This window comes from Oncorhynchus mykiss, chromosome 3 (assembly GCF_013265735.2).
Source record: "Oncorhynchus mykiss isolate Arlee chromosome 3, USDA_OmykA_1.1, whole genome shotgun sequence".
NCBI lineage: Eukaryota > Metazoa > Chordata > Actinopteri > Salmoniformes > Salmonidae > Oncorhynchus > Oncorhynchus mykiss.
The window spans coordinates 85,093,472-85,311,031 of NC_048567.1; the positions used below are offsets into that span (position 1 = coordinate 85,093,472).

At 43.4% G+C, this 217,560-nt stretch overlaps 1 protein-coding gene across 1 annotated transcript; it reads left to right on the plus strand.

The window, feature by feature from the left end:
- Positions 1-3,792: 3,792 nt before the first annotated feature.
- LOC110518240 (neurexophilin-2-like) lies at positions 3,793-133,926 on the plus strand. The gene is made up of 3 exons (XM_036975377.1): positions 3,793-4,263; positions 4,546-4,686; positions 132,551-133,926. The coding sequence occupies exons 2-3, from the start codon at positions 4,642-4,644 to the stop codon at positions 133,328-133,330; spliced, it is 825 nt and encodes a 274-aa protein (XP_036831272.1). The 5' UTR covers positions 3,793-4,263; positions 4,546-4,641; the 3' UTR covers positions 133,331-133,926.
- The last annotated feature ends 83,634 nt before the right edge of the window (positions 133,927-217,560 follow it).

Below are 217,560 nucleotides of genomic sequence, written 5' to 3' on the forward strand. Positions count from 1 at the left end.
AAGGAAACATAAACCCTCACGTCCTTGGCAAAGGTAGGCCACCAGTACTTCCCAACCAAACAGCGCACCGTCCGACCGATCCCAGGATGGCCAGAGGAGGGTGACGTGTGAGCCCAATAGATCAACTGGTCACGGACAGCAGATGGAATGTACAGACGCCCAGCGGGACACTGGAGGAGAGCAGGCTCTGCACGTAACGCCTGCTCAATGTCCACATCCAGCTCCCACACTACCAGCGCCACCAGGCAGGAGGCCGGGAGTATGGGAGTGGGATCCCATGGGCCGCTCCTCTGTGTCATACAGTCGGGCAGTGCGTCTGCCTTCACGGTTTGGGAACCTGGTCTGTAGGAAAGGGAGAAAACAAAACGGGTGAAAAACATGGCCCCCCTTGCCTGGCGAGGGTTCAGTCTCCTCCCTGCCCGGATGTACTCCAGATTGCGGTGGTCAGTCCAGATGAGAAAAGGGTGTTTAGCCCCCTCAAGCCAATGTCTCTACGCCTTCAGAGCCTTGACGACAGCCAACAGCTCCCGGTCTCCCAAGTCATAGTTTCGCTCCGCCGGGCTGAGCTTATTCGAGAAGAAGGCACAGGGGCGGAGCTTCGGTGGCGTGCCCGAGTGCTGAGTGAGAACAGCTCCTATCCCAGCCTCGGATGCGTCCACCTCCACTATGAACACCAAAGTGGGATCCGGATGGGCCAGCACGGCAGCCGAGGTAATCAGAACCCTCAGGTGACCCAAAGCCCTATCTGCCTCAGCCGACCACTGTAAACGTACCGGCCTCCCCTTCAGCAGTGAGGTAATGGGAGCCACTACCTGACCAAAACCCCGGATAAACCTCCGGTAGTAATTGGCAAACCCTAGGAACCGCTGCATTTCCTTTACCGTGGTGGGAGTCGGCCAATTACGCACAGCTGAAATGCGGTCACTCTCCATCTCCACCCCCGAGATGAAATGCGGTACCCTAGGAAGGAGACGGACTGCTGGCAGAACAGGCATTTCTCAGCCTTGTTGTACAGGTCATGCTCCAACAGTTGACCAAGCACCCTACGCACCAGGGACACATGCTCGGCGTGTGTAGCGGAGTATATCAGAATGTCATCAATATACACCACTACACCCTGCCCGTGTAGGTCTCTGAAAATCTCGTCTACAAAAGATTGGAAGACTGATGGAGCATTCATCAACCCATACGGCATGACAAGGTACTCATAATGCCCTGAGGCGGTACTGAACACTGTCATCCACTCGTCTCCCTCCCGGATACGCACCAGGTTGTAAGCACTCCTGAGATCAAGTTTGGTGAAGAAACGCGCCCCGTGTATTGACTCAATCGCCGTGGCGATAAGAGGTAGCGGGTAACTGTACCTCACCGTGATCTGATTTAGGCCTCGGTAGTCAATACACGGGCGTAGACCTCCCTCCTTCTTCTCCACAAAAAAATAAACTAGAGGAGGCGGGTGAAGTGGAGGACCGAATGTACCCCTGACACAGGGATTCGGAGACATATGTTTCCATAGCCGCCGTCTCCGCCTGTGAGAGGGGATACACGTGACTCCTGGGAAGTGCAGCATCTACCGGGATATTCATCGCACAATCACCCCGTCGATGGGGTGGTAATTGAGTCGCCTTCTTTTTGGAGAAGGAGAGAGACAAATCTGCATATTCAGGGGGAATGCACACGGTGGAGACCTGGTCTAGACTTTCCACCGTGGTAGCACCAACGGAAACACTTAAACACCCCCCCGAGCACTCTCGCGACCACCCCGTGAGAGCCCTCCGTTGCCAAGAAACGTTGGGGTCATGACAAGCTAACCAGGGTAGGCCTAGCACCACGGGAAACGCAGGAGATTGAATGAGGAAGAGACTGATTCTCTCCTTGTGACCCCCTGCGTCACCATGCCCAGAAGGCGTTTACGGGGAAAGGCACAGCCACAGGAACAATGGGGATTCCTAAACTAAGGGCGAACAATCTGTCTATAAAATTCCCAGCTGCGCCCTAATCGACGAGCTCCTTATGCTGGGAATGCGGGGAAAACTCAGGAAAAGTAACATACAAAAACATGTGAGCAACAGAGGGCTCTGGGTGAGAAGGGTGCCGGCTCACCTGGGATGACGCCAGAGTGCCCTGGCTGCTGCCTCGATCCCCAGAGGAACCAACCCGGCACCGACCGGCAGTGTGACCTCTGCGGCCACAGATGGTGCACGAGCTCCTCCAGTCTCCCTACGCACAGCACCTCCCAGCTCCATGGGCACTGGAGCGGCGGTGCTGGGGGATGGAACCGACGGACACCATCCAGACATATTCAACAACCCAGGTCCCAGACACCATCCAGACATATTCAATAACCCAGGTCCCAGACACCATCCAGACATATTCAACAACCCCGGTCCCAGACACCATCCAGACATATTCAACAACCCCGGTCCCAGACAACATCCAGACATATTCAACAACCCAGGTCCCAGACACCATCCAGACATATTCAACAACCCTGGTCCCAGACACCATCCAAACATATTCAACAATCCAGGTCCCAGACACCATCCAGACATATTCAACAACCCAGGTCCCAGACACCATCCAAACATATTCAACAACCCCGGTCCCAGACAACATCCAGACATATTCAACAACCCAGGTCCCAGACACCATCCAGACATATTCAACAACCCCGGTCTCAGACACCATCCAGACATATTCACAGGAAATCTGTAGTTTTCTATCACTTTCCTTCTTTTTCCAGTCATGATGGTAATTAAATTCCTCCTCTCCTCTCCCTTCATCTCTCATCCCCAACACCAGACAGTATGAGAGCTTTCTACGCCCTCTAGTGGTGGGATGGTATATAATAAGATATGAGAAAGTGTTTTATTCAACCTCATGGTGGTGCTGAAGACACACTCATATCTAGTTTGATGATGCAGTTTATTCAGAGCTATATCTCAATGGTTTAATGATCAGAGTGTACATGAATGAAGGCCTAAATAAAGCAGTCATTATGTCTGACAATATGTAAAACATACACTGCCTGACCACGGTCCAAGTCCAACAACTCTGCTGTGTAAAAATTGCATGGACCTACAATGCAATGGTCTAAGGCAGGGAGTGAGTGGGCTGGCAGGCTAACTGTAACAATGTTGAAACCATACATTTAATGATGACATTTAATTCAAATCAATATGAAAACTATTTCAGAATAAACCCCGAGAAGTGGTCTATGTGAGAATATGATCCTAACTACTTAATAGCAGTTACAGCTCATGAAAACTGACATATTTCAAATCTTTCTGTTAACATATGACCTTCTTAACAGTAACAACATATGACCTTCTTAACAGTAACAACATATGACCTTCTTAACAGTAACACGACTTTGTGAAAACACAACCCAAGAGCCAGACATGCAGCAACTGAAAGTCAGTGAGAAGAAAACAAGCATGTCATGGGTTAATAAATTGACATGCTGTTCCTCCTAGGTAGACCCTTTAACCCTAACCCAGCTCCTAACCCTAACCCTAACCCAGCCCCCCCCCCCCCCCCCCCCCCCCCCCTTCCTCCTAGGTAGATCCTCTAACCCTAACCCAGCTCCTCACCCCCCCCCCCCCGCCCTGTTCCTCCTAGGTAGATCCTCTAACCCTAACCCAGCCCCCCCCCCCCCCCCCCCCCCGCCCTGTTCCTCCTGGGTCGACACTCTAACCCCAACCCAGCTCCTCACCAGCACCCTGCTCCCCTAGGTAGACTTTAAAGGAAAGTCTCTCTATGTGCCCAGACAGAGGAGCGGAATCTCTGAACGTGGGGCGGTTAATGCGCATTGAGACAAACTCTCAACTACTTACTGAGAGGATACTCCGCACCGCACACTACAGTAGTAGACTCTGCTCTACATCCTTCGCTGACACAACATAGTGCATGCTCTGTTGCAAAACATAATTTAACCAAGACAATGTGTGTAATCGCTTTATGAAATTGCTCTTCGGGAAAAAGTAACTAAGAAAAGAAAAAATGAGCAGACAGATGGGAAATAGGCTTTAAGGCTGGACTCACCGGAAGATTAAGTATTGTCTCAATCAAGACACCGAATGCAGTCACTGGAAATTAATTTGAACACAATTCTCTGGTAGAACTGGCAGGTTTTTCCCCAATAAAAAATAGGTTTCTGCTTCGGAACAGTGAAACCAGTTGCTACGTCGTCAGCGGTCTGGAACCTGGGCGGACTGCTCTCCTGAATTGCATGGATTCATGGTCTATCCCGAAATAACGAAGGTATTGCGTTTGGGGGAAAAAGTTCAGGTGGATTTGAATGTGGTTAGTAATGCATGTAGTTTATTCATCCATAGTTTTGTGAGGTTATGTAGCCTACTCTAAACGCATTTTAAGGAACGAAATAACGACTTTAGTGAAAGGTTTGGGCTTGACTGCTGTTCTTCCTATGACGGACAGTAACAGGGTGATGCATTTGATACGTGTCGTGTGTACATAAATATTAATATTAGTAGGCTACAGTATCTCTAAAATATGTTTATGGTGTTTTTATTCTGTCCACAGCCGATCACCGCAATGACATCTGCACGTGCGTCCTCTTGTCCCAAAACGTTCCAAAGTGGATTTAATCTTCATTCCTCCTAAATAAATTTATCAAACATGAGAACACCAAGATCACTCCTGGTCATTTTCCTCCTACATCAGGTGAGTGATTTCAAGTTTAGTAAACTACTTTCTCTCTGCAGGTGTTAGGAATAGCCTACAGTGGAAAATGCACAAAGACATTATTTTGTTAATTCAGTGTATTCATATCCAAGATATGACATGGTAAAATGTCATTACAAGGTCATTTAGGCTCAGTAAGGATCTGGTTGCGCTTTAATATATACTTTGTAAATCATGGCAAATATATACATAGATTGTCAGATAATAATAGTTTAGTTTAATATTACTGTATTAATAGCAAGTTAAATGTGGTAATATTGTCCTTTGATATTTGCAAGCCACCTACAAAAAAGTCTGTATTCAATGTATACATTTTACTTTACAGAAATTAGTTTAAATAAATACAATACAGAAAGAGTTGAAGATTGGTCTCCATTGTCACTGTGTGGATAGTAATGATAACAGTAATGATAATTATAGCTTTACAGTATACACCTATTTAATACAACAAATTATAATAACCATGTCATTATTTATAAATCGCTGAAATTATATAATACAAACTTTATATTCTCCATCTATTAAAGTTCTCTATTAGAACCTCTATATTCTCCATCTATTAGAGCTCTCTATTAGAACCTCTATATTCTCCATCTATTAGAGTTTTCTATTAGAATCTCTATATTCTCCATCTATTAGAGTTCTCTATTAGAACCTCTATATTCTCCATCTATTAGAGTTCTCTATTAGAACCTCTATATTCTCCATCTATTAGAGTTCTCTATTAGAACCTCTATATTCTCCATCTAGTAGAGTTCTGTTAGAACCTCTATATTCTCCATCTAGTAGAGTTCTCTGTTAGAACCTCTATATTCTCCATCTAGTAGAGTTCTCTGTTAGAACCTCTATATTCTCCATCTATTAGAGTTCTCTGTTAGAACCTCTATATTCTCCATCTATTAGAGCTCTCTATTAGAACCTCTATATTCTCCATCTATTAGAGTTTTCTATTAGAATCTCTATATTCTCCATCTATTAGAGTTCTCTATTAGAACCTCTATATTCTCCATCTATTAGAGTTCTCTATTAGAACCTCTATATTCTCCATCAGGTAGAGTTCTCTATTAGAACCTCTATATTTTTCATCTTGTAGAGTTCTCTATTAGAACCTCTATATTCTCCATCTAGTAGAGTTCTCTATTAGAACCTCTATATTCTCCATCTATTTTAGTTCTCTGTTAGAACCTCTATATTCTCCATCTATTAGAGTACTCTGTTAGAACCTCTATATTCTCCATCTAGTAGAGTTCTCTGTTAGAACCTCTACATTCTCCATCTAGTAGAGTTCTCTGTTAGAACCTCTACATTCTCCATCTAGTAATAACCATGTCATTATTTATAAATCGCTGAAATTATATAATACAAACTTTATATTCCCCATCTAGTAGAGTTCTCTGTTAGAACCTCTATATTCTCCATCGAAGTAGAGTTCTCTATTAGAACATCTATATTCTCCATCAGGTATAGTTCTCTATTAGAACCTCTATATTCTCCATCTATTAGAGTTCTCTGTTAGAACCTCTATATTCTCCATCTAGTAGAGTTCTCTGTTAGAACCTCTACATTCTCCATCTAGTAGAGTTCTCTGTTAGAACCTCTACATTCTCCATCTAGTAGAGTTCTCTGTTAGAACCTCTATATTCTCCATCTAGTAGAGTTCTGTTAGAACCTCTATATTCTCCATCTAGTAGAGTTCTCTGTTAGAACCTCTATATTCTCCATCTATTAGAGTTCTCTGTTAGAACCTCTATATTCTCCATCTATTAGAGTTCTCTATTAGAACCTCTATATTCTCCATCTATTAGAGTTCTCTATTAGAACCTCTATATTCTCCATCTATTAGAGTTCTCTATTAGATCCTCTATATTCTCCATCTAGTAGAGTTCTGTTAGAACCTCTATATTCTCCATCTAGTAGAGTTCTCTGTTAGAACCTCTATATTCTCCATCTAGTAGAGTTCTCTGTTAGAACCTCTATATTCTCCATCTATTAGAGTACTCTGTTAGAACCTCTATATTCTCCATCTAGTAGAGTTCTCTGTTAGAACCTCTACATTCTCCATCTAGTAGAGTTCTCTGTTAGAACCTCTACATTCTCCATCTAGTAGAGTTCTCTGTTAGAACCTCTATATTCTCCATCTAGTAGAGTTCTCTGTTAGAACCTCTATATTCTCCATCTATTACAGGTCTCTGTTAGAACCTCTATATTCTCCATCTTTTAGAGTTCTCTATTAGAACCTCTATATTCTCCATCTATTAGAGTTCTCTATTAGAACCTCTATATTCTCCATCTATTAGAGTTCTCTATTAGAACCTCTATATTCTCCATCTAGTAGAGTTCTGTTAGAACCTCTATATTCTCCATCTAGTAGAGTTCTCTGTTAGAACCTCTATATTCTCCATCTAGTAGAGTTCTCTGTTAGAACCTCTATATTCTCCATCTATTAGAGTTCTCTATTAGAACCTCTATATTCCCCATCTATTAGAGTTCTCTGTTAGAACCTCTATATTCTCCATCTATTAGAGTTCTCTATTAGAACCTCTATATTCCCCATCTAGTAGAGTTTTCTATTGCTACTCATCGCAAAGCGTCCCATCCATACGGTGTGATTTACAGAGGAAATATCACAATATCCTGGTGCTTGTTAGCACATGATATTCAGAGTTCATTAGTTATTAATGTTAATTTTACAGTACAATGTGATAATAGTAAGAATCTACAGAACACCCAGGGCTAATTAGTGAAGGTGCTGGAAGCAAAACGCAAAACTGGAGAAATAGGAAAAAGTCACCACACACTTCCAGTCAGATGAATGTATTTAATTGTAGCTGAGCTTTTGGTCAGGCGACCTTCGCCAGAGCATCTCTCCACTTACAGTAATAGTACAACATGAGAAATCATATCACTGTGATACATGTACTCTCATTTACTCATACTGTATGCCATAGAATTCACAGTCCAATCCTAGTTTGTTTTCAGGCCTTTTTATGTCCGACTGAAATTAGAGTGATTCCTACATATTTCTAAATTTGCTGTGTTTCTTTAGAGGTATGAAGTGGTTCTGTTTTTATCGCTGAATTAATGACAGCAAAAAAGTGTAAACCAGTAACATAATGAGTGATTTCCTTTAGCCCACATTGTGTCAAGTCCTATTACATGTCTCAGAACAGCTTCAGTGTTGATGGGCCATGTCTCAGAACAGCTTCAGTGTGAATGGGTCATGTCTCAGAACAGCTTCAGTGTGAATGGGTCATGTCTCAGAACAGCTTCAGTGTGAATGGGTCATGTCTCAGAACAGCTTCAGTGTGAATGGGTCATGTCTCAGAACAGCTTCAGTGTGAATGGGTCATGTCTCAGAACAGCTTCAGTGTGAATGGGTCATGTCTCAGAACAGCTTCAGTGTGAATGGGTCATGTCTCAGAACAGCTTCAGTGTTAATGGGTCATGTCTCAGAACAGCTTCAGTGTTAATGGGTCATGTCTCAGAACAACTTCAGTGTTAATGGGTCATGTCTCAGAACAGCTTCAGTGTGAATGGGTCATGTCTCAGAACAGCTTCAGTGTTAATGGGTCATGTCTCAGAACAGCTTCAGTGTTAATGGGTCATGTCTCAGAACAGCTTCAGTGTGAATGGGTCATGTCTCAGAACAGCTTCAGTGTGAATGGGTCACGTCTCAGAACAGCTTCAGTGTGAATGGGTCATGTCTCAGAACAGCTTCAGTGTTAATGGGTCATGTCTCAGAACAGCTTCAGTGTTAATGGGTCATGTCTCAGAACAGCTTCAGTGTGAATGGGTCATGTCTCAGAACAGCTTCAGTGTGAATGGGTCATGTCTCAGAACAGCTTCAGTGTGAATGGGTCATGTCTCAGAACAGCTTCAGTGTGAATGGGTCATGTCTCAGAACAACTTCAGTGTTAATGGGTCTAGATGCTTCAACATTCTATGGTTAAAATTTACATTCCATATTACCAGCTGCATGGATTAGTTATTTACAGGTTGATTCTGGGGCCGAGTTAGGATGCAGTGTGGCTATTAACCCTCTTCTAAAGACATGTATGGATGACACAAATAGTCATTCATACAATTATTTTAATGTAATGTATTTGAACAAGATTTAACCCTCGGATGTAATCCTTAAAGATCGGCCTGTTCAGATGAAAGTCAAGTGTTTGTGTTATTTTATAATACTGAGAGACACGCATCACAACAACTGACTGACACACAACAGAGCCTGCTCAAATAATAATAATCTTTGACCACAAGGGCTTTCTGAACCTTACAGTTCATCTTCTCTTCTGGAATATATGATTTGAAAATAAATCTGTGTAAATCCAGGGAATTTATTCCTGTATTTACCAGAGATTGTTCATCTTAATCTGGGTAAAGCCCTCTGTGACCCGATGCTGTTTTCCCTGCAGGACCCTTTAATCTCTCCAAAGATAGATCAGAAGATTTAAGGAAATAAAACTCCACATTATTCACTGTTAGTATTTAAATGTTGCTTTACAGTAGCAGTACAGATGTCGGATTTGAATTTGACCTGTTTCATTGCAGGAGGAAAATAATCCTGCAGCCCAAGGTTTCAAATATCTGAATAAATATTTAGAATCTGTGTTCGTATACAATGCAGTACCGTACCTACGTTATGTACAGTGCATTCTGAAAGTATTCAGACTCCTTGACTTTTTCCACATTTTGTTACGTTACAGCCTTATTCTAAAATGTATGAAATAGTTTTTTCCCCTCTTCAATCTACACACAATACCCCATAATGACAAAGAAAAAATGTTTTATTTTGTATTTTTTTCAGGCCCTTTACTCAGTACTTTGTTGAAGAACATTTGGCAGCGATTACAGCCTTGAGTGTTCTTGGGTATGTCGCTACAAGCTTGGCACACCTGTATTTGGGGGGGCTCCTGAGTGGCGCAGCGGTCTAAGGCACTGCATCTCAGTGTTAGAGGCTTTACTACTGGGTACTGTCACGTTCTGACCTTTATTTCCTTTGTTTCCTTTGATAGGACTGTTTTGGGTTTTCACGTTTCTTGTTTTTGTTAGTTTGTTCATGTGAAGTGCTTTATTAAACATGAATCAAAATAACCACGCTGCACTTTGGTCCGCCTCTCCTTCAAGTCAAGAAAACCGTTACAGCCAGATCAGAGGCAGTAGGGATGATGAGGGATGTTCTCTTGATAAGTGCATTAATTAGACAATTTTCCTGTCCTGCTAAGCATTCAAAATGTAACGACTACTTATGTAGGGAGTAAAAAATACATTATTTTCTTTAGGAATGTAGTGGAGTAAAAGTAAAAGTTGTAAAAAAGAATAATAGTAAAATACAGATACCCCAAAAACCGACTTTTATTTAGGTAATTTACACCACTGACTGTGGAACCTTATATAGACAGGTGTGTGCCTTTTCCAAATCATGTCCAATCAATTTACCACAGGAGTTGTAGAAACATCTCAAGGATGATCAATGGAAACAGGAGCTCAATTTCGAGTCTCATAACAAAGCGTCGGCATACTATATATTTTTTTTTATACATTTGCTAACGTTTCTAATAACCAGTTTTGGCTTTGTCATTATGGGATATGGTGTGTAGATTGATGAGGGAAATAGTAATTTAATATATTTTAGAATAAGGCTGTAACATAAAAAAATGTGGAAAAAGTCAAGGGGTCTGAATTTCCGAATGCACTGTATATAATGATGAAAAATATATATATATGCAACATGCAACAACTTTAATGAGTTACAGTTAATATAAGGAAGTCAGTCAAATTAAATAAATAAATTACGCCATAATCGATGGATTTCACATGACTGGGCAGTTATCCAGCCATGGATGGCCTTGGAAGGCATAGCCCCCCCCCCATTTGGCAGTCAGCCCACCCTTTGAGGAGCCAGGCCCAGCCAATCAGAATGAGTTTTTCCCCACAAAAAGGGCTTTATAACAGACAGAAATACTCCTCAGTAATGTAGTGTAGTGCAGTAGTAATGTTGTAAAATAGTAAAATAGCGTAGTGGTAGCAGTAGTAATGTTATGATATAGTAATATAGCGTATTGTTAGCAGTAGTAATGTTGTAAAGTAGTAATGTAGTATAGCGGTAGGAGTAGAAGTTGTAATGTTGTAAAGTAGTAATGTAGCGTAGTCATAGCAGTAGTAATGATATGATAAAGTAATGTAGCATATTTTTAGCAGTAATGTTGTAAAGTAGTAATGTAGTATAGTGGTAGGAGTAGCAGAAGTAATGTTGTGAAGTAGTAATGTAGTGTAACAGTGGTAATGTTATAAAATAGTAATGTAGCATAGTGGTGGCAGTATTAATGTTGTAAAATAGCAATGTAGTGTATTGTTAGCAGTTGCAGTAGTATTGGGCTCCCGAGTGGTGCAGGGGTCTAAGGCACTGCATCTCAGTGCTTGAGGCGTCACTACAGACACCCTGGTTCGAATCCAGGCTGTATCACAACTGATCGTGATTGGGAGTCCCTGTGCGGCGCACAGCGTCCAGTGTAGGTAGTCATTGTAAATAAGAATTTGTATTTAATTGACTTGCCTACTTAAATAAAGGTTAAATAAAATACAATAGTAATGTTATAAAATAGTAATGTAAAGTAGTTTAGTGGAAGCAGTAGCATCGTTGTAGCAGTAATAATGTTGTAAAATAGTAATGTATCATAGCGGTGGTAGCACTAGTAATGTTATAGAATAGTAATGTAGTGTATTGGTAGCAGTAGTAATGTTCTAAAGTAGTAATGTGGCATAGTGGTAACAGTTGCAGTAGTATTGTTGTAAATTAGTAATGTAATTAGTAAAAAATTAGTAAAACCATGGTAGTGTTGTTGTATAAGTAGTAATGTTGTAAGTATATATAGGATAGTGGTAGTAGTAGCAGCAGTAATGTCATAAAGTAGTAATGTTTACAGTTGCAGTAGTAATGTTGTAAATTAGTAATGTAGCGTAGTGGTAGCAGTAGTACTGTTTTAAAGTAGTAATGTAAAGTAGCAATAGCAGTTGCAGTATTAATGTTGTAAAGTAGTAATGTAGAATAGCAGTTGCAGTATTAATGTTGTAAAGTAGTAATGTAGAATAGCAGTAGCAGTATTAATGTTGTAAAGTAGTAATGTAGAATAGCAGTAGCAGTATTAATGTAGCGTAGTGGTAGCAGTAGTAACGTTTTAAAGTTATAGTGGAGTGGTAGCCGTAGCAGTAGTAATGTTCTAAAGTGGTAATGCAGCGTATTGGTAGCAGTTGCAGTAGTAATGTACAATTGTTATGTAGCATAGTGACAGCGGTAGTAGTGTTATAACAGTACTAGTAGCAGTATCAGGTCCAATAGTAATGTTGTAAAGTAGTAATGTAAAGTAGCAGTATCAGGTCCAGTAGTAATGTTGTAAAATAGTAATGTTGCATAGTGGTAGCAGTATTAATGCTGTAAAGTATTAATGTAGCATATTGCTAGTATTACTAATGTTTTAAAGTAGTAATGTAGCGTAGTGGTAGCAGTATTCATGTTGTAAAATTGTAATGTAGCATAGTGGTAGCAGTACCACTAGTAACGTTGTAAAATAGTAATGTAGCGTAGTGGAAGCAGTAGTAGTAGTAAAGTAGTAAAGTAGTAATGTAGTGTTGTTGTAGCAGCATTAATGTTGTAATGTAGCATATTGGTAGCAGTTGCATTAGTAATGTTGTAAAATAGCAATGTGTAATGGTAACAGTAGCAGTAGTAATGTTGTAAAGTAGTAATATATCGTGCTGGTAGCAGTTGCAGTAGTAATGTGGTAAAGAAGCAATGTTGTGCAGTGGTAGCAGTAGCAATGCTGTAAGGTAGTATTGTAGCGTAATGGTACTGTAGCCAGTAGTAATGTTGTAAAATTGTAATGTAGAATAGTGGTAGCAGTAGCACTAGTAATGTTGTAAAATAGTAATGTAGCGGAAGCAGTAGCAGTAGTATAGTAGTAAAGTAGTAATGTAGTGTTGTTGTAGCAGTAGTAATGTTGTAAAGTATTAATGTAGCATAGCAGTAGCAGTATTAATGTAGCATAGTGGTAGCAGTAGTAATATTTTAAAGTAATAATGTAGCATAGTGGTAGCAGTAGTAATATTTTAAAGTAATAATGTAGCATAGTGGTAGCAGTAGTAATATTTTAAAGTAATAATGTAGCATAGTGGTAGTAGTAGTAATGTTATGAAATAGAAATGTAGCGTAGTTGTAGCAGTAGCAACAGTAATGTTGTAAAGTAGTAATGTAGCATAGTGGTAGCAGTATTAATGTTGTGAGGTAGTAGTAGCTGTAATAATGTTGTAAATTAGTAATGTAGCGTTGTGTTAGCAGTTTCAGTATTAATGTTGTAAAGTATTAATGTAGCGTAGTGGTAGCAGAGGACTGTAGCAGAGGACTGATTTACAAAGCTATCAAATTAATTATCCACAGGTTAAACTTGTGTAGGGCTGTAAAGATTTTCAAATTGCATTAAAGTTGCTTTCGAAGCCCTGTGCAGCGCTATGTGTGGCTATGGCCCTATTCTCACTTCCCATCCTCCCCGTAGCCCCAACTAGCCTCCCTGTGGGCCTCCTGTCCCCTTGCTCCCTCCCTGCGCACCCTCAATGTCTATGGACATATTGTCTGTGCCACACACACACACACACACACACACACACACACACACACACACACACACACACACATACACACACACACACACACACACACAGTGTAGCCACAGCATCTGTGCAGTCCCCTAGGGAGAGATAGGGGGGGTCAGAGTCTTCACAGGAACCATTCTCTCTGTGACATCTGCTGCAGTCCCCTAGGGAGAGATAGGGGGGTCAGTCTTCACAGGAACCATTCTCTCTATGACATCTGCTGCAGTCAGTGCCTGATCATCTGACAGCACAACAATGTATCTGAGGACAGAACCACTTGAGCTCTGCTCTCTAATGTTCTACTGTATTAGTAGATCATGTATCACTGTCCTAGTAATATAGTGTACATGATGTATCATGGAATGTTGGGACAAAAAAGGTTTACTGTTCAGGATTACTAATGAGAAGATGACTACATTCACGATGTCTTAATGGAGTATCTCACTACAAAGCTCGGTGTTGCTTTATGTCACAACCCAAACATCCACAAAGCAGCTGGATGCACGTAACTGAGCTATGGTACAGTCTCTACCATAAACTATTACGAGTCATTCTGTTGTGCGCAGATTCATGGGACGGACTCCCTGCTGGAGATGTAGTATTCAATAAAGAGATATAGTATTCTATAAAGAAATGTAGTATTCTATAAAGAGATGTAGTATTCTATAAAGAGATGTAGTATTCTATAAAGAGATGTAGTATTCTATAAAGAAATGTAGTATTCTATAACGAGATGTAGTATTCTATAAAGAGATGTAGTATTCTATAAAGAGATGTAGTATTCTATAAAGAGATGTAGTATTCTATAAAGAAATGTAGTATTCTATAAAGAGATGTAGTATTCTATAAAGAAATGTAGTATTCTATAAAGAGATGTAGTATTCTATAAAGAAATGTAGTATTCAATAAAGAAATGTAGTATTCTATAAAGAGATGTAGTATTCTATAAAGAGATGTAGTATTCAATAAAGAAATGTAGTATTCTATAAAGAGATGTAGTATTCTATAAGAGATGTAGTATTCTATAAAGAGATGTAGTATTCTATAAAGAGATGTAGTATTCTATAAAGAAATGTAGTATTCTATAAAGAGATGTAGTATTCTATAAAGAAATGTAGTATTCTATAAAGAGATGTAGTATTCTATAAAGAAATGTAGTATTCAATAAAGAAATGTAGTATTCTATAAAGAGATGTAGTATTCTATAAAGAGATGTAGTATTCTATAAAGAAATGTAGTATTCTATAAAGAGATGTAGTATTCTATAAAGAATTGTAGTATTCTATAAATAAATGTAGTATTCAGTAAAGAGATATAGTAGTCTATAAAGAGATGCTGTGTTCTGTAAAGAGATGTAGTATTCTATAAGAGATATAGTATTCTATAAAGAGATGTAGTATTCTATAAAGAGATGTAGAATTATATAAAGAGATGTAGTATTCTATAAAGAGATGTAGTATTCTATAAAGAGATGTAGTAGTCTATAAAGAGATGTAGTATTCTATAAAGAGATGTAGTATTCTATAAAGAGATGTAGTATTCTATAAAGAGATGTAGTATTCTATAAAGAGATGTAGTATTCTATAAAGAGATATAGTATTCTATAAAGAGATGTAGTATTCTATAAAGAGATGTAGTATTCTATAAAGAGATTTAGTATTCTATAAGAGATATAGTATTCTATAAAGAAATGTAGTATTCTATAAAGAGATGTAGTATTCTATAAGAGATATAGTATTCTATAAAGAGATGTCGTGGTCTTTAAAGAGATGTAGTATTCCATAAAGAGATGCTGTGTTCTGTAAAGAGATGTAGTATTCTATAAGAGATATAGTATTCTATAAAGAGATGTAGTATTCTATAAAGAGATGTAGTATTCTATAAAGAGATGTAGAATTATATAAAGAGATGTAGTATTCTATAAAGAGATGTAGAATTATATAAAGAGATGTAGTATTCTATAAAGAGATGTAGTATTCTATAAAGAGATGTAGAATTATATAAAGAGATGTAGTATTCTATAAGAGATATAGTATTCTATAAAGAGATGTAGTATTCTATAAAGAGATGTAGAATTATATAAAGAGATGTAGTATTCTATAAAGAGATGTAGAATCATATAAAGAGATGTAGTATTCTATAAAGAGATGTAGAATTATATAAAGAGATGTAGTATTCTATAAGAGATATAGTATTCTATAAAGAGATGTAGTATTATATAAAGAGATGTAGAATTATATAAAGAGATGTCGTGTTCTTTAAAGAGATGTAGTATTCCATAAAGAGATGCTGTGGTCTGTAAAAATATGTAGTATTCTGTAAGAATTCTGTAGTATTCTGTATTCTATAAAGAGATGAGGGTATTCTATGAAGAGATGTAGTGTGCTATAAAGATATGTAATCTGCCATAAAGAGATGTAGTATTCTATAGATAGATGCTGTGTTCTGTAAAGAGATGTAGTATTCTATAAGAGATATAGTGTTCTATAAAGAATTGTAGTATTCTATAAATAAATGTAGTATTCAGTAAAGAGATATAGTAGTCTATAAAGAGATGCTGTGTTCCGTTCTGTAAAGAGATGTAGTATTCTATAAGAGATGTAGTATTCTATAAAGAGATTTAGTATTCTATAAAGAGATGTAGTATTCTATAAAGAAATGTAGTATTCTATAAAGAGATGTAGTATTCTATAAGAGATATAGTATTCTATAAAGAGATGTCGTGTTCTTTAAAGAGATGTAGTATTCCATAAAGAGATGCTGTGGTCTGTAAAGAGATGTAGTATTCTATAAGAGATATAGTATTCTATAAAGAGATGTAGTTTTCTATAAAGAGATGTAGAATTATATAAAGAATTGTAGTATTCAGTAAAGAGATATAGTAGTCTATAAAGAGATGCTGTGTTCTGTAAAGAGATGTAGTATTCTATAAGAGATATAGTATTCTATAAAGAGATGTAGTATTCTATAAAGAGATGTAGTATTCTATAAAGAATTGTAGTATTCAGTAAAGAGATATAGTAGTCTATAAAGAGATGCTGTGTTCTGTAAAGAGATGTAGTATTCTATAAGAGATATAGTATTCTATAAAGAGATGCTGTGTTCTGTAAAGAGATGTAGTATTCTATAAAGAGATGTAGAATTATATAAAGAGATGTAGTATTCTATAAAGAGATGTAGAATTATATAAAGATATGTAGTATTCTATAAGAGATATAGTATTCTATACAGAGATGTAGCATTCTATAAAGAGATGTAGAATTATATAAAGAGATGTCGTGTTCTTTAAAGAGATGTAGTATTCTATAAGAGATGCTGTGGTCTGTAAAAATATGTAGTATTCTGTAAGAATTCTGTAGTATTCTGTATTCTATAAAGAGATGAGGGTATTCTATGAAGAGATGTAGTGTGCTATAAAGATATGTAATCTGCCATAAAGAGATGTAGTATTCTATAGATAGATGCTGTGTTCTGTAAAGAGATGTAGTATTCTATAAGAGATATAGTGTTCTATAAAGAATTGTAGTATTCTATAAATAAATGTAGTATTCAGTAAAGAGATATAGTAGTCTATAAAGAGATGCTGTGTTCCGTTCTGTAAAGAGATGTAGTATTCTATAAGAGATGTAGTATTCTATAAAGAGATTTAGTATTCTATAAAGAGATGTAGTATTCTATAAAGAAATGTAGTATTCTATAAAGAGATGTAGTATTCTATAAGAGATATAGTATTCTATAAAGAGATGTCGTGTTCTTTAAAGAGATGTAGTATTCCATAAAGAGATGCTGTGTTCTGTAAAGAGATGTAGTTTTCTATAAAGAGATGTAGAATTATATAAAGAATTGTAGTATTCAGTAAAGAGATATAGTAGTCTATAAAGAGATGCTGTGTTCTGTAAAGAGATGTAGTATTCTATAAGAGATATAGTATTCTATAAAGAGATGTAGTATTCTATAAAGAGATGTAGTATTCTATAAAGAATTGTAGTATTCAGTAAAGAGATATAGTAGTCTATAAAGAGATGCTGTGTTCTGTAAAGAGATGTAGTATTCTATAAGAGATATAGTATTCTATAAAGAGATGCTGTGTTCTGTAAAGAGATGTAGTATTCTATAAAGAGATGTAGAATTATATAAAGAGATGTAGAATTATATAAAGAGATATAGTATTCTATAAGAGATATAGTATTCTATAAAGAGATGTAGTATTCTATAAGAGATATAGTATTCTATAAAGAGATGTAGAATTATATAAAGAGATGTAGAATTATATAAAGAGATGTAGTATTCCATAAAGAGATGTAGTATTCTATAAAGAGATGTAGTATTCTATAAAGAGATGTAGTATTCTATAAGAGATGTAGTATTCTATAAAGAGATGTAGTATTCTATAAGAGATGTAGAATTATATAAAGAGATGTAGTATTCCATAAAGAGATGTAGTATTCTATAAAGAGATGTAGTATTCTATAAAGAGATGTAGTATTCTATAAGAGATATAGTATTCTATAAAGAGATGTAGTATTATATAAAGAGATGTAGAATTATATAAAGAGATGTCGTGTTCTTTAAAGAGATGTAGTATTCCATAAAGAGATGCTGTGGTCTGTAAAAATATGTAGTATTCTATAAAGAGATGTAGTATTATATAAAGAGATGTAGAATTATATAAAGAGATGTAGTATTCTATAAGAGATATAGTATTCTATAAAGAGATGTAGTATTCTATAAAGAGATGTAGAATTATATAAAGAGATGTCGTGTTCTTTAAAGAGATGTAGTATTCCATAAAGAGATGTAGTATTCTATAAAGAGATGTAGTATTCTATAAGAGATATAGTATTCTATAAAGAGATGTAGTATTCTATAAGAGATATAGTATTCTATAAAGAGATGTAGTATTATATAAAGAGATGTAGAATTATATAAAGAGATGTCGTGTTCTTTAAAGAGATGTAGTATTCCATAAAGAGATGCTGTGGTCTGTAAAAATATGTAGTATTCTGTAAGAATTCTGTAGTATTCTGTATTCTATAAAGAGATGAGGGTATTCTATGAAGAGATGTAGTGTGCTATAAAGATATGTAATCTGCCATAAAGATATGTAGTATTCTATAGATAGATGCTGTGTTCTGTAAAGAGATGTAGTATTCTATAAGAGATATAGTGTTCTATAAAGAGATGTAGTATTCTATAAATAATTGTAGTGTTCTATAAAGAAATGTAGTATTCTATAAAGAAGTGTAGTATTCTATAAAGAGATCCTGTGTTCTGTAAAGAGATGTAGTATTCTATAAAGAAATGTAGTATTCTACAAAGAAAAGTAGTGTGCTATAAAGAGATGTAGTATTCTATAAAGAGATGTAGTATTCTATAAAGAGATGTAGTATTCTATAAAGAGATGTAGTATTCTATAAAGAAATGTAGTATTCTATAAAGGGATGTAGTATTCTATAAAGAGATGTAGTATTCTATAAAGAGATGTAGTATTCTATAAAGAGATGTAGTATTCTATAAAGAAATGTAGTATTCTATAAAGGGATGTGGTGTTCTATAAAGAGATGTAGTATTCTATAGAGAGATATAGTATTCTATAAGAGATGTAGTATTCTATAAGATATTTAGTATTCTATAAAGATATTTAGTATTCTATAAAGAGATTTAGTATTCTATAAAGAGATGTTGTGTGCTATAAAGAGATGTAGTCTGCTATAAAGAGATATGGTATTCTATAAATAGATGCTGTGTTCTGTAAAGAGATGTAGTATTCTATAAAGAGATGTAGTATTCTATAAGAAATGTAGTATTCTATAAGAAATGTAGTATTCTATAAGAAATGTAGTATTCTATAAAGAGATGTAGTATTCTATAAAGAGATGTAGTATTCTATAAAGAGATGTAGTATTCTATAAGAGATGTAGTATTCTATAAGAGATGTAGTATTCTATAAAGAGATGTAGTATTCTATAAAGAAATGTAGTATTCTATAAAGAGATGTAGTATTCTATAAAGAGATAATGGCGAATGGAAAGAGACATCATTGGCCCGGAATTTATGAGTCCACTGCTGTCTGTGCTCACAAGTCCATTCACTAATGTGTCATGCCTCTGTCATGCCTCTGACATGCCTCTGACATGCCTCTGTCATGCCTCTGACATGCCTCTGTCATGCCTCTGTCATGCCTCTGACATGCCTCTGTCATGCCTCTGACATGCCTCTGACATGCCTCTGTCATGCCTCTGACATGCCTCTGACATGCCTCTGTCATGCCTCTGTCATGCCTCTGACATGCCTCTTTCATGCCTCTGACATGCCTCTGACATGCACACGCCCTTTCAACCTCAGAACAGCCTCAATCCTTTGGGGCATTGACTCCACAAGGTGTAGAAAGCGTTCCACAGGGATGCTGGCCCATGTTGACTCCAATGCTTCCCACAGTTGTCAAGTTGGCTGGATGTCCATTGCGTGGTGGACCATTCTTGATACACACAGGAAACTGTTGACTGTGAAAAACACAGCAGCTTTGCAGTTCTTGACACAAACCGGTGCACCTGGCACCTACTACCATACCCCGTTAAAAAGGCACTTAACTCTTTTGTCTTGCCCATTCACTCTCTGAATGGTACACATACACAATCCATGTCTCAATTGTCTCAAGGCTTAAAAATACTTCTTTAAAACCTGTCTCATCCCCTTAATCTATATTGATTGAAGTGGATTTAACAAGTGACATTAATAAGGGATCATAGCTTTCATCTGGATTCACCAGTCTATGTCATGGAAAGAGCAGGTGTTTCTTAATGTTTTGTAGTGTATGTAAAGATATTTTGCATTCCGTCATAAAGTATACTGCGAATGGTTTACTTAAAATGGACCTGAATATTTTTGTTGCTTAAATGTTGCAATAAAATGGAAGCCAGTGGTAGACAGAGACAGTGGAAGTGAAAGTTGAAGGGGTTCGTCAAGGACACCAGTTTGAGTCCCGTCTTCATAATAAACCATACATTGTGTCTAAACTAAAGTCTCTCCCGGGCATGCTCAGCTCTCCTCTTCAGCCCTCTTCCCTTCCCTGGGCACAATTAGCTCTGCTTTCATTCTTTATTTATTGTATATTTAAAGGCAACTAACAGTGGCAGTGTAATAACTGTACTCTTGAGGATTAGGAGCTGCAGCTTTAATCTCATGCTTCTAATAATGCTGCATGGACTGATTGATTAGTTTTTCAGGAAGCTTATGTCAGAAAAACTAATCCGTCTTTGGATTGTGCCAGCCTTGTACGGTTTTCCGCTCCGCCACTTTATCATTGCAGTGAATTCCAGAGCTGCTGGGCTGTGATAAGGCTGGTTTCTTTCTCAGTCCCTTCCCCACGGACAATCAAAACACTGTTTATATTCTTGTGAAGTGGCTGTAGCATCGACGGCAGCCCCGGCTTCACATCACCCTCTCCCAGGACTGGCCTTCTGAGGCACGGCAACTTTTCCTCTCCAAAGCGTCCGACAAACCAAATGGGAGAGAAATATATTGGAGGAAATGGCAGTTGGTCAAGCCAGCAACCCAGGAATGCCTCTGTAAGTGATTAAATTAGGATTTGAGCGAGTTTGTAAAGACGAGAGTCTTATAAGGTGTTTATGTGTATCAGAGCTCATATTGGGGTCACAGTGTTGCAGCAAAAAGGCCTGACTAAACCCCTCATAAACAGTCACAGTGTTGTAGCTAGAGGGCCTGACTAAACCCCTCATAAACAGTCACAGTGTTGTAGCTAGAGGGCCTGACTAAACCCCTCATAAACAGTCACAGTGTTGTAGCTAGAGGGCCTGACTAAACCCCTCATAAACAGTCACAGTGTTGTAGCTAGAGGGCCTGACCAAACCCCGCATAAACAGTCACAGTGATGTAGCTAGAGGGCCTGACTAAACCCCTCATAAACAGTCACAGTGTTGTAGCTAGAGGGCCTGACTAAACCCCTCATAAACAGTCACAGTGTTGTAGCTAGAGGGCCTGACCAAACCCCTCATAAACAGTCACAGTGTTGTAGCTAGAGGGCCTGACCAAACCCCTCATAAACAGTCACAGTGTTGTAGCTAGAGGGCCTGACTAAACCCCTCATAAACAGTCACAGTGTTGTAGCTAGAGGGCCTGACTAAACCCCTCATAAACAGTTACAGTGTTGTAGCTAGAGGGCCTGACTAAACCCCTCATAAACAGTCACAGTGTTGTAGCTAGAGGGCCTGACTAAACCCCTCATAAACAGTCACAGTGTTGTAGCTAGAGGGCCTGACTAAACCTCTCATAAACAGTCACAGTGTTGTAGCTAGAGGGCCTGACTAAACCCCTCATAAACAGTCACAGTGTTGTAGCTAGAGGGCCTGACCAAACCCCTCATAAACAGTAGCAGTGTTGTAGCTAGAGGGCCTGACTAAACCTCTCATAAACAGTCACAGTGTTGTAGCTAGATGGCCTGACCAAACCCCTCATAAACAGTCACAGTGTTGTAGCTAGAGGGCCTGACTAAACCCCTCATAAACAGTCACAGTGTTGTAGCTAGAGGGCCTGACTAAACCTCTCATAAACAGTCACAGTGTTGTAGCTAGAGGGCCTGAATTTAACCTCTCATAAACAGTCACAGTGTTGTAGCTAGAGGGCCTGACCAAACCCCTCATAAACAGTCACAGTGTTGTTGCTAGAGGGCCTGACTAAACCCCTCATAAACAGTCACAGTGTTGTAGCTAGAGGGCCTGACTAAACCCCTCATAAACAGTCACAGTGTTGTAGCTAGAGGGCCTGACTAAACCTCTCATAAACAGTCACAGTGTTGTAGCTAGAGGGCCTGAATTTAACCTCTCATAAACAGTCACAGTGTTGTAGCTAGAGGGCCTGACCAAACCCCTCATAAACAGTCACAGTGTTGTTGCTAGAGGGCCTGACTAAACCCCTCATAAACAGTCACAGTGTTGTAGCTAGAGGGCCTGACTAAACCCCTCATAAACAGTCACAGTGTTGTAGCTAGAGGGCCTGACTAAACCTCTCATAAACAGTCACAGTGTTGTAGCTAGAGGGCCTGAATTTAACCTCTCATAAACAGTCACAGTGTTGTAGCTAGAGGGCCTGACCAAACCCCTCATAAACAGTCACAGTGTTGTTGCTAGAGGGCCTGACTAAACCCCTCATAAACAGTCACAGTGTTGTAGCTAGAGGGCCTGACTAAACCCCTCATAAACAGTCACAGTGTTGTAGCTAGAGGGCCTGACTAAACCTCTCATAAACAGTCACAGTGTTGTAGCTAGAGGGCCTGAATTTAACCTCTCATAAACAGTCACAGTGTTGTAGCTAGAGGGCCTGACCAAACCCCTCATAAACAGTCACAGTGTTGTTGCTAGAGGGCCTGACTAAACCCCTCATAAACAGTCACAGTGTTGTAGCTAGAGGGCCTGACTAAACCCCTCATAAACAGTCACAGTGTTGTAGCTAGAGGGCCTGACTAAACCCCTCATAAACAGTCACAGTGTTGTGGCTAGAGGGCCTGACCAAAACCCTCATAAACAGTCACAGTGTTGTAGCTAGAGGGCCTGAATAAACCCCTCATAAACAGTCACAGTGTTGTAGCTAGAGGGCCTGACTAAACCCCTCATAAACAGTCACAGTGTTGTAGCTAGAGGGCCTGACTAAACCCCTCATAAACAGTCACAGTGTTGTAGCTAGAGGGCCTGACTAAACCTCTCATAAACAGTCACAGTGTTGTAGCTAGAGGGCCTGACTAAACGCCTCATAAACAGTCACAGTGTTGTAGCTAGAGGGCCTGACTAAACCCCTCATAAACAGTCACAGTGTTGTAGCTAGAGGGCCTGACTAAACCCCTCATCAACAGTCACAGTGTTGAGGCTAGAGGGCCTGACTAAACCCCTCATAAACAGTCACAGTGTTGTAGCTAGAGGGCCTGACTAAACCCCTCATAAACAGTCACAGTGTTGTAGCTAGAGGGCGTGACTAAACCTCTCATAAACAGTCACAGTGTTGTAGCTAGAGGGCCTGACCAAACCCCTCATAAACAGTCCCAGTGTTGTAGCTAGAGGGCCTGACTAAACCCCTCATAAACAGTCACAGTGTTGTAGCTGGAGGTCCTGACTAAACCCCTCATAAACAGTCACAGTGTTGGAGCCAGAGAGCCTGACTAAACCTCTTATAAATAGTCACAGTGTTGTACCCAGAGGGGCTGACGAAATCCCTCATAAACAGTCACAGTTTTGTAGCCAGAGGGGCTGACTAATTCCCTCATAAACAGTCAGTGTTGTATATATTGGGGAAGGAAAAGGAGGTATTACTGGTGTAATATATTAGTGATGTAACAGTAGGTATTAGTGGTATAATATATTAGTGATGTTACAGTAGGTATTAGTGGTGTAATATATTGATGATGTAACAGTAGGTATTAGTGGTGTAATATATGAGTGGTGTAACAGTAGGTATTAGTGGTGTAACAGTAGGTATTAGTGGTGTAACAGTAGGTATTAGTGGTGTAATATATTAGTGATGTAACAGTAGGTATTAGTGGTGTAATATATTAGTGATGTAACAGTAGGTATTAGTGGTGTAACAGTAGGTATTAGTGGTGTAATATGTTAGTGATGTAACAGTAGGTATTAGTGGTGTAATATATTAGTGATGTAACAGTAGGTATTAGTGGTGTAATATATTAGTGATGTAACAGTAGGTATTAGTGGTGTAATATATTAGTTATGTAACAATAGGTATTAGTGGTGTAATATATTAGTGGTGTAACACTAGGTATTAGTGGTGTAATATAGTAGTGATGTAACAGTAGGTATTAGTGATGTAACAGTAGGTATTAGTGGTGTAACAGTAGGTATTAGTGGTGTAATATATGAGTGGTGTAACAGTAGGTATTAGTGGTGTAACAGTAGGTATTAGTGGTGTAACAGTAGGTATTAGTGGTGTAATATATTAGTGATGTAACAGTAGGTATTAGTGGTGTAATATATTAGTTACGTAACAATAGGTATTAGTGGTGTAACAGTAGGTATTAGTGGTGTAACAGTAGGTATTAGTGGTGTAATATATTAGTGATGTAACAGTAGGTATTAGTGGTGTAATATATTAGTTACGTAACAATAGGTATTAGTGGTGTAATATATTATTGGTGTAACAGTAGGTATTAGTGGTGTAACAGTAGGTATTAGTGGTGTAATATATTAGTGGTGTAACAGTAGGTATTAGTGGTGTAACAGTAGGTATTAGTGGTGTAACAGCAGGTATTAGTGGTGTAACAGTAGGTTTTAGTGGTGTAACACTAGGTATTAGTGTGGTAATATATAAGTGATGTAACAGTAGGTATTACGGTGTAATATATTAGTGGTGTAACACTAGGTATTAGTGGTGTAATATATTAGTGATATAACAGTAGCTATTGGTGGTGTAACAGTAGGTATTGGTGGTGTAACAGTAGGCATTAGTGGTGTAACAGTAGGTATTAGTTGTGTAATATATTAGTGGTATAACAGTAGGTATTAGTGGTGTAACAGTAGGTATTAGTGGTGTAATATATTAGTGGTGTAACAGTAGGTATTAGTGATTTAATATATTAGTGATGTAACAGTAGGCATTAGTGGTGTAATATATTAGTGGTTTAACAGTAGGTATTAGTGTGGTAATATATTAGTGATGTAACAGTAGGTATTACGGCGTAATATATTAGTGGTGTAACACTAGGTATTAGTGGTGTAATATATTAGTGATATAACAGTAGGTATTAGTGGTGTAACAGTAGGTATTAGTGGTTTAACAGTAGGTATTAGTGGTGTAATATATTAGTGGTGTAACAGTAGGTATTAGTGGTGTAACACTAGGTATTAGTGGTGTAATATATTAGTGATATAACAGTAGGTATTAGTGGTGTAATATATTAGTGTTGTAACAGTAGGTATTAGTGGTGTAACAGTAGGTATTAGTGGTGTAATATATTAGCTGTGTAACAGTAGGTATTAGTGGTGTAACAGTAGGCATTAGTGGTGTAACAGTAGGTATTAGTGGTATAACAGTAGGCATTAGTGGTTTAACAGTTGGTATTAGTGGTGTAATATTTTGGTGGTGTAACAGTAGGTATTAGTGGTGTAATATGTTAGTGATGTAACAGTAGGTATTAGTGGTGTAATATATTAGTGTTGTAACAGTAGGTATTAGTGGTGTAATATATTAGTGTTGTAACAGTAGGTATTAGTGGTGTAACAGTAGGTATTAGTGGTGTAATATATTAGTGATGTTACAGTAGGTATTAGTGGTGTAATATATTAGTGGTGTAACAGTAGGTATTAGTGTTGTAATATATTATTGATATAACAGTAGGTATTAGTGGTGTAATATATTAGTGGTGTAACAGTAGGTATTAGTGTTGTAATATATTAGTGGTTTAACAGTAGGTATTAGTGGTGTAAGAGTAGGTATTACTGGTGTAACAATAGGTGTTAGTGGTGTAATGTATTAGTGATATAACAGTTGGTACTAGTGGTGTAATATATTAGTGGTGTAACAGTAGGTATTAGTGGTGTAATATATTAGTGATGTAACAGTAGGTATTAGTGGTGTAATATATTAGTGATGTAACAGTAGGTATTAGTGGTGTAACAGTAGGTATTAGTGGTGTAATATATTAGTGATGTAACAGTAGGTATTAGTGGTGTAATATATTAGTGATGTAACAGTAGGTATTAGTGATGTAACAGTAGGTATTAGTGGTGTAATATAGTAGTGATGTAACAGTAGGTATTAGTGGTGTAATATATTAGTGGTGTAACAGTAGGTATTAGTGGTGTAATATATTAGTGGTGTAACAGTAGGTATTAATGATGTAATTTATTAGTGATATAACAGTAGGTATTAGTGGTTTAACAGTAGGTATTAGTGGTGTAAATATATTAGTGTTGTAACAGTAGGTATTATTGGTGTAACAGTAGGTATTAGTGGTGTAACAGTAGGTATTAGTGGTGTAATATATTAGTGGTGTAACAGTAGGTATTAGTGGTGTAACGGTATGTATTAGTTGTGTAAGAGTAGGTATTAGTGGTGTAATATATTAGTGGTATAACAGTAGGTATTAGTGGTGTAATATATTAGTTGTGTAACAGTGGGTAATAGTGGTGTAACAATAGGTATTAGTGGTGTAACAGTAGGTTTTAGTGGTGTAATATATTAGTGATGTAACAGTAGGTATTAGTGGTGTAATATATTAGTGGTATAACAGTAGGTATTAGTGGTGTAACAGTAGGTATTAGTGGTGTAACAGTAGGTATTACTGGTGTAAAAATAGGTGTTAGTGGTGTAACGTAAGGTATTAGTTGTGTAACAGTAGGTATTAGTGGTGTAACAGTAGGTATTAGTGGTGTAATATATTAGTGTTGTAACAGTAGGTATTAGTGGTGTAACAGTAGGTATTAGTGGTATAACAGTAGGCATTAGTGGTTTAACAGTAGGTATTAGTGGTGTAATATTTTGGTGGTGTAACAGTAGGTATTAGTGGTGTAACAGTAGGTATTAGTGGTGTAATATTTTGGTGGTGTAACAGTAGGTATTAGTGGTGTAATATTTTGGTGGTGTAACAGTAGGTATTAGTGGTGTAATATTTTGGTGGTGTAACAGTAGGTATTAGTGGTGTAACAGTAGGTATTAGTGGTGTAATATATTAGTGGTGTAACAGTAGGTATTAGTGGTGTAATATATTAGTGATATAACAGTAGGTATTAGTGGTGTAACAGTAGGTATTAGTGGTGTAACAGTAGGTGTTAGTGGTGTAACAGTAGGTATTAGTGGTGTAACAGTAGGTATTAGTGGTGTAACAGTAGGTATTAGTGGTGTAGTATATTAGTGATGTAACAGTAGGTATTAGTGGTGTAATATATTAGTGATGTAACAGTAGGTATTAGTGGTGTAACAGTAGGTATTAGTGGTGTAACAGTATGTATTAGTGGGGTAACAGTAGGTATTAGTGGTAAAAAAAAGTAGGTATTAGTGGTGTAACAGTAGGTATTAGTGGTGTAATGTATTAGTGATATAACAGTTCGTATTAGTGGTGAAATATATTAGTGTTGTAACAGTAGGTATTAGTGGTGTAACAATAGGTATTAGTGGTGTAATATATTAGTGGTGTAACAGTAGGTATTAGTGGTTTAATATATTAGTGATGTAACAGTAGCCATTAGTGGTGTACTATTTTAGTGGTTTAACAGTAGGTATTAGTGTGGTAATATATTAGTGATGTAACAGTAGGTAATAGTGGTGTAATAAATTAGTGATGTAACAGTAGTTATTACGGTGTAATATATTAGTGGTGTAACACTAGTTATTAGAGGTGTAATATATTAGTGATTAAACAGTAGGTATTAGTGGTGTAACAGTAGGTATTAGTGGTATAACAGTAGGCATTAGTGGTTTAACAGTAGGTATTAGTGGTGTAATATATTAGTGGTGTAACAGTAGGTATTAGTGGTTTAATATATTAGTGATGTAACAGTAGGCATTAGTGGTGTAATATATTAGTGGTTTAACAGTAGGTATTAGTGTGGTAATATATTAGTGATGTAACAGTAGGTATTACGGCGTAATATATTAGTGGTGTAACACTAGGTATTAGTGGTGTAATATATTAGTGATATAACAGTAGGTATTAGTGGTGTAACAGTAGGTATTAGTGGTATAACAGTAGGCATTCGTGGTTTAACAGTAGGTATTAGTGGTGTAATATTTTGGTGGTGTAACAGTAGGTATTAGTGGTGTAATATGCTAGTGATACAACAGTTGGTATTAGTGGTGTAATATATTAGTGATATAACAGTAGGTATTAGTGGTGTAACAGTAGGTATTAGTGGTGTAACAGTAGGTATTAGTGGTATAACAGTAGGCATTAGTGGTTTAACAGTAGGTATTAGTGGTGTAATATTTTGGTGGTGTAACAGTAGGTATTAGTGGTGTAATGTATTAGTGGTTTAACAGTAGGTATTAGTGGTGTAACAGTAGGTATTACTGGTGTAACAATAGGTATTAGTGGTGGTAAGAGTAGTTATTAGTGGTGTAATATATTAGTGGTATAACAGTAGGTATTAGTGGTGTAATATATTAGTGGTGTAACAGTAGGTATTAGTTTTGTAATATATTAGTGATGTAACAGTAGGTATTAGTGGTGAAAAAAAGTAGGTATTAGTGGGGTAACAGTAGGTATTAGTGGTGTAACAGTAGGTATTAGTGGTTAGAGCGTTGGACAAGTAACCGGAAGGTTGCAAGTTCAAAACCCCCGAGCTGACATGGTACAACTCTGTCGTTCTGCCCCTGAACAGGCAGTTAACCCACTGTTCCTAGGCCGTCATTGAAAATAAGAATTTGTTCTTAACTGACTTGTCTAGTTAAATAAAGGTAAAATAAATAAAATAAAAATTAGTGGTGTAATGTATTAGTGATATAACAGTAGGTATTAGTGGTGTAATATGTTAGTGATGTAACAGTAGGTATTAGTGGTGTAATATATTAGTGATGTAACAGTAGGTATTAGTGGTGTAATATATTAGTGATGTAACAGTAGGTATTAGTGGTGTAATATATTAGTGATGTAACAGTTGGTATTAGTGGTGTAATATGTTAGTGATGTAACAGTAGGTATTAGTGGTGTAATATATTAGTGATGTAACAGTAGGTATTAGTGGTGTAATATATTAGTGATGTAACAGTAGGTATTAGTGGTGTAACAGTAGGTATTAGTGGTGTAATATATTAGTGATACAACAGTTGGTATTAGTGTTGTAACAGTAGGTATTAGTGGTGTAACAATAGGTATTAGTGGTGTAATATATTAGTGGTGTAACAGTAGGTATTAGTGGTTTAATATATTAGTGATGTAACAGTAGCCATTAGTGGTGTAATATTTTAGTGGTTTAACAGTAGGTATTAGTGTGGTAATATATTAGTGATGTAACAGTAGGTATTAGTGGTGTAATATATTAGTGATGTAACAGTAGGTATTACGGTGTAATATATTAGTGGTGTAACACTAGTTATTAGAGGTGTAATATATTAGTGATTAAACAGTAGGTATTAGTGGTGTAACAGTAGGTATTAGTGGTATAACAGTAGGCATTAGTGGTTTAACAGTAGGTATTAGTGGTGTAATATATTAGTGGTGTAACAGTAGGTATTAGTGGTTTAATATATTAGTGATGTAACAGTAGGCATTAGTGGTGTAATATATTAGTGGTTTAACAGTAGGTATTAGTGTGGTAATATATTAGTGATGTAACAGTAGGTATTACGGCGTAATATATTAGTGGTGTAACACTAGGTATTAGTGGTGTAATATATTAGTGATATAACAGTAGGTATTAGTGGTGTAACAGTAGGTATTAGTGGTATAACAGTAGGCATTCGTGGTTTAACAGTAGGTATTAGTGGTGTAATATTTTGGTGGTGTAACAGTAGGTATTAGTGGTGTAATATGCTAGTGATACAACAGTTGGTATTAGTGGTGTAATATATTAGTGATATAACAGTAGGTATTAGTGGTGTAACAGTAGGTATTAGTGGTGTAACAGTAGGTATTAGTGGTATAACAGTAGGCATTAGTGGTTTAACAGTAGGTATTAGTGGTGTAATATTTTGGTGGTGTAACAGTAGGTATTAGTGGTGTAATGTATTAGTGGTTTAACAGTAGGTATTAGTGGTGTAACAGTAGGTATTACTGGTGTAACAATAGGTATTAGTGGTGGTAAGAGTAGTTATTAGTGGTGTAATATATTAGTGGTATAACAGTAGGTATTAGTGGTGTAATATATTAGTGGTGTAACAGTAGGTATTAGTTTTGTAATATATTAGTGATGTAACAGTAGGTATTAGTGGTGAAAAAAAGTAGGTATTAGTGGGGTAACAGTAGGTATTAGGTATTAGTGGTGTAACAGTAGGTAGGGTAGCCTAGTGGTTAGAGCGTTGGACTAGTAACCGGAAGGTTGTGAGTTCAAACCCCCGAGCTGACAAGGTACAACTCTGTCGTTCTGCCCCTGAACAGGCAGTTAACCTACTGTTCCTAGGCCGTCATTGAAAATAAGAATTTGTTCTTAACTGACTTGCCTAGTTAAATAAAGGTAAAATAAATAAAATAAAAATTAGTGGTGTAATATATTAGTGATGTAACAGTAGGTATTACGGCGTAATATATTAGTGGTGTAACACTAGGTATTAGTGGTGTAATATATTAGTGATATAACAGTAGGTATTAGTGGTGTAACAGTAGGTATTAGTGGTATAACAGTAGGCATTCGTGGTTTAACAGTAGGTATTAGTGGTGTAATATTTTGGTGGTGTAACAGTAGGTATTAGTGGTGTAATATGCTAGTGACACAACAGTTGGTATTAGTGGTGTAATATATTAGTGATATAACAGTAGGTATTAGTGGTGTAACAGTAGGTATTAGTGGTGTAACAGTAGGTATTAGTGGTGTAATATATTAGTGTTGTAACAGTAGGTATTAGTGGTGTAACAGTAGGTATTAGTGGTGTAATATATTAGTGTTTTAACAGTAGGTATTAGTGGTGTAAAGTAGGTATTAGTGGTGTAACAGTAGGTATTACTGGTGTAACAATAGGTATTAGTGGTGAAATATGTTAGTGATGTAACAGTAGGTATTAGTGTTGTAATATATTAGTGATTTAACAGTAGGTTTTAGTGGTAAAAAAAGTAGGTATTAGTGGTGTAACAGTAGGTATTAGTGGTATAACAGTAGGCATTAGTGGTTTAACAGTAGGTATTAGTGGTGTAATATATTAGTGTTGTAACAGTAGGTATTAGTGGTGTAACAGTAGGTATTAGTGGTTAGAGCGTTGGACAAGTAACCGGAAGGTTGCAAGTTCAAAACCCCCGAGCTGACATGGTACAACTCTGTCGTTCTGCCCCTGAACAGGCAGTTAACCCACTGTTCCTAGGCCGTCATTGAAAATAAGAATTTGTTCTTAACTGACTTGTCTAGTTAAATAAAGGTAAAATAAATAAAATAAAAATTAGTGGTGTAATGTATTAGTGATATAACAGTAGGTATTAGTGGTGTAATATGTTAGTGATGTAACAGTAGGTATTAGTGGTGTAATATATTAGTGATGTAACAGTAGGTATTAGTGGTGTAATATATTAGTGATGTAACAGTAGGTATTAGTGGTGTAATATGTTAGTGATGTAACAGTAGGTATTAGTGGTGTAATATATTAGTGATGTAACAGTAGGTATTAGTGGTGTAATATATTAGTGATGTAACAGTAGGTATTAGTGGTGTAACAGTAGGTATTAGTGGTGTAATATATTAGTGATACAACAGTTGTTATTAGTGGTGTAATATATTAGTGATATAACAGTAGGTATTAGTGGTGTAACAGTAGGTATTAGTGGTGTAACAGTAGGTGTTAGTGGTGTAACAGTAGGTATTAGTGGTGTAACAGTAGGTATTAGTGGTGTAATATATTAGTGATGTAACAGTAGGTATTAGTGGTGTAATATATTAGTGATGTAACAGTAGGTATTAGTGGTGTAATATATTAGTGATGTAACAGTTGGTATTAGTGGTGTAATATGTTAGTGATGTAACAGTAGGTATTAGTGGTGTAATATATTAGTGATGTAACAGTAGGTATTAGTGGTGTAATATATTAGTGATGTAACAGTAGGTATTAGTGGTGTAATATATTAGTGGTGTAACAGTAGGTATTAGTGGTGTAATATATTAGTGATACAACAGTTGTTATTAGTGGTGTAATATATTAGTGATATAACAGTAGGTATTAGTGGTGTAACAGTAGGTATTAGTGGTGTAACAGTAGGTGTTAGTGGTGTAACAGTAGGTATTAGTGGTGTAACAGTAGGTATTAGTGGTGTAATATATTAGTGATGTAACAGTAGGTATTAGTGGTGTAATATATTAGTGATGTAACAGTAGGTATTAGTGGTGTAACAGTAGGTATTAGTGGTGTAACAGTAGGTATTAGTGGGGTAACAGTAGGTATTAGTGGTGTAACAATAGGTATTAGTGGTGAAATATGTTAGTGATGTAACAGTAGGTATTAGTGTTGTAATATATTAGTGATGTAACAGTAGGTATTAGTGGTGTAATATATTAGTGATGTAACAGTAGGTATTAGTGGTGTAATATATTAGTGATGTAACAGTAGGTTTTAGTGGTAAAAAAAGTAGGTATTAGTGGTGTAACAGTAGGTATTAGTGGTATAACAGTAGGCATTAGTGGTTTAACAGTAGGTATTAGTGGTGTAATATATTAGTGTTGTAACAGTAGGTATTAGTGGTGTAACAGTAGGTATTAGTGATGTAATATATTAGTGGTTTAACAGTAGGTATTAGTGGTGTAACAATAGGTATTAGTGGTGTAACGGTAGGTATTAGTGGTGTAAGAGTAGTTATTAGTGGTGTAATATATTAGTGGTATAACAGTAGGTATTAGTGGTGTAATATATTAGTGGTGTAACAGTAGGTATTAGTGGTGTAATATATTAGTGATGTAACAGTAGGTATTAGTGGTGAAAAAAAGTAGGTATTAGTGGGGTAACAGTAGGTATTAGTGGTGTAACAGTAGGTATTAGTGGTTAGAGCGTTGGACAAGTAACCGGAAGGTTGCAAGTTCAAAACCCCCGAGCTGACATGGTACAACTCTGTCGTTCTGCCCCTGAACAGGCAGTTAACCCACTGTTCCTAGGCCGTCATTGAAAATAAGAATTTGTTCTTAACTGACTTGTCTAGTTAAATAAAGGTAAAATAAATAAAATAAAAATTAGTGGTGTAATGTATTAGTGATATAACAGTAGGTATTAGTGGTGTAATATGTTAGTGATGTAACAGTAGGTATTAGTGGTGTAATATATTAGTGATGTAACAGTAGGTATTAGTGGTGTAATATATTAGTGATGTAACAGTAGGTATTAGTGGTGTAATATATTAGTGATGTAACAGTTGGTATTAGTGGTGTAATATGTTAGTGATGTAACAGTAGGTATTAGTGGTGTAATATATTAGTGATGTAACAGTAGGTATTAGTGGTGTAATATATTAGTGATGTAACAGTAGGTATTAGTGGTGTAACAGTAGGTATTAGTGGTGTAATATATTAGTGATACAACAGTTGGTATTAGTGGTGTAATATATTAGTGATATAACAGTAGGTATTAGTGGTGTAATATATTAGTGGTGTAACAGTAGGTATTAGTGGTGTAATATATTAGTGATACAACAGTTGTTATTAGTGGTGTAATATATTAGTGATATAACAGTAGGTATTAGTGGTGTAACAGTAGGTATTAGTGGTGTAACAGTAGGTGTTAGTGGTGTAACAGTAGGTATTAGTGGTGTAACAGTAGGTATTAGTGGTGTAATATATTAGTGATGTAACAGTAGGTATTAGTGGTGTAATATATTAGTGATGTAACAGTAGGTATTAGTGGTGTAACAGTAGGTATTAGTGGTGTAACAGTAGGTATTAGTGGGGTAACAGTAGGTATTAGTGGTGTAACAATAGGTATTAGTGGTGAAATATGTTAGTGATGTAACAGTAGGTATTAGTGTTGTAATATATTAGTGATGTAACAGTAGGTATTAGTGGTGTAATATATTAGTGATGTAACAGTAGGTATTAGTGGTGTAATATATTAGTGATGTAACAGTAGGTTTTAGTGGTAAAAAAAGTAGGTATTAGTGGTGTAACAGTAGGTATTAGTGGTATAACAGTAGGCATTAGTGGTTTAACAGTAGGTATTAGTGGTGTAATATATTAGTGTTGTAACAGTAGGTATTAGTGGTGTAACAGTAGGTATTAGTGATGTAATATATTAGTGGTTTAACAGTAGGTATTAGTGGTGTAACAATAGGTATTAGTGGTGTAACGGTAGGTATTAGTGGTGTAAGAGTAGTTATTAGTGGTGTAATATATTAGTGGTATAACAGTAGGTATTAGTGGTGTAATATATTAGTGGTGTAACAGTAGGTATTAGTGGTGTAATATATTAGTGATGTAACAGTAGGTATTAGTGGTGAAAAAAAGTAGGTATTAGTGGGGTAACAGTAGGTATTAGTGGTGTAACAGTAGGTATTAGTGGTTAGAGCGTTGGACAAGTAACCGGAAGGTTGCAAGTTCAAAACCCCCGAGCTGACATGGTACAACTCTGTCGTTCTGCCCCTGAACAGGCAGTTAACCCACTGTTCCTAGGCCGTCATTGAAAATAAGAATTTGTTCTTAACTGACTTGTCTAGTTAAATAAAGGTAAAATAAATAAAATAAAAATTAGTGGTGTAATGTATTAGTGATATAACAGTAGGTATTAGTGGTGTAATATGTTAGTGATGTAACAGTAGGTATTAGTGGTGTAATATATTAGTGATGTAACAGTAGGTATTAGTGGTGTAATATATTAGTGATGTAACAGTAGGTATTAGTGGTGTAATATATTAGTGATGTAACAGTTGGTATTAGTGGTGTAATATGTTAGTGATGTAACAGTAGGTATTAGTGGTGTAATATATTAGTGATGTAACAGTAGGTATTAGTGGTGTAATATATTAGTGATGTAACAGTAGGTATTAGTGGTGTAACAGTAGGTATTAGTGGTGTAATATATTAGTGATACAACAGTTGGTATTAGTGGTGTAATATATTAGTGATATAACAGTAGGTATTAGTGGTGTAACAGTAGGTATTAGTGGTGTAACAGTAGGTGTTAGTGGTGTAACAGTAGGTATTAGTGGTGTAACAGTAGGTATTAGTGGTGTAACAGTAGGTATTAGTGGTGTAATATATTAGTGAAGTAACAGTAGGTATTAGTGGTGTAACAGTAGGTATTAGTGGTGTAACAGTAGGTATTAGTGGGGTAACAGTAGGTATTAGTGGTAATAAAAAGTAGGTATTAGTGGTGTAACAGTAGGTATTAGTGGTGTAATGTATTAGTGATATAACAGTTGGTATTAGTGGTGAAATATATTAGTGTTGTAACAGTAGGTATTAGTGGTGTAACAGTAGGTATTAGTGGTGTAACAGTAGGTATTAGTGGTGTAACAGTAGGTATTAGTGGTGTAATATATTAGTCTTATAACAGTAGGTTTTAGTGGTGTAACAGTAGGTATTACTGGTGTAATGGTAGGTATTAGTTGTGTAAGAATAGGTATTAGTGATGTAATATATTAGTGGTATAAAAGTAGGTATTTGTGGTGTAATATATTAGTGATGTAACAGTAGGTTTTAGTGGTGTAACAATAGGTATTAGTGGTGTAATATATTAGTGGTGTAACAGTGGGTATTAGTGGTTTAATATATTAGTGATGTAACAGTAGCCATTAGTGGTGTAATATTTTAGTGGTTTAACAGTAGGTATTAGTGTGGTAATATATTAGTGATGTAACAGTAGGTATTAGTGGTGTAATATATTAGTGATGTAACAGTAGGTATTACGGTGTAATATATTAGTGGTGTAACACTAGTTATTAGAGGTGTAATATATTAGTGATTAAACAGTAGGTATTAGTGGTGTAACAGTAGGTATTAGTGGTATAACAGTAGGCATTAGTGGTTTAACAGTAGGTATTAGTGGTGTAATATATTAGTGGTGTAACAGTAGGTATTAGTGGTTTAATATATTAGTGATGTAACAGTAGGTATTAGTGTGGTAATATATTAGTGATGTAACAGTAGGTATTACGGCGTAATATATTAGTGGTGTAACACTAGGTATTAGTGGTGTAATATATTAGTGATATAACAGTAGGTATTAGTGGTGTAACAGTAGGTATTAGTGGTATAACAGTAGGCATTCGTGGTTTAACAGTAGGTATTAGTGGTGTAATATTTTGGTGGTGTAACAGTAGGTATTAGTGGTGTAATATGCTAGTGATACAACAGTTGGTATTAGTGGTGTAATATTTTGGTGGTGTAACAGTAGGTATTAGTGGTGTAATATATTAGTGTTGTAACAGTAGGTATTAGTGGTTTAACAGTAGGTATTAGTGGTGTAACAGTAGGTATTACTGGTGTAACAATAGGTAATAGTGGTGTAACGGTAGGTATTAGTGGTGGTAAGAGTAGTTATTAGTGGTGTAATATATTAGTGGTATAACAGTAGGTATTAGTGGTGTAATATATTAGTGGTGTAACAGTAGGTATTAGTGGTGTAATATATTAGTGATGTAACAGTAGGTATTAGTGGTGAAAAAAAGTAGGTATTAGTGGGGTAACAGTAGGTATTAGTGGTGTAACAGTAGGTATTAGTGGTTAGAGCGAAGTAACCGGAAGGTTGCAAGTTCAAAACCCCCGAGCTGACAAGGTACACTCTGTCGTTCTGCCCCTGAACAGGCAGTTAACCCACTGTTCCTAGGCCGTCATTGAAAATAAGAATTTGTTCTTAACTGACTTGCCTAGTTAAATAAAGGTCAAATAAATAAAATAAAAATTAGTGGTGTAATATATTAGTGATATAACAGTAGGTATTAGTGTGGTAATATATTAGTGATGTAACAGTAGGTATTACGGCGTAATATATTAGTGGTGTAACACTAGGTATTAGTGGTGTAATATATTAGTGATATAACAGTAGGTATTAGTGGTGTAACAGTAGGTATTAGTGGTATAACAGTAGGCATTCGTGGTTTAACAGTAGGTATTAGTGGTGTAATATTTTGGTGGTGTAACAGTAGGTATTAGTGGTGTAATATGCTAGTGATACAACAGTTGGTATTAGTTGTGTAATATATTAGTGATATAACAGTAGGTATTAGTGGTGTAACAGTAGGTATTAGTGGTGTAACAGTAGGTATTAGTGGTGTAATATATTAGTGTTGTAACAGTAGGTATTAGTGGTGTAACAGTAGGTATTAGTGGTGTAATATATTAGTGTTTTAACAGTAGGTATTAGTGGTGTAAAGTAGGTATTAGTGGTGTAACAGTAGGTATTACTGGTGTAACAATAGGTATTAGTGGTGAAATATGTTAGTGATGTAACAGTAGGTATTAGTGTTGTAATATATTAGTGATGTAACAGTAGGTATTAGTGGTGTAATATATTAGTGATGTAACAGTAGGTATTAGTGGTGTAATATATTAGTGATGTAACAGTAGGTATTAGTGGTGTAACAGTAGGTAATAGTGGTGTAATATATTAGTGTTGTAACAGTAGGTATTAGTGGTGTAAGAGTAGTTATTAGTGGTGTAATATATTAGTGGTATAACGGTAGGCATTAGTGGTGTAATATATTAGTGGTGTAACAGTAGGTATTAGTGGTGTAATATATTAGTGATGTAACAGTAGGTATTAGTGGTGAAACAGTAGGTATTAGTGATGTAATATATTAGTGGTTTAACAGTAGGTATTAGTGGTGTAACAATAGGTATTAGTGGTGTAACGGTATGTATTAGTGGTGTAAGAGTAGTTATTAGTGGTCTAATATATTAGTGGTATAACAGTAGGTATTAGTGGTGTAATATATTAGTGGTGTAACAGTAGGTATTAGTGGTGTAATATATTAGTGATGTAACAGTAGGTATTAGTGGTGAAAAAAAGTAGGTATTAGTGGGGTAACAGTAGGTATTAGTGGTGTAACAGTAGGTATTAGTGGTTAGAGCGAAGTAACCCGAAGGTTGCAAGTTCAAAACCCCCGAGCTGACAAGGTACAAATCTGTCTTTCTGCCCCTGAACAGGCAGTTAACCCACTGTTCCTAGGCCGTCATTGAAAATAAGAATTTGTTCTTAACTGACTTGTCTAGTTAAATAAAGGTAAAATAAATAAAATAAAAATGAGTGGTGTAATGTATTAGTGATATAACAGTAGGTATTAGTGGTGTAATATGTTAGTGATATAACAGTAGGTATTAGTGGTGTAATATGTTAGTGATGTAACAGTAGGTATTAGTGGTGTAATATATTAGTGGTGTAACAGTTGGTATTAGTGGTGTAATATATTAGTGATGTAACAGTAGGTATTAGTGGTGTAATATATTAGTGATGTAACAGTAGGTATTAGTGGTGTAACAGTAGGTATTAGTGGTGTAATATATTAGTGATGTAACAGTAGGTATTAGTGGTAAAAAAAAGTAGGTATTACTGGTGTAATATATTAGTGGTGTAACAGTAGGTATTAGTGGTGTAACAGTAGGTATTAGTGGTGTAACAGTAGGTATTAGTGGTGTAATATTTTGGTGGTGTAACAGTAGGTATTAGTTGTGTAATATATTAGTGTTGTAACTGTAGGTATTAGTGGTGTAATATATTAGTGATGTAACAGTTGGTATTAGTGGTGTAATATGTTAGTGATGTAACAGTAGGAATTAGTGGTGTAATATATTAGTGATGTAACAGTAGGTATTAGTGGTGTAATATATTAGTGATGTAACAGTAGGTATTAGTGGTGGAACAGTAGGTATTAGTGGTGTAATATATTAGTGATGTAACAGTAGGTATTAGTGGTAAAAATAAGTAGGTATTAGTGGTGTAATATATTAGTGATGTAACAGTAGGTATTAGTGGTGTAATATTTTGGTGGTGTAACAGTAGGTATTAGTGGTGTAATATATTAGTGTTGTAACAGTAGGTGTTAGTGATGTAACAGTAGGTATTAGTGGTGTAATATATTAGTGATGTAACAGTAGGTATTAGTGGTAAAAAAAAGTAGGTATTAGTGGTGTAACAGTAGGTATTAGTGGGGTAACAGTAGGTATTAGTGGTGTAATATATTAGTGATGTAACAGTTGGTTTTAGTGGTGTAATATGTTAGTGATGTAACAGTAGGTATTAGTGATGTAACAGTAGGTATTAGTGGTGTAATGTATTAGTGATATAACAGTTGGTATTAGTGGTGAAATGTATTAGTTGTGTAACAGTGGGTAATAGTGGTGTAACAATAGGTATTAGTGGTGTAACAGTAGTTATTAGTGGTATAATATATTAGTCATGTAAGAGTAGGTATTAGTGGTGTAATATATTAGTAGTTTAACAGTAGGTATTAGTGGTGTAATATATTAGTGTTGTAACAGTAGGTATTAGTGGTGTAACAGTAGGTATTAGTGGTGTAATATATTAGTGGTTTATCAGTAGGTATTAGTGGTGTAAAGTAGATATTAGTGGTGTAACAATAGGTATTAGTGGTGTAATATGTTAGTGATGTAACAGTAGGTATTATTGGTGTAACAGTAGGTATTAGTGGTATAACAGTAGGTATTAGTGGTGTAACAGTAGGTATTAGTGGTGTAACAGTAGGTATTACTTGTGTAATGGTAGGTATTAGTTGTGTAAGAATAGGTATTAGTGGTGTAATATATTAGTGGTATAACAGTAGGTATTAGTGGTGTAATATATTAGTGATGTAACAGTAGGTTTTAGTGGTGTAACAATAGGTATTAGTGGTGTAATATATTAGTGGTGTAACAGTAGGTTTTAGTGGTTTAATATATTAGTGGTTTAACAGTAGGTATAAGTGTGGTAATATATTAGTGATGTAACAATAGGTATTACGGTGTAATATATTAGTTGTGTAACAGTAGTTATTAGTGGTATAATATATTAGTCATGTAAGAGTAGGTATTAGTGGTGTAATATATTAGTAGTTTAACAGTAGGTATTATTGGTGTAACAGTAGGTATTAGTGGTGTAACAGTAGGTATTAGTGATTTAATATATTAGTGCTGTAACAGTAGGTATTAGTGGTGTAACAGTAGGTATTAGTGGTGTAATATATTAGTGGTTTAACTGTAGGTATTAGTGGTACAACAGTAGGTATTAGTTGTGTAACAGTAGGTATTATTGGTTTAATATATTAGTTGTGTAACAGTAGGTATTAGTGGTGTAATATATTAGTGTTTTAACAGTAGGTATTAGTGGTGTAAAGTAGGTATTAGTGGTGTAACAGTAGGTATTACTGGTGTAACAATAGGTATTAGTGGTGAAATATGTTAGTGATGTAACAGTAGGTATTAGTGTTGTAATATATTAGTGATGTAACAGTAGGTATTAGTGGTGTAATATATTAGTGATGTAACAGTAGGTATTAGTGGTGTAATATATTAGTGATGTAACAGTAGGTATTAGTGGTGAAAAAAAGTAGGTATTAGTGGGGTAACAGTAGGTATTAGTGGTGTAACAGTAGGTATTAGTGGTTAGAGCGAAGTAACCGGAAGGTTGCAAGTTCAAAACCCCCGAGCTGACAAGGTACACTCTGTCGTTCTGCCCCTGAACAGGCAGTTAACCCACTGTTCCTAGGCCGTCATTGAAAATAAGAATTTGTTCTTAACTGACTTGCCTAGTTAAATAAAGGTCAAATAAATAAAATAAAAATTAGTGGTGTAATATATTAGTGATATAACAGTAGGTATTAGTGTGGTAATATATTAGTGATGTAACAGTAGGTATTACGGCGTAATATATTAGTGGTGTAACACTAGGTATTAGTGGTGTAATATATTAGTGATATAACAGTAGGTATTAGTGGTGTAACAGTAGGTATTAGTGGTATAACAGTAGGCATTCGTGGTTTAACAGTAGGTATTAGTGGTGTAATATTTTGGTGGTGTAACAGTAGGTATTAGTGGTGTAATATGCTAGTGATACAACAGTTGGTATTAGTTGTGTAATATATTAGTGATATAACAGTAGGTATTAGTGGTGTAACAGTAGGTATTAGTGGTGTAACAGTAGGTATTAGTGGTGTAATATATTAGTGTTGTAACAGTAGGTATTAGTGGTGTAACAGTAGGTATTAGTGGTGTAATATATTAGTGTTTTAACAGTAGGTATTAGTGGTGTAAAGTAGGTATTAGTGGTGTAACAGTAGGTATTACTGGTGTAACAATAGGTATTAGTGGTGAAATATGTTAGTGATGTAACAGTAGGTATTAGTGTTGTAATATATTAGTGATGTAACAGTAGGTATTAGTGGTGTAATATATTAGTGATGTAACAGTAGGTATTAGTGGTGTAATATATTAGTGATGTAACAGTAGGTATTAGTGGTGTAACAGTAGGTAATAGTGGTGTAATATATTAGTGTTGTAACAGTAGGTATTAGTGGTGTAAGAGTAGTTATTAGTGGTGTAATATATTAGTGGTATAACGGTAGGCATTAGTGGTGTAATATATTAGTGGTGTAACAGTAGGTATTAGTGGTGTAATATATTAGTGATGTAACAGTAGGTATTAGTGGTGAAACAGTAGGTATTAGTGATGTAATATATTAGTGGTTTAACAGTAGGTATTAGTGGTGTAACAATAGGTATTAGTGGTGTAACGGTATGTATTAGTGGTGTAAGAGTAGTTATTAGTGGTCTAATATATTAGTGGTATAACAGTAGGTATTAGTGGTGTAATATATTAGTGGTGTAACAGTAGGTATTAGTGGTGTAATATATTAGTGATGTAACAGTAGGTATTAGTGGTGAAAAAAAGTAGGTATTAGTGGGGTAACAGTAGGTATTAGTGGTGTAACAGTAGGTATTAGTGGTTAGAGCGAAGTAACCCGAAGGTTGCAAGTTCAAAACCCCCGAGCTGACAAGGTACAAATCTGTCTTTCTGCCCCTGAACAGGCAGTTAACCCACTGTTCCTAGGCCGTCATTGAAAATAAGAATTTGTTCTTAACTGACTTGTCTAGTTAAATAAAGGTAAAATAAATAAAATAAAAATGAGTGGTGTAATGTATTAGTGATATAACAGTAGGTATTAGTGGTGTAATATGTTAGTGATATAACAGTAGGTATTAGTGGTGTAATATGTTAGTGATGTAACAGTAGGTATTAGTGGTGTAATATATTAGTGGTGTAACAGTTGGTATTAGTGGTGTAATATGTTAGTGATGTAACAGTAGGTATTAGTGGTGTAATATATTAGTGATGTAACAGTAGGTATTAGTGGTGTAATATATTAGTGATGTAACAGTAGGTATTAGTGGTGTAACAGTAGGTATTAGTGGTGTAATATATTAGTGATGTAACAGTAGGTATTAGTGGTAAAAAAAAGTAGGTATTACTGGTGTAATATATTAGTGGTGTAACAGTAGGTATTAGTGGTGTAACAGTAGGTATTAGTGGTGTAACAGTAGGTATTAGTGGTGTAATATTTTGGTGGTGTAACAGTAGGTATTAGTTGTGTAATATATTAGTGTTGTAACTGTAGGTATTAGTGGTGTAATATATTAGTGATGTAACAGTTGGTATTAGTGGTGTAATATGTTAGTGATGTAACAGTAGGAATTAGTGGTGTAATATATTAGTGATGTAACAGTAGGTATTAGTGGTGTAATATATTAGTGATGTAACAGTAGGTATTAGTGGTGTAACAGTAGGTATTAGTGGTGTAATATATTAGTGATGTAACAGTAGGTATTAGTGGTAAAAATAAGTAGGTATTAGTGGTGTAATATATTAGTGATGTAACAGTAGGTATTAGTGGTGTAATATTTTGGTGGTGTAACAGTAGGTATTAGTGGTGTAATATATTAGTGTTGTAACAGTAGGTGTTAGTGATGTAACAGTAGGTATTAGTGGTGTAATATATTAGTGATGTAACAGTAGGTATTAGTGGTAAAAAAAAGTAGGTATTAGTGGTGTAACAGTAGGTATTAGTGGGGTAACAGTAGGTATTAGTGGTGTAATATATTAGTGATGTAACAGTTGGTTTTAGTGGTGTAATATGTTAGTGATGTAACAGTAGGTATTAGTGATGTAACAGTAGGTATTAGTGGTGTAATGTATTAGTGATATAACAGTTGGTATTAGTGGTGAAATTTATTAGTTGTGTAACAGTGGGTAATAGTGGTGTAACAATAGGTATTAGTGGTGTAACAGTAGTTATTAGTGGTATAATATATTAGTAATGTAAGAGTAGGTATTAGTGGTGTAATATATTAGTAGTTTAACAGTAGGTATTAGTGGTGTAACAGTAGGTATTAGTGGTGTAATATATTAGTGGTTTATCAGTAGGTATTAGTGGTGTAATATATTAGTGATGTAACAGTAGGTATTAGTGGTGTAATATATTAGTGGTGTAACAGTAGGTATTAGTGGTGTAATATATTAGTGGTGTAACAGTAGGTATTAGTGGTGTAACAGTAGGTATTAGTGGTGTAATATATTAGTGGTTTATCAGTAGGTATTAGTGGTGTAAAGTAGATATTAGTGGTGTAACAATAGGTATTAGTGGTGTAATATGTTAGTGATGTAACAGTAGGTATTATTGGTGTAACAGTAGGTATTAGTGGTATAACAGTAGGTATTAGTGGTGTAACAGTAGGTATTAGTGGTGTAACAGTAGGTATTACTTGTGTAATGGTAGGTATTAGTTGTGTAAGAATAGGTATTAGTGGTGTAATATATTAGTGGTATAACAGTAGGTATTAGTGGTGTAATATATTAGTGATGTAACAGTAGGTTTTAGTGGTGTAACAATAGGTATTAGTGGTGTAATATATTAGTGGTGTAACAGTAGGTTTTAGTGGTTTAATATATTAGTGGTTTAACAGTAGGTATAAGTGTGGTAATATATTAGTGATGTAACAATAGGTATTACGGTGTAATATATTAGTTGTGTAACAGTAGTTATTAGTGGTATAATATATTAGTCATGTAACAGTAGGTATTAGTGGTGTAACAGTAGGTTTTAGTGGTGTAACAATAGGTATTAGTGGTGTAATATATTAGTGGTGTAACAGTAGGTATTAGTGGTGTAATATATTAGTGATATAACAGTAGGTATTAGTGGTGTAATATATTAGTGGTTTAACTGTAGGTATTAGTGGTACAACAGTAGGTATTAGTTGTGTAACAGTAGGTATTATTGGTTTAATATATTAGTTGTGTAACAGTAGGTATTAGTGGTGTAATATATTAGTGTTTTAACAGTAGGTATTAGTGGTGTAAAGTAGGTATTAGTGGTGTAACAGTAGGTATTACTGGTGTAACAATAGGTATTAGTGGTGAAATATGTTAGTGATGTAACAGTAGGTATTAGTGTTGTAATATATTAGTGATGTAACAGTAGGTATTAGTGGTGTAATATATTAGTGATGTAACAGTAGGTATTAGTGGTGTAATATATTAGTGATGTAACAGTAGGTTTTAGTGGTAAAAAAAGTAGGTATTAGTGGTGTAACAGTAGGTATTAGTGGTATAACAGTAGGCATTAGTGGTTTAACAGTAGGTATTAGTGGTGTAATATATTAGTGTTGTAACAGTAGGTATTAGTGGTGTAACAGTAGGTATTAGTGATGTAATATATTAGTGGTTTAACAGTAGGTATTAGTGGTGTAAAGTAGGTATTAGTGGTGTAACAGTAGGTATTACTGGTGTAACAATAGGTATTAGTGGTGTAACGGTAGGTATTAGTGGTGTAAGAGTAGTTATTAGTGGTGTAATATATTAGTGGTATAACAGTAGGTATTAGTGGTGAAATATATTAGTGGTGTAACAGTAGGTATTAGTGGTGTAATATATTAGTGGTGAAAAAAAGTAGGTATTAGTGTGGTAACAGTAGGTATTAGTGGTGTAACAGTAGGTATTAGTGGTTAGAGCGTTGGACTAGTAACCGGAAGGTTGCAAGTTCAAAACCCCCGAGCTGACAAGGTACAAATCTGTCCTTCTGCCCCTGAACAGGCAGTTAACCCACTGTTCCTAGGCCGTCATTGAAAATAAGAATTTGTTCTTAACTGACTTGCCTAGTTAAATAAAGGTAAAATAAATAAAATAAAAATTAGTGGTGTAATGTATTAGTGATATAACAGTAGGTATTAGTGGTGTAATATGTTAGTGATGTAACAGTAGGTATTAGTGGTGTAATATATTAGTGATGTAACAGTAGGTATTAGTGGTGTAATATATTAGTGATGTAACAGTAGGTATTAGTGGTGTAATATATTAGTGATGTAACAGTTGGTATTAGTGGTGTAATATATTAGTGATGTAACAGTAGGTATTAGTGGTGTAATATATTAGTGATGTAACAGTAGGTATTAGTGGTGTAACAGTAGGTATTAGTGGTGTAATATATTAGTGATGTAACAGTAGGTATTAGTGGTGTAATATGTTAGTCATGTAACAATAGGTGTTAGTGGTGTAATATATTTGTGATGTAACAGTAGGTATTAGTGGTAAAAAAAAGTAGGTATTAGTGGTGTAATATATTAGTGATGTAACAGTTGGTTTTAGTGGTGTAATATGTTAGTGATGTAACAGTAGGTATTAGTGATGTAACAGTTGGTATTAGTGGTGTAATGTATTAGTGATATAACAGTTGGTATTAGTGGTGAAATATATTAGTTGTGTAACAGTGGGTAATAGTGGTGTAACAATAGGTATTAGTGGTGTAACAGTAGGTATTAGTGGTGTAACAGTAGGTTTTAGTTGTGTAATATATTAGTGATGTAAGAGTAGGTATTAGTGGTGTAATATATTAGTGGTTTAACAGTAGGTATTAGTGGTACAACAGTAGGTATTAGTTGCGTAACAGTAGGTATTAGTGGTTTAATATGTTAGTGAAGTAACAGTAGGTATTAGTGGTTTAATATATTAGTGGTGTAACAGTAGGTATTAGTGGTATAACAGTAGGTATTAGTGGTGTAACAGTAGGTATTAGTGGTGTAACAGTAGGTATTATTGGTGTAATATATTAGTGTTGTAACAGTAGGCATTAGTGGTGTAACAGTAGGTATTAGTGGTGTAATATATTATTGTTGTAACAGTAGGTATTAGTGGTGTAACAGTAGGTATTAGTGATATAACAGTAGGTATTAGTGGTATAACAGTAGGTATTAGTGATGTAACAGTAGGTATTAGTGGTGTAATATATTAGTGATATAACAGTTGGTATTAGTGGTGAAATATATTAGTTGTGTAACAGTGGGTAATAGTGGTGTAACAATAGGTATTAGTGGTGTAACAGTAGGTATTAGTGGTGTAACAGTAGGTTTTAGTTGTGTAATATATTAGTGATGTAAGAGTAGGTATTAGTGGTGTAATATATTAGTGGTTTAACAGTAGGTATTAGTGGTACAACAGTAGGTATTAGTTGCGTAACAGTAGGTATTAGTGGTTTAATATGTTAGTGAAGTAACAGTAGGTATTAGTGGTTTAATATATTAGTGGTGTAACAGTAGGTATTAGTGGTATAACAGTAGGTATTAGTGGTGTAACAGTAGGTATTAGTGGTGTAACAGTAGGTATTATTGGTGTAATATATTAGTGTTGTAACAGTAGGCATTAGTGGTGTAACAGTAGGTATTAGTGGTGTAATATATTATTGTTGTAACAGTAGGTATTAGTGGTGTAACAGTAGGTATTAGTGATATAACAGTAGGTATTAGTGGTCTAATATATTAGTGGTGTAACAATAGGTATTAGTGGTGTAATATGTTAGTGATGTAAAAGTAGGTATTAGTGGTGTAACAGTAGGTATTAGTGGTTTAACAGTAGGTATTAGTGTGGTAATATATTAGTGATGTAACAGTAGGTATTAGTGTTGTAATATATTAGTGATGTAACAGTAGTTATTAGTGGTGTAATATATTAGTGATGTAACAGTAGGTTTTAGTGGTGTAACAATAGGTATTAGTGGTGTAATATATTAGTGGTGTAACAGTAGGTATTAGTTGTTTAATATATTAGTGATGTAACAGTAGGCATTAGTGGTGTAATATATTAGTGATGTAACAGTAGGTATTAGTGTTAAAAAAAGTAGGTATTAGTGGGGTAACAGTAGGTATTAGTGGTGTAACAGTAGGTATTAGTGGTGTAATGTATTAGTGATATAACAGTTGTTATTAGTGGTGAAATATATTAGTGTTGTAACAGTAGGTATTAGTGGTGTAACAGTAGGCATTAGTGGTGTAACAGTAGGTATTAGTGGTGTAATGTATTAGTGGTATAACAGAAGGTATTAGTGGTGTAACAGTAGGTATTAGTGGTGTAACAGTAGGTATTACTGGTGTAATGGTAGGTATTAGTTGTGTAAGAATAGGTATTAGTGGTGTAATATATTAGTGGTATAACAGTAGGTATTAGTGGTGTAATATATTAGTGATGTAACAGTAGGTTTTAGTGGTGTAACAATAGGTATTAGTGGTGTAATATATTAGTGGTGTAACAGTAGGTATTAGTGGTTTAATATATTAGTGATGTAACAGTAGGCATTAGTGGTGTAATATATTAGTGGTCTAACAGTAGGTATTAGTGTGGTAATATATTAGTGATGTAACAATAGGTATTACGGTGTAATATATTAGTGGTGTAACACTAGTTATTAGAGGTGTAATATATTAGTGATATAACAGTAGGTATTAGTGGTGTAACAGTAGGTATTAGTGGTATAACAGTAGGCAATAGTGGTTTAACAGTAGGTATTAGTGGTGTAATATTTTTGTGGTGTAACAGTAGGTATTAGTGGTGTAATATATTAGTGATGTAACAGTAGGTATTAGTGGTGTAACAGTAGGTATTAGTGGTGTAATATGTTAGTGATGTAACAGTAGGTATTAGTGCTGTAATATATTAGTGATGTAACTGTAGGTATTAGTGATATAACAGTAGGTATTAGTGGTGTAACAGTAAGTATTAGTGATATAACAGTAGGTATTAGTGGGGTAACAGTAGGTATTAGTGGTGTAATATATTAGTGATGTAACAGTAGGTATTAGTGGTGTAATATGTTAGTGAAGTAACAGTAGGTATTAGTGGTGAAATATATTAGTGTTGTAACAGTAGGTATTAGTGGTTTAACAGTAGGTATTAGTGGCGTAACAGTAGGTATTAGTGGTGTTATATTAGTGGTATAACAGTAGGTATTAGTGGTGTAACAGTAGGTATTACTAGTGTAACAGTAGGTATTAGTGGTATAACATTAGGTATTAGTGGTGTAATATGTTAGTGATGTAACAGTAGGTATTAGTGGTGTAATATATTAGTGGTATAACAGTAGGTATTAGTGGTGTAATATATGAATGATGTAACAGTGAGTATTAGTGGTGTAATATATTAGTGAAGTAACAGTGAGTATTAGTGGTGTAATATATTAGTGGTATAACAGTAGGTACTAGTGGTGTAATATATGAATGATGTAACAGTGAGTATTAGTGGTGTAATATATTAGTGGTATAACAGTAGGTATTAGTGGTGTAATATATGAATGATGTAACAGTGAGTATTAGTGGTGTAACGGTAGGTAATAGTGGTGTAAGAGTAGTTATTAGTGGTCTAATATATTAGTGGTATAACAGTAGGTATTAGTGGTGTAATATGTTAGTGATGTAACAGTAGGTATTAGTGGTATAATATGTTAGTGATGTAACAGTAGGTATTAGTGGTGTAATATGTTAGTGATGTAACAGTAGGTATTAGTCTTGTAATATATTAGTGATGTAACAGTAGGTATTAGTGGTGTAATATATTAGTGATGTAACAGTGAGTATTAGTGGTGTAATATATTAGTGGTATAACAGTAGGTATTATTGGTGTAATATATGAATGATGTAACAGTGAGTATTAGTGGTGTAATATATTAGTGATGTAACAGTGAGTATTAGTGGTGTAATATATTACTGATGTAACAGTAGGTATTAGTGGTACAAAAGTAGATATTAGTGGTGTAACATTTGCTATTAGTGGTTTAATATATTATTGAAGTAACAGTAGGCATTCGTGGTGTAATATATTAGTTGTGTAACAGTGGGTATTAGTGGTGTAACAATAGGTATTACAGGTGTAACAGTATGTATTAGTGATGCAACAGTAGGTATTAGCGGTATAACATTAGGTATTAGTGGTGTAATATATTAGTGGTATAACAGTAGGTATTAGTGGTGTAATATATTAGTGGTTTAACAGTAGGTATGAGTGTTATAACAGTAGGTATTAGTGGTTTAACAGTAGGTATTATTGGTGTAATATATTAGTGGTGTAACAGTAGGTATTAGTGGTGTAATATATTAGTGGTGTAACAGTAGGTATTAGTGGTGTAATATGTTACTGATGTAACAGTAGGTATTAGTGGTGAAATATATTAGTGTTGTAACAGTAGGTATTAGTGGTGTAACAGTAGGTATTAGTGGCGTAACAGTAGGTATTAGTGGTGTTATATTAGTGGTATAACAGTAGGTATTAGTGGTGTAACAGTAGGTATTACTAGTGTAACAGTAGGTATTAGTGGTGTAACGGTAGGTAATAGTGGTGTAAGAGTAGTTATTAGTGGTCTAATATATTAGTGGTATAACATTAGGTATTAGTGGTGTAATATGTTAGTGATGTAACAGTAGGTATTAGTGGTGTAATATATTAGTGGTATAACAGTAGGTATTAGTGGTGTAATATATGAATGATGTAACAGTGAGTATTAGTGGTGTACTATATTAGTGATGTAACAGTGAGTATTAGTGGTGTAATATATTAGTGGTATAACAGTAGGTATTAGTGGTGTAATATATGAATGATGTAACAGTGAGTATTAGCGGTGTAACGGTAGGTATTAGTGGTGTAAGAGTAGTTATTAGTGGTCTAATATATTAGTGGTATAACAGTAGGTATTAGTGGTGTAATATATGAATGATGTAACAGTGAGTATTAGTGGTGTAATATATGAATGATGTAACAGTGAGTATTAGTGGTGTAATATATTACTGATGTAACAGTAGGTATTAGTGGTACAAAAGTAGGTATTAGTGGTGTAACATTTGCTATTAGTGGTTTAATATATTATTGAAGTAACAGTAGGCATTCGTTGTGTAATATATTAGTTGTGTAACAGTGGGTATTAGTGGTGTAACAATAGGTATTACAGGTGTAACAGTATGTATTAGTGATGCAACAGTAGGTATTAGTGGTATAACATTAGGTATTAGTGGTGTAATATATTAGTGGTATAACAGTAGGTATTAGTGGTGTAATATATTAGTGGTTTAACAGTAGGTATGAGTGTTATAACAGTATGTATTAGTGGTTTAACAGTACGTATTAGTGGTGTAATATATTAGTGGTGTAACAGTAGGTATTAGTGGTGTAATATATTAGTGGTGTAACAGTAGGTATTAGTGGTGTAATATTTTAGTGATATAGCAGTAGGTATTAGTGGTGTAATATATTAGTGTTGTAACAGTAGGTATTAGTGGTGTAACAGTAGGTATTAGTGGCGTAACAGTAGGTATTAGTGGTGTTATATTAGTGGTATAACAGTAGGTATTAGTGGTGTAAAGTAGGTATTAGTGGTGTAACAGTAGGTATTACTGGTGTAACAGTAGGTATTAGTGGTGTAACGGTAGGTAATAGTGGTGTAAGAGTAGTTATTAGTGGTCTAATATATTATTGGTATAACAGTAGGTATTAGTGGTGTAAAATGTTAGTGATGTAACAGTAGGTATTAGTGGTGTAATATATTAGTGATGTAACAGTGAGTATTAGTGGTGTAATATATTAGTGGTATAACAGTAGGTATTAGTGGTGTAATATATGAATGATGTAACAGTGAGTATTAGTGGTGTAATATATTAGTGATGTAACAGTGACTATTAGTGGTGTAATATATTACTGATTTAACAGTAGGTATTAATGGTACAAAAGTAGGTATTAGTGGTGTAACATTTGCTATTAGTGGTTTAATATATTATTGAAGTAACAGTAGGCATTCGTGGTGTAATATATTTGTTGTGTAACAGTGGGTATTAGTGGTGTAACAATAGGTATTACAGGTGTAACAGTATGTATTAGTGATGCAACAGTAGGTATTAGTTGTGTAACAGTAGGTATTAGTGGTGTAATATATTAGTGGTATAACAGTAGGTATTAGTGGTGTAATATATTAGTGGTGTAACAGTAGGTATTAGTGGTGTAACCATCGGTATTAGTGGTTTAACAGTAGTTATTAGTGATATAACCTTAGGTATTAGCAGTGTAATATATTAGTGATGTAACAGTTGGTGTTAGTGGTACAGCAGTAGGTGTTAGTGGTTTAACATGAGCTATTAGTGGTTTAATATATTAGTGAAGTAACAGTAGGTATTAGTGGTGTAATATATTAGTGGTGTAACAGTAGGTATTAGTGGTGTAACCATCGGTATTAGTGGTTTAACAGTAGTTATTAGTGATATAACCTTAGGTATTAGCAGTGTAATATATTAGTGATGTAACAGTTGGTGTTAGTGGTACAGCAGTAGGTGTTAGTGGTTTAACATGAGCTATTAGTGGTTTAATATATTAGTGAAGTAACAGTAGGTATTATTGGTGTAATATATTAGTGGTGTAACAGTAGGTATTATTGGTGTAACAGTAGGTATTAGTGGTGTAATATATTAGTGGTGTAACAGTAGGTATTAGTGGTGTAATATATTAGTGATGTAACAGTAGGTATTATTGGTGTAATATATTAGTTGTGTAACAGTAGGTATTAGTGGTGTAATATATTAGTGGTGTAATATATTAGTGGTGTAACAGTAGGTATTAGTGGTGTAATATATTAGTGATGTAACAGTAGGTATTATTGGTGTAATATATTAGTTGTGTAACAGTAGGTATTAGTGGTGTAACAGTAGGTATTAGTGGTGTAATATATTAGTGGTGTAACAGTAGGTATTAGTGGTGTAATATATTAGTGGTTTAACAGTAGGTTTTAGTGGTGTAATATATTAGTGGTGTAACAGTAGGTATTAGTGGTGTAACAGTAGGTATTAGTGGTGTAATATATTAGTGGTGTAACAGTAGGTATTAGTGGTGTAATATATTAGTGGTTTAACAGTAGGTTTTAGTGGTGTAACAATAGGTATTACAGGTGTAACAGTATGTATTAGTGATGTAACAGTAGGTATTAGTGGTGTAACAGTAGGTATTAGTGGTGTAATATATTAGTGTTATAACAGTAGGTATTAGTGGTGTAATATATTAGTGGTGTAACAGTAGTATTAGTGGTGTAATATATTAGTGGTGTAACAGTAGGTATTAGTGGTGTAATATTTTAGTGATATAGCAGTAGGTATTAGTCGTGTAATATACTAGTGTTGTAACAGCAGGTATTAGTGGTGTAACAGTAGATATTAGTGGTGTAATATATTAGTGGTATAACAGTAGGTATTAGTGGTGTAACAGTAGTTATTGGTGGTGTAACAGTAGGTATTAGTGGTGTAACAGCAGTTATGAGTGGTGTAAGAGTAGGTATTAGTGGTGTAATATATTAGTGATGTAACAGTAGGTATTAGTGGTGTAATATATTAGTGATTAAACAGTAGGTATTAGTGGTGTAACAATCGGTATTAGTGGTTTAACAGTAGGTATTAGTGATATAACCGTAGGTATTAGCAGTGTAATATATTAGTGATGTAACAGTTGGTGTTAGTGGTACAACAGTAGGTATTAGTGGTTTAACATTAGCTATTAGTGGTTTAATATATTAGTGAAGTAACAGTAGGTATTAGTGGTGTAACATATTAGTGGTTTAACAGTGGGTATTAGTGGTGTAACAATAGGTATTACAGGTGTAACAGTATGTATTAGTGATGCAACATTAGGTATTAGTGGTGTAACAGTAGGTATTAGTGGTGTAATATATTAGTGGTATAACAGCAGGTATTAGTGGTGTAATATATTAGTGGTTTAACAGTGGGTATTAGTGGTGTAACAATAGGTATTAGTGGTTTAATATATCAGTGATGTAACATTAGGTATTAGCGGTGTAATTGTAGGTATTAGTTGTGTAATATATTAGTTCTGTAACAATAGGTATTATTGGTGTAACAGTAGGTATTAGTGGTGTAACAGTAGGTATTAGTGGTGTAATATATTAGTTATGTAACAGTCGGTATTAGTGATGTAACAGTAGGTATTAGTGGTGTAACAGTAGGTATTAGCGGTGTAATATATTAGTGATGTAACAATAGGTATTATTGGTGTAACAGTAGGTATTAGTGGTGTAACAGTAGGTATTAGTGGTGTAATATATTAGTGATGTAACAGTAGGTATTAGTGATGTAACAGTAGGTATTAGCGGTGTAATATATTAGTGATGTAACAGTAGGTATTATTGGTGTAATATTTTAGTGATGTAACAGTAGGTATTAGTGGTGTAATAATAGGTATTAGTGAAACAACAATAGGTATTAGTGGTGTAGCAGTAGGTATTAGTGGTACAACAGTAGGTATTAGTGATGTAACAGTAGGTATTAGTGGTGTATTATATTAGTGGTGTAACAGTAGGTATTAGTGGTGTAAAATATTAGCGATGTAACAGTAGGTTTTAGTGATGTAACAGTAGGTATTAGTGGTGTTATACATTATTGGTGTAACAGTAGGTATTAGTGGTGTAATATATTAGTGGTGTAACAGTAGGTATTAGTGGTGTAATATTTTAGTGATGTAACAGTAGGTATTAGTGGTGTAACAGTAGGTATTAGTGGTGTAACAATAGTTATTAGTGGTGTAACAGTAGCTATAAGTGGTGTAACAGTATGTATTAGTGGTGTAATATGTTAGTGGTGTAACAGTAGGTATTATTGGTATAACTGTAGGTATTAGTGGTGTAATATATTAGTGATGTAACAGTAGGTATTACTGGTGTAATATATTAGTGATGTATCATTAGGTATTAGTGGTTTAATATATTAGTGGTGTAACAGTAGGTATTAGTGGTATAATATATTAGTGATGTAACAGTAGGTATTAGTGATTTAATATATTAGTGCTGTAACAGTAGGTATTAGTGGTGTTACAGTAGGTATTAGTGGTGTAATATATTAGTGGTGTAACAGTAGGTATTAGTGGGGTTGTGTTTTTAGATTTTGATGCTTCATGGTTGGATGGCATCGTCATTAATTTTCGAACAGATACTGAAGCTTTACTGGGCTGTATTGTTGCTCTTGTTACTAATTCACCTTCCATCCCTGTATGTGTCGAACTGCTTTGCTTTATCTTGGCCAGGTCGCAATTGTAAATGAGAACTTGTTCTCAACTTGCCTACCTGGTTAAATAAAGGTGAAAAAATTAATAAATAAATAAACTACAGCTGTGAGGAACACAGTCTTCCTTCCCTCATGTAGGCAGAAGCTGTGGGGAACACAGTCTTCCTTCCCTGATATAGGCTACAGCTGTGGGGAACACAGTCTTCCTTCCCTTATATAGGTTACAGCTGCAGGAACACAGTCTTCCTTCCCTGATATAGGTAACAGCTGTGGGGAACACAGTCTTCCTTCCCTGATATAGGTTACAGCTGTGGGGAACACAGTCTTCCTTCCCTCATGTAGGATACAGCTGTGGGGAACACAGTCTTCCTTCCCTTATATAGGTTACAGCTGTGGGAACACAGTCTTCCTTCCCTGATATAGGCTACAGCTGCGGGAACACAGTCTTCCTTCCCTGATATAGGTTACAGCTGCGGGAACACAGTCTTCCTTCCCTGATATAGGTTACAGCTGTGGGGAACACAGTCTTCCTTCCCTGATATAGGTTACAGCTGTGGGCAACACAGTCTTCCTTCCCTGATATAGGCTACAGCTGTGGAGAACACAGTCTTCCTTCCCTGATATAGGTTATAGCAGTGGGGAATACAGTCTTCCTTCCCTGATATAGGCTACAGCTGTGAGGAACACAGTCTTCCTTCCCTGATATAGGTTACAGCTGCGGGAACACAGTCTTCCTTCCCTGATATAGGTTACAGCTGCAGGAACACAGTCTTCCTTCCCTGATATAGGTTACAGCTGTGGGGAACACAGTCTTCCTTCCCTGATATAGGTTACAGCTGTGGGGAACACAGTCTTCCTTCCCTCATGTAGGCTACAGCTGTGGGGAACACAGTCTTCCTTCCCTGATATAGGTTACAGCTGTGGGAACACAGTCTTCCTTCCCTGATATAGGCTACAGCTGCGGGAACACAGTCTTCCTTCCCTGATATAGGTTACAGCTGCGGGAACACAGTCTTCCTTCCCTGATATAGGTTACAGCTACGGGAACACAGTCTTAGGGGGGATTTTCGACTCGAACTAAGCGTGGGTAAATGGAACTTCATTCTCTTTTTTTGCACTTTTTTTCTTCACGTATTCTGACCTCTAATTTAAGCATGAGAATAGCATGCCATTCATTTGGGGTAAAGATCAAAGAAATTAAGGTGTGTCTGCAGATACACCGTATTCTGACCTTGACTTAATTCCTTCATTATTCCACAACCTTTACGCTTGATGAAATTATCAATAAGGTGGAGCAACCTGTCGTTTCCAAGTGGAGCAACAACTACTTTATTTTTCCTGACCATTCTCCATACACTGTAATTTACAACTTGATAAGAGCTATTGATTAGAGCTGGGTAAATTAGTAAGCCGCTTGAATCAGGGAATTGTAAATATAAATGACAATTGTTTTAGATCTATTTGACCTTATAATCGCTGGAGACAAATGTGAAAAACAGTCACATGGCAGCAAACTGAAGCATATCAACATATCAACTTTCCCACAGTAAAGTTTAGGAAATGCTGGCCTTACAACTTGCAAGGATGACATTCGGAGACCCAAGCTATAGGCTTCTGTAGCCATGCGCAAATGACAGTATAGTGCCAAACCTACGGAGTTGACTTATGATTTCTAGAATGGAGGGTTTTCAGTGAACTGCAAGGGAACCACACCTGTAAAGCCCATTATGCACCTGCAGAAGGTAAATCTGAATACCAACCACTGAGAAGTGCGTACATTTTCTAAGGCTGAATCGTGCCATTACTGCACATCATCATCCAATGCAAATTGTCACATTCTCAAGAAACTACAACATTTCTAATTTATTTGTCCTGCTGCTCCTCTCAAATAACACAAAGCTTATTGATCACGCAGTCCAATACATGTGATACGGTTTTGATATTTCTCTAGAGATTGTTACCAATGTGAGGGGTGTCAACCACAGTGAGATTCGGTGAAACACGTTGATAGCCTTTTCAATCACACCTCTGATCTATTGATGTGTGCTAGCCACGTATATGTGCTAGGTATTCACAGTGCTATGTGCTAGCTGTGTGCTAGCTGTGTGTTAGCAGGGTACTAGTGATGTGCTAGCTGTGTGTTAGAAGGGTACTAGCAGTGTGCTAGTTGTGTGTTAGCTGTGTGCTTGCGGTGTGCTAGCAGTGTGCTAGCTGTGTGTTAGCAGGGTACTTGGGGTGTGTGTGCTAGTGTAACAGTACTCTGCTTGCGTTGTGTACAGTCAGTCATCGACACGGAACTCCAACGTGTAGCACCAGTCATGGAGATTTATTCATCCAACTCTGCACTCACGCACGCTGGTTTGGTGCTTGTTCACTGGGACAAGTTACCAAAATAATACAATTACAATATACAATATAATATCTTTAACAATGTACCTGATAGGAACAGCACAAAATTGCACGTCATGGAAGGCACGGCTCACCATCCAACTCTGCACTCACGCACTGTACAAAATATATGAACCCCCCCCACCAGACACAGTAAGTTGCTAGCTAGTACTGGCGGGAATTCTTTACAACAAAATGCACAACAAATATTCTCCAAAAAACGCTGCATCTTATGTGTGATGTTCGAATAACATTTACAAACAAAAAATTGATATAAATTGTACATTTACATCATCACTTGGGAGTATAAAAATCAAATTTATTTGTCACTTACACATGGTTAGCAGATGTTAATGCGAGTGTAGCGAAATGCTTGTGCTTCTAGTTCCGACAATGCAGTAATAACCAACGAGTAATCTAGCTAACAATTCCAAAACTACTACCTTATACACACAAGTGTAAAGGGATAAAGAATATATACATAAAGATATATGAATGAGTGATGGTACATAGGCAAGATACAGTAGATGGTATCGAGTACAGTATATACATATGAGATGAGTATGTAAACAAAGTGGCATAGTTTAAAGTGGCTAGTGATACATGTATTACATAAAGATGCAGTAGATGATCTAGAGTACACTATATACGTATACATATGAGATAAATAAAGTAGGGTATGTAAACATTATATTAAGTAGCATTGTTTAAAGTGGCTAGTGATATATTTTACATCAATTCCCATCAATTCCTATTATTAAAGTGGCTGGAGTTGAGTCAGTGTGTTGGCAGCAGCCACTCAATGTTAGTGGTGGCTGTTTAACAGTCTGATGGCCTTGAGATAGAAGCTGTTTTTCAGTCTCTCGGTCCCAGCTTTGATGAACCTGTACTGACCTCGCCTTCTGGATGATAGCGGGGTGAACAGGCAGTGGCTCGGGTGGTTGTTGTCCTTGATGATCTTTATGGCCTTCCTGCGACATCGGGTGGTGTAGGTGTCCTGGAGGGCAGGTAGTTTGCCCCCGGTGATGCGTTGTGCAGACATCACTACCATCTGGAGAGCCTTACGGTTGTGGGCGGAGCAGTTGCTGTACCAGGCGGTGACACAGCCCGACAGGATGCTCTCGATTGTGCATCTGTAGAAGTTTGTGAGTGCTTTTGGTGACAAGCCAAATTTCTTCAGCCTCCTGAGGTTGAAGAGGCGCTACTGCGCCTTCTTCACGATGCTGTCTGTGTGGGTGGACCAATTCAGTTTGTCTGTGATGTGTACGCAGAGGAACTTAAAACTTACTACCCTCTCCACTACTGTTCCATCGATGTGGATAGGGGGGTGTTCCCTCTGCTGTTTCCTGAAGTCCACAATCATCTCCTTAGTTTTGTTGACGTTGAGTGTGAGGTTATTTTCCTGACACCACACTCCGAGGGCCCTCACCTCCTCCCTGTAGGCCGTCTCGTCGTTGTTGGTAATCAAGTCTACCACTGTTGTGTCGTCCGCAAACTTGATGATTGAGTTGGAGGCGTGCGTGGCCACGCAGTCGTGGGTGAACAGGGAGTACAGGAGAGGGCTCAGAACACACCCTTGTGGGGTCCCAGTGTTGAGGATCAGCGGGGTGGAGATGTTGTTACCTACCCTCACCACCTGGGGGCGGCCCGTCAGGAAGTCCAGTACCCAGTTGCACAGGGCGGGGTCGAGACCCAGGGTCTCGAGCTTGATGACGAGTTTGGAGGGTACTATGGTGTTAAATTCTGAGCTGTAGTCGATGAACAGCATTCTCACATAGGTATTCCTCTTGTACAGATGGGTTAGGGCAGTGTGCAGTGTGGTTGAGATTGCATCGTCTGTGGACCTATTTGGGCGGTAAGCAAATTGGAGTGGGTCTAGGGTGTCAGGTAGGGTGGAGGTGATATGGTCCTTGACTAGTCTCTCAAAGCACTTCATGATGACGGAAGTGAGTGCTACGGGGCGGTAGTCGTTTAGCTCAGTTACCTTAGCTTTCTTGGGAACAGGAACAATGGTGGCCCTCTTGAAGCATGTGGGAACAGCAGACTGGGATAGGGATTGATTGAATATGTCCGTAAACACACCAGCCAGCTGGTCTGCGCATGCTCTGAGGGCGCGGCTGGGGATGCCGTCTGGGCCTGCAGCCTTGCGAGGGTTGACACGTTTAAATGTTTTCCTCACGTTGGCTGCAGTGAAGGAGAGTCTGCATGTTTTGGTTGCGGGCCGTGTCAGTGGCACTGTATTGTCCTCAAAGCGGGCAAAAAAGTGATTTAGTCTGCCTGGGAGCAAGGCATCCTGGTCCGTGACTGGGCTGGTTTTCTTTTTGTAATCCGTGATTGACTGTAGACCCTGCCACATACCTCTTGTGTCTGAGCCGTTGAATTGCGATTCTACTTTGTCTCTATACTGACGCTTAGCTTGTTTATATTGCCTTGCGGAGGGAATAGCTACACTGTTTGATTTCGGTCATGTTTCCAGTCACCTTGCCCTGATTAAAAGCAGTGGTTTGCGCTTTCAGTTTCACGCGAATGCTGCCATCAATCCACGGTTTCTGGTTTGGGAATGTTTTAATCGTTGCTATGGGAACGACATCTTCAATGCACGTTCTAATGAACTCGCTCACCGAATCAGCGTATTCGTCAATGTTGTTGTTTGACGCAATACGAAACATATCCCAGTCCACGTGATGGAAGCAGTCTTGGAGCGTGGAATCAGATCGGTCAGACCAGCGTTGAACAGACCTCAGCGTGGGAGCTTCTTGTTTTAGCTTCTGTCTGTAGGCAGGGAGCAACAAAATGGAGTCGTGGTCAGCTTTTCCGAAAGGAGGGCGGGGGAGGGCCTTATATGCATCGCGGAAGTTAGAATAGCAATGATCCAAGGTTTTACCAGCCCTGGTTGCGCAATCGATATGCTGATACAATTTAGGGAGTCTTGTTTTCAGATTAGCCTTGTTAAAATCCCCAGCTACAATGAATGCAGCCTCAGGATGTGTGGATTCCAGTTTGCAAAGAGTCAAATAAAGTTAGTTCAGAGCCATCGATGTGTCTGCTTGGGGGGGAATATATATGGCTGTGATTATAATCGAAGAGAATTCCCTTGGTAGATAATGCGGTCGACATTTGATTGTGAGGAATTCTAAATCAGGTGAACAGAAGGACTTGAGTTCCTGTATGTTGTTATGACCACACCACGTCTCGTTAACCATAAAGCATACGCCCCCGCCCCTCTTCTTACCAGAAAGATGTTTGTTTCTGTTGGCGCGATGCGTGGAGAAACCAGCTGGCTGCACCGACTCCGATAGCGTCTCTCGAGTGAGCCATGTTTCCGTGAAGCAAAGAACGTTACAGTCCCTGATGTCCCTCTGGAATGCTACCCTTGCTCGGATTTCATCAACCTTGTTGTCAAGAGACTGGACATTGGCGAGTAATATGCTAGGGAGTGGCGCGCGATGTGCCCGTCTCGGGAGCGTGACCAGAAGACCGCTTCATTTGCCTCTTTTACGACGTCGTTGTTTTGGGTCGCAGGCTGGGATCCATTCCGTTGTCCTGGGTGGAAGGCAGAACACAGGATCCGCTCCGGGAAAGTCATATTTTTGGTCATACTGATGGTGAGTTGACGCTGCTCTTATATTCAGTAGTTCTTCTCAACTGTATGTAATGAAACCTAAGATGATCTGGGGTGCCAATGTAAAAAATAACACGTAAAAAAAACAAAAAACTGCATAGTTTCCTAGGAACGCGAAGCGAGGCGGCCATCTCTGTCGGCGCCGGAAGTCCACCGCTGGTTTGGTGCTTGTTCACTGGGACGATTCTAGCTGGAACATCCCCCATCGTAAGCAAGCTACGCAAACCAGCCAATAAGATGCCATGTTGAGTAGGTGAAGGCAAGACAAAACTCAAACCAAAAACCCATTAGCTTAACAATAAAGTGGCAAGGGGAATCACCAATATAACCCTGTTACACTAGCTGTGTGCTAGCTGTGTGTTAGCAGGGTACTAGCGATGTGTATGCTAGCTGTGTGCTAGCTAAGTGCCACCAGGCTCTTCACAGTGCGCTCATATGGCTCATACCTTCACCAGACTGTGGTAATAATTACCACCTGATGTTAGGGAAGGGCAGCCTATCACAATTCATGTCAGAGCTTTGTAAAATGATTAACATCACTATTGCATTCTTCTACGAGACAGCTTTATAATAACAGGATAGCAGCTTTACAATAAGAATGAAACATCTATTGATGATAAATTGCTATATTGTCTGTTTTCATTTTTCTCTTCTCTGTGGTCTCTTTGAGGGTTCTCTTTCAGCTTGTCATTCCCAGCCTAACAAAGCGCTTTCAGCTCCTCTCTGTCCCTGCATATTTCTTCTGAAGTACCAACCTGTCCCCATACAGCAGAGAGAAATGGAAGCTGTGCCTCTCTTCTGTCTCGGTCTTCAAAGGAACAGTCTCTCCTGTCTGAGTCAAGGTGCTATCAGCTCAAAGAGCAGGAACATAAATTATGTCAGACTGGGTTTATCCAGGATTAGGGAATCAAGGAAACCTAATTTCACCCACATTTCAATAATGGCAAAATGTTTACGCTGGGTTTTTGAAAAGAACAAAATAACTTGAAATTGCAGTGACAAATACTCCTCTAAAAAACAAAAGTAAATGCAATTTTAGATTTGCAAAAGAAGAGAAAATAACATGTGGGGGCTGTCTGATTGTGGGGGCTGTCTGATTGTGGGGGCTGTCTGATTGTGGGGGCTGTCTGATTGTGGGGGCTGTCTGATTGTGGGGGCTATCTTGTTAGACTTCTGTGCAGCTTTTGACATTATCGATCATAGTCTGCTGCTGGAAAAAAGTATGTGTTTTGACTTTATTGTGGACAAAGAGTTACTTGTCTAACTCAATGGAAGCCTCTCAAACATAATCCAGGTAGAATCAGGAATTCCACAGGGTAGCTGTTTAGGCCCCTTGCTTTTTTCAATCTTTACTAACGACATGCCACTGACTTTTATTCAATTGTCTATGTTTGCGGATCAACACTATACACGTCAGCTACTACGGCGACTGAAATTAATGCAACACTTAACAAAGAGTTGCAGTCAGTTTCAGAGTGGGTGGCAAGGAATAAGTTAGCCCTAAATATTTCTGAAACTAAAAGCATTGTAATTGGGACAAATCATTCACTAAACAATGTGGAAATTGTAAATTGAGCAAGTTGAGATGACTAAAGTGCCTGGAGTAACCCTGGATTGTAAACTGTCATGGTCAAAACATATTGATAGAACAGGAGCTAAGATGGGATGAAGTCTGTCTATTATACAGCGCTGCTCTGCCTTCACTATCAACAAGGCAGGTCCAACAGGCCTTAGTTTTGTTGCACATTGACTACTGTTCAGTTGTGTGGTCAGGTGCCACAAAGAGGGACTTAGGAAAATTGCAATTTGCTCAGAACAGGGCAGCACGGTGGGCCCTTGGATGTACACAGAGAGCTAACATTAATAATAAGCGTTGTCGATCTCTCCTGGCTCAAAGTAGAGGAGAGATTGACTTCATCACTACTTGTATTTATGAGAGGTATTGACATGTTGAATGCACCAAGCTGTCTGTTTGAACTACTGGCACACAGCTCGGACACCCATGCATACCCCACAAGACATGTCACAAGAGGTCTCTTCACAGTCCCCAAGTCCAGAACAGACAATGGGAGGCACCCAGTAATACATAGAGCCAAGACTACATGGAACTCTATTCCACATCAAGTAACTGATGCAAGCAGTAAAATTAGATTTAAAAAATATATAAAAATACACCGCATGGAACAGCGGGGACTGTGAAGCAACACAAAACACATGCATACACACACACGATAACATACGCACTATACACACACATACACATGTATTTAGTACTGTAGATATGTGACCCAATTCAGGAAACTAGGCATTTGTCTCAAGTCACAACTTCACAGGAGAGCCGTTTGAACGTAAAACATTTTTTACAAATAAAAATGTTTTTTTTTGTGTCAGAAATGCCTTCTTGAACATATGAACTTTCATGTGCCTTAATAACAAACTTGCAATCTTGTTGTTTAATAACCTCTTGGAACTCTAGGGGCAGTATTTTCATTTTTGGAAAAAACGTCACTCCGTGTTTTGGAGCAGTGGCTTCTTCCTTGCTGAGCGGCCTTTCAGGTTATGTCGATATAGGACTCGTTTTACCGTGGATATAGATACTTTTGTTCCTGTTTCTTCCAGCCTCTTCACAGGGTCCTTTGCTGTTGTTCTGGAATTGATTTGCACTTTTCGCACCAAAGTACGTTCATCTCTAGGAGACAGAACACATCTCCTTCCTAAGCGGTACGATGGCTGTGTGGTCCCATGCTTTTTATACTTGCATACTATTGTTTGTACAGATGAACGTGGTACCTTCAGGCGTTTGGAAATTGCTCCCAAGGATGAACAGGACTTGTGGTGGTCTACAATTTTCTTTCTGAGGTCTTGGCTGATTTCATTTGATTTTCCCATGATGTCAAGCAATGAGGCACTGAGTTTGAAGGTAGACCTTGAAATACATCCACAGGTACACCTCCAATTGACTCAAATGATGTCAAATAGCCTATCAGAAGCTTCTAAAGCCATGACATAATTTTCTGGAATTTTCCAAGCTGTTTAAAGGCACAGTCAATTTAGTGTATTTAAACTTCTGACCCACTGGAATTGTGATACAGTGAATTATAAGTGAAATAATCTGTTTGTAAACAATTGTTGGACAAAATTACTTGTGTCATGCACAAACTAGATGTCCTAACTGACTTGCCAAAACTATAGTTTGTTAACAAGACATTTGTGGAGTGGTTGAAAAACAGTTTTAATGACTCCAACCTAAGTGTATGTAAACTTCCGACTTCAACTGTATACAGAGCCAGTCAAACATGTGGACACACCTACTCATTCCAGGGTTTTTCTTTATTTTTTCTATGTTCTACATTGTAGAATAATAGTGAAGACATCACAACTAGTAAATAACACATATGGAATCATGTATTAACCAAAAAGGTGTTAAACAAATAGCCACCCAAATAGCCACCCAAAGTAGCCACACTTTCCCTTGATGACAGCTTAGCACACTCTTGGCATTCTCTCAACCAGCTTCATGAGGTAGTCACCTGGAATGCATTTCAATTAACAGGTGTGCCTTGTTAAACATTGACTTGTGGAATTCTTTCCTTCTTAATGAGTTTGAGCCAATAATTTGTGTTGTGACAAGGTAGGGGTGGTATACAGAAGATAGCCCTATTTGGTAAAATACCAAGTCCATATTATGGCAACAACGGCTCAAACAATAGAAACAACAGTCCATAATTATTTTAATACATGAAGGTCAGTCAATCCGGAAAATTTAAATAACCTTTCAAAAGTTTCTTCAAGTGCAGTCACAAAAACCATCAAGCACTGTGATGAAACTGGCTCTCATGAGGACCGCCACAGGAAAGGAAGAGAGTTACCAGAGTTACCTCTCCTGCAGAGGATAAGGTCATTCGAGGTAACTAACTGCACCTCAAATTGCAGCCTAAATAAATTCTTCACGGAGTTCAAGTAACAGACTCTGTATGGTAGATACAATACATCACCAACAGTATGTGGACACCCCTTCAAATGTGTGGATTTGGCTATTTCAGCCTCACCCATTGCTGACAGGTGTATAAAATCAAGCACACAGCCATGCAATCTCCATAGACAAACATTGATAGTAGAATGGCCTTACTGAAGAGCACAGTGACTTTCAACGTGGCACCGTCATAGCATGCCAGCTTTCCAACAAGTCAGTTCGTAAAATCTCTGCCCTGCTCGAGCTGCCCCGTGTCAACTGTAAGTGCTGTTATTGTGAAGTGGAAACGTCTAGGAGCAACAACTGCTCAGCCACGAAGTGGTAGGCCACACAAGCTCACGGAACAGGACCGCCGAGTGCTGAAGCGCATAGTGCGTAAAAATCGTCTGTTCTCACTACCGAGTTCCAAACTTGCTTTGGAAGCAACGTCAGCATAAAAACTGTTCGTCGAGAGCGTAACTTCTTATGGTATAGGGGACGCTTGCGTCCCACTTGGCCAAAAGCCAGGGAAAATGCAGCGCGGCAAATTAAAATAAAATGATTTAAAAATCAAACTTTCATTAAATCACACATGTAAGATACTAAATTAAAGCCAGATTGTCAGATTTTAAAAAGGCTTTTCGGCAAAAGCATAAGAAGCTATTATCTGATGATAGCACAACAGTAAACAAAGAGGGTAGCATATTTCAATCCTGCAGGCGCTACACAAAACGCAGAAATAAAATATAAAACATGCCTTACCTTTGACGAGCTTCTTTTGTTGGCACTCCAATATGTCCCATAAACATCACAATTGGTGCTTTTGTTCGATTAATTCCGTCCATATATATCCAAAATGACCATTTATTTGGCACGTTTGATCCAGAAAAAAACAGCTTCCAAATTGCGCAATGTCACTAGAAAATATTTAAAAAGTTGCCTGTAAACATTTCAAACTACTTTTGAATTACAACTTTGTTTTAAAACGTTAATAATCGATCAAATTGAAGACGGGTCTATCTGTGTTCAATACAGAAAGACAACAAACCAAGCTACTTTTCAAGTCTTGTGCAATTCTCAACAGTGTTACGCAGTTCTTAGATGGCCATACTTCTTCATTGCACAAAAAAATAACCTCAACCAAATTCCAAAGACTGGTGACATCCAGTGGAAGCGGTAGGAACTGAAAACAAGTTCCTAAGAACAGAGACCTAAAAAAAAGGAGGATGGGGGACAGTGGGGGTGAGGAGTATGGGGGAGAGTAGGGGTTGAGAGTAGGGGTTGAGGATGATTGGGAGAGTAGGGGGTGAGGAGTGAGGAGGATGGGGAGAGTGGGTGTGAGGAGGATGAGGAGAGTGGGTGTGAGGAGGATAGGGGTGAGTGGCGGTGAGGAGGATGTGGAGAGTGGGGGTGAGGAGGATGGGGGAGAGTGGGGGTTGAGGATGATTGGGAGAGTAGGGGGTGAGGAGTGAGGAGGATGGGGAGAGTGTGGGTGAGGATGATGGGGGAGAGTGGGGGTGAGGAGGGTGGGGAGAGTGGTGGTGAGGAGCATGGGGGAGAGTGGGGGTTGAGGATGATTGGGAGAGTAGGGGGTGAAGAGTGAGGAGGATGGGGAGAGTGGGGGTGAGGAGGATGGGGATGAGTGTGGGTGAGGAGGAAGGGGAGAGCAGGGGGTGAGGAGAATAGGGAGAGTGGGGGTGAGGAGTATGGGGGAGATTGGGTGTGAGGAGGATGGGGGGAGTGGGGGTGAGGAGGATGAGGAGACTGGGGTGAGGAGGATGAGGAGAGTGGGGTGAGAAGGATGGGGGAGAGTGGGGGTGAGAAGGATGGGGGAGAGTGGGGGTGAGGAGGATGGGGAGAGTGGGGGTGAGGAGGATGGGGAGAGTGGGTGTGAGGAGGATGGGGTGAGTGGGGGTGAGGATTATGGGGGAGATTGGGGGTGAGGAGGATGGGGGAGAGTGGGGTGAGGAGGATGGGGGGGAGTGGGGTGAGGAGGATGGGGTGAGTGGGGGTGAGGAGGATGGGGAGAGTGGAGGTGAGGAGGATGGGGAGAGTGGGGGTGAGGAGGATGAGGAGAGTGGGGTGAGAAGGATGGGGGAGAGTGGGGGTGAGAAGGATGGGGGAGAGTGGGGTGTGAGGAGGATGGGGGAGAGTGAGGTGAGGAGGATGGGGTGAGTGGGGGTGAGGAGGATGGGGAGAGTGGAGGTGAGGAGGATGGGGAGAGTGGGGGTGAGGAGGATGAGGAGAGTGGGGTGAGAAGGATGGGGGAGAGTGGGGGTGAGGACGATGGGGAGAGTGGGGTGTGAGGAGGATGGGGGAGAGTGGGGGTGAGGAGGATGGGGGAGAGTAGGGGTTGAGAGTAGGGGTGAGGATGATTGGGAGAGTAGTGGGTGAGGATGATGGGGGAGAGTAGGGGTTGAGAGTAGGGGTTGAGGAGGATGGGGAGAGTGGGTGTGAGGAGGATGGGGAGAGTGGGTGTGAGGAGGATAGGGGTGAGTGGCGGTGAGGAGGATGTGGAGAGTGGGGGTGAGGAGGATGGGGGAGAGTGGGGGTGAGGAGGATGGGTGAGGAGGATGGGGGAGAGTGGGGGTGAGGAGGATGGGGGGGAGTGGGGTGAGGAGGATGGGGTGAGTGGGGGTGAGGAGGATGGGGAGAGTGGAGGTGAGGAGGATGGGGAGAGTGGGGGTGAGGAGGATGAGGAGAGTGGGGTGAGAAGGATGGGGAGAGTGGGGGTGAGAAGGATGGGGGAGAGTGGGGTGTGAGGAGGATGGGGGAGAGTGGGGTGAGGAGGATGGGGTGAGTGGGGGTGAGGAGGATGGGGAGAGTGGAGGTGAGGAGGATGGGGAGAGTGGGGGTGAGGAGGATGAGGAGAGTGGGGTGAGAAGGATGGGGGAGAGTGGGGGTGAGAAGGATGGGGGAGAGTGGGGTGTGAGGAGGATGGGGGAGAGTGGGGGTGAGGAGGATGGGGGAGAGTAGGGGTTGAGAGTAGGGGTTGAGGATGATTGGGAGAGTAGGGGGTGAGGAGTGAGGAGGATGGGGAGAGTGGGTGTGAAGAGGATGAGGAGAGTGGGTGTGAGGAGGATAGGGGTGAGTGGCGGTGAGGAGGATATGGAGAGTGGGGGTGAGGAGGATGGGGGAGAGTGGGGGTGAGGAGGATGGGTGAGGAGGGTGGGGGAGAGTGGGGGTGAGGAGGATGGGGAGAGTGGGGGTGAGGAGGATGGGGGAGAGTGGGGGTGAGGAGTATGGGGGAGAGTTGGGGTTGAGGATGATTGGGAGAGTAGGGGGTGAGGAGTGAGGAGGATGGTGAGAGTGTGGGTGAGGAGGATGGGGGAGAGTGGGGGTGAGGAAGGTGGGGAGAGTGGTGGTGAGGAGTATGGGGGAGAGTGGGGGTTGAGGATGATTGGGAGAGTAGGGGGTGTGGAGTGAGGAGGATGGGGAGAGTGGGGGTGAATGGGGGTGAGGAGGATGTGGAGAGTGGGGGTGAGGAGGATGGGGGTGAGGAGGATGGGGGAGAGTGGGGGTTGAGGATGATTGGGAGAGTAGGGGGTGAGGAGTGAGGAGGATGGGGGAGAGTGGGGGTGAGGAGGATGGGGATGAGTGTGGGTGAGGAGGAAGGGGAGAGCAGGGGGTGAGGAGAATGGGGAGAGTGGGGGTGAGGAGTATGGGGGAGATTGGGTGTGAGGAGGATGGGGGAGAGTGGGGTGAGGAGGATGGGGGGGAGTGGGGTTGAGGAGGATGGGGAGAGTGGAGGTGAGGAGGATGGGGAGAGTGGGGGTGAGGAGGATGAGGAGAGTGGGGTGAGGAGGATGAGGAGAGTGGGGTAAGAAGGATGGGGGAGAGTGGGGGTGAGGAGGATGGGGGAGAGTGGGGGTGAGGAGGATGGGGAGAGTGGGGGTGAGGAGGATGGGGTGAGTGGGGGGTGAGGAGGATGGGGAAAGTGGGGGTGAGGAGGATGGGGAGAGTGGGGTGAGGAGGATGGGAGAGCAGGGGGTGAGGAGAATGGGGAGAGTGGGGGTGAGGATTATGGGGGAGATTGCGGGTGAGAAGGATGGGGGAGAGTGGGGTGAGGAGGATGGGGGGGAGTGGGGTGAGGAGGATGGGGAGAGTGGGGGTGAGAAGGATGGGGGAGAGTGGGGGTGAGGAGGATGGGGTGAGTGGGGGTGAGGAGGATGAGGAGAGTGGGGTGAGAAGGATGGGGGAGAGTGGGGGTGAGGACGATGGGGAGAGTGGGGTGTGAGGAGGATGGGGGAGAGTGGGGGTGAGGAGGATGGGGGAGAGTAGGGGTTGAGAGTAGGGGTGAGGATGATTGGGAGAGTAGTGGGTGAGGATGATGGGGGAGAGTAGGGGTTGAGAGTAGGGGTTGAGGAGGATGGGGAGAGTGGGTGTGAGGAGGATGGGGAGAGTGGGTGTGAGGAGGATAGGGGTGAGTGGCGGTGAGGAGGATGTGGAGAGTGGGGGTGAGGAGGATGGGGGAGAGTGGGGGTGTGGAGAGTGGGGGTGAGGAGGATGGGGGAGAGTGGGGGTGAGGAGGATGGGTGAGGAGGATGGGGGAGAGTGGGGTTGAGGAGGATGGGGAGAGTGGGGGTGAGGAGGATGGGGGAGAGTGGGGGTGAGGAGGATGGGGAGAGTGGGGGTGAGGAGGATGGGGTGAGTGGGGGGTGAGGAGGATGGGGAAAGTGGGGGTGAGGAGGATGGGGAGAGTGGGGTGAGGAGGATGGGAGAGCAGGGGGTGAGGAGAATGGGGAGAGTGGGTGTGAGGATTATGGGGGAGATTGCGGGTGAGAAGGATGGGGGAGAGTGGGGTGAGGAGGATGGGGGGGAGTGGGGTGAGGAGGATGGGGAGAGTGGGGGTGAGAAGGATGGGGGAGAGTGGGGGTGAGGAGGATGGGGTGAGTGGGGGTGAGGAGGATGGGGAGAGTGGGGTGTGAGGAGGATGGGGGAGAGTGGGGGTGAGGAGGATGGGGGAGAGTAGGGGTTGAGAGTAGGGGTTGAGGAGGATGGGGAGAGTGGGTGTGAGGAGGATGGGGAGAGTGGGTGTGAGGAGGATAGGGGTGAGTGGCGGTGAGGAGGATGTGGAGAGTGGGGGTGAGGAGGATGGGGGAGAGTGGGGGTGAGGAGGATGGGTGAGGAGGATGGGGGAGAGTGGGGTTGAGGAGGATGGGGAGAGTGGGGGTGAGGAGGATGGGGGAGAGTGGGGGTGAGGAGGATGGGGAGAGTGGGGGTGAGGAGGATGGGGTGAGTGGGGGGTGAGGAGGATGGGGAAAGTGGGGGTGAGGAGGATGGGGAGAGTGGGGTGAGGAGGATGGGAGAGCAGGGGGTGAGGAGAATGGGGAGAGTGGGTGTGAGGATTATGGGGGAGATTGCGGGTGAGAAGGATGGGGGAGAGTGGGGTGAGGAGGATGGGGGGGAGTGGGGTGAGGAGGATGGGGAGAGTGGGGGTGAGAAGGATGGGGGAGAGTGGGGGTGAGGAGGATGGGGTGAGTGGGGGTGAGGAGGATGAGGAGAGTGGGATGAGAAGGATGGGGGAGAGTGGGGGTGAGGACGATGGGGAGAGTGGGGTGTGAGGAGGATGGGGGAGAGTGGGGGTGAGGAGGATGGGGGAGAGTAGGGGTTGAGAGTAGGGGTGAGGATGATTGGGAGAGTAGTGGGTGAGGATGATGGGGGAGAGTAGGGGTTGAGAGTAGGGGTTGAGGAGGATGGGGAGAGTGGGTGTGAGGAGGATGGGGAGAGTGGGTGTGAGGAGGATAGGGGTGAGTGGCGGTGAGGAGGATGTGGAGAGTGGGGGTGAGGAGGATGGGGGAGAGTGGGGGTGAGGAGGATGGGTGAGGAGGATGGGGGAGAGTGGGGTTGAGGAGGATGGGGAGAGTGGGGGTGAGGAGGATGGGGAGAGTGGGGGTGATGGTAGCGCTCACCTTGTCTTCTCCGGACATGCTTTTTTTCCGGATGCCCCAAACAATCAGAAAGGGGATTCATCAGAGAAAATGACTTTACCCCAGTCCTCAGCAGTCCAATCCCTGTACCCTTTGCAGAATATGTCTGTCCCTGATGTTTTTCCTGGAAAGAAGTGGCTTCTTTGCTGCCCTTCTTGACACCAGGCCATCCTCCAAAAGTCTTCGCCTCACTGTGCGTGCAGATGCACTCACACCTGCCTGCTGCCATTCCTGAGTAAGCTCTGTACTGGTGGTGCCCCGCAGCTGAATCAACTTTGGAAGACGGTCCTGGCGCTTGCTGGACTTTCTTGGGCGCCCTGAAGCCTTCTTCACAACAATTGAACCGCTCTCCTTGAAGTTCTTGATGATCTGATAAATGGTTGATTTAGGTGCAATCTTACTGGCAGCAATATCCTTGCCTGTGAAGCCCTTTTTGTGCAAAGCAATAATGACTGCACGTGTTTCCTTGCAGGTAACCATGGATGACAGAGGAAGAACAATGATTTTGACTTCCGGCGCCGACAGAGATGGCCGCCTCGCTTCGCGTTCCTAGGAAACTATGCAGTTTTTTGTTTTTTTACGTGTTATTTCTTACATTAGTACCCCAGGTCATCTTAGGTTTCATTACATACAGTCGAGAAGAACTACTGAATATAAGATCAGCATCAACACACCATCAGTACTACCAAGAATATGTTTTTCGCGACGCGGATCCTGTGTTCTGCCTTACAAACAGGACAACTGAGTGGATTCCATGCAGCGACCCCAAAAAAAAACAACTCCGAAAAAGAGGGAAACGAGGCGGTCTTCTGGTCAGACTCCGGAGACGGGCACACCGTGCACCACTCCCTAGCATTCTTCTTGCCAATGTCCAGTCTCTTGACAACAAGGTTGATGAAATCCGAGCAAGGGTAGCATTCCAGAGGGACATCAGAGACTGTAACGTTCTTTGCTTCACGGAAACGTGGCTCACTGGAGAGACTCTATCCGAAGCGGTGCAGCCAACGGGTTTCTCCACACATCGCGCAGACAGAAACAAACATCTTTCTGGTAAGAAGAGGGGCGGGGGCGTATGCCTTATGACTAACGTGACATGGTGTGATGAAAGAAACATACAGGAACTCAAATCCTTCTGTTCACCTGATTTAGAATTCCTCACAATCAAATGTAGACCGCATTATCTACCAAGAGAATTCTCTTCGATTATAATCACAGCTGTATACATCCCCCCCCAAGCAGACACATCGATGGCTCTGAACGAACTTTATTTAACTCTTTGCAAACTGGAAACCATTCATCCGGAGGCTGCATTCATTGTAGCTGGGGATTTTAACAAGGCTAATCTGAAAACAAGACTCCCTAAATTTTATCAGCATATCGATTGCGCAACCAGGGGTGGAAAGACCTTGGATCATTGTTACTCTAACTTCCGCGACGCATATAAGGCCCTGCCCCGCCCCCCCTTTCGGAAAAGCTGACCACGACTCCATTTTGTTGATCCCTGCCTACAGACAGAAACTAAAACAAGAGGCTCCCACGCTGAGGTCTGTCCAACGCTGGTCCGACCAAGCTGACTCCACACTCCAAGACTGCTTCCACCACGTGGACTGGGACATGTTTCGTATTGCGTCAGACAACAACATTGACGAATACGCTGATTCGGTGTGTGAGTTCATTAGAACGTGCGTTGAAGATGTCGTTCCCATAGCAACGATTAAAACATTCCCTAACTAGAAACCGTGGATTGATGGCAGCATTCGCGTGAACCTGAAAGCGCGAACCACTGCTTTTAATCAGGGCAAGGTGTCTGGTAACATGACCGAATACAAACAGTGCAGCTATTCCCTCCGCAAGGCTATCAAACAAGCTAAGCGTCAGTACAGAGACAAAGTAGAATCTCAATTCAACGGCTCAGACACAAGAGGCATGTGGCAGGGTCTACAGTCAATCACGGACTACAGGAAGAAATCCAGCCCAGTCACGGACCAGGATGTCCTGCTCCCAGGCAGACTAAATCACTTTTTTGCCCGCTTTGAGGACAATACAGTGCCACTGACACGGCCTGCAACGAAAACATGCGGTCTCTCCTTCACTGCAGCCGAGGTGAGTAAGACATTTAAACGTGTTAACCCTCGCAAGGCTGCAGGCCCAGACGGCATCCCCAGCCGCGCCCTCAGAGCATGCGCAGACCAGCTGGCCGGTGTGTTTACGGACATATTCAATCAATCCCTATACCAGTCTGCTGTTCCCACATGCTTCAAGAGGGCCACCATTGTTCCTGTTCCCAAGAAAGCTAAGGTAACTGAGCTAAACGACTACCGCCCCGTAGCACTCACTTCCGTCATCATGATGTGCTTTGAGAGACTAGTCAAGGACCATATCACCTCCACCCTACCTGCCACCCTAGACCCACTCCAATTTGCTTACCGCCCAAATAGGTCCACAGACGATGCAATCTCAACCACACTGCACACCGCCCTAACCCATCTGGACAAGAGGAATACCTATGTGAGAATGCTGTTCATTGACTACAGCTCGGCATTCAACACCATAGTACCCTCCAAGCTCGTCATCAAGCTCGAGACCCTGGGTCTCGACCCCGCCCTGTGCAACTGGGTACTGGACTTCCTGACGGGCCGCCCCCAGGTGGTGAGGGTAGGCAACAACATCTCCTCCCCGCTGATCCTCAACACTGGGGCCCCACAAGGGTGCGTTCTGAGCCCACTCCTGTACTCCCTGTTCACCCACGACTGCGTGGCCACGCACGCCTCCAACTCAATCATCAAGTTTGCGGACGACACAACAGTGGTAGGCTTGATTACCAACAACGACGAGACGGCCTACAGGGAGGAGGTGAGGGCCCTCGGAGTGTGGTGTCAGGAAAATAACCTCACACTCAACGTCAACAAAACTAAGGAGATGATTGTGGACTTCAGGAAACAGCAGAGGGAACACCCCCCTATCCACATCGATGGAACAGTAGTGGAGAGGGTAGCAAGTTTTAAGTTCCTCGGCATACACATCACAGACAAATTGAATTGGTCCACTCACACAGACAGCATTGTGAAGAAGGCGCAGCAGCGCCTCTTCAACCTCAGAAGGCTGAAGAAATTCGGCTTGTCACCAAAAGCACTCACAAACTTCTACAGATGCACAATCGAGAGCATCCTGGCGGGCTGTATCACCGCCTGGTACGGCAACTGCTCCGCCCTCAACCGTAAGGCTCTCCAGAGGGTGGTGAGGTCTGCACAACGAATCACCGGGGGCAAACTACCTGCCCTCCAGGACACCTACACCACCCGATGTCACAGGAAGGCCATAAAGATCATCAAGGACATCAACCACCCGAGCCACTGCCTGTTCACCCCGCTATCATCCAGAAGGCGAGGTCAGTACAGGTGCATCAAAGCTGGGACCGAGAGACTGAAAAACAGCTTCTATCTCAAGGCCATCAGACTGTTAAACAGCCACCACTAACATTGAGTGGCTGCTGCCAACACACTGACACTGACTCAACTCCAGCCACTTTAATAATGGGAATTGATGGGAAATGATGTAAATATATCACTAGCCACTTTAAACAATGCTACCTTATATAATGTTACTTACCCTACATTATTCATCTCATATGCATACGTATATACTGTACTCTATATCATCGACTGTATCCTAATGTAATACATGTATCACTAGCCACTTTAAACTATGCCACTTTGTTTACATACTCATCTCATTTGTACATACTGTACTCGATACCATCTACTGTATCTTGCCTATGCTGCGCTGTACCATCACTCATTCATATATCCTTATGTACATATTATTTATCCCCTTACACTGTGTACAAGACAGTAGTTTTGGAATTGTTAGTTAGATTACTTGTTGGTTATTACTGCATTGTCGGAACTAGAAGCACAAGCATTTCGCTACACTCGCATTAACATCTGCTAACCATGTGTATGTGACAAATAAAATTTGATTTGATTTTGATTTGATTCCAAGCACCACCCTCCTTTTGAAGCTTCCAATCTGTTATTCGAACTCAATCAGCATGACAGAGTGATCTCCAGCCTTGTCCTCACCAACACTCACTTGTGTTAACGAGAGAAACACTGACATGATGTTAGCTGGTCCTTTTGTGGCAGGGCTGAAATGCAGTGGAAATGTTTTGGGGGGATTCAGTTCATTTGCATGGCAAAGAGGGACTTTGCAATTCATCTGATCACTCTTCATAACATTCTGGAGTATATGCAAATTTGCCATCATACAAACTGAGGCAGCAGACTGTGAATTTATATTTGTGTCATTCTCAAAACTTTTGGCCACGACTGTAGTTAGCCTGTCATGTTGGGTCCTTCAAAACAGGAGTCAGCAGACCCTGTGGATCCAGTCCAGTATGAACACTGTTCATTGACTATGCAAGTCTGGTCTATACTGTTCACTGACTGTGGAACTGAGGACATAGTTACTGCCGGTGTGACGGCACCATTTCCTATGTCCAGCGTTTCCCTATAGAGACAGGAATTAAGTTAATGAAGATTCAGGCACAGAGACTTAGCAGGGAAATGGATTGCAGCAAAGAAGTCAGGTCAATTTCCATCCTGTAGATAAATCCATGCAGCACAGAAGTCAGGTCAATTTCCATCCTGTAGATAAGTCCATGAGAAACAGCTCAGTGCTTCACTGGAGCCAGAACCCCCGGCCAGCCTGCTTCTCTCTGCTGCTCTGATACTCAGGTTAATTAGTCGTTATATTGTAGAGAGAAAATAGGTCTGGAGCTACTGAACAAATCATCTACAGAAACACAACTATCTGGAAACAGTGTTACACTGTGGCAATACAGCAACAGCTTTTATGTTAGCTAGAGTGTGTAAGGACATAAACCCTGTCACAGCCTGGTCTGAAAAAATAAGCAATAAGCAGGTGCCATGCTGTCTCTAGAACACTATTAGTCAGTGAAAAGAGAGAGGAAGGCCCAAAAAATAAAAAAATAACAACAAAAAAATCGACAGAAGCGAGGGATGGAGGTAGAGAAAATAGAGGAGAGGGAGTTGAAGAAAAGCGAACAAAATGGAATGAAATAGATTCCATCCTGACAGGACAGCGGGCAGCCTGCGGCAGAGAACCATCACTGTGGCACCGCTCTGCTTCTCTCACATGATCTAGCGGCCAGATGATGTCACAGCTTCTTAATAACTTTCTAGAGGCTACTTCTGGTCACTGTGGTAATTACAATTATGTCAGCCTGTAAAAGATATGTCTCCCCACGGGACACAGCAGATAATGCTCATTACAGGGCAACGTCTCGTCTGGTTCATCCTGCTGCTACTGGGAGGACTGTCTGGGCTCTGGCAACACTAACACCCCTCATGTCTCTATGGCAACAATAACACCCCTCATATCTCTGGCAACATTAACACCCGTCCTATCACTCTAACAACATTAACACCCCTCCTATCTCTCTGGCAACATTAACACCTATCATATCACTCTGGCAACATTAACACCCCTCATATCACTCTAACAACATTAACACCCATCATATCACTCTAACAACATTAACACCCATCATATCACTCTAACAACATTAACACCCATCATATCACTCTGGCAACATTAACACCCCTCATATCACTCTGGCAACATTAACACCCCTCATATCACTCTAACAACATTAACACCCATCATATCACTCTGGCAACATTAACACCCCTCATATCACTCTGGCAACATTACCACCCATCATATCACTCTGGCAACATTAACACCCCTCATATCACTCTGGCAACATTAACACCTATCATATCACTCTAACAACATTAACACCCCTCATATCATTCTGGCAACATTAACACCCCTTATATCACTCTGGCAACATTAACACCCCTCATATCTCTGGCAACATTAACACCCCTCATACCACTCTAACAACATTAACACCCCTCATATCACTCTGGCAACACTAACACCCCTCATATCACTCTGGCAACATTAACACCCATCATATCACTCTAACAACATTAACACCCATCATATCACTCTGGCAACATTAACACTCCTCATATCACTCTGGCAACATTAACACCACTCCTATCACTCTGGCAACATTAACACCCCTCCTATCCCTCTGTCAATATTAACAAATACTGACATATACCTTGCTATTAAACATGTGATATTAGGATCCCATATATTTAGCAGTGTGTGATATAGGTGGTGTGATATACAGCGCATTTGGAAATGATTCAGACCGCTTCCCTTTTTCCACATTTTGTTACGTTCCAGCCTTATTCTAAAATGGATTAAATATAATTTTTCCCTCAGCAATCTACACAAAATAGTTTGTGGTTTTTAGAAATGTTTGCAAATGTATTAAAAATAAAAACAATAATGCCTTATTTACATAAGTATTCAGACCCTTTACTCAGTACTTTGTTGAAGCGATTACAGCCTCGAGCTTGACGTTACAAGCTTGGTACATCTGTATTTTGGGAGTTTCCCCCATTCTCTGCAGATCATCTCAAGCTCTGTCAGGTTGGATGGGGAGCGTTGCTGCACAGCTATTTTCAGGTCTCTCCAGAGATGTTTGATCGGCTTTAAGTCCGGGCTCTTGCTGGGCCACTCAAGGACATTCAGAGACTTGTCCCGAAGCCACTCCTGCGTTGTCTTGGCTGTGTGCTTAGGATCGTTGTCCTGTTGGAAGGTGAACCTTCGCCCTAGTCTGAGGTACTGAGCTCTCTGGAGCAGGTTTTCATCAAGAATCTCTCTGTACTTTGCTCCGTTCATCTTTCCCTCTATCCTGACAAAAAAAACATCCCGCCACCTATATCACACCATCTTATCACACAACCTACACTACTGTTCAAAAGTTTGGTGTCATCTAGCTGTTCTGTGAAGGGAGTAGTACACAAGAGTGTGCAAAGCTGTCATCAAGGCAAAAGGTGGCGATTTGAAGAATCTCAAATATAAAACACGTTTTGGTTACTATATGATTACATATGTGTTATTTCATAGTTTTGATGTCTTCACTATTATTCCACAATGTAGAAAATATTAAAAATGAAGAAAAATGTTAATGCCATATGTTAATGTTGGCTATTTTTAGCACTTTTCTGGGATGATTGCTTGTTTTCATTGCTTTACTGGGAAGCTTAGCAGAAGTAAATATTCTCATGTTATTTATGTTAGTGCATGGTGAGCTGCACACAGTGTACTTCCGAATAGGACACACCGCCTCAGTGCTAAGAGCATAAATCTGATTCATATGCACGATTGCTGCATACAGTAGCTGTAGGATCAGCAGAAGCATTCAAGGCAGTTAGAGGGACATAAATTAAATAAAATGTTATTAATCACATGCACCAAATACAACAGGTATTACAACAACCTTGTAGTGAAATCATTACTTACGAGCCCCTAATCAACAATGCAGTTTAAAAAATACAAATAAAAATAAGAAATAAAAGGAACAAGTAATTAAAAAGCAGCAGTAAAATAACAATAGCGAGACTACTGTATATACAGGGGGTACCGGTACAGAGTCAATGTGCGGGGGCACCAGTTAGTCGAGGTAATTGAGGTAATATGTACATGTAGGTAGTTATTAAAGTGACTATGCAAAAATACTATTTTTATTTCATCTTTATTTAATCGGGTAGGCCAGTTGAGAACAAGTTCTCATTTACAACTGCGATCGACTATGCATATATAATTACAGAGAGTAGCAGTGGTGTAAATTTTTAGGGCCTTCCTCTGACACCACCTGGTACAGAGGTCCTGAATGGCATAAAGCTTGGCCTGTGTCGTACGCACTACCCTCTGTAGTGTCTTGAGGTCAGAGGCCAAGCAGTTGCCATACCAGGCAGTGATGCAACCAGTCAGAATGCTCTCAATGGTGCAGCTGTAGAACCTTTTGAGGATCTGAGGACCCTTGCCAAATCTTTTCAGTCTCTTAAGGGGGAATAGGTTTTGTCAGGCACTCTTCACAACTGTCTTGGTGTGCTTGGACCATGTTAGTTTGTTGGTGATGTGGACACCAAGGAACTTGAAGCTCTCAACCTGCTCCACTGCATCGATGAGAATGGGGCAGTTGCAGAGGGAGGTGTTTAGTCCCAGGGTCCTTAGCTTATTGATGAGCTTTGAGGGCACTATGGTGTTGAACACTGAGCTGTAGTCAATGAAAAGCATCAATGAAAAGCATTTCCAGCGTTTCCTTGCATTAAAGTCTCTGGCCACTAGGAGCGCCGCCTTTGGATGAGTGTTTTTCTGTTTGCTTATGGCGGTATACAGCTCATTGAGTGCGGTCTTAGTGTCAGCATCGGTCTGTGGTGGTATGTAGACAGCTCCGAAAAAATACAGATGAAAACTCTCTAGGTCGATAGTGTGGTCTACAGCTTATCATGAGATACTCTACCTCAGGCGAGCAAAACTTTGAGACTTCCTTAGATATCGTGCACCAGCTGTTGTTTACAAATATACATAGTCCATCACCCCTTGTCTTATGCTGTTCTATCCTGCCAATACAGCGTATAACCAGCCAGCTGTATGTTGATAATGTCGTTCAGTCACGACTCCATGAAGCATAAGATTTTACAGTTTTAATGTCCAGTTGGTAGTTTAATCTTCCTCGTAGGTTTTATGATTGCACGTTAGCTAGTAGAAGGGAGGGCAGTAGGGGTTTATTCGACCGCCTACACATTCTCAAAAGGCAGTCCGACCTCTGCCCTGTTTTTCTTCTTCTCTTCACGCAAATGAGGGAGATTTGGACCTGTTCCCGGGAAAGCAGTATGTCCTTTACGTCGGGCTCAACGGACTCGTTAATGGAAAAAAAGCTTCTGCCAGTTCGTGGTGAGTGGTTGCTGTTATGTTGTCCAGAAGTGCAACTGGGTCCTGGACTTTCTGACGGGCCGCCCCCCCAGATGGCGTGGTACAGGTTGTGTGGTATAGGTTGTGTGATAAGATTGTGTGGTACAGGTTGTGTGGTATAGGTTGTGTGGTATAGGTTGTGTGGTAAGATGGCGTGGTTTAGGTTGTGTGATAAGATGGCGTGGTACAGGTTGTGTGATAAGATGGCGTGGTATAGGTTGTGTGATAAGATGGTGTGGTATAGGTTGTGTGGTATAGGTTGTGTGGTATAGGTTGTGTGATAAGATGGCGTGGTACAGGTTGTGTGGTATAGGTTGTGTGGTATAGGTTGTGTGATAAGATGGTGTGGTAAAGGTTGTGTGATAAGATGGTGTGGTACAGGTTGTGTGGTATAGGTTGTGTGATGAGATGGCGTGGTACAGGTTGTGTGGTATAGGTTGTGTGATAAGATGGCGTGGTACAGGTTGTGTGATATAGCTTGTGTGATAAGATGGCGTGATACAGGTTGTGTGGTATAGGTTGTGTGATAAGATGGCGTGGTACAGGTTGTGTGGTATAGGTTGTGTGATAAGATGACGTGGTACAGGTTGTGTGGTATAGATTGTGTGATAAGATGGTGTGGTATAGATGTTGTGATAAGATGGTGTGGTACAGGTTGTGTGGTATAGGTTGTGTGATAAGGTTGCGTGGTACAGGTTGTGTGGTATAGTTGTGTGATAAGATTGCGTGGTACAGGTTGTGTGGTATAGGTTGTGTGATAAGATGGCGTGGTACAGGTTGTGTGGTATAGGTTGTGTGATAAGATGTTGTGGTATAGGATGTGTAATAAGATGGCGTGGTACAGGTTGTGTCGTGTAGGTTGTGTGATAAGATGGCGTAGTACAGGTTGTGTGATATAGGTTGTGTGATAAGATGGCGTGGTACAGGTTGTGTGTTATAGGTTGTGTGATAAGATGGCGTGATACAGGTTGTGTGGTATAGGTTGTGTGATAAGATGGTGTGGTACAGGTTGTGTGATATAGGTTGTGTGATAAGATGGCATGGTACAGGTTGTGTGATATAGGTTGTGTGATAAGATGGCGTGGTACAGGTTGTGTTGTATAGGTTGTGTGATAAGATGGCGTGGTATAGGTTGTGTGATAAGATGGTGTGGTACAGGTTGTGTGGTATAGGTTGTGTGTTAAGATGGCGTGGTACAGGTTGTGTGGTATAGGTTGTGTGATAAGATGGCGTGGTATAAGTTGTGTGATATAGGTTGTGTGATAAGATGGCGTGGTACAGGTTGTGTGGTATAGGTTGTGTGATAAGATGGCGTGGTACAGGTTGTGTCGTGTAGGTTGTGTGATAAGATGAGGTGATATAGGTTGTATGATAAGATGGTGTGGTACAGGTTGTGTGGTATAGGTTGTGTGTTAAGATGGCGTGGTACAGGTTGTGTGGTATAGGTTGTGTGATAAGATGGCGTGGTATAAGTTGTGTGATATAGGTTGTGTGATAAGATGGCGTGGTACAGGTTGTGTGGTATAGGTTGTGTGATAAGATGGCGTGGTACAGGTTGTGTGATAGAGGTTGTGTGATAAGATGGCGTGGTACAGGTTGTGTGGTATAGGTTGTATGGTATATGTTGTGTGATAAGATGGCGTGGTGCAGGTTGTGTGGTATAGGTTGTGTGGTTTAGGTTGTGTGATAAGATGGCGTGGTATAGGTTGTGTGGTATAGGTTGTGTGATAAGATGGCGTGGTACAGGTTGTGTGGTATAGGTTGTGTGGTATAGGTTGTGTGATAAGATGGTGTGTTAAAGGTTGTGTGGTATAGGTTGTGTGATAAGATGGCGTGGTACAGGTTGTGTGATATAGCTTGTGTGATAAGATGGAGTGATACAGGTTGTGTGGTATAGGTTGTGTGATAAGATGGCGTGGTACAGGTTGTGTGGTATAGGTTGTGTGATAAGATGACGTGGTACAGGTTGTGTGGTATAGATTGTGTGATAAGATGGTGTGGTATAGATGTTGTGATAAGATGGTGTGGTACAGGTTGTGTGGTATAGGTTGTGTGATAAGGTTGCGTGGTACAGGTTGTGTGGTATAGTTGTGTGATAAGATTGCTTGTTACAGGTTGTGTGGTATAGGTTGTGTGATAAGATGGCGTGGTACAGGTTGTGTGGTATAGGTTGTGTGATAAGATGTTGTGGTATAGGATGTGTAATAAGATGGCATGGTACAGGTTGTGTCGTGTAGGTTGTGTGATAAGATGGCGTAGTACAGGTTGTGTGATATAGGTTGTGTGATAAGATGGCGTGGTACAGGTTGTGTGTTATAGGTTGTGTGATAAGATGGCGTGGTACAGGTTGTGTGGTATAGGTTGTGTGATAAGATGGTGTGGTACAGGTTGTGTGATATAGGTTGTGTGATAAGATGGCGTGGTACAGGTTGTGTTGTATAGGTTGTGTGATAAGATGGCGTGGTACAGGTTGTGTGGTATAGGTTGTGTGATAAGATGGCGTGGTATAGGTTGTGTGATAAGATGAGGTGATATAGGTTGTGTGATAAGATGGTGTGGTACAGGTTGTGTGGTATAGGTTGTGTGTTAAGATGGCGTGGTACAGGTTGTGTGATATAGGTTGTGTGATAAGATGGTGTGGTATAGGTTGTGTGGTTTAGGTTGTGTGATAAGATGGCCTGGTATAGGTTGTGTGGTATAGGTTGTGTGATAAGATGGCGTGGTACAGGTTGTGTGGTATAGGTTGTGTGATAAGATGGTGTGGTATAGGTTGTGTGATAAGATGGCGTGGTACAGGTTGTGTGGTATAGGTTGTGTGACAAGATTGCGTGGTACAGGTTGTGTGGTATAGGATGTGTGATAAGATGGCATGGTACAGGTTGTGTGATATAGGTTGTGTGATAAGATGGCGTGGTACAGGTTGTGTGGTATAGGTTGTGTGATAAGATGGTGTGGTATAGGTTGTGTGATAAGATGGCGTGGTACAGGTTGTGTCGTGTAGGTTGTTTGATAAGATGGCATGATATATGTTGTGTGATAAGATGGTGTGGTACAGGTTGTGTGGTATAGGTTGTGTGTTAAGATGGCGTGTTACAGGTTGTGTGGTATAGGTTGTGTGATAAGATGGTGTGGTGCAGGTTGTGTGGTATAGGTTGTGTGATAAGATGGCGTGGTATAAGTTGTGTGGTATAGGTTGTGTGATAAGATGGCATGGTACAGGTTGTGTGGTATAGGTTGTGTGACAAGATGGCGTGGTACAGGTTGTGTGGTTTAGGATGTGTGATAAGATGGCATGGTACAGGTTGTGTGATATAGGTTGTGTGATAAGATGGCGTGGTACAGGTTGTGTGGTATAGGTTGTGTGATAAGATGGCGTGGTACAGGTTGTGTGGTATAGGTTGTGTGATAAGATGGCGTGGTACAGGTTGTGTGGTATAGGTTGTGTGGTATAGGTTGTGTGATAAGATGGCGTGGTGCAGGTTGTGTGGTATAGGTTGTGTGGTTTAGGTTGTGTGATAAGATGGCGTGGTATAGGTTGTGTGGTATAGGTTGTGTGATAAGATGGTGTGGTACAGGTTGTGTGGTATAGGTTGTGTGATAAGATGGTGTGGTATAGGTTATGTGATAAGATGGCGTGGTACAGGTTGTGTCGTGTAGGTTGTGTGATAAGATGGTGTGGTATAGGCTGTGTGATAAGATGGCGTGGTGCAGGTTGTGTGGTATAGGTTGTGTGATAAGATGGCATGGTACAGGTTGTGTGATATAGGTTGTGTGATAAGATTGTGTGGTATAGGTTGTGTGATATAGGTTCTGTGATAAGATGGCGTGGTACAGGTTGTGTGGTATAGGTTGTGTGATAAGATGGCATGGTATAGGTTGTGTGGTATAGGTTGTGTGATAAGATGGCGTGGTACAGGTTGTGTGGTATAGGTTGTGTGATAAGATGGTTTGGTATAGGTTGTGTGATAAGATGGCATGGTACAGGTTGTGTGATATAGGTTGTGTGATAAGATGGCGTGGTATAAGTTGTGTGATAAGATGGCGTGGTACAGGTTGTGTGGTATAGGTTGTGTGATAAGATGGCGTGGTACAGGTTGTGTGGTATAGGTTGTGTGATAAGATGGCGTGGTACAGGTTGTGTGGTATAGGTTGTGTGATAAGATGGCGTGGTACAGGTTGTGTGGTATAGGTTGTGTGATAAGATGGCTTGGTACACGTTGTGTGGTATAGGTTGTGTGGTATAGGTTTTGTGATAAGATGGCGTGGTGCAGGTTGTGTGGTATAGGTTGTATGGTTTAGGTTGTGTGATAAGATGGTGTGGTATAGGTTGTGTGATAAGATGGCGTGGTACAGGTTGTGTGGTATAGGTTTTGTGATAAGATGGTGTGGTATAGGTTGTGTGATAAGATGGCGTGGTACAGGTTGTGTCGTGTAGGTTGTTTGATAAGATGTCGTGATATATGTTGTGTGATAAGATGGTGTGGTACAGGTTGTGTGGTATAGGTTGTGTGTTAAGATGGCGTGTTACAGGTTGTGTGGTATAGGTTGTGTGATAAGATGGCGTGGTGCAGGTTGTGTGTTATAGGTTGTGTGATAAGATGGCGTGGTATAAGTTGTGTGGTATAGGTTGTGTGATAAGATGGCGTTGGACAGGTTGTGTGGTATAGGTTGTGTGACAAGATTGCGTGGTACAGGTTGTATGGTATAGGATGTGTGATAAGATGGCATGGTACAGGTTGTGTGGTATAGGTTGTGTGATAAGATGGCGTGGTACAGGTTGTGTGGTATAGGTTGTGTGATAAGATGGCGTGGTATAGGTTGTGTGGTATAGGTTGTGTGGTATAGGTTGTGTGATAAGATGGCGTGTTGCAGGTTGTGTGGTATAGGTTGCGTGGTTTAGGTTGTGTGATAAGATGGCGTGGTATAGGTTGTGTGGTATAGGTTGTGTGATAAGATGGTGTGGTACAGGTTGTGTGATAAGATGGCGTGATATAGGTTGTGTGATAAGCTGGCGAAGTACAGGTTGTGTGGTATAGGCTGTGTGAAAAGATGGCGTGGTGCAGGTTGTGTGGTATAGGTTGTGTGTGTGTGATAAGATGGCGTGGTATAGGTAGTGTGGTATAGGTTTTGTGATAAGATGGCGTGGTACAGGTTGTGTGGTATAGGTTGTGTGATAAGATGGCGTGGTACAGGTTGTGTGGTATAGGTTGTGTGGTATAGGTTGTGTGATAAGATGGCGTGGTGCAGGTTGTGTGGTATAGGTTGTGTGGTTTAGGTTGTGTGATAAGATGGCGTGGTATAGGTTGTGTGGTATAGGTTGTGTGATAAGATGGTGTGGTACAGGTTGTGTGGTATAGGTTGTGTGATAAGATGGTGTGGTATAGGTTGTGTGATAAGATGGCGTGGTACAGGTTGTGTCGTGTAGGTTGTGTGATAAGATGGCGTGATATAGGTTGTGTGATAAGCTGGCGTGGTACAGGTTGTGTCGTGTAGGTTGTGTGATAAGATGGCGTGATATAGGTTGTGTGATAAGCTGGCGTGGTACAGGTTGTGTGGTATAGGCTTTTTGATAAGATGGCGTGGTGCAGGTTGTGTGGTATAGGTTGTGTGATAAGATGGCATGGTACAGGTTGTGTGATATAGGTTGTGTGATAAGATGGCGTGGTATAGGTTGTGTGATATAGGTTGTGTGATAAGATGGCGTGGTACAGGTTGTGTGGTATAGGTTGTGTGATAAGATGGCATGGTATAGGTTGTGTGGTATAGGTTGTGTGATAAGATGGCATGGTACAGGTTGTGTGGTATAGGTTGTGTGATAAGATGGTTTGGTATAGGTTGTGTGATAAGATGGCGTGGTACAGGTTGTGTGATATAGGTTGTGTGATAAGATGGCGTGGTATAGATTGTGTGATAAGATGGCGTGGTACAGGTTGTGTGGTATAGGTTGTGTGATAAGATGGCGTGGTACAGGTTGTGTGGTATAGGTTGTGTGATAAGATGGCGTGGTACAGGTTGTGTGGTATAGGTTGTGTGATAAGATGGCGTGGTACAGGTTGTGTGGTATAGGTTGTGTGATAAGATGGCTTGGTACAGGTTGTGTGGTATAGGTTGTGTGGTATAGGTTTTGTGATAAGATGGCGTGGTGCAGGTTGTGTGGTATAGGTTGTATGGTTTAGGTTGTGTGATAAGATGGCGTGGTATAGGTTGTGTGGTATAGGTTGTGTGATAAGATGGCGTGGTACAGGTTGTGTGGTATAGGTTTTGTGATAAGATGGTGTGGTATAGGTTGTGTGATAAGATGGCGTGGTACAGGTTGTGTCGTGTAGGTTGTTTGATAAGATGTCGTGATATATGTTGTGTGATAAGATGGCGTTGGACAGGTTGTGTGGTATAGGTTGTGTGACAAGATTGCGTGGTACAGGTTGTGTGGTATAGGATGTGTGATAAGATGGCATGGTACAGGTTGTGTGGTATAGGTTGTGTGATAAGATGGCGTGGTACAGGTTGTGTGGTATAGGTTGTGTGATAAGATGGCGTGGTATAGGTTGTGTGGTATAGGTTGTGTGATAAGATGGCGTGTTGCAGGTTGTGTGGTATAGGTTGTGTGGTTTAGGTTGTGTGATAAGATGGCGTGGTATAGGTTGTGTGGTACAGGTTGTGTGATAAGATGGTGTGGTACAGGTTGTGTGATAAGATGGCGTGATATAGGTTGTGTGATAAGCTGGCGAAGTACAGGTTGTGTGGTATAGGCTGTGTGAAAAGAAGGCGTGGTGCAGGTTGTGTGGTATAGGTTGTGTGTGTGTGATAAGATGGCGTGGTATAGGTAGTGTGGTATAGGTTTTGTGATAAGATGGCGTGGTACAGGTTGTGTGGTATAGGTTGTGTGATAAGATGGCGTGGTACAGGTTGTGTGGTATAGGTTGTGTGGTATAGGTTGTGTGATAAGATGGCGTGGTGCAGGTTGTGTGGTATAGGTTGTGTGGTTTAGGTTGTGTGATAAGATGGCGTGGTATAGGTTGTGTGGTATAGGTTGTGTGATAAGATGATGTGGTACAGGTTGTGTGGTATAGGTTGTGTGATAAGATGGTGTGGTATAGGTTGTGTGATAAGATGGCGTGGTACAGGTTGTGTCGTGTAGGTTGTGTGATAAGATGGCGTGATATAGGTTGTGTGATAAGCTGGCGTGGTACAGGTTGTGTCGTGTAGGTTGTGTGATAAGATGGCGTGATATAGGTTGTGTGATAAGCTGGCATGGTACAGGTTGTGTGGTATAGGTTGTGTGATAAGATGGCATGGTGCAGGTTGTGTGATATAGGTTGTGTGATAAGATGGCGTGGTATAGGTTGTGTGATATAGGTTGTGTGATAAGATGGCGTGGTACAGGTTGTGTGGTATAGGTTGTGTGATAAGATGGCATGGTATAGGTTGTGTGTTATAGGTTGTGTGATAAGATGGCGTGGTACAGGTTGTGTGGTATAGGTTGTGTGATAAGATGGTTTGGTATAGGTTGTGTGATAAGATGGCGTGGTACAGGTTGTGTGATATAGGTTGTGTGATAAGATGGCGTGGTATAGGTTGTGTGATAAGATGGCGTGGTACAGGTTGTGTGGTATAGGTTGTGTGAGAAGATGGCGTGGTACAGGTTGTGTGGTATAGGTTGTGTGATAAGATGGCGTGGTACAGGTTGTGTGGTATAGGTTGTGTGATAAGATGGCGTGGTACAGGTTATGTGGTATAGGTTGTGTGATAAGATGGCTTGGTACAGGTTGTGTGGTATAGGTTGTGTGGTATAGGTTTTGTGATAAGATGGCGTGGTGCAGGTTGTGTGGTATAGGTTGTATGGTTTAGGTTGTGTGATAAGATGGCGTGGTATAGGTTGTGTGGTATAGGTTGTGTGATAAGATGGCGTGGTACAGGTTGTGTGGTATAGGTTTTGTGATAAGATGGTGTGGTATAGGTTGTGTGATAAGATGGCGTGGTACAGGTTGTGTCGTGTAGGTTGTTTGATAAGATGTCGTGATATATGTTGTGTGATAAGATGGTGTGGTACAGGTTGTGTGGTATAGGTTGTGTGTTAAGATGGCGTGTTACAGGTTGTGTGGTATAGGTTGTGTGATAAGATGGCGTGGTGCAGGTTGTGTGTTATAGGTTGTGTGATAAGATGGCGTGGTATACGTTGTGTGGTATAGGTTGTGTGATAAGATGGCGTGGTACAGGTTGTGTGGTATAGGTTGTGTGACAAGATTGCGTGGTACAGGTTGTGTGGTATAGGATGTGTGATTAGATGGCATGGTACAGGTTGTGTGATATAGGTTGTGTGATAAGATGGCGTGGTACAGGTTGTGTGGTATAGGTTGTGTGATAAGATGGCGTGGTACAGGTTGTGTGGTATAGGTTGTGTGATAAGATGGCGTGGTACAGGTTGTGTGGTATAGGTTGTGTGGTATAGGTTGTGTGATAAGATGGCGTGTTGCAGGTTGTGTGGTATAGGTTGTGTGGTTTAGGTTGTGTGATAAGATGGCGTGGTATAGGTTCTGTGGTATAGGTTGTGTGATAAGATGGTGTGGTACAGGTTGTGTGATAAGATGGCGTGATATAGCTTGTGTGATAAGCTGGCGAAGTACAGGTTGTGTGGTATAGGCTGTGTGAAAAGATGGCGTGGTGCAGGTTGTGTGGTATAGGTTGTGTGTGTGTGATAAGATGGCGTGGTATAGGTAGTGTGGTATAGGTTGTGTGATAAGATGGCATGGTACAGGTTGTGTGGTATAGGTTGTGTCTCAAGATGGCGTGGTACAGGTTGTGTGATAAGATGGTGTGGTACAGGTTGTGTGATAAGATGGCGTGATATAGGTTGTGTGATAAGCTGGCGAAGTACAGGTTGTGTGGTATAGGCTGTGTGAAAAGAAGGCGTGGTGCAGGTTGTGTGGTATAGGTTGTGTGTGTGTGATAAGATGGCGTGGTATAGGTAGTGTGGTATAGGTTTTGTGATAAGATGGCGTGGTACAGGTTGTGTGGTATAGGTTGTGTGATAAGATGGCGTGGTACAGGTTGTGTGGTATAGGTTGTGTGGTATAGGTTGTGTGATAAGATGGCGTGGTGCAGGTTGTGTGGTATAGGTTGTGTGGTTTAGGTTGTGTGATAAGATGGCGTGGTATAGGTTGTGTGGTATAGGTTGTGTGATAAGATGATGTGGTACAGGTTGTGTGGTATAGGTTGTGTGATAAGATGGTGTGGTATAGGTTGTGTGATAAGATGGCGTGGTACAGGTTGTGTCGTGTAGGTTGTGTGATAAGATGGCGTGATATAGGTTGTGTGATAAGCTGGCGTGGTACAGGTTGTGTCGTGTAGGTTGTGTGATAAGATGGCGTGATATAGGTTGTGTGATAAGCTGGCATGGTACAGGTTGTGTGGTATAGGTTGTGTGATAAGATGGCATGGTGCAGGTTGTGTGATATAGGTTGTGTGATAAGATGGCGTGGTATAGGTTGTGTGATATAGGTTGTGTGATAAGATGGCGTGGTACAGGTTGTGTGGTATAGGTTGTGTGATAAGATGGCATGGTATAGGTTGTGTGTTATAGGTTGTGTGATAAGATGGCGTGGTACAGGTTGTGTGGTATAGGTTGTGTGATAAGATGGTTTGGTATAGGTTGTGTGATAAGATGGCGTGGTACAGGTTGTGTGATATAGGTTGTGTGATAAGATGGCGTGGTATAGGTTGTGTGATAAGATGGCGTGGTACAGGTTGTGTGGTATAGGTTGTGTGAGAAGATGGCGTGGTACAGGTTGTGTGGTATAGGTTGTGTGATAAGATGGCGTGGTACAGGTTGTGTGGTATAGGTTGTGTGATAAGATGGCGTGGTACAGGTTATGTGGTATAGGTTGTGTGATAAGATGGCTTGGTACAGGTTGTGTGGTATAGGTTGTGTGGTATAGGTTTTGTGATAAGATGGCGTGGTGCAGGTTGTGTGGTATAGGTTGTATGGTTTAGGTTGTGTGATAAGATGGCGTGGTATAGGTTGTGTGGTATAGGTTGTGTGATAAGATGGCGTGGTACAGGTTGTGTGGTATAGGTTTTGTGATAAGATGGTGTGGTATAGGTTGTGTGATAAGATGGCGTGGTACAGGTTGTGTCGTGTAGGTTGTTTGATAAGATGTCGTGATATATGTTGTGTGATAAGATGGTGTGGTACAGGTTGTGTGGTATAGGTTGTGTGTTAAGATGGCGTGTTACAGGTTGTGTGGTATAGGTTGTGTGATAAGATGGCGTGGTGCAGGTTGTGTGTTATAGGTTGTGTGATAAGATGGCGTGGTATACGTTGTGTGGTATAGGTTGTGTGATAAGATGGCGTGGTACAGGTTGTGTGGTATAGGTTGTGTGACAAGATTGCGTGGTACAGGTTGTGTGGTATAGGATGTGTGATTAGATGGCATGGTACAGGTTGTGTGATATAGGTTGTGTGATAAGATGGCGTGGTACAGGTTGTGTGGTATAGGTTGTGTGATAAGATGGCGTGGTACAGGTTGTGTGGTATAGGTTGTGTGATAAGATGGCGTGGTACAGGTTGTGTGGTATAGGTTGTGTGGTATAGGTTGTGTGATAAGATGGCGTGTTGCAGGTTGTGTGGTATAGGTTGTGTGGTTTAGGTTGTGTGATAAGATGGCGTGGTATAGGTTCTGTGGTATAGGTTGTGTGATAAGATGGTGTGGTACAGGTTGTGTGATAAGATGGCGTGATATAGCTTGTGTGATAAGCTGGCGAAGTACAGGTTGTGTGGTATAGGCTGTGTGAAAAGATGGCGTGGTGCAGGTTGTGTGGTATAGGTTGTGTGTGTGTGATAAGATGGCGTGGTATAGGTAGTGTGGTATAGGTTGTGTGATAAGATGGCATGGTACAGGTTGTGTGGTATAGGTTGTGTCTCAAGATGGCGTGGTACAGGTTGTGTGGTATAGGTTGTGTGATAAGATGGCATGGTACAGGTTGTGTGATATAGGTTGTGTGATAAGATGGCGTGGTATAGGTTGTGTGATAAGATGGCGTGGTATAGGCTGTGTGATATAGGTTGTTTGATAAAATGGCGTGGTACAGGTTGTGTGGTATAGGTTTTGTGATAAGATGGTGTGGTATAGGTTGTGTGGTATATGTTGTCGGTATAGGTTGTGTGATAAGATGGCGTGGTACAGGTCTTGTGGTATAGGTTTACAGGTCTTGTGGTATAGGTTGTGTGATAAGATGGCGTGGTCCAGGTTGTGTGGTGTAGATTGTGTGATAAGATGGCGTGGTACAGGTTGTGTGTTATAGGTTGTGTGGTATAGGTTGTGTGATAAGATGGCGTGGTGCAGGTTGTGTGGTATATGTTGTGTGGTATAGGTTGTGTGATAAGATGGTGTGGTACAGGTTGTGTGGTATAGGTTGTGTGATAAGAAGGCGTGGTACAGGTTGTGTGGTATAGGTTGTGTGGTATAGGTTGTATGATAAGATGGCGTGGTATAGGTTGTGTGATAAGATGACCTGGTATAGTTTGTGTGGTATAGGTTGTGTGGTATAGACTGTGTGATAAGATGGCGTGGTACAGGTTGTGTGGTGTAGGTTGTGTGATAAGATGGCGTGGTACAGGTTGTGTGGTATAGGTTGTGTGGTATAGGTTGTGTGATAAGATGGCGTGGTGCAGGTTGTGTGGTATATGTTGTGTGGTAGGTTGTGTGATAAGATGGCGTGGTACAGGTTGTGTGGTATAGGTTGTGTGGTATAGGTTGTGTGATAAGATGGCGTGGTGCAGGTTGTGTGGTATATGTTGTGTGGTATAGGTTGTGTGATAAGATGGTGTGGTATAGGTTGTTTTTTTATTTTTTTTATTTCACCTTTATTTAACCAGGTAGGCTCGTTGAGAACAAGTTCTCATTTGCAACTGCGACCTGGCCAAGATAAGGCATAGCAGTGTGAACAGACAACACAGAGTTACACATGGAGTAAACAATTAACAAGTCAATAACACAGTAGAAAAAAGGGGAGTCTATATACATTGTGTGCAAAAGGCATGAGAAGGTAGTCGAATAATTACAATTATGCAGATTAACACTGGAGTGATAAATGATCAGATGGTTATGTACAGGTAGAGAGAGATATTGGTGTGCAAAAGAGCAGAAAAATAAATAAATAAAAACAGTATGGGGATGAGGTAGGTGAAAATGGGTGGGCTATTTACCAATAGACTATGTACAGCTGCAGCGATCGGTTAGCTGCTCAGATAGCAGATGGTTGAAGTTGGTGAGGGAGATAAAAGTCTCCAACTTCAGCGATTTTTGCACTTCGTTCCAGTCACAGGCAGCAGAGAACTGGAACGAAAGGCGGCCAAATGAGGTGTTGGCTTTAGGGAAGATCAGTGAGATACACCTGCTGGAGCGCTTGCTACGGATGGGTGTTGCCATCGTAACCAGTGAACTGAGATAAGGCGGAGCTTTACCTAGCATGGACTTGTAGATGACCTGGAGCCAGTGGGTCTGGCGACGAATATGTAGCGAGGGCCAGCCGACTAGAGCATACAAGTCGCAGTGGTGGGTGGTATAAGGTGCTTTAGTGACAAAACGGATGGCACTGTGATAAACTGCATCCAGTTTGCTGAGTAGAGTATTGGAAGTTATTTTGTAGATGACATCGCCGAAGTCGAGGATCGGTAGGATAGTCAGTTTTACTAGGGTAAGTTTGGCGGCGTGAGTGAAGGAGGCTTTGTTGCGGAATAGAAAGCCAACTCTTGATTTGATTTTCGATTGGACATGTTTGATATGGGTCTGGAAGGAGAGTTTAGAGTCTAGCCAGACACCTAGGTACTTATAGATGTCCACATATTCAAGGTCGGAACCATCCAGGGTGGTGATACTGGTCAGGCGTGCGGGTGCAGGCAGCGAACGGTTGAAAAGCATGCATTTGGTTTTACTAGCGTTTAAGAGCAGTTGGAGGCCACGGAAGGAGTGCTGTATGGCATTGAAGCTCGTTTGGAGGTTAGATAGCACAGTGTCCAAGGACGGGCCGAAAGTATATAGAATGGTGTCGTCTGCGTAGAGGTGGATCAGGGAATCGCCCGCAGCATGAGAAACATCATTGATATATACAGAGAAAAGAGTCGGCCCGAGAATTGAACCCTGTGGCACCCCCATAGAGACTGCCAGAGGACCGGACAGCATGCCCTCCGATTTGACACACTGAACTCTGTCTGCAAAGTAATTGGTGAACCAGGCAAGGCAGTCATCCGAGAAACCGAGGCTACTGAGTCTGCCGATAAGAATACGGTGATTGACAGAGTCGAAAGCCTTGGCAAGGTCTATGAAGACGGCTGCACAGTACTGTCTTTTATCGATGGCGGTTATGATATCGTTTAGTACCTTGAGCGTGGCTGAGGTACACCCGTGACCGGCTCGGAAACCAGATTGCACAGCGGAGAAGGTACGGTGGGATTCGAGATGGTCAGTGACCTGTTTGTTGACTTGGCTTTCGAAGGCCTTAGATAGGCAGGGCAGGATGGATATAGGTCTGTAGCAGTTTGGGTCCAGGGTGTCGCCCCCTTTGAAGAGGGGGATGACTGCGGCAGCTTTCCAATCCTTGGGGATCTCAGACGATATGAAAGAGAGGTTGAACAGGCTGGTAATAGGGGTTGCGACAATGGCGGCGGATAGTTTCAGGAATAGAGGGTCCAGATTGTCAAGCCCAGCTGATTTGTACGGGTCCAGGTTTTGCAGCTCTTTCAGAACATCTGCTATCTGGATTTGGGTAAAGGAGAACCTGGAGAGGCTTGGGCGAGTAGCTGCGGGGAGAGGGGGGGGGGGCTGTTGGCTGAGGTTGGAGTAGCCAGGCGGAAGGCATGGCCAGCCGTTGAGAAATGCTTGTTGAAGTTTTCGATAATCATGGATTTATCGGTGGTGACCGTGTTACCTAGCCTCAGTGCAGTGGGCAGCTGGGAGGAGGTGCTCTTGTTCTCCATGGACTTCACAGTGTCCCAGAACTTTTTGGAGTTGGAGCTACAGGATGCAAACTTCTGCCTGAAGAAGTTGGCTTTAGCTTTCCTGACTGACTGTGTGTATTGGTTCCTGACTTCCCTGAACAGTTGCATATCGCGGGGACTATTCAATGTTATTGCAGTCCGCCACAGGATGTTTTTGTGCTGGTCGAGGGCAGTCAGGTCTGGAGTGAACCAGGGGCTGTATCTGTTCTTAGTTCTGCATTTTTTGAACGGAGCATGCTTATCTAAAATGGTGAGGAAGTTACTTTTAAAGAAAGACCAGGCATCCTCAACTGACGGGATGAGGTCAATGTCCTTCCAGGATACCCGGGCCAGGTCGATTAGAAAGGCCTGCTCACAGAAGTGTTTTAGGGAGCGTTTGACAGTGATGAGGGGTGGTCGTTTGACTGCGGCTCCGTAGCGGATACAGGCAATGAGGCAGTGATCGCTGAGATCCTGGTTGAAGACAGCGGAGGTGTATTTGGAGGGCCAGTTGGTCAGGATGACGTCTATGAGGGTGCCCTTGTTTACAGAGTTAGGGTTGTACCTGGTGGGTTCCTTGATGATTTGAGTGAGATTGAGGGCATCTAGCTTAGATTGTAGGACTGCCGGGGTGTTAAGCATATCCCAGTTTAGGTCACCTAACAGAACAAACTCTGAAGCTAGATGGGGGGCGATCAATTCACAAATGGTGTCCAGGGCACAGCTGGGAGCTGAGGGGGGTCGGTAGCAGGCGGCAACAGTGAGAGACTTATTTCTGGAGAGAGTAATTTTCAAAATTAGTAGTTCGAACTGTTTGGGTATGGACCTGGAAAGTATGACATTACTTTGCAGGCTATCTCTGCAGTAGACTACAACTCCTCCCCCTTTGGCAGTTCTATCTTGACGGAAGATGTTATAGTTGGGTATGGAAATCTCAGAATTTTTGGTGGCCTTCCTGAGCCAGGATTCAGACACGGCAAGGACATCAGGGTTAGCAGAGTGTGCTAGAGCAGTGAGTAAGACAAACTTAGGGAGGAGGCTTCTGATGTTGACATGCATGAAACCAAGGCTTTTTCGATCACAGAAGTCAACAAATGAGGGTGCCTGGGGACATGCAGGGCCTGGGTTTACATCCACATCACCCGCGGAACAGAGAAGGAGTAGTATGAGGGTGCGGCTGAAGGCTATCAAAACTGGTCGCCTAGGGCGTTGGGGACAGAGAATAAGAGGAGCAGGTTTCTGGGCATGGTAGAATATATTCAGGGCATAATGCGCAAACAGGGGTATGGTGGGGTGCGGGTACAGCGGAGGTAAGCCCAGGCACTGGGTGATGATGAGAGAGGTTGTATCTCTGGACATGCTGGTTGTAATGGGTGAGGTCACCACATGTGTGGGGGGTGGGACAAAGGAGGTATCAGGGGTATAAAGAGTGGAGCTAGGGGCTCCATTGTAAACTAAAACAATGATAACTAACCGGCACAACAGTATACAAGGCATATTGACATTTGAGAGAGACATACAGCGAGGCATACAGTAATCACAGGTGTTGAATTGGGAGAGCTAGCTAAAACAGTAGGTGAGACAACAACAGCTAATCAGCTAGCACAACAACAGCAGGTAGAATGGCGATTGACTAGGCAGAGGGGGGCTCGGATTAACTACACACAGAGCCTGAGTGCGGCTGGGGCCGACAGATAAAACATAAACAAGCAGAATGGATTACCGTGATTAATGGACAGTCCAGCATGCATCAGCTATGTAGCCAAGTGATCAGTGTCCAAGGGGCAGCGGTGGATGGGACAGGGAAGCTGGACTGGCGAGTGTTATCCAGGTTAGAAAACTAACAATGACTAAATAGCTTGTAGCCAGTTAGCTGGTTAGCTTCTGGAGGTTCTTGAGTGTGTTCTAAAAATTAAAAATAATAGCGGTTCCGTATCACATTGGGTGAGGCAGGTTACCGGAAGGTATAAACAAATTAAAAATCGAAAAGGGATAGAAAGTAAATATGGGTTCAGTGAGTGTTTGGGACGCGGCGATTCAGACGGTTAGCAGGCCTGTGCTAACAAGCTAACAGTTAGTAGGTGCTAAACACGGTAGCAGTTAGCGGACCGGGCTAAACAAGCTAGCAGTTAGCAGGCCGAATTTGCAAGCAAGGAGATAGCAAGGGCTAGAGAGTTAGGCCTTTGGGGGACGTCGCGATGGGGTGAATCTGTTTATTCCTCTTCATGCGGTGACATCGATGGACCGGTCGTGGGTCCGGATATTGTAGTCCAGGAGCATAGGTTGTGTGATAAGAAGGCGTGGTACAGGTTGTGTGGTATAGGTTGTGTGGTATAGGTTGTGTGATAAGATGGCGTGGTCCAGGTTGTGTGGTGTAGGTTGTGTGATAAGCTGGTGTGGTACAGGTTGTGTGGTATAGTTTGTGTGGTATAGGTTGTGTGAAAAGATTGCGTGGTGCAGGTTGTGTGGTATATGTTGTGTGGTATAGGTTGTGCGATAAAATGGCGTGGTATAGGTTGTGTGGTATAGGTTGTGTGATAAGAATGCATGGTACAAGTTGTGTAGTATAGGTTGTGTGGTATAGGTTGTGTGATAAGATGGCGTGGTATAGGTTGTGTGATAAGATGGTGTGGTACAGGTTGTGTGAAAAGATGACGTGGTATAGTTTGTGTGGTATAGGTTGTGTGGTATAGATTGGGTGATAAGATGGCGTGGTACAGGTGGGGTAGTATAGGTTGTGTGGTATAGGTTGTGTGATAAGATGGTGTGGTACTGGTTGTGTGGTATAGGTTGTGTGATAAGATGGTGTGGTACTGGTTGTGTGGTATAGGTTGTGTGATAAGATGGCGTGGTACAGGTTGTGTGGTATAGATTGTGTGATAAGATGGCGTGGTACAGGTTGTGTGATATAGGTTGTGTGATAAAATGGCGTGGTACAGGTTGTGTGGTATAGGTTGTGTGGTATAGGTTGTGTGATAAGATGGCGTGGTACAGGTCGTGTGGTATAGGTTGTGTGATAAGATGGCGTGGTCCAGGTTGTGTGGTGTAGGTTCTGTGATAAGATGGCGTGGAACAGGTTGTGTGGTACAGGTTGTGTGGTATAGGTTGTGTGGTATAGGTTGTGTGATAAGATGGCGTGGTACAGGTTGTGTGGTATATGTTGTGTGGTATAGGTTGTGTGATAAGATGGTGTGGTATAGGTTGTGTGGTATAGGTTGTGTGATAAGAAGGCGTGGTACAGGTCGTGTGGTATAGGTTGTGTGGTATAGGTTGTATGATAAGATGGCGTGGTACAGGTTGTGTGGTATAGGTTGTGTGATAAGATGGTGTGATACGTGTTGTGTGGCATAGGTTGTGTGATAAGATGGCGTGGTATAGGTTGTGTGATAAGATGGTTTGGTACAGGTTGTGTGTTAAGATGGTGTGGTATAGGTTGTGTGGTATAGGTTGTGTGATAAGATGGCGTGGTACAGGTTGTGTGGTATAGGTTGTGTGATAAGATGGCGTGGTATAGGTTGTGTGATAAGATGGTGTGGTACAGGTTGTGTGGTATAGGTTGTGTGATAAGATGACGTTGTGCAGGTTTTGTGGTATAGTTTTTGTGATAAGATTGCGTGGTACAGGTTGTGTGGTATAGTTGTGTGATAAGATGGCGTGGTACAGGTTGTGTGATATAGGTTCTGTGATAAGATGGCGTTATACAGGTTGTGTGGTATAGGTTGTGTGATAAGATTGTATGGTACATGCTGTGTGGTATAGGTTGTGTGGTATAGGTTGTGTGGTAAGATGACGTTGTGCAGGTTTTGTGGTATAGTTTTTGTGATAAGATTGCGTGGTACAGGTTGTGTGGTATAGTTGTGTGATAAGATGGCGTGGTACAGGTTGTGTGATATAGGTTCTGTGATAAGATGGCGTTATACAGGTTGTGTGGTATAGGTTGTGTGATAAGATTGTATGGTACATGCTGTGTGGTATAGGTTGTGTGGTATAGGTTGTGTGGTAAGATGACGTTGTGCAGGTTTTGTGGTATAGTTTTTGTGATAAGATTGCGTGGTACAGGTTGTGTGGTATAGTTGTGTGATAAGATGGCGTGGTACAGGTTGTGTGATATAGGTTCTGTGATAAGATGGCGTTATACAGGTTGTGTGGTATAGGTTGTGTGATAAGATTGTATGGTACATGTTGTGTGGTATAGGTTGTGTGGTATAGGTTGTGTGGTAAGATGGCGTGGTATAGGTTGTGTGATAAGATGGCTTGGTACAGGTTGTGTGATAAGATGGCGTGGTCCAGGTTGTGTGGTGTAGGTTGTGTGATAAGATGGCGTGGTACAGGTTGTGTGGTATAGGTTGTGTGGTATAGGTTGTGTGATAAGATGGCGTGGTCCAGGTTGTGTGGTGTAGGTTGTGTGATAAGATGGCGTGGTGCAGGTTGTGTGGTATATGCTGTGTGGTATAGGTTGTGTGATAAGATGGATTGGTATAGGTTGTGGGGTATAGGTTGTGTGGTATAGGTTGTATGATAAGATGGCGTGGTACCGGTTGTGTGGTATAGTTGTGTGATAAGAAGGCGTGGTACAGGTTGTGTGATATAGGTTCTGTGATAAGATGGCGTTATACAGGTTGTGTGGTATAGGTTGTGTGATAAGATTGTGTGGTACATGATGTGTGGTATAGGTTGTGTGGTATAGGTTGTGTGGTAAGATGGCGTGGTATAGGTTGTGTGATAAGATGGCGTGGTACAGGTTGTGTGATAAGATGGCGTGGTACAGGGTGTATGGTATAGGTTGTGTGATAAGATGGCGTGGTGCAGGTTGGGTGGTATATGTTGTGTGGTATAGGTTGTGTGATAAGATGGCGTGGTATAGGTTGTGTGGTATAGGTTGTGTGATAAGAAGGCGTGGTATAGGTTGTGTGATAAGATGGTGTGGTACAGGTTGTGTGGTATAGGTTGTGTGATAAGATGGCGTGGTACAGGTTGTGTGGTATAGGTTGTGTGATAAGATGGCGTGGTACAGGTTGTGTGGTATAGGTTGTGTGGTATAGGTTGTGTGATAAGATGGCGTGGTACAGGTCGTGTGGTATAGGTTGTGTGATAAGATGGCGTGGTCCAGGTTGTGTGGTGTAGATTGTGTGATAAGATGGCGTGGTACAGGTTGTGTGTTATAGGTTGTGTGGTATAGGTTGTGTGATAAGATGGCGTGGTGCAGGTTGTGTGGTATATGTTGTGTGGTATAGGTTGTGTGATAAGATGGTGTGGTACAGGTTGTGTGGTATAGGTTGTGTGATAAGAAGGCGTGGTACAGGTTGTATGGTATAGGTTGTGTGATAAGATGGTGTGGTACAGGTTGTCTGGTATAGGTTGTGTGATAAGATGGCGTGGTATAGGTTGTGTGATAAGATGACGTGGTATAGTGTGTGTGGTATAGGTTGTGTGGTATAGACTGTGTGATAAGATGGCGTGGTACAGGTTGTGTGGTATAGGTTGTGTGATAAGATGGCGTGGTCCAGGTTGTGTGGTATAGGTTGTGTGGTATAGGTTGTATGATAAGATGGCGTGGTACAGGTTGTATGGTATAGGTTGTGTGATAAGATGGCGTGGTATAGATTGTGTGATAAGATGGCGTGGTATAGGTTGTGTGATAAGATGACGTGGTATAGTTTGTGTGGTATAGGTTGTGTGGTATAGACTGTGTGATAAGATGGCGTGGTACAGGTTGTGTGGTATAGGTTGTGTGATAAGATGGCGTGGTATAGATTGTGTGATAAGATGGCGTGGTATAGGTTGTGTGATAAGATGACGTGGTATAGTTTGTGTGGTATAGGTTGTGTGGTATAGACTGTGTGATAAGATGGCGTGGTACAGGTTGTGGTATAGGTTGTGTGATAAGATGGCGTGGTCCAGGTTGTGTGGTGTAGGTTGTATGATAAGATGGCGTGGTACAGGTTGTATGGTATAGGTTGTGTGATAAGATGGTGTGGTACAGGTTGTCTGGTATAGGTTGTGTGATAAGATGGCGTGGTATAGATTGTGTGATAAGATGGCGTGGTATAGGTTGTGTGATAAGATGACGTGGTATAGTTTGTGTGGTATAGGTTGTGTGGTATAGACTGTGTGATAACATGGCGTGGTACAGGTTGTGTGGTATAGGTTGTGTGATAAGATGGCGTGGTCCAGGTTGTGTGGTGTAGGTTGTGTGATAAGATGGCGTGGTACAGGTTGTGTGGTATAGGTTGTGTGGTATAAGTTGTGTGATAAGATGGCGTGGTACAGGTTGTGTGGTATAGTTTGTGTGATTAATGTTGTGTGGTATAGGCTGTGTGGTATAGGTTTTGTGGTAAGATGGCGTGGTATAGGTTGTGTGATAAGATGGCTTGGTACAGGTTGTGTGATAAGATGGCGTGGTGCAGGTTGTGTGGTGTAGGTTGTGTGATAAGATGGCGTGGTACAGGTTGTGTGGTATAGGTTGTGTGGTATAGGTTGTGTGATAAGATGGCGTGGTCCAGGTTGTGTGGTGTAGGTTGTGTGATAAGATGGCATGGTGCAGGTTGTGTGGTATATGTTGTGTGGTATAGGTTGTGTGATAAGATGCCGTGGTCCAGGTTGTGTGGTGTAGGTTCTGTGATAAGATGGTGTGGAACAGGTTGTGTGGTACAGGTTGTGTGGTATAGGTTGTGTGGTATAGGCTGTGTGATAAGATGGCGTGGTGCAGGTTGTGTGGTATATGTTGTGTGGTATAGGTTGTGTGATAAGATGGTGTGGTATAGGTTGTGTGGTATAGGTTGTGTGATAAGAAGGCGTGGTACAGGTCGAGTGGTATAGGTTGTGTGGTATAGGTTGTATGATAAGATGGCGTGGTACAGGTTGTGTGGTATAGGTTGTGTGATAAGATGGTGTGATACGTGTTGTGTGGCATATGTTGTGTGATAAGATGGCGTGGTATAGGTTGTGTGATAAGATGGTTTGGTACAGGTTGTGTGTTAAGATGGTGTGGTACAGCTTGTGTGGTATAGGTTGTGTAATAAGATTGTGTGGTACATGTTGTGTGGTATAGATTATGTTGTATAGGTTGTGTGGTATAGGTTGTGTGATAAGATGGCATGGTATAGGTTGTGTGATTAGATGGTGTGGTATAGGTTGTGTGGTATAGGTTGTGTGATAAGATGGCGTGGTACAGGTTGTGTGGTATAGGTTGTGTGATAAGATGGCGTGGTATAGGTTGTGTGATAAGATGGTGTGGTACCGGTTGTGTGGTATAGGTTGTGTGATAAGATGACGTTGTGCAGGTTTTGTGGTATAGTTTTTGTAATAAGATTGCGTTGTACAGTTTGTGTGGTATAGTTGTGTGATAAGATGGCGTGGTACAGTTTGTGTGATATAGGTTCTGTGATAAGATGGCGTTATACAGGTTGTGTGGTATAGGTTGTGTGATAAGATTGTATGGTACATGTTGTGTGGTATAGGTTGTGTGGTATAGGTTGTGTGGTAAGATGGCGTGGTATAGGTTGTGTGATAAGATGGCTTGGTACAGGTTGTGTGATAAGATGGCGTGGTCCAGGTTGTGTGGTGCAGGTTGTGTGATAAGATGGCGTGGTACAGGTTGTGTGGTATAGGTTGTGTGGTATAGGTTGTGTGATAAGATGGCGTGGTCCAGGTTGTGTGGTGTAGGTTGTGTGATAAGATGGCGTGGTGCAGGTTGTGTGGTATATGTTGTGTGGTATAGGTTGTATGATAAGATGGCGTGGTACAGGTTGTGTGGTATAGTTGTGTGATAAGATGGCGTGGTACAGGTTGTGTGATAAGATGGCTTGGTATAGGTTGTGTGGTATAGGTTGTGTGATAAGAAGGCGTGGTACAGGTTGTGTGGTATAGGTTGTGTGGTATAGGTTGTATGATAAGATGGCGTGGTACAGGTTGTGTGGTATAGTTGTGTGATAAGATGGCGTGGTACAGGTTGTGTGATATAGGTTCTGTGATAAGATGGCGTTATACAGGTTGTGTGGTATAGGTTGTGTGATAAGATTGTTTGGTACATGATGTGTGGTATAGATTGTGTGGTATAGGTGTTGTGGTAAGATGGCGTGGTATAGGTTGTGTGATAAGATGGCGTGGTACAGGTTGTGTGATAAGATGGCGTGGTCCAGGTTGTATGGTATAGGTTGTGTGATAAGATGGCGTGGTGCAGGTTGTGTGGTATATGTTGTGTGGTATAGGTTGTGTGATAAGATGGCGTGGTATAGGTTGTGTGGTATAGGTTGTGTGATAAGAAGGCGTGGTATAGGTTGTGTGATAAGATGGTGTGGTACAGGTTGTGTGGTATAGGTTGTGTGATAAGATGGCGTGGTACAGGTTGTGTGATAAGTTGGCGTGGTAGAGGTTGTGTAATATAGGTTGTGTGATAAGATTGTGTGGTACAGGTTGTGTGTATATGTTGTGTGGTATAGGTTGTTTGGTAAGATGGCATTGTATAGGTTGTGTGGTATAGGTTGTGGGGTATAGGTTGTGTGATAAGATGGCGTGGTACAGGTTGTGTGATATAGGTTGTGTGGTATAGGTTGTGTGATAAGATGGCCTGGTGCAGGTTGTGTGGTATAGGTGGTGTGGTACAGGTTGTGTGATAAGATGGCGTGGTATAGGTGGTGTGGTATAGGTTGTGTGATAAGATGGCGTGGTACAGGTTGTGTGGTATAGGTTGTGTGATAAGATTTGCGTGGTTTAGGTTGTGTGATAAGCTGGCGTGGTACAGGTTGTGTCGTGTAGGTTGTGTGATATGATGGTGTGGTATATATTGTGTGGTATAGGTTGTGTGATATAGGTTGTGGGATAAGATGGCGTGGTACAGGTTGTGTGATAAGATGGCGTGGTACAGGTTGTGTTGTGTAGGTTGTGTGATAAGATGGTGTGGTATAGATTGTGTGGTATAGGTTGTGTGAAATAGGTTGTGTGATAAGATGGCGTGGTACAGGTTGTTCGATAAGTTGGCGTGGTAGAGGTTGTGTGATATAGGTTGTTTGATAAGATTGTGTGGTACAGGTTGTTCGATAAGTTGGCGTGGTACAGGTTGTGTGATATAGGTTGTGTGGTATAGGTTGTGTGATAAGATGGTGTGGTACAGGTTGTGTGATATAGGTTGTGTGGTATAGGTTGTGTGATAAGATGGCGTGGTGCAGGTTGTGTGGTATAGGTGGTGTGGTATAGGTTGTGTGATAAGATGGCGTGGTATAAGTGGTGTGGTATAGGTTGTGTGATAAGATGGGGTGGTGTAGGTTGTTTGATAAGATGGCATGGTACAGGTTGTGTCGTGTAGGTTGTGTGATAAAATGTTGTGGTATAGATTGTGTGGTATAGGTTGTGTGATAAGATGGGGTGGTGTAGGTTGTTTGATAAGATGGCGTGGTACAGGTTGTGTGGTATAGGTTGTGTGATAAGATTGGCGTGGTGTAGGTTGTTTGATAAGATGGCGTGGTACAGGTTGTGTCGTGTAGGTTGTGTGATAAGATGTTGTGGTATAGATTGTGTGGTATAGGTTGTGTGATATAGGTTGTGGGATAAGATGGCGTGGTACAGGTTGTGTGTTATAGGTTGAGTGATAAGATGGGGTGGTACAGGTTGTGTGGTATAGGTTGTGTGATAAGATTGGCGTGGTGTAGGTTGTGTGGTATAGGTTGTGTGATAAGAAGGCGTGGTATAGGTTGTGTGATAAGATGGCGTGGTACAGGTCATGTGGTATAGGTTGTGTGATAAGATGGCATGGTCCAGGTTGTGTGGTGTAGATTGTGTGATAAGATGGCGTGGTGCAGGTTGTGTGGTATATGTTGTGTGGTATAGGTTGTGTGATAAGATGCCGTGGTCCAGGTTGTGTGGTGTAGGTTCTGTGATAAGATGGCGTGGAACAGGTTGTGTAGTACAGGTTGTGTGGTATAGGTTGTGTGGTATAGGCTGTGTGATAAGATGGCGTGGTGCAGGTTGTGTGGTATATGTTGTATGGTATAGGTTGTATGATAAGATGGCGTGGTACAGGTTGTGTGGTATAGGTTGTGTGATAAGATGGTGTGATACGTGTTGTGTGGCATAGGTTGTGTGATAAGATGGCGTGGTATAGGTTGTGTGATAAGATGGTTTGGTACAGGTTGTGTGTTAAGATGGTGTGGTACAGGTTGTGTGGTATAGGTTGTGTAATAAGATTGTGTGGTACATGTTGTGTGGTATAGATTATGTTGTATAGGTTGTGTGGTATAGGTTGTGTGATAAGATGGCATGGTATAGGTTGTGTGATTAGATGGTGTGGTATAGGTTGTGTGGTATAGGTTGTGTGATAAGATGGCATGGTATAGGTTGTGTGATTAGATGGTGTGGTATAGGTTGTGTGGTATAGGTTGTGTGATAAGATGGCGTGGTACAGGTTGTGTGGTATAGGTTGTGTGATAAGATGGCGTGGTATAGGTTGTGTGATAAGATGGTGTGGTACAGGTTGTGTGGTATAGGTTGTGTGATAAGATGGCGTGGTATAGGTTGTGTGATTAGATGGTGTGGTATAGGTTGTGTGGTATAGGTTGTGTGATAAGATGGCGTGGTACAGGTTGTGTGGTATAGGTTGTGTGATAAGATGGCGTGGTATAGGTTGTGTGATAAGATTGCGTTGTACAGGTTGTGTGGTATTGTTGTGTGATAAGATGGCGTGGTACAGTTTGTGTGATATAGGTTCTGTGATAAGATGGCGTTATACAGGTTGTGTGGTATAGGTTGTGTGATAAGATTGTATGGTACATGTTGTGTGGTATAGGTTGTGTGGTATAGGTTGTGTGGTAAGATGGCGTGGTATAGGTTGTGTGATAAGATGGCTTGGTACAGGTTGTGTGATAAGATGGCGTGGTCCAGGTTGTGTGGTGCAGGTTGTGTGATAAGATGGCGTGGTACAGGTTGTGTGGTATAGGTTGTGTGGTATAGGTTGTGTGATAAGATGGCGTGGTCCAGGTCGTGTGGTGTAGGTTGTGTGATAAGATGGCGTGGTGCAGGTTGTGTGGTATATGTTGTGTGGTATAGGTTGTGTGATAAGATGGCTTGGTATAGGTTGTGTGGTATAGGTTGTGTGATAAGAAGGCGTGGTACAGGTTGTGTGGTATAGGTTGTGTGGTATAGGTTGTATGATAAGATGGCGTGGTACAGGTTGTGTGGTATAGTTGTGTGATAAGATGGCGTGGTACAGGTTGTGTGATATAGGTTCTGTGATAAGATGGCGTTATACAGGTTGTGTGGTATAGGTTGTGTGATAAGATTGTTTGGTACATGATGTGTGGTATAGGTTGTGTGGTATAGGTTGTGTGGTAAGATGGCGTGGTATAGGTTGTGTGATAAGATGGCGTGGTACAGGTTGTGTGATAAGATGGCGTGGACCAGGTTGTATGGTATAGGTTGTGTGATAAGATGGCGTGGTGCAGGTTGTGTGGTATATGTTGTGTGGTATAGGTTGTGTGATAAGATGGCGTGGTATAGGTTGTTTGATAAGATGGTGTGGTACAGGTTGTGTGGTATAGGTTGTGTGATAAGATGGCGTGGTACAGGTTGTGTGATAAGTTGGCGTGGTAGAGGTTGTGTAATATAGGTTGTGTGATAAGATTGTGTGGTACAGGTTGTGTGGTATAGGTTGTGGGGTATAGGTTGTGTGATAAGATGGCGTGGTACAGGTTGTGTGATATAGGTTGTGTGGTATAGGTTGTGTGATAAGATGGCGTGGTGCAGGTTGTGTGGTATAGGTGGTGTGGTACAGGTTGTGTGATAAGATGGCGTGGTATAGGTGGTGTGGTATAGGTTGTGTGATAAGATGGCGTGGTACAGGTTGTGTGGTATAGGTTGTGTGATAAGATTTGCGTGGTGTAGGTTGTGTGATAAGATGGCGTGGTACAGGTTGTGTCGTGTAGGTTGTGTGATATGATGGTGTGGTATAGATTGTGTGGTATAGGTTGTGTGATATAGGTTGTGGGATAAGATGGCGTGGTACAGGTTGTGTGATAAGATGGCGTGGTACAGGTTGTGTTGTGTAGGTTGTGTGATAAGATGGTGTGGTATAGATTGTGTGGTATAGGTTGTGTGAAATAGGTTGTGTGATAAGATGGCGTGGTACAGGTTGTTCGATAAGTTGGCGTGGTAGAGGTTGTGTGATATAGGTTGTGTGATAAGATTGTGTGGTACAGGTTGTTCGATAAGTTGGCGTGGTACAGGTTGTGTGATATAGGTTGTGTGGTATAGGTTGTGTGATAAGATGGCGTGGTGCAGGTTGTGTGATATAGGTTGTGTGGTATAGGTTGTGTGATAAGATGGCGTGGTGCAGGTTGTGTGGTATAGGTGGTGTGGTATAGGTTGTGTGATAAGATGGCGTGGTATAAGTGGTGTGGTATAGGTTGTGTGATAAGAGGGCGTGGTACAGGTTGTGTGGTATAGGTTGTGTGATAAGATTGGCGTGGTGTAGGTTGTGTGATAAGATGGCGTGGTACAGGTTGTGTCGTGTAGGTTGTGTGATAAGATGTTGTGGTATAGATTGTGTGGTATAGGTTGTGTGATATAGGTTGTGGGATAAGATGGCGTGGTACAGGTTGTGTGTTATAGGTTGAGTGATAAGATGGGGTGGTACAGGTTGTGTGGTATAGGTTGTGTGATAAGATTGGCGTGGTGTAGGTTGTGTGGTATAGGTTGTGTGATAAGAAGGCGTGGTATAGGTTGTGTGATAAGATGGTGTGGTACAGGTTGTGTGGTATAGGTTGTGTGATAAGATGGGGTGGTACAGGTTGTGTGGTATAGGTTGTGTGGTATAGGTTGTGTGATAAGATGGCGTGGTCCAGGTTGTGTGGTGTAGATTGTGTGATAAGATGGCGTGGTACAGGTTGTGTGTTATAGGTTGTGTGGTATAGGTTGTGTGATAAGATGGCGTGGTGCAGGTTGTGTGGTATATGTTGTGTGGTATAGGTTGTGTGATAAGATGGTGTGGTACAGGTTGTGTGGTATAGGTTGTGTGATAAGAAGGCGTGGTACAGGTTGTATGGTATAGGTTGTGTGATAAGATGGTGTGGTACAGGTTGTCTGGCATAGGTTGTGTGATAAGATGGCATGGTATAGGTTGTGTGATAAGATGGCGTGGTATAGGTTGTGTGATAAGATGACGTGGTATAGTTTGTGTGGTATAGGTTGTGTGGTATAGACTGTGTGATAAGATGGCGTGGTACAGGTTGTGTGGTATAGGTTGTGTGATAAGATGGCGTGTTCCAGGTTGTGTGGTATAGGTTGTGTGATATAGGTTGTGTGATAAGATGGCGTGGTACAGGTTGTATGGTATAGGTTATGTGATAAGATGGTGTGGTACAGGTTGTCTGGCATAGGTTGTGTGATAAGATGGCGTGGTATAGGTTGTGTGAAAAGATGGCGTGGTATAGGTTGTGTGATAAGATGGCGTGGTACAGGTTGTGTGGTATAGGTTGTGTGATAAGATGGCATGGTCCAGGTTGTGTGGTGTAGGTTGTGTGATAAGATGGCGTGGTACAGGTTGTGTGGTATAGGTTTTGTGGTATAGGTTGTGTGATAAGATGGCGTTGTGCAGGTTGTGTGTTATAGGTTGTGTGGTATAGGTTGTGTGATAAGATGGCGTGGTGCAGTTTGTGTGGTATATGTTGTGTGGTATAGGTTGTGTGATAAGATGGTGTGGTACAGGTCGTGTGGTATAGGTTGTATGATAAGAAGGCGTGGTACAGGTTGTATGGTATAGGTTGTGTGATAAGATGGTGTGGTACAGGTTGTGTGGCATAGGTTGTGTGATAAGATGGCGTGGTATAGGTTGTGTGATAAGATGGCTTGGTATAGGTTGTGTGATAAGATGACGTGGTATAGTTTGTGTGGTATAGGTTGTGTGGTATAGACTGTGTGATAAGATGGCGTGGTACAGGTTGTGTGGTATAGGTTGTGTGATAAGATGGCGTGGTCCAGGTTGTGTGGTATAGGTTGTGTGGTATAGGTTGTGTGATAAGATGGCGTGGTACAGGTTGTATGGTATAGGTTGTGTGATAAGATGTTGTGGTACAGGTTGTCTGGCATAGGTTGTGTGATAAGATGGTGTGGTATAGGTTGTGTGATAAGATGGCGTGGTATAGTTTGTGTGATAAGATGGCGTGATACAGGTTGTGTGGTATAGGTTGTGTGATAAGATGGCGTGGTCCAGGTTGTGTGGTGTAGGTTGTGTGATAAGATGGCGTGGTAAAGGTTGTGTGGTATAGGTTGTGTGGTATAGGTTGTGTGATAAGATGGCGTGGTGCAGGTTGTGTGGTATATGTTGTGTGGTATAGGTTGTGTGATAAGATGGCGTGGTATAGGTTGTGTGGTATAGGTTGTGTGATAAGAAGGCGTGGTACAGGTTGTGTGGTATAGGTTGTGTGGAATAGGTTGTGTGATAAGATGGCGTGGTCCAGGTTGTGTGGTGTAGGTTGTGTGATAAGATGGTGTGGTACAGGTTGTGTGGTATAGGTTGTGTGGTATAGGTTGTGTGATAAGATTGCGTGGTGCAGGTTGTGTGGTATATGTTGTGTGGTATAGGTTGTGCGATAAGATGGCGTGGTATAGGTTGTGTGGTATAGGTTGTGTGATAAGAAGGCGTGGTACAGGTTGTGTAGTATAGGTTGTGTGGTATAGGTTGTGTGATAAGATGGCGTGGTATAGGTTGTGTGGTATAGGTTGTGTGATAAGATGGCGTGGTACAGGTCGTGTGGTATAGGTTGTGTGATAAGATGCCGTGGTCCAGGTTGTGTGGTGTGGATTCTGTGATTAAATGGCGTGGTACAGGTTGTGTGGTATAGGTTGTGTGGTATAGGTTGTGTGATAAGATGGCGTGGTGCAGGTTGTGCGGTATATGTTGTGTGGTATAGGTTGTGTGATAAGAAGGCGTGGTACAGGCTGTGTGGTAAAGGTTGTGTGGTATAGGTTGTATGATAAGATGGCGTGGTACAGGTTGTGTGGTATAGGTTGTGTGATAAGATGGCGTGGTATAGGTTGTGTGATAAGATGGTTTGGTACAGGTTGTGTGTTAAGATGGTGTGGTACAGGTTGTGTGGTATAGGTTGTGTAATAAGATTGTGTGGTACATGTTGTGTGGTATAGATTGTGTGATAAGATGGTGTGGTATAGATTTTGTAATAAGATGGTGTGGTACAGGTTGTGTGATAAGATGGTGTGGTATAGGTTGTGTGATAAGATGGTGTGGTACAGGTTGTGTGGTATAGGTTGTGTGATAAGATTGCGTGGTACGGATTGTGTGGTATAGGTTGTGTGATAAGATTGTGTGGTATAGTTTGTGTGGTATAGGTTGTGTGGTAAGATGGCGTGGTGCAGGTTGTGTGGTATATGTTGTGTGGTATAGGTTGTGTGATATGATGGCGTGGTGCAGGTTGTGTGGTATAGGTTGTGTGGTATAGGTTGTGTGATAAGAAGGCGTGGTACAGGTTGTGTGGTATAGGTTGTATGATAAGATGGCGTGGTACAGGTTGTGTGGTATAGGTTGTGTGATAAGATGGTGTGGTACAGGTTGTGTGGCATAGGTTGTGTGGTAAAAGGTTGTGTGATAAGATGGCGTGGTGCAGGTTGTGTGGTATATGTTGTGTGGTATAGGTTGTGTGATAAGATGTTGTGGTACAGGTTGTGTGGTAGAGGTTGTGTGATAAGAAGGCGTGGTACAGGTTGTGTGGTATAGGTTGTGTTGTATAGGTTGTATGATAAGATGGCGTGGTACAGGTTGTATGGTATAGGTTGTGTGATAAGATGGTGTGGTACAGGTTGTCTGGCATAGGTTGTGTGATAAGATGGCTTGGTATAGGTTGTGTGGTATAGGTTGTGTGATAAGAAGGCGTGGTACAGGTTGTGTGGTATAGGTTGTGTGGTATAGGTTGTATGATAAGATGGCGTGGTACAGGTTGTGTGGTATAGTTGTGTGATAAGATGGCGTGGTACAGGTTGTGTGATATAGGTTCTGTGATAAGATGGCGTTATACAGGTTGTGTGGTATAGGTTGTGTGATAAGATTGTTTGGTACATGATGTGTGGTATAGGTTGTGTGGTATAGGTTGTGTGGTAAGATGGCGTGGTATAGGTTGTGTGATAAGATGGCGTGGTACAGGTTGTGTGATAAGATGGCGTGGTCCAGGTTGTATGGTATAGGTTGTGTGATAAGATGGCGTGGTACAGGTTGTGTGGTATATGTTGTGTGGTATAGGTTGTGTGATAAGATGGCGTGGTATAGGTTGTTTGATAAGATGGTGTGGTACAGGTTGTGTGGTATAGGTTGTGTGATAAGATGGCGTGGTACAGGTTGTGTGATAAGTTGGCGTGGTAGAGGTTGTGTAATATAGGTTGTGTGATAAGATTGTGTGGTACAGGTTGTGTGGTATAGGTTGTGGGGTATAGGTTGTGTGATAAGATGGCGTGGTACAGGTTGTGTGATATAGGTTGTGTGGTATAGGTTGTGTGATAAGATGGCGTGGTGCAGGTTGTGTGGTATAGGTGGTGTGGTACAGGTTGTGTGATAAGATGGCGTGGTATAGGTGGTGTGGTATAGGTTGTGTGATAAGATGGCGTGGTACAGGTTGTGTGGTATAGGTTGTGTGATAAGATTTGCGTGGTGTAGGTTGTGTGATAAGATGGCGTGGTACAGGTTGTGTCGTGTAGGTTGTGTGATATGATGGTGTGGTATAGATTGTGTGGTATAGGTTGTGTGATATAGGTTGTGGGATAAGATGGCGTGGTACAGGTTGTGTGATAAGATGGCGTGGTACAGGTTGTGTTGTGTAGGTTGTGTGATAAGATGGTGTGGTATAGATTGTGTGGTATAGGTTGTGTGAAATAGGTTGTGTGATAAGATGGCGTGGTACAGGTTGTTCGATAAGTTGGCGTGGTAGAGGTTGTGTGATATAGATTGTGTGATAAGATTGTGTGGTACAGGTTGTTCGATAAGTTGGCGTGGTACAGGTTGTGTGATATAGGTTGTGTGGTATAGGTTGTGTGATAAGATGGCGTGGTGCAGGTTGTGTGATATAGGTTGTGTGGTATAGGTTGTGTGATAAGATGGCGTGGTGCAGGTTGTGTGGTATAGGTGGTGTGGTATAGGTTGTGTGATAAGATGGCGTGGTATAAGTGGTGTGGTATAGGTTGTGTGATAAGATGGCGTGGTACAGGTTGTGTGGTATAGGTTGTGTGATAAGATTGGCGTGGTGTAGGTTGTGTGATAAGATGGCGTGGTACAGGTTGTGTCGTGTAGGTTGTGTGATAAGATGTTGTGGTATAGATTGTGTGGTATAGGTTGTGTGATATAGGTTGTGGGATAAGATGGCGTGGTACAGGTTGTGTGTTATAGGTTGAGTGATAAGATGGGGTGGTACAGGTTGTGTGGTATAGGTTGTGTGATAAGATTGGCGTGGTGTAGGTTGTGTGGTATAGGTTGTGTGATAAGAAGGCGTGGTATAGGTTGTGTGATAAGATGGTGTGGTACAGGTTGTGTGGTATAGGTTGTGTGATAAGATGGGGTGGTACAGGTTGTGTGGTATAGGTTGTGTGATAAGATGGCGTGGTACAGGTTGTGTGGTATAGGTTGTGTGGTATAGGTTGTGTGATAAGATGGCGTGGTACAGGTCATGTGGTATAGGTTTTGTGATAAGATGGCATGGTCCAGGTTGTGTGGTGTAGATTGTGTGATAAGATGGCGTGGTACAGGTTGTGTGTTATAGGTTGTGTGGTATAGGTTGTGTGATAAGATGGCGTGGTGCAGGTTGTGTGGTATATGTTGTGTGGTATAGGTTGTGTGATAAGATGGTGTGGTACAGGTTGTGTGGTATAGGTTGTGTGATAAGAAGGCGTGGTACAGGTTGTATGGTATAGGTTGTGTGATAAGATGGTGTGGTACAGGTTGTCTGGCATAGGTTGTGTGATAAGATGGCGTGGTATAGGTTGTGTGATAAGATGGCGTGGTATAGGTTGTGTGATAAGATGACGTGGTATAGTTTGTGTGGTATAGGTTGTGTGGTATAGACTGTGTGATAAGATGGCGTGGTACAGGTTGTGTGGTATAGGTTGTGTGATAAGATGGCGTGTTCCAGGTTGTGTGGTATAGGTTGTGTGATATAGGTTGTGTGATAAGATGGCGTGGTACAGGTTGTATGGTATAGGTTATGTGATAAGATGGTGTGGTACAGGTTGTCTGGCATAGGTTGTGTGATAAGATGGCGTGGTATAGGTTGTGTGATAAGATGGCGTGGTATAGGTTGTGTGATAAGATGGCGTGGTACAGGTTGTGTGGTATAGGTTGTGTGATAAGATGGCGTGGTCCAGGTTGTGTGGTGTAGGTTGTGTGATAAGATGGCGTGGTACAGGTTGTGTGGTATAGGTTTTGTGGTATAGGTTGTGTGATAAGATGGCGTTGTGCAGGTTGTGTGTTATAGGTTGTGTGGTATAGGTTGTGTGATAAGATGGCGTGGTGCAGGTTGTGTGGTATATGTTGTGTGGTATAGGTTGTGTGATAAGATGGTGTGGTACAGGTTGTGTGGTATAGGTTGTGTGATAAGAAGGCGTGGTACAGGTTGTATGGTATAGGTTGTGTGATAAGATGGTGTGGTACAGGTTGTCTGGCATAGGTTGTGTGATAAGATGGCGTGGTATAGGTTGTGTGATAAGATGGCTTGGTATAGGTTGTGTGATAAGATGACGTGGTATAGTTTGTGTGGTATAGGTTGTGTGGTATAGACTGTGTGATAAGATGGCGTGGTACAGGTTGTGTGGTATAGGTTGTGTGATAAGATGGCGTGGTCCAGGTTATGTGGTATAGGTTGTGTGGTATAGGTTGTGTGATAAGATGGCGTGGTCCAGGTTGTGTGGTGTAGGTTGTGTGATAAGATGGCGTGGTAAAGGTTGTGTGGTATAGGTTGTGTGGTATAGGTTGTGTGATAAGATAGCGTGGTGCAGGTTGTGTGGTATATGTTGTGTGGTATAGGTTGTGTGATAAGATGGCGTGGTATAGGTTGTGTGGTATAGGTTGTGTGATAAGAAGGCGTGGTACAGGTTGTGTGGTATAGGTTGTGTGATAAGATGGCGTGGTATAGGTTGTGTGATAAGATGGTTTGGTACAGGTTGTGTGTTAAGATGGTGTGGTACAGGTTGTGTGGTATAGGTTGTGTAATAAGATTGTGTGGTACATGTTGTGTGGTATAGATTGTGTGATAAGATGGTGTGGTATAGATTTTGTAATAAGATGGTGTGGTACAGGTTGTGTGATAAGATGGCGTGGTATAGGTTGTGTGATAAGATGGTGTGGTACAGGTTGTGTGGTATAGGTTGTGTGATAAGATTGTGTGGTATAGTTTGTGTGGTATAGGTTGTGTGGTAAGATGGCGTGGTGCAGGTTGTGTGGTATATGTTGTGTGGTATAGGTTGTGTGATATGATGGCGTGGTGCAGGTTGTGTGGTATAGGTTGTGTGGTATAGGTTGTGTGATAAGAAGGCGTGGTACAGGTTGTGTGGTATAGGTTGTATGATAAGATGGCGTGGTACAGGTTGTGTGGTATAGGTTGTGTGATAAGATGGTGTGGTACAGGTTGTGTGGCATAGGTTGTGTGGTAAAAGGTTGTGTGATAAGATGGCGTGGTGCAGGTTGTGTGGTATATGTTGTGTGGTATAGGTTGTGTGATGAGATGTGGTACAGGTTGTGTGGTAGAGGTTGTGTGATAAGAAGGCGTGGTACAGGTTGTGTGGTATAGGTTGTGTGGTATAGGTTGTATGATAAGATGGCGTGGTACAGGTTGTATGGTATAGGTTGTGTGATAAGATGGTGTGGTACAGGTTGTCTGGCATAGGTTGTGTGATAAGATGGCGTGGTATAGATTGTGTGATAAGATGGCGTGGTATAGGTTGTGTGATAAGATGACGTGGTATAGTTTGTGTGGTATAGGTTGTGTGGTATAGACTGTGTGATAAGATGGCGTGGTACAGGTTGTGTAGTATAGGTTGTATGATAAGATGGCGTGGTCCAGGTTGTGTTGTGTAGGTTGTGTGATAAGATGGCGTGGTACAGGTTGTGTGGTATAGGTTGTGTGGTATAGGTTGTGTGATAAGATGGCGTGGTACAGGTTGTGTGGTATATGTTGTGTGGTATAGGTTGTGTGATAAGATGGCGTGGTGTAGGTTGTGTGGTATAGGTTGTGTGATAAGATGGCGTGGTACAGGTTGTGTGGTATAGGTTGTGTGATAAGATGGCGTGGTCCAGGTTGTGTGGTGTAGGTTGTGTGATAAGATGGCGTGGTACAGGTTGTGTGGTATAGGTTGTGTGGTATAGGTTGTGTGATAAGATGGCGTGGTGCAGGTTGTGTGGTATATGTTGTGTGGTATAGGTTGTGTGATAAGAAGGCGTGGTACAGGTTGTGTGGTATAGGTTGTGTGGTATAGGTTGTGTGATAAGATGGCGTGGTCCAGGTTGTGTGGTGTAGGTTGTGTGATGAGATGGCGTGGTACAAGTCGTGTGGTATAGGTTGTGTGATAAGATGTCGTGGTCCAGGTTGTGCTGTGTAGATTCTGTGATTAAATGGCGTGGTACAGGTTGTGTGGTATAGGTTGTGTGATAAGATGGCGTGGTGCAGGTTGTGTGGTATATGTTGTGTGGTATAGTTTGTGTGATAAGATGGTGTGGTATAGGTTGTGTGGTATAGGTTGTGTGATAAGAAGGCGTGGTACAGGCTGTGTGGTAAAGGTTGTGTGGTATAGGTTGTATGATAAGATGGCGTGGTACAGGTTGTGTGGTATAGGTTGTGTGATAAGATGGTGTGGTACATGTTGTGTGGCATAGGTTGTGTGATAAGATGGTTTGGTACAAGTTGTGTGTTAAGATGGTGTGGTACAGGTTGTGTGGTATAGGTTTTGTAATAAGATTGTGTGGTACATGTTGTGTGGTATAGATTGTGTGATAAGATGGTGTGGTATAGATTTTGTAATAAGATGGTGTGGTACAGGTTGTGTGATAAGATGGCATGTTATAGGTTGTGTGATAAGATGGTGGGGTACAGGTTGTGTGGTATAGGTTGTGTGATAAGATTGCGTGGTACGGGTTTTGTGGTATAGGTTGTGTGATAAGATTGTGTGGTATAGTTTGTGTGGTATAGGTTGTGTGATTGGAAGGCGTGGTACAGGTTGTGTGGTATAGGTTGTGTGATTGGAAGGCGTGGTACAGGTTGTGTGGTATAGGTTGTGTGATAATATGGTGTGGTACAGGTTGTGTGGCATAGGTTGTGTGGTAAAAGGTTGTGTGATAAGATGGCGTGGTACAGGTTGTGTGGTATATGTTGTGTGGTATAGGTTGTGTGATAAGATTGCATGGTATAGGTTGTGTGGTATAGGTTGTGTGATTGGAAGGCGTGGTACAGGTTGTGTGGTATAGGTTGTGTGATAATATGGTGTGGTACAGGTTGTGTGGCATAGGTTGTGTGGTAAAAGGTTGTGTGATAAGATGGCGTGGTACAGGTTGTGTGGTATAGGTTGTGTGATAATATGGTGTGGTACAGGTTGTGTGGCATAGGTTGTGTGGTAAAAGGTTGTGTGATAAGATGGCGTGGTACAGGTTGTGTGGTATAGGTTGTGTGATAATATGGTGTGGTACAGGTTGTGTGGCATAGGTTGTGTGGTAAAAGGTTGTGTGATAAGATGGCGTGGTGCAGGTTGTGTGGTATATGTTGTGTGGTATAGGTTGTGTGATAAGATGTTGTGGTACAGGTTGTGTGGTATAGGTTGTGTGATAAGAAGGCGTGGTACAGGTTGTGTGGTATAGGTTGTGTGGTATAGGTTGTATGATAAGATGGCGTGGTACAGGTTGTATGGTATAGGTTGTGTGATAAGATGGTGTGGTACAGGTTGTCTGGCATAGGTTGTGTGATAAGATGGCGTGGTATAGATTTTGTGATAAGATGGCGTGGTATAGGTTGTGTGATAAGATGACGTGGTATAGTTTATGTGGTATAGGTTGTGTGGTATAGACTGTGTGATAAGATGGCGTGGTACAGGTTGTGTGGTATAGGTTGTGTGATAAGATGGCGTTGTCCAGGTTGTGTGGTACAGGTTGTGTGATAAGATGGCGTGGTACAGGTTGTGTGGTATAGGTTGTGTGGTATAGGTTGTGTGATAAGATGGCGTGGTGCAGGTTGTGTGGTATATGTTGTGTGGTATAGGTTGTGTGATAAGATGGCGTGGTATAGGTTGTGTGGTATAGGTTGTGTGATAAGAAGGCGTGGTACAGGTTGTGTGGTATAGGTTGTGTGGTATAGGTTGTGTGATAAGATGGCGTGGTCCAGGTTGTGTGGTGTAGGTTGTGTGATAAGATGGTGTGGTACAGGTTGTGTGGTATAGGTTGTGTGATAAGATGGCGTGGTGCAGGTTGTGTGGTATATGTTGTGTGGTATAGGTTGTGCGATAAGATGGCGTGGTACAGGTTGTGTGGTATAGGTTGTGTGGTATAGGTTGTGTGATAAGATGGTGTGGTACAGGTTGTGTGGTATAGGTTGTGTGATAAGATGGCGTGGTATAGGTTGTGTGATACGATGGTGTGGTACAGGTTGTGTGGTCTAGGTTGTGTGATAAGATGGCATGGTACTGGTTGTGTGATAAGTTGGCGTGGTAGAGGTTGTGTGACATAGGTTGTGTGATAAGATTGTGTGGTACAGGTTGTGTGTATATGTTGTGTGGTTTAGGTTGTGTGGTAAGATGGCATTGTATACGTTGTGTGATAAGAGGACGTGGTGCAGGTTGTGTGGTATATGTTGTGTGGTGTAGGTTGTGTGATAAGATGGCATGGTATAGGTTGTGTGGTATAGGTTGTGTGATAAGAAGGCGTGGTACAGGTTGTGTGGTATGGGTTGTATGATAAGATGGCGTGGTACAGGTTGTGTGGTATAGGTTGTGTGATAAGATGGTGTGGCACAGGTTGTGTGGCATAGGTTGTGTGGTAAAAGGTTGTGTGATAAGATGGCGTGGTGCAGGTTGTGTGGTATATGTTGTGTGGTATAGGTTGTGTGATAAGATGTTGTGGTACAGGTTGTGTGGTATAGGTTGTGTGATAAGAAGGCGTGGTACAGGTTGTGTGGTATAGGTTGTATGATAAGATGGCGTGGTACAGGTTGTATGGTATAGGTTGTGTGATAAGATGGTGTGGTACAGGTTGTCTGGCATAGGTTGTGTGATAAGATGGCGTGGTATAGGTTGTGTGATAAGATGACGTGGTATAGTTTGTGTGGTATAGGTTGTGTGGTATAGACTGTGTGATAAGATGGCGTGGTACAGGTTGTGTGGTATAGGTTGTGTGATAAGATGGCGTGGTCCAGGTTGTGTGGTGTAGGTTGTGTGATAAGATGGCGTGGTACAGGTTGTGTGGTATAGGTTGTGTGGTATAGGTTGTGTGATTAGATGGCGTGGTGCAGGTTGTGTGGTATATGTTGTGTGGTATAGGTTGTGTGATAAGATGGCGTGGTATAGGTTGTGTGGTATAGGTTGTGTGATAAGAAGGCGTTGTACAGGTTTTGTTGTATAGGTTGTGTGGTAGAGGTTGTGTGATAAGATGGCGTGGTACAGGTTGTGTGGTATAGGTTGTGTGATAAGATGGCGTGGTCCAGGTTGTGTGGTGTAGGTTGTGTGATAAGATGGCGTGGTACAGGTTGTGTGGTATAGGTTGTGTGGTATAGGTTGTGTGATAAGATGGCGTGGTGCAGGTTGTGTGGTGTATGTTGTGTGGTATAGGTTGTGTGATAAGATGGCGTGGTATAGGTTGTGTGGTATAGGTTGTGTGATAAGAAGGTGTGGTACAGGTTGTGTGTTATAGGTTGTGTGGTATAGGTTGTGTGATAAGATGGCGTGGTCCAGGTTGTGTGGTGTAGGTTGTGTGATAAGATGGCGTGGTACAGGTCGTGTGGTATAGGTTGTGTGATAAGATGTCGTGGTCCAGGTTGTGTGGTGTAGATTCTGTGATTAAATGGCGTGGTACAGGTTGTGTGGTATAGGTTGTGTGATAAGATGGCGTGGTGCAGGTTGTGTGGTATATGTTGTGTGGTATAGGTTGTGTGATAAGATGGTGTGGTATAGGTTGTGTGGTATAGGTTGTGTGATAAGAAGGCGCGGTACAGGCTGTGTGGTAAACGTGTGGTATAGGTTGTATGATAAGATGGCGTGGTACAGGTTGTGTGGTATAGGTTGTGTGATAAGATGGTGTGGTACATGTTGTGTGGCATAGGTTGTGTGATAAGATGGCGTGGGGTAGGTTGTGTGATAAGATGGTTTGGTACAGGTTGTGTGTTAAGATGGTGTGGTACAGGTTGTGTGGTATAGGTTTTGTAATAAGATTGTGTGGTACATGTTGTGTGGTATAGATTGTGTGATAAGATGGTGTGGTATAGATTTTGTAATAAGATGGTGTGGTACAGGTTGTGTGATAAGATGGCGTGGTACAGGTTGTGTGGTATAGGTTGTGTGATAAGATTGATTGGTACGGTTTGTGTGGTATAGGTTGTGTGATAATATTGTGTGGTATAGTTTGTGTGGTATAGGTTGTGTGGGAAGATGGCGTGGTGCAGGTTGTGGGGTATATGTTGTGTGGTATAGGTTGTGTGATAAGATGGCGTGGTATAGGTTGTGTGGTATAGGTTGTGTGATAAGAAGGCGTTGTACAGGTTTTGTTGTATAGGTTGTGTGGTAGAGGTTGTGTGATAAGATGGCGTGGTACAGGTTGTGTGGTATAGGTTGTGTGATAAGATGGCATGGTCCAGGTTGTGTGGTGTAGGTTGTGTGATAAGATGGCGTGGTACAGGTTGTGTGGTATAGGTTGTGTGGTATAGGTTGTGTGATAAGATGGCGTGGTGCAGGTTGTGTGGTGTATGTTGTGTGGTATAGGTTGTGTGATAAGATGGCGTGGTATAGGTTGTGTGGTATAGGTTGTGTGATAAGAAGGTGTGGTATAGGTTGTGTGTTATAGGTTGTGTGGTATAGGTTGTGTGATAAGATGGCGTGGTCCAGGTTGTGTGGTGTAGGTTGTGTGATAAGATGGCGTGGTACAGGTCGTGTGGTATAGGTTGTGTGATAAGATGTCGTGGTCCAGGTTGTGTGGTGTAGATTCTGTGATTAAATGGCGTGGTACAGGTTGTGTGGTATAGGTTGTGTGATAAGATGGCGTGGTGCAGGTTGTGTGGTATATGTTGTGTGGTATAGGTTGTGTGATAAGATGGTGTGGTATAGGTTGTGTGGTATAGGTTGTGTGATAAGAAGGCGTGGTACAGGCTGTGTGGTAAACGTTGTGTGGTATAGGTTGTATGATAAGATGGCGTGGTACAGGTTGTGTGGTATAGGTTGTGTGATAAGATGGTGTGGTACATGTTGTGTGGCATAGGTTGTGTGATAAGATGGCGTGGGGTAGGTTGTGTGATAAGATGGTTTGGTACAGGTTGTGTGTTAAGATGGTGTGGTACAGGTTGTGTGGTATAGGTTTTGTAATAAGATTGTGTGGTACATGTTGTGTGGTATAGATTGTGTGATAAGATGGTGTGGTATAGATTTTGTAATAAGATGGTGTGGTACAGGTTGTGTGATAAGATGGCGTGGTACAGGTTGTGTGGTATAGGTTGTGTGATAAGATTGATTGGTACGGTTTGTGTGGTATAGGTTGTGTGATAAGATTGTGTGGTATAGTTTGTGTGGTATAGGTTGTGTGGGAAGATGGCGTGGTGCAGGTTGTGGGGTATATGTTGTGTGGTATAGGTTGTGTGATAAGATGGCATGGTATAGGTTGTGTGGTATAGGTTGTGTGATTGGAAGGCGTGGTACAGGTTGTGTTGTATAGGTTGTATGATAAGATGGCGTGGTACAGGTTGTGTGGTATAGGTTGTGTGATAAGATGGTGTGGTACAGGTTGTGTGGCATAGGTTGTGTGGTAAAAGGTTGTGTGATAAGATGGCGTGGTGCAGGTTGTGTGGTATATGTTGTGTGGTATAGGTTGTGTGATAAGAATTTGTGGTACAGGTTGTGTGGTATAGGTTGTGTGATAAGAAGGCGTGGTACAGGTTGTGTGGTATAGGTTGTATGATAAGATGGCGTGGTACAGGTTGTATGGTATAGGTTGTGTGATAAGATGGTGTGGTACAGGTTGTCTGGCATAGGTTGTGTGATAAGATGGCGTGGTATAGGTTGTGTGATAAGACGACGTGGTATAGTTTGTGTGGTATAGGTTGTGTGGTATAGACTGTGTGATAAGATGGCGTGGTACAGGTTGTGTGGTATAGGTTGTGTGATAAGATGGCGTGGTCCAGGTTATGTGGTGTAGGTTGTGTGATAAGATGGCGTGGTACAGGTTGTGTGGTATAGGTTGTGTGGTATAGGTTGTGTGATTAGATGGCGTGGTGCAGGTTGTGTGGTATATGTTGTGTGGTATAGGTTGTGTGATAAGATGGCGTGGTATAGGTTGTGTGGTATAGGTTGTGTGATAAGAAGGCGTTGTACAGGTTTTGTTGTATAGGTTGTGTGGTAGAGGTTGTGTGATAAGATGGCGTGGTACAGGTTGTGTGGTATAGGTTGTGTGATAAGATGGCGTGGTCCAGGTTGTGTGGTGTAGGTTGTGTGATAAGATGGCGTGGTACAGGTTGTGTGGAATAGGTTGTGTGATAAGATGGCGTGGTGCAGGTTGTGTGGTGTATGTTGTGTGGTATAGGTTGTGTGATAAGATGGTGTGGTACAGGTTGTGTGGTATAGGTTTTGTAATAAGATTGTGTGGTACATGTTGTGTGGTATAGATTGTGTGATAAGATGGTGTGGTATAGATTTTGTAATAAGATGGTGTGGTACAGGTTGTGTGATAAGATGGCGTGGTACAGGTTGTGTGGTATAGGTTGTGTGATAAGATTGATTGGTACGGTTTGTGTGGTATAGGTTGTGTGATAAGATTGTGTGGTATAGTTTGTGTGGTATAGGTTGTGTGGGAAGATGGCGTGGTGCAGGTTGTGGGGTATATGTTGTGTGGTATAGGTTGTGTGATAAGATGGCGTGGTATAGGTTGTGTGGTATAGGTTGTGTGATAAGAAGGCGTTGTACAGGTTTTGTTGTATAGGTTGTGTGGTAGAGGTTGTGTGATAAGATGGCGTGGTACAGGTTGTGTGGTATAGGTTGTGTGATAAGATGGCATGGTCCAGGTTGTGTGGTGTAGGTTGTGTGATAAGATGGCGTGGTACAGGTTGTGTGGTATAGGTTGTGTGGTATAGGTTGTGTGATAAGATGGCGTGGTGCAGGTTGTGTGGTGTATGTTGTGTGGTATAGGTTGTGTGATAAGATGGCGTGGTATAGGTTGTGTGGTATAGGTTGTGTGATAAGAAGGTGTGGTACAGGTTGTGTGTTATAGGTTGTGTGGTATAGGTTGTGTGATAAGATGGCGTGGTCCAGGTTGTGTGGTGTAGGTTGTGTGATAAGATGGCGTGGTACAGGTCGTGTGGTATAGGTTGTGTGATAAGATGTCGTGGTCCAGGTTGTGTGGTGTAGATTCTGTGATTAAATGGCGTGGTACAGGTTGTGTGGTATAGGTTGTGTGATAAGATGGCGTGGTGCAGGTTGTGTGGTATATGTTGTGTGGTATAGGTTGTGTGATAAGATGGTGTGGTATAGGTTGTGTGGTATAGGTTGTGTGATAAGAAGGCGTGGTACAGGCTGTGTGGTAAACGTTGTGTGGTATAGGTTGTATGATAAGATGGCGTGGTACAGGTTGTGTGGTATAGGTTGTGTGATAAGATGGTGTGGTACATGTTGTGTGGCATAGGTTGTGTGATAAGATGGCGTGGGGTAGGTTGTGTGATAAGATGGTTTGGTACAGGTTGTGTGTTAAGATGGTGTGGTACAGGTTGTGTGGGATAGGTTTTGTAATAAGATTGTGTGGTACATGTTGTGTGGTATAGATTGTGTGATAAGATGGTGTGGTATAGATTTTGTAATAAGATGGTGTGGTACAGGTTGTGTGATAAGATGGCGTGGTACAGGTTGTGTGGTATAGGTTGTGTGATAAGATTGATTGGTACGGTTTGTGTGGTATAGGTTGTGTGATAAGATTGTGTGGTATAGTTTGTGTGGTATAGGTTGTGTGGGAAGATGGCGTGGTGCAGGTTGTGGGGTATATGTTGTGTGGTATAGGTTGTGTGATAAGATGGCATGGTATAGGTTGTGTGGTATAGGTTGTGTGATTGGAAGGCGTGGTACAGGTTGTGTTGTATAGGTTGTATGATAAGATGGCGTGGTACAGGTTGTGTGGTATAGGTTGTGTGATAAGATGGTGTGGTACAGGTTGTGTGGCATAGGTTGTGTGGTAAAAGGTTGTGTGATAAGATGGCGTGGTGCAGGTTGTGTGGTATATGTTGTGTGGTATAGGTTGTGTGATAAGAATTTGTGGTACAGGTTGTGTGGTATAGGTTGTGTGATAAGAAGGCGTGGTACAGGTTGTGTGGTATAGGTTGTATGATAAGATGGCGTGGTACAGGTTGTATGGTATAGGTTGTGTGATAAGATGGTGTGGTACAGGTTGTCTGGCATAGGTTGTGTGATAAGATGGCGTGGTATAGGTTGTGTGATAAGACGACGTGGTATAGTTTGTGTGGTATAGGTTGTGTGGTATAGACTGTGTGATAAGATGGCGTGGTACAGGTTGTGTGGTATAGGTTGTGTGATAAGATGGCGTGGTCCAGGTTATGTGGTGTAGGTTGTGTGATAAGATGGCGTGGTACAGGTTGTGTGGTATAGGTTGTGTGGTATAGGTTGTGTGATTAGATGGCGTGGTGCAGGTTGTGTGGTATATGTTGTGTGGTATAGGTTGTGTGATAAGATGGCGTGGTATAGGTTGTGTGGTATAGGTTGTGTGATAAGAAGGCGTTGTACAGGTTTTGTTGTATAGGTTGTGTGGTAGAGGTTGTGTGATAAGATGGCGTGGTACAGGTTGTGTGGTATAGGTTGTGTGATAAGATGGCGTGGTCCAGGTTGTGTGGTGTAGGTTGTGTGATAAGATGGCGTGGTACAGGTTGTGTGGAATAGGTTGTGTGATAAGATGGCGTGGTGCAGGTTGTGTGGTGTATGTTGTGTGGTATAGGTTGTGTGATAAGATGGCGTGGTATAGGTTGTGTGGTATAGGTTGTGTGATAAGATGGCGTGGTCCAGGTTGTGTGGTGTAGGTTGTGTGATAAGATGGCGTGGTACAGGTCGTGTGGTATAGGTTGTGTGATAAGATGTCGTGGTCCAGGTTGTGTGGTATATGTTGTGTGGTATAGGTTGTGTGATAAGATGGTGTGGTATAGGTTGTGTGGTATAGGTTGTGTGATAAGAAGGCGTGGTACAGGCTGTGTGGTAAACGTTGTGTGGTATAGGTTGTATGATAAGATGGCGTGGTACAGGTTGTGTGGTATAGGTTGTGTGATAAGATGGTGTGGTACATGTTGTGTGTTAAGATGGTGTGGTACAGGTTGTGTGGTATAGGTTTTGTAATAAGATTGTGTGGTACATGTTGTGTGGTATAGATTGTGTGATAAGATGGTGTGGTATAGATTTTGTAATAAGATGGTGTGGTACAGGTTGTGTGATAAGATGGCGTGGTACAGGTTGTGTGGTATAGGTTGTGTGATAAGATTGATTGGTACGGTTTGTGTGGTATAGGTTGTGTGATAAGATTGTGTGGTATAGTTTGTGTGGTATAGGTTGTGTGGGAAGATGGCGTGGTGCAGGTTGTGGGGTATATGTTGTGTGGTATAGGTTGTGTGATAAGATGGCATGGTATAGGTTGTGTGGTATAGGTTGTGTGATTGGAAGGCGTGGTACAGGTTGTGTTGTATAGGTTGTATGATAAGATGGCGTGGTACAGGTTGTGTGGTATAGGTTGTGTGATAAGATGGTGTGGTACAGGTTGTGTGGCATAGGTTGTGTGGTAAAAGGTTGTGTGATAAGATGGCGTGGTGCAGGTTGTGTGGTATATGTTGTGTGGTATAGGTTGTGTGATAAGAATTTGTGGTACAGGTTGTGTGGTATAGGTTGTGTGATAAGAAGGTGTGGTACAGGTTGTGTGGTATAGGTTGTGTGGTATAGGTTGTATGATAAGATGGCGTGGTACAGGTTGTATGGTATGGGTTGTGTGATAAGATGGTGTGGTACAGGTTGTCTGGCATAGGTTGTGTGATAAGATGGCGTGGTATAGATTGTGTGATAAGATGGCGTGGTATAGTTTGTGTGATAAGATGACGTGGTATAGTTTGTGTGGTATAGGTTGTGTGGTATAGGTTGTGTGATAAGATGGCGTTGTACAGGTTGTGTGGTATAGGTTGTGTGATAAGATGGCGTGGTCCAGGTTGTGTGGTGTAGGTTGTGATAAGATGGCGTGGTACAGGTTGTGTGGTATAGGTTGTGTGGTATAGGTTGTGTGATAAGATGGCGTGGTGCAGGTTGTGTGGTATATGTTGTGTGGTATAGGTTGTGTGATAAGATGGCGTGGTATAGGTTGTGTGGTATAGGTTGTGTGATAAGAAGGCGTGGTACAGGTTGTGTGGTATAGGTTGTGTGGTATAGGTTGTGTGATAAGATGGCGTGGTCCAGGTTGTGTGGTGTAGGTTGTGTGATAAGATGGTGTGGTACAGGTTGTGTGGTATAGGTTGTGTGGTATAGGTTGTGTGATAAGATGGCGTGGTGCAGGTTGTGTGGTATATGTTGTGTGGTATAGGTTGTGCGATAAGATGGCGTGGTACAGGTTGTGTGGTATAGGTTGTGTGGTATAGGTTGTGTGATAAGATGGTGTGGTACAGGTTGTGTGGTATAGGCTGTGTGATAAGATGGCGTGGTATAGGTTGTGTGATACAATGGTGTGGTACAGGTTGTGTGGTATAGGTTGTGTGATAAGATGTCGTGGTACTGGTTGTGTGATAAGTTGGCGTGGTAGAGGTTGTGTGATATAGGTTGTGTGATAAGATTGTGTGGTACAGGTTGTGTGTATATGTTGTGTGGTATAGGTTGTGTGGTAAGATGGCATTGTATACGTTGTGTGATAACATGGTGTGGTACAGGTTGTGTGGTATAGGTTGTGGGGTATAGGTTGTGTGATAAGATGGCGTGGTACAGGTTGTGTGATATAGGTTGTGTGGTATAGGTTGTGTGATAAGATGGCGTGGTGCAGGTTGTGTGGTATAGGTGGTGTGGTATAGGTTGTGTGATAAGATGGCGTGGTATAGGTGGTGTGGTATAGGTTGTGTGATAAGATGGCGTGGTACAGGTTGTGTGGTATAGGTTGTGTGATAAGATTGGCGTGGTGTAGGTTGTGTGATAAGAAGGCGTGGTACAGGTTGTGTCGTGTAGGTTGTGTGATAAGATGGTGTGGTATAGATTGTGTGGTATAGGTTGTGTGATATAGGTTGTGGGATAAGATGGCGTGGTACAGGTTGTGTGGTATAGGTTGAGTGATAAGATGGCGTGGTACAGGTTGTGTGGTATAGGTTGAGTGATAAGATGGTGTGGTATAGATTTTGTAATAAGATGGTGTGGTACAGGTTGTGTGATAAGATGGCGTGGTATAGGTTGTGTGATAAGATGGTGTGGTACAGGTTGTGTGGTATAGGTTGTGTGATAAGATTGCGTGGTACGGGTTGTGTGGTACAGGTTGTGTGATAAGATGGCGTTGTACAGGTTGCGTGATATAGGTTGTGTGATAAGATGGCGTGGTACAGGTTGTGTGGTATAGGTTGTGTGATAAGATTGTGTGGTATAGTTTGTGTGGTATAGGTTGTGTGGTAAGATGGCGTGGTGCAGGTTATGTGGTATATGTTGTGTGGTATAGGTTGTGTGATAAGATGGCATGGTATAGGTTGTGTGGTATAGGTTGTGTGATAAGAAGGCTTGGTACAGGTTGTGTGGTATAGGTTGTATGATAAGATGGCGTGGTACAGGTTGTGCGGTATAGGTTGTGTGATAAGATGGTGTGGTACAGGTTGTGTGGCAGAGGTTGTGTGATAAGATGTCGTGGTATAGGTTGTGTGATGTAGGATGTGTGATAAGATGGTGTGGTATAGATTGTGTGGTATAGGTTGTGTGATATAGGTTGTGGGATAAGATGGCGTGGTACAGGTTGTGTGGTATAGGTTGAGTGATAAGATGGGGTGGTACAGGTTGTGTGGTATAGATTGTGTGATAAGATGGTGTGGTATAGATTTTGTAATAAGATGGTGTGGTACAGGTTGTGTGATAAGATGGCGTGGTATAGGTTGTGTGATAAGATGGTGTGGTACAGGTTGTGTGGTATTGGTTGTGTGATAAGATTGCGTGGTACGGGTTGTGTGGTATAGTTGTGTGATAAGATGGCGTTGTACAGGTTGTGTGATATAGGTTGTGTGATAAGATGGCGTGGTACAGGTTGTGTGGTATAGGTTGTGTGATAAGATTGTGTGGTATAGTTTGTGTGGTATAGGTTGTGTGGTAAGATGGCGTGGTGCAGGTTGTGTGGTATATGTTGTGTGGTATAGGTTGTGTGATAAGATGGCATGGTATAGGTTGTGTGATAAGAAGGCTTGGTACAGGTTGTGCGGTATAGGTTGTGTGATAAGATGGTGTGGTACAGGTTGCGTGGCAGAGTTTGTGTGATAAGATGTCGTGGTATAGGTTGTGTGATAAGATGGTTTGGTACAGGTTGTGTGGTATAGGTTGTGTGATAAGATGGTGTGGTACAGGTTGTGTGGTATAGGTTGTGTGATAAGATGGCGTGGTACAGGTTGTGTGGTATAGGTTGTGTGATAAGATGGTGTGGTACAGGTTGTGTGGCATATGTTGTGTGATAAGATGTCGTGGTATAGGTTGTGTGATAAGATGGTTTGGTACAGGTTGTGTGATATAGGTTGTGTGATAAGATGGCTTGGTACAGGTTGTGTGATAAGATGGCGTGGTACAGGTTGTGTGATAAGATGGCGTGGTACAGGTTGTGTGGCATATGTTGTGTGATAAGATGTCGTGGTATAGGTTGTGTGATAAGATGGTTTGGTACAGGTTGTGTGATATAGGTTGTGTGATAAGATGGCTTGGTACAGGTTGTGTGATAAGATGGCGTGGTACAGGTTGTGTGATAAGATGGCGTGGTACAGGTTGTGTGATATAGGTTGTGTGATAAGATGGCGTGGTACAGGTTGTGTGATAAGATGGCGTGGTACAGGTTGTGTGATATAGGTTGTGTGATAAGAGGGCATGTTACAGGTTGTGTGATAAGATGGCGTGGTACAGGTTGTGTGATAAGATGGCGTGGTACAGGTTGTGTGATAAGATGGCGTGGTACAGGTTGTGTGGTATATGTTGTGTGGTATAGGTTGTGTGATAAGATGGCATGGTATAGGTTGTGTGATAAGAAGGCTTGGTACAGGTTGTGCGGTATAGGTTGTGTGATAAGATGGTGTGGTACAGGTTGTCTGGCATAGGTTGTGTGATAAGATGGCGTGGTATAGGTTGTGTGATAAGATGACGTGGTATAGTTTGTGTGGTATAGGTTGTGTGGTATAGACTGTGTGATAAGATGGCGTGGTACAGGTTGTGTGGTATAGGTTGTGTGGTAAGATGGCGTGGTCCAGGTTGTGTGGTGTAGGTTGTGTGATAAGATGGCGTGGTACAGGTTGTGTGGTATAGGTTGTGTGGTATAGGTTGTGTGATTAGATGGCGTGGTGCAGGTTGTGTGGTATATGTTGTGTGGTATAGGTTGTGTGATAAGATGGCGTGGTATAGGTTGTGTGGTATAGGTTGTGTGATAAGAAGGCGTTGTACAGGTTTTGTTGTATAGGTTGTGTGGTAGAGGTTGTGTGATAAGATGGCGTGGTACAGGTTGTGTGGTATAGGTTGTGTGATAAGATGGCGTGGTCCAGGTTGTGTGGTGTAGGTTGTGTGATAAGATGGCGTGGTACAGGTTGTGTGGTATAGGTTGTGTGGTATAGGTTGTGTGATAAGATGGCGTGGTGCAGGTTGTGTGGTGTATGTTGTGTGGTATAGGTTGTGTGATAAGATGGCGTGGTATAGGTTGTGTGGTATAGGTTGTGTGATAAGAAGGTGTGGTACAGGTTGTGTGTTATAGGTTGTGTGGTATAGGTTGTGTGATAAGATGGCGTGGTCCAGGTTGTGTGGTGTAGGTTGTGTGATAAGATGGCGTGGTACAGGTCGTGTGGTATAGGTTGTGTGATAAGATGTCGTGGTCCAGGTTGTGTGGTATATGTTGTGTGGTATAGGTTGTGTGATAAGATGGTGTGGTATAGGTTGTGTGGTATAGGTTGTGTGATAAGAAGGCGTGGTACAGGCTGTGTGGTAAACGTTGTGTGGTATAGGTTGTATGATAAGATGGCGTGGTACAGGTTGTGTGGTATAGGTTGTGTGATAAGATGGTGTGGTACATGTTGTGTGTTAAGATGGTGTGGTACAGGTTGTGTGGTATAGATTGTGTGATAAGATGGTGTGGTATAGATTTTGTAATAAGATGGTGTGGTACAGGTTGTGTGATAAGATGGCGTGGTACAGGTTGTGTGGTATAGGTTGTGTGGGAAGATGGCGTGGTGCAGGTTGTGGGGTATATGTTGTGTGGTATAGGTTGTGTGATAAGATGGCATGGTATAGGTTGTGTGGTATAGGTTGTGTGATTGGAAGGCGTGGTACAGGTTGTGTTGTATAGGTTGTATGATAAGATGGCGTGGTACAGGTTGTGTGGTATAGGTTGTGTGATAAGATGGTGTGGTACAGGTTGTGTGGCATAGGTTGTGTGGTAAAAGGTTGTGTGATAAGATGGCGTGGTGCAGGTTGTGTGGTATAGGTTGTGTGATAAGATGGCGTGGTCCAGGTTGTGTGGTGTAGGTTGTGTGATAAGATGGTGTGGTACAGGTTGTGTGGTATAGGTTGTGTGGTATAGGTTGTGTGATAAGATGGCGTGGTGCAGGTTGTGTGGTATATGTTGTGTGGTATAGGTTGTGCGATAAGATGGCGTGGTACAGGTTGTGTGGTATAGGTTGTGTGGTATAGGTTGTGTGATAAGATGGTGTGGTACAGGTTGTGTGGTATAGGTTGTGTGATAAGATGGCGTGGTATAGGTTGTGTGATAAGATGGCGTGGTCCAGGTTGTGTGGTGTAGGTTGTGTGATAAGATGGTGTGGTACAGGTTGTGTGGTATAGGTTGTGTGGTATAGGTTGTGTGATAAGATGGCGTGGTGCAGGTTGTGTGGTATATGTTGTGTGGTATAGGTTGTGCGATAAGATGGCGTGGTACAGGTTGTGTGGTATAGGTTGTGTGGTATAGGTTGTGTGATAAGATGGTGTGGTACAGGTTGTGTGGTATAGGTTGTGTGATAAGATGGCGTGGTATAGGTTGTGTGATACAATGGTGTGGTACAGGTTGTGTGGTATAGGTTGTGTGATAAGATGTCGTGGTACTGGTTGTGTGATAAGTTGGCGTGGTAGAGGTTGTGTGATATAGGTTGTGTGATAAGATTGTGTGGTACAGGTTGTGTGTATATGTTGTGTGGTATAGGTTGTGTGGTAAGATGGCATTGTATACGTTGTGTGATAAGATGGTGTGGTACAGGTTGTGTGGTATAGGTTGTGGGGTATAGGTTGTGTGATAAGATGGCGTGGTACAGGTTGTGTGATATAGGTTGTGTGGTATAGGTTGTGTGATAAGATGGCGTGGTGCAGGTTGTGTGGTATAGGTGGTGTGGTATAGGTTGTGTGATAAGATGGCGTGGTATAGGTGGTGTGGTATAGGTTGTGTGATAAGATAGCGTTGTACAGGTTGTGTGGTATAGGTTGTGTGATAAGATTGGCGTGGTGTAGGTTGTGTGATAAGATGGCGTGGTACAGGTTGTGTCGTGTAGGTTGTGTGATAAGATGGTGTGGTATAGATTGTGTGGTATAGGTTGTGTGATATAGGTTGTGGGATAAGATGGCGTGGTACAGGTTGTGTGGTATAGGTTGAGTGATAAGATGGCGTGGTACAGGTTGTGTGGTATAGGTTTAGTGATAAGATGGTGTGGTATAGATTTTGTAATAAGATGGTGTGGTACAGGTTGTGTGATAAGATGGCGTGGTATAGGTTGTGTGATAAGATGGTGTGGTACAGGTTGTGTGGTATAGGTTGTGTGATAAGATTGCGTGGTACGGGTTGTGTGGTATAGTTGTGTGATAAGATGGCGTTGTACAGGTTGTGTGGTATAGGTTGTGTGATAAGATTGCGTGGTACGGGTTGTGTGGTATAGTTGTGTGATAAGATGGCGTTGTACAGGTTGTGTGATATAGGTTGTGTGGTAAGATGGCGTGGTGCAGGTTATGTGGTATATGTTGTGTGGTATAGGTTGTGTGATAAGATGGCATGGTATAGGTTGTGTGGTATAGGTTGTGTGATAAGAAGGCTTGGTACAGGTTGTGTGGTATAGGTTGTATGATAAGATGGCGTGGTACAGGTTGTGCGGTATAGGTTGTGTGATAAGATGGTGTGGTACAGGTTGTGTGGCAGAGGTTGTGTGATAAGATGTCGTGGTATAGGTTGTGTGATGTAGGTTGTGTGATAAGATGGTGTGGTATAGATTGTGTGGTATAGGTTGTGTGATATAGGTTGTGGGATAAGATGGCGTGGTACAGGTTGTGTGGTATAGGTTGAGTGATAAGATGGGGTGGTACAGGTTGTGTGGTATAGATTGTGTGATAAGATGGTGTGGTATAGATTTTGTAATAAGATGGTGTGGTACAGGTTGTGTGATAAGATGGCGTGGTATAGGTTGTGTGATAAGATGGTGTGGTACAGGTTGTGTGGTATTGGTTGTGTGATAAGATTGCGTGGTACGGGTTGTGTGGTATAGTTGTGTGATAAGATGGCGTTGTACAGGTTGTGTGATATAGGTTGTGTGATAAGATGGCGTGGTACAGGTTGTGTGGTATAGGTTGTGTGATAAGATTGTGTGGTATAGTTTGTGTGGTATAGGTTGTGTGGTAAGATGGCGTGGTGCAGGTTGTGTGGTATATGTTGTGTGGTATAGGTTGTGTGATAAGATGGCATGGTATAGGTTGTGTGATAAGAAGGCTTGGTACAGGTTGTGCGGTATAGGTTGTGTGATAAGATGGTGTGGTACAGGTTGCGTGGCAGAGTTTGTGTGATAAGATGTCGTGGTATAGGTTGTGTGATAAGATGGTTTGGTACAGGTTGTGTGGTATAGGTTGTGTGATAAGATGGTGTGGTACAGGTTGTGTGGTATAGGTTGTGTGATAAGATGGCGTGGTACAGGTTGTGTGGTATAGGTTGTGTGATAAGATGGTGTGGTACAGGTTGTGTGGCATATGTTGTGTGATAAGATGTCGTGGTATAGGTTGTGTGATAAGATGGTTTGGTACAGGTTGTGTGATATAGGTTGTGTGATAAGATGGCTTGGTACAGGTTGTGTGATAAGATGGCGTGGTACAGGTTGTGTGATAAGATGGCGTGGTACAGGTTGTGTGATATAGGTTGTGTGATAAGATGGCGTGGTACAGGTTGTGTGATAAGATGGCGTGGTACAGGTTGTGTGATATAGGTTGTGTGATAAGAGGGCATGTTACAGGTTGTGTGATAAGATGGCGTGGTACAGGTTGTGTGATAAGATGGCGTGGTACAGGTTGTGTGATAAGATGGCGTGGTACAGGTTGTGTGGTATAGGTTCTGTGACATTAGGTACTTATAGGAACATATAAAGAGAACAGTGAGAAGAAAGTCAGTCACATTTCCATGGTCTCTTCCACAGGCACATCCCAACCCTGGCAGTTCATCTCCGAGCTTTGAACACTTGGAATGAGGTCTTGTATTTTCATGGTCTCTTCCACAGGCACATCCCAACCCTGGCAGTTAATCTCTGAGCTTTGAACACTTGGAATGAGGTCTTGTGTTTTCAACTTCATAAATCGGGGCTTATTACGATAATAGTGTCTGTTTTAAGCCACGTCGCCCTGGAATGCCTGGAGCATAGCGGCTTCCTCCGCTTAACCAATCAGCATAGCAGCTCCGATTAACCAATCTTAATTAGGAAGCTTTTGTGTTTCTCCTTCATCAGACCTTGCCTGGCAGGTTTTTTTTCTTTCTCAGTCTTGAAGTCTAAATGATTGCCTTTTCTTTCCACGTGACTGTTCAGGGCTTTACAGCTTCACCAACACATTATACAGCAGCATGTTGTGTCTCATACAGCGCCAAGAGAAGGGAGAGAGAGAGAAGGGGGAGAAAGAGAGGAAAGGGAGAGAGAGAAGGGGGAGAAAGAGAGGGAGAGAGAATGGAGAGGGAGAAAGAGAGAGAGAGAGAGAGAGAGAGGAGGGAGAGAGCGAGAGAGGGGGGAGAGAAAGAGAGGAGTATGGAGAGAGAGAATGGAGAGGGAGAAAGAGGCAGAGAGAGGGGAGAGGGAGAGAGAGGAGAGGTAGAGAGGAGGGAGAGAGAGGGAGAAGGAGGGATAGAAAGAAGGGGGAGAAAGAGAGGGAGAGAAAGATTGGGGAGGGAGAGAGAGGGAGAGAAAGAAGGGAGAGAGAGAGGAGAGGGAGTTCACATTTCTCTCTGTATTTGCTATCCTCCTTGTTGTCACAGCAATTTCCCCAGTTGTTCATCAGCCTTAGATGTTTCTCTCATTTCCATGATGCTAATCTTGTCCAATCTTCACCTGAGCATCTCACTGAACATGAGGAATACATGAGGAATACATTTAGTTTCCTCTCAAGTCAGAGTACAGTATGTTCAATAAAAAGAGACAAAACAATAAACATTCTTCTGCTGCTGTATATTATATTAAATTCTGTACAATATCATTGTACACATTTATTTTCTGAAAGATAACCAGACAACGTTCTAACACTGTGTAATGGTCGTAGACAACGTGTCTAGTTTGTTTGCTGTGAACACATATACTTAAATTAAGCTTACAGCTGAAGTTATAATGAGGTGGAAATACAGTAGAGCTCGTGTTAGATGTGAAACAGCCTTTTTTAAAGCTTCACATCTGGTGCAACCAGCCAGTGAGTCCAGGCCTCCGGTCCCTGCTAGCTAATTACTACTAACACCTAACAGCTTATTACCATGTATTATGATTGAACTGTATCTAGACTGGACCAGGAAACACTCCTGAAGCAGAGGCTGTGAGGTAGAGAGGATCACTGCTGAGTAGAGTGTTATGTCTAGATTAGGACAAATAATTACAGCTGAACACTTCAAATCCATTCATGTTTAGGAGGACATATTATAGTGGATATTGTGGTGATATAGTAGGTCATAAAGTGGAATAGTAGTGGAACAATAGACAAAAATCCGCATAATTATAACCTTTCGGTTTATGCAGATAGCGTCACTATTTTTTAAAAAGTGAATAAATTACAGAATATGGCTTTAATGTGTTTTATATTATTTTATGCATCCAGCTGTTTGAATATTACAGTTGTGGTATATAGTACATTGTGTAGTTCATGTCCTTTAACTTCCTGTATCTCTCTGTGTTTCCTCTGTAGGTGTGGTGCAGGAAGGTCCAGCTGCAGTTCCCAGAGACAGAGCTGATAGAGTGGGAGGAGGGGGATCATGAGGAGAAGTTTTCCCCCAGTGGAGCCGGTGCCAGTCCCAGAGTCCTCAACCCCCTGAGGCTGTTCGCTAGGGGGGTTCCTGGAGCTGTCGGGCCACCCAGCCTTAAACACAACCCCATCAGGGACGTGACATACCTAGAGAACATGGAGGACTTCTGGGAATGGTTATCCAACCAGACAGATGTTCAGGCCAGCCAGGTCAGAGCCAAGCGACGACCCATCGTCAAGACAGGCAAGTTCAAGAAGATGTTTGGCTGGGGAGACTTCCACTCCAACATTAAGACCGTCAAGCTTAACCTGCTGATCACCGGGAAGATCGTGGACCACGGTAACGGAACGTTCAGTGTCTACTTCCGCCATAACTCCACCGGCCTGGGGAACGTGTCGGTGAGTCTGGTGCCGCCGTCTAAAGTGGTGGAGTTCGAGATGGCTCAGCAGTCCACACTGGAGACAAAAGACTCTAAAGCTTTCAACTGTCGTATCGAGTATGAGAAGACGGACCGCAACAAGAAGACGGCTCTGTGCAGCTTCGATTCCTCCAAGGTGTGTTACCAGGAACAGACACAGAGCCACGTCTCCTGGCTCTGCTCCAAGCCATTTAAAGTAATCTGCATCTACATCGCCTTCTACAGCGTGGACTACAAACTGGTGCAGAAGGTCTGCCCGGACTACAACTACCATAGTGACACTCCCTACTCCTCCACTGGCTGAAGGTCTGCCGGACTACAACTACCATAATGACACTCCCTACTGCTCCACTGGCTGAAGGTCTGCCCGGACTACAAGTACCATAATGACACTCCCTACACCTCCACTGGCTGAAGGTCTGCCGGACTACAACTACCATAATGACACTCCCTACTGCTCCACTGGCTGAAGGTCTGCCCGGACTACAAGTACCATAATGACACTCCCTACACCTCCACTGGCTGAAGGTCTGCCGGACTACAACTACCGTAATGACACTCCCTACCCCTCCACTGGCTGAAGGTCTGCCGGACTACAACTACCATAATGACACTCCCTACTGCTCCACTGGCTGAAGGTCTGCCCGGACTACAACTACCATAACGACACTCCCTACTCCTCCACTGGCTGAAGGTCAGCCGGACTACAACTACCATAATGACACTCCTTACTGCTCCACTGGCTGAAGGTCTGCCGGACTACAACTACCATAATGACACTCCCTACACCTCCACTGGCTGAAGGTCTGCCGGACTACAACTACCATAATGACACTCCCTACTGCTCCACTGGCTGATCCAGTCTGTAAGCTGGATCTCCCTTAGAGTTAGTATGATCACAATATCACCAACCCTGGTCACAATATCACCAACCCTGGTTACAATATCACCAACCCTGGTCACAATATCACCAACCCTGGTTACAATATCACCAACCCTGGTTACAATATCACCAACCCTTGTTACAATATCACCAGCCGAGGTCACAATATTACCAACCCTAGTTACAATATCACCAACCCTGGTTACAATATCACCAACCCTGGTCACAATATCACCAACCCTGGTTACAATATCACCAACCCTGGTCACAATATCACCAACCCTGGTTACAATATCACCAACCCTGGTTACAATATCACCAACCCTTGTTACAATATCACCAGCCGAGGTCACAATATTACCAACCCTAGTTACAATATCACCAACCCTGGTTACAATATCACCAACCCTGGTCACAATATTACCAACCCCGGTTACAATATCACCAACCCTGGTTACAATATTACCAGCCCTGGTTACAATATCACCAGCCCCGGTCACAATATTACCAACCCTGGTTACAATATCACCAGCCCCGGTTACAATATCACCAACCCTGGTTACAATATTACCAGCCCTGGTCACAATATTACCAATATCACCAACCCTGGTTACAATATTACCAACCCTAGTTACAATTTCACCAACCCTGGTTACAAAATCACCAACCCTGGTCACAATATTACCAACCCTGGTTACAATATCACCAGCCCCGGTTACAATATCACCAACACTGGTTACAATATTACCAGCCCTGGTCACAATATTACCAATATCACCAACCCTGGTTACAATATCACCAACCCTGGTCACAATATTACCAACCCTGGTTACAATATCACCAGCCCCAGTTACAATATCACCAGCCCTGGTCACAATATTGCCAATATCACCAACCCTGGTTACAATATCACCAGCCCTGGTCACAATATTACCAGCCCTGGTCACAATATTTTGGTCACAATAGGTACCAACCCTGGTTACAATATCACCAGCCCTGGTCACAATATTACTAACCCTGGTTACAATATTACCAGCCCTGGTCACAATATTACCAACCGTGGTTACAATATTACCAACCCTGGTTACAATATCACCAGCCCTGGTCACAATATTACTAACCCTGGTCACAATATTACCAGCCCTGGTTACAATATTACCAGCCCTGGTTACAATATCACCAGCCCTGGTTACAATATTACCAACCCTGGTTACAATATTACCAGCCCTGGTTACAATATCACCAGCCCTGGTCACAATATTACTAACCCTGGTCACAATATTACCAACCGTGGTCACAATATCACCAACCCTGGTTACAATATCACCAGCCGTGGTTACAATATCACCAGCCCTGGTTACAATATTACCAGCCCTGGTCACAATATTACTAACCCTGGTCACAATATTACCAACCCTGGTTACAATAGCACCAACCCTTGTTCAACCCTGGTTCTGTTAGAATAACCACAACATGATCAACATGGTATCCCCAAGCTGAATCCCCAAGCTGACAAGGTAAAAATCAGCTGTTCTGCCCCTGAGCAAGGCAGTTAACCCACTGTTCTCCTGAACAAGGCAGTTAACCAACTGTTCCCCTGAACAAGGTAGTTAACCCACTGTTCCCCTGAGCAAGGCAGTTGACCCACTGTTCCCCTAAACAAGGTAGTTAACCCACTGTTCCCCTGAGACAGGCAGTTGACCCACTGTTCCCCTAAACAAGGCAGTTAACGCACTGTTCGCCTGAGCAAGGCAGTTAACCCACTGTTCCCCTGAACAAGGCAGTTAACCCACTGTTCCCTTGAGCAAGGCAGTAAATCCACTGTTCCCCTGAGCAAGGCAGTTAACTCACTGTTCCCCTGAGCAAGGTAGTTAACCCACTGTTCCCTTGAACGAGGCAGTTAACCCACTGTTCCCCAGGGGCAAGGCAGTTAACCCACTGTTCCCCTGAACAAGACAGTTAACTCACTGTTCCCCTGAGACAGGCAGTTGACCCACTGTTCCCCTAAACAAGGCAGTTAACGCACTGTTCGCCTGAGCAAGGCAGTTAACCCACTGTTCCCCTGAACAAGGCAGTTAACCCACTATTCCCTTGAGCAAGGCAGTAAATCCACTGTTCCCCTGAGCAAGGTAGTTAACCCACTGTTCCCCAGGGGCAGGGCAGTTAACCCACTGTTCCCCTGAGCAAGGCAGTTAACCCACTGTTCCCCTGAGCAAGGCAGTGTAACCCACTGTTCCCCTGAGCAAGGCAGTTAAGCCACTGTTCCCCTGAGCAAGGCAGTTAAGCCACTGTTCCCCTGAGCAAGGCAGTTAAGCCACTGTTCCCCTGAGCAAGGCAGTGTAACCCACTGTTCCCCTGAGCAAGGCAGTTAAGCCACTGTTCCCCTGAGCAAGGCAGATAACCCACTGTTCCCCGGGCGCCGTTGACGTGGATGTTGATTGTAAGGCAGCCCACCGCACCACTCAGAGGGGTTAAATGTGGAAGACACATTTCAGTTGAATGAATTCAGTTGAACAACTGACCAGGTATCCCCTTCCTTTTTTTCAACACGTTTTCTGTTACCGTTCTGTTATGATGACCAACCCTGGTTCTGTTATGATGACCAACCCTGGTTCTGTTATGATGACCAACCCTGGTTCTGTTATGATGATAAACACTGGTTAAACCGTTCTGTTATGATGACCAACCCTGGTTGACCGTTCTGTTATGATGACCAACCCTGGTTCTGTTATGATGACCAACCCTGGTTCTGTTATGATGATCAACACTGGTTATACTGTTCTGTTATGATGACCAACCCTGGTTAAACCGTTCCGTTATGATGACCACCCCTGGTTAAATCGTTCTGTTATGTTGACCAACCCTGGTTCTGTTATGATGATCAACACTGGTTATACTGTTCTGTTATGATGACCAACCCTGGTTAAACCGTTCCGTTATGATGACCACCCCTGGTTAAACCGTTCTGTTATGATGACCAACCCTGATTGACCGTTCTGTTATGAGGACCATACCTGGGTGACCATTCTGTTATGATGACCAACCCTGTTTGACCATTCTGTTATGATGACCAACCCAGGTTGACCGTTCTGTTATGATGACCAACCCTGATTGACCGTTCTGTTATGATGACCATACCTGGGTGACCATTCTGTTATGATGACCGACCCTGGTTTAACCGTTCTGTTATGATGACCAACCCTGGTTAAACCGTTCTGTTATGATGACCAACCCTGGTTCTGTTATGATGACCAACCCTGGTTAAACCGTTCTGTTATGATGACCAACCCTGGTTAAACCGTTCTGTTATGATGACCACCCCTGGTTAAACCGTTCTGTTATGATGACCAACCCTGGTTCTGTTATGATGATCAACACTGGTTATACCGTTCTGTTATGATGACCAACCCTGGTTAAACCGTTCTGCTATGATGACCAACCCTGGTTAAACCGTTCTGTTATGATGACCAACCCTGGTTAAACCGTTCTGTTATGATGACCACCCCTGGTTAAACGGTTCTGTTATGATGACCAACCCTGGTTCTGTTATGATGACCACCCCTGGTTAAACCGTTCTGTTATGATGACCAACCCTGGTTGACCATTCTGTTATGATGACCAACCCTGGTTTACCATTCTGTTATGATGACCAACCCTGGTTCTGTTATGATGATCAACACTGGTTATACCGTTCTGTTATGATGACCAACCCTGGTTAAACCGTTCTGCTATGATGACCAACCCTGGTTAAACCGTTCTGTTATGATGACCAACCCTGGTTAAACCGTTCTGTTATGATGACCACCCCTGGTTAAACGGTTCTGTTATGATGACCAACCCTGGTTCTGTTATGATGACCACCCCTGGTTAAACCGTTCTGTTATGATGACCAACCCTGGTTGACCATTCTGTTATGATGACCAACCCTGGTTTACCATTCTGTTATGATGACCAACCCTGGTTGACCGTTCTGTTATGATGACCAACCCTGGTTGACGTTCTGTTATGATGACCAACCCTGGTTGACGTTCTGTTATGATGACCAACCCAGGTTCTGTTATGAGGACCAACCCTGGTTAAACCGTTCTGTTATGATGACCGACCCTGGTTAAACCGTTCTGTTATGATGACCACCCCTGGTTAAACCGTTCTGTTATGATGACCAACCCTGGTTAAACCGTTCTGTTATGATGACCAACCCTGGTTAAACCGTTCTGTTATGATGACCGACCCTGGTTCTGTTATGATGACCAACCCAGGTTCAGTTATGATGACCAACCCAGGTTCTGTTATGATGACCAACCCAGTTTCTGTTATGATGACCAACCCAGGTTATGTTATGATGACCAAACCTGGTTCTGTTATAATGACCAAACCTGGTTCAGTTATGATGACCAACCCTGGTTCTGTTATGACCAACCCAGGTTCTGTTATGATGACCAACCCTGGTTCTGTTATGATGACCAACCCTGGTTCTGTTATGATGACCAACCCTGGTTCTGTTATGATGACCAACCCTGGTTCTGTTATGATGACCAACCCTGGTTCTGTTATGATGACCAACCCAGGTTCTGTTATGACCAACCCAGGTTCTGTTATGATGACCAACCCTGGTTCTGTTATGATGACCAACCCTGGTTCTGTTATGACCAACCCAGGTTCTGTTATGATGACCAACCCTGGTTCTGTTATGATGACCAACCCTGGTTCTGTTATGATGACCAACCCAGGTTCTGTTATAATGACCAAACCTGGTTCAGTTATGATGACCAACCCTGGTTCTGTTATGACCAACCCAGGTTCTGTTATGATGACCAACCCTGGTTCTGTTATGATGACCAACCCTGGTTCTGTTATGATGACCAACCCTGGTTCTGTTATGACCAACCCAGGTTCTGTTATGATGACCAACCCTGGTTCTGTTATGATGACCAACCCTGGTTCTGTTATGATGACCAACCCAGGTTCTGTTATGATGACCAAACCTGGTTGACCACATGACGACCCCTCTGTTCCTCCTCCTCATCACCTCCATGTGTTCTCAGTAAATCCCAGCCAATTAGAACAGTCCAGATGTGTGGTATTAGGGTAGACCATAGGCTCTCACTACCACATGACACCCTGCAGACCTATACAACAATGCTAACATCAAATCACTTCCTAGCCTTGTTAAATATCTAAATATTCTATAATCTCGAAGGCATTTAAAAAAGTGAATTTTGATTCTCTTAGGAGAATTTCAAGTCCAAACAAACATTTGCTAGTTTTTTGTTCCTATTTCTTACTTTAATACAACATGCTGACTGTTTGGGTAAATTATACCATTGTAACAATACTGGACAGGTGGCTGATAACAACAGAAGGTACAGGACAGATACAGTGAGCTCCAAAAGTGTTGGGACAATGATGTTGTTTTGGCTCTGTGCTCCAGGACTTTGGATTTGAAATGATACAATGACTATGATGTTACAGTGCAGACTATCAGCTTTAATTTGAGTTTATTGTCATCCATATTGGTTGAATCTTTTAGACATTACAGCACTTTTTGTACATAGTCCCACCCCCCATTTTAGGTGACCAAAAGTATTGGGACAAATTCACTTCATGTATAAAAGTAGTAAAATGTATTTGGTACATCAAGCTTGTGACTACACATTTGCTGTTTGCTTAGGTTGTGTTTCATATTATGTTGTGGCCAATAGAAATGAACGGTAAATAATGAAGTTTTAAAGTCAATTTTATTTTAAATAAGAATAGAATATGTTTCTAAACACTTTGTTTATGTTTTTGTATCTATTTTTAGAACAAATTCTTATTTACAATGACGGCCTACTAAAGGGAAAAAGGCTAGTGACGGCTGGGATTAAACATAAATAAAATACAGGATAAAACACACATCACGACTAGAGAGACAACACAACACTTCATAAAGAGAAACCCAAGACAATCACATAGCAAGGCAGCAACACGTCAACAAAGCATGGTAGCAGCACAGCATGACAACAGCATGGTAGCAACACAACATGGCTGCAGCACAACATGGTAGCAGCACAAAACATGGTACAAACATTATTTGACACATACAACAGCACAAAGGGCAAGAAGGTAGAGACAACAATACATCGCGTGAAGCAGCCACAACTGTCAGTAAGAGTGTCCATGATTGAGTCTTTGAGTGAAGAAATTGAGATAAAACTGTCCAGTTTGAGTATTTGTCGCAGCTCGTTCCAGTCGCTAGCTGCAGCGAACTGAAAAGAGGAGCGACCCAGGGATGTGTGTGCTTTGGGAACCTTTAACAGAATGTGACTGGCAGAACGGGTGTTGAATGTGGAGGATGAGGGCTGCAGTAGATATCTCACATACGGGGGGAGTGAGGCCTAAGAGGGTTTTATAAATAAGCATCAACCAGTGGGTCTTGTGACAGGTATACAGAGATGACCAGTTAACTTGACAAACACTTGACAATGATGAGTGAGAAAGTTAGAGGCATAAATAGAATACCCACAAAAAATGCTAATCTCCTGTTATTGTAATGGTGAGAGGTTAGCATGTCTTGGTGGTATGATATTTGTACTTCTGTAACTTTCTTACTCCTCATTAATCACGATTCTATCAGGATTATTCGTAATCATGGTATCATCCACATTAATGTAGGTGTTTAGAAATATATTATATTCTTCTTTACAATTAAAGTGACTCCAAAATAACACAATACATTATTTACCATTAATTTCTACAGTCTGCACTTTAACCTCATAGTCATTGTATTATTTTAAATCCAAAGTGCTGGAGTACAGAGACAAAACAACGAAACGTGTCACTGTCCCAATACTTTTGGAGCTTATTGTAGATAATCCATTTAGCCAGCATCCCGGAGTCGCCTCTTCACTGTTGATGTTGAGACTGGTGTTTTGCGGGCACCATTTAATGAAGCTGCCAGTTGAGGACTTGTGAGGTGTCTGTTTCTAAAACTAGACACTCTAATGTACTTGTCTTCTTGCTCAGTTGTGCACCGGGGCCTCCCACTCCTCTTTCTATTCTGGTTAGAGCCAGTTTGCGCTGGTCTGTGAAGGGAGTAGCACACAGCGTTGTACAAGATCTTCAGTTTCTTGGCAATTTCTCACATGGAATAGCCTTCATTTCTCAGAACAAGAGTAGACTGATGAGTTTCAGAAGAAAGTTCTTTGTTTCAAGCCATTTTGAGCCTATAATCGAACCCACAAATGCGGACGCTCCAGATACTCAACTAGTCTAAAGAAGGCCAGTTTTATTGCTTCTTTAATCAGAACAACAGTTTTCAGCTGTGCTAACATAATTGCAAAAGGGTTTTATAATGATCAATTAGCCTTTTAAAATTATAAACTTGGATTAGTTAACACAACGTGGCATTGGAACACAGGAGTGACGGTTGCTGATAATGGGCCTCTGTACACCTAGGCAGATTTTCCATTAAAAAACTGCCGTTTCCATCTACAATAGTCATTTACAACATTAACAATGTGTACACTGTATTTCTGATCAATTTGATGTTATTTTAATGGACAAAAAATGTGCTTTTCTTTTAAAAACAAGGACATTTCTAAGTGACCCCAAACTTTTGAACGGTAGTGTATATAACAACAGGAGTTATAGGAGAGGTGTCTGATAACAATAGAAGATACAGGACAGATATATAACAACAGGAGTGTTTAGTGAAGCTGGCAGGCTGTTAACATCACTTTGTCACGGTCCGGACACCTCCTGGCTCTTCCTGACACTTAGCCTGACTCTTCATGGCTTCCATTAACATTAATTAGAGAGGGGAATTATAATTTACTCTATGTGACAGAGAAAACTAAAATGCTCAAAGTTAAAATTATCCTCTTCTGGAATGATAACATGCCTGTGATCATGGAGCAGAGATAAACTGGAGATATTGTGAGATATTACAGGAGTTGTGTGGGGTCGTCCTAATGTTAAACTGCTGCTCTTAAGTATACACATGCACTTGACAGGTAATTCTCCAAACTCAGAACGCACTGAAAATAATCAACAATCTCTTAACCCATCTGACAAAAACAAATGCACCAACTCTCCTCAATATTTGGCTGACAATTCAGGCCTCTCCAAAGTGTTTTGGTTTTTAAATGGATGTTTAGATCATTTAGAATGTTTAGAATGGTTAGAATGTTTAGAATGGTTAGAATGTTTAGGGGTCGTTCCACCAATTGGGTTCCTTTTGAAAAGTGTAAAAAAATACATTTTGTTTCACCTAATTTTAACATTCTGTCATTCATTAACATTCTGTTAATAAAAAAAACAAGTTTTCCATCTCAAGAGGTTAAAGAAAAAAAATACTAAGCTAACATATGGAATTGTTTTAGGATGTTCATACAATGCATCATTTAGCTATTTCATTTTGAATTTTAGGACCCCTTTAGGTATCAAAATGAAATATTTACTACTATAGCCCATAGAAATGTACTGAATTACGCATTCATAAATGGAAAAAAAGTCTGAAGGAATAAGGTTTTGAAGTGTCTGTCCTATGTCTAGGAGATATAAGAAAGCTCAGGACATATTTAACCCCTTAGTTTTGTGCCAACAAATGTATCTCCATACTTCCATTGGCTACCTTCAGGGTCTACCCTTTCCATAGAGGAGTCACAAAAGTTTTGTAGGCCAAACCGTTCAGACGCTTCAGGGTGGCTCATGGTTTGAGCTACACAGCTGTAGCTCAGCCACCTTCCACCGCAGATGGAAGAGGTCGACATAGGCGGATGACAACAACCTGATGTCTCTAGTTTAAACTGACGGATTTTGATGGGTTCTATTATTTTTATTTATCTGTTATTTTACCAGGTAAGTTGACTGAGAACACATTCTCATTTGCAGCAATGACCTGGGGAATAGTTACAGGGGAGAGGAGGGGGATGAATGAGCCAATTGTAAACTGGGGATTATTAGGTGACCGTGATGGTTTGAGGGCCAGATTGGGAATTTAGCCAGGAAACCAGGGTTAACACCCCTACTCTTACAATCAGTGCCATGGGATCATAAATTACCTCAGAGAGTCAGGACACCCGTTTAACTTCCCATCCGAAAGACAGCACCCTACACAGGGCAGTGTCCTCAATCACTACCCTGGGGAATTGTGATATTCTTTAAGGCCTGAAGAAAGAGTGCCTCCTTCTGGCCCTCCAACACCACTTCCAGCAGAATCTGGTCTCCCATCTAGGACCAACCCTGCTTATCTTCAGAAGCAAGCCAGCGGTGGTATGCTGCTGGCTGTGTTATTACGTTACTTAGATTGACGCACGGATGTGTCAACAGACTCTTAAGGAATAAAACGAGAGTTCAGTCCAAGTAACAGGGTTGACCTTAAAATTACTTTCTTTTTAAACATTGAAATGAATCACTAATCACCTTAAATAAATAGTAAATCAGCATAAATGACTGTCAAAGCAACATAACATAACTAGGGCTTTACAATGATGCTGAACATTTAGAAACATTTTGGGGATAGTGGGTTCAAATCTTCCGAGTAGTCACAAAAGGCGTACAGAGGGACATGTCAAAATGCAACATTTTGGCACTTTAGCAAGTCTTTATTCATATATAAAAAAGCAGATTTATTGAATTTCCATGTGGTCTCCCACTGGTTGAATCAACTCACTTTCAACATAATTTCAGTGAAATTACGTTCAACCAATGCGGAATAGACATTGAATTGATGTCTGTGCGTTTTATTAAAGGGCACTTCATTTAATATAACAGGCTTTTAAAATTCAATATTTGCACACGATTTCTACTTAAAATAATCAAATGGCACTCATTTAATGGAACGACCCTTAGACTGGCTAGAATGGTTAGAATAGGTTATCAATAAAGCGTCACAATACGGTGCAGAGCGGTTCGGTATCATCACCTCTCGAAGAGCATAGAACTACAAATGTCAGATAATTCCACATTCTGCTGTATCAGTTATACAGCAGTAACTGCATGCTGTTCATGGTCATTTCAGATACGTGAGGGTAGCCTGACAATATCTCTCAACATTGGCCACCATTGATTGGATATGTGAGTGTTATAAAATAAAAGTGAACTATACCTGACAAGAATGAGTGGTTAAGGTTAATTTCTTCTCTTCCTGTCAAGCAGCAGAAGGGAACATTTTACCAATGTACTGTTAGCTAATAATATTTACAAGCTACCGGTATAAACTTGTTACAGGCTAAACAGAGGTAAATAGACCTAATGTACTTCTTTCTCAGACCAACGTAGGCCTACCTAGCAAAGTTAGCTAACATTATCCACTTTTCAACATTGTTTTTTAAGTGTTTAGTCACGATTGCTGCTGATGGATCACGTCAAATTGGCTAGCCAGCTAATAACAGATCGGGTCAAAATGGCTGGTTAACAAGCTAACTTTCTGGGGATAAACTTGAACTTGATTTGCTTGCCATCTATAGTGGTGATGACAGAAGTCCGACTGACAACTTTACCAGGACAAGGACTTGCTGATGTCAAGGTCTTTCCAAAAGCCTAATCTCTGATGAAGCCAACTAAATTAAACGTCTTTGCTTAGTCAGCTACATGCCAAATGGATAGGCTACCTGAAATCTGGTATCTGAAACTATCAACTGATTACTGATGATGAACTTACTGTATAACTCTTATAGAGCTAAATGTGGAATAATCAGACGGGTAGTTCTGACTATGCGTTGGGGCGGCAGTTAGCCTAGTGGTTAGAGCGTTGGGGCGGCAGGTAGCCTAGTGGTTAGAGTGTAGAGGCGGCAGGTAGCCTAGTGGTTAGAGGGTAGAGGCGGCAGGTAGCCTAGTGGTTAGAGGGTAGAGGCGGCAGGTAGCTTAGTGGTTAGAGCGTAGGGGGGGGCAGGTAGCCTAGTGGTTAGAGTGTAGAGGCGGCAGGTAGCCTAGTGGTTAGATCGTTGGGGTGGCAGATAGCCGAGTGGTTAGAGCGTTGCGGAGGCAGGTAACATAGTGGTTAGATCGTTGGGGTGGCAGGTAGCCTAGTGGTAAGAGCATTGGGTAGGCAGGTAGCCTAGTGGTCAGAGCGTTGTGGAGGCAGGTAACCTAGTGGTTAGATCGTTGGGGTGGCAGATAGCCGAGTGGTTAGAGCGTTGGGGAGGCAGGTAACCTAGTGGTCAGTGTTAGGGAGGCAGGTAGCCTAGTGGTTAGAGCGTTGGGGAGAAAGGTAGCCTAATGGTTAGAGCGTTGGGGAAGCAGTTAACCTAGTAGTTAGAGCGGCAGGTAGCCTACTGGTTAGAGCGGCAGGTAATCTAGTGGTTAGAGTGATGGGGCGGCAGGTAGCCTAGTGGTTAGAACGTTGGGGAGGCAGGTAGCCTAGTGGTTAGAGTGTTGGAGAGTCAGGTAGCCTAGTGGTTAGAGCAATGTTGAGGCAGGTAGCCTAGTGGTTAGAGCGTTGGGGAGGCAGGTAGCCTAGTGGTTAGAGTGTTGGGGAGGCAGTTAGCCTAGTGGTTAGAGCGTTGCAGAGGCAGGTAGCCTAGTGGTTAGAGCGTTGGGGCGGCAGGCAGCCTAGTGGTTAGAGCGTTGGGGAGGCAGGTAGCCTAGTGGTTAGAGCGTTGGGGTGGCAGGTAACCTAGTGGTTAGAGCGTTGGGGAGGCAGGTAACCTAGTGGTTAGATCGTTAGGGTGGCAGGTAGCCTAGTGGTCAGAGCATTGGGGAGAAAGGTAGCCTAATGGTTAGAGCGTTGGGGAGGCAGTTAACCTAGTAGTTAGAGCGGCAGGTAGCCTAGTGGTTAGAGCGGCAGGTAATCTAGTGGTTAGAGTGATGGGGCGGCAGGTAGCCTAGTGGTTAGAACGTTGGGGAGGCAGGTAGCCTAGTGGTTAGAGTGTTGGAGAGTCAGGTAGCCTAGTGGTTAGAGCAATGTTGAGGCAGGTAGCCTAGTGGTTAGAGCGTTGGGGAGGCAGGTAGCCTAGTGGTTAGAGTGTTGGGGAGGCAGTTAGCCTAGTGGTTAGAGCGTTGCAGAGGCAGGTAGCCTAGTGGTTAGAGCGTTGGGGCGGCAGGCAGCCAAGTGGTTAGAGCGTTGGGGAGGCAGGTAGCCTAGTGGTTAGAGCATTGGGGTGGCAGGTAACCTAGTGGTTAGAGCGTTGGGGAGGCAGGTAACCTAGTGGTTAGATCGTTGGGGTGGCAGGTAGCTTAGTGGGCAGAGTGTTGGGGAGGCAGGTAGCCTAGTGGTCAGAGCATTGGGGAGAAAGGTAGCCTAATGGTTAGAGCGTTGGGGAGGCAGTTAACCTAGTAGTTAGAGCGGCAGGTAGCCTAGTGGTTAGAGCGGCAGGTAATCTAGTGGTTAGAGCAATGTGGAGGCAGGTAGCCTAGTGGTTAGAGCGTTGGGGAGGCAGGTAGCCTAGTGGTTAGAGTGTTGGGGAGGCAGGTAGCCTAGTGGTTAGAGCGTTGCGGAGGCAGGTAGCCTAGTGGTTAGAGCGTAGGGGCGGCAGGTAGCCTAGTGGTTAGAGCGTAGGGGCGGCAGGTAGCCTAGTGGTAAGAGCATTGGGTATGCAGGTAGCCTAGTGGTTAGAGCGTTGTGGAGGCAGGTAACCTAGTGGTTAGATCGTTGGGGTTGCAGATAGCCAAGTGGTTAGAGCGTTGGGGAGGCAGGTAACCTAGTGGTTAGATCGTTGGGGTGGCAGATAGCCGAGTGGTTAGAGCGTTGGGGAGGCAGGTAACCTAGTGGTTAGAGCGTAGGGGCGGCAGGTAGCCTAGTGGTAAGAGCATTGGGTATGCAGGTAGCCTAGTGGTTAGAGCGTTGTGGAGGCAGGTAACCTAGTGGTTAGATCGTTGGGGTTGCAGATAGCCAAGTGGTTAGAGCGTTGGGGAGGCAGGTAACCTAGTGGTTAGATCGTTGGGGTGGCAGATAGCCGAGTGGTTAGAGCGTTGGGGAGGCAGGTAACCTAGTGGTTAGATCGTTGGGGTGGCAGGTAGCCTAGTGGTCAGAGTGTTGGGGAGGCAGGTAGCCTAGTGGTTAGAGCGTTGGGGAGAAAGGTAGCCTAATGGTTAGAGCGTTGGGGAGGCAGTTAACCTAGTAGTTAGAGCGGCAGGTAGCCTAGTGGTTAGAGCGGCAGGTAATCTAGTGGTTAGAGTGTTGGGGCGGCAGGTAGCCTAGTGGTTAGAGCGTTGCAGAGGCAGGTAGCCTAGTGGTTAGAGCGTTGGGGCGGCAGGCAGCCTAGTGGTTAGAGCGTTGGGGAGGCAGGTAGCCTAGTGGTTAGAGCATTGGGGTGGCAGGTGACCTAGTGGTTAGAGCGTTGGGGAGGCAGGTAACCTAGTGGTTAGATCGTTGGGGTGGCAGGTAGCCTAGTGGTCAGAGTGTTGGGGAGGCAGGTAGCCTAGTGGTTAGAGCGTTGGGGAGAAAGGTAGCCTAATGGTTAGAGCGTTGGGGAGGCAGTTAACCTAGTAGTTAGAGGAGCAGGTAGCCTAGTGGTTAGAGCGGCAGGTAATCTAGTGGTTAGAGTGATGGGGCAGCAGCTAGCCTAGTGGTTAGAACTTTGGGGAGGCAGGTAGCCTAGTGGTTAGAGCGTTGGGGCGGCAGGCAGCCTAGTGGTTAGAGCGTTGGGGAGGCAGGTAGCCTAGTGGTTAGAGCATTGGGGTGGCAGGTGACCTAGTGGTTAGAGCGTTGGGGAGGCAGGTAACCTAGAGCGTTGGGGAGGCAGGTAACCTAGAGCGTTGGGGCGGCAGGTAACCTAGTGGTTAGAGCGGCAGGTAGCCTAGTGGTTAGAGCATTGGGGAGGCAGGTAACCTAGTGGTTAGAGCATTGGGGTGGCAGGTGACCTAGTGGTTAGAGCGTTATGGAGGCAGGTAACCTAGAGCGTTGGGGAGGCAGGTAACCTAGTGGTTAGATCATTGGGGCGGCAGATAGCCTAGTGGTTAGAGTGTTGGGGAGGCAGGTAGCCTAGTGGTTAGAGCGTTGGGGAGGCAGGTAGCATAATGGTTAGAGCGTTGGGTTGGCAGGTAACCTAGTGGTTAGAGCGTTGGGGAGGCAGGTAACCTAGTGGTTAGATCGTTGGGGTGGCAGATAGCCTAGTGGTTACAGTGTTGGGGTGGTAGGTAGCCTAGTGGTTAGAGCGTTGGGGAGGCAGGTAGCCTAATGGTTAGAGCGTTGGGGTGGCAGGTAATCTAGTGGTTTGAGCGTTGGGAAGGCAGGTAACCTAGTGGTTAGATCGTTGGGGTGGCAGATAGCCTAGTGGTTACAGTGTTGGGGTGGTAGGTAGCCTAGTGGTTAGAGCGTTGGGGAGGCAGGTAACCTAGTGGTTAGAGCGTTGTGGAGGCAGGTAACCTAGAGTGTTGGTGCGGCAGGTAACCTAGTGGTTAGAGCGGCAGGTATTCTAGTGGTTAGAGCGTTGGGGCGGCAGGTAGCCTAGTGGTAAGAGCATTGGGTAGGCAGGTAGCCTAGTGGTTAGAGCGGCAGGTAGCCTAGTGGTTAGAGCGGCAGGTAACCTAGGAGTTAGAGCGGCAGGTAACCTCGTGGTTAGAGCGATGGGGCGGCAGGTAGTGTAGTGGTAAGAGCATTGGGGAGGCAGGTAACCTAGTGGTAAGAGCATTGGTGAGGCAGGTAGACTAGTGGTTAGAGCGGCAGGTAGCCTAGTGGTTAGAGCGGCAGGTAACCTAGGGGTTAGAGCGGCAGGTAACCTCGTGGTTAGAGCGATGGGGCGGCAGGTAGTGTAGTGGTAAGAGCATTGGGGAGGCAGGTAACCTAGTGGTAAGAGCATTGGTGAGGCAGGTAGACTAGTGGTTAGAGCGGCAGGTAGCCTAGTGGTTAGAGCGGCAGTTAACCTAGTGGTTAGAGCGGCAGGTAGCCTACTGGTCAGAGCGGCAGGTAACCTAGTGGTCAGAGCGGCAGGTAGCCTAGTGGTTAGAGCGGCAGGTAGCCTAGTGGTTAGAGCGGCAGGTAGCCTAGTGGTTAGAGCGGCAGGTAACCTAGTGGTTAGAGCGGCAGGTAGCCTAGTGGTTAGAGCGGCAGGTAGCCTAGTGGTTAGAGCGGCAGGTAACCTAGTGGTTAGAGCGGCAGGTAGCCTAGGGGTTAGAGCGGCAGGTAGCCTAGTGGTCAGAGCGGCAGGTAGCCTAGTGGTTAGAGCGGCAGGTAACCTAATGGTTAGAGCGGCAGGTAACCTAATGGTTAGAGCGGCAGGTAACCTCGTGGTTAGAGCGGCAGGTAGCCTAGTGGTTAGAGCGGCAGGTAACCTCGTGGTTAGAGCGATGGGGCGGCAGGTAGCCTAGTGGTTAGAACGTTGGGGAGGCAGGTAGCCTAATGGTTAGAGTGTTTGGGAGGTAGGTAGCCTAGTGGTTAGAGTGTAAGGGAGGCAGGTAGCCTAGTGGTTAGAGCGTTGATGCGGCAGGTAGCCTAGTGGTTAGAGCGTTGGGGAGGCAGGTAGCCTAGTGGTTAGAGCGTTGGGGAGGCAGGTAGCCTTGTGGTTAAAGTGTAGGGGAGGCAGGTAGCCTAGTGGTTAGAGCGTTGGGGAGGCAGATAGCCTAGTGGTTAGAGTGTAGGGGCGGCAGGTAGCCTAGTGGTTAGATCGTTGGGGAGGCAGGTAGCCTAGTGGTTAGAGTGTTGGGGAGGCAGGTAGCCTAGTGGTTAGAGCGTTGGGGAGGCAGGTAGCCTTGTGGTTCGAGTGTAGGGGAGACAGATAGCCTAGTGGTTAGAGTGTTGGGGAGGCAGGTAGCCTAGTGGTTAGAGTGTAGGGGAGGCAGGTAGCCTAGTGGTTAGATCGTTGGGGAGGAAGTGGTAGCCTAGTGGTTAGAGCGTTGGGGAGGCAGGTAGCCTTGTGGTTAGAGTGTAGGGGAGGCAGGTAGTCTAGTGGTTAGAGTGTAGGGGCGGCAGGTAGCCTAGTAGTTAGATCGTTGGGGAGGCAGGTAGCCTAGTGGTTAGAGTGTTGGGGAGGCAGGTAGCCTAGTGGTTAGAGTGTTGGGGAGGCAGGTAGCCTAGTGGTTAGAGTGTTGGGGAGGCAGGTAGCCTAGTGGTTAGAGCGTTGGGGAGAAAGGTAGCCTAATGGTTAGAGCGTTGGGGAGGCAGTTAACCTAGTAGTTAGAGTGGCAGGTAGCCTAGTGGTTAGAGCGGCAGGTAATCTAGTGGTTAGAGTGATGGGGCAGCAGGTAGCCTAGTGGTTAGAACGTTGGGGAGGCAGGTAGCCTAGTGGTTAGAGCGTTGGGGCGGCAGGCAGCCTAGTGGTTAGAGCGTTGGGGAGGCAGGTAGCCTAGTGGTTAGAGCATTGGGGTGGCAGGTGACCTAGTGGTTAGAGCGTTGGGGAGGCAGGTAACCTAGCGCGTTGGGGAGGCAGGTAACCTAGAGCGTTGGGGCGGCAGGTAACCTAGTGGTTAGAGCGGCAGGTAGCCTAGTGGTTAGAGCATTGGGGAGGCAGGTAACCTAGTGGTTAGAGCATTGGTGTGGCAGGTGACCTAGTGGTTAGAGTGTTGGGGAGGCAGGTAACCTAGAGCGTTGGGGAGGCAGGTAACCTAGTGGTTAGATCATTGGGGCGGCAGATAGCCTAGTGGTTAGAGTGTTGGGGAGGCAGGTAGCCTAGTGGTTAGAGCGTTGGGGAGGCAGGTAGCATAATGGTTAGAGCGTTGGGGTGGCAGGTAACCTAGTGGTTAGAGCATTGGGGAGGCAGGTAACCTAGTGGTTAGATCGTTGGGGTGGCAGATAGCCTAGTGGTTAGAGTGTTGGGGTGGTAGGTAGCCTAGTGGTTAGAGCGTTGTGGAGGCAGGTAACCTAGAGCGTTGGGGAGGCAGGTAACCTAGTGGTTAGATCATTGGGGCGGCAGATAGCCTAGTGGTTAGAGTGTTGGGGAGGCAGGTAGCCTAGTGGTTAGAGCGTTGGGGAGGCAGGTAGCATAATGGTTAGAGCGTTGGGGTGGCAGGTAACCTAGTGGTTAGAGCATTGGGGAGGCAGGTAACCTAGTGGTTAGATCGTTGGGGTGGCAGATAGCCTAGTGGTTAGAGTGTTGGGGTGGTAGGTAGCCTAGTGGTTAGAGCGTTGGGGAGGCAGGTAGCCTAATGGTTAGAGCGTTGGGGTGGCAGGTAGCCTAGTGGTTAGAGCGTTAGGGTGGCAGGTAATCTAGTGGTTCGAGCATTGGGAAGGCAGGTAACCTAGTGGTTAGATCATTGGTGTGGCAGATAGCCTAGTGGTTTCAGTGTTGGGGTGGTAGGTAGCCTAGTGGTTAGAGCGTTGGGGAGGCAGGTAACCTAGTGGTTAGAGCGTTGTGGAGGCAGGTAACCTAGAGTGTTGGTGCGGCAGGTAACCTAGGGGTTAGAGCGGCAGGTATTCTAGTGGTTAGAGCGTTGGGGCGGCAGGTAGCCTAGTGGTAAGAGCATTGGGTAGGCAGGTAACCTAGTGGTAAGAGCATTGGTGAGGCAGGTAGACTAGTGGTTAGAGCGGCAGGTAGCCTAGTGGTTAGAGCGGCAGGTAACCTAGTGGTTAGAGCGGCAGTTAACCTAGTGGTTAGAGCGGCAGGTAGCCTACTGGTCAGAGCGGCAGGTAGCCTACTGGTCAGAGCGGCAGGTAACCTAGTGGTTAGAGCGGCAGGTAGCCTAGTGGTTAGAGCGGCAGGTAACCTAGGGGTTAGAGCGGCAGGTAACCTCGTGGTTAGAGCGATGGGGCGGCAGGTAGTGTAGTGGTAAGAGCATTGGGGAGGCAGGTAACCTAGTGGTAAGAGCATTGGTGAGGCAGGTAGACTAGTGGTTAGAGCGGCAGGTAGCCTAGTGGTTAGAGCGGCAGGTAACCTAGTGGTTAGAGCGGCAGTTAACCTAGTGGTTAGAGCGGCAGGTAGCCTACTGGTCAGAGCGGCAGGTAGCCTACTGGTCAGAGCGGCAGGTAACCTAGTGGTCAGAGCGGCAGGTAGCCTAGTGGTTAGAGCGGCAGGTAGCCTAGTGGTCAGAGCGACTGGTAGCCTAGTGGTTAGAGCGACAGGTAGCCTAGTGGTTAGAGCGACAGGTAGCCTAGTGGTTAGAGCGGCAGGTAGCCTAGTGGTTAGAGCGGCAGGTAACCTAGTGGTTAGAGCGGCAGGTAGCCTAGTGGTTAGAGCGGCAGGTAGCCTAGTGGTCAGAGCGGCAGGTAGCCTAGTGGTTAGAGCGGCAGGTAACCTAATGGTTAGAGCGACAGGTAACCTAATGGTTAGAGCGGCAGGTAACCTCGTGGTTAGAGTGGCAGGTAGCCTAGTGGTTAGAGCGGCAGGTAACCTCGTGGTTAGAGCAATGGGGCGGCAGGTAGCCTAGTGGTTAGAACGTTGGGGAGGCAGGTAGCCTAATGGTTAGAGTGTTTGGGAGGTAGGTAGCCTAGTGGTTAGAGTGTAAGGGAGGCAGGTAGCCTAGTGGTTAGAGCGTTGATGCGGCAGGTAGCCTAGTGGTTAGAGCGTTGGGGAGGCAGGTAGCCTAGTGGTTAGAGCGTTGATGCGGCAGGTAGCCTAGTGGTTAGAGCGTTGGGGAGGCAGGTAGCCTAGTGGTTAGAGCATTGGGGAGGCAGGTAGCCTTGTGGTTAGAGTGTAGGGGAGGCAGGTAGCCTAGTGGTTAGAGCGTTGGGGAGGCAGATAGCCTAGTGGTTAGAGTGTAGGGGCGGCAGGTAGCCTAGGTGTTAGAGCGTTGGGGAGGCAGGTAGCCTTGTGGTTCGAGTGTAGGGGAGACAGATAGCCTAGTGGTTAGAGTGTTGGGGAGGCAGATAGCCTAGTGGTTAGAGTGTAGGGGCGGCAGGTAGCCTAGTGGTTAGATCGTTGGGGAGGAAGTGGTAGCCTAGTGGTTAGAGCGTTGGGGAGGCAGGTAGCCTTGTGGTTAGAGTGTAGGGGAGGCAGGTAGTCTAGTGGTTAGAGTGTAGGGGCGGCAGGTAGCCTAGTGGTTAGAGCGGCAGGTAGCCTAGTGGTTAGAGCGGCAGGTAACCTAGTGGTTAGAGCGGCAGGTAGCCTAGTGGTTAGAGCGGCAGGTAGCCTAGTGGTCAGAGCGGCAGGTAGCCTAGTGGTTAGAGCGGCAGGTAACCTAATGGTTAGAGCGGCAGGTAACCTAATGGTTAGAGCGGCAGGTAACCTCGTGGTTAGAGTGGCAGGTAGCCTAGTGGTTAGAGCGGCAGGTAACCTCGTGGTTAGAGCAATGGGGCGGCAGGTAGCCTAGTGGTTAGAACGTTGGGGAGGCAGGTAGCCTAATGGTTAGAGTGTTTGGGAGGTAGGTAGCCTAGTGGTTCGAGTGTAGGGGAGACAGATAGCCTAGTGGTTAGAGTGTTGGGGAGGCAGATAGCCTAGTGGTTAGAGTGTAGGGGCGGCAGGTAGCCTAGTGGTTAGATCGTTGGGGAGGAAGTGGTAGCCTAGTGGTTAGAGCGTTGGGGAGGCAGGTAGCCTTGTGGTTAGAGTGTAGGGGAGGCAGGTAGTCTAGTGGTTAGAGTGTAGGGGCGGCAGGTAGCCTAGTAGTTAGATTGTTGGGGAGGCAGGTAGCCTAGTGGTTAGAGTGTTGGGGAGGCAGGTAGCCTAGTGGTTAGAGTGTTGGGGAGGCAGGTAGCCTAGTGGTTTAGAGCGTTGGGCCAGTAACCAAAAGGTTGCATGTTGAATCCCCGAGCTGACAAGGTAAAAATCTGTCGTTCTGCTCCTGAACAAGGCAGTTAACCCACTGTTCCTAGGCCGTCACTGTAAATAGAAGGCGTTCTTAACTGACTTGCCTAGTTAAATAAAATTCTTAATTTTTTTTTTTAACAATCCCTTGAAAACTGCACACAGTTGTCAATCGTTTTAGCAGAGCTGTGGGTCTTCTTGCTCACCAGCAGCCAAATGGTTTGCTCTGCACCGTATTAGGTCGTTATCAATGAAACGTCACATGGGGACAAACATTTGGGACAGATCATTAGGATTCTCAGGTTCCAAATATTTGAAATGTCTCGTGTCATGTTAGCTCATACATATCCAGAGGCTGCTACAGCCTCTCACCTCATGTAATGCATGTCAATCACTGGAGTCAAAGACATGTTGATTGAGTTGGAAAGAAAGAGTTATGTTTCTGATGTCTTAAAACTGTAAATTAAACTCTAATAATATACAAATGACAAGAACTGTATTATAATGAGCGAACTGAATCTAATTTAATCTATGTTAATGTTTTAGTTCTAATCCATGTGAATTGTTCAATATGTGTATGTTTCAGCAAAGATAAAACTATACGAGTTTACATATGGCTTAAAAAAATCTCAATTGCTTTCTATTTTCCATAAATGTATTAATATAGATATTAATTGTTCCTTAGTTTTGGTGTTTGCCAGTAACATCTATTAAATGTAGCAACATTGATATTTATTGCAGAGATGCAGAGATTTGCTTAATCTTGTTTGTAGTTATTGTTCTGTAAAATATGTTATGTGCATTGTGTAACTTAAATGTTAATTTAAAACTTTAATAGGAATGTATTTTATTAAAATTAAATGTAAAAATTGTCTGTAAAATCTATTTTGGTTTTTATGACATTAATTAAACATGAATTGAACTTGGGACAGAGTGCGATGGAATTGGTTCGGCTTACTATAAACTATGAAAATGTGTATTAATGGTATAAACGTTTTTAAAGTCTACATTTCTATGATTTATTTGATTTGCTATAGATATGTGTCCAGAAGAGAGGTGATAGTCTCCATATATTATATCTCCCCTGCAGGAACACTCTACACTACCATGTTCTGCCCATCAGGACCCCTCTCTACACTACCATGATCTATTCTGTCCATCAGGAACCCTCTCTACACTACCATGTTCTGTCCATCAGGAACCCTCTCTACACTAACATGTTCTGTCCATCAGGAACCCACTCTACACTACCATCTTCTGTTCTGTCCATCAGGAACCCTCTCTATACTACCATGTTCTGTTCTGCCCATCAGGAGACCTCTCTACACTACCATGTTCTGTTCTGCCCTTCAGGAACCCTCTCTACACTACCATGTTCTGTTCTAACCATCAGGAAACCTCTCTACACTACCATGTTCTGTTCTGCCCTTCAGGAACCCTCTCTACACTACAGTGTTCTGTTCTGTCCATCAGGAACCCTCTCTACACTACAATGATCTGTTCTGTCCACCAGGAACCCTCTATACACTACCATGTTCTGCCCATCAGGAACACTCTCTACACTACCATATTCTGTTCTGTCCATCAGGAACCCTCTCTACACTACCATATTCTGTTCTGTCCATCAGGAACCCTCTCTACACTACCATGTTCTGTTCTGTTCTGTCCATCAGGAACCCTCTCTAAACTACCATGTTCTGTTTTGCCCATCAGGAACCCCATCTACACTACCATGTTCTGTTCTGCCCATCAGGAACCCTCTCTACACTACCATGTTCTGCTCTGTTCTGTAATCAGGAACCCTCTCTACACTACCATGTTCTGTTCTGTCAATCAGGAACCCTCTCTACACTACCATGTTCTGTCCATCAGGAACCCTCTCTACACTACCATGTTATGCACATCAGGAACCTTCTCTACACTACTATATTCTGTTTTGTCCATCAGGAACCCTCTCTACACTACCATGCTCTGTTCTGCCCATCAGGAACTCTCTACACTACGATGTTATGTTCTGTTCTGTCCATCAGGAACCCTCTCTAAACGACCATGTTCTGTTCTGTCCATCAGGAACCCTCTCTACAGTACCATGTTCTGTTCTGTCCATCAAGAAACCTCTCTACACTACCATGTTCTGTTCTACCCATCAGAAACCCTCTCTACACTACCGTGATCTGTTCTGTCCATCAGGAACCCTCTCTACGCTACCATGTTCTGCCCATCAGGAACACTCTACACTACCATGTTCTGTTCTGTCCATCAGGAACTCTCTACACTACCATGTTCTGTTCTGTCCATCAGGAACCCTCTCTATACTACCATGTTCTGTTCTGCCCATCAGGAACCCTCTCTACACTACAATGATCTGTTCTGTCCACCAGGAACCCTCTATACACTACCATGATCTGTTCTGCCCTTCAGGAACCCTCTCTACACTACAGTGTTCTGTTCTGTCCATCAGGAACCCTCTCTACACTACAATGATCTGTTCTGTCCACCAGGAACCCTCTATACACTACCATGTTCTGCCCATCAGGAACACTCTCTACACTACCATATTCTGTTCTGTCCATCAGGAACCCTCTCTACACTACCATATTCTGTTCTGTCCATCAGGAACCCTCTCTACACTACCATGTTCTGTTCTGTTCTGTCCATCAGGAACCCTCTCTAAACTACCATGTTCTGTTTTGCCCATCAGGAACCCCATCTACACTACCATGTTCTGTTCTGCCCATCAGGAACCCTCTCTACACTACCATGTTCTGCTCTGTTCTGTAATCAGGAACCCTCTCTACACTACCATGTTCTGTTCTGTCAATCAGGAACCCTCTCTACACTACCATGTTCTGTCCATCAGGAACCCTCTCTACACTACCATGTTATGCACATCAGGAACCTTCTCTACACTACTATATTCTGTTTTGTCCATCAGGAACCCTCTCTACACTACCATGCTCTGTTCTGCCCATCAGGAACTCTCTACACTACGATGTTATGTTCTGTTCTGTCCATCAGGAACCCTCTCTAAACGACCATGTTCTGTTCTGTCCATCAGGAACCCTCTCTACAGTACCATGTTCTGTTCTGTCCATCAAGAAACCTCTCTACCCTACCATGTTCTGTTCTACCCATCAGAAACCCTCTCTACACTACCGTGATCTGTTCTGTCCATCAGGAACCCTCTCTACGCTACCATGTTCTGCCCATCAGGAACACTCTACACTACCATGTTCTGTTCTGTCCATCAGGAACTCTCTACACTACCATGTTCTGTTCTGTCAATCTGGAACCTTCTCTAAACTAACATGTTCTGTTCTGTCCATCAGGAACCCTCTCTACACTACCATGTTCTGTTCTGTCCATCAGGAACCCTCTCTACACTACCATGTGCTGTACTATCCATCAGGAACCCTCTCTACACTAACTGTCTACACTTCCATGTTCTGTTCTGTTCTGTAAATCTGGAACCCTCTCTAAACTAACATGTTCGGTTCTGTTCATCAGGAACCCTCTCTACATTACCATGTTCAGTTCTGCCCATCAGGAACCCTCTCTAAAACTACCATGTTCTGTTCTGTCAATCTGGAACCTTCTCTAAACTAACATGTTCTGTTCTGTCCATCAGGAACCCTCTCTACACTACCATGTTCTCTGTCCATCAGGAACCCTCTCTACACTACCATGTGCTGTACTATCCATCAGGAACCCTCTCTACACTACCATGTTCTGTCCATCAGGAACCCTCTCTACACTACCATGTTCTGTTCTGTTCTGTCCATCGGGAACTGATCTGAAACCCTCTCTACACTACCATGTTCTGTTCTGCCCACGAGGAACCCTCTCTACACTACCATGTTATGTTCTGTCCATCAGCAACCCTCTCTACACTACCATGTTCTTTTCTTTCCATCAGGAACCCCCTCTACACTACCATGTTCTGTCCATCAGGAACGCTCATTACACTACCATGTTATGTCCATCAGGAAGCCTCTCTACACTACCATGTTCTGCCCATCAGAAACCCTCTCTACACTACCATCTTCTGTTCTGTCCATCAGAAACCCTCTCTACACTACCATGCTCTGGCCATCAGGAACCCTCTCTACACTACCATATTATGTTCTGTCCATCACAAACCCTCTCCCTACAGTACCATGTTCTGACCATCAGGAACCCTCTCTACACTACCATCTTCTGTTCTGTCCATCAGAAACCGTCTCTACACTACCATGTTCTGTTCTGCCCATGAGGAACCCTATCTAAACTACCATGTTTTGTACTGTCCATCAGCAACCCTCTCTACACTACCATGTTCTGTTCTGTCCATCAGGAACCCTCTCTACGCTACCATGTTCTGTTCTGTCCATCAGGAACCCTCTATACACTACCATGTTCTGTTCTGCCCTTCAGGAACCCTCTCTACACTACCATGTTCTGTCCATCAGTAACCCTCTCTACACTACCATGTTCTGTTCTGCCCATTAGGAACCCTCTCTACACTGCCATGTTCTGTTCTGCCCATCAGGAACCCTCTCTACACTACCATGTTCTGTCCATCAGGAACCCTCTCTACACTACCATGTTCTGCCCATCAGGAACCCTCTCTACACTACCATCTTCTGTTCTGTCCATCAGGAACCCTCTCTACACTACCATGTTCTATTCTGCCCATCAGGAACTCTCTCTACACTACCATGTTCTGTTTTGCCCATCAGGAACCCTCTCTACACTACCATCTTCTGTTCTGTCCATCAGCAACCCTCTCTACACCTCCATTTTCTGTTCTGTCCATCACAAACCCTCTCCCTACAGTACCATGTTCTGACCATCAGGAACCCTCTCTACACTACCATTTTCTGTTCTGTCCATCAGAAACCGTCTCTACACTACCATGTTATGTTCTGCCCATGAGGAACCCTATCTAAACTACCATGTTTTGTTCTGTCCATCAGCAACCCTCTCTACACTACCATGTTCTGTTCTGTCCATCAGGAACCCTCTATACACTACCATGTTCTGTTCTGCCCATCAGGAACCCTCTCTACACTACCATGTTCTGTTCTGTCCATCAGGAACCCTCTATACACTACCATGTTCTGTTCTGCCCTTCAGGAACCCTCTCTACACTACCATGTTCTGTCCATCAGTAACCCTCTCTACACTACCATGTTCTGTTCTGCCCATTAGGAACCCTCTCTACACTGCCATGTTCTGTTCTGCCCATCAGGAACCCTCTCTACACTACCATGTTCTGTCCATCAGGAACCCTCTCTACACTACCATGTTCTGCCCATCAGGAACCCTCTCTACACTACCATCTTCTGTTCTGTCCATCAGGAACCCTCTCTACACTACCATGTTCTATTCTGCCCATCAGGAACTCTCTCTACACTACCATGTTCTGTTCTGCCCATCAGGAACCCTCTCTACACTACAATGATCTGTTCTGTCCACCAGGAACCCTCTATACACTACCATGATCTGTTCTGCCCTTCAGGAACCCTCTCTACACTACAGTGTTCTGTTCTGTCCATCAGGAACCCTCTCTACACTACAATGATCTGTTCTGTCCACCAGGAACCCTCTATACACTACCATGTTCTGCCCATCAGGAACACTCTCTACACTACCATATTCTGTTCTGTCCATCAGGAACCCTCTCTACACTACCATATTCTGTTCTGTCCATCAGGAACCCTCTCTACACTACCATGTTCTGTTCTGTTCTGTCCATCAGGAACCCTCTCTAAACTACCATGTTCTGTTTTGCCCATCAGGAACCCCATCTACACTACCATGTTCTGTTCTGCCCATCAGGAACCCTCTCTACACTACCATGTTCTGTCCATCAGTAACCCTCTCTACACTACCATGTTCTGTTCTGCCCATTAGGAACCCTCTCTACACTGCCATGTTCTGTTCTGCCCATCAGGAACCCTCTCTACACTACCATGTTCTGTCCATCAGGAACCCTCTCTACACTACCATGTTCTGCCCATAAGGAACCCTCTCTACACTACCATCTTCTGTTCTGTCCATCAGGAACCCTCTCTACACTACCATGTTCTATTCTGCCCATCAGGAACTCTCTCTACACTACCATGTTCTGTTTTGCCCATCAGGAACCCTCTCTACACTACCATCTTCTGTTCTGTCCATCAGCAACCCTCTCTACACCTCCATTTTCTGTTCTGTCCATCACAAACCCTCTCCCTACAGTACCATGTTCTGACCATCAGGAACCCTCTCTACACTACCATTTTCTGTTCTGTCCATCAGAAACCGTCTCTACACTACCATGTTATGTTCTGCCCATGAGGAACCCTATCTAAACTACCATGTTTTGTTCTGTCCATCAGCAACCCTCTCTACACTACCATGTTCTGTTCTGTCCATCAGGAACCCTCTATACACTACCATGTTCTGTTCTGCCCATCAGGAACCCTCTCTACACTACCATGTTCTGTTCTGTCCATCAGGAACCCTCTCTACACTACCATGTGCTGTACTATCCATCAGGAACCCTCTCTACACTACCATGTTCTGTCCATCAGGAACCCTCTCTACACTACCATGTTCTGTTCTGTTCTGTCCATCGGGAACTGATCTGAAACCCTCTCTACACTACCATGTTCTGTTCTGCCCACGGGGAACCCTCTCTACACTACCATGTTATGTTCTGTCCATCAGCAACCCTCTCTACACTACCATGTTCTTTTCTTTCCATCAGGAACCCCCTCTACACTACCATGTTCTGTCCATCAGGAACGCTCTCTACACTACCATGTTCTGTTCTGTCCATCAGAAACCCTCTCTACACAACCATGCTCTGGCCATCAGGAACCCTCTCTACACTACCATATTATGTTCTGTCCATCACAAACCCTCTCCCTACAGTACCATGTTCTGACCATCAGGAACCCTCTCTACACTACCATCTTCTGTTCTGTCCATCAGAAACCGTCTCTACACTACCATGTTCTGTTCTGCCCATGAGGAACCCTATCTAAACTACCATGTTTTGTTCTGTCCATCAGCAACCCTCTCTACACTACCATGTTCTGTTCTGTCCATCAGGAACCCTCTCTACGCTACCATGTTCTGTTCTGTCCATCAGGAACCCGCTATACACTACCATGTTCTGTTCTGCCCTTCAGGAACCCTCTCTACACTACCATGTTCTGTCCATCAGTAACCCTCTCTACACTACCATGTTCTGTTCTGCCCATTAGGAACCCTCTCTACACTGCCATGTTCTGTTCTGCCCATCAGGAACCCTCTCTACACTACCATGTTCTGTCCATCAGGAACCCTCTCTACACTACCATGTTCTGCCCATCAGGAACCCTCTCTACACTACCATCTTCTGTTCTGCCCTTCAGGAACCCTCTCTACACTACCATGTTCTGTCCATCAGTAACCCTCTCTACACTACCATGTTCTGTTCTGCCCATTAGGAACCCTCTCTACACTGCCATGTTCTGTTCTGCCCATCAGGAACCCTCTCTACACTACCATGTTCTGTCCATCAGGAACCCTCTCTACACTACCATGTTCTGCCCATCAGGAACCCTCTCTACACTACCATCTTCTGTTCTGCCCTTCAGGAACCCTCTCTACACTACCATGTTCTGTCCATCAGTAACCCTCTCTACACTACCATGTTCTGTTCTGCCCATTAGGAACCCTCTCTACACTGCCATGTTCTGTTCTGCCCATCAGGAACCCTCTCTACACTACCATGTTCTGTCCATCAGGAACCCTCTCTACACTACCATGTTCTGCCCATCAGGAACCCTCTCTACACTACCATCTTCTGTTCTGTCCATCAGGAACCCTCTCTACACTACCATGTTCTATTCTGCCCATCAGGAACTCTCTCTACACTACCATGTTCTGTTTTGCCCATCAGGAACCCTCTCTACACTACCATCTTCTGTTCTGTCCATCAGCAACCCTCTCTACACCTCCATGTTCTGTTCTGTCCATCACAAACCCTCTCCCTACAGTACCATGTTCTGACCATCAGGAACCCTCTCTACACTACCATTTTCTGTTCTGTCCATCAGAAACCGTCTCTACACTACCATGTTATGTTCTGCCCATGAGGAACCCTATCTAAACTACCATGTTTTGTTCTGTCCATCAGCAACCCTCTCTACACTACCATGTTCTGTTCTGTCCATCAGGAACCCTCTATACACTACCATGTTCTGTTCTGCCCATCAGGAACCCTCTCTACACTACCATGTTCTGTTCTGTCCATCAGGAACCCTCTCTACACTACCATGTGCTGTAATATCCATCAGGAACCCTCTCTACACTACCATGTTCTGTCCATCAGGAACCCTCTCTACACTACCATGTTCTGTTCTGTTCTGTCCATCGGGAACTGATCTGAAACCCTCTCTACACTACCATGTTCTGTTCTGCCCACGGGGAACCCTCTCTACACTACCATGTTATGTTCTGTCCATCAGCAACCCTCTCTACACTACCATGTTCTTTTCTTTCCATCAGGAACCCCCTCTACACTACCATGTTCTGTCCATCAGGAACGCTCTCTACACTACCATGTTCTGTCCATCAGGAAGCCTCTCTAGACTACCATGTTCTGCCCATCAGAAACCCTCTCTACACTACCATCTTCTGTTCTGTCCATCAGAAACCCTCTCTACACAACCATGCTCTGGCCATCAGGAACCCTCTCTACACTACCATATTATGTTCTGTCCATCACAAACCCTCTCCCTACAGTACCATGTTCTGACCATCAGGAACCCTCTCTACACTACCATCTTCTGTTCTGTCCATCAGAAACCGTCTCTACACTACCATGTTCTGTTCTGCCCATGAGGAACCCTATCTAAACTACCATGTTTTGTTCTGTCCATCAGCAACCCTCTCTACACTACCATGTTCTGTTCTGTCCATCAGGAACCCTCTCTACGCTACCATGTTCTGTTCTGTCCATCAGGAACCCGCTATACACTACCATGTTCTGTTCTGCCCTTCAGGAACCCTCTCTACACTACCATGTTCTGTCCATCAGTAACCCTCTCTACACTACCATGTTCTGTTCTGCCCATTAGGAACCCTCTCTACACTGCCATGTTCTGTTCTGCCCATCAGGAACCCTCTCTACACTACCATGTTCTGTCCATCAGGAACCCTCTCTACACTACCATGTTCTGCCCATCAGGAACCCTCTCTACACTACCATCTTCTGTTCTGCCCTTCAGGAACCCTCTCTACACTACCATGTTCTGTCCATCAGTAACCCTCTCTACACTACCATGTTCTGTTCTGCCCATTAGGAACCCTCTCTACACTGCCATGTTCTGTTCTGCCCATCAGGAACCCTCTCTACACTACCATGTTCTGTCCATCAGGAACCCTCTCTACACTACCATGTTCTGCCCATCAGGAACCCTCTCTACACTACCATCTTCTGTTCTGCCCTTCAGGAACCCTCTCTACACTACCATGTTCTGTCCATCAGTAACCCTCTCTACACTACCATGTTCTGTTCTGCCCATTAGGAACCCTCTCTACACTGCCATGTTCTGTTCTGCCCATCAGGAACCCTCTCTACACTACCATGTTCTGTCCATCAGGAACCCTCTCTACACTACCATGTTCTGCCCATCAGGAACCCTCTCTACACTACCATCTTCTGTTCTGTCCATCAGGAACCCTCTCTACACTACCATGTTCTATTCTGCCCATCAGGAACTCTCTCTACACTACCATGTTCTGTTTTGCCCATCAGGAACCCTCTCTACACTACCATCTTCTGTTCTGTCCATCAGCAACCCTCTCTACACCTCCATGTTCTGTTCTGTCCATCACAAACCCTCTCCCTACAGTACCATGTTCTGACCATCAGGAACCCTCTCTACACTACCATTTTCTGTTCTGTCCATCAGAAACCGTCTCTACACTACCATGTTATGTTCTGCCCATGAGGAACCCTATCTAAACTACCATGTTTTGTTCTGTCCATCAGCAACCCTCTCTACACTACCATGTTCTGTTCTGTCCATCAGGAACCCTCTATACACTACCATGTTCTGTTCTTCCCATCAGGAACCCTCTCTACACTACCATGTTCTGTCCATCAGTAACCCTCTCTACACTACCATGTTCTGTTCTGACCATCAGTAACCCTCTCTACACTACCATGTTCTGTTCTGTCCATCAGTAACCATCTATACACTAACATGTTCTGTTCTGTCCACCAGGAACCCTCTCTACACTACCATGTTCTGTTCTGTCCATCAGGAACCCTCTATACACTACCATGTTCTGTTCTGCCCATCAGGAACCCTCTCTACACTACCATCTTCTGTTCTGTCCATCAGAAACCCTCTCTACACTACCATGTTCTGTTCTGCCCATGAGGAACCCTCTCTACACTGCCATGTTCTGTTCTGTCCATCAGGAACCCTCTCTACACTACCATGTTCTGTCCATCAGGAACCCTCTCTACACTACCATGTTCTGCCCATCAGGAACCCTCTCTACACTACCATCTTCTGTTCTGTCCATCAGGAACCCTCTCTACACTACCATGTTCTATTCTGCCAATCAGGAACCCTCTCTACACTACAATGTTCTGTTTTGCTCATCAGGAACCCTCTCTACACTACCATGTTCTGTTCTGTCCATCAGGAACCCTCTCTACACTACCATGTTATTTTCTGTCCATCAGGAACCCTCTCTACACTACCATGTTCTGTTCTGTCCATCAGGAACCCTCTCTACACTACCATGTTCTGTTCTGTTCTGTCAATCAGGAGCCCTCTCTAAACTACCATGTTCTGCCCATCAGGAACACTCTAAACTAACATGTTCTGTTCTGTCCATTAGGAATTGTCTACACTACCATGTTCTGTTTTGTTCTGTCCATCAGCAACCCTCTCTACGCTACCATGTTCTGCCCATCAGGAAACCTCTAAACTACCATGTTCTGTTCTGTTCATCAGAAACCCTCTCTACACTACCATGTTCTGGCCATCAGGAACCCTCTCTACACTACCATGTTTTGTTCTGTCCATCAGCAACCCTCTCTACACTACCATGTTCTGTTCTGTCCACCAGGAACCCTCTCTACACTACCATGTTCTGTTCTGTCCATCAGGAACCCTCTATACACTACCATGTTCTGTTCTGCCCATCAGGAACCCTCTCTACACTACCATGTTCTGTCCATCAGTAACCCTCTCTACACTACCATGTTCTGTTCTGTCCATCAGTAACCCTCTCTACACTACCATGTTCTGTTCTGTCCATCAGTAACCATCTATACACTAACATGTTCTGTTCTGTCCAGCAGGAACTCTCTCTACACTACCATGTTCTGCCCATCAGGAACCCTCTCTACACTACCATCTTCTGTTCTGTCCATCAGAAACCCTCTCTACACTACCATGTTCTGTTCTGCCCATGAGGAACCCTCTCTACACTGCCATGTTCTGTTCTGTCCATCAGGAACCCTCTCTACACTACCATGTTCTGTCCATCAGGAACCCTCTCTACACTACCATGTTCTGACCATCAGGAACCCTCTCTACACTACCATCTTCTGTTCTGTCGATCAGGAACCCTCTCTACACTACCATGTTCTATTCTGCCCATCAGGAATCCTCTCTACACTACAATGTTCTGTTTTGCTCATCAGGAACCCTCTCTACACTACCATGTTCTGTTCTGTCCATCAGGAACCCTCTCTACACTACCATGTTATTTTCTCTCCATCAGGAACCCTCTCTACACTACCATGTTCTGTTCTGTTCTGTCAATCAGGAGCCCTCTCTAAACTACCATGTTCTGCCCATCAGGAACACTCTAAACTACCATGTTCTGTTCTGTCCATTAGGAATTGTCTACACTACCATGTTCTGTTTTGTTCTGTCCATCAGCAACCCTCTCTACGCTACCATGTTCTGCCCATCAGGAAACCTCTAAACTACCATGTTCTGTTCTGTTCATCAGAAACCCTCTCTACACTACCATGTTCTGGCCATCAGGAACCCTCTCTACACTACCATGTTCTGTTCTGTCCATCATAAACTCTCTACACTACCATGTTATGTTCTGTTCATCAGGAACTCTCTACACTACCTTGTTCTGTTTATCAGGAATCCTCTCTAAACTACCATGTTCTGTTCTGTCCATCAGTAAACCCTCTCTACACTACCATGTTCTGTTCTGCCCCTCAGGAACCCTCTCTACACTACCATGTTCTGTTCTGTCAATCAGGAACCCCCTCTACACTACCATGTTCTGTCCATTAGGAACCCTATCTACACTACCATGTTATGTACATCAGGAACCCTCTCTACACTACCATGTTCTGTTCTGTCCAACAGGAACCCTCTCTACACTACCATGTTCTGTTCTGTTCTGTCAATCGACAATCCTCTCTACACTACCATGTTCTGCCCATCAGGAACCCTCTCTACACTACCATCTTCTGTTCTGTCCATCAGCAACCCTCTCTACACTACCATGTTCTGGCCATCAGGAACCCTCTCTACACTACCATGTTCTGTTCTGTCCATCAGAAACTCTCTACACTACCATGTTCTGTTCTGTTCATCAGGAACTCTCTACACTACCTTGTTCTGTTTATCAGGAAACCTATCTAAACTACCATGTTCTGTTCTGTCCATCAGTAACCCTCTCTACACTACCATGTTCTGTTCTGCCCATCAGGAACCCTCTCTACACTACCATGTTCTGTTCTGTCAATCAGGAACCCCCTCTACACTACCATGTTCTGTCCATCAGGAACCCTCTCTACACTACCATGTTATGTCCATCAGGATCCCTCTCTACACTACCATGTTCTGTTCTGTCCAACAGGAACCCTCTCTACACTACCATGTTCTGTTCTGTTCTGTCAATCAGGAGCCCTCTCTACACTACCATGTTCTGTTCTCTCCATCAGCAATTCTCTCTACACTACCATGTTCTGCCCATCAGGAACCCTCTCTACACTACCATCTTCTGTTCTGTCCATCAGAAACCCTCTCTACACTACCATGTTCTGTTCTGACCATGAGGAACCCTCTCTACACTACCATGTTTTGTTCTGTCCATCAGCAACCCTCTCTACACTACCATGTTCTGTTCTGCCCATTAGGAACCCTCTCTACACTGCCATGTTCTGTTCTGCCCATCAGGAACCCTCTCTACACTACCATGTTCTGTCCATCAGGAACCCTCTCTACACTACCATGTTCTGCCCATCAGGAACCCTCTCTACACTACCATCTTCTGTTCTGTCCATCAGGAACCCTCTCTACACTACCATGTTCTATTCTGCCCATCAGGAACTCTCTCTACACTACCATGTTCTGTTTTGCCCATCAGGAACCCTCTCTACACTACCATCTTCTGTTCTGTCCATCAGCAACCCTCTCTACACCTCCATGTTCTGTTCTGTCCATCACAAACCCTCTCCCTACAGTACCATGTTCTGACCATCAGGAACCCTCTCTACACTACCATTTTCTGTTCTGTCCATCAGAAACCGTCTCTACACTACCATGTTATGTTCTGCCCATGAGGAACCCTATCTAAACTACCATGTTTTGTTCTGTCCATCAGCAACCCTCTCTACACTACCATGTTCTGTTCTGTCCATCAGGAACCCTCTATACACTACCATGTTCTGTTCTTCCCATCAGGAACCCTCTCTACACTACCATGTTCTGTCCATCAGTAACCCTCTCTACACTACCATGTTCTGTTCTGACCATCAGTAACCCTCTCTACACTACCATGTTCTGTTCTGTCCATCAGTAACCATCTATACACTAACATGTTCTGTTCTGTCCACCAGGAACCCTCTCTACACTACCATGTTCTGTTCTGTCCATCAGGAACCCTCTATACACTACCATGTTCTGTTCTGCCCATCAGGAACCCTCTCTACACTACCATCTTCTGTTCTGTCCATCAGAAACCCTCTCTACACTACCATGTTCTGTTCTGCCCATGAGGAACCCTCTCTACACTGCCATGTTCTGTTCTGTCCATCAGGAACCCTCTCTACACTACCATGTTCTGTCCATCAGGAACCCTCTCTACACTACCATGTTCTGCCCATCAGGAACCCTCTCTACACTACCATCTTCTGTTCTGTCCATCAGGAACCCTCTCTACACTACCATGTTCTATTCTGCCAATCAGGAACCCTCTCTACACTACAATGTTCTGTTTTGCTCATCAGGAACCCTCTCTACACTACCATGTTCTGTTCTGTCCATCAGGAACCCTCTCTACACTACCATGTTATTTTCTGTCCATCAGGAACCCTCTCTACACTACCATGTTCTGTTCTGTCCATCAGGAACCCTCTCTACACTACCATGTTCTGTTCTGTTCTGTCAATCAGGAGCCCTCTCTAAACTACCATGTTCTGCCCATCAGGAACACTCTAAACTAACATGTTCTGTTCTGTCCATTAGGAATTGTCTACACTACCATGTTCTGTTTTGTTCTGTCCATCAGCAACCCTCTCTACGCTACCATGTTCTGCCCATCAGGAAACCTCTAAACTACCATGTTCTGTTCTGTTCATCAGAAACCCTCTCTACACTACCATGTTCTGGCCATCAGGAACCCTCTCTACACTACCATGTTTTGTTCTGTCCATCAGCAACCCTCTCTACACTACCATGTTCTGTTCTGTCCACCAGGAACCCTCTCTACACTACCATGTTCTGTTCTGTCCATCAGGAACCCTCTATACACTACCATGTTCTGTTCTGCCCATCAGGAACCCTCTCTACACTACCATGTTCTGTCCATCAGTAACCCTCTCTACACTACCATGTTCTGTTCTGTCCATCAGTAACCCTCTCTACACTACCATGTTCTGTTCTGTCCATCAGTAACCATCTATACACTAACATGTTCTGTTCTGTCCAGCAGGAACTCTCTCTACACTACCATGTTCTGCCCATCAGGAACCCTCTCTACACTACCATCTTCTGTTCTGTCCATCAGAAACCCTCTCTACACTACCATGTTCTGTTCTGCCCATGAGGAACCCTCTCTACACTGCCATGTTCTGTTCTGTCCATCAGGAACCCTCTCTACACTACCATGTTCTGTCCATCAGGAACCCTCTCTACACTACCATGTTCTGACCATCAGGAACCCTCTCTACACTACCATCTTCTGTTCTGTCGATCAGGAACCCTCTCTACACTACCATGTTCTATTCTGCCCATCAGGAATCCTCTCTACACTACAATGTTCTGTTTTGCTCATCAGGAACCCTCTCTACACTACCATGTTCTGTTCTGTCCATCAGGAACCCTCTCTACACTACCATGTTATTTTCTCTCCATCAGGAACCCTCTCTACACTACCATGTTCTGTTCTGTTCTGTCAATCAGGAGCCCTCTCTAAACTACCATGTTCTGCCCATCAGGAACACTCTAAACTACCATGTTCTGTTCTGTCCATTAGGAATTGTCTACACTACCATGTTCTGTTTTGTTCTGTCCATCAGCAACCCTCTCTACGCTACCATGTTCTGCCCATCAGGAAACCTCTAAACTACCATGTTCTGTTCTGTTCATCAGAAACCCTCTCTACACTACCATGTTCTGGCCATCAGGAACCCTCTCTACACTACCATGTTCTGTTCTGTCCATCATAAACTCTCTACACTACCATGTTATGTTCTGTTCATCAGGAACTCTCTACACTACCTTGTTCTGTTTATCAGGAATCCTCTCTAAACTACCATGTTCTGTTCTGTCCATCAGTAAACCCTCTCTACACTACCATGTTCTGTTCTGCCCCTCAGGAACCCTCTCTACACTACCATGTTCTGTTCTGTCAATCAGGAACCCCCTCTACACTACCATGTTCTGTCCATTAGGAACCCTATCTACACTACCATGTTATGTACATCAGGAACCCTCTCTACACTACCATGTTCTGTTCTGTCCAACAGGAACCCTCTCTACACTACCATGTTCTGTTCTGTTCTGTCAATCGACAATCCTCTCTACACTACCATGTTCTGCCCATCAGGAACCCTCTCTACACTACCATCTTCTGTTCTGTCCATCAGCAACCCTCTCTACACTACCATGTTCTGGCCATCAGGAACCCTCTCTACACTACCATGTTCTGTTCTGTCCATCAGAAACTCTCTACACTACCATGTTCTGTTCTGTTCATCAGGAACTCTCTACACTACCTTGTTCTGTTTATCAGGAAACCTATCTAAACTACCATGTTCTGTTCTGTCCATCAGTAACCCTCTCTACACTACCATGTTCTGTTCTGCCCATCAGGAACCCTCTCTACACTACCATGTTCTGTTCTGTCAATCAGGAACCCCCTCTACACTACCATGTTCTGTCCATCAGGAACCCTCTCTACACTACCATGTTATGTCCATCAGGATCCCTCTCTACACTACCATGTTCTGTTCTGTCCAACAGGAACCCTCTCTACACTACCATGTTCTGTTCTGTTCTGTCAATCAGGAGCCCTCTCTACACTACCATGTTCTGTTCTCTCCATCAGCAATTCTCTCTACACTACCATGTTCTGCCCATCAGGAACCCTCTCTACACTACCATCTTCTGTTCTGTCCATCAGAAACCCTCTCTACACTACCATGTTCTGTTCTGACCATGAGGAACCCTCTCTACACTACCATGTTTTGTTCTGTCCATCAGCAACCCTCTCTACACTACCATGTTCTGGCCATCAGGAACCCTCTCTACACTACCATGTTCTGTTCTGTTCATCAGGAACTCTCTACACTACCTTGCTCTGTTTATCAGGAATCCTATCTAAACTACCATGTTCTGTTCTGTCCATCAGTAACCCTCTCTACACTACCATGTTCTGTTCTGCCCATCAGGAACCCTCTCTACACTACCATGTTCTGTTCTGTCAATCAGGAACCCCATCTACACTACCATGTTCTGTTCTGCCCATCAGGAACCCTCTCTACACTACCATGTTCTGTCCATCAGGAACCCTCTCTACACTACCATGTTCTGCCCATCAGGAACCCTCTCTACACTACCATCTTCTGTTCTGTCCATCAGGAACCCTCTCTACACTACCATGTTCTATTCTGCCCATCAGGAACTCTCTCTACACTACCATGTTCTGTTTTGCCCATCAGGAACCCTCTCTACACTACCATCTTCTGTTCTGTCCATCAGCAACCCTCTCTACACCTCCATGTTCTGTTCTGTCCATCACAAACCCTCTCCCTACAGTACCATGTTCTGACCATCAGGAACCCTCTCTACACTACCATTTTCTGTTCTGTCCATCAGAAACCGTCTCTACACTACCATGTTATGTTCTGCCCATGAGGAACCCTATCTAAACTACCATGTTTTGTTCTGTCCATCAGCAACCCTCTCTACACTACCATGTTCTGTTCTGTCCATCAGGAACCCTCTCTACACTACCATGTTCTGTTCTGTCCATCAGGAACCCTCTATACACTACCATGTTCTGTTCTGCCCATCAGGAACCCTCTCTACACTACCATGTTCTGTCCATCAGTAACCCTCTCTACACTACCATGTTCTGTTCTGTCCATCAGTAACCATCTATACACTAACATGTTCTGTTCTGTCCAGCAGGAACTCTCTCTACACTACCATGTTCTGCCCATCAGGAACCCTCTCTACACTACCATCTTCTGTTCTGTCCATCAGAAACCCTCTCTACACTACCATGTTCTGTTCTGCCCATGATGAACCCTCTCTACACTGCCATGTTCTGTTCTGTCCATCAGGAACCCTCTCTACACTACCATGTTCTGTCCATCAGGAACCCTCTCTACACTACCATGTTCTGCCCATCAGGAACCCTCTCTACACTACCATCTTCTGTTCTGTCCATCAGGAACCCTCTCTACACTACCATGTTCTATTCTGCCCATCAGGAACTCTCTCTACACTACCATGTTCTGTTTTGCCCATCAGGAACCCTCTCTACACTACCATCTTCTGTTCTGTCCATCAGCAACCCTCTCTACACCTCCATGTTCTGTTCTGTCCATCACAAACCCTCTCCCTACAGTACCATGTTCTGACCATCAGGAACCCTCTCTACACTACCATTTTCTGTTCTGTCCATCAGAAACCGTCTCTACACTACCATGTTATATTCTGCCCATGAGGAACCCTATCTAAACTACCATGTTTTGTTCTGTCCATCAGCAACCCTCTCTACACTACCATGTTCTGTTCTGTCCATCAGGAACCCTCTCTACACTACCATGTTCTGTTCTGTCCATCAGGAACCCTCTATACACTACCATGTTCTGTTCTGCCCATCAGGAACCCTCTCTACACTACCATGTTCTGTCCATCAGTAACCCTCTCTACACTACCATGTTCTTTTCTGTCCATCAGTAACCATCTATACACTAACATGTTCTGTTCTGTCCAGCAGGAACTCTCTCTACACTACCATGTTCTGCCCATCAGGAACCCTCTCTACACTACCATCTTCTTTTCTGTCCATCAGAAACCCTCTCTACACTACCATGTTCTGTTCTGCCCATGATGAACCCTCTCTACACTGCCATGTTCTGTTCTGTCCATCAGGAACCCTCTCTACACTACCATGTTCTGTCCATCAGGAACCCTCTCTACACTACCATGTTCTGTTCTGTCGATCAGGAACCCTCTATACACTACCATGTTCTGTTCTGCCCATCAGGAACCCTCTCTACACTACCATGTTCTGTCCATCAGTAACCCTCTCTACACTACCATGTTCTGTTCTGTCCATCAGTAACCATCTATACACTAACATGTTCTGTTCTGTCCAGCAGGAACTCTCTCTACACTACCATGTTCTGCCCATCAGGAACCCTCTCTACACTACCATCTTCTTTTCTGTCCATCAGAAACCCTCTCTACACTACCATGTTCTGTTCTGCCCATGATGAACCCTCTCTACACTGCCATGTTCTGTTCTGTCCATCAGGAACCCTCTCTACACTACCATGTTCTGTCCATCAGGAACCCTCTCTACACTACCATGTTCTGCCCATCAGGAACCCTCTCTACACTACCATCTTCTGTTCTGTCCATCAGGAACCCTCTCTACACTACCATGTTCTATTCTGCCCATCAGGAACCCTCTCTACACTACAATGTTCTGTTTTGCTCATCAGGAACCCTCTCTACACTACCATGTTCTGTTCTGTCCATCAGGAACCCTCTCTACACTACCATGTTATTTTCTGTCCATCAGGAACCCTCTCTACACTACCATGTTCTGCCCATCAGGAACCCTCTCTACACTACCATCTTCTGTTCTGTCCATCAGAAACCCTCTCTACACTACCATGTTCTGTTCTGCCCATGAGGAACCCTCTCTACACTGCCATGTTCTGTTCTGTCCATCAGGAACCCTCTCTACACTACCATGTTCTGTCCATCAGGAACCCTCTCTACACTACCATGTTCTGCCCATCAGGAACCCTCTCTACACTACCATCTTCTGTTCTGTCCATCAGGAACCCTCTCTACACTACCATGTTCTATTCTGCCCATCAGGAACCCTCTCTACACTACAATGTTCTGTTTTGCTCATCAGGAACCCTCTCTACACTACCATGTTCTGTTCTGTCCATCAGGAACCCTCTCTACACTACCATGTTATTTTCTGTCCATCAGGAACCCTCTCTACACTACCATGTTCTGTTCTGTTCTGTCAATCAGGAGCCCTCTCTAAACTACCATGTTCTGCCCATCAGGAACACTCTAAACTACCATGTTCTGTTCTGTCCATTAGGAATTGTCTACACTACCATGTTCTGTTTTGTTCTGTCCATCAGCAACCCTCTCTACGCTACCATGTTCTGCCCATCAGGAAACCTCTAAACTACCATGTTCTGTTCTGTTCATCAGAAACCCTCTCTACACTACCATGTTCTGGCCATCAGGAACCCTCTCTACACTACCATGTTCTGTTCTGTCCATCATAAACTCTCTACACTACCATGTTATGTTCTGTTCATCAGGAACTCTCTACACTACCTTGTTCTGTTTATCAGGAATCCTCTCTAAACTACCATGTTCTGTTCTTTCCATCAGTAAACCCTCTCTACACTACCATGTTCTGTTCTGCCCCTCAGGAACCCTCTCTACACTACCATGTTCTGTTCTGTCAATCAGGAACCCCCTCTACACTACCATGTTCTGTCCATTAGGAACCCTCTCTACACTACCATGTTATGTCCATCAGGAACCCTCTCTACACTACCATGTTCTGTTTTGTCCAACAGGAACCCTCTACACTACCATGTTCTGTTCTGTTCTGTCAATCGACAATCCTCTCTACACTACCATGTTCTGCCCATCAGGAACCCTCTCTACACTACCATCTTCTGTTCTGTCCATCAGCAACCCTCTCTACACTACCATGTTCTGGCCATCAGGAACCCTCTCTACACTACCATGTTCTGTTCTGTCCATCAGAAACTCTCTACACTACCATGTTCTGTTCTGTTCATCAGGAACTCTCTACACTACCTTGTTCTGTTTATCAGGAAACCTATCTAAACTACCATGTTCTGTTCTGTCCATCAGTAACCCTCACTACACTACCATGTTCTGTTCTGCCCATCAGGAAGCCTCTCTACACTACCATGTTCTGTTCTGTCAATCAGGAACCCCTCTACACTACCATGTTCTGTCCATCAGGAACCCTCTCTACACTACCATGTTATGTCCATCAGGATCCCTCTCTACACTACCATGTTCTGTTCTGTCCAACAGGAACCCTCTCTACACTACCATGTTCTGTTCTGTTCTGTAAATCAGGAGCCCTCTCTACACTACCATGTTCTGTTCTCTCCATCAGCAATTCTCTCTACACTACCATGTTCTGCCCATCAGGAACCCTCTCTACACTACCATCTTCTGTTCTGTCCATCAGAAACCCTCTCTACACTACCATGTTCTGTTCTGACCATGAGGAACCCTCTCTACACTACCATGTTTTGTTCTGTCCATCAGCAACCCTCTCTACACTACCATGTTCTGGCCATCAGGAACCCTCTCTACACTACCATGTTCTGTTCTGTCCATCATAAACTCTCTACACTACCATGTTCTGTTCTGTTCATCAGGAACTCTCTACACTACCTTGCTCTGTTTATCAGGAATCCTATCTAAACTACCATGTTCTGTTCTGTCCATCAGTAACCCTCTCTACACTACCATGTTCTGTTCTGCCCATCAGGAACCCTCTCTACACTACCATGTTCTATTCTGTCAATCAGGAACCCCCTCTACACTACCATGTTCTGTTCTGCCCATCAGGAACCCTCTCTACACTACCATGTTCTGTCCATCAGGAACCCTCTCTACACTACCATGTTCTGCCCATCAGGAACCCTCTCTACACTACCATGTTCTGTTCTGTCCATCAGCAACCCTCTCTACACTACCATGTTCTGGCCATCAGGAACCCTCTCTACACTACCATGTTCTGTTCTGTCCATCAGAAACTCTCTACACTACCATGTTCTGTTCTGTTCATCAGGAACTCTCTACACTACCTTGTTCTGTTTATCAGGAAACCTATCTAAACTACCATGTTCTGTTCTGTCCATCAGTAACCCTCTCTACACTACCATGTTCTGTTCTGCCCATCAGGAACCCTCTCTACACTACCATGTTCTGTTCTGTCAATCAGGAACCCCCTCTACACTACCATGTTCTGTCCATCAGGAACCCTCTCTACACTACCATGTTATGTCCATCAGGATCCCTCTCTACACTACCATGTTCTGTTCTGTCCAACAGGAACCCTCTCTACACTACCATGTTCTGTTCTGTTCTGTCAATCAGGAGCCCTCTCTACACTACCATGTTCTGTTCTCTCCATCAGCAATTCTCTCTACACTACCATGTTCTGCCCATCAGGAACCCTCTCTACACTACCATCTTCTGTTCTGTCCATCAGAAACCCTCTCTACACTACCATGTTCTGTTCTGACCATGAGGAACCCTCTCTACACTACCATGTTTTGTTCTGTCCATCAGCAACCCTCTCTACACTACCATGTTCTGGCCATCAGGAACCCTCTCTACACTACCATGTTCTGTTCTGTCCATCATAAACTCTCTACACTACCATGTTCTGTTCTGTTCATCAGGAACTCTCTACACTACCTTGCTCTGTTTATCAGGAATCCTATCTAAACTACCATGTTCTGTTCTGTCCATCAGTAACCCTCTCTACACTACCATGTTCTGTTCTGCCCATCAGGAACCCTCTCTACATTACCATGTTCTGTTCTGTCAATCAGGAACCCCCTCTACACTACCATGTTCTGTTCTGCCCATCAGGAACCCTCTCTACACTACCATGTTCTGTCCATCAGGAACCCTCTCTACACTACCATGTTCTGCCCATCAGGAACCCTCTCTACACTACCATCTTCTGTTCTGTCCATCAGGAACCCTCTCTACAGTACCATGTTCTATTCTGCCCATCAGGAACTCTCTCTACACTACCATGTTCTGTTTTGCCCATCAGGAACCCTCTCTACACTACCATCTTCTGTTCTGTCCATCAGCAACCCCCTCTACACCTCCATGTTCTGTTCTGTCCATCACAAACCCTCTCCCTACAGTACCATGTTCTGACCATCAGGAACCCTCTCTACACTACCATTTTCTGTTCTGTCCATCAGAAACCGTCTCTACACTACCATGTTATGTTCTGCCCATGAGGAACCCTATCTAAACTACCATGTTTTGTTCTGTCCATCAGCAACCCTCTCTACACTACCATGTTCTGTTCTGTCCATCAGGAACCCTCTCTACACTACCATGTTCTGTTCTGTCCATCAGGAACCCTCTATACACTACCATGTTCTGTTCTGCCCATCAGGAACCCTCTCTACACTACCATGTTCTGTCCATCAGTAACCCTCTCTACACTACCATGTTCTGTTCTGTCCATCAGTAACCATCTATACACTAACATGTTCTGTTCTGTCCAGCAGGAACTCTCTCTACACTACCATGTTCTGGCCATCAGGAACCCTCTCTACACTACCATGTTCTGTTCTGTCCATCATAAACTCTCTACACTACCATGTTATGTTCTGTTCATCAGGAACTCTCTACACTACCTTGTTCTGTTTATCAGGAATCCTCTCTAAACTACCATGTTCTGTTCTGTCCATCAGTAAACCCTCTCTACACTACCATGTTCTGTTCTGCCCCTCAGGAACCCTCTCTACACTACCATGTTCTGTTCTGTCAATCAGGAACCCCCTCTACACTACCATGTTCTGTCCATTAGGAACCCTCTCTACACTACCATGTTCTGTCCATCAGGAACCCTCTCTACACTACCATGTTCTGTTTTGTCCAACAGGAACCCTCTCTACACTACCATGTTCTGTTCTGTTCTGTCAATCGACAATCCTCTCTACACTACCATGTTCTGCCCATCAGGAACCCTCTCTACACTACCATCTTCTGTTCTGTCCATCAGCAACCCTCTCTACACTACCATGTTCTGGCCATCAGGAACCCTCTCTACACTACCATGTTCTGTTCTGTCCATCAGAAACTCTCTACACTACCATGTTCTGTTCTGTTCATCAGGAACTCTCTACACTACCTTGTTCTGTTTATCAGGAAACCTATCTAAACTACCATGTTCTGTTCTGTCCATCAGTAACCCTCACTACACTACCATGTTCTGTTCTGCCCATCAGGAACCCTCTCTACACTACCATGTTCTGTTCTGTCAATCAGGAACCCCTCTACACTACCATGTTCTGTCCATCAGGAACCCTCTCTACACTACCATGTTATGTCCATCAGGATCCCTCTCTACACTACCATGTTCTGTTCTGTCCAACAGGAACCCTCTCTACACTACCATGTTCTGTTCTGTTCTGTCAATCAGGAGCCCTCTCTACACTACCATGTTCTGTTCTCTCCATCAGCAATTCTCTCTTCACTACCATGTTCTACCCATCAGGAACCCTCTCTACACTACCATCTTCTGTTCTGTCCATCAGAAACCCTCTCTACACTACCATGTTCTGTTCTGACCATGAGGAACCCTCTCTACACTACCATGTTTTGTTCTGTCCATCAGCAACCCTCTCTACACTACCATGTTCTGGCCATCAGGAACCCTCTCTACACTACCATGTTCTGTTCTGTCCATCATAAACTCTCTACACTACCATGTTCTGTTCTGTTCATCAGGAACTCTCTACACTACCTTGCTCTGTTTATCAGGAATCCTATCTAAACTACCATGTTCCGTTCTGTCCATCAGTAACCCTCTCTACACTACCATGTTCTGTTCTGCCCATCAGGAACCCTCTCTACACTACCATGTTCTGTTCTGTCAATCAGGAACCCCCTCTACACTACCATGTTCTGTTCTGCCCATCAGGAACCCTCTCTACACTACCATGTTCTGTCCATCAGGAACCCTCTCTACACTACCATGTTCTGCCCATCAGGAACCCTCTCTACACTACCATGTTCTGTTCTGTCCATCAGCAACCCTCTCTACACTACCATGTTCTGGCCATCAGGAACCCTCTCTACACTACCATGTTCTGTTCTGTCCATCAGAAACTCTCTACACTACCATGTTCTGTTCTGTTCATCAGGAACTCTCTACACTACCTTGTTCTGTTTATCAGGAAACCTATCTAAACTACCATGTTCTGTTCTGTCCATCAGTAACCCTCTCTACACTACCATGTTCTGTTCTGCCCATCAGGAACCCTCTCTACACTACCATGTTCTGTTCTGTCAATCAGGAACCCCCTCTACACTACCATGTTCTGTCCATCAGGAACCCTCTCTACACTACCATGTTATGTCCATCAGGATCCCTCTCTACACTACCATGTTCTGTTCTGTCCAACAGGAACCCTCTCTACACTACCATGTTCTGTTCTGTTCTGTCAATCAGGAGCCCTCTCTACACTACCATGTTCTATTCTGCCCATCAGGAACTCTCTCTACACTACCATGTTCTGTTTTGCCCATCAGGAACCCTCTCTACACTACCATCTTCTGTTCTGTCCATCAGCAACCCTCTCTACACCTCCATGTTCTGTTCTGTCCATCACAAACCCTCTCCCTACAGTACCATGTTCTGACCATCAGGAACCCTCTCTACACTACCATTTTCTGTTCTGTCCATCAGAAGCCGTCTCTACACTACCATGTTATGTTCTGCCCATGAGGAACCCTATCTAAACTACCATGTTTTGTTCTGTCCATCAGCAACCCTCTCTACACTACCATGTTCTGTTCTGTCCATCAGGAACCCTCTCTACACTACCATGTTCTGTTCTGTCCATCAGGAACCCTCTATACACTACCATGTTCTGTTCTGCCCATCAGGAACCCTCTCTACACTACCATGTTCTGTCCATCAGTAACCCTCTCTACACTACCATGTTCTGTTCTGTCCATCAGTAACCATCTATACACTAACATGTTCTGTTCTGTCCAGCAGGAACTCTCTCTACACTACCATGTTCTGGCCATCAGGAACCCTCTCTACACTACCATCTTCTGTTCTGTCCATCAGAAACCCTCTCTACACTACCATGTTCTGTTCTGCCCATGATGAACCCTCTCTACACTGCCATGTTCTGTTCTGTCCATCAGGAACCCTCTCTACACTACCATGTTCTGTCCATCAGGAACCCTCTCTACACTACCATGTTCTGCCCATCAGGAACCCTCTCTACACTACCATCTTCTGTTCTGTCCATCAGGAACCCTCTCTACACTACCATGTTCTATTCTGCCCATCAGGAACCCTCTCTACACTACAATGTTCTGTTTTGCTCATCAGGAACCCTCTCTACACTACCATGTTCTGTTCTGTCAATCAGGAACCCCCTCTACACTACCATGTTCTGTCCATCAGGAACCCTCTCTACACTACCATGTTATGTCCATCAGGATCCCTCTCTACACTACCATGTTCTGTTCTGTCCAACAGGAACCCTCTCTACACTACCATGTTCTGTTCTGTTCTGTCAATCAGGAGCCCTCTCTACACTACCATGTTCTGTTCTCTCCATCAGCAATTCTCTCTACACTACCATGTTCTGCCCATCAGGAACCCTCTCTACACTACCATCTGTTCTGTCCATCAGAAACCCTCTCTACACTACCATGTTCTGTTCTGACCATGAGGAACCCTCTCTACACTACCATGTTTTGTTCTGTCCATCAGCAACCCTCTCTACACTACCATGTTCTGGCCATCAGGAACCCTCTCTACACTACCATGTTCTGTTCTGTCCATCATAAACTCTCTACACTACCATGTTCTGTTCTGTTCATCAGGAACTCTCTACACTACCTTGCTCTGTTTATCAGGAATCCTATCTAAACTACCATGTTCTGTTCTGTCCATCAGTAACCCTCTCTACACTACCATGTTCTGTTCTGCCCATCAGGAACCCTCTCTACACTACCATGTTCTGTTCTGTCAATCAGGAACCCCCTCTACACTACCATGTCCTGTTCTGCCCATCAGGAACCCTCTCTACACTACCATGTTCTGTCCATCAGGAACCCTCTCTACACTACCATGTTCTGCCCATCAGGAACCCTCTCTACACTACCATCTTCTGTTCTGTCCATCAGGAACCCTCTCTACACTACCATGTTCTATTCTGCCCATCAGGAACTCTCTCTACACTACCATGTTCTGTTTTGCCCATCAGGAACCCTCTCTACACTACCATCTTCTGTTCTGTCCATCAGCAACCCTCTCTACACCTCCATGTTCTGTTCTGTCCATCACAAACCCTCTCCCTACAGTACCATGTTCTGACCATCAGGAACCCTCTCTACACTACCATTTTCTGTTCTGTCCATCAGAAACCGTCTCTACACTACCATGTTATGTTCTGCCCATGAGGAACCCTATCTAAACTACCATGTTTTGTTCTGTCCATCAGCAACCCTCTCTACACTACCATGTTCTGTTCTGTCCATCAGGAACCCTCTCTACACTACCATGTTCTGTTCTGTCCATCAGGAACCCTCTATACACTACCATGTTCTGTTCTGCCCATCAGGAACCCTCTCTACACTACCATGTTCTGTCCATCAGTAACCCTCTCTACACTACCATGTTCTGTTCTGTCCATCAGTAACCATCTATACACTAACATGTTCTGTTCTGTCCAGCAGGAACTCTCTCTACACTACCATGTTCTGGCCATCAGGAACCCTCTCTACACTACCATGTTCTGTTCTGTCCATCATAAACTCTCTACACTACCATGTTATGTTCTGTTCATCAGGAACTCTCTACACTACCTTGTTCTGTTTATCAGGAATCCTCTCTAAACTACCATGTTCTGTTCTGTCCATCAGTAAACCCTCTCTACACTACCATGTTCTGTTCTGCCCCTCAGGAACCCTCTCTACACTACCATGTTCTGTTCTGTCAATCAGGAACCCCCTCTACACTACCATGTTCTGTCCATTAGGAACCCTCTCTACACTACCATGTTATGTCCATCAGGAACCCTCTCTACACTACCATGTTCTGTTTTGTCCAACAGGAACCCTCTCTACACTACCATGTTCTGTTCTGTTCTGTCAATCGACAATCCTCTCTACACTACCATGTTCTGCCCATCAGGAACCCTCTCTACACTACCATCTTCTGTTCTGTCCATCAGCAACCCTCTCTACACTACCATGTTCTGGCCATCAGGAACCCTCTCTACACTACCATGTTCTGTTCTGTTCATCAGGAACTCTCTACACTACCTTGTTCTGTTTATCAGGAAACCTATCTAAACTACCATGTTCTGTTCTGTCCATCAGTAACCCTCACTACACTACCATGTTCTGTTCTGCCCATCAGGAACCCTCTCTACACTACCATGTTCTGTTCTGTCAATCAGGAACCCCTCTACACTACCATGTTCTGTCCATCAGGAACCCTCTCTACACTACCATGTTATGTCCATCAGGATCCCTCTCTACACTACCATGTTCTGTTCTGTCCAACAGGAACCCTCTCTACACTACCATGTTCTGTTCTGTTCTGTCAATCAGGAGCCCTCTCTACACTACCATGTTCTGTTCTCTCCATCAGCAATTCTCTCTACACTACCATGTTCTGCCCATCAGGAACCCTCTCTACACTACCATCTTCTGTTCTGTCCATCAGAAACCCTCTCTACACTACCATGTTCTGTTCTGACCATGAGGAACCCTCTCTACACTACCATGTTTTGTTCTGTCCATCAGCAACCCTCTCTACACTACCATGTTCTGGCCATCAGGAACCCTCTCTACACTACCATGTTCTGTTCTGTCCATCATAAACTCTCTACACTACCATGTTCTGTTCTGTTCATCAGGAACTCTCTACACTACCTTGCTCTGTTTATCAGGAATCCTATCTAAACTACCATGTTCTGTTCTGTCCATCAGTAACCCTCTCTACACTACCATGTTCTGTTCTGCCCATCAGGAACCCTCTCTACACTACCATGTTCTGTTCAGTCAATCAGGAACCCCCTCTACACTACCATGTTCTGTTCTGCCCATCAGGAACCCTCTCTACACTACCATGTTCTGTCCATCAGCAACCCTCTCTACACTACCATGTTCTGGCCATCAGGAACCCTCTCTACACTACCATGTTCTGTTCTGTCCATCAGAAACTCTCTACACTACCATGTTCTGTTCTGTTCATCAGGAACTCTCTACACTACCTTGTTCTGTTTATCAGGAAACCTATCTAAACTACCATGTTCTGTTCTGTCCATCAGTAACCCTCTCTACACTACCATGTTCTGTTCTGCCCATCAGGAACCCTCTCTACACTACCATGTTCTTTTCTGTCAATCAGGAACCCCCTCTACACTACCATGTTCTGTCCATCAGGAACCCTCTCTACACTACCATGTTATGTCCATCAGGATCCCTCTCTACACTACCATGTTCTGTTCTGTCCAACAGGAACCCTCTCTACACTACCATGTTCTGTTCTGTTCTGTCAATCAGGAGCCCTCTCTACACTACCATGTTCTGTTCTCTCCATCAGCAATTCTCTCTACACTACCATGTTCTGCCCATCAGGAACCCTCTCTACACTACCATCTTCTGTTCTGTCCATCAGAAACCCTCTCTACACTACCATGTTCTGTTCTGTCCATCAGCAACCCTCTCTACACTACCATGTTCTGGCCATCAGGAACCCTCTCTACACTACCATGTTCTGTTCTGTCCATCAGAAACTCTCTACACTACCATGTCCTGTTCTGTTCATCAGGAACTCTCTACACTACCTTGTTCTGTTTATCAGGAAACCTATCTAAACTACCATGTTCTGTTCTGTCCATCAGTAACCCTCTCTACACTACCATGTTCTGTTCTGCCCATCAGGAACCCTCTCTACACTACCATGTTCTGTTCTGTCAATCAGGAACCCCCTCTACACTACCATGTTCTGTCCATCAGGAACCCTCTCTACACTACCATGTTATGTCCATCAGGATCCCTCTCTACACTACCATGTTCTGTTCTGTCCAACAGGAACCCTCTCTACACTACCATGTTCTGTTCTGTTCTGTCAATCAGGAGCCCTCTCTACACTACCATGTTCTGTTCTCTCCATCAGCAATTCTCTCTACACTACCATGTTCTGCCCATCAGGAACCCTCTCTACACTTCCATGTTCTGTTCTGACCATGAGGAACCCTCTCTACACTACCATGTTTTGTTCTGTCCATCAGCAACCCTCTCTACACTACCATGTTCTGGCCATCAGGAACCCTCTCTACACTACCATGTTCTGTTCTGTCCATCATAAACTCTCTACACTACCATGTTCTGTTCTGTTCATCAGGAACTCTCTACACTACCTTGCTCTGTTTATCAGGAATCCTATCTAAACTACCATGTTCTGTTCTGTCCATCAGGAACCCTCTCTACACTACCATGTTCTGTTCTGTCCATCAGGAACCCTCTATACACTACCATGTTCTGTTCTGCCCATCAGGAACCCTCTCTACACTACCATGTTCTGTCCATCAGTAACCCTCTCTACACTACCATGTTCTGTTCTGTCCATCAGTAACCATCTACACACTAACATGTTCTGTTCTGTCCAGCAGGAACTCTCTCTACACTACCATGTTCTGGCCATCAGGAACTCTCTCTACACTACCATGTTCTGTTCTGTCCATCATAAACTCTCTACACTACCATGTTATGTTCTGTTCATCAGGAACTCTCTACACTACCTTGTTCTGTTTATCAGGAATCCTCTCTAAACTACCATGTTCTGTTCTGTCCATCAGTAAACCCTCTCTACACTACCATGTTCTGTTCTGCCCCTCAGGAACCCTCTCTACACTACCATGTTCTGTTCTGTCAATCAGGAACCCCCTCTACACTACCATGTTCTGTCCATTAGGAACCCTCTCTACACTACCATGTTATGTCCATCAGGAACCCTCTCTACACTACCATGTTCTGTTTTGTCCAACAGGAACCCTCTCTACACTACCATGTTCTGTTCTGTTCTGTCAATCGACAATCCTCTCTACACTACCATGTTCTGCCCATCAGGAACCCTCTCTACACTACCATCTTCTGTTCTGTCCATCAGCAACCCTCTCTACACTACCATGTTCTGGCCATCAGGAACCCTCTCTACACTACCATGTTCTGTTCTGTCCATCAGAAACTCTCTACACTACCATGTTCTGTTCTGTTCATCAGGAACTCTCTACACTACCTTGTTCTGTTTATCAGGAAACCTATCTAAACTACCATGTTCTGTTCTGTCCATCAGTAACCCTCACTACACTACCATGTTCTGTTCTGCCCATCAGGAACCCTCTCTACACTACCATGTTCTGTTCTGTCAATCAGGAACCCCTCTACACTACCATGTTCTGTCCATCAGGAACCCTCTCTACACTACCATGTTATGTCCATCAGGATCCCTCTCTACACTACCATGTTCTGTTCTGTCCAACAGGAACCCTCTCTACACTACCATGTTCTGTTCTGTTCTGTCAATCAGGAGCCCTCTCTACACTACCATGTTCTGTTCTCTCCATCAGCAATTCTCTCTACACTACCATGTTCTGCCCATCAGCAACCCTCTCTACACTACCATCTTCTGTTCTGTCCATCAGAAACCCTCTCTACACTACCATGTTCTGTTCTGACCATGAGGAACCCTCTCTACACTACCATGTTTTGTTCTGTCCATCAGCAACCCTATCTACACTACCATGTTCTGGCCATCAGGAACCCTCTCTACACTACCATGTTCTGTTCTGTCCATCATAAACTCTCTACACTACCATGTTCTGTTCTGTTCATCAGGAACTCTCTACACTACCTTGCTCTGTTTATCAGGAATCCTATCTAAACTACCATGTTCTGTTCTGTCCATCAGTAACCCTCTCTACACTACCATGTTCTGTTCTGCCCATCAGGAACCCTCTCTACACTACCATGTTCTGTTCTGTCAATCAGGAACCCCCTCTACACTACCATGTTCTGTTCTGCCCATCAGGAACCCTCTCTACACTACCATGTTCTGTCCATCAGGAACCCTCTCTACACTACCATGTTCTGCCCATCAGGAACCCTCTCTACACTACCATGTTCTGTTCTGTCCATCAGCAACCCTCTCTACACTACCATGTTCTGGCCATCAGGAACCCTCTCTACACTACCATGTTCTGTTCTGTCCATCAGAAACTCTCTACACTACCATGTTCTGTTCTGTTCATCAGGAACTCTCTACACTACCTTGTTCTGTTTATCAGGAAACCTATCTAAACTACCATGTTCTGTTCTGTCCATCAGTAACCCTCTCTACACTACCATGTTCTGTTCTGCCCATCAGGAACCCTCTCTACACTACCATGTTCTGTTCTGTCAATCAGGAACCCCCTCTACACTACCATGTTCTGTCCATCAGGAACCCTCTCTACACTACCATGTTATGTCCATCAGGATCCCTCTCTACACTACCATGTTCTGTTCTGTCCAACAGGAACCCTCTCTACACTACCATGTTCTGTTCTGTTCTGTCAATCAGGAGCCCTCTCTACACTACCATGTTCTGTTCTCTCCATCAGCAATTCTCTCTACACTACCATGTTCTGCCCATCAGGAACCCTCTCTACACTACCATCTTCTGTTCTGTCCATCAGAAACCCTCTCTACACTACCATGTTCTGTTCTGTCCATCAGCAACCCTCTCTACACTACCATGTTCTGGCCATCAGGAACCCTCTCTACACTACCATGTTCTGTTCTGTCCATCAGAAACTCTCTACACTACCATGTTCTGTTCTGTTCATCAGGAACTCTCTACACTACCTTGTTCTGTTTATCAGGAAACCTATCTAAACTACCATGTTCTGTTCTGTCCATCAGTAACCCTCTCTACACTACCATGTTCTGTTCTGCCCATCAGGAACCCTCTCTACACTACCATGTTCTGTTCTGTCAATCAGGAACCCCCTCTACACTACCATGTTCTGTCCATCAGGAACCCTCTCTACACTACCATGTTATGTCCATCAGGATCCCTCTCTACACTACCATGTTCTGTTCTGTCCAACAGGAACCCTCTCTACACTACCATGTTCTGTTCTGTTCTGTCAATCAGGAGCCCTCTCTACACTACCATGTTCTGTTCTGTCAATCAGGAACCCCCTCTACACTACCATGTTCTGTTCTGCCCATCAGGAACCCTCTCTACACTACCATGTTCTGTCCATCAGGAACCCTCTCTACACTACCATGTTCTGCCCATCAGGAACCCTCTCTACACTACCATCTTCTGTTCTGTCCATCAGGAACCCTCTCTACACTACCATGTTCTATTCTGCCCATCAGGAACTCTCTCTACACTACCATGTTCTGTTTTGCCCATCAGGAACCCTCTCTACACTACCATCTTCTGTTCTGTCCATCAGCAACCCTCTCTACACCTCCATGTTCTGTTCTGTCCATCACAAACCCTCTCCCTACAGTACCATGTTCTGACCATCAGGAACCCTCTCTACACTACCATTTTCTGTTCTGTCCATCAGAAACCGTCTCTACACTACCATGTTATGTTCTGCCCATGAGGAACCCTATCTAAACTACCATGTTTTGTTCTGTCCATCAGCAACCCTCTCTACACTACCATGTTCTGTTCTGTCCATCAGGAACCCTCTCTACACTACCATGTTCTGTTCTGTCCATCAGGAACCCTCTATACACTACCATGTTCTGTTCTGCCCATCAGGAACCCTCTCTACACTACCATGTTCTGTCCATCAGTAACCCTCTCTACACTACCATGTTCTGTTCTGTCCATCAGTAACCATCTATACACTAACATGTTCTGTTCTGTCCAGCAGGAACTCTCTCTACACTACCATGTTCTGCCCATCAGGAACCCTCTCTACACTACCATCTTCTGTTCTGTCCATCAGAAACCCTCTCTACACTACCATGTTCTGTTCTGCCCATGATGAACCCTCTCTACACTGCCATGTTCTGTTCTGTCCATCAGGAACCCTCTCTACACTACCATGTTCTGTCCATCAGGAACCCTCTCTACACTACCATGTTCTGCCCATCAGGAACCCTCTCTACACTACCATCTTCTGTTCTGTCCATCAGGAACCCTCTCTACACTACCATGTTCTATTCTGCCCATCAGGAACCCTCTCTACACTACAATGTTCTGTTTTGCTCATCAGGAACCATCTCTACACTACCATGTTCTGTTCTGTCCATCAGGAACCCTCTCTACACTACCATGTTATTTTCTGTCCATCAGGAACCCTCTCTACACTACCATGTTCTGTTCTGTTCTGTCAATCAGGAGCCCTCTCTAAACTACCATGTTCTGCCCATCAGGAGCACTCTAAACTACCATGTTCTGTTCTGTCCATTAGGAATTGTCTACACTACCATGTTCTGTTTTGTTCTGTCCATCAGCAACCCTCTCTACGCTACCATGTTCTGCCCATCAGGAAACCTCTAAACTACCATGTTCTGTTCTGTTCATCAGAAACCCTCTCTACACTACCATGTTCTGGCCATCAGGAACCCTCTCTACACTACCATGTTTTGTTCTGTCCATCAGCAACCCTCTCTACACTACCATGTTCTGTTCTGTCCATCAGGAACCCTCTCTACACTACCATGTTCTGTTCTGCCCATCAGGAACCCTCTCTACACTACCATGTTCTGTCCATCAGGAACCCTCTCTACACTACCATGTTCTGTTCTGACCATCAGTAACCCTCTCTACACTACCATGTTCTGTTCTGTCCATCAGTAACCATCTATACACTAACATGTTCTGTTCTGTCCAGCAGGAACTCTCTCTACACTACCATGTTCTGCCCATCAGGAACCCTCTCTACACTACCATCTTCTGTTCTGTCCATCAGAAACCCTCTCTACACTACCATGTTCTGTTCTGCCCATGAGGAACCCTCTCTACACTGCCATGTTCTGTTCTGTCCATCAGGAACCCTCTCTACACTACCATGTTCTGTCCATCAGGAACCCTCTCTACACTACCATGTTCTGCCCATCAGGAACCCTCTCTACACTACCATCTTCTGTTCTGTCCATCAGGAACCCTCTCTACACTACCATGTTCTATTCTGCCCATCAGGAACCCTCTCTACACTACAATGTTCTGTTTTGCTCATCAGGAACCCTCTCTACACTACCATGTTCTGTTCTGTCCATCAGGAACCCTCTCTACACTACCATGTTATTTTCTGTCCATCAGGAACCCTCTCTACACTACCATGTTCTGTTCTGTTCTGTCAATCAGGAGCCCTCTCTAAACTACCATGTTCTGCCCATCAGGAACACTCTAAACTACCATGTTCTGTTCTGTCCATTAGGAATTGTCTACACTACCATGTTCTGTTTTGTTCTGTCCATCAGCAACCCTCTATACGCTACCATGTTCTGCCCATCAGGAAACCTCTAAACTACCATGTTCTGTTCTGTTCATCAGAAACCCTCTCTACACTACCATGTTCTGGCCATCAGGAACCCTCTCTACACTACCATGTTTTGTTCTGTCCATCAGTAAACCCTCTCTACACTACCATGTTCTGTTCTGCCCATCAGGAACCCTCTCTACACTACCATGTTCTGTTCTGTCAATCAGGAACCCCCTCTACACTACCATGTTCTGTCCATCAGGAAACCTCTCTACACTACCATGTTATGTCCATCAGGAACCCTCTCTACACTACCATGTTCTGTTCTGTCCAACAGGAACCCTCTCTACACTACCATGTTCTGTTCTGTTCTGTCAATCAGGAGCCCTCTCTACACTACCATGTTCTGTCCATCAGGAACTCTCTCTACACTACCATGATCTGTTCTGTCCACCAGGAACCCTCTCTACACTACCATGTTCTGTTCTGTTCTCTCCATCAACAATCCTCTCTACACTACCATGTTCTGCCCATCAGGAACCCTCTCTACACTACCATCTTCTGTTCTGTCCATCAGCAACCCTCTCTACACTACCATGTTCTGTCCATCAGGAACCCTCTCTACACTACCATGTTCTGTCCATCAGGAACCCTCTCTACACTACCATGTTCTGTCCATCAGGAACCCACTCTACACTACCATCTTCTGTTCTGTCCATCAGGAACCCTCTCTATACTACCATGTTCTGTTCTGCCCATCAGGAGACCTCTCTACACTACCATGTTCTGTTCTGCCCTTCAGGAACCCTCTCTACACTACCATGTTCTGTTCTAACCATCAGGAAACCTCTCTACACTACCATGTTCTGTTCTGCCCTTTAGGAACCCTCTCTACACTACAGTGTTCTGTTCTGTCCATCAGGAACCCTCTCTACACTACCATGATCTGTTCTGTCCACCAGGAACCCTCTATACACTACCATGTTCTGCCCATCAGGAACACTCTCTACACTACCATATTCTGTTCTGTCCATCAGGAACCCTCTCTACACTACCATATTCTGTTCTGTCCATCAGGAACCCTCTCTACACTACCATGTTCTGTTCTGTTCTGTCCATCAGGAACCCTCTCTAAACTACCATGTTCTGTTTTGCCCATCAGGAACCCCATCTACACTACCATGTTCTGTTCTGCCCATCAGGAACCCTCTCTACACTACCATGTTCTGCTCTGTTCTGTAATCAGGAACCCTCTCTACACTACCATGTTCTGTTCTGTCAATCAGGAACCCTCTCTACACTACCATGTTCTGTCCATCAGGAACCCTCTCTACACTACCATGTTATGCACATCAGGAACCTTCTCTACACTACTATATTCTGTTTTGTCCATCAGGAACCCTCTCTACACTACCATGCTCTGTTCTGCCCATCAGGAACCCTCTACACTACGATGTTATGTTCTGTTCTGTCCATCAGGAACCCTCTCTAAACGACCATGTTCTGTTCTGTCCATCAGGAACCCTCTCTACAGTACCAAGTTCTGTTCTGTCCATCAGGAACTCTCTACACTACCATGTTCTGTTCTGTCAATCTGGAACCTTCTCTAAACTAACATGTTCTGTTCTGTCCATCAGGAACCCTCTCTACACTACCATGTTCTGTTCTGTCCATCAGGAACCCTCTCTACACTACCATGTGCTGTACTATCCATCAGGAACCCTCTCTACACTAACTGTCTACACTTCCATGTTCTGTTCTGTTCTGTAAATCTGGAACCCTCTCTAAACTAACATGTTCGGTTCTGTTCATCAGGAACCCTCTCTACATTACCATGTTCAGTTCTGCCCATCAGGAACCCTCTCTAAAACTACGATGTTCTGTTCTGTCAATCTGGAACCTTCTCTAAACTAACATGTTCTGTTCTGTCCATCAGGAACCCTCTCTACACTACCATGTTCTGTTCTGTCCATCAGGAACCCTCTCTACACTACCATGTGCTGTACTATCCATCAGGAACCCTCTCTACACTACCATGTTCTGTCCATCAGGAACCCTCTCTACACTACCATGTTCTGTTCTGTTCTGTCCATCGGGAACTGATCTGAAACCCTCTCTACACTACCATGTTCTGTTCTGCCCACGAGGAACCCTCTCTACACTACCATGTTATGTTCTGTCCATCAGCAACCCTCTCTACACTACCATGTTCTTTTCTTTCCATCAGGAACCCCCTCTACACTACCATGTTCTGTCCATCAGGAACGCTCTCTACACTACCATGTTATGTCCATCAGGAAGCCTCTCTACACTACCATGTTCTGCCCATCAGAAACCCTCTCTACACTACCATCTTCTGTTCTGTCCATCAGAAACCCTCTCTACACTACCATGTTCTGTTCTGCCCATGAGGAACCCTCTCTACACTAACATGTTTTGTTCTGTCCATCAGCAACCCTCTCTACACTACCATGCTCTGGCCATCAGGAACCCTCTCTACACTACCATATTATGTTCTGTCCATCACAAACCCTCTCCCTACAGTACCATGTTCCGACCATCAGGAACCCTCTCTACACTACCATCTTCTGTTCTGTCCATCAGAAACCGTCTCTACACTACCATGTTCTGTTCTGCCCATGAGGAACCCTATCTAAACTACCATGTTTTGTTCTGTCCATCAGCAACCGTCTCTACACTACCATGTTCTGTTCTGTCCATCAGGAACCCTCTCTACGCTACCATGTTCTGTTCTGTCCATCAGGAACCCTCTATACACTACCATGTTCTGTTCTGCCCTTCAGGAACCCTCTCTACACTACCATGTTCTGTCCATCAGTAACCCTCTCTACACTACCATGTTCTGTTCTGCCCATTAGGAACCCTCTCTACACTGCCATGTTCTGTTCTGCCCATCAGGAACCCTCTCTACACTACCATGTTCTGTCCATCAGGAACCCTCTCTACACTACCATGTTCTGCCCATCAGGAACCCTCTCTACATTACCATCTTCTGTTCTGTCCATCAGGAACCCTCTCTACACTACCATGTTCTGTTTTGCCCATCAGGAACCCTCTCTACACTACCATCTTCTGTTCTGTCCATCAGCAACCCTCTCTACACCTCCATGTTCTGTTCTGTCCATCACAAACCCTCTCCCTACAGTACCATGTTCTGACCATCAGGAACCCTCTCTACACTACCATTTTCTGTTCTGTCCATCAGAAACCGTCTCTACACTACCATGTTATGTTCTGCCCATGAGGAACCCTATCTAAACTACCATGTTTTGTTCTGTCCATCAGCAACCCTCTCTACACTACCATGTTCTGTTCTGTCCATCAGGAACCCTCTATACACTACCATGTTCTGTTCTGCCCATCAGGAACCCTCTCTACACTACCATGTTCTGTCCATCAGGAACCCTCTCTACACTACCATGTTCTGCCCATCAGGAACCCTCTCTACACTACCATCTTCTGTTCTGTCCATCAGGAACCCTCTCTACACTACCATGTTCTATTCTGCCCATCAGGAACCCTCTCTACACTACAATGTTCTGTTTTGCTGATCAGGAACCCTCTCTACACTACCATGTTCTGTTCTGTCCATCAGGAACCCTCTCTACACTACCATGTTATTTTCTGTCCATCAGGAACCCTCTCTACACTACCATGTTCTGTTCTGTTCTGTCAATCAGGAGCCCTCTCTAAACTACCATGTTCTGCCCATCAGGAACACTCTAAACTACTATGTTCTGTTCTGTCCATTAGGAATTGTCTACACTACCATGTTCTGTTTTGTTCTGTCCATCAGCAACCCTCTCTACGCTACCATGTTCTGCCCATCAGGAAACCTCTAAACTACCATGTTCTGTTCTGTTCATCAGAAACCCTCTCTACACTACCATGTTCTGGCCATCAGGAACCCTCTCTACACTACCATGTTTTGTTCTGTCCATCAGCAACCCTCTCTACACTACCATGTTCTGTTCTGTTCTCTCCATCAGCAATCCTCTCTACACTACCATGTTCTGTTCTGTCCATCAGGAACCCTCTCTACACTACCATGTTCTATTCTGTCCATCAGGAACCCTCTCTACACTGCCATGTTATGTTCTGTCAATCAGGAACCCCCTCTACACTACCATGTTCTGTCCATCAGGAACCCTCTCTACACTACCATGTTATGTCCATCCGGAACCTCTCTACACTACCATGTTCTGTTCTGTCCAACAGGAACCCTCTCTACACTACCATGTTCTGTTCTGTTCTGTCAATCAGGAGCCCTCTCTACACTACCATGTTCTGTCCATCAGGAACTTTCTCTACACTACCATGATCTGTTCTGTCCACCAGGAACCCTCTCTACACTACCATGTTCTGTTCTCTCCATCAGCAATCCTCTCTACACTACCATGTTCTGCCCATCAGGAACCCTCTCTACACTACCATCTTCTGTTCTGTCCATCAGAAACCCTCTCTACACTACCATGTTCTGTTCTGCCCATGAGGAACCCTCTCTACACTACCATGTTTTGTTCTGTCCATCAACAACCCTCTCTACACTACCATGTTCTGGCCATCAGGAACCCTCTCTACACTATCATGTTCTGTTCTGTCCATCAGAAACTCTCTACACTTCCATGTTCTGTTCTGTTCATCAGGAACTCTCTACACTACCATGTTCTGTTTATCAGGAATCCTCTCTAAACTACCATGTTCTGTTCTGTCCATCAGTAACCCCCTCTACACTACCATGTTCTGTTCTGTCCATCAGGAACCCTCTCTACACTACCACGTTCTGTTCTGCCCATCTGGAACCCCCTCTACACTACCATGTTATGTCCATCAGGAAGCCTCTCTACACTACCATGTTCTGTTCTGTCCAACAGGAACCCTCTCTACACTACCATGTTCTGTTCTGTCCATCAGGAACCCTCTCTACACTGCCATGTTATGTTCTGTCCATCAGGAACCCTCTCTACACTACCATGTTCTGTCCATCAGGAACCCTCTCTACACTACCATGTTATTTTCTGTCCATCAGGAACACTCTCTACACTACCATGTTCTGTTCTGTTCTGTCAATCAGGAACCCTCTCTACACTACCATGTTCTGTCCATCAGGAACTCTCTCTACACTACCATGTTCTGCCCATCAGGAACCCTCTCTACACTACCATCTTCTGTTCTGTCCATTAGAAACCCTCTCTACACTACCATGTTCTGTTCTGCCCACGAGGAACCCTCTCTACACTATCATATTTTTTTCTGTCCATGAGGAACCCTCTCTACACTACCATGTTCTGTTCTGTTCTGTCCATCAGCAACCCTCTCTACACTACCATGTTCTGTTCTGCCTATCAGGAACCCTCTCTACACTACCATGTTCTGTTCAGCCCATGAGGAACCCTCTCTACACCACCATGTTCTGTTCTGTTCATCAGGAACTCTCTACACTACCATGTTCTGTCCATCAGGAACCCTCTCTACACTACCATGTTATGTCCATCAGGAAGCCTCTCTGCACTACCATGTTATGTCCATCAGGAAGCCTCTCTACACTAACATGTTCTGCCCATCAGGAACCCTCTCTACACTACCATCTTCTGTTCTGTCCATCAGAAACCCTCTCTACACTACCACGTTCTGTTCTGCCCATGAGGAACCCTCTCTACACTACCATGTTATGTTCTGTCCATCAGCAACCCTCTCTACACTACCATGTTCTGTTCTGTCCATCAGGAACCCTCTCTACACTACCATGTTATGTCCATCAGGAAGCCTCTCTGCACTACCATGTTATGTCCATCAGGAAGCCTCTCTACACTAACATGTTCTGCCCATCAGGAACCCTCTCTACACTACCATCTTCTGTTCTGTCCATCAGGAACCCTCTCTACACTACCATGTTCTATTCTGCCCATCAGGAACCCTCTCTACACTACAATGTTCTGTTTTGCTCATCAGGAACCCTCTCTACACTACCATGTTCTGTTCTGTCCATCAGGAACCCTCTCTACACTACCATGTTATTTTCTGTCCATCAGGAACCCTCTCTACACTACCATGTTCTGTTCTGTTCTGTCAATCAGGAGCCCTCTCTAAACTACCATGTTCTGCCCATCAGGAACACTCTAAACTACCATGTTCTGTTCTGTCCATTAGGAATTGTCTACACTACCATGTTCTGTTTTGTTCTGTCCATCAGCAACCCTCTCTACGCTACCATGTTCTGCCCATCAGGAAACCTCTAAACTACCATGTTCTGTTCTGTTCATCAGAAACCCTCTCTACACTACCATGTTCTGGCCATCAGGAACCCTCTCTACACTACCATGTTTTGTTCTGTCCATCAGCAACCCTCTCTACACTACCATGTTCTGTTCTGTTCTCTCCATCAGCAATCCTCTCTACACTACCATGTTCTGTTCTGTCCATCAGGAACCCTCTCTACACTACCATGTTCTATTCTGTCCATCAGGAACCCTCTCTACACTGCCATGTTATGTTCTGTCAATCAGGAACCCCCTCTACACTACCATGTTCTGTCCATCAGGAACCCTCTCTACACTACCATGTTATGTCCATCCGGAACCTCTCTACACTACCATGTTCTGTTCTGTCCAACAGGAACCCTCTCTACACTACCATGTTCTGTTCTGTTCTGTCAATCAGGAGCCCTCTCTACACTACCATGTTCTGTCCATCAGGAACTTTCTCTACACTACCATGATCTGTTCTGTCCACCAGGAACCCTCTCTACACTACCATGTTCTGTTCTCTCCATCAGCAATCCTCTCTACACTACCATGTTCTGCCCATCAGGAACCCTCTCTACACTACCATCTTCTGTTCTGTCCATCAGAAACCCTCTCTACACTACCATGTTCTGTTCTGCCCATGAGGAACCCTCTCTACACTACCATGTTTTGTTCTGTCCATCAGCAACCCTCTCTACACTACCATGTTCTGGCCATCAGGAACCCTCTCTACACTATCATGTTCTGTTCTGTCCATCAGAAACTCTCTACACTTCCATGTTCTGTTCTGTTCATCAGGAACTCTCTACACTACCATGTTCTGTTTATCAGGAATCCTCTCTAAACTACCATGTTCTGTTCTGTCCATCAGTAACCCCCTCTACACTACCATGTTCTGTTCTGTCCATCAGGAACCCTCTCTACACTACCACGTTCTGTTCTGCCCATCTGGAACCCCCTCTACACTACCATGTTATGTCCATCAGGAAGCCTCTCTACACTACCATGTTCTGTTCTGTCCAACAGGAACCCTCTCTACACTACCATGTTCTGTTCTGTCCATCAGGAACCCTCTCTACACTGCCATGTTATGTTCTGTCCATCAGGAACCCTCTCTACACTACCATGTTCTGTCCATCAGGAACCCTCTCTACACTACCATGTTATTTTCTGTCCATCAGGAACACTCTCTACACTACCATGTTCTGTTCTGTTCTGTCAATCAGGAACCCTCTCTACACTACCATGTTCTGTCCATCAGGAACTCTCTCTACACTACCATGTTCTGCCCATCAGGAACCCTCTCTACACTACCATCTTCTGTTCTGTCCATTAGAAACCCTCTCTACACTACCATGTTCTGTTCTGCCCACGAGGAACCCTCTCTACACTATCATATTTTGTTCTGTCCATGAGGAACCCTCTCTACACTACCATGTTCTGTTCTGTTCTGTCCATCAGCAACCCTCTCTACACTACCATGTTCTGTTCTGCCTATCAGGAACCCTCTCTACACTACCATGTTCTGTTCAGCCCATGAGGAACCCTCTCTACACCACCATGTTCTGTTCTGTTCATCAGGAACTCTCTACACTACCATGTTCTGTCCATCAGGAACCCTCTCTACACTACCATGTTATGTCCATCAGGAAGCCTCTCTGCACTACCATGTTATGTCCATCAGGAAGCCTCTCTACACTAACATGTTCTGCCCATCAGGAACCCTCTCTACACTACCATCTTCTGTTCTGTCCATCAGAAACCCTCTCTACACTACCACGTTCTGTTCTGCCCATGAGGAACCCTCTCTACACTACCATGTTATGTTCTGTCCATCAGCAACCCTCTCTACACTACCATGTTCTGTTCTGTCCATCAGGAACCCTCTCTACACTACCATGTTATGTCCATCAGGAAGCCTCTCTGCACTACCATGTTATGTCCATCAGGAAGCCTCTCTACACTAACATGTTCTGCCCATCAGGAACCCTCTCTACACTACCATCTTCTGTTCTGTCCATCAGGAACCCTCTCTACACTACCATGTTCTATTCTGCCCATCAGGAACCCTCTCTACACTACAATGTTCTGTTTTGCTCATCAGGAACCCTCTCTACACTACCATGTTCTGTTCTGTCCATCAGGAACCCTCTCTACACTACCATGTTATTTTCTGTCCATCAGGAACCCTCTCTACACTACCATGTTCTGTTCTGTTCTGTCAATCAGGAGCCCTCTCTAAACTACCATGTTCTGCCCATCAGGAACACTCTAAACTGCCATGTTCTGTTCTGTCCATTAGGAATTGTCTACACTACCATGTTCTGTTTTGTTCTGTCCATCAGCAACCCTCTCTACGCTACCATGTTCTGCCCATCAGGAAACCTCTAAACTACCATGTTCTGTTCTGTTCATCAGAAACCCTCTCTACACTACCATGTTCTGGCCATCAGGAACCCTCTCTACACTACCATGTTTTGTTCTGTCCATCAGCAACCCTCTCTACACTACCATGTTCTGTTCTGTTCTCTCCATCAGCAATCCTCTCTACACTACCATGTTCTGTTCTGTCCATCAGGAACCCTCTCTACACTACCATGTTCTATTCTGTCCATCAGGAACCCTCTCTACACTGCCATGTTATGTTCTGTCAATCAGGAACCCCCTCTACACTACCATGTTCTGTCCATCAGGAACCCTCTCTACACTACCATGTTATGTCCATCCGGAACCTCTCTACACTACCATGTTCTGTTCTGTCCAACAGGAACCCTCTCTACACTACCATGTTCTGTTCTGTTCTGTCAATCAGGAGCCCTCTCTACACTACCATGTTCTGTCCATCAGGAACTTTCTCTACACTACCATGATCTGTTCTGTCCACCAGGAACCCTCTCTACACTACCATGTTCTGTTCTCTCCATCAGCAATCCTCTCTACACTACCATGTTCTGCCCATCAGGAACCCTCTCTACACTACCATCTTCTGTTCTGTCCATCAGAAACCCTCTCTACACTACCATGTTCTGTTCTGCCCATGAGGAACCCTCTCTACACTACCATGTTTTGTTCTGTCCATCAGCAACCCTCTCTACACTACCATGTTCTGGCCATCAGGAACCCTCTCTACACTATCATGTTCTGTTCTGTCCATCAGAAACTCTCTACACTTCCATGTTCTGTTCTGTTCATCAGGAACTCTCTACACTACCATGTTCTGTTTATCAGGAATCCTCTCTAAACTACCATGTTCTGTTCTGTCCATCAGTAACCCCCTCTACACTACCATGTTCTGTTCTGTCCATCAGGAACCCTCTCTACACTACCACGTTCTGTTCTGCCCATCTGGAACCCCCTCTACACTACCATGTTATGTCCATCAGGAAGCCTCTCTACACTACCATGTTCTGTTCTGTCCAACAGGAACCCTCTCTACACTACCATGTTCTGTTCTGTCCATCAGGAACCCTCTCTACACTGCCATGTTATGTTCTGTCCATCAGGAACCCTCTCTACACTACCATGTTCTGTCCATCAGGAACCCTCTCTACACTACCATGTTATTTTCTGTCCATCAGGAACACTCTCTACACTACCATGTTCTGTTCTGTTCTGTCAATCAGGAACCCTCTCTACACTACCATGTTCTGTCCATCAGGAACTCTCTCTACACTACCATGTTCTGCCCATCAGGAACCCTCTCTACACTACCATCTTCTGTTCTGTCCATTAGAAACCCTCTCTACACTACCATGTTCTGTTCTGCCCACGAGGAACCCTCTCTACACTATCATATTTTGTTCTGTCCATGAGGAACCCTCTCTACATTACCATGTTCTGTTCTGTTCTGTCCATCAGCAACCCTCTCTACACTACCATGTTCTGTTCTGCCTATCAGGAACCCTCTCTACACTACCATGTTCTGTTCAGCCCATGAGGAACCCTCTCTACACCACCATGTTCTGTTCTGTTCATCAGGAACTCTCTACACTACCATGTTCTGTCCATCAGGAACCCTCTCTACACTACCATGTTATGTCCATCAGGAAGCCTCTCTGCACTACCATGTTATGTCCATCAGGAAGCCTCTCTACACTAACATGTTCTGCCCATCAGGAACCCTCTCTACACTACCATCTTCTGTTCTGTCCATCAGAAACCCTCTCTACACTACCACGTTCTGTTCTGCCCATGAGGAACCCTCTCTACACTACCATGTTATGTTCTGTCCATCAGCAACCCTCTCTACACTACCATGTTCTGTTCTGTCCATCAGGAACCCTCTCTACACTACCATGTTATGTCCATCAGGAAGCCTCTCTGCACTACCATGTTATGTCCATCAGGAAGCCTCTCTACACTAACATGTTCTGCCCATCAGGAACCCTCTCTACACTACCATCTTCTGTTCTGTCCATCAGAAACCCTCTCTACACTACCATGTTTTGTTCTGTCCATCAGGAACCCTCTCTACACTACCATGTTCTGTTCTGTCCATCAGGAACCCTCTCCCTACAGTCCATGTTCTGACCATCAGGAACCCTCTCTACACTACCATATTCTGTTCTGTCCATCAGAAACCGTCTCTACACTACCATGTTCTGTTCTGTCCATCAGGAACCCTCTCTATACTACCATGGTCTGTTCTGTCCATCAGTAACCCTCTCTACACTACCATGTTCTGTTCTGTTCTGTCAATCAGGATCCCTCTCTACACTACCATGTTCTGTCCATCAGGAACTCTCTCTACACTACCATGATCTGTTCTGTCCACCAGGAACCCTCTCTACACTACCATGTTCTGTTCTGTTCTGCCCATGAGGAACCCTCTCTACACTACCATGTTCTGCCCATCAGGAACCCTCTCTACACTACCATCTTCTGTTCTGTCCATCAGAAACCCTCTCTACACTACCATGTTCTATTCTGTCCATCAGGAACCCTCTCTACACTGCCATGTTATGTTCTGTTCATCAGGAACTCTCTACACTACCATGTTATGTCCATCAGGAACCCTCTCTACACTACCATGTTATGTCCATCAGGAAGCCTCTCTACACTACCATGTTATGTCCATCAGGAAGCCTCTCTACACTAACATGTTCTGCCCATCAGGAACCCTCTCTACACTGCCATGTTATATTCTGTCAATCAGGAACCCCCTCTACACTAACATGTTCTGTCCATCAGGAACCCTCTCTACACTACCATGTTATGTCCATCCGGATCCCTCTCTACACTACCATGTTCTGTTCTGTCCAACAGAAACCCTCTCTACACTGCCATGTTCTGTTCTGTCAATCAGGAACCCCCTCTACACTACCATGTTCTGTCCATCAGGAACCCTCTCTACACTACCATGTTATGTCCATCCGGATCCCTCTCTACACTACCATGTTCTGTTCTGTCCAACAGGAACCCTCTCTACACTACCATGTTCTGTCCATCAGGAACTTTCTCTAAACTACCATGATCTGTTCTGTCCACCAGGAACCCTCTCTACACTACCATGTTCTGTTCTCTCCATCAGCAATCCTCTCTACACTACCATGTTCTGCCCATCAGGAACCCTCTCTACACTACCATCTTCTGTTCTGTCCATCAGAAACTCTCTACACTTCCATGTTCTGTTCTGTTCATCAGGAACTCTCTACACTACCATGTTCTGTTTATCAGGAATCCTCTCTAAACTACCATGTTCTGTTCTGTCCATCAGTAACCCCCTCTACACTACCATGTTCTGTTCTGCCCATCAGGAACCCTCTCTACACTACCACGTTCTGTTCTGCCCATCTGGAACCCCCTCTACACTACCATGTTCTGTCCATCAGGAAGCCTCTCTACACTACCATGTTCTGTTCTGTCCAACAGGAACCCTCTCTACACTACCATGTTATGTTCTGTCCATCAGCAACCCTCTCTACACTACCATGTTCTGTTCTGTCCATCAGGAACCCTCTCTACACTACCATGTTATGTCCATCAGGAAGCCTCTCTGCACTACCATGTTATGTCCATCAGGAAGCCTCTCTACACTAACATGTTATGCCCATCAGGAACCCTCTCTACACTACCATCTTCTGTTCTGTCCATCAGAAACCCTCTCTACACTACCATGTTTTGTTCTGTCCATCAGGAACCCTCTCTACACTACCATGTTCTGTTCTGTCCATCAGGAACCCTCTCCCTACAGTCCATGTTCTGACCATCAGGAACCCTCTCTACACTACCATATTCTGTTCTGTCCATCAGAAACCGTCTCTACACTACCATGTTCTGTTCTGTCCATCAGGAACCCTCTCTATACTACCATGGTCTGTTCTGTCCATCAGTAACCCTCTCTACACTACCATGTTCTGTTCTGTTCTGTCAATCAGGATCCCTCTCTACACTACCATGTTCTGTTCTGTCAATCAGGAACCCCCTCTACACTACCATGTTCTGTCCATCAGGAACCCTCTCTACACTACCATGTTATGTCCATCAGGATCCCTCTCTACACTACCATGTTCTGTTCTGTCCAACGGGAACCCTCTCTACACTACCATGTTCTGTTCTGTTCTGTCAATCAGGAGCCCTCTCTACACTACCATGTTCTGTTCTCTCCATCAGCAATTCTCTCTACACTACCATGTTCTGCCCATCAGGAACCCTCTCTACACTACCATCTTCTGTTCTGTCCATCAGAAACCCTCTCTACACTACCATGTTCTGTTCTGACCATGAGGAACCCTCTCTACACTACCATGTTTTGTTCTGTCCATCAGCAACCCTCTCTACACTACCATGTTCTGGCCATCAGGAACCCTCTCTACACTACCATGTTCTGTTCTGTCCATCATAAACTCTCTACACTACCATGTTCTGTTCTGTTCATCAGGAACTCTCTACACTACCTTGCTCTGTTTATCAGGAATCCTATCTAAACTACCATGTTCTGTTCTGTCCATCAGTAACCCTCTCTACACTACCATGTTCTGTTCTGCCCATCAGGAACCCTCTCTACACTACCATGTTCTGTTCTGTCAATCAGGAACCCCCTCTACACTACCATGTTCTGTTCTGCCCATCAGGAACCCTCTCTACACTACCATGTTCTGTCCATCAGGAACCCTCTCTACACTACCATGTTCTGCCCATCAGGAACCCTCTCTACACTACCATCTTCTGTTCTGTCCATCAGGAACCCTCTCTACACTACCATGTTCTATTCTGCCCATCAGGAACTCTCTCTACACTACCATGTTCTGTTTTGCCCATCAGGAACCCTCTCTACACTACCATCTTCTGTTCTGTCCATCAGCAACCCTCTCTACACCTCCATGTTCTGTTCTGTCCATCACAAACCCTCTCCCTACAGTACCATGTTCTGACCATCAGGAACCCTCTCTACACTACCATTTTCTGTTCTGTCCATCAGAAACCGTCTCTACACTACCATGTTATGTTCTGCCCATGAGGAACCCTATCTAAACTACCATGTTTTGTTCTGTCCATCAGCAACCCTCTCTACACTACCATGTTCTGTTCTGTCCATCAGGAACCCTCTCTACACTACCATGTTCTGTTCTGTCCATCAGGAACCCTCTATACACTACCATGTTCTGTTCTGCCCATCAGGAACCCTCTCTACACTACCATGTTCTGTCCATCAGTAACCCTCTCTACACTACCATGTTCTGTTCTGTCCATCAGTAACCATCTATACACTAACATGTTCTGTTCTGTCCAGCAGGAACTCTCTCTACACTACCATGTTCTGGCCATCAGGAACCCTCTCTACACTACCATGTTCTGTTCTGTCCATCATAAACTCTCTACACTACCATGTTATGTTCTGTTCATCAGGAACTCTCTACACTACCTTGTTCTGTTTATCAGGAATCCTCTCTAAACTACCATGTTCTGTTCTGTCCATCAGTAAACCCTCTCTACACTACCATGTTCTGCTCTGCCCCTCAGGAACCCTCTCTACACTACCATGTTCTGTTCTGTCAATCAGGAACCCCCTCTACACTACCATGTTCTGTCCATTAGGAACCCTCTCTACACTACCATGTTCTGCCCATCAGGAACCCTCTCTACACTACCATCTTCTGTTCTGTCCATCAGCAACCCTCTCTACACTACCATGTTCTGGCCATCAGGAACCCTCTCTACACTACCATGTTCTGTTCTGTTCATCAGGAACTCTCTACACTACCTTGTTCTGTTTATCAGGAAACCTATCTAAACTACCATGTTCTGTTCTGCCCATCAGGAACCCTCTCTACACTACCATGTTCTGTTCTGTCAATCAGGAACCCCTCTACACTACCATGTTCTGTCCATCAGGAACCCTCTCTACACTACCATGTGATGTCCATCAGGATCCCTCTCTACACTACCATGTTCTGTTCTGTCCAACAGGAACCCTCTCTACACTACCATGTTCTGTTCTGTTCTGTCAATCAGGAGCCCTCTCTACACTACCATGTTCTGTTCTCTCCATCAGCAATTCTCTCTACACTACCATGTTCTGCCCATCAGGAACCCTCTCTACACTACCATCTTCTGTTCTGTCCATCAGAAACCCTCTCTACACTACCATGTTCTGTTCTGACCATGAGGAACCCTCTCTACACTACCATGTTTTGTTCTGTCCATCAGCAACCCTCTCTACACTACCATGTTCTGTCCATCAGGAACCCTCTCTACACTACCATGTTCTGTTCTGTCCATCATAAACTCTCTACACTACCATGTTCTGTTCTGTTCATCAGGAACTCTCTACACTACCTTGCTCTGTTTATCAGGAATCCTATCTAAACTACCATGTTCTGTTCTGTCCATCAGTAACCCTCTCTACACTACCATGTTCTGTTCTGCCCATCAGGAACCCTCTCTACACTACCATGTTCTGTTCTGTCAATCAGGAACCCCCTCTACACTACCATGTTCTGTTCTGCCCATCAGGAACCCTCTCTACACTACGATGTTCTGTCCATCAGGAACCCTCTCTACACTACCATGTTCTGCCCATCAGGAACCCTCTCTACACTACCATGTTCTGTTCTGTCCATCAGCAACCCTCTCTACACTACCATGTTCTGGCCATCAGGAACCCTCTCTACACTACCATGTTCTGTTCTGTCCATCAGAAACTCTCTACACTACCATGTTCTGTTCTGTTCATCAGGAACTCTCTACACTACCTTGTTCTGTTTATCAGGAAACCTATCTAAACTACCATGTTCTGTTCTGTCCATCAGTAACCCTCTCTACACTACCATGTTCTGTTCTGCCCATCAGGAACCCTCTCTACACTACCATGTTCTGTTCTGTCAATCAGGAACCCCCTCTACACTACCATGTTCTGTCCATCAGGAACCCTCTCTACACTACCATGTTATGTCCATCAGGATCCCTCTCTACACTACCATGTTCTGTTCTGTCCAACAGGAACCCTCTCTACACTACCATGTTCTGTTCTGTTCTGTCAATCAGGAGCCCTCTCTACACTACCATGTTCTGTTCTCTCCATCAGCAATTCTCTCTACACTACCATGTTCTGCCCATCAGGAACCCTCCCTACACTACCATCTTCTGTTCTGTCCATCAGAAACCCTCTCTACACTACCATGTTCTGTTCTGTCCATCAGCAACCCTCTCTACACTACCATGTTCTGGCCATCAGGAACCCTCTCTACACTACCATGTTCTGTTCTGTCCATCAGAAACTCTCTACACTACCATGTTCTGTTCTGTTCATCAGGAACTCTCTACACTACCTTGTTCTGTTTATCAGGAAACCTATCTAAACTACCATGTTCTGTTCTGTCCATCAGTAACCCTCTCTACACTACCATGTTCTGTTCTGCCCATCAGGAACCCTCTCTACACTACCATGTTCTGTTCTGTCAATCAGGAACCCCCTCTACACTACCATGTTCTGTCCATCAGGAACCCTCTCTACACTACCATGTTATGTCCATCAGGATCCCTCTCTACACTACCATGTTCTGTTCTGTCCAACAGGAACCCTCTCTACACTACCATGTTCTGTTCTGTTCTGTCAATCAGGAGCCCTCTCTACACTACCATGTTCTGTTCTCTCCATCAGCAATTCTCTCTACACTACCATGTTCTGCCCATCAGGAACCCTCTCTACACTACCATCTTCTGTTCTGTCCATCAGAAACCCTCTCTACACTACCATGTTCTGTTCTGACCATGAGGAACCCTCTCTACACTACCATGTTTTGTTCTGTCCATCAGCAACCCTCTCTACACTACCATGTTCTGGCCATCAGGAACCCTCTCTACACTACCATGTTCTGTTCTGTCCATCATAAACTCTCTACACTACCATGTTCTGTTCTGTTCATCAGGAACTCTCTACACTACCTTGCTCTGTTTATCAGGAATCCTATCTAAACTACCATGTTCTGTTCTGTCCATCAGTAACCCTCTCTACACTACCATGTTCTGTTCTGCCCATCAGGAACCCTCTCTACACTACCATGTTCTGTTCTGTCAATCAGGAACCCCCTCTACACTACCATGTTCTGTTCTGCCCATCAGGAACCCTCTCTACACTACCATGTTCTGTCCATCAGGAACCCTCTCTACACTACCATGTTCTGCCCATCAGGAACCCTCTCTACACTACCATCTTCTGTTCTGTCCATCAGGAACCCTCTCTACACTACCATGTTCTATTCTGCCCATCAGGAACTCTCTCTACACTACCATGTTCTGTTTTGCCCATCAGGAACCCTCTCTACACTACCATCTTCTGTTCTGTCCATCAGCAACCCTCTCTACACCTCCATGTTCTGTTCTGTCCATCACAAACCCTCTCCCTACAGTACCATGTTCTGACCATCAGGAACCCTCTCTACACTACCATTTTCTGTTCTGTCCATCAGAAACCGTCTCTACACTACCATGTTATGTTCTGCCCATGAGGAACCCTATCTAAACTACCATGTTTTGTTCTGTCCATCAGCAACCCTCTCTACACTACCATGTTCTGTTCTGTCCATCAGGAACCCTCTCTACACTACCATGTTCTGTTCTGTCCATCAGGAACCCTCTATACACTACCATGTTCTGTTCTGCCCATCAGGAACCCTCTCTACACTACCATGTTCTGTCCATCAGTAACCCTCTCTACACTACCATGTTCTGTTCTGTCCATCAGTAACCATCTATACACTAACATGTTCTGTTCTGTCCAGCAGGAACTCTCTCTACACTACCATGTTCTGCCCATCAGGAACCCTCTCTACACTACCATCTTCTGTTCTGTCCATCAGAAACCCTCTCTACACTACCATGTTCTGTTCTGCCCATGATGAACCCTCTCTACACTGCCATGTTCTGTTCTGTCCATCAGGAACCCTCTCTACACTACCATGTTCTGTCCATCAGGAACCCTCTCTACACTACCATGTTCTGCCCATCAGGAACCCTCTCTACACTACCATCTTCTGTTCTGTCCATCAGGAACCCTCTCTACACTACCATGTTCTATTCTGCCCATCAGGAACCCTCTCTACACTACAATGTTCTGTTTTGCTCATCAGGAACCATCTCTACACTACCATGTTCTGTTCTGTCCATCAGGAACCCTCTCTACACTACCATGTTATTTTCTGTCCATCAGGAACCCTCTCTACACTACCATGTTCTGTTCTGTTCTGTCAATCAGGAGCCCTCTCTAAACTACCATGTTCTGCCCATCAGGAGCACTCTAAACTACCATGTTCTGTTCTGTCCATTAGGAATTGTCTACACTACCATGTTCTGTTTTGTTCTGTCCATCAGCAACCCTCTCTACGCTACCATGTTCTGCCCATCAGGAAACCTCTAAACTACCATGTTCTGTTCTGTTCATCAGAAACCCTCTCTACACTACCATGTTCTGGCCATCAGGAACCCTCTCTACACTACCATGTTTTGTTCTGTCCATCAGCAACCCTCTCTACACTACCATGTTCTGTTCTGTCCATCAGGAACCCTCTCTACACTACCATGTTCTGTTCTGCCCATCAGGAACCCTCTCTACACTACCATGTTCTGTCCATCAGGAACCCTCTCTACACTACCATGTTCTGTTCTGACCATCAGTAACCCTCTCTACACTACCATGTTCTGTTCTGTCCATCAGTAACCATCTATACACTAACATGTTCTGTTCTGTCCAGCAGGAACTCTCTCTACACTACCATGTTCTGCCCATCAGGAACCCTCTCTACACTACCATCTTCTGTTCTGTCCATCAGAAACCCTCTCTACACTACCATGTTCTGTTCTGCCCATGAGGAACCCTCTCTACACTGCCATGTTCTGTTCTGTCCATCAGGAACCCTCTCTACACTACCATGTTCTGTCCATCAGGAACCCTCTCTACACTACCATGTTCTGCCCATCAGGAACCCTCTCTACACTACCATCTTCTGTTCTGTCCATCAGGAACCCTCTCTACACTACCATGTTCTATTCTGCCCATCAGGAACCCTCTCTACACTACAATGTTCTGTTTTGCTCATCAGGAACCCTCTCTACACTACCATGTTCTGTTCTGTCCATCAGGAACCCTCTCTACACTACCATGTTATTTTCTGTCCATCAGGAACCCTCTCTACACTACCATGTTCTGTTCTGTTCTGTCAATCAGGAGCCCTCTCTAAACTACCATGTTCTGCCCATCAGGAACACTCTAAACTACCATGTTCTGTTCTGTCCATTAGGAATTGTCTACACTACCATGTTCTGTTTTGTTCTGTCCATCAGCAACCCTCTATACGCTACCATGTTCTGCCCATCAGGAAACCTCTAAACTACCATGTTCTGTTCTGTTCATCAGAAACCCTCTCTACACTACCATGTTCTGGCCATCAGGAACCCTCTCTACACTACCATGTTTTGTTCTGTCCATCAGTAAACCCTCTCTACACTACCATGTTCTGTTCTGCCCATCAGGAACCCTCTCTACACTACCATGTTCTGTTCTGTCAATCAGGAACCCCCTCTACACTACCATGTTCTGTCCATCAGGAAACCTCTCTACACTACCATGTTATGTCCATCAGGAACCCTCTCTACACTACCATGTTCTGTTCTGTCCAACAGGAACCCTCTCTACACTACCATGTTCTGTTCTGTTCTGTCAATCAGGAGCCCTCTCTACACTACCATGTTCTGTCCATCAGGAACTCTCTCTACACTACCATGATCTGTTCTGTCCACCAGGAACCCTCTCTACACTACCATGTTCTGTTCTGTTCTCTCCATCAACAATCCTCTCTACACTACCATGTTCTGCCCATCAGGAACCCTCTCTACACTACCATCTTCTGTTCTGTCCATCAGCAACCCTCTCTACACTACCATGTTCTGTCCATCAGGAACCCTCTCTACACTACCATGTTCTGTCCATCAGGAACCCTCTCTACACTACCATGTTCTGTCCATCAGGAACCCACTCTACACTACCATCTTCTGTTCTGTCCATCAGGAACCCTCTCTATACTACCATGTTCTGTTCTGCCCATCAGGAGACCTCTCTACACTACCATGTTCTGTTCTGCCCTTCAGGAACCCTCTCTACACTACCATGTTCTGTTCTAACCATCAGGAAACCTCTCTACACTACCATGTTCTGTTCTGCCCTTTAGGAACCCTCTCTACACTACAGTGTTCTGTTCTGTCCATCAGGAACCCTCTCTACACTACCATGATCTGTTCTGTCCACCAGGAACCCTCTATACACTACCATGTTCTGCCCATCAGGAACACTCTCTACACTACCATATTCTGTTCTGTCCATCAGGAACCCTCTCTACACTACCATATTCTGTTCTGTCCATCAGGAACCCTCTCTACACTACCATGTTCTGTTCTGTTCTGTCCATCAGGAACCCTCTCTAAACTACCATGTTCTGTTTTGCCCATCAGGAACCCCATCTACACTACCATGTTCTGTTCTGCCCATCAGGAACCCTCTCTACACTACCATGTTCTGCTCTGTTCTGTAATCAGGAACCCTCTCTACACTACCATGTTCTGTTCTGTCAATCAGGAACCCTCTCTACACTACCATGTTCTGTCCATCAGGAACCCTCTCTACACTACCATGTTATGCACATCAGGAACCTTCTCTACACTACTATATTCTGTTTTGTCCATCAGGAACCCTCTCTACACTACCATGCTCTGTTCTGCCCATCAGGAACCCTCTACACTACGATGTTATGTTCTGTTCTGTCCATCAGGAACCCTCTCTAAACGACCATGTTCTGTTCTGTCCATCAGGAACCCTCTCTACAGTACCAAATTCTGTTCTGTCCATCAGGAACTCTCTACACTACCATGTTCTGTTCTGTCAATCTGGAACCTTCTCTAAACTAACATGTTCTGTTCTGTCCATCAGGAACCCTCTCTACACTACCATGTTCTGTTCTGTCCATCAGGAACCCTCTCTACACTACCATGTGCTGTACTATCCATCAGGAACCCTCTCTACACTAACTGTCTACACTTCCATGTTCTGTTCTGTTCTGTAAATCTGGAACCCTCTCTAAACTAACATGTTCGGTTCTGTTCATCAGGAACCCTCTCTACATTACCATGTTCAGTTCTGCCCATCAGGAACCCTCTCTAAAACTACGATGTTCTGTTCTGTCAATCTGGAACCTTCTCTAAACTAACATGTTCTGTTCTGTCCATCAGGAACCCTCTCTACACTACCATGTTCTGTTCTGTCCATCAGGAACCCTCTCTACACTACCATGTGCTGTACTATCCATCAGGAACCCTCTCTACACTACCATGTTCTGTCCATCAGGAACCCTCTCTACACTACCATGTTCTGTTCTGTTCTGTCCATCGGGAACTGATCTGAAACCCTCTCTACACTACCATGTTCTGTTCTGCCCACGAGGAACCCTCTCTACACTACCATGTTATGTTCTGTCCATCAGCAACCCTCTCTACACTACCATGTTCTTTTCTTTCCATCAGGAACCCCCTCTACACTACCATGTTCTGTCCATCAGGAACGCTCTCTACACTACCATGTTATGTCCATCAGGAAGCCTCTCTACACTACCATGTTCTGCCCATCAGAAACCCTCTCTACACTACCATCTTCTGTTCTGTCCATCAGAAACCCTCTCTACACTACCATGTTCTGTTCTGCCCATGAGGAACCCTCTCTACACTAACATGTTTTGTTCTGTCCATCAGCAACCCTCTCTACACTACCATGCTCTGGCCATCAGGAACCCTCTCTACACTACCATATTATGTTCTGTCCATCACAAACCCTCTCCCTACAGTACCATGTTCCGACCATCAGGAACCCTCTCTACACTACCATCTTCTGTTCTGTCCATCAGAAACCGTCTCTACACTACCATGTTCTGTTCTGCCCATGAGGAACCCTATCTAAACTACCATGTTTTGTTCTGTCCATCAGCAACCGTCTCTACACTACCATGTTCTGTTCTGTCCATCAGGAACCCTCTCTACGCTACCATGTTCTGTTCTGTCCATCAGGAACCCTCTATACACTACCATGTTCTGTTCTGCCCTTCAGGAACCCTCTCTACACTACCATGTTCTGTCCATCAGTAACCCTCTCTACACTACCATGTTCTGTTCTGCCCATTAGGAACCCTCTCTACACTGCCATGTTCTGTTCTGCCCATCAGGAACCCTCTCTACACTACCATGTTCTGTCCATCAGGAACCCTCTCTACACTACCATGTTCTGCCCATCAGGAACCCTCTCTACATTACCATCTTCTGTTCTGTCCATCAGGAACCCTCTCTACACTACCATGTTCTGTTTTGCCCATCAGGAACCCTCTCTACACTACCATCTTCTGTTCTGTCCATCAGCAACCCTCTCTACACCTCCATGTTCTGTTCTGTCCATCACAAACCCTCTCCCTACAGTACCATGTTCTGACCATCAGGAACCCTCTCTACACTACCATTTTCTGTTCTGTCCATCAGAAACCGTCTCTACACTACCATGTTATGTTCTGCCCATGAGGAACCCTATCTAAACTACCATGTTTTGTTCTGTCCATCAGCAACCCTCTCTACACTACCATGTTCTGTTCTGCCCATCAGGAACCCTCTCTACACTACCATGTTCTGTCCATCAGGAACCCTCTCTACACTACCATGTTCTGCCCATCAGGAACCCTCTCTACACTACCATCTTCTGTTCTGTCCATCAGGAACCCTCTCTACACTACCATGTTCTATTCTGCCCATCAGGAACCCTCTCTACACTACAATGTTCTGTTTTGCTGATCAGGAACCCTCTCTACACTACCATGTTCTGTTCTGTCCATCAGGAACCCTCTCTACACTACCATGTTATTTTCTGTCCATCAGGAACCCTCTCTACACTACCATGTTCTGTTCTGTTCTGTCAATCAGGAGCCCTCTCTAAACTACCATGTTCTGCCCATCAGGAACACTCTAAACTACTATGTTCTGTTCTGTCCATTAGGAATTGTCTACACTACCATGTTCTGTTTTGTTCTGTCCATCAGCAACCCTCTCTACGCTACCATGTTCTGCCCATCAGGAAACCTCTAAACTACCATGTTCTGTTCTGTTCATCAGAAACCCTCTCTACACTACCATGTTCTGGCCATCAGGAACCCTCTCTACACTACCATGTTTTGTTCTGTCCATCAGCAACCCTCTCTACACTACCATGTTCTGTTCTGTTCTCTCCATCAGCAATCCTCTCTACACTACCATGTTCTGTTCTGTCCATCAGGAACCCTCTCTACACTACCATGTTCTATTCTGTCCATCAGGAACCCTCTCTACACTGCCATGTTATGTTCTGTCAATCAGGAACCCCCTCTACACTACCATGTTCTGTCCATCAGGAACCCTCTCTACACTACCATGTTATGTCCATCCGGAACCTCTCTACACTACCATGTTCTGTTCTGTCCAACAGGAACCCTCTCTACACTACCATGTTCTGTTCTGTTCTGTCAATCAGGAGCCCTCTCTACACTACCATGTTCTGTCCATCAGGAACTTTCTCTACACTACCATGATCTGTTCTGTCCACCAGGAACCCTCTCTACACTACCATGTTCTGTTCTCTCCATCAGCAATCCTCTCTACACTACCATGTTCTGCCCATCAGGAACCCTCTCTACACTACCATCTTCTGTTCTGTCCATCAGAAACCCTCTCTACACTACCATGTTCTGTTCTGCCCATGAGGAACCCTCTCTACACTACCATGTTTTGTTCTGTCCATCAACAACCCTCTCTACACTACCATGTTCTGGCCATCAGGAACCCTCTCTACACTATCATGTTCTGTTCTGTCCATCAGAAACTCTCTACACTTCCATGTTCTGTTCTGTTCATCAGGAACTCTCTACACTACCATGTTCTGTTTATCAGGAATCCTCTCTAAACTACCATGTTCTGTTCTGTCCATCAGTAACCCCCTCTACACTACCATGTTCTGTTCTGTCCATCAGGAACCCTCTCTACACTACCACGTTCTGTTCTGCCCATCTGGAACCCCCTCTACACTACCATGTTATGTCCATCAGGAAGCCTCTCTACACTACCATGTTCTGTTCTGTCCAACAGGAACCCTCTCTACACTACCATGTTCTGTTCTGTCCATCAGGAACCCTCTCTACACTGCCATGTTATGTTCTGTCCATCAGGAACCCTCTCTACACTACCATGTTCTGTCCATCAGGAACCCTCTCTACACTACCATGTTATTTTCTGTCCATCAGGAACACTCTCTACACTACCATGTTCTGTTCTGTTCTGTCAATCAGGAACCCTCTCTACACTACCATGTTCTGTCCATCAGGAACTCTCTCTACACTACCATGTTCTGCCCATCAGGAACCCTCTCTACACTACCATCTTCTGTTCTGTCCATTAGAAACCCTCTCTACACTACCATGTTCTGTTCTGCCCACGAGGAACCCTCTCTACACTATCATATTTTGTTCTGTCCATGAGGAACCCTCTCTACATTACCATGTTCTGTTCTGTTCTGTCCATCAGCAACCCTCTCTACACTACCATGTTCTGTTCTGCCTATCAGGAACCCTCTCTACACTACCATGTTCTGTTCAGCCCATGAGGAACCCTCTCTACACCACCATGTTCTGTTCTGTTCATCAGGAACTCTCTACACTACCATGTTCTGTCCATCAGGAACCCTCTCTACACTACCATGTTATGTCCATCAGGAAGCCTCTCTGCACTACCATGTTATGTCCATCAGGAAGCCTCTCTACACTAACATGTTCTGCCCATCAGGAACCCTCTCTACACTACCATCTTCTGTTCTGTCCATCAGAAACCCTCTCTACACTACCACGTTCTGTTCTGCCCATGAGGAACCCTCTCTACACTACCATGTTATGTTCTGTCCATCAGCAACCCTCTCTACACTACCATGTTCTGTTCTGTCCATCAGGAACCCTCTCTACACTACCATGTTATGTCCATCAGGAAGCCTCTCTGCACTACCATGTTATGTCCATCAGGAAGCCTCTCTACACTAACATGTTCTGCCCATCAGGAACCCTCTCTACACTACCATCTTCTGTTCTGTCCATCAGAAACCCTCTCTACACTACCATGTTTTGTTCTGTCCATCAGGAACCCTCTCTACACTACCATGTTCTGTTCTGTCCATCAGGAACCCTCTCCCTACAGTCCATGTTCTGACCATCAGGAACCCTCTCTACACTACCATATTCTGTTCTGTCCATCAGAAACCGTCTCTACACTACCATGTTCTGTTCTGTCCATCAGGAACCCTCTCTATACTACCATGGTCTGTTCTGTCCATCAGTAACCCTCTCTACACTACCATGTTCTGTTCTGTTCTGTTCTGTCAATCAGGATCCCTCTCTACACTACCATGTTCTGTCCATCAGGAACTCTCTCTACACTACCATGATCTGTTCTGTCCACCAGGAACCCTCTCTACACTACCATGTTCTGTTCTGTTCTGCCCATGAGGAACCCTCTCTACACTACCATGTTCTGCCCATCAGGAACCCTCTCTACACTACCATCTTCTGTTCTGTCCATCAGAAACCCTCTCTACACTACCATGTTCTATTCTGTCCATCAGGAACCCTCTCTACACTGCCATGTTATGTTCTGTTCATCAGGAACTCTCTACACTACCATGTTATGTCCATCAGGAACCCTCTCTACACTACCATGTTATGTCCATCAGGAAGCCTCTCTACACTACCATGTTATGTCCATCAGGAAGCCTCTCTACACTAACATGTTCTGCCCATCAGGAACCCTCTCTACACTGCCATGTTATATTCTGTCAATCAGGAACCCCCTCTACACTAACATGTTCTGTCCATCAGGAACCCTCTCTACACTACCATGTTATGTCCATCCGGATCCCTCTCTACACTACCATGTTCTGTTCTGTCCAACAGAAACCCTCTCTACACTGCCATGTTCTGTTCTGTCAATCAGGAACCCCCTCTACACTACCATGTTCTGTCCATCAGGAACCCTCTCTACACTACCATGTTATGTCCATCCGGATCCCTCTCTACACTACCATGTTCTGTTCTGTCCAACAGGAACCCTCTCTACACTACCATGTTCTGTTCTGTTCTGTCAATCAGGAGCCCTCTACACTACCATGTTCTGTCCATCAGGAACTTTCTCTAAACTACCATGATCTGTTCTGTCCACCAGGAACCCTCTCTACACTACCATGTTCTGTTCTCTCCATCAGCAATCCTCTCTACACTACCATGTTCTGCCCATCAGGAACCCTCTCTACACTACCATCTTCTGTTCTGTCCATCAGAAACTCTCTACACTTCCATGTTCTGTTCTGTTCATCAGGAACTCTCTACACTACCATGTTCTGTTTATCAGGAATCCTCTCTAAACTACCATGTTCTGTTCTGTCCATCAGTAACCCCCTCTACACTACCATGTTCTGTTCTGCCCATCAGGAACCCTCTCTACACTACCACGTTCTGTTCTGCCCATCTGGAACCCCCTCTACACTACCATGTTCTGTCCATCAGGAAGCCTCTCTACACTACCATGTTCTGTTCTGTCCAACAGGAACCCTCTCTACACTACCATGTTATGTTCTGTCCATCAGCAACCCTCTCTACACTACCATGTTCTGTTCTGTCCATCAGGAACCCTCTCTACACTACCATGTTATGTCCATCAGGAAGCCTCTCTGCACTACCATGTTATGTCCATCAGGAAGCCTCTCTACACTAACATGTTCTGCCCATCAGGAACCCTCTCTACACTACCATCTTCTGTTCTGTCCATCAGAAACCCTCTCTACACTACCATGTTTTGTTCTGTCCATCAGGAACCCTCTCTACACTACCATGTTCTGTTCTGTCCATCAGGAACCCTCTCCCTACAGTCCATGTTCTGACCATCAGGAACCCTCTCTACACTACCATATTCTGTTCTGTCCATCAGAAACCGTCTCTACACTACCATGTTCTGTTCTGTCCATCAGGAACCCTCTCTATACTACCATGGTCTGTTCTGTCCATCAGTAACCCTCTCTACACTACCATGTTCTGTTCTGTTCTGTCAATCAGGATCCCTCTCTACATTACCATGTTCTGTCCATCAGGAACTCTCTCTACACTACCATGATCTGTTCTGTCCACCAGGAACCCTCTCTACACTACCATGTTCTGTTCTGTTCTGTCCATCAGCAACCCTCTCTACACTACCATGTTCTGCCCATCAGGAACCCTCTCTACACTACCATCTTCTGTTCTGTCCATCAGAAACCCTCTCTACACTACCATGTTCTATTCTGTCCATCAGGAACCCTCTCTACACTGCCATGTTATGTTCTGTCCATCAGGAACCCTCTCTGCACTTCCATGTTCTGTCCATCAGGAACCCTCTCTACACTACCATGTTCTGTTCTGTTCTCTCCATCAGCAATCCTCTCTACACTACCATGTTCTGTTCTGTCCATCAGGAACCCTCTCTACACTACCATGTTCTATTCTGTCCATCAGGAACCCTCTCTACACTGCCATGTTATATTCTGTCAATCAGGAACCCCCTCTACACTAACATGTTCTGTCCATCAGGAACCCTCTCTACACTACCATGTTATGTCCATCCGGATCCCTCTCTACACTACCATGTTCTGTTCTGTCCAACAGGAACCCTCTCTACACTGCCATGTTCTGTTCTGTCAATCAGGAACCCCCTCTACACTACCATGTTCTGTCCATCAGGAACCCTCTCTACACTACCATGTTATGTCCATCCGGATCCCTCTCTACACTACCATGTTCTGTTCTGTCCAACAGGAACCCTCTCTACACTACCATGTTCTGTTCTGTTCTGTCAATCAGGAGCCCTCTACACTACCATGTTCTGTCCATCAGGAACTTTCTCTAAACTACCATGATCTGTTCTGTCCACCAGGAACCCTCTCTACACTACCATGTTCTGTTCTCTCCATCAGCAATCCTCTCTACACTACCATGTTCTGCCCATCAGGAACCCTCTCTACACTACCATCTTCTGTTCTGTCCATCAGAAACTCTCTACACTTCCATGTTCTGTTCTGTTCATCAGGAACTCTCTACACTACCATGTTCTGTTTATCAGGAATCCTCTCTAAACTACCATGTTCTGTTCTGTCCATCAGTAACCCCCTCTACACTACCATGTTCTGTTCTGCCCATCAGGAACCCTCTCTACACTACCACGTTCTGTTCTGCCCATCTGGAACCCCCTCTACACTACCATGTTCTGTCCATCAGGAAGCCTCTCTACACTACCATGTTCTGTTCTGTCCAACAGGAACCCTCTCTACACTACCATGTTCTGTTCTGTCCATCAGGAACCCTCTCTACACTGCCATGTTATGTTCTGTCCATCAGGAACCCTCTCTACACTACCATCTTCTGTCCATCAGGAACCCTCTCTACACTACCATGTTATTTTCTGTCCATCAGGAACACTCTCTACCCTACCATGTTCTGTTCTGTTCTGTCAATCAGGAACCCTCTCTACACTACCATGTTCTGTCCATCAGGAACTCTCTCTACACTACCATGTTCTGCCCATCAGGAACCCTCTCTACACTACCATCTTCTGTTCTGTCCATTAGAAACCCTCTCTACACTACCATGATCTGTTATGTCCACCAGGAACCCTCTCTACACTACCATATTCTGTTCTGTCCATCAGCAACCCTCTCTACACTACCATGTTCTGTTCTGTTCTGTCCATCAGCAACCCTCTCTACACTACCATGTTCTGCCCACCAGGAACCCTCTCTACACTACCATGTTCTGTTCTGCCTATCAGGAACCCTCTCTACACTACCATGTTCTGTTCAGCCCATGAGGAACCCTCTCTACACTACCATGTTCTGTTCTGTTCATCAGGAACTCTCTACACTACCATGTTATGTCCATCAGGAACCCTCTCTACACTACCATGTTATGTCCATCAGGAAGCCTCTCTACACTACCATGTTATGTCCATCAGGAAGCCTCTCTACACTAACATGTTCTGCCCATCAGGAACCCTCTCTACACTACCATCTTCTGTTCTGTCCATCAGAAACCCTCTCTACACTACCACGTTCTGTTCTGCCCATGAGGAACCCTCTCTACACTACCATGTTATGTTCTGTCCATCATCAACCCTATCTACACTACCATGTTCTGTTCTGTCCATCAGGAACCCCCTATACACTACCATGTATGTCCATCAGGAACCCTCTCTACACTACCATGTTATGTCCATCAG

Excerpts from the sequence above, each read along its gene's own strand:
- LOC110518240 (XM_036975377.1), top strand. The coding sequence starts at position 4,642 with ATGAGAACACCAAGATCACTCCTGGTCATTTTCCTCCTACATCAG. Across the intron at positions 4,687-132,550 it reads TCATTTTCCTCCTACATCAG|GTGTGGTGCAGGAAGGTCCA; the intron begins GTGAGTGATTTC and ends TTTCCTCTGTAG.